General features: G+C 39.8%; 1 protein-coding gene and 1 pseudogene across 4 annotated transcripts; both read left to right on the top strand.

Moving 5' to 3' along the window:
* The first annotated feature begins 123,065 nt into the window (after positions 1–123,065).
* On the top strand, positions 123,066–273,753 carry CTTNBP2 (cortactin binding protein 2). 4 transcript variants are annotated; one of them, XM_078059495.1, is made up of 24 exons: positions 123,066–123,290; positions 134,721–134,828; positions 183,631–183,855; positions 198,687–200,168; positions 204,728–204,767; positions 206,286–206,489; positions 208,120–208,219; positions 210,966–211,116; positions 215,030–215,284; positions 225,771–225,888; positions 228,902–229,177; positions 231,763–231,858; positions 233,529–233,608; positions 245,000–245,086; positions 245,167–245,266; positions 255,786–255,938; positions 256,073–256,260; positions 259,528–259,706; positions 262,229–262,434; positions 263,103–263,288; positions 265,837–265,900; positions 267,321–267,453; positions 268,539–268,637; positions 272,642–273,753. In XM_078059495.1, the coding sequence occupies exons 1-24, from the start codon at positions 123,210–123,212 to the stop codon at positions 272,837–272,839; spliced, it is 4,809 nt and encodes a 1,602-aa protein (XP_077915621.1). In that variant the 5' UTR covers positions 123,066–123,209; the 3' UTR covers positions 272,840–273,753. The 4 variants fall into 4 exon arrangements, with proteins under 4 accessions (XP_077915621.1, XP_077915622.1, XP_035933031.2 ...); XM_078059496.1 differs by having other exon boundaries at positions 272,514–272,644; XM_036077138.2 differs by lacking the exon at positions 123,066–123,290 and adding an exon at positions 124,213–124,352.
* Positions 273,754–275,902: 2,149 nt separating this feature from the next.
* On the top strand, positions 275,903–286,762 carry LOC118526108 (bublin coiled-coil protein pseudogene; annotated as a pseudogene).
* Positions 286,763–288,358: the final 1,596 nt, after the last annotated feature.

Here is a 288,358-nt window from a genome sequence, read left to right as displayed (position 1 = left end):
TGTTACATATAAATAGTATATGTACTGTAAACTCACTGGGAGGAGAGACCCTGTCAGAGATCATCCATTCTTCTGGCAGCTCAGACAAAAGGGCTGAAAAATAATAAAGTGAAAATAATGTGTTTCAAAGGCTCTGTGTACTGACCACAACTGAATTGATCTCCTGGAGTCCACACGAGGGTCATTATTCCAATAACTCATTAGGCCCAAATAGATTGCATCATGAAGGTCATAAAAATAGTAGGTCATCTTTGCCACAGGCCATGTTATCAGGCATCCAGACATGGTTTGAGAATTAGTGGATTTTTTTTAAACTGGTAAAGAATGAATTGACAATGAAAATAAAGTGAGTGTTGCACCCATGGGAGATGAACTTAAACTATGGGACAGATGACTATTTCTAAGCTTGAAAGAGGAAAGGATTTCATCCATTCAGCAAATATTGGAATGCTACGTATGTGCCAAGAACTATTCCCATCAAAATATTTGCTTTTCAATAGGTGTCCATTTAAGAAATTTGAAATGTGAACAACTTATACTTCATCTGCACCTTTATAATAATCATCATATGGTAGGTGTTTAATAAATGATGTGATAGCCACATAGCTCCCTATAGAGTGAAGGGGAACATTTTCCCTCCCATTCTGCACTTTCCTGATGTAGGATACAAAACGTCAGTGCATTAATTTTCACATTCCTATTGTAATTTAAGATTCAGGCAGTACAAGGATGGACCATGGGCTTGGTATGCCTTGGTTAGAACCATCCTTCTACCACTTACTAGTTGTATGACCGTTTAGCAATGTACTTAAACCCAATATGTCTTAGCTTCTTCATTAATAAGCAGAAGTAATCTGTTTATTATCCCACCTGCCTTTCTGCAGGTTTTATGATAAAGTGGGATGATCAGTATAAAATGCTCAGTACAGTTCTTAGCACCTGATTATACTCAGTAAAGCAGGCTATTATTTGCCTGTAACTATAGTAGACACCAGAAAATTAAGGCTAAATAGATTTTTTAAAAATACCTTTCTTGGAAGTGAATTTTAAAAAACAAATAGACAATTTTCTGGAATGGGAAGTTAAGTCTAGAATGGTTGATCAAAGAGCTACAATCCACAAACGAAGGGGCATTCATTCTGTCTTCAGCACTGTGCTTGATGCTAAGGAGGATGCACGTGATCTGAAAGCTCATTTCTGCCTGCAAAACCTGGCATTTTATTTGGGGACAACAAGGCAATGATGAGTGGAAATAAGTAAGTAGTAAAAGACTGAAACAACCATGGAAGGCCGCAGTAAAAGATATGTCACAATATAGTAGTATGTTAAAATAAATAATCAAAGCATATTAGTATTTTATAGTCATAACTTTACTTTAAACATTTTTTACAGTCATGACTTTAAAAAAGCCTGTGGAATTCCAGTATTGACTAAATTATTTATATTGTAATGTAACTCAAATATCTGCAAATATAAACCACGTGTACTCTGTATGTTTACAGCTCTCACACAGCTGTAAAGCCAAAACAAATCTATAAACTATGAAAAAATAACAAAAGTCACATATTCAGTCATCAATTGAATGTGGTGGGTAATACTGTTTTACTGAAACTAAATTGGCGTAGATTCTTTTGAGTTTAACACGCTTCTCTGTGTGCTGAGTGATGACAGAGGTCTGCGAACACTTTTTCTTTTTGAACTAATGATAATTTTTTTTTCTGCATGTAGAATACCTTGCTTTCACTTAATGCAAAAGTTATCATTTGCATTTAAGTCTGCTTATGCTCTCATTAGTTCATTATGATTAAAGTGCTGCTGCTTGAGGCCAAACACTCAGCAACTCAAATGGGCGCTGAAAACACAAGGCAGTTCTCAGTTCCGAGGTATTCATTTGATGATCTAGAGCATGCCTGTATTTTTTAGATTATCACCGAAATGAAACACACACACATATATATGGTTACATATAAGTTCTCAGAGAGAACGAATGGTACCTGAGAACAGGACTGAGGTGGAGAAAGACTGTAAGAAACAGTTCATTGCCAGGTGAATTTTACAAACAGGAAATATAAGTGCTACAGAAATCCAGAGAGGAAAGATGGTTTTGTGTTCAGATGTTGAGTGAGGTAGGCTTATGGAAGTGACAAGACCTTGGAATCTAGTTATCATCGTGGTGTAAGATACATTTAGTCATGGTCTTGGAGGCAGACACGTAGGTAATGGAAGATGAGGTCTTACCTAAATAGAGATTTTAATCCTTCATCTGTGCATTTCTTAAATAGCATGTGGGATTTACACAAGAGAGTAAAGAGAATGCAGGATGTGTGATGTTGGGGGGGAAGAATTAGATTCATTGAAAGGTATCTTAATGAAGTGTATGAAGGAGTTAGTTCTTCTCACCTGTGGTACTGCTAGGCAGGGGCTCTAGCTGACTCAAGCAGTTTCTTTGAGGGGAAACCTCATGTTGTGATGAGAAAGATTTAGTGTTTATTGGACTCACTAGCCTTGAAATGCCCTTGTTATTGACCAAAGAGAGAATGTTTGCTACCAGCCTGCCAGCCCCAGTGGTCCTTCACTATACTGATTTCCCACTTCTCTAGCATGTGTTGAAAGTTTCAAAACCAATGAGGACACCTCCAATTCATATGTTGAACCCCTAATATGACTGTATCTGGAGATAATCTTTAGGAAGTATTTAAGGTTAAATCAGGTCATAGGATGTGGCCCTATTCTGATAGGATTTGTGGCTTTATAAAAAGAGGAAGAAAGAGAGCGTTCTCTTTGTCTCTGTCTCTCTCTGCCATGTGAGGACACAGCAAGAAGTTGGCCATCTGCAAGCCAGGAAGAATGTCTTCACTAGAGTCCAACCATGCTAGCAATCTGACCTTGGACTTCCAGCCTCCAGAACCATGAGAAATAAATGTCTGTTGTTTAAGCTACCACATTTATGCTATTTTGTTACGGCAGCCTGAGCTGCCAATCCAGTGTCAAGCAAAATTACTTCTGACCTGCATGATTTCCTCTTCTTTGCATTTTCCTTGATAGATACAAGTAACTAGTCCTCTCAGTTGAGAGCATGGACGATGGTATGGTAATTTTGTCTGGTTTGGTTGTATTTCAGATTGTCTTCTGAAGGCAAGAAGCTGCATTTCAGTGTGACCTCTAGAATGTTATTTGCAGTACAGTTTCTAGGCTGCATAAATCTGTATTCACTGCTGAAATCTGATTCTTGTTTCTGGCACAATTTGCAAAATTGCTCCAGGTGCCGGGCGAGTTCTTTCATCTGGGGAAAGGAGAAATTTCACAGGTTTTATTTTGCATGTGAAACTTAATTCATGCCTCTAAAAACTATAAAATATGGGGACTAAATATAGTTTGTGAAGGGTATGAAATGTGAATGAACAGCAGCAGGAACCAGATTTACAAAAGAAAAAAAAAAATGGGCTGAACTAGAAGCCTCCAGCTTATCTCAATTTTCCTTATTACATTCCCAGGCATTGGCCTGAACAGCAGAATACAATTCATGGTTATGGAAATCGGGAGAACCAAGTGTGGGGCATGCCCTTCTGTGTGCTTTCAGCGAGGAGTTGTCAAAGGTTGAAGTGACCTTTTCTCGTGCTATGCGCTATCACAGAGCCATCAGGGGTGACTTCCGATGGGAAGCCATGGGAACCAATGCAGAGGACAAGGATCAGGGCTCTGGGAGGACAGCCAGCCCTGAAGCTGCCTAGGCTGGACACTTTGCTCCATCTGACCTCTAGCACATTTCAATTCAATTCAGTACGCACAGTTTGATGGAGTACAGGGTCAATAGTGTGCTATTTCCATCCTCACAAAGCAAAGCAAGAGGTCTTTGGCTTCTAGCTGGGGAGGTATTCCTGATAGTGGGTTTTAGGTTAGGGTCAGTCATGATGGGACAAAAGGTGGGTTTGTTTGCAGGTATGAAGCTTAGTCCATCAGTGAAGGTCCCATCATACCACGAGGCTAAAACAAGCCTTTCCACTGAGGTTGTAGCTAATTCTGGGGCCTTATTTAGTGCTAAGGCATAATCTGAAGGGCTTTCTGATATAGATGGCCCTCTCTCTTTATTAGGGTTCAAGTTTATCTTTCCCATCTGGTTCTCAGTAGGGTCCACTAGGAACCCATTCCAAGGCTGCCCAGGGTCTGGGTTTCCCTGAGCTCATTCTCATGACCCTATTAGGGACATAGATTATGCTGCTGTGCCTGCAAAACATGGGGCCATACAAAGCTTGGTGGCCCTATATAGCCCTTCAACCCTTCCCTATTATGCTTAGGCACACAGGAATTATTCCCCTGCTCCTGAGCTGGAGAGAGGGCTCCATGGGCTGCTCGGGCCTGTGTGCCAAGGCACATCATCAAAGTATTTCTACTCGGGGGTCTTGCTGCTTCTCTGATTCTACATTAGAGGATAGGCTTGGGTCTGCTCTGAATTCAAATCCCCCAAACCAATCTGATATGTCTCCTCTCTCTGCCCCATCTCTAGACTTGAAGTTCCTAACCCCACCCTTAACTCTCATCCCTGCAACCCATGATACTGGCTCATTATTTGCTTCCTCTCTGATCCTCCTCCTTCCTCTCTGGGAAACAAGCCGGTCTTGATGCTCATGGATTCTCTATTCTCTAAGTCTTTCAAGGTTCTGGTGCTTGGCTAGTCAAAGGCTTTTCTCTATATTTTGTAGGGACACCCTTCCATGAAACATGGATGCCTCACCATTTAACTGATGAGTTACTGTCTTGCTTTATTATCCTGGCTTATGTTTATTCTTCCAAATGAGTAAGATTGATGCCACCTTCCAAAGTAACTCAAATCAGTCTTCCAAGTTTCCTCTAAAATGTCATCCCATTTTCAGAGAAAAGGACAGAACCAGGGCTGGGCCTCCATTCAGCTGTGACATCAATCACATTCATCTTCAGTATTCATAATCTGTCTCCTGGGCCCTCTTTCTCTCTCTCCACCTGAACTCCCAGGCACTCATTAAGACATGGGTCCCTCTCCTCTTGAGGTTCCTTTTCCTCTTCTCACCGGTGGGTTGGTGGACAGAGTAATGCCTACTTTATCCAGAGCCTTCAGGTAATGATGTGCTCCACACTGACATTAATTTTCAAGGCTACTGAAGCTTACCTGCTTAATTGAAAATTTTTAGAAGTTGTAATGGCTTTAAACAGAAAGTTTCTCAACATCCTTTGCATTGGTTCCTAACTTTGAAATCATGAATTCAAATTCCTGTCTGTTTCTCTCGTAATATGTTGAATTAGTAACCATTCATTCAACGAGCAAATATTGAGCATCCATTATGTGAGAGGCTCGGAGATACAAAAATGATGGCTTTGCCATTCAAAGAGGCTAGCATCAAATTGGAACGAGATATTGATGACAAATTACTAGGGCAATTGAGGCTGCACTAGGGCTGCGAACAGGGCATGGATGGGGCATCGAGGGGACACAGAGGCGGAAGAGCAGTTCTGCCAAAATAGGGTACAAGGTGCCAGGATAGGCTCTTCAGAGGGCTGATGATCTGTCACCGGGGACTGTGCCCTCCTCAGAGAGTCCAGGTTGGTCCAGCTGCTGTGGCGCTTCCATTGCCCCCATGCAGGCAGACCCTCAGCTGTCCCATCTTGCTCTTAGCAGACTCTTCCCCTTCTAATTTGCATTTCTAATCATCTGTGAGCTGGGAAGCCTTATAACCAAGCTCCTCAGAACCAGGGCTCCCTTGAAGTAAATAGGCTCTCAGCAAGGCTCCCAGGGGCTCTGCTAGGATAATGGGCAAGAGGGTTATTTGAATGCTTGTTTTGATTAGACTATTTTGGTTGCTTTGTGCTTCTTTCCTAGTTCATAGTTGGCTTGTGGGTTCGGTAGATAAGCAACTTCTAAATAAAATGAGGAGTCATTATGGGTTGATATGAGGCGGGTGTTAGAAGAAGCGTTTTTCATCTAAACGAATTACTGATATCTCCACTCAATGAACATCTATTATGTGCCCAATTCTTTATCTTTATTACTTCTTTAATCCTCCCCGTAGCCTGGAATGTAAGTAAATTATCCCCATTTTATAGAAGAAGAAACAAATATTCAAGAGACTACACAACTTAGTGCCTTCGTGATGTTAGACAATTTTCTTGATCTCCCTGCCCCTCCTATCCTTCACCTATAAAGTGCAGACAGTCCTCCTGTGTAGCTCTCAGAGTATGAGGCTTAAATAGGTCAATAAATACAAAATGCTTGGTGTAACCTAAGTGCCTGCTTATAATGAAAGTGCCTGACTCCGTGCTGGCTGTTGTCCTCACGTTGTAGCCACTGAAGTCATGCAGTTACTGAGAAGCAGACCCCAAATCTAAAGTCTATCCCGCAGTAGGCACTCGGACACCGGGAAGGAGAATTACTTTGTAGCAGGTGACCTTTCTCAGCATGGATCATATTACACAAGGAAGCAACAACCTGTCTTGCCTCTTAGCAATGTGAAGACAGGGTTATACTCTTAGCCCTGCTGTCCTTACCATGGGCTCCGTGACTCACTACAAGAGCACTGAATTGTGACATTTTATAAGAAGGTTGTTAGCCATGGCTTCATGCTATTTTTGAAGTTCGTCTCAAGGTCAAGTTTTGGTTTGAAGAAGCAAAAGAAATACTAAAGCCTCCATAGCCACAGCTTTTACATAATTTCAGGCAACATGTTCTTCATGTTGGCCCATTTTACTAGAAAATAACCCCCCACCATGATGTGCTAAATGATCACAGTTGTGACTGAGATTGATAGATTAAGAACAAACTGAGCATGTTTCCGATCACCATGTTTCTGTCTTTAGAACCATCGCTTACAGTATGAATAGGATTTGGAACACTCATTGCATGGATTGTATTCGATCATCCTCTTTAATTTCTTGAAACTTTAGAAGGGAATGTTAGCATGAAATACACCATTCCATAAGTAATACTTTCTTCCACTATTTTTTTCCAATTAAAAAAAAAGAGGCAGCTGTACTTGAAGGGTGTCTAGAAGTTCTCTGAAATATAATAGTATGAAATTTCAATAAAACTCTGATTTGCGATGGGAGAATAGCTATTGCTTTCTCTTCTCTTTTCAAAAAATCCTGTAACAAAACTTAAAGGCCTCATAGCATCTATAAAATAGGGTTCTCATCAAAAAGCACTTATTAGCTATTATTATTGCATAATTCTATGCAAAGACTTTACCATGTATATAGCCCTCAACAAATATTTATTAAATTGAATTAAATCTTGTTACCATGCCCTATCCATCTCTGCCTTCTACAGACCTACTTATAAATTAAGGAAACTGAATACAGGTAATACAAAACGAATGATATCAACATTTACGTTATGAATTTAACACAGAGTGTGTTTTCACAGCCCTGAGTTGCAGAGATTCGTGGAATTTTTCTTACTTAAACATTTGGTAATATCACTTCTCTTTTTTATAGTCTATGAGGGATTCTAAGATGAAGTGAGGCCTGAAGGCACACCTGAATGAGGCAAAGAACATTCGTTGGCAAACAGGATAAAAAGGAAATGGGAAATGTTGGGGGAGGGTGGCACTTCAGGGAGTCAGGGAGGCCAAGCGTGATGAAGGAGGCACGGAGACTCCTATAGAAGGCTCAGACTGACAAGTCCCCAGTTTTGTGATGTTTAAGCCATTTTCAACTTCAAGAAAGCTGGACTGCCAATACAAATCGAAAAGGCCCTTTGTCTTTTTTTATCCTTCTCACTGCAAATACCAATTCAATCAAGGGGGGAAATCTATATGCTCTTTGGAAGACAAGGACCAGAGTAATTTTCACAAGAATTCAACCTCCCACCCATAGAAAACAACTGAATATTCTCAACAGTCCTGGGAAGTGGAATTTGACCTTTCTGATGGCCAGCTTGATTATTTGGCCACACGCTTTTCTCTGGGTTGATGTTAGATGCTGGTAGGGTCAGAAGGTAAGAGAATACCAAAGAAAGGAAACACAGAGGCATTTTGCATCTGAGAATGCCTTATGCAAATCTTGAGGAGAGCATTTCCCTGCAGCATCTGCCCTGAAAGGAAGGATGCCTCACCATAGGCTTAGAATGCAAGAGGGAGGGTTGAGCCTCTGCCAGTCACTTCCTCAGCAGCTTGAGCCGTGATAGGGAACTAACTATGTGGGGGTGGGAAACAGACCATGCCAGGCCTCAAAGCCAGCTAAGAGGAAGCAAAGTCAAAGCAGGGTGTGTGTTTTCTGTTTCCTTGTAATGCCCCTCTTTGTTGAAGGCAAACTGGGCTGGGGACTGGGCGCTGGGGATTTGTGATTTAGTTAGTAGGGAAATATCATTAGCACTGCTGAGGAATGATGCCTCTTTTCAACCACCTGAAACATTAGTCAGCAAACCCCAAGAGCTTACCAGAGGCTAAGGAACAGGAGATGAAATTGAGGCACCTTTTACCTGTAACAACACCTGGGCTGAGCAGGCAGAAATGTGGTGGATCTCTGGACCAAAGGTGACTATTGCCAGAGACAGCAGAGTTGATCGTGTACAGAAGAGCACGTGTGAGACAATCAGGAGGCTTCCCGTGTTAGTCACGGACCTCACTTGCCTGACCAGAGGGCCCGGGAACACAGCACAGACCCCTAAGCGCCCTCAGGACCCTGTCTTTGTAATGAGTCCTCAGGAACATCATACTTGACCAAACTAGTTAGAGTTGCAAAAAACTACATTGTACAGGCAAGCAATCCCAATTTATCAGCTGCAAACACTCAGCATATTACAGGTTCTTATTTGGCACTGTTAAGCGTAAGCGTGGTTTTTTTTTTACCCCATTGTGCTTCTCTGCCCTTGAGTGAGCATTTTTAGCTTGAAGGGTGTGAGGAAAGTAAATTTCACACTGAGCACGTTCTCCCGGGTGACAGGCTGAAACTGTTCTCTGGGTTCTTCTCCAGCACCCTAAGCTGGATACTCACCTGGTCCCCATGCCTGCAAGTCTCTAGATACAGGTTCTTTTCTAGGAACTGAACCTAATTCTACTTCATGATCTCCTCACCTCCAACTCCCATTTTAATTAACTCAGTACCCTTCTTTCTGCACTCATCAGTCTCCTTCCATCTTTGCTCTTGTCTCCAAAGTGCGAGCTGTTTCACCTTTGGCCTCAGAGTTTCACTTCCTTCCCAAAGCCATCCTTCATACCCAATCAAAAAGAGGATACCCACCACACACATGGCATTTGAGGGGTGAGATGTTCATCACAAAGATGGCAGGGGGTAAAGAGAACAAACAAGTTCTTCGTAGTCAAGTGCAAAGTATTTGTGAAAGAGATATTGACACAGGATCCAAGAACTGTAAAACTGAAGGGACTTAAGGGTTTTTTTGATTATGGTCTAGTGTTTGGATATTAATTTTTGACCATCTCCTCCCAAAGGTCATTTAACCTATGCTTAAACACCCTAGGTCATGGGAACTCATTACCTTTAATTAAGCATATGTGACATTTGGGGAGCTCTGGCAGAGTAGTCTTTTATAGAGAGAGAGCTGAAGTCTGCCTCCCTGTGGCTTCTATTTTTTGTTCTTTGAGAGATGAATGTGGTATTCTAGAAAAGGGGCAAGATCCCTCTCCCTACTAATTTAAAATTTCTTTAGGAAAGAATAAAGAAAGAAAGAACAACCAGTGAGGAAAGGAACTGAGGGCTTCTTTGGTAACCTAGCCCAGACTCCTAACATAGGACAGGGGCAGTCTACCTAGTATGGTAGCTGTGTTATTAAAATAGCTGTTGTTCCCAGTGTTTGTGGGCCAACCCCACTCCTATGGTGAAGCTTTAATCCCCAGTGTGATAGTGTTTGAAAATGGATATTGGAGATGGATTTCTCTCCTAGGAGAAGTCTGGTGGTAATGCAGGTGTTTGTTGCTGGCATCAGTACTGAGGCTCATGGATGGCAGGGCAGGTTCTCTGCCACTCTCTTGGCCTTTCCATGATGGTCCCAAGATGGATGCTGAAGCTCCAACTGCCTCATCTATTTTTCAGGCAGAAAAGAAGCAGAAAGAGGGTGGTACTTAGGGAAGCAAAGCTTACACAGATACCCCCAGCTGACATCTTTTTGGCTAGAATTATGTCGCAGCCATGTTTAATGGGAAGAGAAGCTAGGAAATGTCATTTTTTAGTCGGGGACATTACTACCCCCTACAAAACAGGATTCTGTTAATAAGAAAGAGGGGAAATGGAGATTGGTTAGGCAACTAGCAATGTTTGTTGAGGCATATCAATAGATTTATGTTAAAACTCCACATGGTGTTAATTATAAATGTCAGGACTCTTCCAGGCAACAGATTCGGCTCTGGCTAGTTTGACAGAGAAGGGTTTATAAAAGGATGTTAGGTAGCTCACAAGTTTCTCTGGGAGGGCTGGAAAAACACACTCGTATGTATTCAGCCACAGACAGAAGTATGAAAAATGCCCAGTTTCCTCATGGAATTTGTATGGCTACAAGGCCACTGCTGTCCCCATTGTCCACCACTTGCCACCTCACATGCTGGGACCAGACACCAGAAACTCTACTGTGGCTGCCAGTGAAGAACCAGTACCCTCAGCCAGGTACCTGCCTGCTTACGGAGCCACTCTCTCCTGACACTGCTCACATGCACATGCAAGGCTCTCGTACGCGGGACTGCGTGGAGGTCTGCATGGTTGCCTGGCGGCATCCTAGCTGCTGCACACCTACGACACTCAGACCTAAGCTTTCCAGCTGCTCTAACACAAGAAGAAAAACTAGTAGGGGGTTGGGGTGGGAGCTGTGTGAGCCAACCTCTGGCATTATCACCATGTTTTTTGAAATAGGGGCAGCCAGGAGTTCTGCTCGGTTATGTTTTATTGGGACCGACTAATCGTTTCCCATGGCTTTGAAGGGAGATATGATAGCAAAAAAAAAAAGAAAAAAGAAAAAAGAAAAAAAAGAAAGAGAAAAAAGGAAAAAAAGACCAAAAAAAAAAAAAGGCATCATCTGGTTCTAGAAAAGAATGGCTTACTGTAAAAGAAAAAGGATGACACAATCTTTTCAATTCTATTTTTTCTTCTGCATTACATGGTGCATTTTTGTAAAGATAACAGATGGGAATCCTATATTCATTAAGAAAAAAAAACCTTTTCATCTGCTAGTGTTTTAAATAAGGGAAATACATAGTATTTACCGCTACCCTTTGAAGACCCTTTGAAGATTTTAATTAGCACTGAATGTGTTACTCCATCTGCTTAAATGAGCAGGCCACATGGTCACAAGGCCCCTCATTTCAGGCTGGCTGGCAAATGAATCCATTGGGTCTCCTTGGTTGGAATTAAAAGAAAACCTCAACTAAAAAGACCCCATAAATTACCCCAAAGTTATCTTCATTTAAAAAAGATTTATAAGAATGTATATATAGTATATACTATGCATATATAGACTCAAAAAAATTTAAGTGATTCAAATATTTCTCTAACTTCAACCCAGTCTTCCACTGTGCAGTAATTTCTGATGATATGTCCTTCTTTTTTAACATTTTATGCCATTTAATAGTTTACAGAATATTTTCACATATTGTTATATGATCCTTTCTACCCTGGGACTAAAACAGGATAGACACTATTTTCTCTAAAGATAGGAAAACGAAGGCTCAGAAAGATCTAATGATTTGCCCCTGTTGACCAAGTTCAAAAAAGATTCACCTGACCCGATAACCTAAAGCTTTTCATTTCTATCCTGGTACTGTAGCCAGCAATGAAAGCTTAATCATCAAAGGAAGAATCTTCCTCTCTTTACAAAGATTATTTTACATCAACTGGGCTTTATTTGGGTTAGATCTGAAAAATAATGCATGTTAGAAAAGTGGCTTCAATAATAGGGCAATATGACATAATGGCTAGGACTATCGGGAGGACGAATGTGGATTGAATCTCACATCAGCTATCTTCTAGCTGAGTGACCTTGAGCAAGTAACTACTTAATCTCTATGAAGCTCAATTTTCTCATCCATAAATAGAGGATGTAATAAATGAAACTTATAGAGATGTAGCACTCATTCTACATGACCTAGAAAATCAAATTACTCCTATTGCTGGACCATTTTAATAAATTGATTCATTTATTTAAAAAATTCTAAACACCTACTCTGTGAGTACTACTATTCTTGACACTGGATATACAAAGATTAATAAAAAAAATTCCTACCCTTATGGCACCAAAGATGGTGTAGCCAATTTTACTTGGGGTTGTGTGTGTGTGTGTGTGTGTGCATGTGTGTGTATGTGTATGAGTGTGTGTTGGGGGTAGGGGAGTGGGAGAAAGTCTGCGTAGGGGATGTATCCCTTGAGCTAAGTCTTAAATATGCTTCTTTATCATTTCTGGAAGGTTCTAGCAGCAGGATCGGTTTCCATAGTATATTCTCATTGTAGCAGCTGGCTCCCCATTCTTTTCTTCACATGGGAGGCATGTGCTACTTTTCAGAGCATGTACAAATTCTATTTGTTATGCAGCACAAGGTATCTGTTTTGCCTGATTCACAGAGTGGAGTAAGCAGATCCCGTGTCTGGATCTTTTTTTTCCCTCAATATTTTGCACTGATTTATCTATATTAAGCTAATCTTCAGAAATCTTAAAAAGATAGAAACTAAGAAAACAGAAGGAGATAGTCAAGGATAAATTTCCGCAAACAGTACCATACTCTTGCCTTTTAAAGAGAGATGACAGCTAAGAACTGCAGCCACCAAAGACTAGCAGGGGGAAGGGAGGACATCTTTCTTGAGCAAGACCTTGCAGTGTCCTTCAAAGCACTGCCGCTGCTGCCCTATAGGAAAGCCACTGAAACATGCACCAGGGAGGCCCCCGTGAGTGGGAGGAAAGCTCTCCAGGGCACCCCTGGCAGTGGAGGAGATTGCAGTCACAACCCTTTTGGCCAACATAGAGCTCTAGCATTATTTCTCCCTGGGGTCTGGGAGAGTGATGCATTACGGAGAATAATGCCAGAAATAAGCCTGAGCTACAGAGTTAGCATCCACCTTCAGGAGCAGCTTTTGGTTTATTTGTTAGAGACACTCTCCAAGGGGAGGTATAATTCACTCCTGAGCAGCTTGAACTAATATCATTGTTTTTCTTCAGCTTATATTTCAACTTCATACTTGAATTAGAGTAGATAATCTTTTTTTTCTTTCTCTAGCGAGACAATCATGACAGTCTTCCCAGTGCCTGAGCCTTCTCAGCATGATAAAATGTCTAAGAACGAAGCAGATGCACCTTGCATTCTGAGAATGGTGAGGTTTCCAGATGGTGCCAGGGAGGCGATGCAGATAATAACAACACTGGGCTTCTAACAGAAGACTGTTCACTCGTCCAGGAAAGGGCAGGCATCCCCTCATTCGCTTGGGCAGGCCATTAGTGACCCACTCACCGGGAAATTAAAGGAAAATAAACATGTGTGCTAATCTGTTACCAATGAAATCTAATAAATGAGCCTCTCCACTTTGCCACCTTTGAATTGAATTTGGAAGTTAGAAGTGAAAATAGCACACTTGTCAAAACACCCAGCGCTATAGGGTCGAGAACAGTGTAAATGAGGCCGGGAAAGGAAATTGCTGGGGCAGCAGTTCAGAAACTCAGCTATTTGCTGCTCTTCTATCTCTGATATAACATGCTTTCTTAGTGAGGGCTAGTAGAAAAAATTGATCCTGAGGTCTTAGTAAAGGAAAGTATGTTGATATCAGATAACCTGCATTCAGACCTTACATCATTTATTATGTAATTTACTCATCTTTTGATAATGATTATTATAGATTATTCAGTTATTGATTCAAATATGCATTGTGCCTCCCAGGCCAAAGACACAGCACTGTATCTGGATACAAAGAAGAACCCTTGTGGACATTATTCTAGAGTAGCAGTTCTTTTTTTTTTTTTTTTTTTTTTTAAGATTTTACTTATTTGAGAGACAGATAACAAGAGAGAGCATGAGCCAGGAGTGGGAGAGGGAGAAGCAGCCCCCCCCCCCGAGCAGGGAGCCCGATGCGGGGCTCAATCCCAGGACCCTGAGATCATGACCTGAGCTGAAGGCAGATGCTTAACCAACTGAGCCACCCAGGAGCCCCTAGAGTAGCAGTTCTTAAACTTTAGCATGTGTAAGAATCACCTGGAGAGATTCTTTTTTTTTTTAAGATTTTATTTATTTACTTGAGATGGAGAGCACAAGCGGGTTGGCGGCGGGGGAAGGGACAGAGGAAAAGGGAGAAGCAGGCTCCCCACTGAGTAAGGGGCCCAATGTGGGGCCCGATCCTAGGACCCCGGGATCATGACCTGAGCCGAGGGCAGATGCTTAACGGCTGAGCCACCCAGGCGCCCCAACCTGAAGAGATTCTAATTAGGTAGGTTCAGAGTGGGGCCTGTAAATTTGCATTTCTAACAAGATGATACTGATGCTGTTGACTGGGGACCATACTTTGAAAAGCACTGGACCAGAGGAGTGGTTCTCAGTCTTGGCTGCCCATTAAAATCACCCAGGGAGCTATGAAAAATCTTGACTACAGACTTCACCTCAGGTTACACAAACCAAAATCTCTTGAGCGGGACCTAGGCATCCAAGTTTAAAGGCTCTAAAAACCAATAGGCTTGTTGGAAAGACAAGCCAGAAAACCAACTAGAAGTTGTAGAAGAATCAAAGAGAAGGCAGTGGTAGAGTATGGGAATGCGAGCCTAAGATGACTAGGAGAGACCATTCGGATGACCTGAAGGAAAAGAAAACAAAAGTGCAATGAGCCGTGGAATGAATATTTCAAGTGAAAGAACCAGCATGTGCAAAGGCCCTAAGACTGGAGAAAATTAGCATATTTAATTAAGGGGTTAAGAAAGGGCTAGCATGGGGCTGGCTCATACTGAGTGAATGGCAGAGTTGACAAGTTGTATTTATAAAAGTAAGTGGTAATGTAGAGACTTAGAGGCCAAGACCAAGCTTTGGGAAAGAATAGGAAGCCATTGCCTAATCAAATTTGCATTTATTTATTTTCCTTTATTTTAAAAATCTATTTATTTATTTTAGAGAGAGAGAGCAAGTGAGCAGGGGAAGGGGCAGAGGAAGAGGGAGGGACAGAATCTCAAGCAGACTCCCCGCTGAGAGTAGAGCCCTATGTGGGGCTCAATCCCACAACTCTGAGATCATGACCTGAGCCAAAACCAAGTCCGAGGCTTAACTGAGCCACCCAGGAGTCCCTAATCAAATTTGCATTTAAAAGATCACTCTGGATACTAAAAATCAATTGAAAAAGGGTGAGAAGAAGGAGACTAGTTAGGACTTTGTGAGATTTCACGAGGCACAAGGTGATGCTGGCCTGGGTGGAGATCAGTAATGGGTAGATTTTCATTTATGTTCAAGGTAGAATTAATAAAACTTGCAAAGAGTCATTTTCTGGAGAATGAGAGACAGAAACTCAGGAATAATTCAGATTTCTGTTTTTAGGCAGCTGAGAAGGCGGTGATACCATTTATTTGTATGGACATGGGATAGATTTTAGGGGAAAAATAAAAATTTAGGGAAATAGGGTTAATGTTTCCCCAACTGACAGTATTAAACAAACATTTTGCTATTTGAGCCTGGAGCAAAGACAGGAGTTTGAAGATGGAAGAAAGAATTTGGGAGCTGTCAGTGTTTACACCCATGGGATTGGGTGATATTTTATGGGAAGAGAGTAGAGAAGGGGGCTTAGGCTAAACCCTGTGGAATCCATTTTTTTAGCAAATGGACAGAGGAGGAGTCAGTCAAGGAGACTGAAAAAGAGAAGCATGAGGGCTAAGAAGTAAACTAGGCAAACATGGAGTCAGAAACCAAGATAAGACATGTGTCCAGAAAGAAGGAAGTGATCAACTTGTCAGGTGCTGCTAAGAAGTCAAGAAGAGGAAGAGAGACAAGTGTCCACTGGATTTTACAACATAGAGATCACTGGTGCCTTTGACAAACTTTTTCAGTGGTAGGATAAAGGGGAAAGGTGGATCGTAATGGGTAGAAGAGTTACTTGAAAATGGGGAAATGGAGACAGCATAAATAAGGCTTTTACAAGTTTCTGTGTGTAAAAGGGAATAATGAACTTGTGTGGCAGCTAGAGAAGGGCATAAGTTAGTTTTCAATTTTGTTTAAAATGGGAGACACAAGAAAATGTATATAGGGATGGGAAAGATCCAGTTGGCCAAGAGAAATCAGTGATGCTGGAGAAAGGAATAAAAGTAAAAAGCTTAAGAAAGCAAAGGAGGAGACATGCAGAAAATACGACGAACTTTTAGCTTTTGTGAGAAAAGAGAAACTTCCTAATCGTAACAAGAAGAAAGAAGGCAAAGATCAATGCCAACACAGCTGAGCTTGTAAGACTTATCATTGGAAGATAAGGGAGCCTTTCTGGTGATGGCGTCTGTTTTTTCCCAGTGGAAATATGAGAAAAGTGAGGGGTTAGGGAAAAATATGAAATAATAAGCTCAGAGTATGGGAAAGAAACATACCTTGAGAATGACTACAATTCCTATTGTAAGGAGAAAAACAGTATCACCAAATTCCTCTTGGAACACTGTATTTGGTAGAAAATGCTTGTGGCAGAGGAAGAACTTTTCAAAAACTGAATGCTAAAGTGCTATACATTAGACAAAGGGAGAATTTTCTGTTGTTCGAGAGAAGGAAGTGAGAGAAGGGAGAAGTGAAGAGAAAGAATGAAGCCAAGGGGAGGGCAAAAGCCTGTTTTTTCTGGGCTATCTGAACTGCTCCTGTGATTCCTACCCCCTACCCTAAATCCTTAGTAGAGTCTGTTGAGCTCACAAAATCCTTCATGTGTGTGGGTTTCTCCTGGACACAGAGGAGACTGAGGCCACCAATTCCTTAAAAATATGATTCCCCCAGAGATAAACATAAATTGTGGGAAGAATTTAAACATCTCTAGGCACAAAAGGGGTTTAAAACATCTTTTCTAGATGTCTCTCTCTTGATACCCAGATGACATTTGCATTTCAAACCAAAGACACAAGAATAAAACGTGAATAAAAGTCATACCTTGGTTGAAAGAAGTAAAGTGCATCTCCCACACCTGGCCCTGGGAGGACCTTCAATCTTCTCTTCTCTTCTCTTACTTCTGAGTCCAGAAATCCACCATGGACTACCTCTTCTACCTTCCCTTTTAGTGCCAAAAAGATTTCTACCAAGTTCTGGAGGAAGCATTATTGCCTGAAAAACTTCATTCCATTTTGTGGGATTCTGAATCTCTCATATTAGATTTGTTGTAAAGTCTCAGATCATAGAAATGATGGTTGTTAGGATAGGAGACTTACAAGAAGAAAAATAAGGGAACTCAAACTGTCAGCCGCCAAAAAAGTCACACCCAAATCAATGGTGTGAAGCTCTAATCCACATTCCCTCTTGGATATCCAAGCAAAGCCAATGTATACATATACTAAGTGAAATAGGCCAAATGAATTATTCAACATCTGTGTACTTGCCTGTTCAGTTTCTTCAAGGCAATGGATCACTTTGTGGATGCAGAGAATAGGAAAGGAAAAAGGGAAACTTTCAATAATTACTTGCCCTATGCTGGCAATGTAGTACCTAGAATTTTCTATTGCAGTTAACTCTCCACAATTTTTTTCCCCTTCTGAGCTTTGTCCTCCTCTACTCTACTGGTATGATAAATATCCCTTTCAGATTTGGAGTCAAGACCCAAATTTATTGTACCTATTTATTGTAGTCAGTTGCTTGACCCCCAAGGAATAAAGCTCTACCAACCACTCTAGTTCTCACATAGCTTTGTCCATATGCTCACACCAACCCCGTATTCCATCCATACTGAAACACTGACTGTGTCCTAAACAGTAAAAATAGAGGGAACTGACAGGGATTTCTTCCCCTCTTCATCCAACCTGCCACCTTCCACCACCCCTCTAATTTGTCCTTTGGACATGGCTCATGGCTCCGATTTTCCTGCAAGCCTTCCCTTGTCCTCTTAGGCCCCTTTCAGTTAGATGGTTTCATTTTCAGATACTCCTTTGTATTTCTACTATATCTTCTACATATGTCTATAATAGCATTTCTTTCACTGTAATATAATTTCACTATGATTGTATTTCTCATATTTGCTGCTAAACTATATACTCTTTGAAGGCAGGTACTATTAATTGCTCATTTTTTACAGACCTACTGCCTGGTATATGCTATATGGGTAAATGTCATGATAAGTAAAAAAGGAGAACCATGAATTGACTATGGTAGTAAATAGTGAAAATTAATCTGTATGTCAGAACATGATGCATAAAACTCTTACAGTGGGTAAGTCATTGGTGACAAACCTCTTCAATATGTTCTTAGTCTAGAATTAAATGCTCAGACACTGTAAGTAATCGTAATGGTTCTCCAAGGAAAGTGGAGGCGCCATCGCCTTCCTAGAACATAGATGCCAAGAATATAACAGTAACTAATGTCCTCTACAGACCCTCACTGCCTGCCAGGTAAAGATTCTCAGTGGGGCAATCAATGACACCTAATATCTGGTTCTTCTTTCCCTACCATTTTCTTATTCCTCTTTCTTTCCTCTGTCTGGATAACTCTTCATTCTTCAGCGAACTCCTACTTGTTCTCCAAGACACCTCGGGAAACCTTCCTGGATTGCCTGAGCGAGGTGACCCCCTCTATGCTCTCTGAGCGCTCTGAGCATACCCCTACCACAGCGCTCATCACACTGGCTTGGGAGTAATATCAAACCCACTGATAACTCTCATAGCCAGTTAGGGTAATTGTGCTGGAGGAAACACATGAACTTAATTTCTTAAGCACAACAGAATATTAGCCTCTTTCGTAAGCTTTGTTTCCATGGAAGGAAACGTCAACATGGCAGGAGGGATTCATTGTGACTGTATTTGATATGGTTCAATAAACTGGTATTTCTTTCTCTAAGAAGATGCAGGATTCACTTAGAAATCTACTCCTTACATGGTAATTGATAGAACTATTACTTGAGCTTGATGGAACTGAAAACTATTGCTGTGCATGGTTACAGTAGCTTTCATTCTCTGCCATGACTCCCAGGCACAATTGCTATTTACTTTAGATTGTAATTTAAGAAAAAAATAATTCTAATGTTAATATTGAGGATGCTAGGGGCGCCTTGGTGGCTCAGTCAGTTAAGTGCTGCCTTCGGCTCGGGTCATGGTCCCAGGGTCCTGGGACCAAGACCTCATCTAGCTCCCTGCTCAGGGGGGAGTCTGCTTCTCCCTCTCCCTTTGCCCTGCCCCACTCATGCTCTCTTGTGCGTGCACTCTTTCTCTCTCAAATAAATAAATAAAATCTTTTAAAAAAAATTGAAGATGCTAATTAGCTATTACTTCAATCCCCTCTGCTCAGAACAGGTGAATAGTGTCAGTCGGAAAAGGGATGTTCTAGTTCTTGTTCCTATTTTCTAATACGAATTGATCTGCTTCATGTCAATAAATCTTCCTGACATTTTACAGTCATGGCACTAAATTACTAAAGCATCCATGTCAAATGAAAAAGCTCTTGAAAATAATGGTATTAAATGATGATTTTTTTAGGTCCTGTCACCAACTTTCAAATTGGTATTCTCGATAAGACATTGGGTTTATATGTTGATGGCTATATTTCACCAATCGCACCTAATCCATCCGCTACAGTCTATAGCAGGAAGTTATTAAACCTCCAAGGACCCTTTGACTGAGAAAAGTTTTGAAATAAATCAATGAAAATGAGCACAGCATATTTTCTGAACATGGCACATCATGGCTGCTTGACAGAATGAGTACAGTGTTTGCTTGTTTTTAATCCAATAATATCCCTTAATTTTTGCAAGTTGTGGAAAGCAGTTTGATAGACTGCAGGAAATATATTCTGTTATTGCATGGGCAGGATGAGGAGGGGAAATGCCAAAAGGGGACAAGGAATATTTTCATGAATCCGTTGTCCTCCTTTTTCAAAAATGAGGTTTTCCTTTTACTTTAACATCGAATCTAGATTTCTCTGAGGAGTTTTATATAATACCAGCGCCAATTAGTTTGACTGATGTGTTTGTCCTTACACATATTTGTTTTCTATTATTGCTATTTAATTTATAAACCAAAGAAGTTTAAAATTCAAGGACGTGAATGAATAAGCAGCTATATTTCGTCATGAGAGCTCTGAAGTGCTTCTAAGGAATCTAATTCTTTACAAAGCTATTCAATGCTGGAACCTAAACATGGCTTAAGGTAATTCACCTCTTATTGCAGGCAGTGCTCTACCTTTTCGTCCGCACCCCGGGCTGGCCGACTCGCTTTAATCAGCTGCTGTTCACATTCTGCTCCATGCCTCTGCTTCAGCAGAGAACAGCTTGACCAGGGCTACAACTTCCTTAGCCTCTTGATAATTATTTTGATGTTGAATTGCTTTCTAAAATCAAAAAGGAAGGCTTTTACGATGTTTTTCTGTGGAGATTTCAGTGTAAAGGGAAAAAGGGTTATCATCATTACCGTGCAGCTCCTTGCCCGAGGACAGAAGGAAGGATCTAAGGACATGTGCAGATTTGTTGTTGTTGTTGCAATTTCCTACACTTCTAGTGGTACACTGGTAAAAACTTGGTAACGTTTTCTTGTTTATCCAGAGAAATCCTGCTAGGAACTCACACTCTCATCATCTTTTATCAGCCATCTCAAAAAATAAAGAAACACTCTCTTTGATGTCAAGAAGGAGCTCTTCCTCAGATGAGGGGATTTTTTAAATTCTAGGTCAGCATATTCTCGCAAATAGTAACTTGATTAAACTCATCATTCATACTCTTCTACCATGATAGGAAATATACTTGATGCTTGGTTTAGAGTTTACATGTCCGAGTTCAAAGAATTTCAACACAATATGTAGATTTTTAGTTCAAAAGTAGTTTATCCAAGGGTCAGGTTTCCTGGGGTTACAATATAGACACTGTTATAAAGTGAAGGAAGCCAGTTTGGCACAAACATTATCATTTGAGGCGTTATTTATGAAAGCAGCTTTGTTGGGGAGCTCTGTCTGGTGTGGACACAAGCTGGACATCTGTAGACACGTGTCTGGAATGAGGGAGGAGCCATATGAATGAGGCAGCAATCAATCTGGAAGGGGGTTGAGCAGCCTCAGGAAGGACCAGACTTTTGGAGGGAGCCTCGAGTCAGGGTTGGATTCATAAAGCTGGAAGGGAGGTTATTTTAAGAATGCAAGACTTGGTTATTTGGAAACATGCAGAGCCTCCTCAGACTGAAAAGATCAGCCCTGCTGCCCCCCTCAACAGCAGAGCTACAACCTACAGCCAGAACCCTTTGCTCCACTGGCAGGAGTGGGGGCTTCCAGGAGCAACGGCAGGTGACACTTGACTAGATTTCTTCCCCCTGGAGTTCCACACTCCTCAAGGTCTGGATTTAAGGACAGGAACTCTAGTTCAGACAAAGAGCAGAATGTGAGTAAAGCCCCAGTGGGAGTCCTAGAGATGACTGGAATGTTGGGCACTGGGGGGGGCATAGAAGAGCCTAGAAAGGAGATGAGGGTCGGCCCCATTTATAGGATTGGTAGATAAAATATAAGAATCCTAGTTAAATTTTAGAGAAACAACAAATAATTTTTAGTATAAGTATGTCCCAAATATTGGACAGAGCATATATTTAAAAAAATCTCTTGTTTGAAATGCAAATTTTAACCGGGAGTCCTGGGTTTTTATTTGCTAAATCTGGCAACCCTACCTATATGCCAGTCATGGAATGGACCTATCCTTCGGGTAGTGAAGCAGCAATGGATTTTAAACACAGGGACATCATGATCAAGTCTGTGTTATATACAGATTTTCTGTCACCAGGGTAGAGGGTAGATCAAAGGAGGATGAGACCAACATCAGTGAGGAGGGTCTTGGGACAAGGGGAAAGGAAATGAATTGCCACAAAGACATAAACTGAAAAATATGCCATTTTTAAAAGTTTTTATCTCAATCACCAGGTGCTCATCACCTGTTTCACCTATCCCCCCACCCACCTCCCCTCTGGTAACCTGGTAACCATCAGTTTAAAAATATGTTATTTTGGATTGGACCAGTTGTCTATTCAGTCCAATATTTTGTCTGCTTGTAGCATTAAGCAATGCTTTGTAAGACCTAGCTTTCCACCTTTATGGAGGCCATTTGAACTTGTCAAATCACTTAACCTCCAAGCATCTAAGCAGCCTCAGTATAAACAGGCTGCTATACACAGGTTTCTATTCTGTTCTCAAATATTAGGGACATTTCTCCAAAGCCCAAAACACATTAATGTTTCCTGGTCTAAATCCACAAATGAGATAAGGCTAGAAGAAAGTTATTTATCTTCACCCTCAGAATCCTCTTGTCTTGCAAATCAAATTTCTTCCTCACTTTTGTTCGGGACTCTACACCAGCCGACTGTCTCTTCCTGTCTCCCTGCTCTGCTTCACCGTTGATTCTCTCCTCTTTGCTCCTTGATAGTAAGTTGGTTTGCTCTTTACTTTGTGTAACTTTAAGACTCTGTATGCTTTGGGGTGCCTGGGTGGCTCAGTCGTTAAGCGTCTGCCTCTGGCCCAGGTCATGATCCCAGGGTCCTGGGATCGAGCCCCGCATCGGGCTCCCTGCTCAGTGGGAAGCCTGCTTCTCCCTCTCCCACTCCCCCTGCTTGTGTTCCCTCTCTCGCTGTGTCTCTCTGTCAAATAAATAAAATCTTTTTAAAAAAAAAAAAGACTCTGTATGCTTCATCTCTACCAGGAAATGCCATTTTATCCCTCCGTCCCCACGAAAGCTGCCCAGTCCCTTTCTTCTGCTTACAGCTTACTTTTTGCATAAAGTATTTTTTAATCATTCTTACCTGGTCGTAACACTAGTCTGTTCACATAGTCCTCTCAGGATGGAATATCCCCACATAGCATTTAAGTGTAAATCTTTCCAGGTGACTGCATTGTCTTCTATAGGATCCTTGTCTTTCTGGATCCTTGTCCCTTGAAGGCCAAATGGCACTTCTCTCCCCAACCACCAGGTAGGGGCTACATGTGCTCCTTCGTGTTTCTCTTCCCATAACATGTATTGCAAGGATGTAGACTGTAGGCACCAAATAAATATTGCTGAGCCCCTGAGAGTGATGGTTTATTTATTGAATCAAAAGTGTGTCCTGGCTTGAATGCGTTAAACAAAGCCTAATGCGTGGTCCAAACACAGCTTTTCTTTGAAGCTGACTTAGGAAGAGAGGACATGTTGGCAAAATGAGAAAGCGAAGCTGGACCCACCGATGAGATGGCCATGACTGAGGGCATGACAATGAGTTGAAACACTGGAAAAACGCACTGTCCACTTTTGTGCCTTCTGAAGAATAGTAAAAGAGCTGGTATAAAATTTCAACGTCATGGAGATGGTGTTAAGAGACAGCAATACAGAAATATTAAACCATAAATGAAAAACTGGAAAGGTTTGGAGGTGACTTTAATTTTAAATTCAAGAGATTAAACAAATGATGTTGGCATTTTTTTTAAAGTGGTACACTTAGATTTTTTTTTCCCCTCTGTCCATAAAAAAAATATATCTGGAAGAAACAGGGAGTCATTGCATTATTTGGGTTTTTCTAAATATCCAGGATATGTCTGTTGTGATCCAACTGGGAAGACAGAAACCACTTTGAATATTTAGAATGGATAAAATTAAATACAGCGAATTGGTTACAAGGAAGATAAGACCAAAAGGGAACATGAGGTAACCCAGGGGTTGACAACCTCAGGAAGCTGCCGCCCTCACCCCAAGGCTGAAGGGACAAAGGGAAGCCGCAGTGTTAGCAGAGCCCAGGGGCTGGGCTGTCCAGAGGACACTGGGACCATGGGGGCCTGTCCAGTGGGAACTGGAGCCACGAAATGAAAGTGGCATCCTGGACTCAGCGGAGGGGGTCAGGGGGTAGAAATACCCTGGCTTCCTCCTTCCTCTTGCTCTGCAGCCTCCTGCCAGTGTCCCCCCGCCCCAGCACATCTGTAAGCCGGCGGACACCAGAGCCTTAGCTGTCTCCATATCTGCGACACAGAGGTGAGCGGGACATGGTTTCATCGGGGCGCCAACAAGAACTGGAACTGACATACAGGGTTTCTTGTGGAGATACTCTCTTAATTCACCACTTCTCATTTGTTTATTTACTTTATCTCTTATTTCTCCAAGGATGTCAAACAGAATCATCAACCAAGATCCCCCCCCACACTTGCATATAGGATCCCAGAGACATACCTTAAATTATAAGGGGAGAAAACCAAACAGGAATGCAGTCATTTCTAGGGAAAGCACAGTGACCATGAAGGTAATGCTACTTTGAATAAAGGGAATTTTGGCAGGTTTTAGGTTTGGTATATGCAGTGATTTCCATTTGAAAATATATCTTTGGATCTTTTATCCTCTAGCTGCTTCAATACAAAATGTTTAGAATGTTTCATTTCTCAGCATTTGTGTGTGAGCATGTGGGTCAGGGGAGGGTGGTGGTGGTGAAGCAACCAGCTTTTAAAAGCAGGAGAAAAATGAAATTCTAGGGAGATACAAACAAGTCCATAGAAGGATGCCTTTGTTGATAAGATTATTTTTTATTCTGTTTTCATTAACTATCAATAATACATGAAGACCTGAAAAGAAAACCTTCTGGCTAAGTACATTTCCATTTTACACTAGAAAAAAGAGAACCTGTCATACGTGAGACTTGAGGCTTCACATACGACAGGGGCCTCTGTAATTAGAGTATACAATGGTCTGGCCATATCTCGTTGTGGTTTATAATGGTGCCTTTAACTGCTCCACAGTGATTATTAGAAAAATGGCATTTCCAACTGAGTATGTGATGTTGAGCAGGAAAGTCTCCCTAAGTGCCGAAGTGGATTCCCCATGTACAGAGTAGCACACGGGAAAAAGAACAGAGTCGAAGCTAAAGCCACATTTGAATCACTTGTTGGATCCTTTCTCATGAAGATTTTCACATTAAAAATATTCATTTATTCCCAAGATGGCGAAAGTTGACATTTTGGGGGACAAATATTCTGCACATGCTCATTAAACTAGGACATTGTCTAGCACACAACAGCTACTGAACAAATGCTGGCAGTTAATGTTGCAGAGAGGTCCGGGACAATGAGAACTGATAACATATCACCAAATTTATTGATTAGGACACCACACTCTCCAGCAATGTGGATAGGAAAGAAGAATAGGGTGTGATTACTCAAAAAAAATAAAATCTTAAAAAAAATGTTTCAGTCCTTTGTGGATCTTCCAAAATTCTTGGTCCAATTCTTCATATCACCAAACAACAGAACCCAAACCGTTTAGATTTTCTTATTGCTAACAGTGAAATGCCTGCTTATTTCCTAATATACAGATTCTCAAGCCAAATTATGGGGTGTGTGTGTGTGTGTGTGTGTGTGTGTTTTCTTTCATTTGGAAGAAGGCAAGAGCAAGATGCCTGAAAATGAAGGATAAAAAATAATGTGCTGACATGGAAATAGAGTGGAAAGAAATCAGATGTTAAGTAAGAGAGGAATGCTGAGTGCTCACAGCCTGACAGTTTGAGAAAGAGTTGGCTAGCTCTGAATGTCACAGGAGCAGAATTAAATTATTTGCAGGCTCAATGGCTCATCATTCAGTTGTAGCAAGAAATAAAATTGGTTGGGTATGAATTCTTCACAAAGTTGTGCCAGTTATTACAAAAGGACATGACCAGATGATCATTTCCTTTCCAGAAAATGGAATTGTGCCCAGCCAGTTTGGTCCACATGGAAATCAAGCCACATAACTGGATCTTATTATTTCACTTAATCGATGACAAAAACTAGTGACTGCTATGTCACTAATGGGCTAATATTTATTAAAAACAAAGTCAAAGCAGACGGGAAAATAGCTAACTCAGTCATGTTGAATGTTATATACATCCAACCTACATCTTCATATCCTTGTCATTAACTAAGTGAAGTGACACTTTGTCAAAACATCAGTGAAGTCCTTTAAAATCTTTTTGTAAAAAGCCCATGTAAAAATACCAAAAATTATTGTTAGGAGAAACTCACAATTTTGACTTTCTTTTGAAGTTTTCAATAACAACTCTTTGTGCTTAGGTCAGAGTTTTCTTCTAGGGGATTGAAGAGCTAATGACTAACAGTTTGCCTATTCACAAAGAGGGATGTGCATATGAAATTACTCCTGATTTCCTGTGTCAACCCAATTAACTAAATTTATTGTTTGAGAAATGACCCAAGGGAATATTAAGAATAAAGATGAGTATTAAATTGAATTTAAGCTATCATCCTGTGGTAAATGTGAGGTATTCCCTTTTAAGGGATTTCAGCAGACAGATAATGGAAACCAAAGTATGTCACCAAAAGGCTTTTTTGTCCCACTCACTAAATGCTCTAAAAATACATATTTCCCACACTGCAAGCTTTAGTGGTTTTTATGTTTATATTAAAAGCAAGCTTGTTTTAATGCACATATGATACATACATCATGGAAAGACTGAATATGTGAGTAGTAAGCATTAACTGGAATATAGTTCTGATCATTTTAAATTATTATTGGTATTGCTCTTACTCTGGTCTTCTCTGAAAGGTGGTTGTACTTTATTGTTTCATGTGATATGAACATTCTGTTCCATTGCTTAAACCACCTGCCCCCCCATGGTTTTCCCTTACATCTCAAACTAAGGCTAAAATATTCAACTTCAGATTCTTTATGGTCTGTCCATAAGCTACACATCCAGCATGGACTCGTTACTGCCCTCCACAGAGACATAGCTGTTGCTGATACCCACCGTCCCCTTCTCCCCTAGTAATAGAACCTTGAGTTCTGGCTGGCATGTGGTTCTAGCTGACACTACCCAGCGGTCCTCCATTCAGAGTGACTAAGCCTGTATCCTAACTGATAACAGATGTCACATTTTTCAAACAAAGAAGTGTGCATAGAGAAAAAAGCCCTGGGCTTTAACCCAAAACTTACCTATAGCATCCTTATTTTGTTGTTCCAGGATCAGATCATGGTTTTATTTCTTTCCCATCAAAACTCAAGAAGCCATTAGATTTCTTCACACTATAGCAATACATGGAAAGTATTTCAAACTAAGTGAACCATGAGTGTGAGGCAGCTGTAAGTTAGTTCATCTCGAGCACATATGTGCACGATATATGAAGTCACAACAGCAACTGAATAGCTAGAGCTTTGGCCCATGATACTGGAGACTAAAATCAGACCCAGTACAGACATAAAGTCTGCAAGTCCTCAGAAACTAAGCTATGCACTAGTGTGGATCAGCATTCTTAAAAAGGAAAAATCAGTAGGCACTACATACAGAATCATCATGACAACTGCAGGCTCTTTCAGCCACTCCTGGGTAAGAATGCACCAATATCATCGTACTGCGGGATTACTCTCTAGCTTTATCTGTATAATTTTTGTTTGTGCATATGCTTATGTTTAAGCTAAACATTTAGAAAACTCTTTATAGTTCTTAACCAATCTTATATTTATCGAGTCCAGAGGTGAAAACCCGCATTAGGTACCATTAAGGACATGTACCTGAGCTTCTATTTTCAACATTAGGATGGACTAGAGATCTTGAAAGCCTGCCAAACACTGATATGCTGCATAAAATATTGTGTACACATCCTTCACAAGTCATATATGAATTTTCAAGAAAGTAAGAAAAATTCTCCGAGGCAGGAATGTGAAGCAAGAGCATGAGACAAGAGGTAATAAAACTTTGAGGCCATGAAGCCCTGAGGAGGAGGAGGAGGATGGCTGGATCCTCAGATTCATGGCCACACAGGAAACCAGAGGCAAGGCCTTGCATGCACGCATGCCAGGAAGTGTCAAGTTGGAGGCCCACAGTACAGAGCTGAGACCCAGGAAGGACTGTATCCTCCAGGAAAAAAGAGTGAGGTAGGAATGAAAAATGACAAACAAAACCTGCCCTTGAGGACTTGTCAGTCTTGACTTTGGAGAAAGGCAAACCATATCTCCCCAGAGAATCCATAGCCAAGGGCCAGCACTTATGGGGGTTTGGGTCTGACATTACACTCCTTGTCTTCTGCAACCTGAATTCAATAATTATAACAAAGTGTGCCCGAGTTGGCAATGTTTCCATATGCCTAACAGAAGCAGAAGTAAATCCTTTCTGGAAGAATGCCTCCTCAATCCAGACCTCAAAGTATTCCCCTATATAATATTCCAATGATTATAACTCATAGTAGAAAACAGTTCTAAGACATACCAGGTAATAGCACCACAACTAAGAATCAATGAAACAAACAACAAAATTCCATCAGAACCAGATAGTTCTAGACTTCAGGTATTGAAATTATTGGGCAAAACACATAAAATAAGCATATTTAATATGCTTAAGACATATCAGAGAATAGAGAATTAACGTCATAAAGAATAAGAGAGTATTTTTAAAAACAGTCATATTTTTTAAAAATCAAGTAAAACTTTTCAAGATGAAATATAAAGTCATTGAAATTGTAACACCAGATGGATGATTACAGCAAATCAGACTTAGCTGAAAAGGAAAATCACAAGCTGTGGTCTCTCTAATCAGATAGGGGGCTCCCAGATATGGGGCGACGATCAGGTGGAAGCCGGTGGGGTGGGCAGTGAAAGGATTCACCTGAGGCAGAACAAAGGAGATAGAAGTTTATTGAATACACTGCAAGGGAGTGGTGGGCAGGACAGCAGAGGAGAGACTGTCTGCCACGAGGCAGGGGATGGGCTGTGTTCCAAGTGGGAAGATGAGGAGGTATGGGGATGCATGGAATCTTCCCTTTTTTTGGTAACTGTGCCTGGGTTGTAAATAGCCCATCGGTCAGTTAGAGCCTCTGGATACTTTGAGGTGGGTCACCCACCCGGCCTGTCTGTATTCAGCCGGGGGGTCGGGGTCAGTGTGGGTCCTTTGGCCTTGATCAAGTTTCCATTGCTCAAGCCTGTTGTCTAAAAGCCTGTTGTCCACACAAACTGGATGACGGAGCCTAAAACAACATTCGCAACATACAAAACAGACAAAGAGACAGAAAGTATGAAGGAGAAGTTGAAATATGGAGGATAAATGCCTAAAATACATCCGAGTGGAGCTCCAAAAGGAAAGAATAAAAAAGGGAAGAGAAAGAGAAAATATTTTAAAAGGTAAATATGGGAACTTTTTCCCCCAGAATTGAAAATGCATTTGTCTTCAGATCGAGTAGACCTAATGAATTCAAAACGCAACATATGAAAAGAAATTCCGTATCAAAACATACCCAGGGAAATCTAAAGAAAAAAAGATCATAAAAGCAGCCAGTGAGGAAAGATAGGCTAGCTAAAAGGGAGAAATAATTAATCTAATGCCCTTACTTCTCAACAGCAAAAATGGAAAGCAGAAGTCAGGCGAATTAGTAGCAAAACAAAACACTTAACACACACAAAGGAGAGTAAAAGAAAGACGTTTTTAGAAAAACAAAAACTGAGAGTTCCCTACCAGTAGATTCTCATTCAAGGAAAATCTAAAGGATGGGTTTTAGAAAGATAAAGAAAAAAAATCACAGAAAGAAGACTCAGATGTCAAGGAGGACTGGTGAATCAAGAAAATACTAAAGATGAGAATAAGAAAGAGTTGAACAAAGCAAAAATAACTATGTTCAATTTGGAGAATAAAAATCATTGGAAGTGGCAAAGAACTGTAATGAACAAAACAGCATGAAACCTAAAAGGTAGTGTGTATGGTGGATGGAGTTAAATATTCATGGGACCAGGGGCTACTCAGTAGGAAGGTAAATATATGCATTAAGCTAAGCCTTGTTATGGAAGCATGATAAAATTTCAAGGGTTTTGACTAAGATCAAAAATAGTGTCAGGAACATCCAAACCAATGCGGGGGGGGGGGGGGAACTTGAATGATAATAAAAATCTTTTAACTTTAAAAGAAGACAAGAGGGGCGCCTGGGTGGCTCAGTCATTAAGCGTCTGCCTTCGGCTCAGGTCATGATCCCAGGATCCTGGGATCGAGCCCCGCATCGGGCTCCCTGCTCAGCCAGGAGCCTGCTTCTCCCTCTTCCACTCCCCCTGCTTGTGTTCCCTCTCTAGCTGTCTCTCTCTCTGTGTCAAATAAATAAATCTTTAAAAAATAAAAATAAAAAAAATAATAAAAGAAGACAAGAAAGGAGGAAAAGGGAAAAAAAAAAAAAGGAGGACAAAGAAAAAGCCCAAACTGTTGACAGAGATTAACCAAAATATATTTAAATAGACTGATTCTTCTCCTCTTAAAATACGTAGATTGTCTAACTGGATTAAAATAAAAACAATCCAGCTAGATGCTGTATGTGAAAGCCATGCCTAAAACATAAAGGCACAGAAAAGTTGGAAAGGATAGAAAAAAGATGTACCTGAAAATGGCTAATTATAAGAAAGCTGATACAGTTCATTTATAATACATAAATATAATTTAAGGCAAAAGACATCAGTAGAGATAAAGATGTTCACCACCTAATGATCAAACTTTCAGTTCACCAGAAAGATATAATAGTGCTCAGCTTTTAGGCACTAATAATATAACTCAAATCATATTATGTCATTAATAAAATAATTATAGCACTAATAAAATTATAAAAATAGCTTGTTACTGAAAAAAATCGGTGGATCCATATCCATAAGGAAGACTGGTATGTTAAGTGTCTTTTCTCAAGATTATCCTTCTGTTTTGGTCATCAAAGTTATTTAGCCTCATAAAATGAATTGTGGGATGTTCTCTCTTTTTCTGTGCCACGTTTGGAGTTATCTCCCTTGAATGTTGGGTAGAATTTATTTCTAAAATCATCTGTGCATGGCATCTTCCTTCTGAGAATAAAAAAAAAAAAAAACTTGTTTAACGGCTTTAATAGTTACAAAGCTACTCGCATTTTCTATTTTGTCACATTTTCAATTTTGATGAACCATATTATTCTAGGAAGATATCCATTTCTTCAAAGTCTTCAAAATTTTTGGCATCAGAGCATTTTTTTCTTTTCTCTCTTCAGTATCTGTAATTTTTCATTTTTGAAAGTGTTTCTTTGAAACTCATGTCTTGTTTTCTTGACAAAACTTTCCAGAGTTGTCAATTTTTTTTGGTCTCTTCAAAAAACAATTTTTAGCTTTGATGATCCTCTCATCTTTGTTTTCTAGTTCATTATTTTCTGCCTTTAGTTTTACTCTTCTTTGACTTTCTTTGAGTTTACTGTTCTTCCCCAGATTTTTAAGATAGATGCTTAGCTCATTAATTTTCAGACTTTCTTCTTCGTTTCTCAGACAGCCTTTCAACCTAAAAATTTCCCACTACACATCACTCACCAACATTTCCAAAATTTTGAGTTACAGTGTCTTTATTGTGCAATTCTAAGTATTTTTTAATTTCCAATTTTTTCTTTAAACCATGAGTTATTAAAAACATATTTTTAAATTTCCAAAATTATTTTTGTTTTGTTCTGCATGTGTATGCATGAGTGTGAAATTTAATTTTTATTTTTTTATTTCATTTTTGTTTAATTGTGGTCAAAGATAGCATTCCATGTGAAATCAATTCTTTGGAATTTACTCTAACTTGCTATATGACCAAAGCATTGTCATGGTAAATGTTTCATATTTTGGTAAATGTTCCTTGTAATTTGAAAAGAACTGGGTTCAGGAGTTTCTATGTATTCATTAGATCAGTGTTTACCAAACCTCCTGTAAGGTAAGAATCATCTGAGGCAGTTTTTTAAAATACAGCTTTCTGAATCTCTCTCCTGGAGATTTTCATTCACTAAGTCTTGTACTGAGCCATCAGGGAAATTTGAGAAATCCTACAGCAAAGCAATTCTGTTGTTCCATTCAGATCTTCCTTATTTGTACTGATTTATGTCCATTTGATCTATCACTTATTGAGAGAGTTGTATTCAAATATTCCACAACGCTGGTGGATTTTCATTTTTCCTTTTAACCTTGTCACTTTTAAATACATATGTTATACACACCCACACCCACATACCTCTTTGATAAGGATATTAAAATCTCTCCAGCTTCTATGTCCTCATTTTGTAGAATACCAAAGTGGAAATGGTAATTATTTTGAAGAATCTGAGGACAAATACGTGGAAAATGCACACACACAAAGCACCTGGTTGAGAGTAGCAGCTCAGCAGGCCATAGCTATTACTTTCTTTCTTTTTTTCCGCTTTCAACCCTAGAATTACCTACAGGTGTGTTCATGCAGTCTATTTCACTACAGGGACAGGTGTGTTACCCTTGGGCCAAACCACCCACCAAAACTCCATCGGCAGGGACTATACCCCTTCCCTCCCCATGAACCTGTCAGGGAGAACTGTTTTCCCTGAATTGAAACGAGAGGTTATGCTTACTCCTCGGGGCACGCTACCACACGTGACTTCGCTGTGTTCGTTGTTGAGGGTGTGGTCTCTGACTTCCACACGTGTGGCCAACACCAACTGGATCCTCCTGAAGACCTTCTGGGTCTTGTTTTTGGTCTTCATATATAATGGAACAATTTCATTGTCTCCATTTACATTATTATATTGTCATTCCTAAAGCTCAGAACCAAGTTCACGGCTCTGCTAGAGCAACTAAATAGAAATTTGTAGCCTGTTTAAGCATCATATATTCTCCCTAACACTTCCTTCTAGCCCATTGACATTTCTTATGCTAATTTAGATTTTCCCTGTCTTATAGCCCTAATCTTTTTATTTTTGTTTTGCAAATTCTTTGCATGTATTTACTGTTAGCACCTAAAGTTTTCACGGGATAAGCTGGGATATAAGCACATACAGAGATACATAAGTAATTAATATATATCATATATAGATAGATGCATAGCCATCTACATATGTATGAATTTCATTTATAGACCAGATGGAGAAAATGGCTAAAGCTGAGACCTTCAACCCAGTGTCAGAGACTCTCTACTGGAAAAGACAAACCATAGAGCTATTACATAAAACATTGTATGATTCAAGGAGATAGGAAAAAAGTACCTCCCTGAATTTCGTGATATACTAATACAGTTTTTAGAGCAAGGTTAAAAATTCACAAGATTTATGGATTTTCTGCTTCTATAGATATTGCTTCCAGAGTCATAGGAATCTTATGTCACTCTTTGTATTGAAGACTTACATATGGCTCTGTGTTCAGTTGAAATGTCATTTTTAAAAGAAATGGCTTATTTTTCAGAATAGTATCTCTTTTGCATAAATTCACCTGCTGGGAAAAAGGAAGAAAGCTTGTGTGCTTTGCTAGAATCTGCCCTATTCTGGTAATTTCTCTGAATGCATTTCTGGAGGACCATGCAGCCTGCTTGCTTCTCTTGTTCCAAGTCTAAGATTACTCTCCTGTGAAATGTCCTGGTGGTGATTTCGTAGGCCCAGCTGTTTAGAATGGTTTACTGGAAACATTTGTAAAACAATTAAAACTTTCTTCGTGCCTCCTAACCTCCTGTCTTCTTAACATTAAAACCACCCTTTGTAATTTCCTTGTTTTTCTCACATTGACTGGATCTGAAGGGAACATTTATTTATGCCATAGCAAACACAGCTTAACTGGTATTTTGGCTGACAGAACAGCTTTGTTTCTGTGCTTATAACCTCCTTTTCTGACAGCAGGACTTGGGGAGTTAGCCTTCTTAGCAAACCGCCTCTTTCATGTCAGTGGAAGGCAAGCAATCCTGTTATTACAGGAACACAGACTTGGTTGAAGGTTACTTCATTTTTCATTTATTGACTTTAGGAAAAACAACCCAATGTTAAAACCTGAATGTTACTTCAGAGATCAATAGAGATCATTCCCGTAGTCAGCTTTCAAAATAAAGGGCAATTCTTTTATCTGGTGGCGGTAGCTTTAGGGCGCTATAAATTTTCTTGCAGGATCTTCATGGGGTCCACAAAGACTAAGAAGGGTAATGATGCATTTCAGTCTTGAGGGAGGCTAGATAGACATGGCTTCAGATTAAATCGTTTCCTCGCAAAACAAGAATTATTAGATCACTGCTTGCAGAATCAAACATTTGTCCAAATATGTGTATGCAATAAATAAAAGCCATAGGCAGTAGGCATTCTTCTCCAGTTGGAAACAGTGTGGTTTCCAATTTCTGTTGAAAAGGGTCTTGAGGGACGCCTGGGTGGCTCAGTCGGTTAAGCGTCTGCCTTCGGCTCAGGTCGTGATCCCGGGGTCCTGGGATCGAGTCCCGCATCGGGCTCCCTGCTCCACGGGGAGCCTGCTTCTCCCTCTGCCTCTGTCTCTCTCTCTCTCTGTCTCTCATGAATAAATAAATAAAATCTTAAAAAAAAAAAAAAAGAAAAAAAAAAAAAAGAAAAGGGTCTTGATTTTAAAACAAACAAAAAATGAGAACCCTAACAACCAAATGAAAACGGTGAAGGCTCTTCCCCAATAACATAATGCTGTCTCAGATACTTTGGTGATATTTATGGGAAACAACATTCTGTTTTGAAAGTCCATTGTTCAGTTATTATTCATCTTGTGTATAACTCCCTTATGGCATTGTCCAGATTACTGTCCCAAGAACAAAAGAAGAAGATAGAACACCATTTTAAAAATGAGAATATCTCCCTAATTCCCTATGATGCCCTGAACAATACACACCATTCTCTCTTTTCTACATTTTGAGCAGATTATTAGAAAGGAGTCAGTGACCTTTCTACCCCCAATGAATTCCAGTCTTAAGTGGCATTAGAACGATTTGGTAGCAGTCTTCTTTGTAAGCTGTATGTCCTGGCAAAATGTAGGGGGAAGCAAGAGAGATAGCTTCTGGGGCCTTCTGGAGGGTGCATGAGTCCACCTTACAGCCAGAGAGCAGAGCTGTGTGTTCCTCTAGTCCCTCTGTTTTCCTATAACCTCACTGCAAGCTTGTTATCACATTTGTTATGTGATTGATGAGCGTCTGTCTTTATACCAGAGGCACTTAATAGGTTTCTATAGGAAGACAAATGATCTGGGAGATAGATTATATTAATTTAGGAGTCTGCAACTAGGCCCTGTCGGGACTATCCCTGTGCAATTTTGAGCCTCAAATTCTCCAAAGACAGGGAAACTAATCCTTACCAGATGCTTACAAGGAAGGGAGGGTCAAATTTATAAAGTAATGTGAACTCCTCATTAACAAAACTCATCTATCAATGTATATTACTCATTATGAAAAGAATTAGCCTGCCCACAATTTGCTTTCATTTTGCTTTTGATTAATTGTATCATGTATTGTCAAGCAGGACTCCACAAGGAAATACAATTAGCATTATCAATATTAGTGATGACTGAGGACTGAGAATGACTAAACAGAATTCAGAAAAAAAAAAAAAACTCATCAACTCTAGTAGTCTTATGATCTAATTTAAAGAAAGTAACAACTGCTCAATTTCAATGAAATTTTTAACTTCAAAGAGCTAACTTATAAAGAAACAAAAACAAGAAGTAAAAATAATAAAGGAGTAAAAAATGTATGCAAGAGGGAAATAAAATATTTGACAGGAAAAGTGGAGAATGGAGACTGGCCTGGTAATAATGGTTTGCAGGCTTGTAATGATTTCATGCTTTATGGCAAAGTTATATTCTGGGCTAGTTTTCTCTTGCTTATTTTCATGATCACTCTTTTGAATGGGCCCAAAACACTGCTTCCACTTACCCATTTTCATGCTCATTTCATACATTTTTATTATTTTCTGTATATAAAGCACTATGCTAGGTGTGTGGGTGATAGCAAAATATGTATGGTAGAGTTACCTGTTCTCAACGAATACATGTCTCAGAGGGAAAGATCAGACACAGACACAATTCACTTCTATTTAAAGAAGTAGGATAGAAACTAATGCAAGAGAACAGGGAAAACGAAAAGGTCCATTTCCAGCTAGTGTGATCAGGGAAGCCTCTTTAAGAGAGTTGTTTTCATTTGTCTCATGCTATTTCCCATTAGTACGTAAAAGTTCATTACCTCTTATACAGATAAATTGAGTAATGCCGAAATTAAGATAAATTGGCATGACAACCCCAATTCTCAGATTATCTCTATTTTTCCAAGCAGCAAAAGCATTCTGTCCTCTTGGCTGGTCTCTGGTTTTGTGAAGTCTCTTCAGATCCCCTAGACACAGCCCAGTAAGCGAGCGCCACTTTTGGCACACTTTTACCCTTTTAGACCTGGGGATGTTTTAATGACTTCTTGCTTCCAATTGAATCTTGTTTGGGAATTAGTATAAAAGGTCAATATTACCTGATATCCACATTTATCATTACTCAGAGTTGTGTTGGAAGCCTAAATGACCAAGTCAGATTTTGCCCTGTGATGGTATGAGAGACAAAGGAAATTATTTAGCCACTAAGCATCTGGGTGAGGGTAGGACTTGAAAGAATGAAGACCCCCAAAGAATGGTGACTCAGATTACAGAACACACATCTAGTGATCACAATTTTTAACCTTAAAAAAGTCTTTCTTACCCCTTTTTACAGGAAGAAATGGCAAGATAAATAATCTAGTACAATAATCTTTCTAGAATAACAATAACATGTTTTCGTTGGACCTTGTTCGTGTTCTTACTGAACACTCATGTCAGTAAACTAAGAAACAAAGACTTTTCTCATACACACACACACACGGACACACATGGAGTGTGCCCAGAAATAAACCCACACATACACAGTCAACTAATCTTTGACAAGGGTGCCAAGAGTACACAATGGGGAAAGGATAATTTTTTCAATAAATGGTGTTGGGAAAGCTGGATATCCATATGCAAAAGAATGAAATTGAACCCTTATCTTGCACCATTCACAAAAGTCAACTCAAAGTGGATGAAACCTTATGTTTAAAACATGAAACAATAAAACCGTTAGAAGAAAGCAAAAGGAAAAAGTTTCTTGACATTGGTCTTGGCAATAATATTTTGGATATAACACCAAAATACAGGCAGCAAAAGCAAAAATAAGTACGGCTACATCAAACTAAAATGCATCTGTACAACAAAGAGGCAATTAACAAGATAAAAAGACAACCTATGGAATGGGAGAAAATATTTGCATATATCTGATAAGAGGTTAACATCTAAAACATAGAAGGAACCCATACAGCTCAGTAGCAAAAAAAAAAAAAAAAAGGGGGCAAAGTACTTGAAGGGACATTTTTCCAAAGAAGATAAACAAATGGCCAACAGATGAAAAGGTACTCAACATTGCTAATCATCAGGGAAATGCAAATCTAAATCACAATGAGATATCACCTCAACCCTGTTAAGATGGCTATTAATAAAAAGAGGTAACAAATGTTGGTGAGGATATGGAGAAAACGGACACCTAGCATTCTGTTGGTGGGAATGTAAATTGGTACAGCCACTATGGAAAACAGTATGGAAATTCCTCAAAAACTTAGAAGTAGGACTACCATATTATCCAGAAATCCCACTTTCGGGTATATATCAGAAGGAAATGAAGTCACTATCTTGGGATGTCTGTACTTCTGTGTTCATTTTAGGATTATTTCTAATAGCCAAGACATGGAAATAACCTAAGCATCTGTCAATGGGGATAAATAAAATGTCTATATATATATACACACACACATACACACACACGTACACACACACACAATGGAACATAGTCCAGCCATAAGAAAGAAGGAAACCCTGCCATTTGTGACAACGTGGATGAATTTGGAGGGCATTACACTACGTGAAATAAGCCAGACACAAAGAGACAATACTACATGATCTCACTTATATGTGGAATCTAAAAAAGTCGAGTCATAGAACCAGAAAATAGAAAAGTGGTTATCAAGGGTTGGAGGGGTCAGAAAAATGGGGAGAAATGGGTCAAAGTGTACAAACGTTTAGTTATAAGACGAATAAGTTCTGAGGCTCTAATGTATAACCTCATAACTGTAGTTAATAACACTGTATTGTAAACTTGAAATGTGTTAAGAAAGTAGATCTTAAGTGTTCTCACCACACACATAAAAATGGTAACTATGTGAGGTGATGGGTGTGTTAATTAACTTGACTGTGGTAATTGTTTCACAATGTATATGCCTATCAAATCGTCCTGTGGCACACATTTTTTAAAAGCACATTTTATAACATAATATATAAATTCTTATTTTCCACTCATACCTCAACAATCCTGGAAAAAAATATGTTTACTATATGATCTGAAAAGTGCTGCAAAGGGCACCTGGGTGGCTCAGTCGTTAAGCGTCTGCCTTCGGCTCAGGTCATGATCCCAGGGTCCTGGGATCGAGCCCCGCATCGGGCTCCCTGCTCCGCGGGAAGCCTGCTTCTCCCTCTCCCACTCCCCCTGCTTGTGTTCCCTCTCTCGCTGTGGGTCTCTCTCTGTCAAATAAATGAATAAAATCTTTAAAAAAAAAAAAAAGTGCTGCAAAAATGCCAGAAAGTCAGAGAAACTCATTTAAAAAAAGAGCAATCACTATAACTATTCAAATGGTATTTTTTCCCATGGGAGAGTCATTCCTCTTTCTTTTGAAGTTGCTATTCCTTCTCTTTGAGGGAAAATGAGAAACTTCTGATGTCTTGGAGATAAAGAGCTACTATGTATTGAGTGCCAACTTTATACTAAGCATTTTATGTACTTCACTTAATCTTGACATCTACGGGGCAGTATTACCCTCATTTTACAGGGGAGGAAATAGAGACTCAGAAAATGAGTTTCTTGATTCCGGGTAAGTGCTGGAGGCAAGATTCCCAAGATTGTCTCACTTGACATTTGTTCATGTTCCTGCAGGCCATCTACCGCAGAAACCCTTCAGGGTAATGGCTACCGCTGCATCCTTGGGAGTAAGATGTGATCCCATTGGAATACAAATAAAGAACCCCCCGAAAAAAACATCATTCAGGGGCGCTTGGGTGGCTCAGTCCGTTAAGCCTCGGACTCTTGATTTCGGCTCAAGTCATGATCCCAGGGTTGTGGGATCGAGCCTCACACTGGGCTCCAGGCTCAGCGCAGAGTCAGCTTGAGATTCTCCCTCTCCCTCTACTCTCTGCCCCTCCCCATACATGCGCTCTCTCTCCCTTTCAAAATAAATAAAATCTTTAAAAAGATCAGTCTACCAAAAATGGAAATAAAACCAAGAGAACGGCTTGCTAGAATATAATTATAATCTGATGCTTATTAATATATCATAAAGCATTTTTCTAAGTGCTGTTGAAAATGTTGAAGTGTAGAGTTCCCATCCTTGTATGCTTTCCTGTGGCCTCACATATTTATTCTGGAGCCCTTCCAGGACCAGCCCCAAAGCTGGGACATTTGTGACGTTGCTGAGGAGACTGGCAAGGCCAGCGCTCAGGAGCAGGCTGTTTCCGCGGACATGTTCTCACTGGCTTTCGACTTTCTTGCCCCCGGTTCCTTGTTTTCTCCGTGATACATGCTCGACTTTGAACAGAGCACTTCACCTCTTCCACTTTCTGTTTCTAAATTGTAAAAGAGAGTGAAAATTATCTTTAAAATTTCTGTGGCTCTAACATTTGGTAAATTATACCTTAAAGTTCTTTATTTTTTGTAAGAAAGGTATTTATGTATTAATTTTGGTTGAATAACCAGTTATTTTGGAAATTATTAGTGAAATTCTAGCAATCATGGAGCAAATTTGAGGGTTCTCAAGTTGGTTGTTCATTTCATATTAAAAAAGTGGTTATTCAAGAATGTAAACTGTTTATTATTTAAAAGCTAACTTCCAATAACTATTAGTGTTAAATTTAAACCACTTTTGTTAAGCCCATAGAGATTTAGCTGAATACAAATATACTTTTTCAGGATTAAAGACAGCACTCTCTAAACTGCAATATTATTTCATCTAAATATAAAACTGGGGCAGTTAAGAAAAATTATATGAGAAAACTTTCATGTAAGGTGTATGTTTGTTTTTCCTCCCTTTTTTTGTTGTTGTATTTGTGTTGTCCTCCTTAGTGGAAACAAAATATTAATAACATCTTATACCTGTTTAACCTTTTAAACCTTTATGGTTTGCAAAACACTTCCATATGCAGTGGAGTTACATCTTACATGGACGTTGGGTTCTGAAGTTATTTTAATAAGGTGAAAATCATATATGGATAAAGTTACCCATGAAAATCCTTCAGCCCATAAGAAATCATATGCATCATTTTATATATTTAAAATATACATATGTATGAAGGTAATTTTTTAGTGTAAAATATACAATAAACAATAGTATACAAAATTCATTTCTCAAAGTATTAATTACATAAAAGGGCACATAGTTATATATTTTAATTTTGTGGGAGAATGCACATTATTTGTATAACAAATACAAACATGATGCTGCTCCCCTGGGTGGATTTCACGACATTCCTTGTGAGCTACAGATTATTGTATCCCTATACAGTGGAAAAAGAGGCTTGGAGTAGTTTTAAAGCTTGCCTACAGCCTCAAAGCTAATAAGTGACAAAGCTACAATCAAATCTTTAAAACTTAGAGTCCAGCTGTCTTTCTACTGCCTCATAATTGGCTCTATGTTTATTTTACTTTCCTGCTGAGGTAAATAAACTCTTTTTCGACTTCATGGAATTTTGCAGGGTTTTTTTTTACTACAATTAATTTTCCCAAACAGAATTCTGTTCTTTGAATCATCCACTTTGCTGATAATTCTGAATGAGAAAAAGTGGGGGAAAAAATAAAATGCTATTATATTTGATATGAAATGTCTATTCACTAGATTTAATAAGACTCACCCATGAATTGGTATTCTAAATTTGCTATTAGGCTACTTTAAATATGTGAGACTTTGTTGGGAAGAAGTTTTATTGGTTCTGTCTCCACTTCTGAAGAGAGAGAGGGTAAAGTAGATATTTAACTGCAAATAGGGAGGTCATTAATTCCCCTTGTTGGCTCTGGCCCAAAATGAAGTTTACAATTTCCAAGAGAATTTGGATCAGCTAATATTAGTAATGGTGATTAACCCCATGATTCTTGCCTGTTGATACATGAAGCCTCCTTTCAAGGGAAGCTGTGTTTTAGCTCTATACTGGATCCTGTACAATGGTATTCGTTTTTCTGGTCATTTGCTTGCTTCTGTTGCTATTTCTCTTAGAACTAACAGCAGTTTGTATGCTTTGGGGGTGTACATTGTACTTAAAGAGATATGTCATGAGGACAACTAATTTTGGTCTGCCCAAAGACCAAGACACAGGGTTACAAACTTTGACCTCAATTCTTACCCAATTAGTAGTCTGGATGTACAACTAGATATAGTCCCACCCTAACTTCCTTAGCCATATCTTCTATGTAGGAAATAGCATAATGGCAGATTTGAACATGTGGAATAAATAAATAATGCATCTATGAATGTATTACTGTGGAAGTTATAAGTACATCAATTAATTGACTACGTATTGGAAATCAAGAAATTGTGTTTATGAAATTTTTCCTGTTCCAACAGATTGCATATTGCTTTTCCAAAGCAGAGAGAACTACCTGCTAGAAGTAAGCTCTTACCACCATCTCAGCTCCTTCTCTTTTTAAATGTTATCTTTCTACACACTGAACCACCTAGACCATCTTAGACTTGATAGAATGAATGCTTCTGGGGAAGTCTTTGAGAGGCTTCAGCTTCTCTTCTGAAAAATAGTGAGTTGAGACAAATATCAAGTTTAACATGGATTTCAGAATGAAATCTTTATTAAATCATTGAATCATGAAGCAGTATTAACAACCTACTGTGTTTGCTCTTTTCCCCACACTGCTCCTACAACAATCAGGTGGAAAGATAGTTTTGTTGGAAATGTGAAATAATAAGTAAATGGTATAATAGAGTGTAGTGTATGAGAGATTCCAGGTCTTGGTCAATGCAAGAGATTTGGGTGATTCCCAGGAAGAATTTGCAGGAGTTGCCTTCCAAGCTGCCACGCTGAGATGAGCAAGGATAGATGATGGCAAGCAAGGAGATCCGGGCCAAGCAAACCTTCACTGTCTCACCATGTGTTTTCTTTGGAAGAAAAGAGACATTTTCCCCCCCAAAAGTAGGCAATTAAAGGAAAAGGAGAAAAGCATACAATGAGGCACAGGAATTATAGCTTGTGTCCTCTGAGGGCTGGCTTCGTGGGCATGTGACCTGTGCAATTGCACAGGACCAGCATATAGAGGGAGTCCCCATATGCGATTTAATAACTGCAGTCGCCATCTTGGAAATCTTCAAAATTTCTCAACAAGAGGCCCTGGATTTCCACTTTTCACTGGGCTGGGTAAATGATGTAGTCTTCTGTGCTCCTACTTTTCTTTGCAAGGTCTGTTCTGCCTCCCTCCTTCACAACTCTGTTTTCTCACCCTCTCCCCATCTCTTTCCACATAGACTCCATTGCCAGGACCTGTTGCTTGTATCTGAACTCATCCTTAATGTAGATGTGGTTTGCATAATAAATTCTCCCTCTGAAATTCAACTTCTGGTTGAATTTGGAACAATAGAATGAATACAACTTGCTTTTTCTATTTAATAATATTTTGAGGACATGTGTTTATATCAGTAAGTATGTCTGCCCTGTTCTTTTTTATACCAGTAAAATCTTTATGTAGCCCAGATGATACCCCCCTCACCGGGGGCTCCCTGACCCCTAGAGATCTGGTTAAACTTGGTCCAAACACCAATTCCACAGTCCTGCCAGACAAATCCCATGGTTTCTGCTAGTTCCTATACTTATTTCTTCAGGATCTTCATCCTCATATTATGTCTTTGTGCTATGTTCAGGATTAGGGTCTGGCTTCTTCATCAGGTTCACAAGATGTCCAGTAATATATGTTATGTGATTTGTGTGTGCCTTTTACTGAAGATTTGAGGAGACTGGGGCTGAGGGCAGAAGTTCATGACAGGCAGTTGTCTGCAACCCAGCTGATCTCGTGTTCTCTCTCTCATCTCCCTTTCTCCAAAGTAACAAGTAAAGCTTTGCTCTTGTTTTACATCAAAATTTTCATCAGTATCAGGACCCTGTTAAGGTCTTATATTTTCCCTGAAGCACTTTCTCAATTAGATATGGTTCCCATCCTAAGACAAACATTGGTTAAAAGCTTTTTACAATAAAAAAACAAAAAACAAAAAAACTTTTTACAATAGCTTAAGTTATTAGCAGTGGTTTTCCCAGAAAGGTGAAAAAGCAGAGACATTTTCCTGATGATTTACATTTTATGATTTTGGGGATTTTTATACAAAATATAAAGTGGCATCACAATGACCTACATTTTTCAAACCGGTCATGAATATGCATTCCAGATATTACTGCCTCATTCTAAGGTCCTTTGTCTTCTTTTGTTTGTTTGTTTTTTTTCTCTTGTAAAAATATTTGTTTGTTATAAAAGAAGCTCTTTTTTTCTGGGTCACAAAGAAACATATTTTTAAATTTATTTTTGTTTTCATTACTGAAATATAGTTGACATACAATGTTATATTAGTTTCAGGTATACAATAGTGATTCCACAGTTTTATACATTATTCAATACTCACCACAATAAGTGTGGTTACCATCTGCCATCATACAACATTATTACAATATTATCGACTATATTCTCTATGCTGTACTTTTCATCTCTGTGACTTATTGATTTTATAACTTATTTATTTTATAAATTTCCATTCTCTTAAGAAAAGTGTGAATGAATTTCTGCATTTTTCAATATTAGAAACTTGGTGAAAAAATACATTAAAGTTCAAAACAATATTAGAAAACTCTTAACCCATCAGTTCCCATCATAACATGTATATTCATTAAATATATTTCATAAATGCTGTATTTTGAAGAGATGTTTTCATGAGCTGACAGTATATTTTCAATTTACTATTACCTTTGCACTGATTTATTTACATCCCATTGAAATATACTACTTAATTACAAATATGCATTTGATAATGTATGGGTTTGATCTCATTATGCAAATAACTCCCCCAGTGCAGTTGTTTAGGAAAGTCAGGCAGTCTGTTGAGAGTCAGGAAAAATGATTTACATACTGTTCTGCATTAACCAGTATTTCATGCATGGCCAGTCATTTCCCTTTCTTAGTTGGAAACTAGCCAATTAGCCTATATATAATTAGTTTGCATATCAAGAAAATATAACGTAGTACCAATTAAGGGTCAGTCTGCTGGAGTAAGCAAGTTTATAACCAGCTCCCCACACCTCCAAATAAAAAGGAGAAATAATATATTTTTAAAAATATAGTTAAAAATATGCAGCAAACTTATACCATATCTAAAAATTAAAATAGATTATAGGCCTAAAATTACAAAACTTAAAAAAAAAGAGAGAGAAAATCATGGGTTAGTCAAAGATTTCATAGGTACAACACCAAAAGCACAAGCCACGAAAGAAAAAGTTGAAAAATTGGACTTTGTCAAAATTTTAAAATTCTGATCTTCGAAAAACATTATTAAGAGAATAAGAAGACAAGCCATAGAGTGAGAGAAAAAATTTGCAAATCATGTAGTTGATAATGGACTAGCATTTAGAATATATAAAGAACTCTAAAATCCCAATAATAAGAAAACAAACAATCTAATTTTTAAATAAGGAGCAAAAAATTTGAACACTTTACCAAAAACCCAAAAAAGTATACAGAATGCAAATAAGCATAAGAAAAAATGCTCAACATCATCAGTCATTGGGAAATACAAATTAAAACCACAACAAACTACCACTACACACCCATTAAGGATGCCTAAAATTAAAATGCAGCACTTATCTGTGGCAAAACCCTTCAAGAGCATTGTAACCAGTGTACTGCAAGAAAGTTAAACATCTGGAATTTTTCTACCCATATGAGACAAAAGCAAAATCTCTAACCCAGAGTTCTTAACCTGAGATTTAAATACTCCTACAGGATGACTGACTAGGCTTTGAGGGGTCTATAAACTTCCTGAAGTCACCAATAAAATGGTTAAGTGTCTATCTGTGTAAATATTTCTTGGGGAAAGGAAACAGGGACATTATTAAGTTTTCAATGAGGTCATTTAACAAAAACAGCAGCAAGGAAAAAAGCGTTAAGAATCCACCCTAACCAATAGCCTAATTAGGCCAAATAACACAGAGAGCTAAATGAGGCAACTGGGAATCCACGGGATCAGGAGAGGTGCTGATAAAAATAAGGTCTTTTGCAATTGAGAAACTTTTGATAAGTGAATTGGTGATTGAAAAATTATAAAGCACACGAGGAAATCCTTTCCATGTGAGACAGTCAAAAGATTCATATATAAGAAGAATTCACAAATTATAAAATACAAATAAGATAGCATTCTGCATTTAAAATAAGCATGCTTAAATTTCTCAAAAATATAGACGTGAAGAGCATCCTGGAAATAAGAACATAAAGTTATCAAACGAGAGTAGGAATATATGAAAACAGACCAACTATAAGTAATAGAAATGAAAACACGGTTACTGGAAGTAGAAAGGATCTTGTGCTCGCTTCGGCAGCACATATACTAAAATTGGAAGTAGAAAGGATCTTAATATATGAAACAGAGAGTAAACTAGACGTAGAAAAATAAAAGGAGTCAGTAGAAAGAGAACAGAAGGAAGCCCCCAGAATACAAACAGGAGGAGGAGATGAAAGATGTGAGAGATACCCCTACCCCCACCTAAAGCAATTTTGTGATTTATAACTGACATTCCACAGCTTACCTACTATGTGTAGAGCATTGGACTAAATAATTGAGTAGGAGGAAGAAAGGAAAATAAGAAGAAATACAACTGTGATCCTCTGCAGTATGACTTGATCATCACTAACTTCTAAGAAGGAACATCTATTCTTTGTCTTGACTTATTACCTATCAAAGAGAGCTGTGCCTGACCAGAGCCTAGAACTGTCTATCTTGGAGAACCTCCTAACTTTTGTACCTGGTGCTCTATCCCTAGAATTGGCTAGTTGGTGTGGAAAATGCAAAGTAAACACTCTCCTTTCACCTTCACTGAATAGAAGGGACACCATCCCAGAGATAAAAGAGGATATTTTTTTTTATATAAACCCAGGATAATTGTTTTTATAAACTGAGGAGAGAGAATAATTTTATGATTTTAGCAGTTAAAAGATGGAAAACCAACTCTTTATCCATGTGCGGAGAAAAAAAAGCATGATGATAACCTCCCCTGATTTATTTTGAAATCCACCAAGAAATTTAACATTTTTTTCACGTGCAGACAATAGGAGATAAAGCATTAAGCTGCTGGTTGGTTGCCCCTTGAAATGCATTTGACTCTCCATGGGATGATGAGAAGACGGGTGTCCAGGGAGGGATTGTTACCTATTTACAAGTCCCCTGTCAAATACCTGAAACCTTTGAAACCGCGAGTGTTTTAGGATGCAGAGTTTGTCATTAATAGGAAGGTAAAAAGGGCATATGGCAGACACCTTCTTGCAGATCTGGGGTAGCACCCCAAATTAAACATATTCATATTTCTGCTGAGAACTCTATAAATAATTCACACTGAGTGGGATAAATAAAGATTCTAAACAGCTTTGTGTCTATTCAGATCTGATTTTGCTGCCAAGGGAGTTCAGATCAGATATCGCCACCAAATGAGTTCTGAAAAACTTTTGGTTTTCAAAATTGTTGATAAAGAATTGTGAACCTATATTACCTGCAGGGAACTGAGGTTGCAGGTGAAGAGAATTCACGCATTTTTTTCAGTTTGAGCAAAATTAGTCACTGAAATTCCTGAAATAGAGTATCAATTCCCTTCTTACCCTAAAATAAGCTCTCAGTGTATTCTAGATGGGCTCTAGTGGAAGAAAGTCAACCAATAGTTTAATGATGCTATTTCTTGTCTCCTTTATTATTACTGTTATTATCTGACCATGAATCACATGTTAGTTCTTTTCTGACTGGTTTCTAATGAATAACATAAAACAAAAATTAAATGTTGGTATCAACCTGCCTTGTCCATAAGGCTACAGATTCAGTTGTCCTTAGTATTTGATGTGTGCTCTTCTGACCTGCTCCCCATGTTGGTTTTCCTTTAGGTGGGGGGGCACACCAAGAGCCCATCCCATCCTAGTCAGATTCTGCTGGATCCTTATCACGTCCTCCTCTGGGCACAACAAGTGTCAGACAAACACAGCTATGGCACGTCTATGCTCATCAGCTCTGCGTTGTTAAGGTAGTGTGAGCGCCCCTGCCGGGCTACACTCAACCCAGTCCTATCTGCAGTGGGAGGATCTTCCATAGCCCCAGCTTTTCTCTCCAAGAAGAGCATAAAGTCAAGTCCTTCTCATTGGTTAAGTTTTGAGCAATCTCTTTGTGTCACTGTCTTAGGTCCTAAATAAACACTTAAATTACCTTGCACTGTGCAAGCCCTAAATTCCAAACCCCTTATAGCAGAGAACATGCATCTCTTCCGTCCAGGCCTCGTGCTAACAGAGGGGAATGACCCTTAAGTACTTGAGAGTTTGTGACAAATCACATTGGGTTACACATAATAACACAAGTTTATTTTTATCGTGAACGTTTTTCATTGTATTATCTTTATATACATTTTTGCCTTGCTGGTTGAAGGTCTTAGAATAAGCGGATTATGAACTCGGTTCCGAACAACTCTTCCCTAAAATGAATTGTTAACGTTTTAAATACCAGATACATTTAAAATGTTTTTCCTCACAATTACATTTTTCTTGATAAAACATGTATAAGTTAACTTAGTGTCTTTATTGTATTAACTCTTATGGGAAATGACACACAGAAGAATAAAACATTGTTATGTCCCTCTCTCAGGGGAAATTCAATCTAGAGGGGCAAAGGACACAGAAGTGAGTCATTATAATGTTTCTGCTTAAGAGCTAGAATGGTAGGGCTAGAAGGATGGAATTTGTCCCTAAGGTGTATAAGGGAAGGAAGGGAATTAGGGGCAGGAGGAAGAGTGTGGACAAAGCACAGAGGCATGACAGTGCAGTAGGACAGCAGCGGTGGCTGGAACATGGAGGTTAGAAGGCTGCACATGAACTTGAAGCTGAGATGAAGAATAAAGGAATCAACCGAACGGGTACACAAGTGTGACCCTAAGCAGTCCAAGGTCGTGCTGTTAGAAACTAGCAATTTCACTGCGATTGTCTTTCAGACTTGTAAATAAGCTAAAAGCGGATGAAAATGCTTTGGGTCGAGCCAAGTATCTTTAGTGACCTTCATCAACAACTAAGCACCTGGTTAACCAAGTCTGGGAAGTAGGAAGCATGTGCAGCTTATGACTTTAACTGATAACTGAATGGCATTTTGATTATCGGTGAAAGACTCCTGAGCCAGGCTGCTTGGGTTCAAGCCCTGGCCCCCAAATGTATTTACTGTGGGACCAAAGATATTTATTTAAATTTTTTGTATATCAATGTGTTCATCTGTAAAATGAGGAAACAGCAAATATAACTTTCTCAGGGTTAAAGCATGTAAAGTACTTAGAACTGTGCCTGGTACATAGTAAGCATGAGAAGTGGAGAGAGGTGGAAGGAGGGAAAGAGGGGGAGGAAGCCAATGACTTATTTAAGAAAAAAATTCAATATTCCCTGTGAGTGATCAGATAGGTGGGTCTAAAGGCCTCACGTACTCTTTTCCCAAGTAATACCTGAGATCTGACCGCACTATAGCAACAGCATCCCGGCCGGGCTGCCCATGCTCTGTGCTGCCAGCCAGCTTAAGCCAGTGAATCTAAGCCACCACCTTGCGGAATGCTCACGGTGACTCGCTCCGGGCTCCTGAAGCAACTGCGCTTCCTGTGCGTGCACTGGGTTGGCAGCTCGGCGAGTCTGCCCCTTCCCCCTTGGTACTGCTATTCTTGGAAGTTTTAAAGATTTTCCTTGAAAACCTGAAAGGCAAAGAAAGAAAAGAAAAGAACTGTGCGTGCCCATAGTGGTTGTGTTGTGTTGTGTTGTGTTGGGTTGTGTTGTGTTTTAGAGCTAGAAGGCCCAGGACTGGAATGCCCTCATTTTACACAGGATGATACTGGGGGTAGAAGGACTTGGGTGTTTCTGACCCAGCTGGTGGTGAGGAGATTTGGAAATGTGTCTTTCCCAAATGTTTTTGCTCATATTGATGCCAGTGTTTTATTGAGTCAAACGGAAAGTTAAGCTCTTATTAACTTGGGACAAGCCATTGTTCTGTAATCTTTGATGGCTTTAACTCACATAGCGAAAAGGAAGTGGAAACAGCATATTAAGATGAAAATATGATTTCATTGTTTGGGGCTTCGATAATCTTTAGCTGCTTCACTTCTGGAGTCGGTGCGATTCTGTCGTATGGACATAACGCTTAGGGTCAGAAATCAGGGTTTGATTCCAGGAGCTGCTAATTATTAATCTGGCCTTGTACAGGCTACTCAACTTCTTAATTAATAGGTGTAATGATATCTACCTCTGAGGATTTTGTGAAGATTAATCAGTTAATTAGAGGAAATAATGAACGTGAAATCCACGGACCATAATAGGGATTCAGTAAACGCAAGACTCCACCTATGCCTGTTCTTTCCTAAGAGGCGAAGTTTTAACGAAGACGCCACTTAATTTTAACAGGCATGCAATCACTTCTTTCTTAATCATTTCCTCTTAAATCAAAAGCTGACACACAGCTTTTTCCCTCTCTGGATCTACTTCCTAATTTGTGAAGTGAGGTGGTTGGATTATGTTTCACCTCCAGTGTCCTTCAATACCTGGGTGTCTGTAGCTTCTTCCTAGCTTTCCTTTGCGTAGGAAAATCCAGTTTAGCCCAGCCATCAAATTCTCCCCTTTGCTGAAAGAGAGAGTTGAAATGCTTGTGGGTGAGTGGAGGGGAAAGTTCTCACAATTTCTCCTCTACAAAAGCATATTTTTTCCATTTGTGTTAGCCATGAAGAACGATACAATCATATGATTTATTATTAATATTGTTGTTTTGTCACTCTCACTATTCTGCTTCCTCCTCCCACAATCAGATGAGAGAAGTAGATACTTCATAGTAGGATAAACATATAGCTAGGTCCTTCAGAAATTAGACGTGTGTGTATACATCCCGACTAATTATACTGATCATGTTTTGTGTTCCATCACAGCTCTACTCGGCCCTGTGTCCTCAGTCTCTTGCTCTCCCTTCTGACCAGAGTGGCAGTATTAAGCTCATGCTCTGCCTGTGGTCAGAAATTCTGGCTGCTGTGGCTACCACCACCATAGGTTTGGGAGCCCCCTGTGAACTTCTGACTGACAGGAACTCCCTGGACTGAGACACTGGCTGGATCGCACAAGAGAAGGATCTGGCTTCCCCAGTGGTCACCTGCAGTAGCTGAGGGACCAAACGTAGAAGTATGGAGGTGCTGTCACCCAATGGAGCAGACTTTGACCAATGGGAGAGAAGAAGGAGCCAGGAGCTTATAAAGTGCTCTGTCTTCCTCCCCTCTCTTCATCCCCATGGACAGTTCTGAGACGCAGTTCTTTCATACAGTCTCTCTACATGTCCTATAAAAACTGAGCAACCGGTGTGTTTGGTGATTGACACAGTCACCTTGCTAATGTACACCTTTGTGTTTGTTCTCTGTGACAGATTGTGCTCCCTGGGAAGCAGACTCTACGACAAAGTATGGTGTGCTGCCTCAGGGAAAACTTTTGGGATCAATGCCTAGAGAAGGGAAGGGAGAAACCGTTTGAGCAGGAAAAGAAGTTTGGTTGAGATATAGTCTCGATGAAGACATCAGCCATACCTACACATAGCTTTGAAGCTTTGCTGGTCCTTTAGAATTATCCCAAATCGGTGCAAGGGGACTGGGCACTCTTCCTCCCGCATCAGCCAGTCATTGGGGGGAGGCTGTCCTGGGGAGGGAGCATGACCTTGAGAGAAGCAAATGCTGAAGAAGGTTGACGGTTGAGGGCTCTCTTCTGATACCAGTCCCAGCAGTTAAGGGAATAAGTCCACCATTCCTGAATGGGCATGTGAGAGATACATCACAGCATCTACTTCAGCATACCCCCATACTGCTCAGATCCAGTGCTTTGTGTAAGTACTGGGAGCAGCTCTTTTAGGACTCTGGTGGGCCTATTTTTCTGGGAAAAACTTGTAAGAAGAAGGTTAATGGGGTTGACTCTAGCCACCACTGCTGCAGCTGGTCTCAGGGCCTCGATTGATACTCATTATCTCCCTCCTCTATTGTCCCTTCTTGTTTCCCCTCACCTTCAGCTGGCACCTCTGCTGCTCTCAATGGCTAACTCAGCAGCATGACTCAGTCCCTCATCCCTGAGCAATCTGAGCCCCTCTAGCACCATGCCCTTTACCAGGGCTGAAGAGACTTCCAGGTGGATCGCCTTGGAAGGGAGGGAAATGTATTTCCTCATGACCTCATAGTGTAGCATTAGCCTGAGCTCAGTTTCGGTTAAACCCTGACAGGATGGTAACTCTGAAGTGCCCAGGCAGCAGCCATAGCTTAAAATTCAATGTAACTCTTGATGTGTCCTCTGCTGGAAGTATTCCTTCTTTGGAACCAGGACCCCTAGAAACACAGAGGTCAGATTTGTGAGGATGGGAAACACAAAATTCCCCCAATGGGTTCTTGAAAGTGATGGTAAACAGGCCGCTCCTGCTTTCACTCCTTGGTCCTGGACCCATGTAATCTACCAACTGGGAACATATCATATGCAGTTGTTGACTCAGGGTATATACTATACCCTGGAGGAAGGTTTTCCTTTCTGGCAAGGTATCACTTCTGAGCTGGTACTTCCATTGTACTTTCATCAGGCCAATCCATTGCTCTATCAGGCCAGTACCTTCTGAGTGGTGAAGTCCATGATATGGTCATGTGCCTATTTTTGTGCCCTTTTGGTGTAAAGTAGGTCCCTTGGTCTGATACAATAGTATGTGGGATCACATGCTAGTAGATCAAATACTCTGTAAGACCTTCGGTAGGTTCTGTGGGCAGGAAAGGGAAACCCATGCCACGAATATGTGTCTATTGTAATTGAATGAATTGCTAGAGCATCCAGACTGAAGGAGACTAATGTCAATTCACCACCAAGTGGCTAGTTCAGTGATGATGCTATATCAGGGACGTAGTGTTGATGGCAGGTTGGACATTGGCAATGGCAATAATAGATCAGCCAAGGTAAGCAGAAGGGGACACCACTGGGCTCATATTGGGCCCTGCTACTGTGGTTACTCCACTCATGAGCTCATTATGCCAACATTAAGTGGGCAATGACAGAAGGTAGTTGATGTTTTCTATAGATGATTGTTTAGTGCTTCTTCTGTGACAGATGCTCTCTAGTGGATGCTGCATGTAATACAAAAATCTTTGTATATTGTGCCCATTCCTACATGTTAATCCTTACAGTCTTTCTCCTTCAGGATCCTTTATCAGCCGGCCAAGACATTTTCCATTGCCCATGCATCTGGATATATTATAACCTGAGGCAGGTTCTCTTTGTTCGTAAAGTCAGTTAATCAGGTGCACCAACCAAAGTACTGTCCACTGATCACACTCAAGTCAGGCCATAAAACAGCCACCATTCACTTTCAAGTTATACCTACATACCAAGCCATTCCATCAATGAACCAAGCCTGAGGATTTTCCTCTATCTGCTGGGCATGAGATTCCCCTCTGCAGCTGTTAAGAGTGAACTCAAGGAGAGGACGTGGAGCAACAGTGGTAGATGACACGAGGGGTCTGGGCCACCTGTTGTGCAGCTTGCTTGTAGACCCTAGTCTTGCTTGGGCTCAGTTTGGGATGTACCTCTTCCATCTTGAGATGGATTACTGCTGCCCTCCTGAACCAAAGCCCTAGTGGGTTGGACAGAATCCCTCTCACGATGGCAGTCCTAGCCACACAGTCACTTAATGTCCCGTAGCCAGGTATTCCTTCTCTACCTAATGATAGGACAGAAACTGTTTTTTAATAAGTATGTGATTCTTCTCTGCACATGGACCGACCTTAGCAGTCTGTATTATCATTCCCATTGGAGCTTACTATAAGCTCCATATGGTACTTTCCCACCATTGATGCCTTTAATACTATAGGGTCAGCTAATTTGTGTGGCCCAAATAACAGACCTGTTGCCTGTACCAGCTGAAGAGCTCTTTCTTATTCTAGGCCCCACTCAGAGCTGGAAGCCTCTCATGCCACCTGGTATACAGGTCAGAGCAGTCTTCCCAACTATGGAATATGCTACCTCAGGATCTGAGGAGGTCTATTAGACATGGTAATCCTTTTTTTGTAGTGGGAGGTGAAAGGTACAATAATTTCCTTTTTATTTAGAGGAGATATCCTAGACCACTGGACACCTAAAGTACCACTAATGTGATGGGCCCTTGAGTCTTTGTAAGGGTTATCTCCCACCTGCTAGGGCATTTGTGTCTTACCAAAGCCTGCAAAATATTTACTACTTCTCACTTTTATGGTCCAATTGGCATGACATCCTCAATATTATGGACCAGTATAATGATCTGCAAGATGTTCAGATGATCCAGATCTCTTTGGACAATCTTATGACAGAGGGCAGGAGAGTTAACACAGGCCTACTGCAAAAGGTTAATGCATATTTTTACAAGTTGGGCTCCTGGGAAAGCAGACTAAGACAGAGAAGTTTATTAGGGAGTGATCTTGCAAAGGGAATGAAACAGAGGTGGATAAAGAAAAAGCTGGGCTATGATGAGCCATAACAAAGGCATTATCTGACTCTATGGGGGAACTCTGGAACTGAGATGAGCCTTCAAAGTTGTCTCAAATTGAGACAAGCGGGTCAGGCCTTTATGTTGCTGCATTGACCAGTCATTGGGAAGAGGGTGTTGCTAGCATGAGGCATCTCTCTTCAACCAAGGCAATTCCTGAAGAGGGTTGAGAGCTAACGATTATCCCCTAGCAGCAGTTCCAGCAGCTGGGGGAATAATCCTATCATTCCTGAAGTGATATCCAGGTGCCATATCACATCCACTAAATTTTTCTTCCTTCCCTCCCTCATTTCCTTCTTTCTGTTACTCTTAATTTCCTGGGATACACCCCTAATAAAGTACTAGCATGTAAGCTTTTGCCTCAGGCTCTGTTTTCTAGAGAATCTGGGCCAAAAGACCAAAGAGCTATGTATGTTTGTTTTGGCTTCTATTTCACAGGCCTAAGTGGACCTACTCCAAAATGGAACTCTCTACTGTGAAATGAATGTATAGAATTAATACCACACACACACACACACTTAGGACAAGATGGATTAAGAGGCAGGACACTTGACTTCTAGTGGAGCTCAACTGTTGACTTGTGAATATTAGGAATGTAGGTTGGTCTCTCAGGTTTCATTTCTAATTTAATATAGTGGACATAATAATGTCTGATATTCCTAGCCCCATAATGATATCAGGAGTCTGAAAGAATATAATGTATGTCAGAGCACTTTGCAGATATCACGACATAAGATCTCTAGTAACAAATTCTTATCCTTCCCTATCATATTCTGTAGAAAATGTACTGAACAAAGCAGCAGTGATGCCATCCTCTAAGAATCATTGCTAGGGCATATGATGCACAATCCCTCACAAATGTAGTCATACTTGAACACTGGGAAGCTACCAGTTCAAATGTTTCTCTTGTCCCCTGCCAAATTTCCTGATGCTCCACCTACTGGAGAGTGAGCTTCTTCTGCCTCAAAGACTTTAATCTTTAAGTGAAAGCAACAGAGTCATAATACTACCCAACTCCAGGCACCAATGTCAGTTGAATCTCTAAATGTGGCCTCCTGGGTTTATGCTATGTCATGACATTGTTGATAAGTATCCAAGGCCAAGATAGGCACCTTCTCTGTGGGGAGAAGAGCAGAATGGAAGGGGAGACATTGGGAGTCAGGCCAATGAAAAAGGGAACTGAAATATGAAGTCAGGGGGAAAAGACTTCTTGTATTTCTTGATTTCAGTAAGATCTAGCCCTTCTTAAATCTATAGTCTAGGTCTCCACCAAGGACCACAGAACTGACACACTATGGGACACCTGGGTGGCTCAATTGGTTAAGTGTCTGACTCTTGATTTCAATTCCGGTCATGATCCCAGGGTTGTGGGATGGAGCCCTGCATCAGGCTCTGTCCTCATCAGGGAGTCTGCTGGAGATTCTCTCTCTCCCTCTCCCTCTGCCCACCCCTCCCCTCTGCTCTCTCTCTCTCTCTCTAAAATAAATAAATCTTAAAAAAAAAAAAGTAACATACCACAAGCTATAGGATAGCTAACACCAGAGCTGTATCACTTTTGCTTGTGATCCCTTGTTATTGTACCTTCCCTCCCATCTCCTTCCCTCAAATCATTAATGGCTTCCCTCATTGGGATTTGTACAAGTTTCTCTTTTGACCTATGTATAAGAGGATGATGTTCATAATTATTAGAATAAAATTTTTAGTCCTTTAACTTAAGCCTTACAATTAAAAAGACTTTCATTCTGACTAAGAATGAGAAATTAGAACATGACCCACTCTCACTTAATTAGCCCCCTCTTTTTCTGCCAAGATTTAATTCTGCAAGTCTTTTGAAATGCAACATGTTAGAAATGAAATAACACAGAATCCTCAAGCACTCTCAGGGGAGGGATGGGTAAAATTCTTTTCTAAAAAGCAGAAAGTAATGAGAAAATAATTAGAGGAAACATCTCTGACATATTAAGACTAAAACAAACCATATGCTGCGGCAGAAAATTATTTCCTGTAGCCCTAGATGAAGGCCGAGTGGGGAGGTTCTCCTCTCCCTTTTTGAAGATGATGCTTTGGCTAGCCCCTCTTGGAATCATGGGGCCTTATTCCCTCTACCCCCAGGGCTCTGGGTGGCTGTCCTGTCCCTCAGTATCTGCCACTGAGTCTGCCCGCAGAACCAGCAGCAATTACTGGAATGTTGGGCAATGACCTACTTTCTAGGTTTGTGAACCAGTAAAACTAATTTAGTGCTCTCTTTTCCAAAGCACAGACTTCATTGATTTTTCAACAGATCAGTGCCAGTCACCCTAGCCCAAGGCAACATTAAACAGTCCCTAAGCAATTCTGCTGTGGTGAACTGAATTGCATAGACAACTAAATATGTGCATCTACAGTGTATTCTTTATTGGATATATGCGTTCACTCTGAAATAAAATATTTGTAGATAAATCAACAAAGTTATAATGGCCACTTCCAATACATCAATTGAAAGGAAATGGCAAGATGCCAAGAAGCCAGGCTGGGTATTGTCAGTGCTAGCCAATAGTTGGCTGCAAATTTGAGGTAATTTGAAGAACACCCAAATATTAATTCTGAAGTGTCACAAATGGAAGGGTCCACAGAAATAGTCTACTTCAGTGATCTTCAACTGGTGAGTAGGCTATAGGACTGGGGGTGGGCCCTGTTCATCAGAATTATAGGAGAGCTTTTTCAAAATATGTACACAGATTGTGTAGAAATTCCTGACTCAACCTAAGAGTATATTAAAGTCTGGGAGGATTATGAGATGGTTTCACAAATATTTTAAAATTCTGATAAGTGACTCTCCACTTCCCTAGAGAACCCGCTATTCTATAGAAAAAGAAATTGAGTCCTAGAGAGGTATGCTTCAGCAAAAACCACATAGCTAATAAAATATACATCTGAGACCACCTACCCAGATATTCTGATTCCAAATCCAGAACACTATAAATTTACTTCATTCTTTTTAGAGTATGATTAATCTGTTGTTACATTTAGAGATGACATGCTATAATCTTTTGTATTCCTTCACCTCAGGGCCCAGCTGAACTCCTTACAGGTGGTATAAATTGACTGTCTATTAATTTGAAAACATAGATCATAAAGTTTCTTCAAATATTAAAATTTTATATTACGCATAAATCACCAATGGCTTCCCTCAGTGAGATTTGTACAAGTATCTCTTTTGATCTATTGTGAGAGGATTATATATGTATGAGTGGGTTTCATAAAAACAATATACAGTTGGGCTTCCTTTTAATGCAATCTGATAATCTCGACATTATAATTGCAGTGGTTAGACTATTTAAATTTCATGTAATAATCAATATGGTTGGGCTAAGGCATTCTATTTGAACTGTTTCTTTTTTTTCTTTTTCTGCCTTTTGGGGAGAGGGGCAAGGAGATTAATGAAATAAGTTATGTATAATTTTATTTTTCTCCATTGTCTTATTATCTGTGTCTCTTTGCTGTTGTTGTCATTGCTTTTTAGTGGTTACACTAGGGTTTATTTTTACTTTAGGCAATCAATTACCTTTTAAAGCAAAACACTTAATTAGAAAAAAAGTATTCTATATTTACCCGTATATTTTTAATTTCTGGTGTCTTTTTTTTTTTCAAGATGTTATTTATTTATTTGTCAGAGAGAGAGACAGAGAGCACAAGCAGGGGGCAAGGCAGGCAGAGGGAAAGCAGGTTCCCCACTGAGCAAGGAGCCCAATGCGGGGCTCGATCCCAGGACCCTGAAATCATGACTTGAGCTGAAGGCAGCCTCCCAACCAACTGAGCCACCCAAGCGCCCCTCTAGTGTTTTTCATGTCTTTATGTGGATACAAATTTCCATCTGTTACCGTTTTCCTGCTACCTGAAGGAGTTCCTTTAATATTGCTATAGTGCCAGCAATGGTGTGCTGGAGCCAGCTCACACAGGCTTGTAAGAACAAATTATGTGCATCTCTTCCCTACTCTGTGCTCAGAGATGACTGGTTGATAGCTTAAAATTGGCCATTGTAGGATTATTTAGAACACAGAAATCAGAATATGCAACAAATCTAGAGTTTTTTTTCCTGGAAAGCTATTTGATAAACATATGCCATCACATAACTTAGAGCAGACCTGGTTGGCAATAAAGTCTGTCAGTTCTAATATGTTCGAAAAATCTTTATTTCATTCTAACTTTTCAAAAAAACTCATGAGCACCAAAAGGAAATAACATCACTGTACATCATATTCAAGCTACTAAAAACTAATGATAAAAGGAAATCTTAAGAGTTCCCAAAGGAAAAAAAAAAGACATCATATAAAGAGGAGCAAATATAAGAATGATAGTAGACTTATCAGAAGGAGTATAAGTCAGAAGAAAATGGGGAGACATCTTTAAATTATTGAGAAAAGTAAATTCTCAATTGAGAATTCTATATCTAGCAAAAATTTCTTTCAAAAAGTGAAATAAATACTTTTCAAATATACAAGAGCTGAGAAAGTATGCTAGTGTCTAAGGAGAATTAATAAATGTCCTGGTAAGTTGGATAATTTAGGAGCAAGTCACCTGGAAGTCTATTTGCAGGAGGGACTGAGACATCTTTTGGTAGGAGAGGCATCTTAAGAAAAACGAGAAGCAGATTGACCCATTAAGTTCAGTGATAATGAGTGCAGGAACAGTACTATTTTCAGGGCAGTGTACAGTCACTTGAGTTTGCACAGGGCCCAGTGCCCATGGGATTCATATCTGAAGCCAGGGATGAAGAAACACACCTAGGATGTAATTAAAAACTGAGACTTGTCTCACCATGTGGGCATCTTATCATCTCATATCATCTAAGAAGAAGGCGGGAACAATGAAATGCAAAAATCCTGAACCTTCAAAGCCAGCTCCTGCAGAAGAGAGGGCCTGGCAGCTCAGCTGGATGCTTCAGGAGCAGAGGATCTATCAACTGCAGACCAAGCATAGGGAGACATGGTCAGACCTGGAACAGAAACCCAGCCAGCTCCAGCCATTCTAACAGTACTTGGGGGCCAGAGAGTCAGCAGTAGGAAGCATGAGACAGGAAATAACCTAATCCTTTAGGTCTGGTGGGAAAAAAAAAAAAAAAAAGACCCAGCTAGGAGAGGCTGAAATAGATGCACCTACTTTCAAGCCCAGGACTTCAGAGAGAGTCAACTTGGCTACATCAAAACCTCAAATGAAGGAGGAGGGAAGATTGTGGAAGAGTAGGGGACCTGTGTTTCATCTGGTCCCTTGAATTCAGCTAGTTAGCTATCAAATCATTCTGAACATCTGTGAATTCAACCTGAGATCTAAGAAAAGAATTGCTGCAATTCTACAAATAGAAAAGCGACCACTTTTTGCAAGATAGAAGGTGTGGAGATACGAACCTGAGGGGATATATTGGGAGATAAACCTTGGTGGGAGGGAGGCTCCGTAAGCTGGCTATGCGAAAGTGATATAGCAATGGAATGCAAAATTGGAATTTTTAAAAGTGTGCTCCTGTGAGGGACATCCCTGTCTGAAAAGCACTCAGGTGGCCAAGCAGAGCTGTATCCTAGGTGGGACAGTGTGGTCACAGAAAGAACAGGGTGTGTCAGTGTGACAGTGTTCCCAAGCATTGGAGCAGGGTAGCTGGCTACAATTAGTGAGCCCCAGAGTGGCCTCTCAGCTAGGTGTTGCCATAAATAGTGAACCACCCCACAATTGGGCTACTGCTTTCCAAGCAGGGGTCCAGTAAGTGACAACCGATGGGAGACCCTGCTCCTTCTCCCAGGCAGAGTGGTGCTGGTGTGCACACAATCAGGCAACCATTCCCCAAGCAGGGGCCCAGCAAGCCATAGGACCATGGTGAGACCCCCCCCTCCTACCCACTGGGAGGATTTGTGCAGGTGTGCATCGCAGGTCTGCGGAATTTGGTGCACACAAAAGGGATTGACCTCTTTTCCCTGAGGGTGCACTGAAGAGTGGGGGCAGCAATCGCTCAGCTGCAGGGCTGGAGATAGGGGTGCTGCCATTTTTACTTTTTTCATCCTCTAAAGGTGCGTGAAAAGCCTTCAGGGAACAAAAGCCACATAGAGCAACCCAGAGCAGCTTACAGTGAACCTGGCCCCCTAGCAAGGGGTGGTGCAACTCCACCCAGGCAAAGACACCTGAGAATCAGCACAGCAGGCCCCTCCCCCCAGAAGACTAGCAGGAACATCAGGCCAATACCAAGTTTATGAATCACTCAAAACTGAAAAACTCTGGCACTAGGGGAAAACAGAATATAGAATTTGAGGTTTTTCTAATGAGTCTTTAGTCTTTCAGTTTAAAATTTTCTTTTTTCTTTTTTTCCTTATCAACTAGTTTCTTATTTTATCAACTTTTTGTTAAGTCTTTTTTTAATTGTCAGTTTTATATTTACATTTTATAGATATGTTCTTCATTTTTGGCTTCCTTTCACTGTATTCAATTTTATTTTTGTATACGTATATACATATAAGTTTTTCTTTCTTTACAATTTTGGGATTTAGTGTCTTCTAACAAACAGACCAAAATACACCTAGGGCCAAGTGGATCACCCTGTTTTGTCCACCTGGGAGATTATATTCTCTCTTTTTTCCCTTTTTTTTTCTTTTCTTTTTTGGTTTCTGACCTCTTTGGATCTGTCTAGTGTGTATTTTGCTGGGGTCATGGTTGATATTTTTTATTTTGTTCTCTCATTCATCTATTCTTCTCTGGATGAAATGACTAGAAGGAGAAATTCACAGCAAAAGAAAGAACCAGAAGCAATACTCTCTGCCATAGATCTAATCGATATGGATATAAGTAAAATGTCAGAACTAGAATTCTGAATAATGATTAAAAAGTTACCAGCTGGGCTTGATAAAAAGCATAAAAGACACTAGAGAATCTTTAGTGCAGAAATAAAACCTACTCAGGCCAAAATTAAAAATGCTTTACTGAGATACAGTCTAAAATGGATGCTTTAACAGCTAAGGTAAATGAGGCAGAAGAGAAAGTCAGTGGCATAGAGGACAAAATGGTGGAAAGGAAGGAAGTTGAGAGAAAGAGAGAAAAACAACTAATAGACCATAAAGGGAGGCTTCAAGAAATCAGCGATACCATAAAGTGAAACAATATTAGAATTACTGGCATCCCAAGGGAAGAAGAAAAAGAGAAACAGGGACAGAAGGTGTATATGAACAAATCGCAGCTGAGAACTTCCTAATCTGGGAAAGAAACAGGCATTCAAGTCCAGGAGGCACAGAGAACCCCCCTCAAAAATCAATAAAAATAGATCAACACCCTGACTTATAATAGTGAAGTTTGCAAATTTCAGCAATAAAGAGAAAAATCCCAAAAGCTGTGTGACACAAGAGGTCTGTAACCTACAATGGTAGAAACATTAGACTGGCAGCAGACCTGTCCACAGAGACCTGGCAGGGCAGAAAGGACTGGCATGATATATTCAGGGTACTAAATGAGAAAAACATGCAGCCAAGAATACTTTATCCAGCAAGGCTGTCATTCAGAATGGAAGGAGAGATAAAGAGCTTCCAGGCCAAATAGAAACTAAAAGAATTTGTGATCACTAAACCAGCCCTGCAAGAAATATTAAAGGGGATTCTGTAAGTGAAGAGAGAGCCCACAAGTAACATAGACCAGAAAGGAACACAGACAATAGACAGAAACAGTGATTTTACAGGTAATAAAATGGTACTAAATTCATATCTTTCAATAGTGATTCTGAATGTAAATGGGCTAAATGCCCCAATCAAAAGACACTGGGTATCAGATTAGATAAAAAAGCAAGACCCATCGATATGTTGTCTGCAAGAAACTCATTTCAGACCCAAAGTCACCTCTAGATTTAAAGTGAGGGGGCTGGGGTGTCAGGGTGGCTCTGACTTTTAAGCATCTGCCTTCTGCTCAGGTCATGATCCCAGGGTGCTGGGATCGAGGCCTGTGTTGGGCTTCTTGCTCAGCAGGGAGCTTGCTTCTCCCTCTCCCTCTGCCTGGGTTCCCCCTGCTTGTGCTCTCTCTCTCTCTGTCAAAAAAATAAAATATTAAAAAAAAAAAAGTGAGGGGGCCAAAAACCATTTATCATGCTAATGGACATCAAAAGAAAGCTGGAGTGGCAAACCTTATATCAGATAAATTAGATTTTAAACCAAAGACTGTAATAAGAGACGAGGAAGCACACTATATCATAATTAAAGGGTCTATCCAATAAGAAGATCTAACAATTGTAAATATTTATGCCCCTAACATGGGAACAGCCAATTATATAAGCCAATTAATAACAAAATTAAAGAAATACATCAATAATAATACAATAATAGTAGGGGACTTTAACACCCCACTCACAGCAATGGACAGATCATCTAAGCAGAAGATCAAGGAAACAAGGGCTTTGAATGACACACTGTATCAGATGGACTTCACAGATATATTCAGAGCAATCCATCCTAATGCAACAGAATACACATTCTTATTGAGTGCACATGGAACATTCTCCAGAATAGATCACATCCTGGTTCACAAATTAAGTCTCAACCGGTACCAAAAGATTGGGATCATTCCCTGCATATTTTCAGACCACAATGCTTTGAAACTTGACTCAATCACAAGAGGAAATTTGGAAGGAACTCAAATATTTGGAGGTTAAAGAGCATCTTACTAAAGAATGAATGGGTCAACCAGTAAATTAAAGAATTTTAAAAATTCGTGGAAACAAATGAAAATGAAAACACAACTGTTCAAAACCTTTGGGATGCAGCAAAGGCGGTCCTAAGAGGGAAGTACGTAGCAATACAAGCCTTTCTCAAGAAATTAGAAAAGTCTCAAATACACAAGCTAACCTTACACCTAAAGGAGCTGGAGAAAGTACACCAAATAAAGCTTAAACCAAGCAGAAGAAGAGAAATAATAAAGATCAGAGCAGAAATCAATGAAATAGAAACCAATAGAACAGTAGAACAGATCAACGAAACTAAGAGTTGGTTCTTTGAAAGAATTAATAAAATCGATAAGCCCCTAGCCAGATTTACCAAAAAGAAAAGAGAAAGGACCCAAATTAATAAAATCATGAATGAAAGAGGAGAGATCATAACCAACACCAAGGAAATACAAACAATTTTAAGAACATATTATGAGCAACTATATACCAACAAATTAGGCAATCTGAAAGAAATAGATGCATTCCTAGAAATGTATAAACTACCAAATTTGAAATAGGAAGAAATAGAAAACCTGAACAGACCCATAACCAGCAAGGAAATTGAACCAGTAATCAAAAATCTCCCAACAGAGTCCTGGGCTGTATGGCTTCCCCGGGGGAATTCTACCAAACATTTAAAGAACTAATACCTATTCTTCTGAAACTGTTCCAAAAAATAGAAATGGAAGGAAAATTTCCAAACTTGTTCTATGAAGCCTGCATTACCCTGATCCTAAAACCAAACACCCCACCAAAAAGGAGAATTACAGACCAATATCCCTGATGAACATGGATGCAAAAATTCTCACCAAGATACTAGTCAATAGGATCCAACCGTACATTAAAAGGATTATTCACCACGACCAAGTGGGATTTATTCCTGGGCTGCAAGGGTGGTTCAACATTTGCAAATCAATCAGTGTGATACTTCCCATTAATAAAAGAAAGGACAAGAACCATATGATCCTCTCAATTGATGCAGAAAAAGCATTTGACAAAATACAGCATCCTTTCTTGATTAAAACTCTCCAGTGTAGGGATAGAGGGACATACCTCAATATCATAAAAGCCATATATAAAAAGCCCACAGCGAATATCATTCTCAATGGGGAAAAACCAAGAGCTTTTCCCCTAAGGTCAGGAACACAACAGGGATGCCCACTCTCACCACTGTTGTTCAACATAGTACTAGAAGTCCTAGCCTCAGCAATCAGACAACAAAAAGAAATAAAATGCATTCAAATCGGCAAAGAAGAAGTCAAACTCAGTCTTCACAGATGACATGATTCTTTATGTGGAAAACCCAAAAGACCCAAAAATTGCTAGACCTCATACAGGAATTCAGCAACATGGAAGGATATAAAATCAATGCAGAGAAATCAGTTGCATTTCTATACACTAACAATGAGACTGAAGAAAGAGTATTTAAGGAATCGATCCCATTTACAATTGTACCAAAAACCAGAAGATATAAACCTAACCAAAGATGTAAAGGATCTATACTCTAAAAACTACCACTTAAAAAAGAAATTGTGGAAGACACAAAGAAATGGAAAAACATTCCATGCTCGCAGAGCAATCTACACATTCAATGCAATCCCTATCAAAATACCATCAACTTTTTTCACAGAGCTGGAACAAATAATCCTAAAATTTGTATGGAACCAGAAAAGACCCCAAATAGCCAGAGGAATATTGAAAAAGAAAACCAAAGCTGATGGCATCAGAATGCCAGACTTCAAGCTCTATTACAAAGCTGTAATCACCAAGACAGTATGGTACTGGCAGAAAAACAGACACATAGATCGATGGAACAGAATAGAGAGCCCAGAAATGGGCCCTCAAGTCTATGGTCAACTAATCTTCAACAAAGCAGGAAAGAATATCAAATGGAAAAAGGACTGTTTCTTCAACAAATGGTGTTGGGCAGCCACATGTAGAAGAATGAAACTGGACCATTTCCTTACACCACACACAAAAATAGATTCAAAATGGATGAAAGACCTAAATGTGAGAGAGGAATCCATCAAAATCCTTGAAGAAAACACAGGCAGCAACCTCTTCGACCTCAGCCACAGCAACTTCTTCCTAGAAACATCACCAAAGGCAAGGGAAGCAAGGGCAAAAATGAACTATTGGGACTTCATCAAATAAAAAGCTTCTGCACAGCAAAGGAAACAGTCAACAAAACCAAAAGCCAACTGACAGAATGGAAGAAGATATTTGCAAATGACATATCATATAAAGGGCTAGTATCCAAAATCTATAAAGAACTTATCAAACTCAACACCCAAAGAACAAATAATCCAGAGAAGAAATGGGCAGAAGACATGAACAGACATTTCTGCAAAGAAGACATCCAAATGACCAACAGACACATGAAAAAATGTTCCACATCACTAGGCATTAGGGAAATACAAATCAAAACCACAGTGAGATACCACCTCACACCAGTGAGAATGGCTAAAATTAACAAGTCAGGAAACAACAGATGTTGGTGAGGATGCAGAGAAAGGGGAACCCTCCTACACTGTTGGTGGGAATGCAAGCTGGTGCAGCCACTCTGGAAAACAGTATGGAGGTTCCTCAAAAAGTTAAAAATAGAGCTACCCTATGACCTAGCAATTGCACTACTGGGTATTTACTCCAAAGATACAAATGTAGTGATCCGAAAAGGCAGGTGCACCCCAATGTTTATAGCAGCAATGTCCACAATAGCCAAACTATGGAAAAAGCCTAGATGTCCATCAACAGATGAATGGATAAAGAAGATATGGTGTGTGTGTATACAAATGCTGGTGACGATGCAGAGAAAGGGGAACCCTCTTACACTGTTGGTGGGAATGCAAGATGGTACAGCCACTCTGGAAAACAGTATGGAGGTTCCTCATGAAGTTAAAAATAGAGCTACCCTACGACCCAGCATTTACCACAAAGACACAAATGTATTGATTCTAAGGGGCACCTGCACGCCACTGTTTATAGCAGCAATATCCACAATAGCCAAACTATGGAAAGAGCCGAGATATCCATCGACAGATGAATGGATAAAGATGTGGTGTATATATAGGGAATATTATTCAGCTATCAGAAAGGATGAATACTTAATATTAACATCGATGTGGATGGAACTGGAGGGTATTATGCTGAGCGAAGTAAGTCAATCAGAGAAAGACAATTATCATATGGTTTCACTCATATGTGGAGTATAAGAAATAGTGCAGAGGATCATAGGGAAAGGGAAGGAAAACAAATGGGAAGTCGTAAGAGAGGGAGACAAACCATGAGAGACTCTTAACTATAGGAAACAAACTGAAGGGGAGGTTGTTGGGGTGATGGGGTAACTGGGTGATAGGCATTAAGGAGGGCACATGATATGATGAGCACTAGGTATTAAACTGATGAATTATTGAACTCTATATCTGAAACTAATGATGTACTATATGTTAGCTAATTGAATTTAAATATAATAAAAAATAAAAACTGAAAGATGTTTTCTTAAAAGTTCTATGAGACCTTGGGGAGTAATTAAGACCATGTTGACACTCTTTAATAGACTATAGCATCAGAAGTCTTGAGAGACATTATGTCCAAATTTACCCCCATGTGATAATGGTCTAAATTTATTTATGAGCATGGATGAGATTTATCTGGAAATCCTGCCATATATTAAAGGCAGCTTTGCTAGGGGCTGACATCCCACATTAGCTGAAGGGAAAGAGCAAGTAAAGACATTTTATTTGTTATGAACCTTACTCATGAATGTGACCAGTATCTTTTTAATTCTCTTTCTATTATTTGAAATATTTCTCTTATCGTGTCCCGTATCCCTAGGGTAGAACTCTCTCCCAGCCTTTCTTGAAGCTAGGGTAAAAATTGTCAGATGTATTACCTGAGATTTCTATATAGAAAGAACTGAACATGAGGAAGCCAGTACCAAAGGGAATCCATTAGAAAGGATAACCATAGAGATATCTGGTTTACTGAGAAGCAGTGACAGAGGTTCTAGAATCAACTGCCAAGCAGCCATGAGGCAAGTTGTGTATCTGGGCTGAGTAGCAACAGCAGTAGAGTCTCTGCAGGATTAACCTCAGTGTATGGCTTGGACATTGTTCATGGTTCCATTCTTGCCCATTCTCTGACCTCCCAGAGTTTAGGAGCTTCCTAATATCCTTTAATACATGCTTTTTACTGGGTAAACTAGCATGATAGGGTTCTAGGGTTCTGTTGTTTTCACCTAAGAACTCCAGCTGATGTGTTCTCTATTGTATCCTGATTTTCATAGACATAATCCCAAATGTACCTCCCCAAACATTCCAGCATTCTCTTATTCCCCAAAGGGCTGATTTTCAGAATTCTGACTCTCTAGACTCACATGTTGTCAAATGGTGGATAAAATGCTTTTTCCTAGTGTATTTCTGATACAGCTTTAAAGAGCCTTGTAAATCTCACAAGACCTCATCTTGGCAAAGATCGAATATCTTTCAAGGAGCACTAGAGGAATGTTGAATAAAACACATAGCCTTAAAAATCAGACAGTACTGTTTCCTCTCCTTAATAGAAAGAGGAACTCTGGTGGGAATTATATCATTCTTTCGTACACTCAAGATGCATGGTCAAAACCCCTATGCTCCAACATGAAGACTCTGCCAAAAGTACCTGGAAGAACATTGAATGTTTTGGTCATCTAGATAGCCACTGTCATTTCTATAATGTACACTTCACAAAAAGAAGATAATAATTTATAAATAAATCAGCCTGGAGTTCTCACTGCATGAACAAGAAGGAATTTTGACCAACCAAGAAAACGTGTTAAAGGAAATTGGCTAGTCAGGTATATGATACCACTTAAATTCCTCCTCTATTTTTAGAAATAAAACAAAATGTCTTGAACATGCAGGTTTTCCCTAGGATGTTTAAACTAAGTTTGTAATTGATCATGAATTAATATATGTAGTTGGCACAATATTGAAATTAACATAGTTTTGGCTATTAATAGACTTTATCTCCTAGTGCCCCCATGATAGTCTTCCTGTGTTCCTTCTCCCCTCCAGGGGCTCCTGTGCTCCACTCACCCTCTCTCCCCTTCCAGCACTCAGTGCACCTTCTGTCCATCACTACCGTAGTCCTACATCGAGAGAGCAGCAGGTGTATTCACACATACATAGGTGATTGATAACACTTAATGACTAACCCTCTGATGGGTGTTCGCATTTCAACTTTAAGCTTAAGGATGGATTGGTATGAGAGTCTGCTTCTGGCTTTGTTGTCACATCTAAATTCATATCCCTTGTGAAGCTGCCAACACCATTCACAGCCAATATCTAAGGCCTGAATTTACCTCAAAGCTAGGTGGATATTTACAGGTATTCCTCAGCAGAGAAGAGCTGATAGCCAGTCTCTGAGGCCTTCTTGCTAAGCAATATGTGCAAGAAGTAGCGAAGATTGAAAAAATAAAAATATAAAAGCAAGTCTGAGAAGTCATGATAATGCCTATGTGGCATGTCATTCTTGTACACATCTGGGATGTCCCATCACTGTTATGTTACCTGCCTGGTGGGAACTGAGTCTACTGCAAAGAACATTTGCCTTCATGAGTTGTCTGATCACTCTCCTTGATGAGGTCAGTGGAACACTCGGTGGTCAAGAAGGCTCACCAAACAGCTTCAGGAGCACAGCCATTTTACCCATCTTGACTTTCGATTTGGACTAACAGTTATTTATATTTGTTATATTGCCTGATAATTTGCAAACACTTTTATATACAGCAGCTTTGGGAAGATAGCCAGAAGAAGTATTCCTACTGATATTTGGGTCTCAGAGTTAAGAGAGTTACTCAGGCAACACATCTAAGAATGCTAGAAAAGGGACTCAAATAATAATAAATCTAGCACTCCTTCTACTGCATCTCACTCCTTGTCATGCTGCTTCACTGGAGGACACACACACACACACACGCATGCATGCGCACATACACGCGCACACGCGCACATACACACACATGCGCGCACACACACTACAAGAGGTTGGTGAATACTGAACTAGCCCTTGTACAAAGAATATGCTTAGAAGGAGCTACACAAGCATCATACTGTGTTGGTAAGACAACAGAACTTTTCTACTAGATGGGAAAGGATTCAACCCTTTATCCCACAAATATGTATTGACCACCTACTGTGCTAGGCACTGGACTAGCGACTGAGAAGCAACGGTACATAGGGTTGATAAGGTCTTGGACCCCTGGAGTTAATCTAACCACTAAGAAAATGAGAACAGTTGATCATTTTAACAGCTAAGGTTTAGGTTCATGATTGTTTATGAGTGGAGCTGACTGTTCCACCCATCACATTCTGCCTTATGCTGTAATTTTCTTATTAAAAATCTCTTCTCTAGCTGGTTATAAATCCTAGAGGGAAAAAAGCACACATTTTTATAACCACCATGTCACAATTCAAGGGAGGGGAAGGGAGGTCAAAGTGTGAAAAATTCCAGGGATAGCTCTCCGTAAAGGGAGTTGAAGGCCGTTGGCTGTATTGTTAGTTTTGACCTCCCTAAATCACTCCACCAGGCCCCACAAGAGTCATATGTTTTATTTATGTAAAAGAGGTTTGCCCACAAAAATGTAGGGGGGTGAGGAGAGCATTCCAGATGTGTTTGGGTCTATTAAAATTGCCTGAACAAAATATTTAAGTTATTCATCCTATGTAGGCAAAGACATAGATGTCTGGTAACTACTACCTCAAGATCCCTGTCTGTTGCGCTGAAACTGCACATGGTATAAACGAGCTGCATATTCGGTGCACCTCGTATTTCTCTGTGAGCAGGTGAGAGCACACCGCCTCCAGGGGCATGGCTGTGAGGGAGGGCTAGCTTGCCTTCTGCATCTTTCTTTCTACCCTATTTCCAGCATCTATCATATTCATGTCCTATAATGAAACAGGAAATAACCTGATAGGAGTGTTTTACACTTGAGTATTTAAATTCAGCAAACATTTCTGTGTATCAACTCTACGCCAGCCGCCATAACACTGATCGTGTTTCACAGAGAGCTTCTAATCTGTAAGAGATGACAGACGGACAGGGAAAAGTAGAGTTTCTAAGTTAGTAACTAAGTGGCAAGAGGCACATAGGGAGTGGATAAAAAAGATATTAGAGGCATGTATCTTGAGTAATTAATAGATAAATGATTAATTTTTTTATTCAACAGATACATATTTATCCCATGTTTCAGAAACTTTGGTAGTTGGTGGAGATACAGAAGGAAGAAGACAAAATAAGCTAAATCCGGCACCTGATGAAATTTACATTTGCATTTGAATGGGAAATAGAGATAATAAATAAATAAATAACGGAGTAGTATCATACTGTACCTCCTTTCCCGTGTGCTCACGTGTGTTCCATGCTGTGTCCCTCCTGAACTCCCAGCTGTTCTATATATGAGCCACTTTCGTTCATATCTCTCCGATGTTATTTCCTTACTTACAAAAATTTCCTTCCCTTCCGGTCTGATCTAGAAGGTGCCCTCCCATCCTTCGAGACTCAGCTCAAAAATCAGGTCTTCTTCCAAGCCTTTCCTGCTAATCCCTGGACATGTTAACATTCTCTCCCATGGCTGCCCATAATGCTTTATACAGCGGGTCTCAGTTTCCGCCGGTGCAGCAATGAAGTACAATCAAATGTTCATATGCCTTTTCCCCCATTAGATGAGGAGTTTCTCAAAAGAAGGGACCATGGCTGATTTATTCCTTTCATGCCATGTGCCTAGCAGATCGTCTGTATATGGAGCTGAGCTATAAATAATATTATCCACCATGATGATAAAAATGATACAAGCTAGAAGTGCCAACAATGTGTCAGACACTCTGCTAAGTCAGTTATTCCCAAACCGTCCTTTGAGGTATGCATTTTATTAATATCTCTATTTTATAAATGCGAACACTGAAACCCCTTGAGGTTACATGATTTATTCAAGTCAGGAAGCTAGTAAAGGACAAATATCCGATGAATGAATAAATAAATTGCCTTTTATTTTATTATATCAAAAAATTCTGTGTACATGGACTCATCCTTAAAAATTAGATATTCATAAGGCATATGTATCTGCTCAAAACTTTTTAAAAAAATTTGAGAGATATTGATCATTATCATCATCATAGCAGCAAAATCCAGTTACATATCAAGTTTCATGGACCTGAGAGATGTATATGGTTTCAAAACTAAAGAATAAATGATCTACATGAAGGAAATTTGATACATACAATCCCCAGAGGAACATTTGAAAGCCTTGGCCTTTATTTAATCTTGGACACATATTTTCTCCAATTTCAAAGACAGCTGTTAGAAGGAAATGAGGCAAGGGATTTAGGGGCAGTCCTGAGACTTAAAAATAGAAAATTGCATTTTTTTTTTCATCGCGCAGTGTCTCCTTTCCTTCCATAGCGCAGTATACCACGTCTGTGACTGCGTAGCTGATACTCACCGGATCTTGGAAAATCTTTATGGACACAGTAGTTCATTTTCATAGTTAGCACAGAAAAATTATCTCAGAAATATTCACATTTTGATGAGTTTTCAATCTGTCTATATTATAAAATCTCAGGATTCGCTAGCTTATTGTGCACTCTTTTGCTTGTTGAGCTTGAATGGGGAAAGACAAAATGTGACCATGTCATTCCCATTGGTCTGAAGTGCTATGATACTAAATTTGTCTGTAAACACTTTGAGTGTCATATAGTGAAGTAGCAAGAAAGGGTAGAATCCTGCCACATTTCTATTTAACAAAGTCTTCCTGGTATTCATTTCTTTGCAATAAAATTATCTTTCTTGATATAAGATAGGAACTAAAAAAGATTTTGTCCATTCTCTCTAGGGTCATTTTAATCAGCTTACTGCCTTGGCATTCATGATATCAACAGGATTCGTTTTGAAAAGTTCCTTTCAGTCATCCTAAAATGAGCCATTAGAAATCCAATCAGTGATGATGAACTTGGGTGTTATAAACAGTCATGCTTTGAATCTTGATATTTAAAAAAAATATTCGCATTATTGGGCTGGAAAAAATGTTGGCCTATTAGCAGTATTAAACAAGTTGGAATTTAAAACCCATATCATTTTGCCTCTTGCCCAAAGACATGAGAGATAATAGTCAGGGACTCCGCCATGTCTCAACAGGGAAGAAGACTGGCCACCCAAGACAAAGAGGCGTGACTTCTGGTCACCCTTCATACATACAATATGAAGGCCTTTGAGAAAGTAAAGATTCATAGAAGGGGTGTTTGGTGGGCCCCTCCCTCAAATAAATAAAAGCCCTGAAGAACCCTATTTCTTGTTTCTTATCTTGACTTGTTAACCTTTTGCAGCCCAGTGGGAATGTTTGTAAAATCTCCACTTTGGGTACATTTGTTATCCCGTTTGTTTTTTTTATTCTGAAACTCTTAGAACTAGGTGGGAGGCATAAAAAAAGGTGGATGGCTTAAAGAGAGAGCAAGTGGTGGCTGCCACTGTGATGGTGAGGAAGGAACAGATGCCCAAATCCACAAGGCAGGCAGACTGGAAATTCTTGAGCAGGCGCTGATGCCGCTTCCCCAGGCAGGATCTCTTCTCTCCCAGGGAAGACTCGGTTCTGCTCTTAAGGCAACGGATTGAGTCAGGTTCAGGGAGAATTACTGAGGATCATCTCCTTTATTTCAACTGATGGTATATGTTAATCCCATGGACAAAAACCCACAAGGTTTTTGAAGCCATTGTGGAAGCAGAAACGCTCCCTGCTAGGACTGAAGGTGACAGAGATAGGACAAAGTAAAAGAGGGCTGTTGGACTTCCAAAATTCTACTTAGAGAATGAGCTGATAGAGCTACCTGGCTGCAAACATGTGCTACCCTTCAAGACAAAGGGAAAATGACTCTAAGGACAGTGGCACAGCTTGAGGCAGGAGCTCCGGGCACGGAGGCTTACAGGGCTGCCGTGGCCCCAAAGGACAGAACCTTGAGCCACAGAAATGAATGGCATTTGCTCGCCCTATTTGGAACTTGCTTCGGGGTGATTATTCCTTTATTGCTCCCTTTTGCTCCCTTTGGGAATGTCTATTCTATGCCTGTTCCACCATTGCATTTTGGAAGCAGATGCCGTCTGTTCTAGTTTCATAGATCTATACAAGGAGAGGAATTTTGCCACAGGATCAATAATACACAGAATCTCACCCACACCTGATTTGGTGGATGTACATGATGTGATTTGGAACTTTTTGACCTGGTGATAATTAGATGAGGTTTTGAACTTAGACTTGATGCCACATTTGGTTGAGATATGTGGGGGTGTTGGGATGGGGCGAATGCATTTTGCACATGGGACAGATGTGAATTTTGAAGGACCAGAGAGTAGACTGTAGTGGGTTGAATGGTGACTCCCCCACCCCCGAGAGATATGCTCACATCCCAATACTTGGAACCTGTGACCGTGGCCTTATTTGGAAAAAGGGTCTTTGCAGACATAATTGAGGATTTTAAGATGAGACTATTCTGGATTATCCATGTGGGCCCTAAGTTCATTGACAAGAATCCTTATAGAAGATACCCAGATGAGGGACACACAGAAAAGAGGAGAAGGGCGTGTGAAGGTGGAGACAGAGTGGAATGACGCAGTCACAAGCCCAGAAATGCCGGCCGAGTCCCCAGAACCATAAAGAGGAATAGAATGTCATCCTTCCTAGAGCCCCCGGAGGGATCATAGCCCTGCGGACACTGATTTTAGAATTCTCACCTGTAAAACTATGAGAGAATATATTTTTGTTGTCTTAAGCCACCAGTCTATGGTAATTTGCTACAGCAGCCTTAGGAAATTAATATAGTCCCCAAGCAGTAGAAAATGTGTACGGGGTTCCCCGATGTGATTTTTCAATCATCTGCCAAAGTATGCACAAAAAAATGATGTCCTCTTTTTAAAAGGCACCTCAGGTCTCAAAAACATGCTGAGTAAAAGAAGCCAGGCTCACCGGTGACATACTATATAATTTCACTCATAGAACATGCATTTACCCTGCTAGGAAACAGATTGGTAGTCGTCAGGGGCTTGGGAGAAGGGGCTGGAGAGAGTACCCTCCAGCGGGGCACAAGGGAGCTATTGAGGGTAGAGTCAATGGATATAATCCACGTCTTGATTACTGTGGTAATTACCCAATTGTATAAGTTGGTCAAAACTTAAACTGTACACATACACCTAAAAAGGCAATAGTTTACTGAATATAAATTATACCTCACTAACCCTGATTTTTAAAAGTGCTATAGGTTTATGTACCTCTTGGTTTAAAATGTGTGGAGCAAATACTTTGGAACCTTGTGGGTATCAGTTTCACAGTGATATTTAGTGACAGCTGCTGCTGACTTGGTTTTGCATGATTTTTTATTGTTTTCTGATACCAAGTCATTCTCAAAGGATGACGATCTTTCCACTATTGCAGATACACAAAACACAACAAGACACTCCACATTCTGCCTTTAGTTCCTAAAGAAGAGTTGAAAAAGTGTTTTGCTTATTGAAACAAATGTGTGACATCTGAAAGTGATGACTTTGTTTAGTCAACATAACAAATATTTATTTATGATTTTATGTGATTTTACGCCAGGTGCAGGGCTGGCTATAGAGATGACTGAGAAACAAATCTCCTCTAGTTAGGAAAAAATATAAAATAAGAAGCAAGTAACCAAACTGATCCAAACTGATCCAAATCAAATGCTTTGGGGTCTTAGAAGAGGAAGCAATCATACCCCAATGGGAGGTCATCAGATAGATGAGATGGGGTTGAAAACAGAAAGTGGATGGTTGTGGACTTCAACAAAAAGTGGAATCCCATGTGGAACTGTATGGGCAAAGGTGCTTACTCTGGGCTGAATATCTGTGTCCCCCCACCCCACATGTTCCCCATTCATATGTTGAAACCTACCCCTCTGTTGTGATGGCATTTGGAGATGGGGACTTTGGAAGGCAATTAGGTCATAGGGTGGAACCCTCATGAATAGAATCATTGCTTTTATAAAAAGAGGAGGCGGGCACCTGGGTGGCTCAGTCATTAAGCATCTGCCTTCAGCTCAGGTCATGATCCCAGGGTCCTGGGATCGAGTCCCACATCGGGCTCCTTGCTCTCAGGGAACTTGCTTCTCCCTCTTCCTCTGTCTGCCGCTCTCTGTCTCCCCCCGCTCATGCGCGCGCTCTCTCTCTCAAATAAATAGAATTAAAAAAAAAAAAAAAAAAGAGGAGGCCTTCCCAGCCTCCAGAATGGTGAGAAATAAATGTTTGTTGTTTAAGCCACCCAGTCGATGGTGATTTACTATAGCAGCCTGGACTGAGTAAGTGCAGAAATAGAAACAAACTCAGGGAACAATCAATAGTCTCTGACTAGAATTAGGGTACATGCAAAGGAGCAAGAGAAAAACTAGAAAGGGCATTTAGGATCGTTTTCTGCATGTCTCAAATGCCAAGTTGTGGGATTTGTATTTAATTCAGTGGTCAGTGGGGAGCCATTAATGCAATGCTTGAGAATTTTGAGAATCCGGTAAAAGTTCTAGGTGCCTTTCCCCCAGAAAAGTGCACATGTGTACAAAATGATGCATACCATCTCAGGAGTTTCAGGTGGAGCTCCTCCAGGGCCTGCCTTCCCCAGGAACCCCTGGATTAAAGAAGTTTTGAGAAGGAACCTTACACGAAGGGGATTATTTCATTTCATTTTAGTTCATTCCTCTATACATGATAAGAATAGAGAATTAGATTGACACAATTTATGAACTAAGGTAGGTTTTCTTAAAGTGTGTAAAGTATTAGAATCACCTGTAGAGCTTACAAAACATCCATATTCCTAAGCCTCAGATATACAGAGAGTCTCTAATGGTGGGGCCAGGAGATACATTTTCAGCCAGCACCTGGCTGATTGTGATGTCCACGCAGAGAACTGCTGATTCTGTGAGGAAGAGGGGATAGTGGTGGACATTCTCTGCTTTTGACTTCCCAGCAAAGCAGAGAAGAGATAGAAAGAACATAAGAAAAATATATAAAAGATAATTTTCTCAACTCTGCCAATTCCAAGACATTCTCTGCAGTCAGTACCAATTTAAACTAAGCACAGGAACATCGTCAGTTACTGTGTGTTGGACAGGACAGGCATTTACCCTGGAGAAAGCTGGCTCCTTTACATTAGCCAGAACATTTAAGAGGAATATTAGCATCATATAGTCATAGTGTTGAAAGCTGCTGATGGATCCCAGTGGATGCAGATAAACAGTCATCCTTAACCTTAACCTTAAAACGATCATCCTAAACCTTAACCTTAAAACGAACCAGAGTAGTTTCTCTTCTGTGTCTGGATCCGAAAAGATCCAAGGTTTCACTTACATATCAGTCAATCTTTCTAAGAAGGATTTTGTAAAATGACAGTAATTGGCAAAGTTCTGGAATCAGTGGGGTCTGTTGTTTATCAGAGTTTTATGGGATTCTGACATTTTGTTTTCCTTCTTGTAAAACAATCACCATGACTATATTCTCAAAAATGTTATTGATCCCTGAAAATTAGTTTTTTGATTCAGACATTCCACACATTCATTCCTAGTTAGGAACACATTTTACTCTTTAATGTTAAACTACCAAATCAATGTGTTACACTTCCTGATTATTTTTTAACAAAGGAACAAAAGTAAGTGTGAGTAATAGGTTGATTGAAAAGTTAATTGCTAAATGAAGCTATCATTTTCATTTTCCTGATATTCCAAACCTGTTCATGGAATATTTACGTAGTGAGCACGTATGCTACTATCTATACTCAAGTTTTCAGTTAATCTAAGCATAAAGATTCATAGTACTGTCACTAAGAGCCATTTTTATTCTTTCTTAGGTATGGTAGTATCTATTTATTGTTTTTGCTTCCCAACAGCAGCCCCTCTCCTTTCCAGGAGCCTTCATTTCCCTACTCCAGTTATAACATTTTATTGGGTGCTGTCAATCACAGAACTCCATTCCTGTCCCAAGTTAGACCAATCACATTACCTCACCTCACCAAGGGGCCACCTGATTGGCCTGGAAATAGGCCCAGTCAGAGTTCTTCCCAAAGATTTCTTGAACTGGAACTGGGGTAGTTAAGGGAACAGTGATAGGGAGATGAAAGGGAGTTCTCTCCTCATTGATGGTGAAAAACTATGGGTGTGTGAGTCCAGAGAGGCTGGTAGCCATGTGGCCAGGCATACTGAGAAAGCAAATCAGAAGCAAACAAAAATGAAGTTATCATACAAAAGCAGAGGTGATGGGGCACCTGGCTGGCTCAGTCAGAAGAGCATGTGACTCTTCATCTCAGGGTTATGAATTGGAGCCTTGTGTTGAGTGTAGAGATTACCAAAAAAAAAAAAAAAATCAAATAATCTCAAAAGCAGAGATGGTTTTAAGCAACTCCTCTGATTCTAAGAACCATACTAATGTGCTTCAGTGCTCTGCTATCTAATACGGTAGCCACTGGCCACACGTGGCTAGTGAGCACGTGAAATGCGGCCAGTCCAAATTGAATTGTTCTATATGGTTTACGGTAACTCTGGATTTCTAAGACTTGGCATAAAAACAAGAATGCAAAATACATCATTAATAATTTCTTTTAATGAATACATATGAAATTATAATATGTTGGACATATTTAAATAAACTAGATTTTAAGATCTAGAAATATTTATATTACATATGAGTCTCAAATTATATTTCTATTGAAGTAGCACTGCTTACTTGTGAGTCTGTGTTTTTGGTTTGTTTGTTTCTTGTTTAGCTGCTCCGGGTGGAGTTTGTGCCATTGGCAACCAATAAAACCCTAATTAATGCCAAATTTTGTAACTGGAACAGAGGCATTGAGAGGGACAAATCCAAAATGTGGAACTGGCTATGTTCAGTTGCAGAGGGGGCAGGGAGATTTTCTCCATCATGAGTTAGGAAACTTAGGAGCAAAGCAGTTAGTTAATCATTACAGGTTATTTGTTGTTATTCAGGACATGTGCCTATCCTTACTGAGCTTAGAGATTTACTGAACTTTGTAGAAAACAAAATGGGATTTGGAGGTGTTGGCTACTTCTGGCAACCTTTAATAAGGTGCTGCAAGAAAAAAATGTAATCTAAGCAGAGCCATCTGAAAATGGAGCAGGAGTAGTGGCCTAGCGCAACTGTAGAAAGAGGTCCTGTTCTGCCACTGGGCATGCTCTGGATTTCAAAATGCATCCCACTGCACCAAAATCCAGCCGATACACAGCCAGAATGAAGAAGCCTGTTCCCCTAAATGTTCACAAAGCGCTGCTGCCTGTCAAGGGTCATTCTCCTTTCCCCAGGTACCAAAGGATATTGGGAGCACCTGGGGCAGGGGGACATTTGGCCCTGCCCCAAAATGGCAGCCCACCCAGCAGACACAGAGACCAAAGTGAGATGCACTAAAATGTGGTCGGGAAGGGTGGGCAGTGCCCCCTGAAGAGTCACCAAGAGACTAACTGTGGAGCAGGAAGGGATCCAGATTCAAATGCCTTGACATGGCAAGATTACTGGCTTTATTTACTAGCAAACTGGAATTCCTAAACAGACAACCTCCTAGGGTTTCAAGATGGTTCTGTTGTCACCAATGTCCCCAAACAAAGAAAAAAAACAAACACAAAAACAAGCCTGGCTTAAAGAAATCCAGGACTGCCCACTACCTAAGACAATTCTTCATGCTCTATATCACCACGAGCAAAAAATGCACAGCTAAGGAGTTCCCAAGGCAGAGATACTCACTGTCCACCAAGATAGTGTTTTCCCCTTAAGCACACATACAGACTCCCTTACAGTGAGTTTAGACCTTTGACTAAATATTCTCCAATGATAAATGAGAGGATGTGATATCTTCTTCTCTAGTCCTGGCTTGTGAAAACCTACTACACATACATCTCCATGCTCTTTCCCCGTCTAGTTGATAAAGGGGGAGAAGACCACAAGTGCAACCTTGGAAACTGCATGTTGCAGATGGCAACACTGGAGCTTTCCTGGACTATTACATAAGCAAGATAGAAACTTCTATCTTGTTGAGCCTTTACATGTTTGGTTCTATTTGTTATCACAGGCTAATTTAATATATCTCCCAATTGAAAATTCCTCCCAAGTGTCCCTCATGATCAAAACCATATAAAAAACTGAGTACATTAAACCTTTCTGGTAGATAACAGACCAGCCTAACTGACTAATGCAGTAGATCATCCATTGCTGTAAAGGAGAGTGTCCCAGCAGAATTAACCTGCTTCCTTATCCAGCAAGGCAAGGAGGACGCCATTGTGAGCTGCTTCCCTGCCCCCTACTCCTATGTAATAATCTTTTATAAGTGGAACGGGATTTTTTTAAAAATCAGTGTTTCTTGTATTTGTATATTGGATGTGTTAGGGGTGGTTAATTTTCTCATTTGGAACATAGTAGTAGGGACTACAAGGAGCCATACCAAGACTTGATTGAGAAGAATGGACATTAAATAGACATAATAGACTCAGAGATGGGCACAATAACTGGGAAGAAATGCGGGTCTTGTCCCACTGTGGAAAAGGTGAATGTATGTCAAATTGTTGATGTAATCATTACAATAGGTTAGAAGAGAAAATGTGGAAAATTATTTTTAACTTTGGAAGACTGTATCTGTATATTAGACATTAAACTATACAGAGTCCAAATAGCAGAGTTTGGGTCAAGATCTACATGAAAATTTTTAAGCATCATCAAGAAACTAGGTTTGGGGAAATCATGAAAGGAGTATTCAAGATTGAGGATGAATATTTTAACCAAATGTCCTTTTAAAAAAAAAAAAGATTTATTTATTTATTTTTAGAGAGAGAACATGCACAAAATCGTGAGCTGGGGGAGGGGCAGAGGGAAAGAATCTCAAGGAGACTCCCTGTGGAGCGGGGAGCCCCATGCGGGGCTCAATCCCATGACCCTGAGGTCAAGACCCAGCTGAAATCAAGAGTCAGTTGCTCAACTGACTGAGCCACTCAGGCACCCCCAAATGTCCTTTTTTAATGACTGGAGTACAACATACCAATGCCTTTCATCCAGTTCTACCCCAAATGTCATAGCACTTGATAAGTTATACCAAATAAAACAAAAGGTGGATCTGCACTGCTCCTCTCAAGCTCGTCTCTTCAAGGTATTAAGACATATTTGGTGACTGTAGTGAAGAAAATCACACTATCGCTAAATTGTCATTGTAGTAGAGGGTAGTCTGGAAGAAAGGCAGGCAGGGGCAAGGGGCCCCATCCTAAGAGGATTATTCTACACCACCCTGAAAGAAGCCCTCCACCCTGTCCCACGTGAACAACTACCTAATAGGTAACTGAGTGCGTGGACAAAAACCTGATTGGGTGACAGACACAGATTAAAACAGCCGCCAACAAGCCCATGTTATACACAGCTAATGAATCGTTGAACACCACATCAAAAAGTAATGATGTGCTCTATGCTGGCTAACTGAACGTAAGACAGAAGGAAGAAGAAAGAAAGAAAGAAAGAAGAAAGAAAGAAAGAAAGAAAGAAAGAAAGAAAGAAAGAAAGAAAGAGAAAGAAAGAAAGAAAGAAGAAAGAAAGAAAGAAAGAAAGAGAAAGAAAGAAAGAAAGAAAGAAAGAAAGAAAGAAAGAAAGAAAAAGAAAGAAAGAAAGAAAGAAAGAAAGAAAGAAAGAAAGAAAGAAAGAAAGAAAGAAAAAGAAAGAAAGAAAAAAAGAAAGAAAAAGAAAGGAAGGAAGGAAGAAAAGAAAGAAAAGAAAGAAAGAAAGGAAAGAAAAGGGAAGGAAGGAAGGAAGGGTGGGAGTTACAGAGAAAACAAGATTGGCCAAGTGTTGCTAACTGCTGAAAGTGGGCAATTAGTTCATGGGGGTCCAAGTTTCTCCTCTCTCTACATGTTTTTTATGTTTCCAGTTGTCCATAATAAAAAGTATAAAAAAAAAAATTCCCTAGATGTAAACGCCAAAACAGCAAACCTCTCAGGTCCCCTCCCTCTTCGGGAGCTTCTTACTATCACTCAATAAATTTTGCTTTGCTGCCCACCACTCTTCATCTGGTCTACCTCATCATTCTTTGAAGCGGCGTGACCAAGAACTGCGGGCGCTAAAGGAAAAGAAATCCTGAAACAATTGGAGGCATTAACTCTGTTGGTTCAATAATGCTATCTTATGCACGGATATTACAATGAATTTTTTTTAAGATTTTATTTATTTATTTGTCAGAGAGAGAGGGAGGGAGGGAGAGAGCACAAACAGGGGGAACTGCAGCCAGAGGGAGAAGCAGGCTCCCCACTGAGCAAGGAGCCCACCGCCGGACTCAATCCCAGGAACCTGGTATCATGACCTGAGCCGAAGGCAGACGCCTAACTGACTGAGCCACCCAAGCATCCCCACTGAATATTTTTAATTTAAATTCAATTAGCCAACATATAGTACATCATTAGTTTCAGATGTAGAGTTCAGTTATTCATCAGTTGTGTGTAACACCCAGTGTTCGTTACATCACCTGCCCTCCTCAATGCCCATCACCCAGTTACCCCATCCCCCCACCCACCTCCCCTCCAGCAACCCTCAGTTTGTTTTCTATGGTTTAGAGCCTAAGAGTCTCTCATGGTTGTCTTCCTCTCTGATTTCTTCCCATTCAGTCTTCTCTCCCTTCCCCTATGATCCTCTGCACTGTTTCTTATATTCCACATATGAGTGAAACCATATGATAATTGTCTTTCTCTGATTGACTTACTTCGCTCAGCATAATACCCTCCAGTTCCATCCACGTCAATGTAAATAGTAAGGTTTCATCCTTTTTGATGGCTGAGTAATATTCCAGTGTGTGCGCACATGTGTGTCTATGCATGTGTACCACATCTTTTTTCTTAAAGATTTTATTTATTTATTTGTCAGAGAGAGAGCACAAGCAGGGGGAGTGACAGAGGGAGAGGGAGAAGCAGGCTTCCCGCTGAGCAGGACCCTGGGGCTCCATCCCAGGACCCTGGGATCATGACCTGAGCCAAAGGCAGATGCTTAACTGACTGAACCACCCAGGCATCCCACCACACCTTTATACAGTCATCTGCGTTGAATTTTTTTTTAAAATAGAGATGTATATTGTTTCAATTTTAAAACAGTTTATTATAGTAGAAATGTCATTAGAGATAGTAAAAGAAAACATCTGTATTATGAAAAATTATTAGACCAAAGACACATCATATTTTGAACTTGAATTTCAACAAAAATAAGCCTCTGCTATGCTTGAAGTCAAGTCAGCACCTTTCCTTGACTGGTATTTTAGGATCAAAGGCAGTCTCTACGTATCTAATTTGGCTTTTCTTAACTTTTTAAAGTCTTGAATATAATTATTGGGACTGCTGAACCAAGAAACTTCGGTTTTTGAGAGTAGTTAAATAAAAATGGTAATACTTTTGTGATCAAGCATGTCCAAGATTCCTTACTAAATTAACATTCAATTTGCAGGAGAACAAGGAAGCAAGTGCAGAACTATAAAATCAATGTCAATGAAATGCCAATTGCTCCCCCATTCTCCAGCCCTCTCAGTTTGACTCTCCCAGATTCTGCCACAGGGGGCAGTTTCTGCTTGACCATCCTGGCTGTGACATGGTAGAGAAGAAAGAGAACTGAACAGTCATTCTGATTCTACCTTATACTTACTTTGGGCAAGTTCAGTGTACTCTTGTGTGCACATTTATTCCTCTCTAATATAGAGACAATCATTTTACCCTGCATTCCTCATAAAAGTTAGTAGGATGAACATGAAAGTTACTTATCTAAACTGCAGGTTGCTATTTGAAGATGAAATTTTTTTATTATATAAAGAAACTTCTAAAGATATTTTACTAGTAGACCCAGTAAACAGAAGACACATAAAAAGAGGAAGCAGTATAACATGAAATAAAAAACATGAGCTCTGTTTCTAGCAGTTTGACAGACTAGATACCCTGCACAGCTGTCCCAATTGAAATAACTAAAATTCTGGATAAACTATAAAAGAGACACATCACTGGGGTGCCTGGTTGGCTCAGTCAGTACAGCATATGACTCTTTTTTTTTTTTAATTAACTAATTTTTTTAGAGGGAGAGAGAAGAGTGTGCAGGGGGAGAGGAGGGGAAGTGGGGTAGAGACAGAGGGAGAGAGAGAATCTTAAGCAGGCTCCACACCCAGGTTGGAGCCTGACTCGGGGCTCAATCTGATGACCTGAGATCATAACCTGAGCTGAAATCAAGAGTTGGATGCTTAACCAACTGAGCCATGCGGCACCCCTTTTTAAAAATTTTATTTATTTATTTATTTACTTACTTATTTATTTATTTATTTATTTATTTATTGTTTTTGAGGGAGAATGGGAGAGAGCGAGCATGTGACTTATCTCGGGGTCGTGAGTTCAAGCCCCACATTGGGCATAGAGATTATTTTTTAAAAAATTAAATTAAAAAAAAGAGAATTTAAAAAAAGAAAGAAACATCACAAAGATACCTGGAAAATCCCCAAATATTCAGAAACTGAACAGTATACTTCTAAATAACCCATGAGTCAAAGAGGAAGTCTCAGGGTAAGTTAAAAAATATTTTGAACAGAATGAAAATAAAAATACAACACATCAAAATCTGTGGGTTATAGATACTTAAAAGAAATTTTGTGTCAAATCTTATATTAAAAAACAACAAAGACTCAGGGCACCTGGGTGGCTCAGTCAATTGAGCGTCCGACTCTTGGTTTTGGCTCAGGTCATGATCTCATGGGCTGTGAGATCAAACCCCACATTTCAAGCTCTGCATTCAGTGGGGAGTCTGCTTGAGGTTCTCTCTCTCTGCCCCTCCCCCAACTCGCATACACACACTCTCTCTCAAATAAATAAATCTTTAAAAAAAAAAAAACAGCAAAGACTCAAATCAATAATCTAAGCTTTCATTTTAAGAAACTGGTAAAAGAAAAACCACGACTAACCACAAAGTAAACAAAAGGAAGGAAATAATAAAGCTAAAAGCAGAAATCAATGAAATTGAAAAAGGAGAAACAAATGTCAGTTAAACCAAAAGCTGTTTCTTTGATGAGATAAATTTGATAAACTTCTAGCCAAACTGATCAAGAAAAAAAAAGACACAAATTATAAATAATAAGAATAAATAAGATCTCACAGTGAACCCTGAAGACATTATAAAAAAAATAATGAGAGAATACAAGAATAATTCTGTGCCCATAAATTTGATGACTTAGATGAAACATAGCATTTCTTTGAAAGACATAAATTACCAAAGTTGACTCAAATAATGCTATATGTACTAAATAAATTTAATTCACAGCTGACAACCTTCCAAGAAAGAAAAATCCAGGCCCAGATTATTTTCCTGGTGAATTCTACTAAGTTTAAAGAAGGAAGATCACTAATTCCACATAATCTCTTCCAGAAAACAGAAAAGGAGGAAATACTTCCCAATTCATTTTATGGAGCCAGCATTGACTTTTCCCTACAACCCAGCAATCCCACTCCTGAATATTTCATTTCAAGTGAAATGGAAACCAATGTTCATTCAAGAGACTATACATGGAGTTTATAGCAAGCTCATTTGTAATCATCAAAAACTAGAGACAACACAAATACACTTCAACTGGGGAATGGACAAACTGTGTTACGTTCACACAGTGGAATTCTATTCAGCAATAAAAAGAAAGGAAATGTAGATATGTGCAAGAATATGGATGAATCTTGAATGCATTATACAAAGCAAAAAAAAAAAGCAGACTCAAAGGCTAGATACTGTACGATTTCATTTATATAACATTCTGGAAAATGTTTGACTGTAGGGACAGAGTACAGTTCAGTGGTTTCCAGTGGAGAAGTGTGAGACTGGATATAACCATGCAGGGTTACCCCAAGAGAAACGGGGAATGAGGGTTGGGTGAGATATGTAATTGTTCTGTGTCTTGATTGTGATGATGGTTACACAATTATATGCTTTTGTCAAAACTCATACAACTGTATGCTGAAAAAAGTGTGAATCTTTTTACATATCTATATAAACTGCATCATTCACACCAAAAACTATGAGGCTTGCTATAGTAAATTTAAAATACATGTAATGAAAATTCAAAAACATCGATCAATGTAATTCACCACATTTATAGCTTACAGAAGACAGACCATATGGTCGTCTAAATAGATGCAGAAAAAATTTATTAAAACGCAGCAAACTTTTATAATTTTTCTGTTTTTCCAAACTGAAAATAGAATAGGATCTCATTAATCAAAGGAAGGCCATCTGCAAAAAGCATATCACAAATATCATACTTAATGATGAAGTCAAAATAGTTCCTTTTAAGATCAGGAAAAATACAAAGATGCTCACTAGCACCTCACTTGTCAATATCAAAGTTGAGGCCTTGGTCAATACAGGAAAAGCAAAAAGGAATTAAAATGTATAAGAAATGAAAGGTGTATGACAATAAGGAAAATCCAAAGGGAACCATGCAAGTTCACTACACAAATAAAAATGAATGTGTAAAATTTGAATGCATTTCTTATATATTAACGATCAGTAAGGAAAGTGCAATTTAAAAACTATGTCCTTTACAAAAGCAATAAAACATAAAGTACCTAGGAAAAAATATAATAAGAACTATAAGAGAAGAACATTTTTTGGAGAAAATTGTAAAACTTTATCGAAAAATATAAAAAGGTGGAGATATAGATACTATCCACTTCAATAGGAAAATGCAACATAATAAAGACGTCAATTGTTTCCAAATTTAGATTCAATGCAATTTCAATCCAAATATCAATAGGACAATGTCATGGAAATTGATGTTTATTTTAACATAGAGTTGAAAGGGCATAGGATGAAGAATAGCTAAATACTCCTAAAGAAGAATAGAACTAGGTAGCAGACTTACCAGATACAAAGACTTAGTATAAAGCTTTAGTACCTTTTAATGTGATATTGCAACATGGTTGGAAGAGTAGAGAGGCCAGAATCAGACCAGAAGTACATAAACCCTTGATTTGTGACAGATCACGCTTTGAACATCAGTGGGAAGAACTGATTATTTAATATGATAGTGCTGAAGCAACTGATTATCCAAACGGAAAAATGAAATTGAATCCTAATCTCATGCTATACCCCAAAATTAATTAATTAATTTGGGGTATGTTACTTTTAGAAGACCATTAAAAAAATAATTTTATGGCCTTAAGGTAGAGAAGATTTCTTACATAAGACCAAAAAAAGTGCAAATCAACAGGAAAAAGAGTGACAAATTTGACTGCCTCATAATTAAGAACTCAGTTCATCAAAGAGCACAAAAAAGAATAAAAAGACAAGTCACAAACTATAAAAGATATTTTTAATACCTATAATCTGAGGATTGTGATCTAGAATATATTTAAAAAAACTTACAGAACAACAAGTAAAAGACAAGCAATTAACTGGGGGGGAAAATGAGCAAAAGACTTTACCATATCTCAACAGAAGGAATACAAACATCTTATAATATCTAGACTCTTTATATTATGTAATATATGAGACATTTGTATTGTATTTGTATATAATACATAAGACATATGCACCTCATTAGGATATTAGGAAAATGCAAATTAAAATTATAATGGGAATCTATTTCAAGTCCACTAGATTGAAAAAATCTTTTAAAATTTAACAATCTCAAATGTTAGTAAGGATGTAGAGGCAGGAAAAATCTCATCTACTGCTAATGGTAAAATGGTACAACTCATTAGAAAAAAAACAAGTCCTATAAACCACAAGTCTACTTCCAAGTATTTTTACCAAAAAATATTGTTGTAAATGTGCACTTGAATCATCATTCATATTAAAAGAAACAACACACAGGTGTATCAGAATTAAGAAGAATACATACTCTGGAATATTCACACCATGAAATATTATGCAACAATGAAAATGAAAATAACTGCATGCATTATCATAGATGAGTCTCAAAAATATAAATTGAACAAAAGTAACAATTCCCAAAAGATTGACATCATTTATATAAAATTCAAAAATTGGGAAAACTAAATAATATATTATTCAGAGTTGTGCTAGCAACACGGTATCTACTATAGTCATATGTCCCTACTGAGAATTTGAAGTCTGCCTAGCCCAAATTGAGAAGTACTCTAAGTATAAAATACACATCAGATTTTGAGAACTTGAAGGACGAAAAAAAGAGAATATAAAAAAAGAATTTTTTTGATAATATTTATGTTGATTATATGTTGAAATAATATTTTGTTTATGTTGAGTTAAATAAAATAACTACATCTGTTTTTATTTTTTTTAATGTAGCTATTAGAAATTTTTAAATTACACTTATGGCTCTCATATTTCTAGTGGACAGTACAGGTTTAAAGATATCTATATAGATTTTTAAGTTATAAATAAAATAAGAGGGAAGATTAATACAGATTTCAGAATAGTGGTTCAATCTACAAGGGAAGGAGAGGGATGTAATCAGGTAGGGACACATGGGGGCTTCTAAGTTCTGGTCATCTAGTTTCTATGCAGAGTGGAAGTACTTGTCATTTTACTATTAATCATTACATTTTTTTACATATACACTTTTATGAAGAATATATTTTATCATAAAAATTCAAATAATCAAATTTGAAAATTAACATGAGCTTTGGGACCAGACCCACCTGGGTTTAAATCCTTTCCCTGCTTGAGCTGTTATTTGGTCACAGATAATAAATGAAACCTCTCTGAGCCTCATTTCCTTATGGAGTTAATAATATACTCCTTTATACACACACACACACACACACACACAAACACAAGTACAGGGTGTTAGAAGATTGGTGAGATAATATAAAAATGCCTGGCACATAGTAGATGCTCAATAAATACTAACATTACTAAACAGTTAATTTGTACATAGTTAATAGTATGCAATATATTAACAATAGTTAATACTTAATTCATAGAGAATTAAAATACTCTGGTGACAATACATTTTCCAAAATGTTTTTGGTAATACTAAGAAAACAAAGAGATTGAGTGGATTTGGATGACTTGGTTAGTAACATTGCATGAGCTTGAAATATTGCATAAAGAAAAATTATGTCTAGATAGGTTGATAGGTTAACATTAAATGCTGTGGATCTTTGTTTTATTTACATATTTATTCTAATTTAGAGTGTTTCAAACAGTAACTTTCTTCTTAATTTCAACTTTAATACAACACACTCAGTGTCAAACTTGAACTCAATTGATGAAGTACCAGAAAATTTAGATTTTCTGACGCTATGCCTTAAAAGCACTAAGTTTTTATCTATTTCCTTAAAAATCACTGATAGAAAGCACATGTAAAATAAAACACTTCCTATCACATCACCCTATTACCTGAACAGTCTTTTCATCACCTGTAATTGCTCTTTTAATCTAGTTGTCTATTTGGGTATTATTCATCTCTCCCATTTAACCGCATGGAATTTAGAGTTGGGGTATAAGGGTCTGGAAACTACTGCCCCCAGTCCTGAGGTGAAATGAAAGATACATGCACTGGTTTCTGCTGTACATGGATATTTCCCTTTCCTAAAATATCAGTAAAGTGGGCAAATAGGAGGAAATTTAGCATGATTCTCCCCATCTATGTATATTACTCAGAGGAAGCACATTAGCCCTCTCCCTCTTCCTCTCTCTCTCACACACACACACACACACACAAATACAGGAAAGGACAACACGTGCCCTTTAAACAAAGTATCAAATGCATACAACAGGTTTACGTACACATTATTTTTTAATGATACCAAAAAGCCATAAGAAGAGAATTTCATTTTCTTTTCCATCACTGAAAGGCTGGGGAATTGACTAACTGGTAGTGAAGGATCTGTTTGTAGACTCTGGGATCAATTATACGGAATAGCTACAAGCCTTTAACCTTAGTATTTGAGTCATTGTTAGAATTCCACATTCAGATTTAGTTTTCCTTTTTATTTCCAGTAAAGCAGAGACCCACACCTTGAGACAGAGGAAATCAAGAAGAGGCACATCATAATTTTTGCAAACATTTGTTGGGAAGTTAGTGTGTGCCAGGCCTGTGCTGTGCACTTCATGTGCAGGCTTAAGAGGTTTGAGAACTGGTGCACACAGCTAGGAAGGGCCAGGGTAACACGCACAGTTCAAATACTCTATGGCTATAGACTTCTCTACCATTCTACATCCATCTGAAAATAACAGTAACAATGACCTTAAATGAGGCTTGCCATTTTTTACATAAAGCAGAACTTTGAAGAGAGCCATGAAATTGAAATTTGCATGTAAGGCTCTGGTTTTCTTTCTTTCTGATGTTTTTGAAGGAAAAAATTGCAATTTATCAGTTTGCACCATAAATCTGCTGTGCCCAGCTTCACTTGTTAGTTTCACTGCAAAGATTTATAGCACCCTTGTTTGCATTATCTGTATTTGAGTCTGAATCTAAATCCTCCCAGCTAAGATTGCAATTCTAAATTGTATGAACACAGTTCCATCACTGTCAAAAGCTTTTCTAAGCCTTCACAGTTTGATGCCACAAATTGCCAGACAGCCTGCTTCTAGAGTTTAAATAGATTACCTCCCTTTGAACTCTTAACAACATCCAGTTAAACAGTGGTGCTATAGAAATGGAGCACAGAAACAATCTTGATAGGACTAAAATGCCGTCAGTCTCCTATCAGTCACCTACATTCTACTAATCATCTAGGTATTTCCAAACATCTGGGAATGTAAGGAATATATCTGGACACTTTAAAGCAAGGGTCATCAAACTATGGCCCATGGGTTAAATCTGGCCCACCACCTGTTTTTGTAAATAAAGTTTTATTGGAACACAGCCACACTCATTCATTTATATCTTGCTTATGGTTTCTTTCACAATATGACAGCAGAGCTGAATAGTTGAGACAGAAACTGCAACATCCACAATATTTACCGTCTCTTCCTTTAAAAACAAGTTTGGCAGTGCTGCTTAGCCTCAAATCTCTCTCTCTCTCTCTTTTTTTTTTCTTTTGGATTGTGTTTTGTTTTGTTATTTCTCAATAACATGTTTAGGAAGTAGAACAATTTCCCTCCTTATTCCCTTCTCTTGTTTTGGGGGCGCTTAGCCCATCTGAACAAGTTATTACATCTCACAAACTAGAATCAGCACCTCTAGCTGTAAACCTGCCTACTTTATAAAGTACCATGTAAAGAGTAATGTAATAATGGGATATGTGCAATTCTTGTTAAGCAGATTTTGAGGAAGTTCGAAAGGAGCTGGAATAATTTTTCATCTCACAAATTTTAACCACCTTTGGGTGAGGCGGGCCACAAAGGGTTACAGGCAAAGTCTTGGAATCAGACCTGGGTTTGAGCTCTGGATTTACCAATTAAGAGCTGTATGACTTGCCCTCTGCCTGCATCAGGCTGTTACATGGAGATGATAATGATAGTATCCATTTCATGGCATTGTTAGGAGGATTAATTTCATCAAAATGATGGCTTAATCTTGTGCTGGCACATCCTAAGTCCTCACATCCTGCCATCAGCAATTTAAGGGAATTGAAGAGATTTAAGAAGGGACAGAACAAAGAAGGGAAGAAAGACTGAATTAAAACCACCAAAAGAATGGGGGCATTTTCCTGCTTTATTGCCTTGCACTTCCATTTCTGGAGTTAAGAAATAGTTTTCTATTTAGAGACAGGAGCAAATGCTTCAAATATGAGGTTCCTTCATAACTCAAATTATTTCAAAACTTAAGGGTTTGCTTGTTAATTTGTGCAAACGAAATTGGTGGAACCTGCAGATGCCTTACACTCAGGGCTCATTTCAAAGCTCACATATCTGAATGAGATGTGAACTCATCCTCTGTGCATGTGTACACATAAGCAATAGCTGATTTCATGAGCTCAGGAAGCATATTTACTTTCAGCAAGAAATGAGCTCTTGCTTGGAAAATTGACCTGAAAACCCATTACTGCAGTGGATTCATTTTCATTTATTTCCCAACAGGTAATAGAGTTTATTTGGAGTACTGAGAAATAGTGCTTCTCTGAGGCTGAGTATTGTCTCATTTACATGCAAATATTTTTATCTTCATCTTAGATAGAAATATAATCATGCTCTATAAGGCTTGTCATTCACCCAGAATTTAATTAATGATGTGTCTGCTCAGAATCAAGATAAAAAGCTAAAACAGAAAAAAATTCGGCATCACATAGTTTCAAACCCTTGAGTGTTTTAGTAATTCCACTCATTTATTCATTCACTTATTCATTGCTTTAACAAATATTTATTGGGTCCCTACTATGTGTTAGACACCTGTGGGTGATACAAATACAGAGATGGAAAAAACAGAACGTCGCGTCCAAGAAGGTTGCAATCTATAAGAGAGACAGAGGCAAAGAGCAAAGATTCTTCCAGTTATGATGAAATAAGGCCTACATATATTAGAAGCTTGTGATTTCGGGGGGGGGGAAGTTCTTCACATGAAGGTAGTACCTAACTGAGTCTTAAAAAATGGGCAGATAAATGTGGAGGGCAAGCCAGGCAAGAAACGGCATGCCAGTCAAACAGTGTGCAGACCACAAGTGTTTGGGGAAACTGAAAATGGCTCAGTATTCCCAGTATGTTAAGTGTTCAGTGGGGAGAGGACAAGTTTAGGACAGACAGGGATGGAGGGGGGACAGGGTCCTGATCACGGAAGACTTTGTAAGCAAAACACTCCCAACCCAATTTTATCTGAAGGCAATCAAGCTCCTACAGAATTTTGAGCTGTGGAGGGAGGGATCAGATTTTCACACTAGAAATGTCACTTTAGCAGCTTTATAAAGGATGGTGAGGTAAGGTTAGAAGTGGGACAATCAGAAAGGGGCCTCTTATGATAAATGGGCAAGTGATGCCAAGGTTATGAACTACACGGGTGACCATGCGGGCCTAAAAGGAGACTATTTCGGAGGCAGGATCCGTGGAACACAGGGATTGACGAGATGTGAGCTTTAAAGGAGAAACAGTAATCTTGGGTGATATCCTCATCTCTGACTTGGGCAGCTGAGTTAAGAACGTATCATTTATAAGATAAGAAATGGAGAAAAGATTCTTGGAGGCAGCATGTGGGATCACTGTGAAGAGGATGAATTCTGTCTGGGATACCATCGCTATGAAATATCTGAACAGAGATGCCTGATAGGCAAATAGAAATGAAAATTTGGAGCTCAGGAAAGAGGTCTGGACCAAAATTATTCATCTGGGACTCAGGTACATTTAGGTGATATTTGAAGTTATGATTAATTTTGTGTCAACCTGATTAGGCTAAGGGCTATCAAGTAGCTGGTTAAACATTATTTCTGAGTGTGTCTGTGAGGAAGAGATAAGCATTTGAATTGGTAGACTGAATGAAGAAGGCCATCTTCACCAATGTGGGTGGGTATCATCCAATTGGTTGAAGGCCTGTAGAGAATAAAAAGGTAGAGGAAGGGTGAATTCCCTCTCTCATTGAGCTGAGGTATCCATCTTCTTCTCCCTTTGGACATCAGGCAATCCTGGTTCAGGCTGGGACTTACACCATTGAGCCTCCCATTCCGAGGCCTTCAGACGCAGATGGAATAACACTGCTGTCATTCCTGGTTCTCTAGCTGGCAGGCAGCAGATCATGGAACTCTGGGCCTCCCTAACTGTGTGAGCCAATTCCTATAATGAATCTGCTCATGTTGTCTATATATATCCTATTGGTTTTGTTTCTGTGGAGAACCCTGACTAATACAGACGTTGTGGGTATGAATGAAAACACACAAGGAAATGTAGCACAAGGAGGAAAGAGGAACTAAAATGGAACCCTGAAATGCTTCAGAAAAACACAAATAAGATTGAAAATTACCTGAAGGATAGCATCTGGGAGATCATTGTTGGCTTCCTGGGGGAAGCTTATAGTGGGAAGTAAATCAGAATGTAGAAGTGGGGAGTGGTTGCAGGATGGAGTAAGGAGAGCAAGAAGCTTGACGGTGAAGAGGACACTCAAGGGGACAAAGAATGAGCAGAGGGTTTTAGATGAAAGAGAAAAGGCCAATGAAGAGGGAGAGGTGGAAGGCTGGGAAAATCAAATAGCTATTTATTAGGTCAAGTCCTACGCATTTTGTTTAACTTTTTTTTTTTAATAGATGAGTCTAATTTGAAAACAGACAATTTCATGGAAAAAATTAATGGGTGATTCTACTTAACGTTAAGTAATCATATTGAGTACATTCTCTCTTTTAAGTGGAAGTTTTGTCTCATCTAAGTACCGTTTTAAAGTTAGTTTTGGTGTGATGACAATGAGAGAGTTGATTTGCCAAACACAAGACATATTTGAATGGTGGAGTCTGAGCTAAGAAGGAAGCAGATGTGTTCTTTCTGGATCTCATAAACACTTTTTATGTAACACAAGATTCATCATAACCTTGTCAGTGCATGAAGAACTTGCTTTTGAGTAATGGGTTGCCCTTTAGTGAAATGTGTTGCTCTCTGTATGTGGGGCTGTTCAGCTCGCACTGGAGGCAAGGTCTCGAATGAGCAGCTCTGCAGGCCACAGTACCTCTAAGAGAAAAGATTCTGGGGAATCTGGTTTCTCAGCTATGCTGCGGCAGCTGCTGCAAGCAGCTCAGCTCAGGACAACCGTCTCACTCCCGAAGCAGAGGTGCTGATGTCTCAGAGCCAGACAGAACCGTGGCTAGGGCTTCCCCAATTTCAAGTCCTGGAGGGAAGTTTGAGCCAGCCCTGAATGAGTTGTGGTAGGTACTAGAAGACAAGGAGACCAATAGAGAAAAACGGGTGTATGATTTCTAGAGATCAGGAAGAGGACCGAAGCTGTTGCAGAAGATAAGGGAGGATGAAAGATCAAGCAGAGCCCATTTCACTGTTCAGCACTTAGCAGAAACCATCAGCTATTTTGCCTGATACCAAATTTATTTTGCCAAATAAATACAAACGCTTAAGACACAGTTCCCAGCCTAGAGGACAGAAACAATTTACACTGGGAAAACATATTTAAAATTTTAAGTACCACTCTATCGCTCAGTGTATGATAAAATTCTATGACCAACCTAATGAAAACAGATTTTCATATTAAATAAAGGACTCTATGTATTTATAATATCTTTTATGAATTTAATGTTTCTGGTAATACTTGTCTACAGTATCTGATGACTTCTATTAGTCATTTCAAAACTAATTCACCATAAGTAATGGAATCTGCTTTTATTTTAAGCCAAGGTGAATAAATATTTTCTAGTAATATCCCTTTTATATGCATGTTAATTATGGGAAATTCAGTTAAGATTTAAAAGGATTCCCAAATTGCAATCTCCTTGATATTATAATTCATGGCAGTTAAATACATACATATATATATGTATGTATTTAATATAAATATAAAAATATATAATATTTTATATGTATATATAAAATATATATATAATATAATATAATATAAATATAAAAAATATATAAATAATAAAATATATATATATATATACTTTACTGCAGGAGTGAAAAAAGGAAAATATCAACCCAAGTAAAGATTCTAGAAGATTCTACTTTGTTTCTTTTTAAGGCTGATTGAATTCAGTGTTGTTGTTGTTTTTTTAAATTGAGTTCAAGGATATGACAAGCATATGAAAAATCTTTAGATATTAAGACTGGGTTCCAGTAATAGAACAATCAAATTTACACTCCATTTCTGTATTTATGGGGGGCAGATGGCATATATTATTTCAGGGCTAGAAATGCAGAAGCAACTAAAATGGCAACTGAGGTTTCCTAGTCCTGGGAAAACTAATTTGAATTGCTCACATCTATTTTTCTGAAAGCCTGGTCATGAAAACAGAAAAAAATATAAAAGGTCTTTGCTCTCTACTTCTGAACATTCTGTGCTGCTGCAATAAATCATATCATTAAGACATTTCTCCTATTCATACTCTGACAATTTGAGCATGTGGAGAAAATCACTCTAATTAATGGGACAACTCAGAAAATCACAATAATATTAAGGGTAAAGATGTAGGTTACATATGCCTCTGTGTTCTCATGGATTTATCAGACTCAGAAGAGAAAATGAAAAATATTCAATTAGAGATATGTGTAGCATTTTAAATCTCATCAAAGTTCACTCAAACAATTTCCAGTGCCGGCACGTGGTGTTTGCTGGATTACCTGGCCATGTTTCTGGTATGTCAAACAGCCTTCCTGACCTTTTCCTTTCTACTCCAAATATGTTGAATGAAGAGCTGCACTTACCCCTTGTTTTCCTAATATAGATATTTGCTCTTTTCCCAAAATGTGCCTGCAGGTACCTCTCCCTCTCCAGCACATGGTATATTCCAGGTCCCTTAGCAGCGACGCTCCTGAGTGGAGATCGAGAGGTTCCAACAGCAAGGGGTTCAGCCAAAGTGTATTAATTTGATCTGGTTCACTGACGAAAGCAGCCTGTCTGATTGAGTGTGACCAACTGTAAGCTTTTCTTGGTCTTATCGAGACAAAGAACTGAATAAAAAAGGGGATGAGGGAAGAATAGCTATCAGAAGAAAGAAAGAAAAAGGGAGGAGACAAAAAAAATGAATGCAGAGGAAGGCCATTCTCCCAGAGCAGCAATGCCTAAAACTATTGCAATTGCATTTATAGCATGCACACCTGCGGGTATCATTACGCAGCATAAAACGTTTTGAGTCATCGTGTTACTCATGCCATGTGCCATATTTTGTGCTACATTTAAATCATGACTGGTGGAGAATTACACAGTTGTCTTGGTCTAAGAGAAATTGGCTTCCGCGTGAAGGAATCAGCCCTTCTGCAGACAAAAATGCCTAACTCTGATTGTGCTAGGAAGACCCCAGCTCAACTTCAGCCAACCTGCTCCTTGGTCAGCTGTCCAAAACAGTTGCACAGTTTTGAAATCTTACAAGTACTTCACAAGTAGGGGTTTGTTTTTTCATTCTAATTAATGCAATTCTGCATTATTACATTATTACTGGCCAGTTGAAAATGACATTAAGAATAAGTTGCTTTCTGCTGATACCAGTTACTGACAAGATATCAAAACCTCTTTTGAAAAGAGGTTATCACATTTAAACAGAACAAAATAATCAGATGAGTACAAGGCCAATGCATTAGTTCTGGGTTTTCCCACTATTGATTCGATAAATTACATTTTTGTAGCATTTTATAACTTATAAAGTAATTCCCCCTACATGATCTCATTTGCATCTCACAGAAGCCCAGTAAGAGAAGCATTATTAAGCCCATTTTCCTTATGTGGATATTGAGGTTCAGAGGGATGTGCAAGCTGCCCAAATTCGCAGAATTAGTAAGTGGAAAACCTAAGCTCAGACCTATTGCTTCCCAGTTTGATTCCCAGTTGCCCCTCCCTGTCAGCAGAGCTGGCTGCACCAAGCGCTGAAGCCAGATAACTAGGTGAGGCTGGGACATGGGTCATGTAAATCCTTAAAGTCAAGGCAGCATGTTCTGCTCACCTCAGGGACCCTCGATGTCTACAAATTGAGACATTGTACTTGTCATAACTGCATCATTGAATACCTTTAAATGTGGAAACACTACACAGGACTACCCTTCCCTGGTCACAAAAGGCCATTTTCCTCCGGGTTCCTCACTGTGGTGTTTTCCTGCTCCATTGTGCAAGTTTACCACGTAGGCTGCGAGGTGAAACCTCCCCTAGGGGACACTGCTCAGACCTCGCCTGGATTTGTTCTGCTTGTTGGGGTCTGTTGATCAGTATTGGCAGCTCTGAGCAATATGGGGTCAAGGTAGAGAAGACATGAGAGGTTGAACATCGCAATGTAGTGACGTGGGCCTCCTTCTCCGCAGAGCTGCTGCATGTGTAAAGGAATCCGGGGTGGTGGGGGTGGCGGGAGGGTGTGGGAAGCACCCCGTAGCCAAGCGGGGGGGGCTGTGGTACGGTGCACACTAAGGGGGATGCTTTATGATTTCGAACACTGGGTACCCTGTATTGTTTCTGCAAGCTCAAGGGCTGCAGAAACAATGCAGGTCCCCCTAGGATTCCTGGCTCCAACCTGATGACAGAAGCTCAAACAGCCACAGGGGTCTATTTTTTTCTTAGTACATATTATTTAACTTTTGCAATTTGACTGCTGTTTAGTAGATGCCATAAAGGAATTTTCAAAGATGTGAGTGGGAGCTGTGAATACTGGAAACTAAAGAATCAACTCACAAGCTTAACAATTCTATTCTAAACAACCGAGAAGGTGTTTGGAAAGGAACACATAGCTCTTTTAAATTGCCCAATTTTCTATAAACATATAATTTTATTAATAGTCCACATGGCTGGACTGTTCTAGCAACAATGCCAACCACACTGGGACAGACTCTTCCCCTAAATGCACTGCACTCACTGAGCACGGGACTCGGGGAAGAAGGGAAAAACACTTCTCTGTGACTCAGAAATCTCTAGAAATGTTTTATCCTTTCCAGGAGCCCCATGGGGACACAACCTACAAAATCATCCCAAGACTCCTCTCTTTTACGAGGACGTATGACAAGATCTCTGAGCTAGAGGAAGAGAACTAATGTAGGCAATGCAAAATAAAGCCACTATTGGTGATCAGTACTTTTCTAAAAAAAAAAAGTTGTGAATTAAATCAGAAATTGTGTGTGTGTGTGTGCACGCAAGCTTGCACACATGCACCAGAGGGCTTATTATTATAGAGAAAGCTTTGGATGGTCTTTTGTTAATACAGAGGGTCTTTCACGGCACCAAGCCCCATTTTTCTGTTTTGAAAATTCATGTTAGCCTGAATTTCTCTTTTGTTTTCCAATACCAAGGTACATTTACAACTGTATATCCCCACTACAGATGGTAAGCCTGAAGGACAAAAAGGTTACCTGGCTTAATTTTAGTTGCGTACTTGCTGCCACACTCCTTAATTTTGTTGTCAGTTGGGTTGGGGAATTGGTAGTTATCTGGGCCTTGCCCCTCGTGCTTTCTGTCCCACCGACATGGCTTCTGAGTCATAACGGAAATAGTGACCCCGAAGGACAAGGGTGTTTTCTCCACCTCGGTGGACCTTCTCACTCCTCTAAGCAGCTCCGGTTCCATGCTGCCTCTTCAGATTGCTGAACCTTGAGGAGGCAGCGCCGTTAGAGGGGTCATGTGAGAGCTCTGCGATCAGGTAGCCCAGGTTAAAACTGGGCTTTACCCCTTGCAAGTTGTGGCACCTCGAGCTCATTATACTTAACGTTTCTTTTTTTTTTTTTTTTTAAGATTTTATTTATTTATTTGACAGAGAGACACAGCGAGAGAGGGAACACAAGCAGGGGGAGTGGGAGAGGGAGAAGCAGGCTTCCCACCAAGCAGGGAGCCCGATGCGGGGCTCGATCCCAGGACCCTGAGATCATGACCTGAGCCGAAGGCAGACGCTTAAGGACTGAGCCACCCAGGCGCCCCTATACTTAACTTTTCTAAGTCTCGGTTTCTTAACCTTGAAAATGAGGCAAATAATAGCAGCTACCTTATCAGGTAGGATTGAATGAGGTTATTCATGTGGTCTTGACGTGGTCCACAAAGCCCTACACACCTGACCCGAACTGCTGCTCCCCCTCTGATCTTTTCTCCTACCATAGTTCTCCTCTCTCACTCTGCTCCAGGCACGCTTGGCTCCTTCTCATTCCTTAAGCAAGCTAAGTCCATTCCCTTCTCAGGGCCTTTGCATTTGCTGTTCCCAATGGCAAGAACCCTCAGCCCTGAGCTCTCCTGAGCATTCTTTGGGGTCCACTGCTCAAATGTCACCTTACAGAGAATCCTACTATGGTAGGAAGAATAATGCCCCCCCCCAAAGGTGATGTCCCAATCCTTGGAACCACAATATGTTACCTTATGTGGCAAAATAGACTTTGTAGCTGTGATTAAATTAAGAATGCTGGGATAGAGAGATTATCCTGGACTATCTAAGTGGTCCGACTATAATCACAGGGTCCTTATAAGAAGGAGGAGTGAGAGGGAGAGGAGGAGGAGTTGAAGATGCTGTGTTGCTGGCTTTGAAGATGGAGGAATGGACCAGGAGCCAAGGAATGCAAGTAGCCTCTAGAAGTTGAAAACAACAAGTTGAAAACAGCTCTCACCTAGAGCATCTAGAAGGAATGCAGCTCTGCCAATCTATTTTTTACTGATTCCAGAACTGTAAGATAATAAATGTGTGTTGTACACCACTAAGTTTGTGGTAACTTGTTATAGCAGCAACAGGAAACTGACAGACTTTCTCTCACTCTCTGCATAAAATTGCTCATGTCTCTGCCCCTACACCTATCCCTTGCTATTCTGCTTCCCCTGCCGGATTGACTTTCACAGCCTGATACAGGTTTAGTTGTCTTTTTTCTATCTCACCTTGCTAGAGTGTAACCTTGAGAGAGGGGTTTGTGCTTCATTCACTGTTTTGTGCCTTGATTTGAAAAATACCTGGCGCATAGTGGGTGCTCAGTAAATAGTTCTTGGATGAAAAATCTTACCATGAAATAATTCCTCCACAACTTTTGGAAATTGATAACACATCTGCCAGTGCAGAACTTCTAAACAGTGAGCTGCAGCCCCATTGCTACCTCTCTAAGGAGTTCCAGTGTGCCTGACATACTGCTTTCCTGGGCCCCTGAGTTGGCAGGTGGAGTAACCATGCCTATTTATCCAAGTACGTCATGCAAATATTATCATGTTCCTTGTGTGGCATAATGGGAAAGGATGTCATAAGGCGACTACCCTGCAAAAATCAGAGCTCCTTTTTTGAGAGCCAAGAATTCCAGAACATAGTCGTATACTGAGCATGAAACAGGTTTTAGTTTAAAGGAGATGTCAAGAGATAGCCCTCCTTTAATGTGAAATCCATTTTTAGGTTGGGAGTGACTTCCTAGAATGGAATGCCTACTACTAATAGTAAACATGAACTCAAGGGATAAAACTTCAACCATGGCTTCCATTGGGCTTTTGGGCTCATGTACCCGGCTCCCTGACCTCTGCTATCTCCTCACTGGAGATGTCCATATTTCTTGGCTTGCAAGTCCCTCTGTTTCACCTATATTGACCAACTATTTCAAACAGATTCCCTGTCACCCATGTATGAATTTTTCTTCTTTGACTTTTTTCTTATTACCTCAAGTGTTGCAAGATCATTGCTCATTAGCCATTTCGTTATTCTAGTCTTACTATTGTCTCAGGAAGAGCTGACTGCTCTAATAATCAGAGCTGTTCGTTCCTGGAATTTACTGAACCAAACATCTATGCTGAGGGTGAGTGTGCTATTGGAGAAATGCGGCTCATGGGATGAAAGCCATTTAGTGCTGGCCTTCTATTTTGATTTGCTTACTCATTCATTGATCTATTAATTCAATCAATAGTTATTAAGGATTGCCTACATGCTGGGCCAGGGGATAAATAGAGAACAAGACAGACACTATACCTGCCATAATTAATGCAACAGCCCAGAGAAAGAGTTAGACATTGACAAGTGATGACAAACATGTTGAGTCTACAAAGGAGAAAACCAAGATTCTAGATGGACCTAGAACCAACTCAGTAGTCAACGATTGTTTAGTGAGTAGCTACTATGTATGAAAGACATTTTTTAGGTACTGGGGATTCAACAGTGAATAAGACTACCAGAGTCCCTGGCCTGATAGAACTTACAATCCCAGTAAAAGAAAGAGAAACAACAAATAAACAGATAAATAATATAATGTCAGTGAATGCTAAATACTATGAAAAAGATAAGAAAGGGACGCCTGGGTGGCTCAATCTGTTAAGCAGCTGCCTTTGGCCCAGGTCATGATCCCAGGGTCCTGGGATCAAGTCCCACATCGGGCTCCTTGCTCAGCGGGGAGCCTGCTTGTCCCTCTGCTTGTGCTCTCTCTGTCAAATAAAATCTTTAAAAAAAAAAAAAAGAAAAAGAAAAAGATAAGAAAAAACGATGAAGGAAATGGTAAGTGGGTAGTTCTAGAAAGCCATTCTGAGATTACATTGGAGTTGGCTTCCTACTTCTGGAAGGAACCTCGCCTTATGAGGCTTTCTGGGAAGTAGCTTTTGGAGCAGGAGGGACATACAGGGATGTCCCTAAATCTTCAGGTAGCCTTGCAATGACAGTGCCATTGTCCGTTTACGATAGGTTTTCTACACAACCTGGAAATACTAGTTTCCATTAACACTCTCTAGGAGTTTGTTGAGTCCTTTTCTGCCCACACAGTAATTACATAATACACAGTAATTCAGCTTCTACAGAGAGCGATGGGGTAAGTTTTCAAAAATCAACAGTTATCAGATAGCTGGTAGGAAAGAGTAGAAAAGTTAATTCTGAGGGGAAAAAAAGAATTAAATCTGGGTATATTGGGGGCTTGAACAAGATGCACAATGTTGATCTATTGGCAACCTTCTAGCCTAGGCAAATTTTTCTTATGTCCATTTGAGAATAAGACTGAGTGTGTGGAATCGTTGGCAAGAGGGCACTATGATAAATGAGCAGTGGGTTTATGGTTGACCAAAGAATAGATATTTATTGAGTATCTACTATGTGTATGGCTATAGGCTATAGAATTAGAAACTGGAGCCAGGAGGCCTTTTCTCTTGCTGCTTTTCTCCACCTGAAATGTACTTTTTTATACCTTGTACCTCTGGCTAGTTCTATTTATGCATCAGAATCCACGAAAGATACCATCTTACCTATGCCCTTCTCAGAGCAATGCCTCCCCAACCAAAGTAAGTTTCATTCATTATGCTACGTTCTAGGCTTCTACACACTGTATTTTTGCTCTTACCATCATACTTATAATTATTCGACTCATATCTCCTTGAGAAGAGGGCTGTGTCTTCTTCATCTCTGTAACCCCCATGCCTTACCCAGTTTTTCTCAAAGTTCCCTAAAGACGAGGGGCACTTGTTAAATGATATGGATCATCTGGCCTTTCTCTAGAAATTCTGATCCAGTAATTCTAGGTTAGGGCCTAGGAATCTGTTGTTCTAGCAAGCATTCCAGCTGATTCTTATTATCAGTTAAGATTGAGAAATACTGGCCCAACATGTAGTTAACACTAAGAAAATATAATTGAGTGAATTAAAGAGCTACAAATGAACAGAACTTTCTCTTCTCCGTTAGATCAGATAATCATCACATAAACACAGTATTCAAAAATTATTTGTCAAGTTCAGTTCCTAATTTTGATGAAATTGGGAAAGGGCAAATATGGTGAATTGTTCCAACTCCTTGACATGAATGGAGTAAATTAAGAAATAAACAAATAAACTGATAGTTGTTGCTGATAATGAAGCTATCGATCAGTCATTTATTTACAACTTTGAAACTTAAGCAGTGCTTCTCAACCAAGTGATCTTGCCTCCCAGGGAATATTGGCTATGTCTGGAGATATTTGATTGCCACATCTGGATTGTCACTCCTAGCATCTAGAGGGGAGGTCAGGGATGCTGCTAAACATCCTACAGTGCACAGGAAAGCCCTCCTCCACAAATAATTACCTGTCCCCAAACAACAATCCTGTTGAGTTTGAGAAATTCTGCACTAAAGTCGTTTGTAAGCTTGAAAAAAAAGTCCTAATGCCCAGGTCACTCTCTTAGATCAGTTACCTCTGAATGTCTCAGGGGAGGAGCCAAGCATCAGCATTTTGTGAGCAATTCCAGTGATCTCAGTATGCAACCAAGACTGGGAATCATTGAGAGTTTATAGGATGCCAGAAGGAGGAGTGGACTCAAAAACCTGGATTTAAGTCCAAAGTTTGCCACCTATTAGCTGGGAAATTAGGCATGGCACCTCCCAGTTTCTGTTTCTTCATCTGTAAAATAAGAATAACACCTACATCAGAGGGTTATTAGAGAGATTAAAGAGATAATGCATGCGACAGTGCCCTGTAACTAAATATACAAAAGTAAGGTATCATTACTGTTCCCTGTTTGGGCATCAATCCAAGTGGCAGAATTGGGTAATTTACTTGCACAACACTGCAAATACATTCTTGCATGCGAATCCATGCTTGTGTTTTTGCCTAAAATGTTCTAAGTATGCCAGAGTCAGGAAACTCGTATGCTTAGATGAATTTTTTGATATAATGAAGTCTTCTTTTTTCTTTACCTGCTCTATTAGATATGTTTGGATTTATACAAGGTTTTAATAAAGCAATCCTTATGTCATTTGAAAAGAATACAAAGACCCCACGTGTTTAAGTAGAATGAAGCTTACAACATTGCTTTGGAGCATGGGTTAAGACTGATGAGTTAAGGCTAAGAGTCCTCTAGTACCATGTTACTTCTGAGTGTGGTCCATAGACTGGCAGCAGCCACATCAACTGGGTGCAGAATGTCAGGACCCATCCAGATGTATCAACATCAGTATTTTAATAGCTCCTGGGTGATTTGTAGGCATATTAAGACTATAGAAGCATTACTCTAAACAATCCTATGTGAGAAATTAGACAACTCTGTTCTCCCAAACATCAAGCATACAATAGTCCTCTGTGAACCCACATCTACTTGGGTTTCTTGCTCATCTCAAATGGATTCAGACGGCTGCCAACTGGATGCATAGGAACGCTTTCAATTTGTTACTTCTCTTTCCTTTGTCACCTCTGAGTTTTTAGCAGTCATTCTACATCAGTAGGTAATGATCTTAGAGTTTTCAGCAAAAGTTTAGCCAGAAGATAATCATTATATATTTTTGCTAGCCAGTCCTTTGAGACACGTTGTTTCTTTGTTTTCGTTATCCAGAAAAATACTTTACCTGGCAATAGAAGGGTTAATTCACGAGCTGCAAAACTGGTTTCTTTTGTGCTGAGAAAGCTGGCTGGCTCATCCTTCTTGCTGAGAGAGGCAGTTAATCAGTATATAAAGACTTGTGATTGATGTGGCAGAACTTCAAAAGGTACATGGTTTATTTCTCCACCCTGAGAAGCAGGCCAACATTGGGGCTGCATCCTCTCTTCTGTGCCTATGGCCTACCAGGTTCTTTTAATGTCAAATCATGTGTCCTACAGCTTCTCCATGCTTCAGATTCTCAGTATCTTCTCAAGAGCTTGTTCCTGTTGGTGGGGCAGCATGTTCTAAGCCAACATTGGTACCCAACGCTTAGACTCACTTTAAGTCATCTAGGAATTCTTTTCAATAATTCCTATTTCACCTTTTTTCAAAAGTGTTCCTACATATGCAATCATGTGAGTTATTATAAATTTTATGCAGTCATTCAAATCTCCACCCAGGAAATTAAAGCAATGTTCAATTACTTGGTAGTCTGGTTGGAGAAAGAATCATTCTGATGTGAGTGAAAGGCATATATTTGATCTGAAAAAGCAAATCTGAAAGTACTTAGTTCAGAGGGGAAAACACAAAGCCCTAAAGAAGAATGGGGAGAGGGGCGCCTGGGTGGCTCAGTCGTTAAGCGTCTGCCTTCGGCTCAGGTCATGATCCCAGGGTCCTGGGATCGAGCCCCGCGTCAGGCTCCCTGCTCCGCAGGAAGCTTGCTTCTCCCTCTCACACTCCCCCTGCTTGTGTTCCCTCTCGCTGTGTCTCTCTCTGTCAAATAAATAAATAAAAAATCTTTAAAAAAAAAAAAAAAAGAATGTGGAGAAAAATAAGATTTACCTTGTGAAGAGTGAAGTGCTAAAAAACAGACTACAGCTTTTAAAAAGTCGGTTGGGGGCTTGGAGAAGACTTAAAAAAAAAAAAGTTCCAACCTCTTGAGTTCCTTAAGAATGCAAACCCCTGCTTAAATTCCTGGCTAATCCACATTTTTTGAAACTATCATAAGGTGACCTCCTATGTGATATACATGAATCAGAGTTCTTACAGTCCAGTAAGATATCAGCCTCTAAAAAGTGAAAAAAAAAAAAAGATGTAAAAATACATTGCATTTTAAAGTCACTAGCTTTCATCTTACTAATAATGTTAAATGTACCAAAATGTATAAGATAAAACCTAAAGTTACACTTGTGTAAAGTAACACAACTGTAAAGTAACTGTCTTTACACAGTTACACTGTGCTTAAGGGCCCAGTTTCATTACCGTGAAGTCACAATTCATGTAATAGTTTTAAAAAATAATTATTAATAACTTCTATGAGGTCCTTTGAAACATAGATAATTAAAAATGTTTCTTTTGAAGACATCTACTTTTACCTAAAAGAAACTGTCTTTTTTAAAAAACACCATCCTGGGTTAAAAAAAAAAAAAAGGAAACTGTGTTTTGGAGAAGATACTGAAGAGAAGATACTGCAGACAGTCTTTCCATCAAGAACTAAGGATTCTGTCTGGAGGACATTTGACCTAAATAGAACATAATTTAGTTTTTATAAAACTGAGATTTTTATGTGTTTATGTGTGTGAAAAATGTTTTCAGAGGAAGGAGGGATCATGGTGGCTGGAAGCTTCAGAGTATGCTTAATAAAAGACATGGAATGTGAAGCTGGACACTGGAAAAATAACGAGCAGGGTTTGGCATAAGCAGAGAGGGAGAGAGCATTTTACACAACGGGGAAAACGTGTGAGAACCTAGAGACAGACAGGAGCTTAATGTCTATATGGTAGATCCTAACACGCTTTTCTAGCTCCTTTGTCCTTGTCTGCCTCTACTTAGGATTCAGAGAAGGGAAATACTCCCCAAGCCTCCTTTGTGGCTAAGGGAGGTCATGTGACCATGAAACTTACTTCTGGATAATAAGTCATATGAATAGAACTCTGCTTGGGGTTTCAGGCAAAGTTTTTGCTTTGTTGATAAAAGGGACAGCTATGGTCTATACTGACCTCCCCCCTTTCTTTCTGCCTTAAATATTAAATATGATGGCTGGTGCTGCAGTAGCCGTCTTGTGACTATGAGGAAAAAGTCTAGAGAGTTCAAGAAATATAAGAAATATAAGTTCAAGAAATATAAGGCCCTGGGGTGCCTGGGTGTTTCAGTTGGTTAAGTGTCTGCCTTCAGCTTGGGTCATGGTCTTGGGGTCCTGGGATCAAGGCCTGCATCAGTTCTGGCTCCCTCCCCAGTGGGGAGTCTGCTTCTCCCTCTCCCTGTGCCCCTCCCCCCCCACTGGTGCATGCTTTTTCTCTCTCAAATGAATAATAAAAAAAATCTTAAAAAAAAAAAAGAAATACAAGGGCAAAATGGTTGAATTGCTAAGTCAAACCAGCTGCCACTCACTTCCCCATTTTTTATTATTTGGGAGGAAAAAAATTAATCCTTATTTGCTTAAACCATTGTAGTCAAGTTTTTGGTCACTTAAAGACAAATGCAATTCTTCCCGATACAATATATGAAGAAAAAAGTGAAAATTTTTATGTGATTGACACAAAAAGAATGTTATGGAGTGATAGAAAATAATACTGTCTTGGAGGGGCTGGTTAGATTATGGAGAGCAGAAGATCTGTTTGATACCATGGTCACTGAGAAGCTAGTGAATATTATCAAGGCAGAGAGAATATAGAAGAACTACTAATTAGAAATTTTACCAATAAATTGAAAGATTATTCTGACAATAATGTGCAAGATAATTTGGAAGAAGAATTAGAAGCAACAGAGCCATACATTGAAGATGCATCTCATAAATGGTAAAATGTAAAGTACTTTTTATTCCTCTCATTCAGAATTTGAGATCATTAGACGAGGCGTTGTGATTTCACATCCTATGCATGTGTCTTAGTTCAGGCTGCTATAACAAAGTACCATAGACTGGGTGACTTAGAAATAACAGAAGTTTATTTCCTACAGTTCTGAGGCCTGGAAGTGTGAGATCAGGTAGCCAGCATGATCAGGTTCTTGGCGAGTGGTGTCTTCCTCACAGATGGCTATCTGCTCTCTGTGTCCTCACAAGGCAGAAAGAGAGCTCTTTGGTCTTTTCTTATAAGAGCGCTAATACATTTCATGAGGGTTCTACCCTCATGACCTAGTTGCCTCCCAAAGGCCTCATCCCCTAATATCATCACACTGGGATAAGGGTTTCCACATATGAATGGGCAGGGGGGCTGTGGGGGAGCAGAATAAACATTCAGTCCATCACAGAGTGGTATAGGTAAAGTCCGTGTGTTAAGATAAAAATTGCATGTAATTAAAAACGCCACGGAGAATCCTAGGATTCAAAGGACAAAGCGTTTTGTGTTTGTTTTACTTTTTTACTGTGGTCTTCTTTTCCTCAGTGTAGTGCTCAGCAATCTTTTTGCATAAAGGGCCAGAGAGCAAAGATTCTAGCTTTTACAAGCTGCAGAATCGCCATTGCGGCTCCTCAGTTCAGCTGCCGAAGAGCTAAAGCGGCCATAGACAATACATGAATTAATGATCAGGCTGTGTTCCAGGGAAGGTTTATTTACAAAAACAGGTAGTAGGCTGGGTTTAGGCTTCAACCCTCGACCAAGAGCATTGGAAACCAGTCTTCTTTCATGTGGAGAAGGGTCATGATGTAAATTAAGGGCGGAGGCCTTATAGTTTAATTTGCATAATATAGATATACATGAAAATAAATTACCGTTTACAGTGTAAATAGTTTTATGGATTTGCTATAATGTTTGGGGTCTTACTGATGAGTAAAGTAGTTCTATCTAGATCAGGACCACGAGGTTTTAAATCTGGGCGCCTGGGTGGCTCAGTCATTAAGCATCTCCCTTCGGCTCGGGTCATGATCCCAGAGTCCTGGGATCGAGCCCCGCATCGGGCTCCCTGCTCCTCGGGGAGCCTGCTTCTCCCTCTCCCACTCCCCCTGCTTGTGTTCCCTCTCTCTGTCAAATAAATAAAATTAAAAAAAAAAAAGAATCATGGAATACTACATCAAAAACTAATGATGTATGGTGATTAACATAACACAATAAAAAAAAGATTTTAAATCTTAAAGAATCATTAAATTCACTTCCAACTTCTAAAAATTTATTGTTTATATAATTTTTTATGCAATCCAAGATTGTGATTCTCCTCATTAACATAGCTCATTATCCTCAGGTAATGAATTTCTAATTCAAATTTTTAATTGTATTTTATTTTTATAATTTTCCCTAGTAATTTAAATATCGAATTTGTTCCTTTCTTTCCTTCCTTCCTTCTCCCTTCTCCCTTTCTTTCTTTCTTTCTTTCTTTCTTTCTTTCTTTCTTTCTCTTTCTTCAAATTTTTTATTGTTGGGATAGTCTAGGTGCTACTATGGTAATAAATTACTGTCCACATCTCACCGCAACACCCCAAGCATGTGTCCTTACTCCCAGCAGCTCTCGGAGGCCCCGCTCATCCAGGTGGTGACTCAGGGATATACCTCGTAGCTGTACCACGTGCAGCTGTTGGCCTCTTCATCCCTGAACAAGGGAACAGAGATCACAGCTGCTCTCTGTGCAATGACCTGGATGTTGTATGTGTCAATTCTATTTACAGCCAAGTTACCAGAACTAGTACTGGACCCCAAACTACCCATCAGGCTGAGAAATGCCATCGTCCTGTGTGATCAAATGGGACTTAGGGAACATAGTGTTGCCTCTGCCAAACTTTTATTTTATTTTGTAAAAGGCCATAAGAGGACCAGCTTATAGCACCTGGTTGAGGTTTAAAATGTAGGTAGGCTAAATATCCAACATAACACATAACACACATGGAGACATAATATAAGCCCTGTAAAAGGTCAAAGGTTATTACCCAGTTTTGTGCCTTAGTTTAGATAGCTATTGTATAATACCTTGATGAATCATCAAAAGGATTGGTTTAGAATTAGGAAACCTGTACTGTAGAATGAGAATTCTGTTCAGACGTTATGTTACTTGACCACCACAAATGATATATATTCCAGTTCATTCCCTGTAAGGATTTAAAGATCATCCTTAGCCAGACATAGTTAAGAGAATACCCTTTGTTCTGGGTCAACTTTTTGTTTTACCCCTCAATTCCATTAATCCAGCTGGAAGTCTCCCACCATTACTATTATCACTGATCACAGCACTGGTGCTTTTTCTTTAAATGAGAGCCTTTATTGCTATTTGCTATCTGCTATTTACATATGAACTATGTAAAATTGGCTGCCTGCTTTGTGTATAACTCCAGAAGCAGCAGAATGTTACCATCATCTGTCTGTTCCCTGGAATCTGAGCCTTGGCACTCTGTAAATTTACCCTGGGTTTGCTGGCACTGTTGGAGTTATATTCAGTTCCTTTAGGCTCATGATTCTCACCTGGGAAGCCTGGATTTCTGGGTTTCTAAGTGGGAATTAGAATCTCTGAAGGTATGGGCAGTGTGTGTAGTAAGAAAAAACATATTTAGCATAACAATGCAATTTTATATTTTGAAAAGTAAGTGTTTTTATGCTGAAACTCTTACAAGTAAAATTCAACCATCTTCTTGGCTGCTGGGCATATACAAATGTTGGTGACTTTCAGCAGGGTTGGGAGGATGCATTTCTGAATCAGCAGGGGATTGGATTTTTACATTTATTAAAAAGCACATTGGGTTTAAATGTGGAGACATTTTTTTATGATGGGAAAAGCTAAAAATAGATCCTCCACTGTGCAGAAAAAAGAAACCCATGGCATGATTGGGAGATCTGAGGGCAAGCAGGTCAAAAGGTAAGAATTCAGGGCAGTGGGTAAAGGACTAACATCAGGGGACTAAAAATACCTCTAGGAAATCCTTAGAAATATAAAAAAGGGCCCTGGACAAACCTGGTTGTATGGGATGAGAGCTCACATTATTTCATTTGGATGTTAAAAGAAGGTGGACAAAGTTGTCATCACTAGAATTGCATTTGTTTGAAGCATAACATGTGACCTTTGCATGGTTAAAATCACAAGCCCATCTGGGCCTTGGTTTTCTTTTGTTTTTTTTTAATTCTAATTAATTTAAATTTTATTTGGGGGGGGCTTGGTTTTATCTATAAAGTTAGAGAATGGATGAAAGCCAAGGTCTTTTCCGTTCAAAAATTCTGTCATTTTCTGAGACTTTCCCCCTGCAAACACACACACATAAAATCAAACAATGAGCCAACATTTATCAATCCCATTTAATGATCAAAACATTGCAGGCCAAAGTTTTATAGGTGTTGTAAAACAGGATACAGACTTTCCTATCTGCAAGGAACTTACAGTCTATTTGGGAAGACAAGAAATAATTGTAAATAATGCAAAAAGTACATACTTTTCTATTAGAACAAAGATAAGCAAAATATTGGCTCATTGCAGGACAAATCTGGCCCAACATCTATAGCGACTCTCACATTGCACAGGGCAGAGTGGAGTGGTTGCTACACTGTATGCCCACAAGCCTAAAATATTTACCACCTTGCACTTTATTAGAAAAAGCTTGCCAACACTTATATTAGAATAATCAAATAATGTCACACAGCAAAATGGGATAGATTCCAAGTGGATAAGAGAGAGGACAGAGCTATTGGAGTTGAGATAAGAGGACCACCCTGGGAAAGCTTCAAGGGGTCCCAGCAGCCCAGTTTACTGAGACAAAGAAGAGTACAAGGAAACTCCAGTTTCTATTAAAAAAAAAAAAAAAAGGTGGGGAATGGGAGATCCTTATAATTAGTAAGAAAATGCTAAATGTAACTACATACTGTTTTTATTATATCCTTTGCTTATCATTTTTACTTGCTGGCCCTCAAAATAATTAATTTGGGAAAATCTAATCCTTTTAAATATTCTTTAGTGTTGTCAACATTGATTAAAAATTCACTACCCCCTCTTGAGAAGCAGGAAATATTGCTGCATGGATACTTCTAATAAATGAAAATTTGTGATTCACTCTAAGATAATTAGAGGAATATATAAATGAGTTTCAAGGGAAATTAAGACAAGAAAATGTGGAGTTTGAAATAAAATATCAATATTTATTGTATTTTGATTGAGAGATTTCTACTACTGTCTGTCCTTAATTCATAGATGTATTTTATTAACCGCTGTAATTTTAAGAAATGAGAATACCTGAAGATAAATGGTAATTGCTACATATTCAGGGCCTAATTATTTTCCAATGTGTCGAACTTTGCTGTTGTGGTAAAATTGTTACATTTACTTTGACCCCTTTAAGCATTGCTCAGTGCTTCTGAGCCCTTTGGTTGCTGTGGGAATCATATGTTGAAAGACACTCACCCAGACCTGGTCTCCCCAGAAAATGCCCCATGTTCCAGAATTTTTCTTGCTCTTATCTTCTGCCTCAATCCAAAGTTATTTGTTTAGTATCTTGTATCTTGGGGGCCTTGTTAGCTACTTAAAGACAATTAGATGAAAATAAGTTAATACACCTTTTAGTAAACATCTAGTGTTGTGATGCAGCACTGGAATAAGGAAGAATTCATTCACTCCCAAAACTTCCCATGCTTGGTAATGTGCTAGGCCCCAGGGGGACACAAAGATGGATATTAGCTTGTGAGTAGCTTGCAGTCTTCAGCAGCGTGCTCCAAAACGTGGTCCCTGAGTGATCTCCAGATGAATCTCCTGGGCTGCTGATTAAAACATGCAGGTGTTTAACCGCCAAAAGGGGCTTATTCAGTAGAGATACCTGTGGAGGCTATTTAGAATGCACATTTTCAGCATGCTTCAGTTTTTCTCTACTTTAAGACTGGGAAGAGGTGATTGCTGGATTCAAGGCATCAGTCAACCAGAACACTGGCAGCCATGGCCAGATTTGACTTGTAGATATGTTTTAAAATTGGAAAATTTCACATAAACATTTGATTTCTTCCATCTCTTGAAAAATGAGAAGCTCTGACATTGCTGCATTTGTGTTTTCTTAGTTCGGTTCAAGGAACTCTGTGCCTTCCTGTTGGCTCAAGTCCCATCATTCTCTGTTGCCTTAAACCCTTGGCCACCCTTATTCAGATATCCTACATACCTGGCTCTTGGTAATCATTTGAGTTAATGGCCTACGATCTAGATTCCAGTGGATAGTTACATATTAAAACAATTTTTTTTTGTTAATGTTATCCCAGTATATATGTGTTCCAGGTAATGTTAGGCTAGAACTTAATTCTATGCAGTACCTCTGGAAGGCCTCGGGAAGTGCACGTTCTAGGTTCTAGAACAGAATGGGCAAGACAGTTGGGACAGGTGTTCCCTTTCAGTCTTCTGGCCAGCATAGCTTTGGTTTAGGCTGTTGAACACAGGTAGCAGGAAACAGAATTGAAATCACCTTGTTTCTTTCTAAATCTAGCATTTCTATAGCAATTGTCACCATGGTATCTTGATGTGTTCTGACGGGAAATTTTACTTTTATTAAAAAAAAATGTGGTAATAAGGGAAAGAGAAACTCCTTCCATGCCTTAACCCTGGAGGCATTTTCTTAACTAAGAGCTCAGAAATATGTGTGTACAGGACAGAAGCTCCACCATGGTCTGACCCAGCCAAGGACTGGTGGTATTTCTTAGTGATGAGGCAGCAGATGTCCAGCTGAAGGATCCTTGAACCTGAGGGCTGGAAGGTTCCTCAAAGTCATAATACTCCCTGTGTAGCTCTTTTCAGCATTTGAGGCCCTTGTACATGTTAATCTCATTCAATCCTCACCACAACCCTGTGAAGTAACTATTGAAATGCTCATTCCCATTTTAGAGTGAGGAAAAGATAATCACTTGCTTCAGGTCAAACAGGTCTTCTAATACCAAGGCCCTGCAGTTTAAATGACAGCCATTGTTTTTAACTCTTATTCAACCTAGACTACTGGAGGAGTGGAGCCCCCTGGAGTTGTGCGGTGTGGGCAGTTCTGAGCCATGGCACATTGATGGAAAAGTTTGCATATGGAGTTCACTGCAGGCATAAATAAGACATGTGACAAGCTTTGTGCAATTCCTGGTGGGCTGGCTATAAGTGCTCTTTTTGTCAAACTCATTAAAGCATATTCAAAATCAAGTGAATGAGATGATATAGAAATGACCTTGAATCTGATCTCATTTTTCAGTACCCCTCCCCCCCAAAAAAAGAAAAGAAAGAAGCAAACTTCAGAACTATGCCAATTATTAGGGACAAATTGCAGGTTAACAAGCCCATTTATTGGAACATTTGCACTGAGAAGCACCAAGGCACCCCTCACTGCCCCATGTCTGTCCATAACTTCTTACCCTAGAGATGTGAGCTTACTCCAGAGATGACCTGGCCAATATATAGTCACTTGTGAGAGAGCACAGGAAGAATGAGTTCATTCAGAAGAGATGCTATATTAGTTTGCTAGGGTTACCATAATAAAGTACCATAGACTGGATGACTTTAACAACAGATATTTATCTTCTTACTGTTTGGGAGGCTAGAAGTCTAAGATCAAGTTGGCAGCAGGGTTGGTTTCTTCTGAGACCTCTCTCCTTGGTTTGCAGATGGCCATCTTCTCCTCTTCCAGATGGTTTTCTTCTGTGTGTGTGTGTGTCTGTGTCTTAATCTCTTTTTATAAGGATACCAGACATACTGGATTAGAGGCCCCCCCAATAACCTCATTTTACCTTAATTACCTCTGTAAAGACTCTATCTCCCAAATAAGTCATTCTGAGGTACTAGGGGTTAGGACTTCAACAAATGAATTTTGAAGGGGACATAATTTAGCATCTCATAACAGATGCTTATATTGACTTTTTCCAAAGGATTTCTGAATTGTTAGCATGAATTTTGATGGTGGATGGCAAGATACCTGCATTACTAGGTCTTAGACATGTTTTCAAGTCCACGTTTCCTCCACTGTTTTGATTAAAATAAATAAATACATACAATCTTACTGGAATCACATAAACTGCAAGGTTTTGACTTAGGGATCATGAAGTTAAAACTCTATGGAAAAACAAGAAAGTAATGTAATTATGGGAAACAAGGAAGTAAAGTAGAATAAAACAGGGCAGAGCACGAGCCTCAGTCTCAAAGGGACTCTGTGTGAGCATAGTGGTTTCAGATACTCTGAATTCCTGAGAGGTTGAAAGGCTGAATTTTTATATGAAATTCCCCAATTTTAAAATGTGGGTAATTATTCCCTTTAAAAAAATAACATTGTATGAGTTAAACAAAACATGGAATTAGTCCATTGGCTTAGATTAGGCTGAATTTAGATCTAATGGCCTGGACTAGTTCTCCCTAATCCCTAGTGATATTTTTGGATCAATACTATATATTCTTTAATTAAAACATTTCCTTATTGAGTAAAAAGAGGTATGCTTTAAATGTAGCAATCATCAATTTGGCCAGAACTGACTTATAGGATCCAACCCACATTTCTCGATTATGACTTTTGCAAGCACTTATGGAGAGCTTTTACTATTTAATCTAAAATCTTAGAATATTTACTTAAAAATTTAAAATTTGTACAAAAGAGCTTGTTAGGACTGTTGTGTAGTTGTAGAATCATTTTAATAAATTCAATAAATTATTTCTGAAATGTCATGAGCTTAAGGGTGACTGTTTATTCTTTAATAGGTGTATGCAGAGCATGAAAATAGTAATGAACCAAAACTAACTAGTTTATTGGGGGCCAAACACCGTCCTAAGTGCTTTAAATGAATCACTCAATTTAATCCTCCCAACAACCCTGAAAAGGCAAGAGCCATTATGATGGCCACTTAACTGATAACTGAGAGGAGCACTTGCCCAAGGTCACGCAGCTAGAAAGAGGCTTTTTTTTTTTCTTTTTTCCTCTTTTTTTTTTATTGTTATGTTAATCCCCATACATTATTACATCATTAGTTTTAGATGTAGTGTTCCATGATTCATTGTTTGTGCATAACACCCAGTGCTCCATGCAGAATGTGCCCTCCTCAATACCCATCACCAGGCTAACCCATCCTCCCACCCCCCTCCCCTCTAGAACCCTCAGTTTGTTTTTCAGAGTCCATCATCTCTCATAGTTCGTCTACCCCTCCGATTTCCCGCCCCCCTCATTCTTTCCCTCCTGCTATCTTCTTCTTCTTCTTTTTTTTTTTCCATAACATATATTGCATTATTTGTTTCAGAGGTACAGATCTGAGATTCAACAGTCTTGCACAATTCACAGTGCTTACCAGAGCACATACCCTCCCCAGTGTCTATCACCCAGTCACCCCATCCCTCCCACCCCACCCCCCACTCCAGCAACCCTCAGTTTGTTTCCTGAGATTAAGAATTCCTCATATGACCTCAGTGAGGTCATATGATACATGTCTTTCTCTGTTTGACTTATTTCGCTCAGCATAATACCCTCCAGTTCCATCCACGTCGTTGCAAATGGCAAGATCTCATTCCTTTTGATGGCTGCATAATATTCCATTGTATATATATACCACATCTTCTTTATCCATTCATCTGTCGATGGACATCTTGGCTCTTTCCACAGTTTGGCTATTGTGGACATTGCTGCTATAAACATCGGGTGCACGTACCCTTTCGGACCCCTACTTTTGTATCTTTGGGGTAAATACCCAGTAGTGCAATTGCTGGATCATATGGTAGCTCTATTTTCAACTAGAAAGAGGCTCTCAATCATGGAACCCTGCACTTAACAACTGCTCTACAGTATGTGTCCTGAGCTGTTTTGTTTTGTTTGGGGGGATGAGCGGGGGTAGCATTTGGGAATCTTTAACCTTCTCAGCATACCCTACTTGGCCTAATACATCTAAATTTCCATCCTTCTCCACCTCAAAAAATATATATATATATATATATATATGCACAATTTTATATAAATATATATTTATATATATAATTCACTAAATGTCTCAAATTGGGTAGAAATTTTTATTTTTACAAATATGAACTCTCCTTAATATCTATTGAGTAAGCTTCTTCTTCTTTTTTTTTTTTTTAAAGATTTTATTTATTTGACAGAGAGAGACACAGCGAGAGAGGAAACACAAGCAGGGAGAGTGGGAGAGGGAGAAGCAGGCTTCCCACTGAGTAGGGAGCCCAATGCAGGGCTTGATCCCAGAACCCTGGAATCATGACCTGAGCCGAAGGCAGACGCTTAGCGACTGAGCCACCCAGGTGCCCCTTGAGTGAGCTTCTTAAATGATAGGATTCATGGGTAGAATTCCATGGGAATGGTCCATAAAAAATTTTTTAAAAATTATATTTTCATGTTCACTCACCTCTCGCTGATAGTTAACATTTACTTCAATTATGAATTTAGTAACAGACCATAATAGGAGCGCCTATGACTTTGTCTCAATAGAAATCACAGATATTTTTAAATCTCAATACAATTGTTACAGAGATCTCAAAATATCATTTACATTCATGGCGAGTTCAAAATTACATTATTTATGGGCCTACCACTATACCATCTTATTTCCTTATGGAAGAGAGAAGCACATCTATTCCTATGTTACAAAATTTTCTTTTTTTATATGCAGAATTTTGATCACTGGATTTGAACATAAGTAATTTTCTTTATAATGCTGTTTTGTTTTATGCATTTAAAATTTTTTTCTGAGAAGGAATCCATAAGTTTCACCACAATGCCTAAGGGGCCAATGACACAAAAAAGTAAGTAAGTAGTAATATTTACTCCATCCATTTATTCACCTATCTTTCCATTTATCCATCCATTGGTTCCATTGAATTAATTTGACTAAATATTTATTGACTGCTTGTCATGTGCTGGCTCAGTGTTAGGTATTGCATGCTTGAAGTTAATGTTCTTCCATACTCACCAATATTCATTTGACCTTGACGTCCAGAAAATCTGTCAAAGTTTTCCAGAATGTACCAGAATCTTCACATTTGAGATGTGTTTGTTCTTTGAAAGACATCCCTTTGACCCTCAGTCTCTTAACTAAGGGAAACCCAAGGCCATCCTCACTCTATTCTTCCTCTCCTTCTCTTTTCAATCTCTCATTTTTCTTTTATTTTCTGAAAGCTGCCAGGCATGCTACTCCCTGGAAATAGGAGGCACATCACTACATTTTTAAGACTGGTAATAGAATTTATACATTTACTGCTGCAATGTCATCCTTTATTCCCAACATGGTTTTTCATGCCTGACTCTGGATGAGGTAGCAGATCAGTGCCTGGATTCTGTTTGTCAACGGCAACTGGAGAGTCTCAGCTGGGTTCCCCCCATCCCTAGGATGAGAAAATAAATAATATGGTCCTGGATACAATCTAGTTAGGCAAGGGAACATTAGGAAGTTTTGTTAGTTATAAACACTCCTTCTAAAAGTAAGCACATGTGGTTTCCAGTTCTAGTCATGACAGGGTACTTAGTATAGGGTCAATCCTCCTATTAAAAACAACAAAAAGAAGTGAAACAACATACATATGAAACAATTGGTAGAGGTGTTGGCAAGTCATAAATGCAGGCAGGACTTGAGGGGCTATGATTTTTGAGAGAAGGGCGAGGATGGGGATGCGGAACAGTTGGGGAAAAATGAGTTTTCCTGGGCCAAAGAGATAAATGTCAGGATTTGGGGGTTGCCAAAGTATGTGGGACTTGAAGGACAAAGTCCCAGAGAAGAAACCTAAGAGTCCAAAAACTCTGTGCATGATTTCCTCTCAAATTTTAGGCTAAATTCTAAGCTGAGCATGTGCAGGATGAGACTCCAAGAAAGCCTACACAAAACAGCATCTGGGAGGCCAAGGAGCTGAGCAAAGATTTCATAAACAGGACGCAAAACACTAACCACACAAGAAAAAGATTGATAAATTGGATTGCATTAGAAGTCAGAACTTATGTTCTGATTTACAAGTTCATGAAAATATTTTCCTGTTAGAAGCTTTATTGCTTTGCCTTTCACATTTGAATCTATGATTCCATTTTTGTGTGTTTCTCTAGCTCTAAAAATGATTCTTTACAGGAAATAGAGCTATACAATGTGGTTTTTCTAAGCAAGGAGCCTTTATCCACTGCTCAAGGTCAGGGAGTCTGGAGAAGCTTCCGTTCAACTTCTCCCTTGCCCCTTCCTCAGATTTTAAATTCTGGGAAGGGAGTTCCCCATCACCATTCCAGTTGGTATCTATGGCCACATGAGGTGGGGGTAGAGGGCTGATCCAAGCAGAATACGTCAAGCAAAGGTGTCTCATGACCCAAATGGCATCATCCCTTTTGGATGGTTAGTAATCAGGAAGTAGAGGCTGAAAGCTGACAAAGTGGGGTCCTTAGCAGATCTGAAGGAAGGAAAAAGTAGCAGTAAAATACTTTCCAACTGAATTGATTCTTTTTTTTTTTAAGGATTTTATTTATTTATTTGTCAGAGAGAGAGAGCATGAGCGAGCACAAACAGGGGGAGCAGTTGGGGGACACCTGGGTGATTCTTAACAATGAAGAGGTTAATGCTGAAAGTGATAAATCATGAACATTAAAAGATGCTGTAATGATAAAGGGATGTTGACTCTGATAGTAATAATCAGTATGTGGTTATTTCTGTTTTTCCATAAGGAAAAAATATTGTATTGCTAGCATAAAATTATTTCAGTGGTTAAATTTCTTTAATTGCCAGGATAAAACATTCCAGACTACTTAAATGTTGATTTGTCAGAAGTATTTTTCTTTATTCTATAAGTGACTTCCCCTTCCCCGGAATGAAATAGCAACTAATGCTTTTTCTTTCAGTTCTTGAATCATAAATAAAATTAAACCTTCAAGTCTAGCCATGACATTGTTTTAAAAATATTGTGAATTAAATTTTATTTTATATTTGTTGGTTAATTGGATAACTTCTGCCATATATATTTATTTTATTTCTTTTCAAATAATGGCATCATATTTTCAGGCAATTTTAAGTGAGCTAAACTGATTTGAATTAAAAATATGTCATGGTGGACCAAAAAAAAAACCTGTTGTCATCAAGTGAGATTTTGGATGATGTAAAATGGAATTTATGTCTCAAAAATTCCAAAGGGGAGCTGCCTGGGTGGCTCAGTCAGTTAAGAGTCCGGCTGGGTTTCTACTCAGGTTGTGATCTCTGGGTCCTGTAATGGAGCCCTGCGTTGGGCTTCGCGCTCAGTGCCGAGTCTGCCTGAGATTCTCTCTCCCTCTCCCTCTGCCCCTCCCACTCAAGCTCTCTCTCTCTCTCAAATAAATAAATCGTAAAAAAAAATTCTAAAGCCATTTGAAACTCTATTAACTTAGTGTACGGCTAATTGAATATGATTGCCTGGAAAATGTTGATGTATGTGGCTTATTTCACATTTTTACATGGGAGACTTACACATTCATGTCTTTTCTCCTGTATTTTGTATCATAAGTAAATCATCACTGCGTGGATCATAAATACCACCTGCATATCTATTAAAGTTGAAGGGCATCAATATTTTGTTCTTACTAATTCTTCAAACACTACATTTCCTTTTGAATTGAGTATCACATACTCCATAGTGAAAAGAAAATGTCAGCTTTGGTTTTATAGCTAGCTCTACACTCCTAATCAGATGAGAAAAGGATCTGATCTCACAACCTATTTATAAAGTTTTTAAACTTTCTAAGAAAAATAAAGCTTGTTATAATTGATGCCTAATGGTATAAACACCCCTGCCTTAGTGGTTGCCTAGTAACTACATACTGCAGGCTTGTGGGGTTGCTAATGAGGCTGAATAAACGGAAATATTCAGATCCATTTCCAATTCAGGTGGATGAGGGGCAGCAGTGGGTCAGATTTCTTTGTTAAAATTGTTTTTCCATAATGGTTTTGCACTAAAACATCTTTTGCACTAGAACTTACCTTAGTAAATGACTTCTGCAGATAAGAGTTGAAATTAACAAGTAATGGTTTAAGATTTTAAAAACATTCAATAGAACTGAATCAACATTGCTTCATTGTTCTCAATTAGCCGGAGTTTCTGTTCTGAGTGACTGGATTGGGGAATAATGTTCTTACTGTACCTTTAACTCTTTAATAAAACCTTCTATTTGGACATCACTTTAGCATTGAATGACCAAATGCAGTCTCCAGCTAAAGGTGGTGTTAAAAGGGGCTGGGAGTGATTATAATGATATATTTATGTTTGGCTTTGGCTTGCATCCTACCTAGCAGATTTAATTTCCTAATTATGTTTTGCTTTAGCTTAGGTAAAATTAGCTTGCATTCCCTTGGCACACACCAACTGCAGTTGGTGGAGGAGGCATTCCAAAACCATAGGTTGTTGACAAGAACGGCTAACTAGATTAGGATTAAATTTACTGAGTAAAATCCACAAAGAGCCTAAGCACATGTAGATAATGACAAGTTGACTATGAGGGAATGTAGTTAGGTCATATGAAAATTCATTTCTGGCAATGCCTTGGCTTCAAAAACATGTGATAGATACAGGGCACTCAAGCTCGTCGGCTCTTTTCTGTTAGAGTTCCCAGTGTCAAGATCTGGGGCTTTCTAGGTGGGTCACCATGGTGTAGACAGGGATAAACGTGGTCTGGAATATTTAAATTGTATAACTATAGCCTTGTGGATGCAGTCAGAAATGATTTGCTACTCAGTAATTTTGTCATTTGGCAATACTAAGACATGTTAACATATGGTTTGCTCTTTAGAGTTCACAAAAATGTTGTCATTTAACTGAAATAAAGAATTCTCTTACTCTACCAGGGAAACTGTTTTTGGATATGTGTATGTTCCTTTATCTTCTCACATGGAAGGAAGAATACCTTTGCATCATTATATATAACTCTCTGGGTGTTTGGTTTAGTGGGTTGGAGGATGTGGCTGGTGAGGCCAAGGCCATGGTTTAATCAGAGAACCACTTGGCTCCCCAACCACAGTCTGCATTCCTAACTGCAGCAACCCATTTCACTGGTCTTAAAAGAGAATCTCGGAGTATAGCTCAGCACAAGCACCTCCATTCCAGGGTTCAGAACATAAATGGTTTTAATCTGACAAAATAAATTCGTTTGTCAGTGGGTCAGCCACATCATTATGTTCAGAGAAGAAGACAATGTAACTAATAGTTTTCTCTGTTTGCAATATATTCAGTATCTCTTCTTCCATTTTAATGCTGAAAGAAATTTACTGATTAAAGATCATGATTCAGGGGCGCCTGGGTGGCTCAGTCGGTTAGGCCGCTGCCTTCGGCTTGGGTCATGATCCCAGAGTCCTGGGAACGAGCCCCGCGTCGGGCTTCCTGCTCAGCGGGAGAGCCTGCTTCTCCCTCTCCCTCTGCCTGCTCTGCCTATTTGTGCTCTCTATCTCTCTGTCAAATAAATAAATAAAATCTTTAAAAAAAAAAAGATCATGATTCAGGGTGCCTGGGTGGCTCAGTTGGCTAAGTGATGGCCTTCGGCTCAGGTCATGATCCCGGAGTCCGGAATCGAGTCCCGCATCAGGCTCCTTGCTCAGCGGGGAGTCTGCTTCTCCCTCTGACCCTACCCCCTCTTGTGTTCTCTCTCACCCTTTCTCTCAAATAAATAAAATAAAATCTTTAAAAATATCTTTTCCTTTCCCCTGCTTTTCAGAAATTTTCACTTGAGCCCTGGGATGTCTTTTTTTTTTTTAAGCTATTTAATGAAGCTTCAAAATATTTAATTTCTAGAGCCATCAAGTCACTACTCTTTCAGATCTATTTGGTCTGACTCTAGTAGAGCCTGTCTTTGTGCAAAGAAAGTCTTTCAGAAAGAGTTAATTTGCAGTCTCAATAGAGGTTAATTCTCAAGAGAGAATTTAAACCAGCAAGTGTCCTCCCGGTAGAGAAGCAGCCCCAGGCCAGGCCACTGGTGAGGGAGTTAACTCCTAGTGTGCTTTCTGTGCAGTAGGGTGGGATATTCCGTCAATCCTTGGCAATAGGCAGTGGCGGCTTTAAGGTAGGGACAAAATGCTGTTTATTTTCTTTCCTAGGTCTTGGATTTTGGCCCTTAGAAAATGTGCTGTTCTGTGATTTTTTTTTTCAACTGTTTATTTTTATTTTACCAAAAAAGGGGGGGAGGGGAGTGAGAGGGAAGAAGTCGCTCAGGGTTTGAATCTTTTGTGACGACTCTGCTTTAATTGTATTTAGACTCATAGAAACTATTTCTTCCCAATGATTTTTTTTTTAATTGAACTGCATGTATAAAATAAATGGGAGTTGCTTCTCAGGGATATTGTCATGTCATATCCCTAGTTCTTAACACCTAAGTGAAGTTTATTATTTTATTTTTTTCCCCTAGAAGGGAACCAGTTAATTTCTGTGGTAGTAATTGAACATCAGTGTCAAGAAAATTCATTGCCTTTTGATGTGTAAAAATGAATTTTGAAAAGAACAAGGAATGTTTTGGATTCAAACTTCAAGTTTTTACTATCAGTTCAGCATTGAAGTTTTACTGTCAAATGCTTTTCTTTCATTGGATAAAGAGTCTAGTTATTCTAATATTGAGCAATTTCATAGAGAATGTTTGATAAAAGAAATGATATAATGAACAGAGATGGAAATCAGAGGGTTCAGAGAGGGAGTAGCTACCAGAATAAAGTCAAAGACAATAAGTAAATGATCATCTCTGCTTACAAGATAACCTGGAGGTGATTTCCAAGCCTGTGACCCTTAACCCCAGGGTTCCAGGTGAAAGTTCTTTCTTGATGTAGATCCCTTCTGGGAAGGAACTTTTAACAATTTATTGATCCACCCTTTTCAGGTCCTTGAAAAGATTTTCTCTGCCCTGGTTTGTATCAGATTTAGATCTACTTTGGAAAGCAAAGCAATTAAAGTGCCAAAACCTTTCATTAGGAGTCTGCCATTTAAAAAAAATGAGCTTTGATCTGTTAACCCTTGGACTGAACATTCCAGTCATTCATCTTCCAGAATTTTAAGTCCAGGATTTGGTTGTGGTTTGAATTTATTTTTTTGAGACACAGCTTGAATGCCTCCATTTGATTTTGTGCTTTCAACACATTTTTGGGATCTGGTGATTTGGGAAGGCCTGTACCATATGGTCTTGATAAGGTGATAGATTTTCACATTCTGGGAATTGGCAGGAAAGGGTAGGAACTGAATCAGATGTGGGAAGAGAAAATTAAGAGTTTGGGTCTAATTCATCTCATGATATATCTTCTGAGACCTATAATTCCCATACAATCAATTTTTAGGAAAAAATGTGTGTGTGTTGTCCCCACCTCATGGGGGTCTCTTAAATTCTCTTAAAAGTAGAGAGCTTCCTTTTACAAGAATGGCACTTAACATTTCGTGGTTAGCCCTTCAAAAAATACCCCAGACTTGCGGGTCAAAAAACAAAACAAAACAAAGGCCCTGCTCCACCTTTCTTGGAAAAAGAGGTTGTAAAAAAGGAATAGGCCAAGGGGCCAGGTGCCACGGAATAAAGGGTAGCAAGACAAATTTTGATCTGGGAGTTGATGGTTTTCGGAGAAGGACTCAAGGCAATGGTAGAACAAAACAAAGTCCAATATATACACCAGGAGGTGAAAAACGCCCTGGTGGCAGTCTTGCAAAAAAACCAAAACAACAACAACAACAAAAAATCCAAGAAAGAAGAAAAGGATGCCTTGTGTGATTCCTAGCGGTGGGATAGAGGGGGCTGAAGTGAAGGCTTTTCCTTGACGGTACAGAGAATTCAGAATCGGGAGGCCTGACATTTAATCCGGTTGTTCTGTTCACCGCCGGCTTGGTGGGGACCGTGCCGGGAGAATCACCTACTGGGCTTTCTTTCCTCCATCTCGTCCGGGGCTTTGGATCCCCGTTCTTCGCGCAGGTTCCTAGCCGGGCCGGGGCGCGTGCCCATTTCCCGTACCTCCCTCCACGCGCGGCTGATTGCTGGCAGCCAGGCGCGGGGCGGCGGGGCGGCGGGGCGGCGGGGCGGGGGCGGGGACCAGGCGGCGGCGGCAGCGGGCGGCGCTCCGGCGCGCAGCGGGTTAAGGCGGCGGGGGCGGCGGCGAGGGGAGGAGGGAGAGCGGCGGCGGCGGCGGCGGCCGGGCTGCAAGCGCCCGCGTCCCCGGACCGCAGCGAGTTAAGCGCCGCCCGCGCCGAGAGGGCTGAACCCGGAGCCGTCGCTCCGAGCTCGCATTCGGATCCGCTAGAGCAGGAAGATGGCGACGGACGGCGCGAGCTGCGAGCCCGACTTCTCCCGCGCCCCAGAGGACGCGGCGGGGGCCACGGCGGAGGCGGCGGTAACCGAGGTCCCGGGTTGGGCGCGGGGAGAGTGCAGGCGCGGGCTGGACCCGGCTTGCGCTCCGGGGCGCTCCGCAACCCCGGGCTCCCCGGGGTGCCCCCTCCGCTGGGTAGCCCTTCCGTGGGTGCCCCCTCCTTGCGGTGCCTCACGGCCGGAGTCCGGGTCGAGGAGGGTGAGGCGGCCGCCTGGGTTCGGGATCCCTCCCGTCCTTTCCCAGCCCCGCGGGAAGCACTCCCGGTCCTCCCGGTTCTCGGGGCTCCCTGCGTGTGTCCTGTGCGACCCCTTTGCCCACTCCCTCAGCTGCTGTGGGGTTTGGTCAGGGGCGGGGGCTGGCGTGTGTTTCTAGGCGAACTTGACCCCCCATTGTTCGCCTCTAGCTGCGCGCGTGGTGGTGGGCGCGTGTCTCGGGGCTGCCTGGCATCTCTCAGCGGACCCAGGAAGGCAGCTAGGGGGAGACGGGTCATCGCCAGGCAGGTGTGGGGATGCCCACTGTGTGTGTGTTCATGTGCCTGAGGCCCCTTTAGAGAGGCCCGGTGTCGGCTTTGGGCGCTGCTGCCTCCCGCTTAGCGTCGTAGCTTTGCGTCCTAGCTGCCTGCCTCCCCGTCACTTGGTGATGGGGGGCCGGGATGGGAGGGTGTCCTCGTTCTTCCCTAGAAGGTGCCCGGGCAAGGTGGAGATTCAGCACCTGGTGTCCACACATTGTTCTTCTTCGCTGGGATCTAGAAGCCTAATGAGCTTGCATCCAACGCTGGCCCCACTTTCGGCCCCACAATATCCCTGTGCACAGAGACTGAATGGTGGTTTCCAGCCCCTACCTTGGTGGAGGGGGGAGGGCTGGACCCACATTTCCTGGGTGGGAACGTTTTCGGAGTTGAGAAGCAGCTTCGCAGGAGCTGCAAGGATCTGTAAAGAAAGGCAGCCCTGGGAGCGCCTCCCACCCTTGGCGCGGTCCCGCTGCTCCAGCGGGAGATTCCGGGTGGTGTGGATTGAGAAGAGCATGGACGCCCCGCAGTTCTTTCCTAAACAGAGTCGGTGTTCGAGCAGCAGAGGGCAGGGCCAGGTGTGAATAATCTGGGCTATTTGAATTTCTTCCCTCTCTATTTGGACGTAGGGCTTTCTGGAGAGGTAGAGGAGAGATGTGGAGGTGGAGGAGGCTACTTGAGCTGAGCCTGGGCAGGAAAAAAGAGGGAGAGAAGGAAAAACGGAGGAGGAGGAGGGCTGCTGATTTCCACTTGTGAAACTTGCAAGTTTTAATCTGAAACTTTGAGGAAAATTGATTTTTCATTCTTTGCATGGAAAACGTGAACTTAAGATTTCAAATGAAACCTGCTCGCTTGTGATGCAGTGAAATCAGTTCCCTTTTGTGAAATACAATAAGGAAGCTAGCTATTAAGACAACACAAACCTCTCTGGGAAGTTGAAGTGATTGGGTACCTTCATCCCCAGGAGATGCTAAAGGGAGGGGAGTGAGAAAAAAGAGGTAAGGGTGTGTGTTGTTTTCCAGGAAGGTTGAATTTGTTTAATCGACTTGGAACAGCCTTCTTTCTATTACAATACCTCAGTCTTTAATCACCTGACAATTAAACCAAACACAAACATCTGATTTATGGTCTGTAACTGATCTATAGTTTTATTTGGTTAGATTGCAAACAGATTCTTGGGCGCCAGACAGATTTTTGTGTTAACAAGGTCCCTGTTCCCTTTCTGCTGTTGAAAATTTTCAGGAGTCTGATTTTTCACTGTGGATAGGTGGGGATTTTATCATTTCTCCCTGGTTAGTGATAGCCATGGAAAAATCTGTGAAAGTAAAACTTGTTACTTCTGTAGAATCCTTGGAGGATGCAGTAAGGATGCTTAATCTAATAGTTTTTTAAATAATTTTTTAGTAAAATTCTGATGATGGCTTATTATGCAGTAAACTGGGCATTTTACTTTTCACTTAATAACGTATGGTCCTCCTGTATCAGCCACTTGACTTATAGCTTGATTTTTAAATATTTGTCATTTAACTGCTTCTTATCTGATGATTAAAAATCAAAGACATTTTTATGCATTTTGGGTTCATGGCAACTGAGGACTTAAAATTTTTTTCATTTTTAGGGAATAAGTTTTTTTACATTTTAGAGATTTATTTCATTTCGAATTAGTTTACATATTATGCATTTTTGTATGTACATTTGGCAGTCATGAGCCAATGGAGACTCCAAAGCAGTAGGCTATTTTTGAAAGTGAGTGTTTTCACTAAGTTTTGACTATTTAGATTGTTGCTTAGAGACATGTTTAATTTATAGTTTTCAGCTTAATGTGATTTTCAGTGGAGTGTTTTAAATTTAGTTTGTGATCCTTGTTCTTAGCTGTTTAAATCCTGAAAGCATCCCAAGTGTAAAGCTGGGTAACAGCTACATTATTCAATAGGATCATATTAATAGTCTTTGCTGTGAACCATGCCGAGAGACCTGGGTTATTTTCAGTGCCTTAGCCAAATGTGATGACTTTTATAGGCTATATTGCTATTTCTACTCTGAAAATAACTCCTAATGAATAAGGCAGTATGGAAAACAGAAATCTTCCTGCTTTTTTATTGTCACCAAAGAATTTAAGAGTGAAAGGAAAATGGAGATCTCTTTAGAGCTGTGTTTGGGAAGCTGACCAACATTCTTGTCATTCTGGACTTTTCTGGAGCAGCTAATATGCAAAAAGTAGATATAAATTTTTGTTGTCATGGTGATAATGACAAAAAAACTTGGACAGTGCTTTTATTAAATGCACAACAGGAATATTAAATTAGCAGCTGGTACCTTGGAAATTTTTGTTTCCAGGTGACAATATTGAATGTAAATGCAAAGAAAAGCACTTTCTTAGCCAATTTTGCTAAGCTTTCTTAAAACAACCATGTTATATGGCAGCTATAGAATATTGAAAGTTTCACAGCATAATTTTTAAGTAGGGAATAATTTAGATTTAACACGTTACCACCCACTTACCAAGATGGTGGCATCACGAGTAACATCTTTGCCACCATAAAAAGTAACACATCCCATTCCAATGGTAGAAACTGATAAGTGCCAAGGAATCAAATCAGACATGATGATGTCATGAAAGGCACAAATAATTTATATTAGGAGTCTGGGGAGGAGGAGTCATGGAAAGGATCCCTAGTGAAAGGACCTGGAAACATTCCACAGAAGGATGGCATTTGAGTTGGGCCTTGAGATGGAAGGAGGACTTGGAAGTGGAGACAGCAGGAAGCTGTGTGCCATGTAACTGGTTCTTAGGATTCCTTGAAGGGTGGCCTGGGGCACATGGGAGGGGCTTTCCAAGATGAGCATAGAGTTTCAACTTCAGTCTCAACAGAGTGCTTTAGAAAAATAGGTTAGAAGTTGAGGAAATCGACTGAAATATTTCCCCACTATTAGACTATGATGCTTTTCAACATGATGCTTTTCACTCTTTTTTCTTCTTAAATAATGTATATTTCTGTGCCTGTTTTTTGACTTTATTATTGTTGTTGGTATCATTGCTATTACATTTCTTACAGGAGCAATTTTGTTTGGAGAAAAGCATTTGTCTTCTGTGTGATTGAATCCATGCCTAGGCTAGATTGCCAGTTGGTTATATCCTCTTGTGTTTCATGTAACTTTATGAGGTGAGAAAATGTTTCACAGACTGAGTACTTATTCAGCCATTTACAGATATCTCCTGTTGATCTTATGCACAGCAAGGCTGGAGCTGGAAGAGAGCAGCCTCCTTCAAGAAAAGCTGTGTGGGTTTTGTTTCCAAAAGAAAGCAAAGGTTAAGCACTGTGCCAGGCAAATACATGGTAGGTGTTTCGCTAATATGGAATGAAGAAAATGAGCACTCACTAAGAAGTTGTGTCATAATACTTATTGTTTGGCTAATTGGGAAATTTACTTTGTGTGTTACTAAGTTGTTGGCCTATGATTTGTAGTAATTAACATTATAGATGTTACAGAGCTTTTCTTGTTTCTGGAAGATGACCCTGATTTTCTGATTTTTGTTTGTTTGTTCTTATTTGTATTTGTATATTGTCTCTTTCCAAGCTGCTTTTCTTGGTGACATTTCAGATTCACAGGTTTTTAAAAAATTAATTTACAATACTATTAGTTTTCCCTTTAGATTATCTCTCTTCAGAGTAATGGCTGAGGCTGGGAATGGTAACTGCATCCCTCCCATCCTGAATTCTTCCTAAAATAGAGTCAAGGTCAAATCACCCACTGGGGTGTAGAGGGAGGGGATGATTGAGGGGGGTCAAGACAGAAATGGAAAGAAGTTTGGAAACAGGAAAAGGGAATAAAAGGAAAGATTGGACAGGAAGATAGGCAAGGCTTTGGAATAGTCTGCAAATGCCCAGAAATCTGGAACCTGAATTCAACTTTAAATGTGCCTAGGAAAGATGGAGCAGTTTCTCTCCCTTCTGCCCCATATACTTTGCCACCTAAGCACATCTGAGTGTTGTTTTAGAAAAGACTATTTGAATGCACTCAATTGTCTTCTTCTCTGTTGGAGCTCCTTTGCAAGACTTGTATAACATGGAAAAGGAAACTTGTCTTTTCTCTTAGACATTAAGTAAAAAAAAAAAAAAAAAATGGAGAACAGTTACGAGAAAGATGATGATGATGATTACATTGAAATCAAAGGATTTTTAAAGATGTGTTCATCTTTTATAAATAACTTGTACAAAAATAATGAGAATTTATTAATGCTGTGCACAATACGATGCCATGCATGTAGAAATCCTGATTTTTAGGAAAAAAAATTGCTCTTGAAATTGTTAGTAAATAACCAAGTAGATTAAGGATGGAGTTAAAAGATTATTATAGTAAATGCAGTATAGCTAAGTTAACATCACTATGCAGAATGAATGCTTGTTCATAAATGATTTGCTTCTGACACTTTTATATTTCATTGAAAAGGCAAAAAGATGATTCCAAAGGCCCGAGTTCTTCCACAGAAGGGCTTTGTAACTGTAAGAATATCATCTAGCAGTCTATGTCTCAGCCTCTTCATTTGAAAATCAGCGTGCTGCCATTTACCACCTACAGATAATCAAGCTGATATTCAATGCATGATAAGCTTCTTAAAGGACAATTACTGGATCTGGATGCTGGTTCACATGTGGATATGTCCCATGTAGGCCTGATGGAATATGGAAAAGCTGAGTTAGAATGGAAATAGGCATTTGTTTTATCTGAGATGTGGTTTTTTTCTTTTTCTTTTTCCAAAGAAGAAATGGAGACAGGAGATCTGAAAGAAGGAAAAGGGATGCAGCCGCATTTAATTATCAGAACTTGTCACCCCTGCCCGAGCCATTTCTTTGCTTTTCATTCCAGTTTTCTTGTCCTTAAAATTAGTTATATCCATTACCAGGTTTCCTTCCTGACATTCTATTTACTTGTCAGTTCTACCTCCTTCCAGTATACTCAGTTTGTCTTGCATGAAAGACCTCAGGCAGTGGGGTTGATTTGAGGTGCAAGGCCATGGAGAAGTTCTCAGTATGTTGCTTTAAAGCCCCACACCAAGTAGCCCTAGTTTAGATTGCTCTAAATGATTTTTGAAACAATGAATAAAGATGATTGACCAGTTACTCAGTTGGCCTTAGAGCGGGCCATTGAGACAAGTGTATCTTTACACATTTACATGCTTTGTGTGTTCATATTGCGTGAAATAGGCGTTTTATACCAAATGTGGGTGGGCATGCATGTTAGGTAGAATCATGAGAGGATTTAATACTCTGGCTGTCCCCACATTTCTAGTAGGGGTGAAAAAATAGAGCATTAAGATAGATAATATGAGGAAATACATAAGGCAGAACATGATTAATTGCCAAATGAAGTAATAGAGCAGACTGTAAGACTGAGTATAGGGGAGAGATTTCTGGAGTCCATAAGGACCTATGAAAGTGGGATTTGAACTATGTCCTGAAGAAAAGTAGGATTCCCAAGAATTAGAGGACAAAGGATTAGGAAGAATAAAATCAAAGGTATGCAAAACCTGTCAGTAACCTTTTTTTCTCCATAGAGGAAACTGGGAGGAATAATCTCAAAGCAGGATGTAATGTCAGATTTGAAATAGTTTTAGAGCATGAAAATGTACTTTTCTTCGTGAAAATCCATATAATTGTCTGAATTCATATTTTAATATTATAAATGTTCTGTGTACCTGGAAAGTTGGATTTTTTTCATATTAATGTTAGTCTTCAGCTTTTTATTTTCTTGTAATTTCAAGATGATTTCATTGGTTTCCCCTTCTTTACAGCCTCTTACTCATCCCCAAGCCATAAATCTTACATAGGAAGTTCTAAATGCGCCTTATTAATTATTAGCATGCACTATTAGACTGGGAAGAAAACACATTTCTATAAGTTCAGAGCAAAGAGGCAAAATCAATTCAACTATTTCTCAAAGGCTTCATGGAATGACCTAAATTTCCTCAGTCCAGTAATCCAGTTACCCTGATAGTCTGTGAAATCAGGACATTTGGGAGCTGGGGGAGATTTTAGGGATCACTTAGTACAACATTCTTACTTTACCGCTGAGAAACCTGCAGTCCAAACAGATGAAATAATGTCCTTCTAGTCCATTGGCTTTCTCAGGTGCCTCACCTCCTTCCCATGTGGTAAACTCATTGATCAAATGTAGGGTAGCCCACTAGATTTGAAACCCGGAGGAGATGGTCTTGGTGTCTGTGGGAAGTGCCAGAGAACATGTCTGGCTCTGTGTTTGGTCATTAGCTTTTTACCGTTACTGGTAAGTTTGGGCAAAGATCTGAGGGGTACTTTGGCCACTGTGGTGCATAATCTCTCTTAAATGCTCTTTGACAACCATCAATGTTCTGACCCCTTTAATTCTTAAAAGATATGGGTAAGGATCTCCTGGCCCTATTTGGCTGTGACTGTTGAAATTCGCTACATAAAACCCAGTATTTTAGATTTCTTTTCTTCCTTTTTTTTTTCTCCAGAGGTGAGGGTGTGGAGTGGTAGTGGAGGTAACTGGTATTGGCCTATGTTTAGTTCTGGCAACTAAAGACGACTTAACTCAGCCAAGTTCTATTTTGTCTTCTCCCTCCCTCTCTCTCTGAGCCTGTATAAGAAAATCTGGAAGAATGCCCTCCCCACGCCCACCCCAAGTGATTTAGAGCTTGTTGAAGACTTCTGTGTTGAACAGTAAGAGTTTGGGGTTGGGTCTCCTCTTTCGTATATATGTTTATATCCCAAAGAAGGCGCTGTCTCTGTTTGAGGACCAGCTGCCTGTGCCAGATTTTTAAAATTAGGTGTTAAGCATGGTTCCTGGAGTACTTCTCCTGGCAACCATCAAACATGACAGGCGGAAGGGTGGCCTGTGGAGTTGAAATCTAGCTGGGATTTTTCTTTCTTTTTTTGAGTGCCTTGCTATCACTTAAAGATGAGATCTGATTTTTCTTTATTGAGGAAAACAAGTACAATAATAATAAAGCTCAGTGTGTGAACATGTCTGCTGTGATTTTGATGTTGTTGGAGGTGTGGGGGTATCATGTTTTCATGAATGTCCTGATAGAGATCCTGATTTTTTATGTGAGTGGTGGCATTTGGATCTATCCTGTCTTCTCTCTTTTTTTGAAAATTAGGTTATCAAGTTAGTTTGCCTTTTAAAATATAAAATTTATAAAAAAAAAAAAAAAGGAGGAAACTTGGAGGCGATGGATTCGTTTATGGCCTAGACTATGGTGATGGTTTCCTGTCTCTCCAAACTCATCGAGTTGTACATATTAAATATGTACAGCATTTTGTATGTCAATCACACCTCAATGTGGTTTAAAACATAAAAGATTTATAACAGTTATTTTGTTTTTAAGCCAAAAAACATTAATAATTTTTCTGTATCTGAGTATTTCTGTACCGTACATGTGTCAAGTCAGATAAATGCCACTTCATATGAAACTAACATACTTTTTTGTTGGGATTTTTGCTTTTGGGATTTTTTTATATTTCTAACAGTACTAAAGTGCTTTGAATTTATTTGTAAATAAATGACCTCTAACATGATTTCATATACTTCCTATTACTCTGTTTTACCAGAATAGTAGATGGTACCATCAAGCATTGGAGAATGACAATTGAAAAATATTATTATTATATTCTTATTCTTGAAGGCCAGGAAGTAGTAATGTTTTTAGTGAGGACCCAGGGGTGAGAAACAGAGGAGAGAGAGAGAGAGAGAGGCAGGCAGGCAGACAAACTATATTTAAAATGGTGCATCACTTAATACACTGTGAGGGGAAACAGATTATTATTATTTTTTTTTTAACATTCTGTGTAACCTAACCAATGGTTTAGCAAGAACCCTTATAACAGTGTTTTTTATTTTAATGAATTTCCCTTTTTATTGATGGTGATACATTAAAAAACAGAAGTGTTGGTTGCAGGTCCCATGTAATGTTGATGATGATAGATCCAGAGCAAGCACTCCTGACTCTAATGTGAATCCGAATCTTGGCAATGTCTTTCATAATTTATTAGTATTTAAAATGGAGTACTTTGCTTATGAAGCTTCGGGGAAACAAGGACAATAAAATATACAATTAATTAAAATCTTTAGAACAACCAGCAGCAGCATTAATAAAACATTACCTTCTAAAGCATGTATGAATTGCAGCTTACTCTGCCATCTCAGTGGGAAAAAGCAGGATAAAAGAGTCTGTCTTTCATCAGAGTCAATAAGCTGAGTTTTTATTGGACTTAGGCTGGTAGATTTTCAAAGAAATAGGCATATAGCCAATAGTCCACTCCTCCCTACATAAAACATCTGGGTGCTCTCAGCTTGAATAATAACAATCACCACTTTTATTTAGCACTTCTTTTATGTGTTCTTGTTTAATGCTCAGAAAACCTTTGCGGGGTAAATGTTAGGATGTGTATTATATAGATGAGAAAACAGATCAGGTAAGATACAGAAATGCCTCTCCAAGTGTAGTCCTTGGACTAGCGGCAGCAACAGGAGCTTGTTAGGAAGGCAAATTCAAGGCTCCACCTCAGACCTGTATCAGGAACTCCAGAGGTGGGGCCCTGCAGTCCATGTTAACAAGGGCTCCACATGATTCTTACGCATGCCCACCTTTGAGAACAATTGGGTTATAAGACCTGTGTGACCCCACTATGTAGTGGGAGCAGATTTTGAGCCCTAGTATATTAGATTTTACTATTCACAGGGAATCTCAATTTTTTTTCTTAGAGATTTATTTATTTATTCCAGAGAGAGAAAGAGAGCAAGCGGGAGCGCAAGCACATGCGAGTGGGATGGGGGTGGGGGCAGAGAGAATCCTCAAGCAGACTCCACGCTGAGTGCGAAGCCCAATGTGGGGCTTGATCTCAAGACCCTAAGATCGTGACTAGAGCCGAAACCAAGAGTCGCAAGCTCAACCAACCAAGCCACCCAGGTGCCCCAATAGGGAATATCTCTTAAGTTAACTTTCTAAGCAAGGGCATCCTCAAAATAACACATCCTTTAGGTTTTGCTGTAGGTTTTTCTTTTTCTCTTTTTCCATCCTGAGCCCCTGCCTTTCCAAACAACTGCTCTAATGTATGTGTAAAAAGAAACAATTTTAAGAGAAAGATCCTTTTAAAATCTTTTTTTGGAGAACCAGCTAGCTCTGGTCTCTTTCACCTTTGTACTGTTATCTCCTTCTAGAAGGTTTCTTTGAAACCGAGAAATAGCCAGTTCTTGTTATGCCTGTTTGAAAGCCCCTGGAATCATTTATTGGCTTGCCATGTTTACTTCTATGTCATCACAAGGATAATATTGGGTCAGGTATCTAGGTGCTAAACTTGTTCTTATTAGCTGATTGATAGGATGGCACTATTTTTTATCTCAAGACTGTTGTCACTGGCTGGTAAAGCGTGTAGACAAGTCATAGCACTTAGGTGTAGTTTTGTCATTTCCTGGCTGAACAATGTGTGTATGTTATCCAACTTCTCTGAGTTGTGGTTTTCTTAACTGAAGATAGAGATTATATCTTACCTATTCGATTTGGTTCTTCTTGAATACTTTGGAAACCATTGGATGCTATGCAGATGGGAAACAGTGTTCTGGAATGGCCTGAGGAATAGCTTCTGAGGTTGGGTGTTCTGAAGCATTTGGGGATGAACATGTGTTCCCCTCCCTCTGAGGGTAATGGGTTTAATCAAAGGAATCTCTGCGCAGGAGGGCGCCGTGGACTATGTGTGTAGAGGGAGCTCAGCCTGTGGATTCACCCAAGCAGGGCTGTGAGCGCTCTAGTTGATTTTCTCTAAGATGGCTACCAGAAAACCTGTTCATAAAGCTTGTTGTCAGGAAAGGAGGGGGCAGAGTTGGACACAAAAGTATTGGGCATCAGTGGTACATTAGTGGGATTTAAAGAGGAGAGACTGGATGCAGGCAGTTACCAGGGAAGGAATGTGGAGAAGACAACGGACTGGAAGAGTGATAGATGAGGATCGTGATCCTTGGGTCATGGTGCTGATACCTTGTGGTATAATTGAGTCTCTGGAGGGCTCACTTATTCTAGCCTCAGCCTACCTTTGGGATGGCAAGAAGCTACAGAGGCGTTGCTTAAGAAAGCGTTTGATAACCGCATAGCAGGTTCCAGACTCACCTGACCACAGGCCCGGTTGACTAAATGCGGGTGGTGGGCCAGGCCTCTTGAAAGTACATATGCCTGCCCTGTGTGTGTGTGGTGGGGAGAGCAGGGCAGCAAAGGGAAGAGCATGCTCCTTCTCAAGGGACTACTGCTACTTGGTTCTGCAGATTATTGCTCTGTGAGCATGTGAATCCAGGGTTAACCAGTCATCTCGATTTTGCAGAGGAAATCAGAGACTGGATTTTCTGGTGACATCTTAGGTTTTTTTTAAAATGCTGGCTAAGTAGAAAACCCAAAACATTTTGTGGCCCAAGTTACACACCTCTGTAGGCCGGATTTGGCCATAGGCTGCCGGCTGGTGATCTCTGCTGCAGAGTGTTCTATAAACATGACCTGTTGTTATTGGATGTCCTGGAATTTATAATAACCTCCAGGAGCCTCTATGTTGGGGCCCTTCTAGGAATATATTCTTGTGCTTTCTTTGCTACCTCTGCAACTTTTCCTGAACATAGACTAGGCCTGTTTTGATAGAAACTCCAGAGACTTTAAATTTCTGTCACAATTTGAAGAGATTCTGAATCCAGGTGCGCAGGCAGGCTAGGAAGATAGATTTCCTTAATGAAGAGATTTGGGACTTTGGCCTTCGAGTTTTTACCCCCCCGGAAGGTCTGGGCATAGATTATCTGCTGCTGAACAGGGCCCCTGTGCTTCTGGGATTGGCTGAGCCACTGATAAAAACATCCTTTGCATACCTTTAAGACATGTGCATTGTCCTATGAATGGTTTTTTCATTGCTTTTTTAATATTTGTGTTACAGAAAAAAGAGTTTGATGTGGACACCCTCAGTAAATCAGAGCTTCGAATGCTCCTCAGCGTGATGGAAGGGGAGCTGGAGGCCAGAGACCTGGTCATCGAGGCCCTGCGGGTAAGAAGCTTCTGGGGCCCAGCCCTGTTGCGGTATCGTTTCCTTTTTTCAAAGGGCCGGTGGCGAAGCTGCTTTTCTTAATTTTTGAACCATGTAGATTTAAAATGTTACATCTGGTTAAAATGTATCCCTCACCCCAAATGCCAACCCATAATCTTTATAAACCCAAACACTGAAGTCAGATGGTCAGTCTAATGATGGGAATCGAGACTAAACTGTTTAGTATGGGAAACTTGAGACATGAGCTGTATTGTTTCATGTGGTTATTTGGTTATAAGTTTTTAGAAAATTGGAAATTTGGTATCATACATGTATGTGAGATCAGGGAGGAAAAATTATGAGAGTCCTTTATAAAAGATACTACTGATAATAGAGCTTTTCCTTCCTGTGTAAATTATGAATGATTTATTTTCTGAAACTTATAAGAGTTAAAAACTAACCTATATCTCTCTTAAAAACTATATATACCTTCACATAGTTTTATTAATTTTTCATCGGATCTTCTAGGAATTTTAAATTTTCATAACTTGTGAAGTATTATCTTCTAATATAATAAATACCTCAAAGTTCTGTTGCTTTAAAAATAATAAGTTTTCTTGATGTACAATTTTACGATTGATTGTTCTTAATCTTGTACTTGTTTTGGCATATTAGCCAAACCTAAGTGGTTTGTTTTTTTTTTTCTTTTTTCTTTGATATTAAATACTTTGTATACAATCAAGTGTTTCCTGGCTCTTGGTCATTTTGGCCAGGATGGTTATATTTATTATATATGAAGTATGGGCTTGGTTTCCACCCCCCCGCCCCATGGAATATGTCCTCAAACTTTGTCTTAGGAAGTTATTTTAACATATGAAAATCTATGAGTGTCAAATTGTTGCTGCCTATGGGTGCTAATACAGTGGGGGAAAGAGGTACTTAATCATGGTGGACGGTCAGACATAATGAAGACTGTGGGCGTGCTGAGAATCCAGTAGTGTGAGGAAGGGGTGGCTACCGTTCATTTTCACAAACTGGAAATTGGTACAGTGGGGATAATGATTACTGCTCAGTCTGATGACCAGAGAATGATTGCCTCCGAAAAATGGGAGTAGAGTTCTACCGTCTGCAAGCCAATAACAAATTGAAGGTGGTGCCTTTTGAATGACAAGCTTTGCTACGTAGACTTGTGCACCATTCATCTTGGTCCATATTGGAAACATTTGCATTGCTTGCCAGTGTATATTTTCTTGCCAGTGACAAATGAACTCTGTAGGAGAAATGCTAAGGCAGTGGATCACTAACATGTATTACACTCCGCCCGAGGAGAAAACAGGGTGACCTGTGAGGCCAGGAGTGTAGACTCTTGAGACCAATTGGATATGAAGGCTTCAGTTCTTTTTAACTTAATTGCAGTACTTTCAACTATAAGTAGAATTAAAGGCTTACTAATGAGGGCTTGCCAAACTGAAAGTTTTGCATAGAATCAAGGAATGTTGGAGTTGCAAGGAACCTTACTACATATTCTAGGTCAGTGGTTTGCATCCCTCCAAATCTAGGCATGTGTTTTTGGTTTTGTTTTGTTTTGCTTTTTTTTAAAAAAATAAAATGTTTTGTATTATTCTTTTACTGTCCTGCAATGAAGTTTATGGATAAGTGCATATGTAAGTAGGTTATGTTAAAAATAACCAGTACACTGCCCTAATTGTGACATAAAATAACAGGAAAGTAATATATAACAAAATACACATTTCAGTATATAAATGCTCAGGCATGTCTAATGGAAGACATGATAAGGTAAGCGGCGATTTGCACCTATTCGCAGCATTGCCATGAATGCAATCATTGCGAAAGAATCCCGATCCAGGCATGCTGTATTGGGACTCAGACACAGTGAGGGGATTTGCTGTACATGAGGTGACTTTTTTCCCTGAGATGGTGAATGACTTTTGGTAAAGCTCCAAACAAAAGTGCACACTTACGTGAGAGTAGAGTTCGTGGAAAATTGATTGTTTGTTAAAACTAAATTAAAACAGCTTGTCTGTGTGTAAAAGGGAGTTACTCTTTAGCTCAGGTCTTCATATTGACTGAAGGTTCTACTGAAAGGAATGAATAGAGTGACATTTGAAAGTTCAGGGGGACTTGAGACAGTTCCTGGATATGGGGCACACCCCCTAGCCCTGCCCCCTAAGTGCCAGTCACTGTGATAACAAGTTAGTGACTGGCTAAAAAATTGGCAAGGAGAGAGAATGTGAAACTTTTATTTTTATTTCATATTATGAGATAAACATCCTGAATTAAAATTCAAAATCTGTCCAATCAGTAATCGGTATGTTGCTATTCAATTGGGAGAGAAATACACCTTGTTTTGAAAAATGTCAAAAGTAATATTTCTCTGAAGGTAGGAAATACTTTTTAACTTACTATGTAAATTGGGATTTTTTTTTTTCAAAAATAAAGATAGCTAATTTGTACCATGAACTATATTAAAATTTAGAAATGATTGTGTTATGAGGCATTTAAATCCTTTAGAATTTGAGAATCTTTAGTATATGTGCTGCCGAAGCGAGCACATTTGAGAATCTTTAAAAAGATATTTCAGGGGCACCTGGGTGGCTCAGTCAGTTAAGCATCTGCCTTTGGCTCAGGTCATGATCCCAGGGTCCTGCTCAGTGGGGAGCCTGCTTCTCCCTCTCCTTCTGCCTGCCACTCCCCCTGCTTGTGGCTCTCTCTCTCTCTCTCTCTGTCAAATAAATAAAATCTTAAAAAAAATTTCAGACCAAGTTTTTTACTTTTTTAATCATGCTACCTTGATATATTGTTTTTGTGTTTTGAGAGAGAGAAGGAGACCGTGCCAGTGGCCGTGCAGTTAGGTGGGGGGCGGGGGGGGGGGTACTGGGCAGAAGGGAGAGAGAAAATCCAAAGCAGGCGCCATGCTCAGTGTGGTGCCCCATATGGGGATTGATCTCATGACCCCGAGATCATGACCTGAGCCAAAATCAAGAGTCAGATGCTTAACTAAGCCACCCAGGCACCCCCTACTCTGATGTTTTTGGTTTTCAAGGTATCACAAAAAATTGGATAGATCATTGGATTAATGGCAATAAACTTTGCAGAACAATTCATAAATATGGGAGGAAGGGTGTTATGCAATTATAATACATATATTGGTACGTTTACTATTTTCATGTTTAAGGTAAAAATATTTCCCAATAAAACTCCTTGGCTTTATAACTGATGTAGTATTCAGGAGATTAATTTTTTTTGGGGGGGGATTATATTTTAAGAAGTGCAATGTTTTTGGAAAATATGAACTGCTTAACTGAAATATGTCTTAATTGCATGAGAAATATTCTATCAAGGATTCCCTCTCATCCACAAAAAGTAGGAATAAATCTTTGACCAAATAGATATGCCAAATGAAGTTTAGAGGAAAATACTGTGAAGTTTAATTGAGAATATGCTGTATTTTCTGAAAACCATGATAGATACGGAGCCTTTTGAATTAAACTTAATTGTATATTCAAAGTTTGACTATATAGCCTGTTAAGAGATCATCTATTTGATGCTAATTGTTTAGTTTGTGGAATCTTCTGGCTTTTACTTCTTTTCCATCTTGCTTCTAGAATTTTTATCAGTACCTTAGTCAAAGGGATCCAGATTTCTTGTATGCCTTCTTTTTCCTTTTAGATTGATAAATGAGAATTAACAGTATTATTGACATGGCATTTCTTCCTCATAACCTATAGTTACTATAAAGTATATAATACAGATTTTTAAGTATTATTTGCACTGAAACTTTTAAAAATTACCATTTAACATTTCTTTGGATAGAATGCATTTATAGTACTTACGTCCTAGGGGATATAAAATTATAGAATTACCTTGTATAAGTGGCTGCAACAAAGAGACCCACAATATGATAGATTAAATACGAAGTTTATTTCTCCTGCCAGTCTGCAGGTGAGCCATCTATGCTGGAGAAGTAGTGCTAAGCCAAGTGGTCAGTCAACAGCCCAGATTATATCTATCTTACTGCTCTCCTTAGGGAATTAGCCTCATTGGTGTGGTTGAAACAGTCAATGCCATGTCCACATCCCAAACCTGTTGTAAAGAAGGCAAGAGAGGAAATGAAGGAGAAGCAGCATCATGTGGATAGGGGAGAACTTTTGTGGGCACACCTAGCCGAGTTCTGGGGAATGTTTCTGGATGGCTGGCTCCCTGGGAGGGGAGGACTTTGGAGGACATCTAATAACCTAATGCAGTCCATTATCTTGGCTTAATGTTATAAAAGATCCTGGTGTATGGTATAAGAAGATAGATCCTTCCTTTCCTCCTTCCCTCAAATATTTGTTGAGGACCTACTGTGTACCAGGTACAAAAATGAAAGTTCGAAGTGAATATTAGTGGAGATTTATTATGCCAAAATTGTGTCCATTTAGAACATTGTATATACCTTTCATATGCTTAAAATTAATTGTCCCGAGTAGTGTCATTTGGGGCCATGTTTTAGTTTTCTCAGACTATGACTCTGTATGTTCAGATTTTGTCTAGAATGATCTTCCTTTTTAAAAACGTTAACTGTTCATTGGGTTCAAAACTCAATTAAAAAAATGTTTTGAATGGTTTGCTTTGAAGCAGGTTATCTCCCCTTGGCACTCTTGACATTTGGGACTGGGTATTTGTTGTGGTTGTTGTGAGAAGAGGGGCTATCTTGTACATTGTAGTGTGCTTTGCAGCAGTCCTGGTCTGTCTGCTCACTAGATGCCAGTAGCACCTCTGTAGGTGTGACAGCCAAACAGGTCTCCCCTTGGGGTACACAGTCGCCCCCAGTTGAGAAACACTGCTGTGAAGTAATACTGGTCAAGAAAATGCTGCTCAAATACATTCCATTATAAATACAACATCCATTATTAAAAACTCCCATCAAAGTAGGTTTAGAGGGAACATACTTCAACATACTTTATATGAAACATACATGTTAACGACAGTTAACATCATACTCAATGGTGAAAAAAAATTAAGAACTTTTCCCCTAAGATCAGGAATGAGACAAGGGTGTCTACTCTCAACACTTTTATTCAACATAGAAGTCCTAGCCATAGCAATCAGATAAGAAAAATAAATAAAACGTGTCCAGATTGGTAAGGAAGAATTAAAACTTCCACTATTTGCAGATGACATGTTACTATATGTAGAAAACCCTAAAGAATCTACTAAAAAACTACTAGAACTGATAAATGAATTCAATAAGGTCACAGGATACAAAATCAATATACAGAAATCTATTGCATTTCTATACCCTAATAATGAATTGGCAGAAAGAGAAATTAAGAAAATCCTATTTACAGTTGCACCAAAAATAATAAAATACCTAGGAATAAACTTAACCAAGGAGATGAAGGACTTGTACTCTGAAAACTATAAAACCTTGATGAAAGAAATTGAAGACAACACAAAGAAATGGAAAGACCTTTCATGCTCATGGATTGGAAGAATAAATATTGTCAAAATGTCCATACTACCCAAAGCAATCTACAGATTTAATGCAATCTCTACAAAATACCAACAGCATTTTTCACAGAACTAGAACAAATAATCCTAAAATTTGTCTGGAACCACAAAAGACCCTGAATAGCCAAAGCAGTCTTAAAAAAGAACAAAACTTGGTGGTATCACAATCCCAGATTTCAAGATAGACTACAAAGCTATAGTAATCAAAACAGTATTATGGTACTGGGGCACCTAGCTGGCTCAGTTGGAAGAGCAGGTGACTCTTGATCTCAGGGTTGTGAGTTTGAGCCCTACATTGGGCATAGAGATTACTAAAAAAAGTAAACTAAAAACAAAACAAAACAAAACAAAAAACCCAAAATAGTAAGGTACTGGCACAAAAATAGACATATGGATCAATGGGGCAGGATAGAAAACACAGAAATAAACCCACAATTATGTGGTCAATTAATCTTCAACAAAGGAGACAAGAATATGCAATGGGAAAAAGTCTCTTCAATGAATGGTGTTAGGAAAACTGGACAGCTATATGCAAAAGAATGAAACTGGATGACTTTCTCATACCATACACAAAAATAAACTCAAAATGGATTAAAGACCCAAATGTGAGACCTGAAACTATAAAAATCCAAGAAGAGAGTATGGGCAGTAATTAATTTCTCTGACATCAGCCATAGCAGCATTTTTCTAGATCGGTCTCCTGAGGCAAGGGAAACAAAAGCAAAAATAAACTATTAGGACAACATCAAAATACAAAGGTTCTGCACAGCAAAGGAAACAATCAACAAAACTGAAGGACAACCTACAGAATGGGAGAAGATATTTGCAAATAACCTCTCCAATAGAGTTAGTATCCAAAATATATAAGGAACTTATACAACTCAACACCAAAAAAAAAATCTAATTAAAAATGGTCAGAAGTTGTGAACAGACATTTCTCCAATGAAGACAAACAGATGGCGAAGAGACTCATGAAAAGATGCTCAACATCACTCATCATCAGGGACATGCAAATCATAACCACAATGAGATATCACCTCACATCTGTCGGAATGGCTAAAATCAAAGACCCAAGATACAACAAGTGTTGGTGAGGATGTGGAGAAAAAGGAGCCCTCATCCACTGTTGGGGGAATGCAAACTGGAGCAGTTACTGTGGAAAATGGTACAGAGGTTCCTTAAAAAGTTAGAAATAGAACTACCATGTGATCCAGTAATTCCACTATTGGGTATTTACCCAAAGAATACAGAAACACCAGTTTGAAAAGATATATGCACCCATATGTTTATAGCAGCATAATTTACAACAGCCAAATTATGGAAGCAGCCCAAGTGTCCATAGATTGATGAACGGATAAAGAAAATGTGTGTGGGACGCCTGGGTGGCTCAGTCGGTTAAGCGTCTGCCTTCGGCTCAGGTCATGATCCCAGAGTTCAGGGATTGAGTCCCAAATCAGGCTCCTTGCTCAGCAGGGAGCCTGCTTCTCCCTCTGCCTGCCGCTCCCCCTGCTTGTGCTCTCTCTCTCTCTATCTCTCTGACAAAATATTTTTTAAAAAAGGAAATGTGTGTGCATATATATATAAAATATATATATGCACACACACCATATATATGTGTGTGTACACACACAATGGAAAATTAGTCCTAAAAAAGAATGAAATCTTGCCATTTGCAACATGAATGAATCTAGAAGGTATAATGCTAAGTGAAATAAGTCAGTCAGAGAAAGACCAATACCACATGATTTCACTCGTGGAATTTAAAAAAAACCCAAAATGAACAAGGAAAAAGAGACAAAAAACGAACTTTTACTATAGAGAACAAACTATGGTTACCAGAGGAGAGGTTGGTGGAGGGATGGGTGAAATAGGTGAAGGGGATTAAGAGTACATTTATCATAATGAGCACTGAGTAATGTATAGAATTGTTGAATCACTATATTGTACACCTGAAACTAATAAACACTGTATGTTAACTGTACAGGAATTAAAAATACATTTTATTAGGAAACAGGTGATTTTTCTTTGAACTATTTCCCTCAAAATTAAATATTTGAAAATGCCCATTTAAGAAACTTCATGACTCTTCCAAAACACACCACATTTAAAATTGCATTATAGGTTTATATGCAGAAATTAAATGCTTTTTCTGTTAAAAAACCTTTATAGTTGTATGGCTCAGTGTTGGAGTGTTCACATAGAACAAAGGCAATCTCTTCAAATAAAATAAAATCATTAAACAGAAGAATGCTTTCACTCCGATTTTGAAAGCAGCTACTGCTACACTACAGAGGATTGTGAGGTTTTCCTCATATGACATGTTTGCTAAATCATGATAAAAGAGGAGCCTTCTGGTTTCAGCTAAGTAAAACATGCAGCCTTTTGTGTTTCAAAATTCTCCTATGATTTCAGGCAATTGATTGACCAAAACATAACCTTTTTTGTTCATTTTAATTAATGAATGAATGAATTTGCTGAGCAGAGCTGAATTCATGAAAACATAAACTGTTTCCTTTTCTGTCTGCTGAGATAATGCTTTTGTTCCATGTCTAGAGAAAAGGAAGAGGAGTTGACCAGACATTGTGTTGTTCTTGCATGCAAATCATTTTTCATAAAATACAACTAGCTGATGATTCTTATATAGCACTGTATTTTGTCTAGTAGGACAGACCTAGGAAGCATCACTTCTGATTCGTCTGAGAAATTTTATTTTCCTGATGAACATTTACTATTAGTGAAGGAAAATAAATGGAATGCCAGGCGAAATAGTGCTTTTTTATGTATTAAGAGATGAAGGTTGATGGTGCTATGAAAGCAAAATGTTTATCAGTATTTTTTTAATAAGCAACTGAACTCACTCAAGCAACATTTTCTTGCTGATGATTATTAATAAATCATTAGGATATCTGTGAGAACAAACTAAAGCTCATTGTTCAGCTCAATGATGTACCATTTGTTTTACACTGGGTTCAGGATAGATTCAGAGTTACAGATGGCATGAAAACAGGAATACTTTTTGTACACTTTGAAGATTATCATAATTTTGGGTACTGTTCACTGAACAGTTCCTTTTAAGAACACTTCCTTGTGATCTGAGAATACAGGGTGTTCCTTTGAGGTATTCTGATAACATTTTAACCACCTCATACTCAGTGGCTAAGCCGCAGGTCATGTGTTCTTATGGGAATTTCATTTGCTATGTTTATGATTAACTGTCTTGATTAGAAGAGGAAACAAGGATCTAACTAAGATAGTACTCAAAATTCTGCCTTCTCTTTGGTTGTGATTATTTTGGAAAGAAACGTAAGAGGTTTCAGCTTCTCCCTTTCGATTTTTGGAGTCAAAATGTAAATAGGTATTGAACAAATAGGAGAGTCTGTATTGTATACTTGAAATGATATTTGAACATGGTGGGGATCTTTGAGGAGAAGGCAAGGGGATCCATGTATCCATTCATTCAACAGAATGGGTTGCAGCCCATGTCTTTAGGCATGTCTTGGGTTCAGTGGTGGTGAACAAGGAGCGTGAGTTTTCTCTTAGAGTCCAGTGGGAGAGAGGGACATTAAAACAATAAACCAAAACATCTAAGTTCACATTATGATTACCAAAGGAAAGAATGCCATGAGAAGAGAGAGTACTCTAGATTGGGTCAGGAAAGTTCTCTCTGAGGAAGTGACACCCCCCGGAGACTTGGAGGGGTATCACGAATCTAGTTGGAAGAAGAGTGTTCTTACAAAGGGAGCAGCACATACAAAGGGCCTAAGAGAGGAGGGAGCTTGGCAATTTATAGGAACTGCAGGAAGTCAGAGAATAAGAGAGAGAGTGGCACAAGATCAGATGCAGAGCTAAGCTGAGGCCAGACCATAGTGGAGAGTGAAGGCCATGATAAAGTTGGATTTCATTTCATATCAGGGTAGCCATTGAAGTGTTTTAAGCTTGAGAATGCCAGTGAGTCGATATGATTTTCTAAAAGATTCTAGCAGCACAATTATATTGCATTTATTTTTTTTGCATTAAAATTTTAATTTATTAAATGTAAATATTTAATGTAAATATTTAAAATTTATCACCATTGTCAAGGGAAAAAATTACAAAGGTCACCCTAACTGCAAGACAGACGAAAGTTTGCAGGAGAGCCAGAGTGAAGGCAGAATGTCATAGGGGTTGTCTAAGAAATGTGAATATCTCAGATGCTTATAATTATTGCCCTTTAAGAAGGCATGGAAAATGTGCTTGCTTATCACTTTTGTCATTTAGCAGTAAACAGTGTCTTTCTTCAGACTGTTAAGACAAGCTGATTATGGTTTTTAGTTAAGGTGTTGTGCACCTCAATAAGATTGATAAGGTAAGTTCTCCATGTGAAATTTTTTGGAAGGCAAAATTCTGTCTTCAGTTTTACTGTTTCCAACCCAGTTCATCCCAGTTCAGTTTAGATTTTTACGTTAAATGAATTTTATAGTTAAAAGCCCTCTTCTTTCAAGATTATTATGCATTTCTAAAGGCCTATCTGTTCTAAAATAAACTTCCTTTTTAACTTTTCACATAGGATTGGATAGAGTAGCAGAAGCTTGCTTCACATGGTGCTAAAAGAGACCTACCAACAATAAAAAATGTTTCAGCAGTGTCTGAATTTGTTCTGCTCAAATGCGTCCATTTTGGCCTGTCTTAAGTGGACCATTGCAGGGCCCATGCTCACATGATTACGCCCTACTAAAATAAAATGCTAGTTCTGGCAAGCCCTTAACACTTCTCATGAAATTCTTCTATGGAAAGCAAACCATGGATCGAGTTCTCTTGGTGTTAAGCACTGTACTAGGCACATCGCCCGAATCCAAGTGGAGGTGCAGCTCCTACAGGCCTTAGGTTTTAGTGGTTAAAATATTGCAGAGAGTAAACCCTGGGGAAGCTCTGAATTTATTCATAAGACACGATTTTGTATATTCAAGCCTGAACAGTAATTTTTATGCACAGGAGAGGTTGAGACTCCCTGAGTAAGGGGGAAAGGACCATCTGTGTGCTGATGTCTGGGCATTGAAGCCATTCTGCCTTTAAGTTGGCTTTTAAATTCCTAGGTAAATGGGGCTGGGTGGATGCTTTAATATTACATCCCTCTGGTCTCCATGCACAGTCATGGATTTGTTTTTAAATTGTAAGAATTAAATGAGATAATACGCTACAGCACCTAGCCAGGGACTGGCACATAGAGGGTTCTTGAAAAAACGATTTCCAGTTGAACCTCAATCTTAATAGAAAGACTTCCCCTTAGAGGTGCCTGGGTGGCTCAGTCGGATAAGTGTCTGCCTTCGGCTCAGGTCATGATCCCAGGGTCCTGGGATGGAACCCCACGTTGTCCCTGCTGTGCAGGGAGCCTCTTTCTCCCTTTCCTCCCTGCTTGTGCTCTCTCTTGCTATCTCTCTCAAATAAATAAAATCTTAAAAAAAAAAAAAAAAAAAGACTTCCCCTTAAACTTTCTCCTTTTCTTTATACTTTGAGTTACAGATCTTGGTCATCTTCGTATCTCATAAAACAGGCGGTGCCTCTTATTCCCCAGGGTAGAATTCTCCTCAAGGTGGAGGGTGCCAGGTGGGAACTAGGGCAAATCTCTCCATTAATTTCTCCTGCCAGCAAGCCTAAGGCAAGTGGGAAAATAAGTGGCTGCTGTGAGTCCTGAGCGCTTGGTTGTGAGAGCAGCTTGGAGAGAGAGAAGTGATTTGTCAGATGTCCAGACAACAACATTTTCTAAAGCAGAGCTACTCCTCACCCCCCAGGAGGGCTTAGGAATTGGGATGCTTCTAAAATGTATTGGCAATCAGATAATATGTATTATTTTTAAAAGTGACTTTTTTAAGTGTGTAGGAATGACATGATAAAAATACTAGCTCTACGAATTATAGACACTTATTTTTTGCTTTGCCAGTGTATTCCCTCATCTCCTTATTTAGACATCGTATCCTTTATAATATTAAATCTTTGATTTTTAGCAGCGTTAACTTTGCATGAATAATTTTGTTTGCAGCCGCCTCTGTTTGCAGTCATAAAAGTGAAAGGAGGGAGGTGGTTCAATCTTAAAACTAAAACAGTTTCTTTTCCACAGCCTTCTCCCTCCACCCCGTGATTGTGGGTTAAGCAGTAGACAAACTGAAATCCAAAGAAGGGGCATTTCTATTTGGCCTATGTTGCTCAGGAGTGGTGAGGCTTGCTGTTTCCTGTAGGTTGAGTTGGAGCAGGACATGGAGATGAAATGGGGCTTACCATTGTGATGTTTTTATTATGTGCCAGGCACTTCCCACGTATTATTTCCTCTCATCTCTATGAAATCCCTTGAAATCAGTGATCGTGCCCCATTTCAGGAATGGAGAAACAGACTGAGAGAATAAGGCATTTAATGCCTGCCTCCTAACCTTGACTCACCATTCCTCTGCTTCAAAGGCAGCATTAATGAAACTAGAGCTGGTTGACATTCATGGGTTCTTTACTTTAAACGCTATGAATTCCCAGAACATTTCCCACGCACCTGTAATCAATTGTAAATAACAAAAGCTGCACAGAAATTGTTAGGCAGTCTTGGGTGTGCAATCATTCATTTGCTGTTCCCTCCCGGTTGACTGCAGGTAATTACAAACATAGTAAATCCTGCAAGACTTCTAAGATCTTATTGAATGGCAATTATGATAATGTAGAAAAGCATCATTGATTTTTTAAATGTTTTCCTCTAATTATCATCCCAAGTGCAAAAATGTTTGTACTTTTCTGTAATTAGGATATTCTCATCTTCTGGATGAGAACATGTTGGAACATTTGAATGCTGAATGATCCAAATTTAGGAAAATGAAGATTTATAAAATGGACAAGGATGCGATAGTTAAGGAACTGCCATCCATATCTTCCCACTTTTTAGTCATTATTAAATCTGTCTCTTATAGTTCATTTTTTTATTTTTTTTACCTTTTTGATATTTGATCACCTTGTTTTTCTGTTTTCATTTGCATCTAAAAAATGGCAGATGGTAAACTGAGTCATTAAATAGAAATTTAGTTTGGTTTTCATGAAAGGCTATTGTACTGATTTCCTTAAGTTACATAATCCTTTAATTCTTTTTTTTTTTTTTTCTTTTTCCAGTCAGTAGAAATTGCAGGGAATTTGTGAGGGTGGGTTATGTAGGCAGGGTAGTAATAGATTCATTACCAATAAAGAGTTCAATATTCTTAATAATTAGCATGTTAAAATGCAGATATATCATTGACCTCGTTAGAAAGTTCAGGTTTCCTTTCACAGAGGCTAAATCAACGGAATCAAATCGTTTTTAAAAAGATCATTTTAGATAAACCTCTAAATAATCCCTAAAAATTAATTTGGAGTTGACAATGATTTTCTGTTGATGGGTCTTTTCCCATGAGCGACTGGAGAACAGACTTTCATAGACGCTCTGGAAAGTGCATTGGACTTCCTCCCGTAGTGTCTTGACAAAGTAATAAGATCTCATTGGTGTATTGAGAAGAAACCTTCCATGATCTCTGCTTGGCTGGATCAGAGAGGTTCCATGCGTTTTTGTGCCTGTTTGGGGGATAGTAAATAAGATGTAAGTTTGGTTTGGAGGGATGATAGGTGGCACAATTAAAGGAAGAACTTTAGAAACCCTTTATGGGAATTGTTAATATGTTAAATTCTTAATGAGTTTAAATTTCAAACAGTTGAGGATTGAAATTCACTTAGGCTCTGAGGTAGGAAAGGCTATGACAAAAACAGTGTTTAAGGGAAATGATGTTAACCACTTTTGAAAGTAGATTGACAGAAAAAGGGAAAGAAGGGATGTGAGGAGGCAATTACAGTTGACATTTATTCAAGTACAGGTTCTGTAAAACTCTGAATTCTGTGTGATGGCTCTAAATGTGGGTGATATGCTATTGAGGAGTATTACAAGAACTTGAATAGATGGAGAGGAGATTGTGAATAAAAATAACTCCTCCAGGATAAGAGCACGTTATTTTCTAACTCGTGACAGCAACCAGTAATTTCGAAAGCAATTTCAGTGTCAGGGTATAAACCCTTTTTATTTTTAAAGGATATTGTGTTTGTGCCCCAGGTGAATTCATACTTAAGTAATGCAGCATGAGCTGCAGTTCTCCCAGTAGCTTTTTTAGTGCTAGTCCTTCAACATTCACCCAACAAATATTTATTGAATATATTCTGTCATGCCAGGTGCTGGGCACTGGGAAGAGAGTAGAAGCTAGGCAGTCCCTGCACTCATGGGACTTAATGTCTAGGAAAGGAGACTAACCATGACTAACAAGTCCCATTTGTGACAAATGCAGCAAAGGACAAGTACTGAGCACTAAGATGATGTCCCGTAACTGATTTTTTTCTCAGACTCACCATGGAAGGCCATGTAAAAGCAGGGTCAAAGTAAGCATACTAATCACTAAGCAAAATAGTAACATTTTTAATGTATTTAATAAAAGGAAAATAGCCATGCTTCTTCAGTTTGCTCCTTACCTATTGTGTGTCCCTAGATTGTGTGCAACTCCTCCCAAAAGTTGTTTCTTTTTGGGTATCTCCTGCTGTGCTTTGTCTCCTACTCCTTTCTTAGATGCAGATGGTGGCCTCCTGCATTTCTTCCTTTTCAAAGTGGGTGCTAGTCTCCCCTATTTAGCATTATTGGGTTATTTGAGATGACAAAGCAGTACTGCTCTTTGTACTACTGACTTTAAAGAGATTTTTTTAAAAGACCCATTTATTACTTATATATATTCTATTATCAATTCTGTAGGATTCTGCCACAACTCTGGTGGGGTTAGGCAAGATGAAGACTAAGGTATTTTGCTTTAAAATGAATTCTTTCCCAGGGAGTTCTGTGTTTACTCACAAAAAAGCTCCCCTGGGAGTATTTTCCCTCTAGAAAAGTTTGAGTCTTGTGATGAATACTCTAAGGTTCTTACCTGTGATCCTCTCTGCTAGAGAGGAGAAAGGATGCAAAAGTAATAACGTGCTCCTGCTTTGTCATCTATTGCTATGCTACAAACCCACTCCAAGACTTAGTGGCTTTAAACAACATCAGTCATTTATTTTGCTCACATATCTGCAGTTGAGGTGGGATTTGGGATGCACAGCTCACAGTCTGCACCTCATGGAGCAGGGGAGAATAGTGAGGGTTGGGGAGGATCTCCTTCTAAGATGGCTTCCTCAGGCTGGCTGTCTGCTAGGAGGTCTGCAGGGACTGTGGCCTGGGGGCTTGGGTTCCTCTCCACCTCATCCACTTGGGCTTCCTTGTCACAAAGGGGCTGGGATCCATCAGTGAGCAGCCTAAGAGGCAGGAGACAGAATCTGCCAGTTCCTTAACATCTGGGTCACGAAGTTACTTTGCATTGTATTCGATCTGTTAAGCAGTCACAGGACTAAGATTCAAGGGGAAGAAACATAGACCTGACCACCTGGAAGAAGCGTCAAAGAATGTGATAATGTTCTTAAAACTCCAGAAAACTGCTACTTGTCATTTACTGAGCCTTACTTGCTAGGACTGCTATTTAGCACTCGACATGGATGATCTCATTTAATCCCCACTGGTCTCCCTTGAAGGAGATACTTTTGATATCTCGCTTTCAGACTCATGGTTAAATAACATGTTCTCTGTCACACAGCTGACAAGTGGGGAACCAGAACTTGGACTCAGGCCTTGCTGACTCCAAATGCATCTTCTTAACCATCCTCCTATATAATCTAGTGGAAGAGAGCTGTGTGATTGCTAGTAAGGCGAATGCAAGACAGCCTTATGTGTAAGAATAAATCACAGATGAGAGAGTTCTAATGAAGATGAATTACGGATGCCTTCTGGGAAGAGGTGGCATTGCAGGAGTCTTTTGAGGAATGACTACATTAATAACTAGACAATGAGAAGTGGATGTGCATCAGCAGCATGAGCACAGGGTCCGGATGTGCTCTGGGCGCAGGAGGTAAATCGGCCTGGAGCACAGGCTTATGGACTGGTGGAGCAGGAGATAGGACAGGCTGCATCAGGGAGGTTTTGAATGCCAAGCTGATACATTTGTGTACCTAATAGGATAGTCAGGGCAGAGTCCCTCAAGATTTTTAAGCAGGAGAATGGACTAACCTGAGGCATTGGTTCTTCTAAAGTGGTTTCCAGACCAGCTGCATCAGCATCCCATAGGAACTTGCTAGAAATGTAAATTCTTAGACCCCCAACCCTAGACAAACTGACTCAGAAACTCCACGGGTAGAACAAAGTATTCTGTGGTTTCACCCGCCCTCCAGGTGATTCTGATACGTGCTTCAGTTTGAGAACCACTGATGTGAGGGATGGTCATTTGTTGTAAAGCAGGTGTGTTTATGCAACATGACATCAGGGTGCACTTAAAATCCCTGGTGCTGATTAAAATCCCTAAAAGCTGGAAAAGACTTTCTGCTCCGTAAGCGGAATGGGCAGCCAAATTGGTGGCTGATGCTGGTTCTAGTTGTAAAGAGATTTTGATGAGGAAAAGGCGGCCAATGGCTAGTCTCAGAACAGCTTCTCCAAAAGCCATCATTAAGTGCCTCCAAGTGACCCTGTCCAGACATGTTCTCAAAGAAATCTGTGGAAATAGTGCTAAAGGAGCTTTCTTGAATTGTTGGATTAAAATAAAAAGTTATTGGGGCGCCTGGGTGGCTCAGTCATTAAGCGTCTGCCTTCGGCTCAGGTCATGGTCCCAGGGTCCTGGGATCGAGCCCCACATCGGGCTCCCCGCTCAGCGGGAAGCCTGCTTCTCTCTCTCCCACTCCCCTGATTGTGTTCCCTCTCTCGCTGTGTCTCTATCAAATAAATAAATAAAATCTTTAAAAAAAAAATAAAAATAAAAAGTTATTAAGACATTAAGAACTGTGTGCAATAACTGTATTCTATTACAGTTGTTGTTGTTTTTATTTACTTCTTATACCCCTGTTTGTTCCACAGAGGATTTGAGGTGGCTGACAAGAATATAAAACAGCAAAACGGAAAAATAGGAGTGTGTGAAAATCAAGATTTAGGAACAAGAACAGTGATTTACAAACCTTGGAGTCATAAGATGCTTTCTTCTAATGAGATCTTACTTGAGGCCCAGTACATTGAAAACAAGCTGAGCCGCTGGGTGGAAGCAGAGTTTGGGGCTGTAAGCTTCCTGAAAGGGAAAATAAAAGAGAACAGGGTGAGTGACAGGATTTGCATTGTTCATGAGGAAAATGACATGGCAGTTACTTCCTCAGGGAAGGCAAACTCCCGGTCCTGAGGTCTAAAATTTCTGTTGTGCCTCTTCAAATTGGAGGTGTTGGGTAATGTGCGTTGTTTTCAACACTATCTACATAAAATGTGATAGCTGGGTGTGTATTATCCAAGGACCTAAGTGAGAGGCAGGAGGAAGGAGCTGGGGTATGGTGAAGCGGGTAGGGTGGCGGTGAGGGCTGGGCAGGACAGTGGGGTTTTATTTATTTATTTATTTATTTATTTTAAGATTTTATTTATTTGACAGAGAGAGACAGCGAGAGAGGGAACACAAGCAGGGGGAGTGGGAGAGGGAGAAGCAGGCTTCCCGCGGAGAAGGGAGCCCGATGTGGGGCTCGATCCTAGGATCCCGGGATCATGACCTGAGCTGAAGGCAGACGCTTAACGACTGAGCCACCCAGGCGCCCCAGGACAGTGGGGTTTTAAATGCGCAGCTTTCTGATGCTCTGCTGTAGACGAGGCATTCATTAGATCCTCTAAATAAACAGATGGGCTGTGTGACCTTCAAACCATTTGCCAGGATGATCTCATATAATTTGCTGGTGTTCCTTGTTCAGTCAGTTTATGTACACGTGTTTCAGACTGAACAAGTCTATCACTTAGATTCAGATATGGTTAAGCCAAACAGTAGCTGTAAAAATTTGAACATGGGATCAAAGCATGGAAACACTTGTGAGTTTCCAAAAGACAATGAGAGTTGATGTTAAATAATTTTGGCTTCTAACACTTTTTCTACAAATGTAAGATGGCTGCCTGTGACAGATATTGTTTATGTTAGGATTTTATGAATATACTTTATAGTTGAAGTACTGTTAGTTGACATTAAACATTTTCCTATAGCACTGTAATAATTTTGCGAAACACTGCCTTTAATCAGTGTACTTCAGCTTGGAAGTTCATCAGTTTGAAAGCTTATCAGTTTTCCACATGCTTGGTTTTAGACTTTCCAGCTCTTTGTTCTTCTCTTCATGCTTTGAAACCCAGTTTCTGCCACACCTGAGACATCTCTCATGGTTTAAAGTATTACACGCACTTTGATAGCCCTGTAATACACAATGTTGTTCCTCATTTATTTCTTCCTGCCAGTGAATTGTGTATTGATTTTCATCTGCCTTGTTGCTGCTTTCTGTGGTGTCACTGAGTGGATAGTTTGTTTTTAAATTGTAACTAACCAAGTATCACTTATGATAGACATTCACTACCATTTTTGCTTCATAGCAAGTTAGGCTACCCCTTTACAATGAGAGTATTTTTAGTTATGAGGCAATATTAAATTATATAAATGTCTGTTTAAGAAAAAAAGTCACTGTACAAGAAACTAGCTTTTATATCTTGATACATGTAACAGAGAAGTGGAGATGACCAGATAGCAATAATAATAGAGCAGCCTTTTAACAGTTTTACTAGTAAAAATAATTGTTTGTGAGAATTGAAAATTTATATAAGCTTTGTAAAATGTAACAATTTCCTCTACAGGCTATTCAAATATCTCTTCGTTAGTCTTTGTTTAAGTGCCCAGATAGCATTGTGTGATGCTTTAAAGTCACAGCTCTTTTTTTTTTTTTAATTTTGTACATGATTTATAGGATCCATGTGGGATTACTATTTTTCTGTGGCTGTTTTCCTCAGTAATAATTGAGTTTTAATCCTTCATGGACCAGAAAGTTACACTACTTTTTCTTAATGGAAACATGTATCACTGGATTGTTAAATTCTGACTTAAAAATTCACCCATAATATTACCACCATAACATAGTTGTAACTAGGTTATTTCAACACTGTTTTATATTCTCCATTTTTTAAATCAAGCATTTTAAATATTTTCAGTGTTTCTAGTGTTCATAAATTATAGCCTTGTTGACTTACTGTATTTCATATGGTTGAAGAACTACAACCTAATTATTTTTCTATATTTTCTCATCTGTCGTTTTTCTGTTAGCTGTGTAAAGGGATGATTTTCAAAATATTTAACAGCAGAAACCACACAGGCACCAGTGAATCAAAAAGGATGCCTAACTAACCAGGACAGATGACATCCGTTACACCATCTTGGTGCATACTGGCTGAATAAGAGCCTTTGCCATGGGTATCTTTTAGAAATGTTTTAACTTAGAAAGCCTTCTAAGGAGATGCACAGCCCATTCAAATGCACTGACATGTAAAAATCAGTGTCATCTTAATGTACGTTAGCAACACCTGCTAATGATTTTAGGATGACCTATTCATAGAATGAAACCTGTAATTTAAGTGGGAACGATTTTAAATGACATAATTTACAAGGAATTTTAACAGTTTTACTATTTAACATGTATAATTTCCCCTAATTATTAAAGCAATAAATGTTCTTTGTAGAAAATCTTAAAAAGGCACAAAACGATATTCCCATCATTCAGAAGTAACCATTTTTCTCTGCATTCATGAACATAATATATATCTCTTAAAATAGGATCATGCTCTACATAGTAATTTGGGGACCTGTTTTCCTTCTTTCTTTTTTTTTTTAAGATTTTATTTATTTTAGAGAGAGTGTGAGCAGCGGGAGGGGCACAGGGAGAGGGAGAGAGAAAATCTCAAGCAGACGCCGCACGGAATATGGAGCGCCATGTGGGGCTTGATCTCACGACCCTGAGATCATGACCTGAGCTAAAATCAAGAGGCAGACACTTCACTAGTTAAGCCACCCGGGCACCCCTTGGCAACCTTTTTTCGTAATATATTGTGAACATATTGGTAGATACTCTTCAGCATGTGATTTTTAATCACTGCCTATCATGGATTTAATATGAAACCTCAATGGTCCAAAATCTACTCACCATCTTAGATCACATGAGTTATTGCTGTAGTTCCTCCTTCAAAGATACTCCCAATTCCCTTGGTCCTCTCAATTTGCCCGGTTCACTTGGCAAAAACCTGATGCTTGTTAAATTTAACTCTCTGCCTACCTCATGCCCACACGAGTAGGGTTATACAGGCTGGAGAAAAACCACCCAAGCTTGCTGACTGGTCTCACTTTAAATTCACAACTGTATCCTCTTCTCGGCACTTGGTGCCGGTTGGCAATTGCATCACGTTTCTTAACACTTGACTCACCTGTTCCCCTAGATTCTTTCACACTTTCTTCTGTCTTCTGAGACCTTCCTCCAGCACCTCTTCCCTTTGCTTCATTCTCAGCTGCTTTCAATTTCACTGGGAGCCGGAAGCAATCAGAACGTCCATATTCTGTCACCATCACCTCACTCAGTTCACTGGCCTCTGTACCACATACTCACGTCTCCTCTCACTGAGGGCAGACTGTCCATGTTCTGGGCTCTGGTTCAGCTGGCCATTGTGCACCTGATTCTGTGCCTTCTCAAATATCCGGTTACATCTTCAGCAGTTATCTCACCCTTGTGTGTCATCAATTTTTATCCTTCATTTGACCCTGCCTGCCTCCCCTCTGTTGCTGCATTTCCCCCCTCCCCCCACCCTCCCTCACCCCCGTTATAGCAAAGCTCTTTGAAATATTTGTCTACTAGTTGATGCCATTCCTTGTCTTCCGTTCTTTCTTGGTCCTATTCTAATCAGGCTTTTTCCAACACTATCCCAACCAAAAGTCAGTCCATTCTTATAGTTGCCAAGAGAAGAGAACAAAACAAAACAAAAAAACTTAGAGTAAGACTTGGTTCCTCTTTTTCTTCCCACACTCACATGCAGCCTCTCTGCAAATCTTGTTGGCTCTAACTGTAAGATACAGTCTGACTGCTGCTCCCATTTCCACTGATACTTCTCTGTGTTAGTTCCTGTTGTTGTTTGTCTAGGTCCATTTGGGCTGCTATAACAAAAATGCCATAGATTGGGTGATTCTAACAACAAATTTCTCAAGTTGTGGAGGCTGGAGAGTCCAAGATCAAGTTTCAGTGTTTGGTGAGAGCCGACGTCCTGGTTTGTGTCCTCACGTGTTGGAAGGTGCAAGGGAATCCTCCATTCATGAAAAGTCTCCCCTCTTGACCCAATCACCTCCCAAAGGCTCCATCTCCAAATGCCATCACCTTGGGGATTAGGTTTCAATATATGAATTTTAAGGGGACACAAACATTTAGTATGACATTGCTATAGCAAAATTATCACAAACTTAGTGGCTTAAAAACACAGATTATTAACTTACATTTCTGGAGGTCAGAAGTATAAAATGGGTGGTCAGGGCTTGGTTCCTTCTGGAGGGTCTGTCGGAGAATATTTCCTTGTCCTTTCCAGCTTGTAGAGGCTTCCTGCATTCCTTAGCTTCTGGTCCCTTCCTCCATCTTCAAAGCCAGCTGGGTAGTTTCTCCTCCCTCCTCTCCTTCCATAGTCACATCTTCTGACACTTCTGTTTCTCTTTCAAGGACCCACATGACTATATTCAGCCCGCCTACATAATCTTGGATAAGCTTCTCATCTCAATATCCTTAACTTCATCACATCTGCAAGGTCCCTTTTGCCGAGTAAGGTAATATATTCACAGGTTCCAGAGATTAGGACCTCTTTGGGGGTAATTATTCTGCCTGCTGAAACCCTCTTGCCCGGATTATGTCAATAGCCTCCTAAGCGGTCCCCCACTTCTGCAGCTACCCCAATATAGTCCATATTCTCCAGAGCAGCCAGAGTGGTCCTCTTACAACAGGAGGCAGAACATGGCATCCTTCAGCTCACGACCTTTTAGTGGTCACCATCTCTGGGGCAACATGGTCTCCCTGACTTCTGTCTCTAATATCCCTTCCTGGTCCCTCTCCTCGTTCCTCTTCAGCCCTGCTGGTTCCCTTGCCTGTTCCAATCTTGAGGCTCCTGCATCTGTTTTCTCTGCCTGGGAAGAAACGCTTCTGAACGGACCTGTGGCTCTTTCCCTCACTTTTGTAAGTCTTTGCTCAAATGTCATCTTAATGAGGCTCTCTCTGACCGTCCTCTTTTAAAACCTCACCCCTGATCATATCACATGCAGTCCCCATCCTCCTTTCTTGCTTTCTGTAGTTGCATTGCATTTATTGCCATTTAATATGCTATATATTTTTATATGTTTAACATATACATGTTTGTTTTTATTTTCCCACTAGAATATAAGCTCTGTGAAGGGCAGGCAGGGATTTTGTTTTGTTCACCGCTCTGTTGCATCTGGCTCAATAAATATTTATTGAATGGCTGGATTTAGATTGACTCCAAATTTCCCCTGTGAAATACAGGTGCATCTTTATATCCAAGAGGTTAGATTGATGAATATGTTATAGCCATAGACCTATGATATTGTAGCCTGTTTGTATCTTTTTCATGTTATACAGAAATACACATTTTCTGATTTTCAGCTAATACCTTTTTTCCCTGCCTCTATTTTCTTTTTCCATAGAGGACTGTACTACTTTGTGGTGTTACTTGAGTCTACATTTCTAGGGAGCCTTGAATACTTTTCTGTACTTTATTGTGGCTTTTTATTTGTTCACCCTATGACATATAGAGGTTAGTTAGTGGCTAGAGTGGTACCATGAAGCCTGGAAGAGCTCTTGGAGAACTGTGGCCCAACCAGGTGGCCCTTTTCCCCACGTTCTCCCCAAAGCCAGGGGAACTGTGGTTTCTTTTGCTTCTTCTCTGCTATTTGCTGTTCTAGTTGTGGATTCTAATGGCAACTACTTCTAGTTGTTACTGTTCTGTTTGTTTTTTTCTCTTTTGTGCTTTGACTTTCTGTTCTCTTTAGTACCCCATCATTTTTTAACCATCATGGGAAAAGAAAGGGGTCTTTTATCTGACCACACCAGTTGGTGTCTCTAACTTTCTGCATGTGACGTGCAACCATGTATTCATCATCTTCCCCTACCTTCTTTTGCATTCTATGCATGCAATTTTGGTGGAAAGAAGAAATTCTACCAAAAGGCCCTAGCTTTGTATTTGAGATCTACTTTATCCTTGGAGAGGTGTAGACCCTTTTAGGGTCCTGAGCCTACCACCACTTTGATATGTGAGGGTTGATATTCTCTCATTAACTTTCTGGCACAAGTGGGTATAGAGGGCTCTTCATTCTCTGTAGCAAAACTAATACAAGGCAGAAATGTTCCAGAAGACTTAACGAAAGGATGGAGACGAAAGTAAAATGAAGACAGTAGTAGAATCTAGACTAACACCTCCCAAAGTGTGGTCCAGTGTCCTCAGAATCCCCAAGACCCTTCTAAGTCCAGGAGATCAAAACAATTTTTGTAGTAAGTATAGACATATCTTCTTTTTTCACCCTAATCCTGTCATGAGTGTAGATGGGAGTATTCCAGAGGTTATGTGACATATGATTAGGCAACAGATCAAATGAAGAAGCAGATAAGATAATCTGGCTATTTTCTGTTATGCCAGACATTAGAGCAATTTGCAGAAATATAATGCCATTTTTCTCACTTTGATTTGGAAACTATAGTGATTTCTTTTTCCTATAAAACATGTTTATGTTAACATGCAATGGGTTTGTTGCTTTAAAATAAATGAATAGATTTAAATTTTCTCAGTTTTAATTTCTAATAAGATAAATGGCAACAGCTATAACTCACATGAACAAGTTATTTGGCTCTTAAATAATTTTTAGGAGTGGTCCTGACACCAAAAAGTTGGAGAACCGCTGGTAAGGTAATTTGGCTTTTGAAATATAACTTGCTCATGTTCACCTCTGTCTTGCCTACACCCATTGTTCCTTTAGACCCCACGGGGAGCAGTCTCTCTTGATTACTTGGAGTTTGCCCTCATCATTCATATTTCCTGCTGGAAAACATAGCTTTCTCCAATGATAATGGACGTAATTGCCCACAGGAGAAACCCAGACTGTTTTCCAAAGAGCTAGAACCGTACTCTGCTGCTGAAGCAAGCCATATCATAAAGATGACTGCAGGGTCCCAGGTGTGTGCTTATAGATTATGCACCTGGGTGATGATAGTTGACATGGGTGGGGAGGCCATTACTGGGGGGAGGGAAAGGATTCATTTATTCATTTTTTAACTTGTGATATGCTTGGTCCCAACTTGATGCTGGGGGATGCTGATGGGAATCAGAAATAGCCCTTCTCCCTTGATTCTTTGACATGGGAGTTGGTGGTGGCTGAGTGTCCTACTTTTCACAAAAGGTAGTTTTTTCCCATCTAGGCTATTTCCAGAACTAGAAATGTTTCAAAAGTCTATGGGTTCAATCAACTTGTGGTGCTTAGTTATGGTTTTGTGCTTTTCAGTTTTCAGAACCTTTAAAATATGCCCTGTTTATGGAATATATGAACAGGTGTTTGTGTAGATGTATATATTTGTGTGTGTAGATACACATATACATATGTGAACATGTGTATGTGTTCATTTTTATACTCCACATAAGTTAGGGAGAGTGAAACTTTCAGAGTCAGGAAAATAATTTGAGATGTAACTTTAGAAGTTCACATTAATCAGATTTGATTATTTGGTAATTATAATTTATTATTATTAGAGTAGTTAATGGTCATAAAAAATATGTGATGGGTAAAGCCTGTTTTTAAAATCATCTTACGGTGATTTCGTAGAAGTAAAGATGTGTTACCCCGTGGGACCTGAGGTGGTGTGCGATCAGGGATAAGCTGAGGTGCAGCGGGGTGAGGCTACGTGGCTCAAGTCCAGTAGCTAGCAGGACTGGAGTGGAAGGTAGAACCAGGACTGGGCTCCAGGTTCCTGCCACTCTACCGTGTGACTCCTGAAATCAGAGATTTGACCTTATTTCTTCTTTAGATAGAAGTCGCATTTTTATTAAATTAACTGTGTGGCTAAAATGCTCATAAGAGCACATTAACAAGAGTAAAGTGTTTGGATCCCATTAAAATGAATAATGCACTGGCGCAGTAAAAATAATGGTTTGTCACATTATAAGTGTGTTGAAGTTTTTCATTTATTGTGATCCCTTTAGCTATTTCTAGAGGATTTTTACTAACCTACTAGATGCACTATTAAGGCAGTTCTGTGATATTAATACAGGGCTTTGGGACTAAGTCCAGACTTTGCCTTTATTAGCTATGAGACTTTAGGAAATGTATTCCCATAGCTTAAATCTCATTTACCACTTTGACAATAGAGTATAAGTAGCTATCATAATATGGCTGTCAGGTTTTAATGAGGCTACATATGTAAATTCTTATAGTAATATCTAACAGTTACGTTGCCCTCGTGATGTGGATAGGGAGATGGGGTAGGGGATCAAACTGTGTGAAAAAATTACTAATTTGATAAGATTTTGTACTAAAAGAATAATAGGTAGGTTCCTACTTTAGATAAAGCGGTTAGAGAAGGCCTTAAAATGAATTCTCATGTTTCTCTGGGACATGACCATGAACCTGTGGAAATTACATTTTAGAGGATTTTTTTAAAAGCTCCCATTTGGAACATTCATATACATTATTAAACAAAATGTAGAAAACTCTTCAAAGAAGTGAAGAAATTCTAAATAATAAGATGGTACAGTACCTTCCAGCTGTTACATAAATGCTTATTATTAACAAGATTTATAAGAAAAAACCTAGAGAAACTCTAGTAAGTCCTGAAATCTTTATCTTAGTGATTTCTTTCAGTATTTTATATGCCACTGTTTTCATTAACATTTTTGTAAAGACAAAATCAAAGGTGATATATAATTGTGGAACTCCTGAAATGAAATGGTACATTTTTGGAGAATTTCTGCCTCAAATCTTTCAAGCTAGATCACTTGTTAGACAGCTTATCATTTGTTTGGGGGAAAAAAAAAAAGAATTCAGATCTATAAATCCTTTTAATAGCTAAGAGAGTTTTCAAAGATTGGGCCTGTGATTAATGCAGAGTTAATATATGTTAATGAATTTTTAAAATTCTTCTTTCTGTTCCCTCTGTAATGATTAAATAGTGTATGGAGAGAATAATTGCCTATAGTCTAAGTTATGCCCTCAAACAAGGCATCAGATATCATATATAGCTCTTTAATAATAATGTTAGCATTACAGACCACACTCTTGTGCTATGCATTCTTTATAACATGCTCCATTTTACTAGATGGGAAACTGGAGCTCAGTGTGTTAACTCTCCAATGGTCTTAGTGGCAGAACTCTGAACTTTGGGTTCAGAGTCTAGTTTTTTCCCCATTTCACCATGATTGTTGCTAACACGAGGGGTGGGTTCTGATGCTTGGAGGATTTGTAGAAAGCAGTAAACTGTGCAATGCTACTGAGCATCTTGTTAACGTCATGCTTACCTCTATGTGGAATCCGTGTATCTCCCCTCGGAAGATTGTATCCCTTAGGCCAGTATTCCAGTTATCTATTGCCACATCACAAACTACACCCAAATTTTCTGTTTTTAAATAATGATTTGTTCCTGTCATGGTCTTTGTAGGTTGGCTGCTTCAACTGGGCTAGTGTGGGGTATAGTGGGTAGCATGAGGCTGAGAGGAAAAAGGTCAGATGAAAGAGGACCTTGTTGGCCTTAGGTGGTGGATGCCACTTTTCTGGGGCTCTAGACCATCCTTTGTATAGAGGTGTTTTGTATTTCCTTAACTGGGAGAGATTGGTTAGGACATAAGATAGGAAGAGTAGGGAGCAAAAAAGGTAGCCAGGGTGTACCAGGAGAGGAGAAGCAGAAATCAGAATCTGAAAAGGATACTATCAGTGAGGGTTAGTGGTGGTGACAAAAGCAGTTAAAGTTTATTAGGCTTACAGATGTTAACAAGTAAATATTTTGTTGTAATTGGTGGTATTGTCGTTACAAAAGTGTGGAATTTAGTGCCTTGTTATTGAGAATTGTTTTGGTTGCAAGTGACAGAAACCAAATATCTCCCAAGAAATATATTGGCTCATGTAACCGAAAAATTACAGAAGTCTAGATTTTAGGAGTGGCTAGCTGGACCCAAGGACTCACATGATGTTGATCAGAGCACAGTCTCACTCTCTCTTTTTCTCAGCTCTGATTTCTTCAGGTTAACTCTTTTCAGGCAAAAGACTGGCCCTGGTTTCTCTAAAAAGTACAGTGTTGGTAGAATTGGAAGATTAAGGTATCTTCTGTAAGAATTACATTTATTAACCCTCCCAGTATTCTTAAAGATCACTCTCTTCAATTTTATAAAGAGAAATATGTGAAGAAAAAAAAAAAAAAACCCCATGAAATGATAAAAATTTAGCAGCACTGCATACCTATTAGAATGACCAAAGTCCAAACAATGACAACACAAAATGTTGGTGAAGATGTGGAGCAGTGGGAGCTCTCTTTCACTGCTGGTGGGAAGGCAAAATGGTGCAGCCACACTCCAAGACAGTTTGGAGGTTTCTTATTAAACTAAAGATACTCTTACTATACAATCTAGCAATCACTTTTCTTGGTAGTTAGCCAAAGGAGTTGAAAACTTATGTCCACCCAAAAACTTGCACAGGGATTTATAGCAGCTTTATTCGTAATTGCCAAAATTTGGCAACCAAGATGTCTTTCAGTAGGTGAATGGATAAACTATGGTACATGCAGACAATGGCTTATTATTTAGTGTTAAAAAGAAATGAGCTACCAAGCCATGACAAGGCATGGAGAAGACTTGAATGCATATTACTAAGTGAACAAAGTCAATCGGAAAAGGCTACCTACCGCACGATTCTAATTATATGACATTATGAAAAAGACAAACAGAGTCAAGAGATCTGTGGTGTGGCAGGAGTGAGGAGGGGGAGAGGGATGATTAGCTGGAGCACAGAGGATTTTTGGAGCAGCAAAACTACTCTGTATGATACTATAATGATGGATGTATATTATACATTTGTCCAAACCCAGAGAATGTACAAGACCAAGAGAACCCTAAGGTAAACTGTGGACTTTGGGTGATGATGTGTCAGTGTAGGTTCATCAGTTGTAACAAATGTACCACTCTGGTGGGGGGTGTTGGTAATGCGGGAGGGTGTTCATGTGTAGGGGCAGAGGTAGATGGGAAATCTTTGTACCGACCTCTCAATTTTGCTGTGAATCTAAAAACGCTTTTAAAAATAAAGCCTTTAAAAAGTATTTAGCAGTGGTTTCTTAGTTTGCTAATCCAAGCATATGACTTTTGCGTAAAACTTGAAGTAATGGGAGGATGTAGGAATATCAGTCTTGGTAATGAAGCCTCTAACCAATGTTCCAGCCTAGACTGGGTAGTTTATAAGTGGTGGGAAATTTATCTTATCTGCTCTTACTGGGAGTGACAGAACTGAACACTGGTCATTGTGTTAGGCAGCGTGCTACGCACAGTACATTAATTATCTCCTTAAGCCTTTCAACAAACCTATGACCTAGGTATTATAATCTCTATTTTACACACGAGAAACTGAGGATTAGGGTGGTTAGCAACTTCACAGAGGCCACAGAACTAGGGAATTTTAGAGCCAAAATTTAAATCCAGGTAGTTGGAAACCAGAGTGTCCATTCTGGACTGAATTATGTGGCTTTGCATCTCTAGAATCTCCAGTCTCTTTCCAGATGCTCAACCAGACCCTTTAGATGAGCCATGTGAGTTAGTGTGCCTGTCTTTCATGTGGACAGAACACATTGATAACTCCTCATGCTGTCCTTGGGGCTCACAGAGAAGATTGCTCCTGCAAACACTTTTCAAAGCAACTTTCAGCTGCCGTTCTGTGGGGAGGTTTGTTGGTTAGAGCATCCATCCATGAGTGGCAGCTGGCCTGCTTGGGTTCACTGTTCCACCTAAGGAAGTGAGCTGTGTAAGCTGTTTTTCCCTTTATTAATGCTTGCAATTATCTGAAGAGAGTAGGAAAATTGGAACACTGTTGCATAACTTTGAGGCATTTTCAAGAAGCACCTCTAAATAAACAAAGCCTGAACCTTTTTTGCTTGTGTAGCTTTTGAAGGGCCAGAATTATTTTGTTTTGAGAACATAAATAAACCCAACCTAGCACCTTCCCTGTGGACCACTGAATTAGTCTGTGTATTCCTGTTCCTGTGCTCAGAACAAAATAGAACAAGTTATGGAAGCTCATCACTTCTTGAAAGCAATAAACTTGAATGGTCTAAATGAGATTTCTCCAAATGTTAAGATGGAGAAATTTATGATCAACACTTGAAAAAGTAATGGTTGTTCATTTTTAAATGTTAATTTTATTATAGTTCTTTAATAAATTGACATAGGTAAATACCCTTTTCCTCAGACATGTACTTCCTCAGGTATGTACTTACCTTGAATTCTAACCAAGCTAGCATTGAAATTTTAAATTGCCTTTCTTGAAAAGATCAGTTTGTTTAGATCTGTGATTTATATTATTTCCTAACTGGAGAGAATTATAAAAGAAATCTTAAGTAGGGAGATAAAAAGGAAATTAGCTTAGGTTCCCAGTTCAGAATCAGATTGGCTTTCTTGGTTATTGTTGATTCTAAGGTTATATCACATACCCCTGGCCAAATATATTTATGAAAATACATTCCAAAGTCAGTACATTTGGTTGGGCCACAATTAAAATGTTATCTGTATTTATTTTGGGGAGGGTGTAGTTTAAATGACTGAGAATAACTTATGTCTAGATTTATTACTGATTAACTTCTTTCCCCTTTGCTGGAAATTCTCAATTGGAAAGCTCTATTTCAAAGCAGCAAAACTGGTCGTTAGCATTATTCAATACTAACACTATTGGTGTACATTTAAATTCATGAAGAATTGATTATTGGATACTAGGCTCAGTGCTCATGATAGACATGAGTATGGCCCAGTTTCCTTATAGTTCACATCCTGGCTTTGGAGGGGAGATGAAGGGGGAGAGAGAGACTGAAGCAATTAATTCCGTTGTGGTGGAACAACAGTGTTCGGTCAAGAGTCACGTACAATGTACAGTGGGGGGCACGAAGAGAAGAGGTTCAGCCCTGGGGTGGTCAGAAAAGCCTTTACATAGACAAACTAGAAACTGGCTCTCATGGGAAGAATACAGCTTACCAGCTATATGCCCAGAGACCTAAAACAGCACGGTGAATTCAGGGCCTTGTACATAGTTTTGTAGTTGAAACTTGTTTTAAAATTAACCCAGGATTTGTTTTAATCACATATGGTAAGGCACACAAATGTAGAAATGACTGTCACGAAGGAAAAGTTTTGTTCTGTTTTGGGGAAGTTTTTATAGTCAGATCCCTGGAAGTAGGCACAGCATTGCCACATAAGACCACATGAGGAAGCACCAGGGTCAGTCTGGAGGCAGAAGGAGTAGGGGAAAGCAGGGGCAAAAGCCTTTATTGTGGTTTGCAGGGGAAGGAATGGGTAAGGCAAGGTAAGCAGACTTAGTATTGGTAGTCTGACTAATTTCAGGAGGCCCCAGGATGGATTGACTGCCCCTGGTTGCCGGATACTTGGCCCTGGGGGTAGATTAGGGCCGGGAATAGTGGTTGCTAGTGAGAGTCTGGTAAAGGAGGTAGACAGAGAGGCCATGGGCTCTGCATTGGTTGGTTTGCATATGAAGGTCACATTCACAGGGGAGTCGTTGGCTCTCTTTAAGAATTGGCCAGCCTTGGGAGGGATTTCTCTCTGTAGTCAGTGAGACTCAGATGCCAGAATGTGAAGAATCCAGAAAATAAGAAAATGCAGTTAAGACAAAGCTTAGGAGGTAAAGAGGAGGAGGGTGGGTGCTGGTATGTAAAAAATGAAAATAGAGATAGAATAAGGGGTTAGATCTTGGAAGACCTTGATGAAGGAGGTTTGGGCTTTATTGTTAAGTAATAAAGAACTCTTGACAGAGTTTGAGCAATGCCATAATACCTTAGACCTGCATTCCAGGGTAATCCTTCTTAGCAGTGAAGAGTAAGATTGTTTGGAGAGGTGGAGGTGCAGAGACCAAGCAGGAGATTGTTGCAAGTGTTATGTGAGGAGGACAAGGGGCTCGAGAAAGACAGTGGTGGCTGGGATAGAGAGGAGGGGATCATAGGAGTAATACTTACAAGGTAGCAATGAAGAGCCTTGACTGACTGGCTGTGGGTATGAGAGGGGTGAAATTGGTTCTTTTGACACTCAGGTGAGTTGTAGGGTGGTGGTATCACAGCCCAGACAGGGAATATGTGAGGTGAAGGTGTCCAGTGGAGAAGATGAAGAGTTCAGTTTGGTACTTGATGAGTTTCCTGGCCTTATTGGAACACCCAGGGTAGATTATTTAGCAGACAGTTGAATTTAAGGTTCTCAAAGAACTAGATTTGGTAGTAGAGGACCATTTGTAGCAGCTTAGAGATAAAAGGAAGTAGAGAGGGAAGACAAGGCATAGATGGGATTAACAATCTTAGAGAGAGGGGCAAAGAAACAGTTTCTTTTGAGAAAGGGAATAATGGATTATTTTGCGAGTATTGGGAAAGAAGATCACCAACATGAAGAGGAAAGCCAGGGTGAATGTCACAAGGAGGAGGAGGATGAGCTAGGAGCCTAGAGAAGGTTTGGAATGTCCACCATGGAACCAGGGACACATGGGAGGATAGGCCTCCTTCTCACTAGTATGATTCACTGAACCTGTAATGAATGGTCTTGGCTCCTTGGGCCCAGGTGAGCTTGGAGACTAGAAATGCATACTGGCTTTAAAGTAAGCTGTTAATGTGCTTTAGCACTGCTTAGCATCCTGAGAGAGCACAGATGGCAGATGCTGGATGGACCCAAGCTTACTGCATTGAGAAATAACTGTTTGAAGAAATAGAAGCATCTGGAGAAATATGAGCTCTGGATGGAGAAAAACTGTGTTTGGGGAGTGGGAGATGAAGTAGGGGAAAAGGAGGTCTTTGTGTAGTCATGATGAAGTCTAAGGATATGAGGATGTTGAGGGGGAGTTCTGATGAAAGCTGTTGGAGCCAAGGATATTAAGAAATTGTGAGTTCTGATCCCTTTGCTTATATGATTCATGTACTCTGGGATACTGGCAAAGTTCTGAATGAATACAGGGGACTAAAATCTTAAATAAGCCACTTTTATGTTTTCTCTTTGTTTGAATTTAAAATGAAAATGTAATAACCAACAAATATTCCATTCACAGTTAGAATTACACCTTACCTCATGGTTCATTACAAGCTTGTATGTGGAAACATCATTAGCCTTTTTCTAACCAGTAGGATTCTTTGATCATTTGGTAATCTAGACTCTTCATCCCCAAAGAGTAGTTCAAATGTAAATTCCTGTTAATACCTTGTGAAACAAAAACAGTCATTTTTTTTTTCAATTAATTCAGACTGGGAGGTGTTTATTTCCCTTGAGGAGCAGGCAGCTTCCAGGGCCATGTAGCCATATACAGTGGTGTTCATTCTATGATGAGCCTTTGTGATGAAGGAAGAACAATCCAATGCTGTTGCAAAACCATAAGGTGTTTGGTGGCTCTAATGACTTCCTGGGTCCCTTCTTCCTCCAAATAATGGATCCGTTCTAAGGACAGCATTCTTGCCAGTGGCTGTCTGTTTGGATTTCTAATTCTTTGCTCTCATTTCCAAATCTAGTTCTTGTTGAAGAAAGAGAAGAAAGCACTAGGAATGCGAGATGCCCAATGTGTTCCAGTGTGTCTCTGGGCCTTTCACTCAGATAGGGGCCAATGGCTTTATGAATCCTAGGGTAGAGTCTTAGGCCATCATGGTGCTGATCAATTTCTTGACCTTGGAAGGTGTCCATGGAACGTTGCTGTTGGCCTCCTAGCATGATTTTGTGGCTCAATATAATCATAGCAAAAATGCTATAACATAGATCACCTTTAGAAGTGCATTTATTCAATTATCCTCCTTGAAATAAAGAGAATTTGGTGGCATGTTGTGTACTCCATATATGTTGTGTGTGTTTTAAATCTGTTAAAATCATTTTAATATTGAGAAACAGTAATAAAATTAGTGTTACTAATACTAAATCAGCTTCAAAAAGAATTATTTTGGAAGTGGGCTATTAAGATTTTTCCTTACAAAGGCTGATTTTATTTTTGTCACTTTGGTGGCTTCCTTGTTGATACTGTTATGTGGAATAGAGCAGGAATTGTTTCTGTGAATGCCCGGCTTAATCTCAAGTACATGTTATCCTTTACTTTTCAAACACAGCTGCAAGTATCCATGTGCCTTGTACCAATATTTAAAAATAGACTTCACAGGCAAAACAGTCTGTACATTCACTGGCAAGCACAAGATGATTTTGGAGGGATCTTCTAAATGCATGGCTGTACCGAGTCCACTCAGACAATCGTTATGATGCCTCGTAGGTATCTGACAGCTCCTCTTTTATAAATTCTGGTGTGTAGTAATGTCCGTTGGTTTGAGCATGAAGCTCTTGTGACCAGGGCTGTGGCTGTGATTCCTGTTTGGGGCATTTATTACAGCACAGAGGGCAGTTAAGTTATACCGAGTCCTTTCCTGCTGTCCAGCCAGACGGGGAGACAGGCATCCACGGGAATGGGTGAATGAGTGTGTGTGGATGCCCCTTTCTTAGTCGAATTGCTCCTATGCATGTATATCTTTTGGGAAGTTTCATAGCATCGTCATCTTGTATGTAAAGCAAAGACATTCAGATGAAAAGGACATGATCACCCTTAATATGAATGGTAATGTTGTCTACTCTGGCTGAGGGACTGTGACCACAGGCTTTAGTTCTATCTAATCAACATTTCTGTGTAACTGACCAGTGTTTTAAGAACTGACGTGTTTTGGCAGAGGGTGATGACCTCAATCCCATCCTGTTATTTTTACTATCCTTGTGTTCTCCAGGAATATTAATGGGAGACTGAGGATATGAAAGGATAGAAACAGATGCCTTCAGTAGCTGGTCCAGGATAGAGGGGGTGGGAATGGCAGGTCCCGGTCTCCTTCCTGCAGCAGATTCCAGTGAGCGCTGTCATGTGCCACCTACACAGATGAGTGCTGTCATCTGCTCTGAGGCCACAGAGGCTTTCAGACTCCTTCTCCACTTTCTGTGAGAAAGTGGGTGGCTTAGCTTGGAGAAGAGAAAATGGATTCTTACAAGAATAGACTTTAGGGGCGCCTCAGTGGCGCAGTCAGTTAAGCATCTGCCTTTGGCTCAGGTCATGATCCCAGGGTCCTAGGATCAAGGACCGTGTTCTCTCTCTTCCTCTGCTGCTCCCCCTGCTTGTGTGCTCGTTCCCTCTCTCTCTGTCAGATAAATAAATAGAATCTTAAAAAAACGTAAATAAATCTTTAAAAAAAAAAAGAATAGACTTTAAACCCATAGTTCATGTCTACTCCTTTCAGAAATTGATCACAGCCAGTCATAAATCGTGTTGGAGACTCAGGATATGTTTGCCATTCGTTTTGGTCTAAACTCTGTTGGAGGAGATGCCGCAATTCACTGTTTCATAATGTATAGCATATATCTACAGTATTCTATAATTTATTCTCTGTTGCAGACTATTTAAGATACACTATCCCCTTCCCATTCTGCTCACAAATGCCCAGTGGAATAAGACAAGGGAAGCTGCTTGCTGGAGAAAAATGGCCTATACATAGACATAGTTTGAGCTCTCACTGAATAAATGATGTAATGTAAACAGAAAAGTCTAGCAGAAACATAAACAGTTGAGCATTTTCACCAATGTGAACCAGGATGGATAGGCCTGTGATGAATGACCTATTTGATTTTATGTTAATACCAACCAACGTATGCACCACAGTTGACGGGTTATACAGCATTTTCACAGCTGTTCTTGTGCCAAATACAATGAAGACAAAATTACATGATCTGAAATAGATTTTTACCCTGTTCCTGCAAATGACACTTGTCCCGTTGAGATCCATCTGTTCCTGAGCAAGATCAGGTCTTCCCCTCACTGTTGCATAGGACCCTGTGCCTCTGACTTAAGAGTAGCTAGAAGTATCGGACCTGCAGTTTGCACATCTGCCACCTGTCTGATGGACACACATCTTTATTGCAGGCGTATGATGAAGTTAGCCTCCAGGGATTCTCCAAGATCTATGTGCTGACCCTTTTCTTGGCAACTTCAATGGTTTTCTGGTTTGCTGTGGGAATCTCAGCAGTAGGCACACATTCTTGTAAGGACTGGGGAACATCTAATGGTGTTAAAATTACTGGCCGGGTTTGAATAAAGACTGCTTTCAAACCATTGACATTCCTTTTCCCTTGATTGTTGTTGATATGGAATGAGTCATCTTCAGCTGGTAGACGGTGAGAATATTAAGAGCTTTCTGTTTAAGTTTTCCAGATGCTCAGCAGGTTCTTGCATTTGGTGAGTTATTCCTCAGTGTCCAAGGCTGGTTCTGTTGGGAGTTGGGAGGGGGCGCAGCAAAACCGTCCCCACCATTCTATGTCCTGGGGAATTTTATTTTTAACCAAGCCAACTTATGTTTCCCTAAGCCATGAAAAGGACCGTGTTTAAAATTTTTAATCACACCACTGCCCACAGACATTATCTGTTATATTATCCCCAGCAGGCAAGACACTGCCTTTATTTCTTTGTTTTTCACTTGAAAATTGTATGGATGAGGATGCTTTGTTAGCAGCGTTCCCACATCCACCCACTGCTGCTTCCACATTTCTTTTCTCTAATTACAAATAGGCATTTCCGGAATTATCATACTGGTGAACTGCATTATTCCTGAAATATTGGAACATTTCAAGGCAGTTACCTTGGATCCTCAAGATACCTTGAGATTGGTTGGTTTGTTTGGATAATTATTTCTATGTTCATTTTAGGCAAGATGTTTAATGCTGTTTTTTTTTTTTTTTTTTCTTGTAAGGAGTCAAAACCCCTAGATGACTAAAGCCTAATGAGAAAATACTTCTGTGCAGTCATGACAATGTAAATAATACGAAAGTGGGGGGAAAATCTGTTTGGGAATTTTCTGAATTTGATCCAGCAAACATGAAGCAGGGTGGGGTGTACCTGCAGAATTCCTGCCGGTGTCCTTGGCACAGGGATATTGAGTCTCCACAAGTGGTTAGTTGCTTCTTGGGACAATATCAGACTACTCTACAGAAGCCTTATTTTTCAAACACTTATTTTAAAATCAATGGTCAAATGAAATTTTACTCTTTTTAATCATTGGAAGCATATTTTCTTACAGATGTTCTAAGTCCTCTCTTTACCAGATGACTATTTTGTTAGTTCATTATAATGTTGAAAGCCTCGCTAAGTTTTTTGATGGGATTACTTATTTTGTTGGAAAATTCTGCCAATTTACTCAGTATCTAGAAGCTTTAGAAAACTTAACATAAAGAATATGATTTAGAACTTCAGCAAATGAATGGCTTGTGTAGATTTGTTACTTTAGGGCTGCATGTTGGTATCTAAATTTTCCCTGAAAGCTGAAAAACATCCATTAATAAGGGCAAAGCTTATAAAGTTAATGGCATAGTCGTATCTCCATTCTCTAAATGTGGTGCTTCCGAACACATTATCTGACTTATATTAGAACTGATTTTATATGTTAAAGAGTGATACTGAAATAGGATTCCACTGTATTTTGTTCTGAGTCTTTGCTTTTTGCTCTGTAATCCTTTAAAACAAACCTCTTAAAAGAATTCATTATTAATATTTTCTCTGCTGGTGAAGTGTCGAATTTATGTGTGTTTCTGTACGTCTTGGATGATGAGTTCATTTCCATCCAGGAGCATGTTGATTCTGTTTACTTCATGTGCAGTATCTCATGAGTATGCCCTTGCTGCTTGGCCTTCCACATGCATGAAGGGGGCTCTAGAATCATGGACAGTTAGGAGCCCAGGGCTTTTTCCTTAAGGAGTGTGATGCGATAGAAGAGATGGAATAGTTGTAAATGTGTGGATGCACATGTGAAAACAATCACCCAGCTGCCAAGAGCTCTAAAATGGAAACTTTGGCACTTTGGCATCTGACTCACAAATTCCCATTTCTCTAATGAGATAGCCTAAATGATGTAAAAGCAGGCAAAAACAAGAGAGAAATAATGTCATCATTATTAAAATGATAGCTATTAATTATTACATGTTTACTGTTGTTCAGCTAAGTGCCTTACCTGCATTATTTCGTTAATCCTTCCAAACAACAACAACAGAACCCTGGATTGGGTCCTCTATTATCCTCTCATTACTGGTAAAACCCCAGGGGAGTAAAGTAACCAGCCCAAGTGTACATAACGTAGAAGTAGCAGAGTAAGTACATCAAACCCATTTTGTGTGATCTCTGAGCCCATCCTCTCTACTATTGTATTACCCATGTCCTAAAAAATGAAGGAATACCTGCTAGACACAATGTCCGTATGACCAGACTGAGGCATAAATGAGCATTGACTCACTTCCTGGAGCCCTGTGATGCTCTCTCAGGAGGCAGAACTGTAACTTGGAAAGAGCCAGCCAACACGTACCTTCCTGGATTTGGAAAGGCAAGGGCAGACTGTGGGATAGGTAGGGAGTTGCTGCTTGAAACACCTTTTATGTGTGTGAAGGAGAAGCACTAGAAAGCAGCGTTGATGCAACCACCAGAAAGGTATCTGGGCAGCAGGGCCACTCCCTGATCCCTGCCAGCCCAAGGGATGGCACAGACATCTCCCGTCCCCAGTGGGCAGGTGCAGCTGGAGAGGCTCCTTGTCCTTGACACGCAAGGCAGCAGGGAAAAACCCAACAGAGGAGACTTGTTTCTCTCATAGGGCCTGTGGCTCTGATTACTTCTCCCCCCTGAGCTGAAAGGAGCTCTGTCATGTAAATTAGCATCAGTCTAGACGCTCACTGGCTCCCCATATTAGGGAAGCATTTTAATGACAACCAGCTGGAGACTAAAGGTACTCAGTCTACCTGCCCTGCTTAGGGATAAACACCAGAACTGGGTTGACTCCTACTGGTCTAAAGATGGAGTAAACAGAAAAAAGAAAAAGAAAAAGCAAGGCTTATGAAAGATTTTGTAGCAAAGAAAAGGGAAGATAACCTAACACTTAACAAGCAAAGGAACGACCTACATCTGACAAAATTATGAGAAACAAGTAAATTTTAGAAAGTAATTTTTAGACACCATCTGCTTTGTGTCTTAAAATTCAAGGAAACATAGACTTTGCAGTGAGACTGAATGGCGGATGAGCCAGACCATGATGAAGAGTGAACTGGCTGCAGAGCTTGGGGAATAGAAAGCACAGATATGAGAGGCAGATTGCCGGCCTGAGTCCTGGCTCCCCCGCTTCTAGCCCTACAACCTGGGTCAAGCCCTTTCGGGTTTCTCGTCTGTAAAGTGAGGATAACGATACCAAACTGATAATGCTTGTCAGAATTTAAAATGCACTAGGAGAATTGAAGCATATATTAGAAGCAATGGTGAAAAATCAACATTATAAAAAATTGAATCCATAACAAATTTAAGAGGTTCTCCCAGAACCCAGAGGAAAAGATTACAGTGATAAAGTAGAAACAAAGACACATGTATGTGGAAGAAAGGGAGTGGAGACCCAGCAGTAAAAAAATTGACGTTCCTAAAAAAAAAAAAAAATTGACGTTCCTGAAAAAGACCAGAACAAATAGAATGGATGCTGCAAAGGAGATGTAGCAGAATCTTTAGGTTAAAAAGGCGGTAGGGCAGGAAAAATGCCCGCCTACACCAGGAGTAATCTTAAATGTTAGAAAAGGAATTGTTTTAATTAGGCAGAAAAGTGGAGGTTTTCCCTTAAAAGGAGCAAAATCAACCTGGCCTCGGACTTGATCCTGTGGACTGTTGAATGCAGGAGGTATGGAACAATATCCAGTGTTGAGGGATGCCACCTAAGAACGTGTTCACCCAGACAAGGTGGGGTTCATGTAAGAAGGAAATGGAAATCCTAGTTTGGCAGAGAAATAAAATATTCTCATCCAAAAGCTGCTCTGAAAAATAAATGCCCTGAAGACTCACCTAGTTGGAAATAAGCGTCAAGATATTAAGCATGGAAATAATGGTATGAAAGTGTAAAGAGAAGCAAGAAATTGTTTCTTCTTATCCTTGGTTGGGGCATTGAAGTACTTAGGGGAATCTTGATAGGCTCATCATTGAACGTTGGGCCAAAGCTGAGTGTTTGCAGAGTTACACATGGTTCTGATGAGCAGCCTGGATTGAGAACTCCTGCTCTAGCATTTTAATCAAGATAAAATATGTACAGACATAATTAGGAAAGTGGGGATATTGCCAAAAATATGGAAAAGAATTTCCTTATTCTCAAATTCATGCGAATTGATTTAAAAATAGACAACTTTTGTAAGATATAACAGCAAATTTTAATAAATGAAGAGACAAGATTACTTTCCAGCAGCAAGACTTGATTTTATGAAAAAGTCCTCTTTCTTCAAATGTATATCTAATTTATACATGATACCAATCAAAATTATAATTGCTTTTTTTTTGAGATTTATTTTATCAATTTCTGAATTTCATCCAGAAGAATAAGCTGGTAGCATAGCAAAGAAAGTTTTAGAAACTGATATTGTGAAGAAAGCTTGTCCTACTGGTTGGTAGGATTTAATAATACAAATTAAAATACTTGTCTTGGCGAATTCTGAATGGAAAGATAAAGGAAACAATAGAATGTTCAAAAACAGACCCAGTATCGGTAGGGATAATACAATTCATAATGATAAAGGGGACAATTCCTCACAAAAACATAAATGTTTATGTGACTAGTAACAGAGCCTCAAAATACGAGAAGTGAAAATCAACAGATTTAAAGAGAAAAAAAGACAATTTCATAATTACAGATTTTAATTGATAGAACAATTAGTTGTTAGGGGAGAAAAAACAGTAAAAACATAGAAAATATGATTAACACTATCAACCACCTTAATTAATTGACATTTGTAGATTGTTTTCAGTAACCTCAACAGAGTTAAATGAGAAACCAGTAAGGATAAGCTATTTAGGAAAACTCCAAATATCTGGAAACTTCTGAAAAAAAAAAATCTATAATTCATGTGCCAAAGACAAAATCACAACGAAATTAGACAATACTTTGAACTGAATGACAGCAAAAATACATCAAAATATTTGAACAGTACTTAGAGGAAAATTTAGTGCCTTAAATGCTTATATTTAAGAGGTCAAAGATTAAAAATGACCTAAAGTTCTACTTTGAGAAACAAGACAATATAGAATATTGGGAAATAGACAATATAGAATATTAATGAAGTCAAAACCTGGCTCATTAAAAAAAATCATCAAAGTTGATATATTCTTGAGATGCCAGGCTGGCTCAGTCAGTAGAGCATGGGACTCTTGATCTCAAGATTGTGAGTTCAAGCTGCACGTTGGGTATAGAGCTTACTTTTAAAAAAGGTGGGGGGAGAGAAAATTCCTAGCTAAAATGAGCAAGAACACAAAAGAAGCCAAATCACCATATTGGGAATGAAAAAAAGGGATTATCACTACAGATCCAATAGACATCACAAAGATACTAAGTGAATACTATGAACAACTTGAACATCCTAGATGAAGTAGGCAAATATCTTGAAAAATACAACTTACAAAATTGCTGTGAGAAAGAAAAAAAATCCAAACAGCCTCATATCTGTTTTAAAAATTCATCAGGAAAAACCTTCCCCAAAGAAAAACTCCAGGCCTGGATGATTTGGTTGGTAAATGCTATCAAACATTGAAAAAATAAATATTGCTAATATACATAAACCTTTTCAAAAAATACAAGAGAGGACATCATAGCCCATTTTATTTTATAGGGTTAGCAGTACTCTAATCCCCAAACTGACAAAATTGTTTGTTTGCTTGTTTATTTATTTATTTATTTATTTATTTTAGTTAAAAATGAACTCGGTATGTTTAATAAAGCTTGGTATTACCAAAATCGCGGTACAAACATTAAGTCACATGCCCACACGACAGAATTCCATTTACAAAACGTCCCTCGGGAGGCCGCCTCCGACCCACTGCAGAGAACCCGACCCAGGCCTGCGGTCTGGGGGAGGCGGGGGTGGGCAGACGGGGAGCGCGGAGGAGGGTGAAGACTAAAAATAGTCCGGGCAGCCGCCTGGCCTCTCTTGGTCAGCTTGGGGCCCCCACCCGGCTTGCTGTTCTTTGCCACCATGCCACACAGGATGCAAGACATCAGTTTGGAGCTGGACGGGCCTTGGGCAGACCACTCATCCTTCAGGAATTCTTCGTCTTCTCTGAGTCCGTATTGTAGGAGTAGCTGCTCATTTCCGGGGCGAACGGGGAGTGGGCTGACTTGCGCTGGCCTCTGGCCTTGAAGCCCACCTCCATCTTCCTGGCTTTGGTGGCCCTTTTGTGTTTACCTTTTCTGGAGGCTTTGACCAAGATATCTAAAAAGTAAAGAAGGAAATTATAGACCGATCTCTCTCATAACTACAGATGCAAAAAAAAACACCCAAAAAACAAAAAACAAACTACTGGTGGTAGGGATATAAATTGGCAAACTCTCTGAAGAGGAAATTGGTAATTTCAAAAGTCTTTAGGGCGCCTGGGTGGCTCAGTTGGTTAAGCGACTGCCTTCCACTCAGGTCATGATTCTGGAGTCCCAGGATCCAGTCCCGCTGCATGGGGCTTCCTGCTCAGCAGGGAGTCTGCTTCTCCCTCTGACCCTCCCCCCTCTCATGTGCACTCTCTCTCATTCTCGCTCTCTCAAATGAATAAATAAATAAAATCTTAAAAAAAAAAGTCTTTAAAATATTTTTATTCTTTAATCCAGTAATACTACTGCTATGGATTTACTCTAATAAATGTTCCCACAGGTTTACCTCTAGGTAGGTTAGAACAATCAAATACAAATTCAGTGAGAAACAATGAGATTTTTAAAATATATTAGATTTTGTTTATGCAATTAAATATTAAAAATATTGATATAGGGGTGTCTGGGTGGCTCATTTGGTTAAGCTCTGATGCTTGGTTTCGGCTCAGATCACGATCTCGGGGTCATGGGATCCAGCCCTGTGCTTGGTCTCTGCGCTTAACGCAGTCTGCTTGAGATTGTCTCTCCCTTTCCCTCTCTCTCTCCCTCTGCTTCTCCCCCCGCCCCCTGCTCATGCACTCGAGTGTGCTCTCTCTAAAATAAATAAATAGATAAAAATCTTTAAAAAATATATTGATATAGATTATTGAAACGGGAAATACCAAATTAAGTGGGAAAGGCTACTTAAACATATTCCCTTAAATCCTTGATAAGTATTTTTTTAATACATGCTTGGAAAAAATATAGAGTACAAGGCAAATTTAATGGTGACTGCCTTTCAATGATTGAATTATGGATGTAGTTTTTTCCCCCTTATAACAGTGTTTTCCCACATTGTTCAGTGAACATGCATTATTTTAAATAAAAATATAGTTCAAATGTGCTTATAGATTTGGATAAATACACTTTTTAATGTTGAAATAATAGTGCCTCTCTCATGAAATTTAAAATTATTTTGTTTTTTTAATATGAAAAGTTCACTTATAATTAACAGTCATAGGAATGACTAATCCCAATAACAGAAACCATTACTTCTTTTAACCTTAGATAATTAACGGGTATGTGTGGGGCACACTGCTAACTTGTTCTTTAAGTTACAGAGGTGTAAAAGGCATTGTTTTAACTGTCTGGTATCAGTAAAGATAGAGCTGATCATAGCAATCAAATAGCTAGAGCCGCATTGGCAGGTAGGTTCATCTGTGTTCCAGTTCTGATTGATGCGTGGTGGCTGCCTGGAGAGATGAATTGGGACAAATTGTAAGGCTTTTCCTGGATTCAGCTTCAAGTGTGCTGATAACTTAATCATGTGTACTCTGAGCGAGAGAACAGAACGGTGCAGCACTGTGTGCCATTCTTGACCTAGTTAGGGAATAAAGGTAATCTTATTTTTACAGATGTTCATATCTGGCTGAGATAGATGTGTGCAAGGTACTAAGTGGCATATGAGGTCAAAATAAAGGGTTTGGTAATAGATTACTTCTGGCCCCGATTTCAGTGAAACCAAGCCATTTCATGGATTTTGTTATAATGGTCTACATTTTTTGAGAGAAAATTAGTGGTTTATTGAAGTATGACTTCTAGATTTTAGCCTTAGGAACCAAATAAATCTAAGTCTGTCTTCATATATGATTCATAATATGTATTATGTATATTCCTGGCATGACAGTTTCCATACATCCAGGTGATTATGTCCATGAGCAGCTATGACACTGTAGGTGGCAGAAGGTTGGGGAAGGAGGGAGGAGAGTGAGCAGGGAAAGTGTGCCTCTTCTCTGACTTACTGTTCCAGTATGGCATGGCAGATCATGGGACACCATGACACCCCTTCATTTCTTTGTGCCGTGTACATCTTGCCACATACAAATAATGCCTGAAATGTATTCACTGAAATGAACTTTTCAGACTTCTTGGCATTTAATTCATATTCCAAGAAGTTATATTTTGTTCCTGGCTAGTGAATTTCTAGGACTTTGCAATCATTGAAGGGCAGTGACTGTGCTCCCGAAGACTATGTAATTTTTACATTGCTGTTATACCCTCTGTCGTCCATTTATCCCCCTTGTGTTTGTGTGTGTGTGTGTGTGTGTGTGTGTGTGTATGTGCACATGCGGACACATATGTTGTGTATGAATGTGTAAACTGACTCCTGCATTATTCTACCCCTCTTAGAGTGGGAATGAGCTCTGATGACCATGGCTTATCTCTGGTTTCCCATTCCCTTTTATTTACAAGTAGGATTTTTTCCTCCTTTCTTCTTAGAGGAGCTCTTAATTTTGGTATTGTTTTGTTTTTTGGGGGGGGTTGTCTGTTTAATCTTGGTCTATTTGAACTCTTTTCCACTAAGAAATTTAGAGCAAGATAGGTAAATTTTTATGTTGACTGTTTGGAAAAATCTCTATTTTCCATCCCTCTCGATTTTGAATAATCGTATTTCAGGATTTGAGAAGAGTGACAGTTTAGAAACCAGTGACCTTACTGATTTTTGAGACTCCTGTACCCTATTTCTACCACATGTTTTTTCAGTCTATGTTTGCAGCACAGTCAGAGACCGAGATTTCACTCCAGTCCAATGCAGCTTGTTGTATCTCTAGAACAGCTTTGGCCCTTGAAAGTTTTTTATTATCATGGCTATAATTCGATTGTTTGGGAGCCATGTAAATAGTCCAATACCTCTTGAAACCTGAGACGCCTTCAGATACTGACAGAATGCAGTCATGCCTCTGTAAGTCTTTTAAGCATTACTGTTTCCTTCTACTCTTAAAATTCAGTTCTGTCCTCAGGCCCTTTTTCTATTGATCATTATTTAAATATTTCACCCAGAAGTGAAATAGTAGTCCAGGAATTGTCTAGTTCTGATATCTTTTTTCTATTAATTAATGAACCTTGGAATTGAGTTGCTGGTTTGAGATGTGGGGGAGGGGCAGTTTCCATTTCATTGTTTACTCCTTGAATATAGTGATGATTGCAACCCCTAGGTTTTTCATACTGGCTTCTGTGTTTGTACCCAAGAACTGACTTATATTCATTCCTGAGAAAGTCCGTCTTGTCAGATTGGGCTCATCATTTCAGCCATCCCTTGTGGTTTTATGTCCTTGGCACCAAAGCCAGAGTAGGCTAGAGCTGAGGACAGAATTTCTTAGTCTTTCAGTTAGATCTGTATTAATGCTTTAAACATATTTTTAGTTAATCAGTACTTTTCGATAATACGCTTTTTGAAAAAGCATATTTAGAAACCATTTTTCCTGTTGAATTGTTTTTTTTACATTTAAATGACATTCTCTGAAGGATCTTAGGAAAAGGAAAAAAAAAATCCTTAAGTTTGATTAAATTTTATTAGCCATATGGTGAGTAACAATGAAAGTAAATATAGAGCGTTGAGAATACTCTTAACTTCTTGAAATATGAAGTCATATTTGTGTCTTTTAAACTTCATTTCTTTGTACTGGTTTGGATAGTGTTGTAAACATTACTTATCTTTGAACCTTTTTTAGTGTTCCAAAATACTCTAGTCATAATGATCTTTTATTTATTTTATTTTTTATTTTTTTAAAGATTTTATTTATTTGAGAGAGCAGAGCCAGAGAGAGAGTGCAGGAGTAGGGGGGCAGGGCAGAGGGAGAGGGATAAGCAGACTCCCTGCTGAGCAGGACTCTGGGATCATGACCCCAGCTGAAGACAGATGCCCAACAGACTGAGCCACCCAGGCACCCCCATAATAATCTTTTAGTGCTCAAAAGTGTGGGCTTTGGAGTAAGACTGCATGGGTTGAATACCAGCTCTAGTTAAAGTGACCTTGAGAGTAAGTTAATCTTTCTAAGCCTCAGTCTGCTTGTTTCTAAATTGTAAATTAAAATAATGGCTATCTCTTGGACGTATTTTTAGGAGAAAATCAGTAACATCTAGAAATAAATAGTAAGGTCTCAATAAAAGTTGTCTTTTACTAGTACCATTTTTTAAAATATTACAAAATCATTTTGGCTTTTCATAAGATAAAATAATTTTAGCAGTAAGTTTGTGTTTTAAAATTAGTTGGTGGTATGTTTTAATTGTGACCCACAATGCAAGTTTTAGATTTTTTTTCTAAGAAAATTACATACTCTAGGAAAAGTTGAATATTTAAGTATTTTTCCTTTTATTGTTACTAATTAGGTCCAACCAACTTCAGTTGATCTGGTTGAACAATTAAAGCCCAAAGTAGGAACTCTGTATTTGTCAAATCCTCTCCTAATAATGGCCATATTTTTATTTCTTTCTCAACCAGATCGTATAAAACTTCAGATTCTGATTGAAATTATATTTCTATCAATGTAGCTAGCTTTAAGGGTTCCTTTAAAAGTCTGTTTTCATAATTATAGTCTGTGTCTTTATAATGACTCATTTCCCTGAAATGCATTTCATTCTCAAGTAATTCTGATGCATAAACCAAGAAGTTATCTGCACATTCAGCTCTTCTTTTTTTTAGGGAAAGGCCTCTTTAAACCCAGTGTGATAAACATCAGGTCATTTTTTTGTTACATGATCTCCTTAAATATTAAAACTTGTATGTGTTGTTGACCTGCCCTTACCAAAAGTAATGTAGTACATTAAGAATCCAATACTCTGTTATAAAGTAAGATGTCCTAAGAAAGGTAAACATTTTTTCAGGAATGTTCAAGCATTAATAGTTGAAAAGTGGGTAAAATTAAGGGATGTCAGTTAGCTTGGGCATGTGTTTAGTTATAAATACTTGCCTAAATCCGCATTAAGCTAAACTCTGAATCTTTTGGGATGAGCAGAAGAGGAGGTGATGGCAGTGAGGGTTAGTGGTCAGTGGGAAGTTACCCAAGCGAAGGATGAGAGGGTGTCCCCACCTGCCAGCATCACATGGACGAAGGTATAGGGGGGAGAGAACTGTGAAAATGAGAATGTTGAAGGGCTTTAAGCAGAAGAGTGACTGGGGTTTCCTTGGAAAGGTATTCTGACAACTCTGTGGTAAGCAGAGTGCCTCTATTAGATACAGTCTAGGTTTGGGGTGTAAGTAGTACAAAGAATCATGAATCATGGAAAATCAACTGCTACGCACCCTGTGGTTTTCCTGAAAATGCTCTTGCCTGGTTTTAGTTTAGAGAGTTAATTGAGTCCTTCCTGGGATCCCCTAGTTCTGCCTCTGGTGGTGGGTAAACTAACACTTGGTCATCATTTTCTCAGGGATTAGTTTTGCATAGAGGAGTTTGACATTGGCCTAACTTCCTCCCCAGGTTCCTGGTAAAATTGGTCCCTTTGTGAAGAAACTTGACTTCCTCTAACAGGGAAAATGGCCTGAGCTCTTTCCTTAGGAGGCTCTGGGTTACAAATTATATTTTCCTAAAGCCGTTGGATGCTACATTTATCTGTGCAGCAAGAATACATTAAGCACCCATTGTGTGTTCTTTGGTGGGTTGGCAGGATGTCAGCTGAATAAAAGTGCCCCTACTTGAAAGGAGCTCAAAGCAAATATTTAGGAGAAGACAGCCTCACTAGGCCCAGAGTGACTGGACTCTTCCCATAATAGAGATTACAAACTGGGTGTCCTGTCATCTTGCATTCCCAGATTGTGTTTAGATGAAGTTTCGTGAGTGTTTCCTATATGCTAGCTTGGGCCATAAGCACCAAAGAGTGGGAATGAGATTGATTCAGGTCCTGTTCAATAGAGAAGTCTGGAGAATGTGGAACCTCATCTGACAAAAACTAGGTTCTAGATGCTGCATAAGAAGTGACACAAGACTAGCTTCATGGGTGTGTGACCTGTGCAGTTGCAGAGGGCCATGCACTTAGGAAGGCCCCCTGCTTGGTTAAATGGTATGCTGTCAGCATCTTGAAATTCTTAATTTTTGAACAAAGGGCTCTATATTTTCATTTTGTGCCAGGCCTTGCAGATTATGTAGTCTGTCCTAAATTTATGACCAACATTGAGGGAAACTATAGATGAAAAGACCCCAACAGTGGGACGAGGGGGTGGTGGCCCTCTAAAGTCACCAGGCACTTCATAGGGAAACCGTAGGCTTTAAATATTCACCACACTCAGATGGCAAGGCTAGTCTTCCAGTTGAACCAGTCAGGTAGAATCGTCCTGCTCCCCTTACCTCCACGCCCTTCCAACCCAGAGAGAACAGTGAAACCACTTAGAAAGAGGGGGAGAAGATTTGTGTAAAGGGAGAGATGTTTTCATGAATCCTCCTTTCCCAGGTGGTACATATTACCCTGCCACAGATCTTCACTGGGGAAAGGAAGCTGTCGTACACTCAAGTTGGATTTTCTAATCAAATTGAGACAGGTTTATGTCTTAAAATGACTATAGGACTTGTATTTAGAAAAAAGTAAGGGGGGGGGAAAGTAAGAGAAAAACCATAGGGGTGTCTCAGATTTTCATCCAGGGGTGGGGGATAAATTACTACATGGAATAAAAATTAAGAGAAAAGTGAAGGAAGGCAAAATGAACTCGCTTTTGAAATTGCATCTTGGAAGTGATACTTAGTGCATTGATCACTTTTTTGAATTTGAAGAATCTAGAAATATCAAGTGCTTTTTGACTCATAAATCATGTTGACTTTTAAGTTTAAAATGATCCTCTGAAATGATCCTAGCTTAAGTTTAATGGTGAAATTGGGCTTTTTGTAAACCGTATTTCTTAATCTAATTTGGTAATAGGAAAAGAAATGTTAGATTTATCACTTGCACTTGTGTTTATCTAGTTGTTGGCTTGCTCACAGTGGTCTAAAAATGGAAAAGTCTAGTTCAGTGCAGTTACTTTTAAAGTGAGGAAATTTATGTAATATTTCTTTAGAAAGCACATTTAACATTTTGGACAATTAGCTTGATTTATTGTAAAGTAATTTAGTTTTTCCACTGGCAGTGACATAGAATAATTTTTTTCTGGTGGCAATTCCACATGACCTGAGTTTGGAAAATATTGCTAGTTTCAGTATATTTCTACTATTTTCCATTTTATGCAAAGGCTGTTGTAGGCTAATTATAGAAAATTGCATTTAGTGCCCTGTGGATGTGAAATTAACTTTGACGCTGATGGACTGACACTGAGAGTGGAATGAGGTTACATTCTTTCCTCGAACTCTGTGAACTCTATTTTCATGCCCTTCAACAATGAGATATTTGCATCTTCCTAAATCTTCTAGAGGTTTTTTTGTAGTTTAGTCAAACTTCACAAAATATGAATGTTGTGACTTTTTGACATAAAAATTTCATCAAGTATTTTCTTCTTTAGCAAATATCCTTATAAATTCTTACTCTACAAAACTTGTAGGAGATTTATATTTTGTGACTTAGCTTGATAAGTATTATGTGAAATAGAAATTCTGTCAAGATAGAGATAATTTTATTTTTGAACTTTTGCTAGAAGTTATTTTAATTGTTGGTATTTCTGATTTTACTTTAAACTAGAAAAGACTGTACCTAAAACACAGATCCTTGAAGGAGTGAGCATCAAGGGAAAAAACTGTATTTGCGTCATTTGTAATTTAAAAGACATTCTTTAAGGAAGAAAATTTGAAAGTAGGCTGAATGGCATGCCAGGCTAGTCAGGGATTGGGGTCACATTCCCCTCGCTTCTCGCTCAGCGCCTGACATCATACGTAAGCCATTACTCAAAACAGTTGTGAATACCATTTGGAAAAGTAATCACGAAACCTTCTTATAAATATCTTTCTGTATATTTTTATTTCTTTCTCAATACATTCCTCTGATTTTGTTCTAGGCCCGCAGGAAGGAGGTATTTATCCAGGAACGGTATGGGAGATTTAATTTGAATGACCCATTCTTGGCACTGCAGAGAGACTATGAGGCAGGTGCCGGCGATAAAGAGAAGAAGCCAGTTTGTACCAACCCCCTCTCCATCCTTGAAGCAGTCATGGCCCACTGCAGAAAGATGCAAGAAAGGATGTCCACGCAGCTGGCTGCTGCTGAAAGCAGACAAAAGAAGGTATTGAGGCTGTCCAACGTTTTTCCTGTAACACAGTAGGATGGAGAAGCCATCTCCAGGCTTGTTGTTTGTTCTTTTTTTTTTTTTTTTTCCTTTGGTGACTTTAAATTTTTATTTATTTATTTATTTTGAATTTTATTTTATTATGTTAATCACCATACATTACATCATTAGTTTTTGATGTAGTGTTCCATGATTCATTGTTTGCGTATAACAGCCAGTGCTCCATTCAGTACGTGCCCTCTTTAATATCCATCACTGGGCTAACCCATCCCCCCACCTCCCTCCCCTCTAGAACCCTCAGTTTGTTTCTCAGAGTCCAGGGTATTATGCTAAGCGAAATAAGTCAGTCAGAGAACGACATGTATCATATGATCTCACTGACATGAAGAATTCTTAATCTCAGGAAACAAACTGAGGGTTGTTGTTTGTTCTTAAATCTCGTCGTATTTTCAAGAAGGGTGGGGATAGAGACCTCAAAAGGCAAAATGCTGACAGATTCTGGTGGTCCTTTTCAAATATAATTCAAAAATAACACTAGGCTATAAAATAAGTGTAACAAAGAAATTATGTTTCCTATAAAGGTTACTTTGATGCTTTCTTTAAAATATGCTTTTTTTTTTTTGGACTTCCCTTTCCTAATGCCATAAGACATGCTTAACTGCTAGGTGGATGATCCAGTATTGCAACCAGGACGCTGATCAGATGGTAGCGTCCCCAACTTATTTATCCAGCTCCTGTCTCAAATATTTCTTTGCAACTAGACATCACTTCTTTAAATTATGTCTTTGGAAAATGAAATTAGCATGAGGAGAATAGAATGAAATTTGTGTGGTATATGCAGTCTCACAACGTGTCATCTTGAAGTCCTGGTTCATCTCAAACTTGCCTCTGGGGTCTGAGGGCTGCGTCTGCTGCAGGCCTCCAGGCTCCTGCTCACATGTGTTTCATTTAAACCAGCCTCCCCGCATCTTCTCACCTCCCCCACCAACAGACACACGTATTTATTACTGTACTTGAGTACATGCTTCCAAGAGTCCTAAGTGATAAAAACTGAGTTACTGCCATCAGCCATAAGGAAATAGAAGTTCAAATTTTGTCCTTCTGATAGACTGGCCAGACTACTGATTCCGTTTATGAGAAGAGACTGAGGAAGTCAGAGAAGCTAATAATATCTAGTATGATTCGAATGAAAAGTAATCTGTTCTTCCAACCATTATTAAAGCATACATTTCAATGTTTCTTCTATTTGTCCTTTTCAGAGAACTTGTTATAGTTCACATGTAACACCTGGTTGATGATGAACCTGAATGCAGTGTACTGTAAATATTTATGATAGTGTCATTTAGTGTGTGTGTTTTTGTCCCTGTAATTATATCCTTGTATTGACATATGTGTGCCCACATTCTGGTATAGGTGTTGAATGAAAGCAAACCTCCTCTTCAGTATGTCACGTGGTACAACACTAAAGCACCGGGTAAAATAGTGTAGAAGACGAGAAGGCCTTCCATGGATGCAAGGCAAAATCAAACAGTTTTACTCTGGACTTTGCAAACCCTTTACAGAGCCCTGCAGAGCAACCACTGAGGTCTCTGGAGATTTTCAGAACATAAGCAAGAGCCAGTATATTTCAACTGATGTCACTGAAGCTCATTTGTATTTCTTGGATGAGACACATTTCAATTATGTTCTTAACGTGTCAAATGAGCTATTTCATAATAAAATATTTCTGCTGGGTTTTATGTTGCGTTATCAAAAATCAAGAAAATATTTTGTTTTCATTGTAATTTGCATTTAATGTATAAAAATGCATGCTTTCCTAAATTTTACTTCAGTTTCGCATTTTATCTATCACTTCTCTTGTAGAAGAAAAAGGAAGGAACTCATTTCAAGTTGAATCAAAGATTTTATTATCTAGCTGATTTTTTTTTTTTTAATCAACTTACATCCTGTTTGTTTCTGAATGACTGGGTCATTTCCAACCTGGCTGGGAGTGAAAGGAAATTGTTTCTGTCCTATGGGTCCTGAGAGGCTAATACGAAATGAGCCAGTGATCTGTCTCCCACGTATAACGGGGATACAGGAGTCCTTTATGGCCAAATTCATTGGCCTGTGTAGTCTCAGTGAAAAGTTGCTCTGATAGGCAGTGCAGCTCTTTGTCCATAAAGAATATTCTCTTCTGGTAGATTGTAGCATGTGAGAAGTTAGATTTTGTACTCTTATCCTGAATCTTTACTTATAAAAAAAATATCATATCAGCTGATAAGAGCAGAAACACCAAAATCATCTTTTTAGCAACAAAATTACCTGTCACCTTTAGTCCTGAAAGTAAATATTTTAACCAAACATGTTCATTTCTCTTGCATATAGAATCAATTGAAGCTCTAGAAATCTAAAATCAGAAAGACAAAAAATCCATTATTTTCCATGAGTCCAGTTCTTTAAATTACTGCCAGAGCAGAAGTCAGGGAAAGCAAAGGTCCCATTATCTACAATTCAAGTATGTATTATCTGATACTGGACCTAGCTCTTTGGTAATTCCAAGACATTTGGCCTGAACACTGCTCTGGCTGCCCTTTCAAGGCGGGAGAAAAGGCTCCATGCTCATTCAAGCATTGATTCCTGCTGAGACTACTAATGGAGGGTTAACTGTTTGGTAATTTGTGTGCCAGGAAAATTTGGGCAGGAGTCAATTTGGCAGATGGACTAAGCCTGTAAAGCCACTTTGAATAAGCTAATGAGTAATCATCATGGGGAACTTTGCCTCCAGTAATCTACTTTCTGTTTAGAGCCAGTAACCTAGGATGGAATGATATTTGGGTTTTTTATTATTTATCATGCACATCATATGTTAATGGAATTTCTGTTCTAATTTATTTTCAGTCCTTTATTCATACTTATAAAGTATAATTTCTAGCCCTGAAATAGGAAAGACCTTTTAATTTGAACAGAGCCTTTAAAAGCCAGAAGCCAAAATAATAACTAGGAAATTCGGAGGGGAGCAAATTTTTTTTTTTTAAACCAGTGAAAAAACTAACAGTCGTTCTGTGTATTAGCTATAGCTTCTTCTAGGTGACAGCTTAGTATAATGAGGTAAGTTGAAAGGCACTAGATGTGCTGGCAGGATTCTTAGTTGTGAGCTAGTGAGCCAGTATTCATGGAGTTAAGCAGGGAAGTGTTTTGGTTGGCTTACAGCATGGTAGAGCATGGCTGGGAAAGCTAGGGGACCAGGTCTCAATCAGCCAGCATCACTGACAAATGATCCCTGTCGATCCTAGTCTGCAGTGGGTAAGACTTCTGCTGATGAGAGGTGAGTACTGTAGCTTGCTGATGCCAGACAGCATGACTACCATCATGCTCTAGGTCTTGAGTGGTGCCTCCCCTGGCCCTGCTTTTTGCATCACTCATTTCCAAGGTGAAGCCTAAGAGCAGGTGCATTTGGTTGGCCAAGCTTAGGCCCCATACCCTCTCTCTGGCTATAAGGAAGATCAGGAAAGCAGATATTGGGCATATTTAGCTTCTACAGGGGAGAATCATAAGGTGGAGAATTCTCCTAACGTAAGAAGGAGTTTCAGGTGCTAGACAACCAAAGAAATGACAAATGGGTCAGAAAAGAACAATCAAATTATTTTAATTTATTTCATTTGCCTTTTCCTTCCTGTGATGAATAATTGTACTTGGTTCTGCCATTTGTATTCAGCACTCTCTACTTCATTGTATAATATCATTACATCAATATATATCATTATATATGCTTTGTAACATAGAAATACAATTTTATTTTAAGTTGCTTTCTAGACTTTCAAGAATAACATGATAGAGAATCATCTAAAATAATATTTTTTAGAAAGAGTATTTAGGACATCTGGTACAAAAATGGTTGTTCTTTAGCTCATTCATGAATCTTTTTTTGTATAATTCATTTTGACTCCCCAGGAGCGTTGCAGAGTGATTATTAAGAGGGGAACTGGAAACTGCGGCTCTGAGCAGAGATTTAGAAGAGAGGGTAGTTCACTTGATCCATGTCTTGTCCTCCCTCTCTTGAAACTCTAGATGAAGAGGAAGGGTCAGATGAGAACTGCAGAGCATGATGCTAGCTATAGCCCCTATAAAGAAAAAAATATTTTAATGTATCTCATTGTTAGATATTTGTTGACCAGGATTGGGCAGATGGGTGGAGGTGACCAGGTGGAGAAGGGAACAGGATGCACTGAGTATTGAATGATTTGGGGGAGCAATGAGGAATATAGTTAAATGTCATAGAAGTATTTTATGGTTGTGACAGACATGCACTCTGCTTTCTCATTTTACAATTGACCATAATTGCTTTTCTCTCTATTTTCCACTTTGAATTAGAACTAATTGCCTTTGCATTGCTGCTCTGCTCCCACCTACATAGTTTTCCCTTTCATTCTGTAAAAACAGTTGTTTGGTGCTTCTTCATTCATGGTTTCCAGTCTGGGTGCTATTCTTGGAGCAACCACCCACTTTCTCACTACCAATGAAGCTGTCTTAATTCTTCTAAGCTCTTCCACACAGTCCACTGCTTTTTGCAAAAGGGTTTGGTGATACTGCTCATGCAGAATTCCCCTTCAGGGAATTTGGCCACTACTTAAAAATGGTTGTGAGTATTTACAAACTGGACAATAATATAACAAAGTCAACCAGAACTCCATAATCTATGTATATAGGAGGCAATGATTCCTTTATAATTGTAGTAAAATGTGGTTGAGTTGGGGGCTGTCTCTACCCAACTCATTAGGTCTACAGCCCCTAGGTCCCTGCTCAAAACTGTCCCATATTGAGCCAGTGAGAGCCCTTTTAAGCTGACTCCTTTTGATATGTTTCCATCATTCTTCAAGTACTTCCTTATTTTCTTGCAGCAAGCTATTCCCAGCTCATCTCATCTTTTTCCTATCCCAACCTCTGGAATTAGCTATTACTCCCAGGACCACTGATTTCCCTTTTAATGGAAAGCAGTGTTTAGAAACAAATCTAGAGCTAGGAAATTATGTATATTTACCATAATCAAATATATTTTTATAAACACACATATATTTTATTTATATGTTTCTCTATTATCAAACCGTGAATTCATACTGATATTGACACCTCTGATTCTAAACCAAAGCCATAGAGTATGTTCTTGTCCTTTCTCTATTTAAAACTAACTTCTCCAATAGTGAGAAACCTGGCTCCCATTATACTTCAATTTATTTGCTCATTTACTCGAGCCTAGAACACGCAGAGTAGTTTCAGAATTGCTAATCCATAGCTCGATAGAAAGCAAATATACAAACCTGGAATTCACTATTGTTTACAGCTCTTTAAGGATACATTTACATGAAGTAAAAGTATTCATCTTAAATATACAAATTGATGAGTTTAAAAAATGCATATACTTGTGGAATCTGTACCTCTTATAAGGTAGAAAGTATTTCCATCACCAGAGAAAAATTTCCTGGAATACTTTCCCCATAAGTTCCTTCCCCAATCCAAGCAACCACTGAACAGTCTTCTGAGTATTTTCATCATGAATTGGTCTTATCTGTATACCAGAACTTCAGGTAAATGATGACTGTAGTTAAATATTAAGCCTTAAATGTAGGAACTGTAAGTCTCTCAATTTTTTTTTAATTTTTTAATACTTAAGTATAGTTGACATACAATGTTATATTAGTTTCAAGTGTTCAACATTGTGATTGGACAGTTCTGTTCATGATGCAGTGCTCACCATGGTAAGTGTAGCTACTCTCTGTCACCGTACAGTATTATTACAGTATTATTGACTGTGTTCCCTCTGCTGTACTTCTCATTTCTGTGACCTAGTTAACTGGAAGTTTGTACCTCTTAATCCCCTTCACCTATTTCACCCATCCTCCCACCACCTCCACCTCAGGTAACCATCAATTTGTTCTTTGTATTTATGCATTTGTTTCTGTTTTTTGTTTCTTCATTTATTTTTTTAAAATCCCCACATGTAAGTGAAATCATATGGTACACATGGAAGGATCTAGAGGGTATTACGCTAAGTGAAATAAGTTAGGTGGTGAAAGATCAACTTTGTTTTTCTTTATCAAAATTGTTTTGCCTATTTTCATACAAATTTGAAATCAGTTTGTTGGTTTTTCCAAAAGTTTGCAGGGATTGAAATTTTATTGAATCTGTAGACTAATTTGTTGAGAATGGATATGAATGAGATTGAGTCTTCCAATTCATTATCATAGCATATTTGTGCATTTTTTAGTTTTTGATAATTTCTTTTAACAATGTTTTATCGTTTTCAGTGTAGTGGTCTTAAATGCCTTTTGCTGGGTCTACTAAGTATTTTATGTTTTTGATGCTATTGTTTTTCCAAATATTTATTGCTAATATACAGGTACTGAAATTATTTTTGTATGTTGACATTGTATCCTGTGATCTTGCTAAACTTGCTTATTAGTTTTAGCAGTTGTTTTGTATATTACATATGATTTTGTAGGTAAATATATCATCTGTGAATAGAACCCATCTTACTGCTTCCTTTCTAAGTTGCCTGCCTGTCTGCCTGCCTGCCTGCCTTGTTCTCCCTACACACACCCCCACCCCCGGCGCCCATCATTGCACTGACAAGAACCTCCAGAAGGTTCTAGTGACAGTAGCGGCAGAAGACTTCAGTGCTTTCTCCTTTTCTCAGGGAAGAAAGACTGTTTCACCATTACGTATGATGTTAGCTGTGCTTCTTTATAGATGCCCTTTTTGTCACTGAGGTTTTATTCCATGTTGAGAGGGGTTTTTTTGTTTTGTTTTGTTTTTTTTATCATGAATGGGTTTTGCATTTTGTAGAATGGTTTATCTGCATCTGTTGGTGTGGTGATGGTTTTCCTCTTAAGTCTTTTAAGGTGATGAATTATACTTATTTTCAAATACTGAAACAACTTGCACCTTTTATTAATCTTTTTAATATATTGCTGGATTTAGTTTGCCTCTATTTTGCTAGGAAGTTTGCATCTGTATTCATGAGTGATCGTTTTTTCTGTAAATTAAGAAAAATACTTGACTAGTTTTGATTTGGAAGGTAATTCTGGGATCATAAAGTGAGTTGGAACATTTGCTTTTCTATTTTCTGAAAGGGTATATATAAGTTTGGCACTATTTCTTTCTTTAATGTTTAGTAGACATCACAGGTAAAGCCATATGAGCTAAAAATTTTCTTCGGGGACAAGTTTTTATTTGTAGATTCAATTTCCTTAAAATATATAAGGCCATTCCAATTTTCTTTTTCTTTTTTTTTTTTTTAAGATTTTATTTATGTATTTGACAGAGAGAGAGGGAGAGCACAAGAAGGGGGATTGGCAGAGGGAGAGGGAAAAGCAGGCTCCCCACAGAGCAGGGATGCCCCCACCCCCTTTCCTGATGGGGCAGGGCTCGATCCTGGGACCCTGGGATCGTGACCTGAGCCGAAGGCAGACACTTAACTGACTGAGCCATCCAGGCACCCCTATTCCAATTTTCAATGCCACTTTATATCCTGAAAGTTGTGTGTTTCAGAGGAATTTGATTTGTTGAATTTATTGACACTAAGTTATAAACCCTCTTTTATTCCTATTATTTATGATTTGTATTTTCTATATTACTCAGTCGGTTTTTTTCTAAATGTTTAACAGTCTTACTGATCTTTTAGATGAAAAATGTTTGGCTTTGTTAATTTCTCTAGTATTTGTCTCCTATTTCATTGATTTATTACCTTTGTTATTTCTTTCCTTTACAATTTGCCTAACTTTTTTGAGCTTCTTAAGGTGAGACTGATTTGAGACAACTCTTCTAATATATGCAATTAAAGATAGAAATTTCTCTCTATCCTCTGCTTTAGATGTTTTAAATTCTCTTCTTTCACTGCATCCCACAGATTTTCATATGTTGCGTTTTTATTTTCATTCAGCATGAAATGTATTCTAAATTCCTTTGTGATTTCTTCTTAGAAGTATGTTGTCTTATTTTTGAATTTTGGGTATTCTTAATATCTTACTGTGATTTATATATAATTTAATTCTGTTGTCAGAGAAGATATTCTGTAAGATTTTAGTCTTCTGAGTCTTCTGTAAATTGTTGGTGGTTTTTAATAGCTCAGCAAGTGCATCTAAAAGACTGTATCTTCTATAGTCTTGGGATATTCTGTTCCAAATAGAGATAATAATTCAGCCATCATTTATATTATAGTTTCTGTGTTTATAATGTCTCTTTTTTTCCTTTGGCTGCTTTCAAGATTATTTCTTATCCTTGTTTTTAGCAGTTTTAGTATGATGTACTTAGGTATGATTTTTTTTGTAATATATATATTTATTCTGCTTTAGGATTGCTGAGCTTCCTAGATTTGTTTTCTTTTTTACCAAATTTATGAATTTTTTGGCCATTTTTTAAAAATATATTTTTCTTCCCCATTCTCTCTCCATTTTGAACTCGTTATGTAGACTTTACACCACTTTATATTGTCCTACATGTCCCTGAGGTGCTATTAACTTTTTTCAATCATTTTTTTAATATTCCTTAAATTGGATACTTTCTTTTGTTCTTTTTTCAAATTCACTGTCCTTTCTCTTCTGCTCTCTCAAATCTGCTATTAAGCCTATTCAGTGAGGTTTTTTTTGGTTTTTGGTTTTCATTTTAGATTAATACTTTTTAGTTCTAGAGTTTCCATTTGGTTCTTTTTTTTCTAGTTCCCATTTCTATGTCAAGATCCTCCTTTGTTCAGCCATTGTGATGATATTTTCTTTGAAAATGGCTGCTTTAAGTCCTCAGTCTGCTAATTACAATATGGATCATCTTGGGTCCCATTTCTTGAGTCAAAATATTTCTCTTGACAGTGGATCACTTTAAAAAAAAAAAATTACTTTGCATGTCTACTATTTTTTTATATATCATATATCATGAATAATATGATGCAGACATTCAGGATTCTGTTATCTTCTCAGGAGTGTATTTTGTTCTAGTAAGCATTTAACTTGGTTATATTCAGACTCCAAACTGTCTCCTCATAGCTGGCAATAGCTGAAATATTTGCTTGGTTCTCTCAGTCATTCAGCAACCACCTCTGTCATTCAAGGTGGTGTCTCCCCCGTGAATGTGTAATTCAAGCATCAACCAAGGGTTCTGGTGGAAGCCCTAGTTCCATTTTTGACTCCTTGAGCCAGTATAGGGAGTACTTTGGGCTTGAGCTCCTGCGGCCGGTGCTGCCAGGATGGGGAATTGCCCTCACTTGAAAAGCTGTACAAGGGCAAGTTGCATCCAGTTCTGTTGGCTCCTCTAAATGGAGGGTGTACTCCTCTTCTATCTTACCACTTACTATTCTCCAAAGCCTTCAAATAGTTATTTTTTTAAGAATTTTTTTCAAAAAAAAAAAAGTATTTTTTCTAAGAGTTGTAATTTTTATCTGCAGAAGAGATAGTCTAATAAAAGTTATTTCACCATTATTGGCAGTGAAACTTTCTCTGATGTACTTTGTTTTAGGGTGGAATGTTCTGTATGTATGTATGAAGTCCATCTGGTCCAATGTGTCATTCAAAGCTCGTGCTTCTTTGTTGATCTTCTGCTTAGATGATCTGTCTGTTGCTGAGAGTGGACTGTTGAGGTCTCCTACTATTAAAGTATTATTATCAGTATGATTCTTTATTTTGGTTAACAGTTGGCTTATGTAGTTGGCTGCTCCCATGTTGGAGGCATAGATATTTACAATTGTTAGATCTTCTCGTTGGATAGACCCTTTAAGTATGATATAGTGTCTCTCTGCATCTCTTACTACAGTCTTTAGCTTAAAATCTAATTTGTCTGATATGAGAATTGCTGCCCCAGCTTTCTTTTCAGGTCTGTTGGCATGAAAAATGGTTCTCCATCCCCTCACTTTCAGTCTGGATTTATCTTTAGGTTCAGAATGAGTCTCTTGCAGACAGCATATGGATGGGTCCTGTCTTTTTATCCAGTCTGCAACCCTGTGCCATTTCATGGGAGCATTTAGGCCATTCATGTTGTGACTATGAAAGATATGATTTTAGTGCCATCATGTTGCCTGTGAAGTCCCTGTTTCTATAGATTGTCTCTGTAAATTTCTGGTCTATATTACTCTTGGGGTCTTTCTTCTTTTATAGAATCCCCCTTAATATTTCTTGCAGGGCCGGCTTGGTGGTCACATATTCTTTCAGTTTCTCCCAGTCCTGGAAACTCCTTGTCTCCATCCATTCTGAATGACAGCCTGGCTGGATAAAGTATCCTTGGCTGCATGTTCTTCTCATTTAGTACCCTGAATATGTCTTGCCAGGCCTTTCTGGCTTGCCAGGTCTCTGTGGACAGATCTGACGTTATTCTGATGTTCCTCCAGCTGACGTAAGAAGTCTCTTCCCCCTAGCTGCTTTCAGGTTTGCTTCCTTGGTTCTAAGATTTGCAAGTTTTACTATTATATGTCGGGGTATTGGTCTGTTCTCATTGATCTTGGGAGGGGTCTTCTCTGCCTCTTGGACACAAATGCTTGTTTCCCTCCACAGATTAGGATAGTTCTCAGCTACAATTTGCTCAAATATATCTTCTAGTCCTCTCTCTCTCTCTACCCCCTCAGGGATCCCAATAATTCTGACATTGGAATGTTTCATGGCATCATTAATCTCTCTCAGTGTGATCTCTTGGGCTTTTAGGTGTTTATCCCAGGCCTCCTCGGCTTCCTTCTTTTCTAACATCTAATCTTCTAGCTCACTAATTAGTTCTTCTGCCTCATTTTACCCTGGCTGTCAGGGTATCCAGTTTAGACTGCATCTCAGTCATAGCATTTTTAAGTTCGGCCTGATTAGTTCTTATATCTGCCCTTAGAGATTCTATATTGTCGCTAATATTTTTCTCAAGCCTAGATATCGACTTTATAATTGCTACTCTGAAGTCTATCTCTGACATCTTGCTTATATCCTTATCCATTAGGTCTGTGGCAGAGGCCATAGTCTCTGATTCTTTTCTTTGTTGGGGGTCTCTGATATACTTTATAATTGTATTATAACTGCTATCTAACTTATTAAAAATCCATTTATATATTAAATATGGTCAATTCTGTAGATCATAGTTTGCTTATAAATGTATTTTCAGAGGAAAAACACTGCAAAAGTGACATACTTTTAAATAGCACAAATAGGTATTATATTATGAATTGAAAACAATATATTTTTAATGCCAGGCACAATGATACATGCTTTATATGCATTGCCTCATTTAATCTTATAAAGTAATAAGAATTATTGCTCTATTGTGCAGATAAGGGAACCAAATAGAACTGAACTATAGAGAGAATTTACCAAGGTCACACAGCTAAGAAGTTTGGGATCAGACCTTGGTACTACATCTCTTACTCTTGCAAGCACAAAGATTTTGTCTCTGGGCCAGAATGGCCATGGGATTTTTTTGAATATAAAAAAATATTTTTAAGTATGAAATATAAACTGATTGGAAAGAGCTGGTACAGAGGGGGATCTTTATTATTTATAAAGAGCAGTGTGATAACTGATGGAGCAAGTCTCAGGTGAAAGGAGAGTGTGAAGTTAATTGTTGAAGAACGTCTGACCTTGAACATATGGAAATCTTTCTCCCTTAGAGTGAAGGGAGGGAAGTAGAGATTGGTGTGGTTATTTAAAAAAATATGCTTAAGGGAGGAGACAGGATGTAGAGGGAGTCAATTTTCTTGATAAAAGAGTCTATTAGGGTAGACTGAGAGTTAGTTGAGTGGTCATTGGGTGATGTTTTGGGGGGAGAGTGGCAGAAGTTTAAATATTCCCTGAAGTGTAAATGGTAGAGGAGGCTAAACAAAGGCAGAGTGATTAATGACTGGTGCTCAGAACTTAATGGAGTCTGGAGCCTTGTGTTTGCAGGTGCATTGGTTATGTGGCTTACTTTGTGCTCCACTATCTGTGGTAAGATTTAAAAAGACATGTGTTCGTCTGAGATAGGACTTACAAGGTCAGAGTGATGGAAGAAGAAAGATGCAAAAGAATTATGGGTGCTTTTATAGTAGTATAGTTTTCTGTATAAATATGTGAGATTTGTTGAGTTGATCTCCTGTTAGAAGTCTTTCTTCGATTTGATTCTCAAGTGTGAGATGTAAGTTATCATTTTAAAAATAAAGTGTGATGACCCCTAGTGAAGAAATAATGTGGGCAAGATGTATGATGTGGTGAGAAAAGCTTGAGACAAGTGGAACCCAGAGTTCCAGGTATGCTGACACTGATTCACTAGATGACATCAGAGAGATCACTCATTTGGCGTCTAGTTAGTTGTGTAAAATGAAGATAGCCCTTAAAGTTCTCCAGAACATCTTTTTTTTTTTTTTTTTTTTTTTTCCGTCTTCCAAGGTAAATTATGGAACTCATATTTTTAAAATAAGCTGAAAATTGACCCAGTTTCGCTTTTTCCAACATTGCTATAAGAATTTGGGGCAGCAGTGAAGGGCGCCTGGGTGGCTCAGTTGGTTAAGCAACTGCCTTCGGCTCAGGTCATGATCCTGGAGTCCCGGGATCGAGTCCCGCATCGGGCTCCCTGCTCGGCAGGGAGTCTGCTTCTCCCTCTCCCGCTTCCCCCCTCTTGTGCTCTCTCTCTCTCAATAAAATAAATAAAATCTTTAAAAAAAAAAAAAAAAAAGAATTTGGGGCAGCAGTGAATACAATATTTAAAATTTTCTTAATAGTCCTAACTTCGTGTATGCCTTCTACAGAAACTTATTATTTGATGCATTTAGAAGAGTTAAATGTGTTTTGACTATTTAGAAGTCAAATTTTCTGTGAGGCATCAGATGAATAAAATATGCATATAAATATAGTATATGACAGCACTATTGTTCCCCACATCTTACCTAATCTATTTATGAAGTCACCCATAAAATTGCATATAGTAGAATAGTATGTGTATAAACAGTTGTCACTAATTATTCTTGGGGAATTATCCGTATTCCTGATCACTTATTTATAGGACCCATGCAATACCATTCAACTTTTTCAAGGCAGGAAGCATCCTAGAGTAAATGAATAATATCTCTGACTCTAATGAGCCATTCTCTCCTTTTGGTTCCGTGACTGTGAAAGTAATGGATTTTCTCAGCGGGGTGAGGAACAGGAGCACATTCTCACAACTGATGGATCATGTGAGCATCTCCTTCCTCTCTGATGACTAAAAACTGACTTAAATAATTACTGGATCTCATGAGAGTATATTTATATTTAACATTTGGGGTGGTGGTCAGTGGGGGGAGTCCTCTCTGTGTCTTCATCAGGTAGATCTACTTTAACCTTTATGAATCATAAGGCCCTTGTATGGACTACGAGAGGAATGCTTCTCTAGTTGGGAAGGTGGGGCATGTGGACCTAGCTGACTGCTGCAGCCCAGCTTGGGGATCTGTCCTTCATGAGCACCTCATGGCAGGCAGTAGGTGCTCCTCTGGAAAGAAGTGGGAAACCTGTATAAACGTGGGAAAGTCGTGCATTTTGGAGGCTGTAAGACCTGTGTACCCAGAAAGGCCCTCAGTGTGCAGAAGTTGGTTGTTTCTGTGAACTATGTTAATTTCATTCATCCAGTCAACAATTAAACACCACTGTGTTCTTGGGAACAGTAGCAAAGAAGGTCTAGTCCCTGCCCTCGGGGAGTTACATTCCGGTGGGGGCAGGTAGGTGCTAAGCAAAGGGTGACGAGTACAGGGGTGGGGAGGGACCACTGTTTTCGGCAGGGCAGTGAGAAGGAGGCCTCGCGATGAAGGGGCCAGTTGAGCAGAGGCCTGGAGGAACTGAAGAAGTCAGACTTCTGTGCTTTGGGTGCTTTTGTGCATATTCGAAAACCCCACCTGGAGATACAGAGGTTTTTTAAAAAGCTCCTCTACACTGATCAACTAGAAAAATGTTTCTTTGGGAAGCATGAACCCTAGCAGCCTGTGGCTTGGTGAGCAGACAGATGCCCCTCTTTATGGGCAGATGAAGCCCCATGCCTGGGCAGACACTGGGTGAGTAGACAGGGCTAGATTGGGGCTCCCACTCACCACTCCAGCTGGTCATCCTTGTGTGGTGCACGAACTGCTTAGCCCAGGAGCCCTGCATGAAGGTGTGTGGTGGAATTGTGGGCAGAGAGAACAGGAAAGCCAAAGACCCTGAGGCAGGACAATGTGCAGGAACCAGGGAGGCCAATGTAGTGGGAGCTCAGTGAGAAGTAGGATTGGAGGAGATGAGCTTGGACTTCAGGTTTGCTGATACTGATCATAGTTCTAGTAAAATATTTCTTTAGTTCTTATAGTTTTCAGAGAACGTTCAGATATGATTTTGTATGATTTCTACAACAACCCATCATAAGAAGCTTGAAGTTAAAAGTTAAGCAACACAATTAGCAAATGTAGAAACTTAGAATTTAACTGAAGTCCTCTGTTTTCACTTTTCTTTATACTGTACCTCAAAGATTCGTTAATAACCTTAAGGCACTAAACCTTTAAAAAAAAAAAAAGAACATCAGTTTTCTTACAGAGTTCTATTTTTACAAAACAGAACTTTCTGAACTCTGTTGTGATCTGAAGTATCAGGTTACTGTTCTTTTTCTATAGTTTAATAGATTTTTAAAAATTCTCTATTGCTGTGACTTAGATGGTTTTCATTAAACCATTTACATCTATTTTCTCATTTAATGAGTATCTAAAATATTATCTTTCATATCACAACACATTTTAGAAACGTGGCCCTTCAGCTAACCCAAATCACATAGCTGTTACACAACTAATAAAAATCTCGCAAGAAGCACTTCTTTGGCTGAAAGGTTCTCCGCATGTTACTCAGGGCTGTCCTGTGAATTTCTTTCAGCTGGAGACGGAGAAGCTTCAGCTGCAAGCCCTTGAGCAGGAGCACAAGCAGCTGGAGGCCCGCCTGGAGGAAGAGCGTGGCAAGAACAAGCACGTGGTCCTGATGCTGGTCAAGGAGTGCAAACAGCTCTCGGGCAAAGTCCTAGAGGAGGCCCAGAAGCTAGAAGACGTGATGGCCAAACTGGAGGAGGAAAAGAAAAAGACGAGTGCATTAGAAGAGGAGCTCTCCACTGAGAAACAAAGGAGCACAGAAATGGAAGCTCAGATGGAGAAACAACTCTCTGAGTTTGACACCGAACGGGAACAGCTCCGTGCTAAACTGCACCGAGAAGAAGCGCACACCACTGACCTCAAAGAGGAGATAGACAAGATGAAGAAAATGATTGAGCAACTGAAAAGGGGAAATGACAGCAAACCAAGCCTCTCTCTCCCCCGAAAGACGAAAGATAGGCGTTTGGTCTCCATATCTGTGGGAACAGAAGGACCTGTGACAAGGTCTGTTGCTTGCCAGACAGACCTACCGATAGAAAGCACTGACCACGTGAAGAAGTTGCCTTTGACCGTGCCTGTGAAGCCCCCCGCAGGGAGCCCCCTAGTTTCTGCAAACACAAAAGGAAATGTGTGCACCAGTGCCGCACTGGGCAGACCAGGTACCGACAGGCAGGCTTCCCACGGTGACTTGACTGGCTCCTCTCTGCCTACTGTCCCACCTCCAAGTGCAAACAGAGTTGAGGAGAACGGACCGAGCGCTGGCTCACCAAGTAGCACCACCCCACTTCCCAACAGCACTGCCCCTCCCACCATGCAAACGCCAGGCATAGCTCCCCAGAGCTACTCACAAGCACCACCTACGCACAGTTTACACTCACCGTGTGCCAATGCAGCTTTGCATCCAGGTCTAAACCCACGAATCCAAGCAGCTAGATTTCGATTTCAGGGCAATGCTAATGACCCAGACCAAAATGGAAATACTACCCAAAGTCCTCCATCCAGAGATGTCTCTCCGACAAGTCGTGACAACCTAGTGGCCAAACAACTAGCTCGGAATACTGTGACCCAAGCACTGTCAAGATTTACGAGCCCTCAAGCAGGAGCACCCTCAAGGCCTGGGGTACCCCCTACGGGGGACGTTGGCACCTGCCCTCCCGTCAGTCGGACCAGTTTAAAGACTCCTGGTGTAGCACGAGTTGACAGAGGAAACCCTCCTCCTATCCCTCCAAAAAAGCCAGGGCTCTCCCAAACTCCTTCTCCACCACACCCCCAACTCAAGGTTATTATGGATAGCAGCAGGGCCTCCAACGCAGGGGCCAAAGGTGATAACAAAACTATGGCTTCGCCTCCTTCCACTTTGCCACAAGGGAACAGGGTAATAAATGAGGAGAATCTCCCTAAATCATCTTCCCCTCAGCTGCCACCAAAACCATCCATAGATTTAACTGTGGCACCGGCAGGCTGTGCCGTTTCAGCCCTGGCCACGTCTCAGGTGGGTGCCTGGCCTGCTGAAACCCCTGGACTGAACCAACCTGCATGTTCAGAAAGTTCCCTTGTCATTCCCACCACCATTGCCTTTTGCTCTTCCATAAACCCTGTTAGTGCCTCATCCTGTAGAACAGGTGCCTCAGACAGCCTCCTGGTAACAGCATCAGGTAAAGGGATTGAAATATTATACCCTTTTTTAAGAATGTGGCCTGTCTCCTCACTTGCCTTAATTTCCTTCACATTGCCTTGAAACTTTTTTTAAATTTGATACGTTTTTGTTTTTGTTTTCTCTTCCTATTTCTTTTCTCTCTCTCTCTCTTTTCTTTTTTTTTTTTTTTGTATTTTTCTTTAAAGGCTCCAGGGTATGGTGATTCATCTTGCTATATGAATTGTGGTATCTTGATGCTAAGTGCTTTCTTCTTTTAAAATAACCTGAAAGTAGTGGTTTGGAGCTCATGGAGACCATTAATTTAGAGACACTAAAGCATTTCCATGGGAAGAAAGATTGTTCCTTCTTTTTAAATATTTATCTCAAAAGGTTTCATATATTAGGGGGTCGTCAACAGACAATCTGTGTTCAATTCTATCCCTTTGGAGATAATGTTAAAGAGTCGTTCAAGTGGTTATTAACACTATAGTCTACCTCGGATTATCAAATTGATTAGATTTGCTCTGTAATTGATATGTTCTAGGTTTTAATAGTGGTTTGGTATTCTTTTTAACCTCAAAAATAGAGTACATACATTTTAATTCTCTGTTCTAAGTTTAGTTTATTTCAAAAGCTGTTTATTCTGTTCCGAGCTGTTGTCTTCCAACACTTGAGCACTGATGGATAGCATCACATGTAGGCTATAGTGGAGAAGGTTTTCATTGCAGATGTGGTTTATGAAGTAGGGGACTCTTAAACAAAGGAGTTAATAAAGAACTGGATTTTTCCCTTTTGTTTTACAGTGCTAGAGAAAGCATTGCTTTTTATTGACATGATTGGATTAGTTCTTCACTGAGTAAATGTGGCTCTAAAATAATGTTAGTGTCAAAGTTCTGTTGAAACTTGACAGAGGTCTCTCTTACCATGGGATCTTAATGGCTACCAGAGACCATTGGTTCTAACGGGAGGGAACTTTAAGAATTAAGTGAAGTTTTGAGTAGTGTTATATTTAAAACTCAGGGTGTGGGGAGTGAGAATGAGGAAAATAGCACCGTTCTTGCTAATTGTCAGGTAACGAGAGCAATATGCCAGGACTTACTTATCTAATTATAAGCTGTCTCCTGGAAATTATGCTCATTGAGAGGCTGCTATTTGTATTTTGGTGCATAATTGGGAATTGGAAACAGCATGGACTTTGATGTCAGTCAGATCTGTGCTGGAATCTAGGCTCTGCAATTTATGGCTGTGTGTTTGGTGATTTTTCTTGGACTGAGCAAGTTTTCCTATTCTTAATACGGAGCTTATGCTACTCATGGGGTAGGGTGGCTATTAGGATTAACTATCCTAACGTTCAAAGAGCTTGGTATTGCACTTAGAGCAGCATGAGTGATGAGTAAATAGAGGTGATATTCTTGCTTCATTGATATTGTTGCTTAAAACATTTGCTTTAGGATTGACCTCGCTGTTATTACTTTGTGATGTCTTTACAGGCATTCAGCAGTCCATATTTTTTATTCAAAATGATATTACTGAGCTGGACAGCCTTTCTCATGGCCTAAAATGATGGTAGCTGTTTTCCAGAGCTAAATCCATGCTCAAAGGAGGAACTTTTGCTACCGTTCAGGAGAATCAGAAAGCGTACTGTAAGGTCTTAAGGCAGTCTCAAGCACGGGTTCCAAAACTGTTGGGAGCCATGGCGATGCTGTTGACATAAATGTGCAAGCTATAAAATGGGAAAACACTTCCTGGGATATATAAATTTTGTCAGTTTTTAAAAACTACAAAGCCATCCTTGCTTTGGACTTTGATGCTTTGCCAATTATTGCCTCAGTCGTTGCTGTGCTCCAAGGTTCAGCTTCAGTGTCTTGGTTTCAGTGGAAAAGTTTTAAAATCAGCATCCATAACCGAGAAACATTTTGTCAGCAGGATCTTAAACTTGAAAGACAAGAGATTTCCTAGTCTATTATATATTTGCCAGATTGACCTAGCTAGGATAGAGTGGAATTTTGGATAAAGGAGCTATAATCCTTCTGAAAAATGCCCTTTGCTTGTATCTAGAGAGCAAAAGAGGATAAACAGTGGGACCAAAGAAGTAGCAGCCACTGAAGACAGGTGAAAGTCGTTCCTCATTTTCTCTTCTCTGATTTTGCAGTTTGGCCAAAATCATCTTGGAAGTCCCAGATTACCCTTGGTGGGATGATAAGTTTCTAAGTCACTTGGTTATAGGGAGGAGTAGTCATTCAGCAAGCTTTTCCTGAGCATCTAGTCTGGGGAATAAAAAAGTTATTACAGTTATGTAGGAGGGGTGATTAAATCAACCATGGTTGTAGGCCAGCCTAACTTTTCCAAATGAGATGCAGGATTTCAACTGCTTTTCATTTGGATTGCCCCTATGTTTGCCACCATGCCCGTTGCAGCCAGGAAGCACCGGAGCTCCCTCCATCTTGCTTCTTAACCTGTCTGTGCCTGGGTGAACTTGTGCCTCTCCCGATCATAAGCTCATTGAAGGTTATTAATCTGCTAAATAGCCACTAATGCAATTGTGGTTGATAAGCGCAGGGCATGAGGACAGAGCACATCTGCCAAATCCTTGGTAGATAGATGTCTGTTCCAAATTCAGTGAGGAAAAGAGCTCTGGACTGAGTCTAAGAAGACAGGGTTAGTCCACATCTGCCTCTTTCTAGTGTCACCCTAAAGAGCCTGTTTGCTCTGAGCCGTTAGCTTTTTCATCTAAAAATGAAATCATTGAACCAAAAAAAAAAAAAAAAAAAATCATAGTTTCAGTCCAGAAAGATTTATTTTAAACTTGTCTTTTGAATTTTTCAAACAGCAGTACACTACCTCTCCCTTCTTGGAGAACCACTAGATCCCATATCTTTAAAACTCTAAAATTCTGAGTTTCTATATCAATTTATATCTGTGACAAACAATTATGATTAAGCTAAAGCACTCCTGAGGAGAATTGCATTGACAGAAGATACCATTTTAATGAATTATGTTGTAAATCACTCTATTCGCAGTTTTTATGGCCAAATGTTAAATTTTTAAGTAGCATTTTAAAATCTAAATGAATTAAAATTTCTTGTTCTTCCTGAACTTGTCCAATGAACACATTTTAACTGTTAGATGAACAGAAGCCTAAAGCAGAAATCACCTCAGGCAGCTGAGTTTTCATACCCTTGGAAATTTGTTTCTGGTTTGGTTTTGGTTTGGGGTTTTTTTTGGGGGGGTGGAGGGGGGTGCTTTGGTACATTTTATTTAATTTGGTTCAGACATTTTCCTTAAACATAGATCTTTTAAAAGTGATCCTCCATGTATGATTGGCTTGAAGTCTAAATCTGAAAATGAGATTGACCTGAGCTATGACATTAACCTTCTCCACACTCTGAAGCTGATGCCAGAAGCTGTTCTCAACCTCTCTTCCCTCTCGCACTGCACGTTCTCTCTGTTCCCTTCGTCACCCACCGCATGTTCTGCAAGATGCTCACCTTTACTAATGTTTGCATATGACACTGCGAAGCTGAATGACCTTTTTCTAACCTCATTAAAGTAGCTGTATGACGAAGGTCTGTTCTGTCATTACTGTTTTTATCATTGTTGGGAATTTCAAATGAACAATAAAGTCTCATGGTAAAGTTTTATTTTTCCCATATTGATAAAAGGATTCATTAAAATAACTTAAGCAATTGGAAATGAGTGTGGGGATAAAAAAATTTATTTAAGCTTTAAGAATACTTGGTATTTATAAAGCATTATTCTCTTGTAAAAGATTTTAAAAATATATTTCGCACCTCTCAGAAAATACAAAAAAATTTCATGTATATTCCTCTGTTGTTTTGTATGACAGAAAACTGACTCTTCAGTGGTCTAAAGATTGAGAAAATTTTTGAATAAATATTTTCTCTTTCAGATAGCTTAGCATTAAAAATAGAGTTTCCCAGGATACTATATCCCAAGATTCCATAGAAGGCAGTTAAAAATATATCTGTATTTAAATTGTCCCCCAAAGCCTAGAATTGCATTGGAAAAAAAAAAAATGAAAATAAAATCCAAAAGAAGAGCAAACCATTTGATATTTAAGTGTTGATATTCTTGACAGGATATCAATAACCAAGACAGCTTGGATGAGCTAGAGGAGGTGGGGTTAGCAGGAAGGACAGTGAGAGGAGAGGGAGGGAGGGGGAAGGGTGGGGAGAGAGCGCACCGGGAGCTCAAGGAGAGAAGCTCACTGCCTTGTGAGCCACACTCCCTTCTATTCCACAGAGGACCACCTTGCAATGCCTTCATGTTACCTTTGTGTTTGCTTTGCAGTCAAGGTATCATACCTTGGTGTTTATAATTTCTCTGTTTATCATCCATTTCTAATAAGTACTGATTTAATTTTTGTGGGCTTGTTTTTTTTGTTTGTTTTTAAGAAAATACAAAAGGTAAAATGTACCAGAGAGGAGCCTTCTTGTAAGTATGAAGTAAAAATACTACTTTTGTAAGAAGAGCTAATGAATATCAATGGGAAAATATCATAAAGTTTAGATAAATATTTAATTTTATGAGCATTTGAATTTTGTATGTCATTGCAGTCTAACAGGGTAAAAACAATAAATTGTTCATGGACCCAAATAACTAATTATGAAGGCGTAATATCCAGCTTTTAATAAACAGTCTTGTTTTATTTGTATAAACTTCTTTTCACAAAGTACTTTTAAAATACCAAGAAATCCTTTGATTTTAATATTTATTAAAATAATTCAAGTCTCAATTATACAAATTTATTGCTTATTAATGTAATACCCATATACGTAGAATATTATCCTTATACCAAGGTGGAGGAGACATAAAAGATCCATCAATTGTGTCCGACTACAGAGAATGTTACTGGGTTTATGTAGAAAGCGTACCATGAAAAGTGAATATGTGCACATAGGCCCCTCTATATACACCAGACATTACTTTGAGGTATTTGGGGCTTCAAAAGGAAGAAAGTACAATGACTTATTCTGAAAGTTAATTGTATCTAAAACACATAAAATACCTATATATCACATTAAATAAACATTTTTACTTTACTGTTTTTACAGCCTTTTGACCAAGGAAGAATTCAGAAAATTTTCCATGCTATATGCAGCCGACTTCACACACTTAACAGATTCTCTTCTAAAGCTGCTAAATACTGATGAGAAATATCTAACTATGATAACTCTTATGATTCTTGTTAAAACTATATGGTAGAGTGTCCTGTTTTGTTGGCTGGTTAAAAGTTTCTGGTATACAAGTTGTAAAGATGGCCAGGTGATAAAGTCTTCAGAATCGTGTCTTGCATTACTCGTGCTGGTAGACAGTATTCTAGATTCAATTATATATGTTGTGCTTCTATTAGCTCTTGGTACTGAATAGCACTTGGCTCCCTCCATTTTTTTTTTCCCCAAATAAGGGAATTCAAGGAATGTAAATAGATTTCTTGGCAATATTTGGTCTGTCTTAATGGTCTGTGTAAAATTTTTAGTTAAGTACCTTGGAAACATGGTTGAAAAAATAAATCTCTATTTCTTACAATTATTTCTGTACCTAAAGATGTCAGTTCACTTTTCAGATTGATATTGAAATTGAGGAAATCTATACATAATTTTAAAATTCAAATTGTTTTGAAGCCCTGAAGTGGAATTTGAACTTTTAAAATGAGACAGCCATCTTAGTTTCCTAAAACCAATCACCACTTTAACATTTATCTGTGTAAGACTGACAACTAAAAATAATATGTCACTGTGTATGTTAATTTAATTAGCAGATACAAGATTGAAATAACAGTACAGATTTGTGCTAAGTAAATATTAACAGATTGATAATGTTAGAAACCACATAATCCTCTAAGGATACCTATTCATATGTCTGTGTGTGTGTGTAATTCAGAAACAAGTGGGTAATATCTGTCTCTTGTCCTTGCTCCTACTCTCTAACTAGGGTCACTTTAACCCACAGGCTGGTCACCCTCCCTAACCCCTTTGCTAATGAGTGGTGGTCCTGCCCCCCTGGCTGGCAGGCCCACCCTTCTTCAGCAAGCTGCTGCCCAGGGAAATGTCACTTTATTATCAATGCTGCTTAATGAAGAAGGACTGGACATTAATTACTCCTGTGAAGATGGCCATTCTGCCTTGTATTCTGCTGCTAAGAATGGACATACAGGTAAAGATGGTGAGATCTTACCTCTTGCAAAAGGATGGAGAGTCAAAAGCACTGGTAACCATTGCTATGAGCAAAAGGTTCTTTTGGTTTTGATTTTGTCTTACAGGTAGTAGTGGATAAATTTTTTTTTTTACTTGATTTGAAGATTTTAAATATTAAAAAAAAAAATCCAAATTGTAGTTTTGTAAAAATGTAAGATTTTAGGGGCACCTGGGTGTCTCAGTCAGTTGAGCAACTGACTCTTGATTTAGGCTCAGGTCATGATCTCAGGGTCGTGAGATCGACCCCCCTCCCCCCCTTGGGCTCCACGGTCAGCACAGAGTCTGCTCTAGATTCTCTCTGTCCCCTCTCCCTCTGCCCCTCCCCCCATGCTCGCTCGCTTACCCTCTCTCTCTCAAATAAATAAAAATCTTTTTTTTTTTAATGTAAGATTTTATTGCAGCTAGCAAAAAGTGATCTTTGTTTTATGCACAATGAAATGTATGGTATATGTCAAAATTTGGGGTCTAGTACTGTGAAGCACATTTTAGAATAAAGCCTCCCATCTGTGATCACTTTAGTCAGGACAAAATAGCTTAATTTGTCTGTTAGAATACCTGTGTGTGAAACTCAAAGTGACAGGTCTTAACACATGCTACTGTGAGGGCAAGTTTTAGTAGTTCTAGAAGGTCATGGGTCTGAAACTGTTCTATCGTTGGAACAATTTATAGTTATTTGGATTTTTTTTTTAAGAGAACTGAGGAGTTGTACAGCTATAAATGATATATTGGTGAAGTCTGGGAATTATTCTTGTTTCTTAAAATGCAAGTCTTGTGGTCAAATTTACTAAAACATATGGTAGTGCAGAAAAAGATAATTTGACTGCAAATCCAAAATCAAATAGCATTGCTCATATAAGCTGCATGATTGTTGAGTAATTCACAGAGGTTTTCAGAGCTTCACTGTGTTCAAGTGGACTAACTGGAAGAATCTAGTGAGCTAAGAAGATAGCTCATGATTTTAAAAGTACCTTCGGATTCTTTACTTCAGAAGCCCTGTGGGAATTTTCTTTAATGTAGAGATATTAAATCTAGTAAATACCATGAGGAACACGAGTCCTAGATGATATTTATGTCAGAGTCAGGTGACTTTATGTGGGTTTACCTCACACACTGCTACGTGTAGGATGACCATCACACAGAAGTGTTTTAAAGGTTAATTTTCACAAAGTAAGAATTTAACTATTTAAATACAAAGAATGGTATTTCAATTTGGTAAGTAGATTTAGTTCTCTATCCAATAACATTATTTTCTGGGATAGACTGGTGGAAAAATCTGGTAAAATATTTTCTGACACATAACAATCCTTTCTCTCATCAGCAACTCTTCCCAAAGCAACACACACACACACACACATAAATATCATGTCTTACTTAGTTGGTGAGTCTGGGGCATTAGCATCTTCTGGAAAAGAGGCTGCTTTCTCTGTAAAATAGCCTGTGGAGTCTCATATCTACCATGCTAGAATTGTCAGGTGGACTGTGCACGGGAGAGGTCCTTTGGGTTTAGCATCTATATAGAGCTTGTTTAGAATTTGGCTCACCATAACTCTAAATGGGGAATTTAAATGGCTTTCTATTAAAATCCATAGACTGTGTGAGATTGCTGCTGAATGCAGAAGCCCAAGTCAATGCTGCTGATAAAAATGGCTTCACACCCTTGTGTGCTGCAGCTGCTCAGGGACATTTCAAGTAAGTGATGCTCTGAATTCTTCTTTCTCCCCCTCTATGAAAAGAGTCTCTCTATAATTTGCACACATATTTCAGTTCTGAATGTGTAAACTAGTGCTTAAAATCCACTGGCAAATAAGTTCACTAAATATATTTGAAGATTTAAATGCAAAGTAGGATCTTAAATGTGCTCTTCTTATTTAAAGGTAAATAGTTGTATATGGGAAGTAAAGAAGAGAAATATGTTGTGTGTCAACCTGACATGAATGAACTTACTTCTGAAGAAGAAAATCGATTTATAGTCTATCAACATACATGCAGTGATACATACACTGTTAAAGACTGTCATTCACTGTTTACCACAACCCCAATGCAAAAAAGGTTTTTCACTTGTGATGGCATTAAAAATAAATCCTAGAATTATATTAATTACAATAATCTTAACTTCTGAGTGGCAATTTATTCAGTATTAAATCCCAATATATTCACCTTGTTTTGTCATTTAAAAAAAATTGAAGCAGAAACTTTTCATACTAAATGTAATTAGAGCACAAACCCAAAAGAACCTACCAACTGAAATATGTGTAAGTTTAGCAGTGATTTCTTCAGTAGCCTACCAAGTCTGTTGAATATAGACATGGCTTTTTAAAATTTTTAATAAAATAGAATGTCACTAGGCTGCTTTCTCTGCCTGTGCTGAAATGTCCTGTGGGGAATGCAAGCTGTTTTCCAACTTTTTACCTAACTATCCTGATAGAAATTTTTTTTTAAGTTTTTTTAAAATTTAAATTCAGTTAATTAACATATAATGTATTATTAGTTTCAGATGTAGAGTTCAGTGATTCGTCAGTCTTATATAACACCCAGTGCTCATTACATCATGTGCCCTCCTTACTGCCCATCACCCAGTTACCCCATCCCCCCACCCCCATCCCCTCCAGTAACTCTGTTTGTTTCCTATGATTAAATGAGTCTCTTATGATTTGTCTCACCTCTCTGATTTCTTCTTGTTTTATGTTTCCCTCCCTTCCCCTATGATCCTCTGTTTGTTTCTTAAATTCCACATATGAGTGAGATCACATGATAATTGTCTTTCTCTGGTTGACTTATTTTGTTAGCATAATACCCTCTAGTTCCATCCACATCATTGCAAATGGCAAGATTTCATTTTTTTTTTTTTTTTAATGGCTGAGTAGTATTCCGTTGTATATATATACACCACATCTTCTTTATCCATTCATCTGTCGATGGGCATCTGGGCTCTTTCCATAGTTTGGCTATTGTGGACATTGCTGCTATAAACATTGGGGTGCAGGTGCCCCTTCAGATCACTACATTTGTATCTTTAGGGTAAATCCCTAGTGCAATTTCTGGGACATAGGGTAGCTCTATTTTCAACTTTTTGAGGAACCTCCATACTGTTTTCCAGAGTGGCTGCACCAGCTTGCATTCCCACCAGTAGTGTAGGAGGGTTCCCCTTTCTCTGCATCCTCGCCAACATCTATCGTGTCCTGACTTGTTAATATTAGCTATCTGATAGAAATGTTCCTTAACATATTTCATAATTCCTGTAATATAGGTTTTAAGGTTCACACTAATGTTATTAATTATATGTGTAAGTTTTAAATACCCAAAATGCATCTTTAAAGTATACGTTATTTTTTTCTGCATGTCTGATGCACACTTCGTGAGTTGTTGAGGACCATAGATACTGGTTTTGCTGTTACTTTGTGCATGTGTCCTGAATCCTCCAGAAGGGATTTCTTCTTCAGGCCTATGCTTTTACATTTATTGTCACCCAGCAATCTGTAGTGCCACTTACTTGGGAAGTCTAAGAGCGTCAGGAGTGTAGGCGTGGATAGCTTTGCCAAAAGGAAGAACCCTGGGGGTTGATTAGTTTAAATGTACATGAGATAAAAACACATATCAATATATAACTCATTTTTTAAATAGATATATACCAAATGTTTTCAAGAAAAGCCCAGGGAAAAAAAGGCATAAATCTGAAGTAAAAAAAAAAAAAAAAATGAAGATGATGTAAATTGCTTCTTAATTTGATTATGATTTAGCCTGCTTTTCTCCATTTATTTGCATGTGATTATAAAACGCTTTGCACAAATGCCACAAAGTCTTGAATTTACCTCATTTTTTTCCTCCTTGATTCTCAGAGCAATGAATTTCTGCTTAGCCATCTTTTTCCTTGTAAATAGCCCCCCTTTAGGAGACGGGATAGCCTCTGCTGTCTGTTCTCCCCAAGGCAGCCCTCTGCTCTGCCTCCCTGCTGCCTTTTATAGTGGAGGCACATGGTGCCCTGCTGTCTGAGCTATTTATAATTATTTTCTCAAGTGAAAATCTCAAAATGACTCAGCAGTCCTTTTTCAAGGTTTAAGCTATTTTGAACCACAAATAATATATATGTCAACCACAGTTCAACCATTCATCCCAATTAGTTAAATATATTGCAAGGATTCCACGTTTACAAATTGGTTACAGAAAAATGTCAAAACCAAGTTTTAGCACTTGATCAACCTGGCTACTTTAAATTTTCATAGGAGTAATTAAATTTGTGATTAAAGTATATCTTTTAGCCTTGCTACAAAACAGTATCCATATAAGACCCCCAGTAATTGATACATATATAAGTAAAAACAATGGATGTAGAAAGATACAGAATTGCTTTAGCATTATTTCCTATATTTAATATCTGGGTCAGGTGCTTCAGAAATCAAACCAGTTTTATTGTGATTAATCACAATCTTGTGTTTAGGTGTGTAGAATTATTAATTGCATACAATGCCAACATTAATCATGCTGCTGATGAAGGACAGACACCTCTATACCTGGCTTGTAAAAATGGAAATAAGGAGTGTATCAAACACTTACTGGAAGCCGGAACTGACCGAAGTGTAAAAACCAGAGTGAGTACCAGTTTTTGGGGGGATTTTGTCCTGTAATTTCCCCAGTCTGCTAACTCTGTAGCCAGAAAAACAAAATATATTAAAATAGAGGTTGCTTTGATTTGCTTTTTGCTTTTAGGGTATCAAATATGGACAGTGTCTGACCTCTGACTTCTGTTAAAGTGTCTGCTAATGAAAAGCTTTGTTAGCCTAACCAGTCCTTTGTCCTCTGAACCTCAAATTATTCATCTGTAAAACAGAAAAACGAGTACCTGTGTCCTGGCTATTTTCCGAATCAGGGGAGATAATGGAAGTATAAGTTTTTCATCATTCGACAAATATTGCTTGAGCACCGGCTGTCCTCGGGACAGGAGAGACAGTAGCAAACCAAACAGTTCTGTCCTCATGGATCTTATTTCCTCATGGGACGGGAGGGGTGACCATAGACAAGTAAGTAAACAGATAGTAGCTGGATGTTTCGAAGATCGGAGTGCCTGGGGTGGGGGGTTCCTTCAGTTGGTGGGAAAAGTCTTCATTGAAAATGTGACAGTTGGGTCAAGACCTGAAAGAAGCAAGGGTGTGGGCCATGAAGAGACACGGGGAGCAGTGTGCCAGGCCGGGGGTGGGAGAGCGGTGGTACCCTCTGAACCTCAGGCAGGCCAGTGTGGCCAGCGGCCAGCCACAAAAGGCCTCCTGGGCCATGGCAAGCACTTGGAATAAGGCCTTTGGATGGATGGTTTTGAAGAGAGCAAAGACATGAACTGACTCATTTTTATGAGTCCCTTTGGCTGCAGGTTTGAGAATAAACTGTAGGTGGGGCAGAGTAGCTGCAAGGGAGACCCATAGGAATCCTGTTGTTTTAATCCAGGGAAGAAGCAATAGTGGTCTGGATCAAGGTTGAGGGGTAGAAATGGTGGGAAATGATCCAATTCTGGATATATTTTCGAAATGTATATTTTATAAAAGAGCTGCAGAAGTATCACCTGTTTCGGTAGTGGTAGTAACAATGACATAAAATTATCGCATAATGGCTGAGGGATTTCAGGCTCTGAAATCAAAGCTTTGAGGCTCAAACCATGCCTTCACAAAGCTGTGTGAGCTTAGGCAAGTTATGGTACTTCTCTGTGTCGTGGTTGACCCCTCTACAAAATGAGTCTAATAATAGTAGCCATTGTTAGGGTTATTAAAGTGAAATGAGGTTATCTATATAAGGTAGTTGGTATAGTGCCTGGGAACTGTAAGCAATAAACAGATGTTAGCTGTCACCATGGTCACCATTATCATCAATTATAACATGGGACTCAGTTGTAACACGTGTAAACAAAAGGAAGTTTTGTGACAAGATAGTGCCCACTGCCAGCACTTAGAGGAGGGTTATTTGTGCTCATTTGTTATTGCTAAGATGGTGTAGCACCTCACAGAGTTCAGGGTCATTGTCCAATTTGCCTCAGAACTGGAAGCACTATATGCAGAAATCCGTTATGGACCCCAGGTCGCTCTTGACTCCGTCCCACACAGTTCTGATGTCTCCTGTACAAGGGCGCACAGATAACGTCAGTGATTTAGAAACTGAAGACAATTAGAGTCTGATGCATGGAAGAGTCCTTGGATAACACTGCTGGCTCAGCCACACAGAAATGCGTTTGAAACAAAATTTCTCAATTAGCCCTCCCAAATTTGTCTTCATCAACATGTTGTGAAACAGTTGAAGACCATCAGCTCTGTGCACACAGCTCTGTGCACACATGCATTTCTCTGATGGTGCCCTCTCTGGGCTGGAGGAGTTAAGGAGCTTCCATCATGATCCACTCTTCATTGCACTCAGGAATTACCTTATTTTTGTCTTTGCAGCTTCCCAGAATATTAAAGGTGTAACAGGCACCACCCTACCATATATTCTTAATGAAAGACGAGCATAGATACTTAATTTCCAAAGGTTATCTGAACCTTGGATTTCTTCTGTTGGTAGAGAATTGGCTATGCTGTGCATTCCTTTCATAGGAAACATCCTTAAAATTTCCCAGGATAAAAAGGTCCATTATCTATTTTATAGGTCACGCTTAGATCCCGGATTGTTGTTGGTTTTATATTTTCTTTTTTTGTTTGTTTTTTATGACAAGTGCACTCCTTAATCCCCATCAACTGTTTAACCCACCCCCCCCTTCCCGACCCTCCCCTCTGGTAACCATCAATTTGTTCTCTATAGTTAAGACTCTGTTTTTGATTTCTCTCTCTCTCTAACTTTTTTCCATTTGCTTGTTTTGTTTCTTAAATTCCACATATGAGTGAAATCATATATTTGTCTTTCTCTGACTGACTTATTTCAATGAGCATTATGCTCTCAGGCTCCATCCATGTTGTTGCAAACGGCAAGATTTCATTCTTTTTTTATGGCTGAATAATATTCAATTATATAATATATATCTCACATCTTCTTTATCCATTCATCAATCAATTGACACTTAGGCTGCTTCCGTATCTTGGCTATTGTAAACAATGCTGCTATAAACATAGCCTTTGTAATGTAAAAATTAGGAAAAAGTCAAGAGATTTGACTAGGGAAGGTCAGGAGCACTTACACTCTGGTGCCTAATTAAGGCCTACCCAGTAATGGTGTCCACAGCCCAACAAAGAATAAGCCAGGAAACGCTTTACCTAGCTGGAATATGCCCGAGGACTCTAAGGTATTCTCTTTACTGCCCAGCCATGGTCTTGTCATAGCCAAGCCGACTTCATTGGTATGAAGTATAGAACCAGAGAAAAATCCACTTCATCAAGAGACAGCTTTAGCAAATGATCAGATAACTCACTCTAAATGTACATTGTTACCACTTACTGTCTTTCCTTGTGTTCTACCTCATTATTTTCTTAAAAAGTGTGCTTTAGCTCACTGAAAAATATTTAATATAACAATATGAAATACCCCATGAAAAAAAAATTCGCCAAAAAGAAAATAAAGATGGGAAAATAAAGTAAAAGATACAAATCACCAAAATAATTCTGTTCTTTTATGAAAGTCTTAAAAATATAATGAAGACTGGTACCTGAGTGGAAGGAAGACCCTTGAGAGATGGAAAGGGGACCAAGATTTTCCCTGGAAAAGTGCTTGTCACAGTTCGGTGCATCTGAATCACCCGGAGGGCTGGTGAATTCAGGCACAGATTGCTTTCTCATTCAGTCGGTCTGGGTGAAGGCTCAATAACTCTCCTCTCTAACAAGTTCCCAGGTGATGCTGCTGCTGGTCTGGTGACCACACTTGAGAACCACTGCCCTAGAAAAGAGTTCTAAATGAATGTACCCTAGCAACCAGCCAAGTGGATAATGAAGGCCTCACAGTAATATATTCTAGAGAATGGGCCCAATAATTTTAGTTGGAACATTTTCTAAGCTTGCATTTATCAGTTTCCAACTGCAATCACAGAACTCTCAATAAAGGCCCATACCCATTTCATGAAGTTATTTGGCCTTGCTTTTCCTGTATGTCTACCTTTTCCCTATTATCTAGATTTTTTTCCTTCAAGAACCGTTGGCCTAAAATTTTAAGATCACCAGTTTGGACTCTGCCCTATAAGTAAAACTGGCTTATAGCAGCATTCAGTTAGTACATTACTAATAATACTGTCCTTGGATATAAATTTTGAAAAATCTTTATGCTAAAGTTCATTCTTTTTTGTATTCTTAAACTCCAAATGGCTAACTGTTAAGTGGAAATTCTTACAAAACAGCAAACATGAGTCATAGCAGTGGGAAATACGGTAATTGACAGAGGTCAGAGAACTTGACTCAGCTCATCAGTGACATCCAGGATTGGAATGCCTGCTTTTCCCTGCTCACTGGTCCATGCCCAAGAACTTTTGGAGGTGAACTTTAAATAATACTGTTCTCAACATCCATGTTGTAATCAACCCTTTCCTCCTGGTCATTTTATCTTCAGGATGGCTGGACACCAGTTCACGCAGCTGTGGACACTGGTAATGTGGACAGCCTCAAGCTTCTTATGTACCATAGAGCACCAGCTCGCGGAAACTCTTCGCATGAGGAGGAACCCGAGTCAGGTGTCTTTGACTTGGATCAAGGAGAAGAGAGTCCTGAAGGCACATCCAAGCCTGTTGTTCCTGCAGACCTCATTAACCATGCTGACGGAGAAGGCTGGACCGCTGCCCATATTGCTGCCTCAAAAGGTTTTAAGGTGTGTCTGGTAGAAGCTGGCATCTTTACAATTTGATGCATGACACAGTTCTCTGCTATTGACTGAGAGTATTTCAACGGAATGATTGGAGACTGAGTGATATTGCAGGAGACAATCAACTACCAATATGAACTGCCTTTTTTTCTGTCCCATAGTATTTACAGTCAACCATATATGAGACTTCTTTTTTTTATAAGATTTTATTTATTTATTTGAGAGAAAGAGAACATGCACAAGCAGGGGGAGGGGCAGAGGGAGAGGGAGAAGCAGACTCCCCGCCTGTCATAGGGGGCTCAGTCCCAGGCGCCCGAGATCATGACCCCAGCTGAAGTCAGATGCTTAACTGACTGAGCCACCCAGGCGCCCCGAGACTTCTACAAAAATCATACTTGGAGTTTGTTAACAAATGTGGGAGTGATTTCAGACTTTTTTTTAAAATCTCATGTAAAATTAGGAGAAAGAGTTTGGTGTTGATTTAGCCTATGGGATTGTTTGACTCAAGGACCAAGGCTATGCTGCTGGTTAGAGGGAGGGCCAGGATTCAGATGCATGCTCGCAACTCTGAACTGCCTCCCTTACACTCTTCCTGTGCTGTTTTACTGGTAGGTATGAGGGCGCTCAAGATTTCACGCATCAGTTAGAGTAGAAAATGATTCTGATTATTAAGGAAATAATAGGCCATTCACTCATCCTTTTTCCTGTTTGGTCAGTTTAGCAATAATGTACTTTAGTGATAAAAAGCTATTAGGAATCTCCTGAGTGCAAGGCGCTGTGTAAGCTGACATCTGCAGGGATCACTTACACCATCAGCTAACTCCCTAGTTCAGTGGCAGGAGAACAGGATACAAGACAAGTGTGGATAAGAGAACACAACAAACTAAAATAAGGGTATTGGACATGAGGTTGGAACAGTATAAAAATGCAAATTTTATTTTTTGAACAAAGAGAATGCACCTATATCAGAGAGCAGAGTCACAGGGATCTTAGGCTCAGAAATGGCTCTTTCAGGAGGCACTGGAAGGGATTTTGGCCTTGCTGGGTGGGTTAAATTTGCCACTCATCACTGGGGTTGGAGAGTAGGTCAGACTGGGCAGCAGCAGGAGTAGAGACTGGAAGAAGGGACGTGAGCAACAGCACAGGCTGAGCTGATGAGGGACAGTGAGAAATAAGATGGGACTGGGGGTTTCATAGTCCGACGTGGGCTTCAGTGACATTTTAAGGAGTTGGGGCCTTTTTTACTGGTCAGAGTAAAGCCACTGAAATGTTTTATACAAAGGAGCAAAATAATCAGCTCTCTAGTTTGAATGATTAGCAATAACACAGAGAAGATTGGGGGTTATGAAAAAATTGGTGGCAGGAAGAGAGACTAGGTGAAAGATGAAGAGAGTGGCAGATATAATGAGACACATTACAGACCAGAAGTGTCTTCGGGTTGCAGACAGATTAGATGCAGGAAAAAAGGGAGCTGACTTGAGAAGGGGAGCAGTGACGCTCCCAGGAAGAAAAAAGGAGAGGCATCATTGTGATCAAGAAGATAGAATGTGGGTTTAGACATGCTGGATTTAAGTGCTGGGATGTTCATCCAGATGAAGATGTCTGGGAATAGCTAGAAAATGCATTTGGGTAACTTCCTGTTATTATAACCTATTATAACCTATTATAACCTAGAACAGAAGCTGTTCATTTTGGACTTTTTTTTTTTTAAATGAGAAAAGCATGATTTAGTTAAATGTGGAGGTATTGCTTGTTAGTTCGCTCCCATTTTACCCTTTAACAAAAAAGTACAAAAATTTTGTGAACTCGATACACATATCTTGATTTGAATGGGATGCAATATGCATGACATAAAAGTTTTTAGGAGACAAAGATGAGAACTGTGAAAAGTTTACATTTGAAAATGCGTGGTTCATCTTAGGCCATGAATCTCATTTGGTGGTAGAAGGGTACATTGAAGGAGTTGTTTTCAACCTACTTCCACCCCCTCAAGAAAATCTCTGAAGAGTGGGTTGTGAACACGCTCAACCTGGAGGCAAAAACAAACAAACAAACAAAAGAAACCCTGAGCATCACTGATCTAGAATGTTCAGCTGCTGAACCTCTCATGCTAAGCAGAGAGAGAAAGTGCTCCCAGGGTGAGTGACCTTGCAGTGTAGGGCTCTTGTGTTTCTGCTCAGCTCCTTAATTATGAACTCCTTCTTGGTCCTCGTGCTTTTTGTAATCAGGGATGGTATCTTCATGGATCCTCAGGCCCCTGGTACGCATAGATGCTCTGTCATTGTTGAGTAAAGGGAAATATGACTACTTTCTCTCATAGAATACGACTGTCCCTGTATTTTAAGAGGCAGAAGATAAATTTTGAACGAGAAAAGAGAGATTTTTAAAAGTGATCATGACTGGGATGCCTGGGTGGCTCAGTCGGTTAAGCGCCTACCTTCGGCTCAGGTCATGATCCCAGAGTCCTGGGATCGAATCCCACATCGGGCTCCTTGCTCTGCGGGAAGCCTACTTCTCCCTCTGCCTGCCACTCCCCCTGCTTGTACTCTCACTCTCTCTCTCTCTCTCTGTCTAGCAAATAAATAAATAAAATCTTTATAAAAAAATAAAAAAATAAAAGTGATCATGACTGACAACTTTGGCACACTGCTGAGTAAAATCATAGATTAAAATAATAGATTTTTTTTTTTTAGCCCCAGAATGGATACTTCATCTTCCAGTCTAGCCTCTTCATTTTATGATTAGGACATTTAAACCCTGGAGGGAGTACTAGAGAGAAGTTGGGAATGAAGCCCAGATTGCCTGATTTCATTATCTTCACACTGTACCATGCTGCCCTCCTTCCTAGTCAAAGGTATTGGAAAGTCCTTCTGCGTCATTTGCCTAATACAGAGTTCATATCCTGGCTAAGATTGTTCTCCAGAGAGGTAATCCATTTACAACTAATTTCCTAAGACTAATTTTCTGAAAAAAATAATTACAATTCTGAATTAATCATTTTGCGGGTGAAAAATTCTACCCTGACCACAAGCAGAGCTTAAAAAATGAATGTTTCTTCTCTGTCCAGCAGCGTATATGTGTCCGACCTATATAAGGTAGCAGTACATCATTACTTGTTTCCACACGTTTTTCAATAAAGAATTGTGGAATTTCAGAGCTTGAAGGGATATAGCTCATCGAGCCCAACCTCCTCATTTTGTAGATGAAAAAATCAAGTCTCAGAAAATAGTGTAACGCATTCCCCAAGGTCAGTTCATGGAAGATCAGATTCCCAAATCAGTGCTTTTCCCACTTTAGTCCTTTGTCTTTCTCCCAATGGCTAAGCAATTTATGCTAGTCGCCCTTGAGTGTTTGCTAATAGGAGTGCCTGTCTCTAAAGCCGGCCTGTGACTAATCATTGAGCATAAACGTTTGTTTTCATCACAGTGTGAACAGAAAGAAGAGTTTCTTAGTGAAACTGGGTTGTGTCATGTGACCTTTGACATGTCAGGTTTGTGCAGCAGAAACATTAGGGAGATGTTCTGAATTTGATATCTCTGTTGTTGAGGCTCTCGTACAAAGAGATTCTTTATTTCCGAGGACTGTGTGTGTTTTTGGCTGCAGGACTAGATTATAATTCTAGTTTATAGATATGACCAAAGCTGGTGGCTTCCTGTCACTCAGGCTCTTACTCAGTCTCTCTGGGTTAATGTGTTGACTATTTCAGGCAGACTCCTTCCTCCACTTTCAACCCTGCCCCATCCTCACTTCCCCTCCTATTTCAAGGACCAGGCTTTCTCTTTTTTTTTCTGGTTTTTCTCTTTTGTTTAACCGTAAGCAACTCCCACACTCCGTTTGTAATTGGCTGGTCCTGTTTTTTAAGAGTTTATCCAGTCTTTCAGCTTTAACTGTGGCTTCTGCAGTAAAGCATCCCAAACGCAGATCTCCACACCTGGCTTTTTACCTGTCTTCTAGACATTTATTTTCGGCATCCTGGCAGTCATCTCTGGGCAGGCCTCCTGCCCTCTGATCAGGCAGTGGCCCTTTTGTTACCATCATTAGGTCATTTTTGCATTGTGTTAGGATTGTGGTCTGCCTGACACATTATTATCTTCTAGCAGGGAGTGTCAGGCGCTCCCTCGGACGCAGTAGCATCCACCCCGACTGGGTGGTCTGGATGAGGCTGTGTGTCTCAAGTATAGAGTCCCACAGGGGGCCCCAAGATTTAGATTTCCTCTCCCTGGGTCATGGCTGCAGAGAATAAGATTATGGGAGTCACTGAGTTTCTTTCTTGTCATGCGGAATTGGGTAACTGGTTGGGAGAGGAGAAAGATAAGGTATCTATGAAGTTGGACCAACTCTTTGGAACTAGATGTTGATCATGATAAGTAGAAATCTGTTCTTGGGAATCTGTTTTTGTGCTTTAGATTCTCCACGATTATTTCCTTTTTTTCCCCTTAATTTTTATAAAATTATTATTATTTTTTTTTTAAAGATTTTATTTATTTATTCATAAGAGAGAGAGGCAGAGGGAGAAGCAGGCTCCCCACTGAGCAGGGAGCCCGATGCGGGACTCGATCCCAGGACCCTGGATCATGACCTGAGCCAAAGGCAGACGTTTAACCATCTGAGCCACCCAGGCGCCCTATAAAATTATTTTTGAAAAGGCCAGACTGACTCAGCTGTTAGTAAACAAAGGGAAGGCTATTTTTTTTAACACCTATTCCAGAATATTCAGTGCAGAGTATTGCATCCTTGCTTAATTTGAGCAGCAGTGATTAACCGACAGGATCCTAATGGATTCTAATCTAAACTTAGCCAACCAAAGTCCTGTTCCACCCCTCACCCAAGACATGGACTCTCCTTGTTTTCCACGAACACCTTTCATGGATCTGGGTTTTGACCCTTTTTCTCCTTGTGGTCTGTACTTTTTCCCTTGCATGATTTTACTGATCCCCAGATGATAACCTAGAAATTCCAAAATGTTGTCTCTAGCCTTACCTAACCATTTCCTGAATCTACCCAAGAAGGTCCTATTCAGGAGGGCCACAGTTTACAGGGCATCTCCTTAGAAACTAGAGCAGCAAAATTCCTTTGTCCAGTACAGTCATTCTTTATGCATGTCATCCCAGTGTAATTATTAACAGTACCCCCCTTTTTACTCTTAAAAGTGTACCAGTTGGGGAATTACATGGTAACCCCATTGATGATCATATTCACTTTTGCTTCCATCAGAACACTCCACCTGGCTGCATCCTTGGGCCCCCGTGTTTGTGCTCCTTAGCCCGTCTGCTGCATCTCTTGTTCCTCCTGAATCCAGTACCATCACCTGGCATTTGTGTTTACTGGCTCCGTCTTCCTGACTTAACGAATTCTGATGATCGGTACAACTCTAGATTTTAATTCCTTCGCATATGAATTTTGACTATGTTGCCTCTTCCATATCTCGTGGGCACTGCCCCTGGGGAGCCCTCCGCGTCTGCTGTCTGGATTCGCGCAGGTTCTGCCAGGCTCTTCATCTGCGGTCTCTCCGCCCCCTTAGCTCACCACGAGAGGGTCTTTCAGACAGGGGAACTTGGCCATGTAATTTCCCTGCTTAGCGTCTTTCCAAGGGTCTGTCACTTCCAGGATAAGTGCCAGACCTATATGGCGACAGACAAGTCCCTTCTTGATCTGGACTCAGTTTACCTCCAAAGGCACGCTTCCTGTCTCCTTCCCTAACGCGCTGTGCGCTCTCGGCAGGCACCGCTGGCTACTGTGCAGACGCCCTGTGCTCTCTCCTCTCCCTGTCTTCCTGTCTCCGCTTCAGATTACCTCAAATGGCCTCTTCTCCTCTCCTGACCCTTCCCTGCCTGGAAAACAGTTCAGCCCAAGTCGGCTTCCAAAAGCGAGGTGCTCCCAGGGCTCCTCTCCACACTTCACTTAGAGCACTTCTACTTTAATTGTTTGCATGCCTGTCTCTCTTTCCGTCTCCTCCAAAAAATAAAAAATACCACTTTTCCATTTTTGTGTGTACTGTGTCCGGCAGAGTCTCTGGCCTGCGAGTACTGTTGGCTGAATTGATGAGTGAATGGACTGTTACTGCAGTTCTTTCTTACTGAGCTCCTTCCTTTCACCCTCCTTTCCAGTATACCTTCCAAATGTACCAGTTGGTTTTCAGAATCATGCTTATCATGGCACTTTGCTACCTGAATATATCCTCATGCCTACAGAAAACCTATCTTCATGCCAACCTTAGAACTCAGCCCTTCACAGCGAACTCCAGCTATGTTTGTCTTTGGCCATTCACCCCTAAATCTACCTTGTTGCTTATGTCATTATTTCTCATTCTAACAGCCTTCCATCTTCCCTGCAAGACAGTGGGCACACCCATAACCCCCAGGGTGTCCACTCTGTGCATTTGCAGACTGCTTTCACTCTCCCTTCCTCTGCCCAGTGTCAGGCTCTCAGCTCCCTGACCTGACTTTGATCTTATATCTAGCTCTTTGGACTTGGGGTTTCTACTCAGTCTCCCTGGCACTTCTGCCTTGCTTCTCAGCTCTCCTTAACGGACCATGGCAGAGGTCGGTCACTGACCTTCAACATCTCTTTCCCCCTTCCTCTGTAATAGTGGATTCTGCAGAGTTCTGGGCTCATGACCACCCAAACTAAAGACCACATTCTCCAGACTCCTTTGCAGGTAATAAGGTCACCTACCTAAGTTCTGGTGAGTGGGATGTGAGTGGAAGTGAAAGCTTAAGCTTAAACTTCTGCTTGTTAAGTGTCTGTTGCAGCAGATGTATCTCTATCATGATGAATAGGACTTCAGTTTAAACCCACTTGTCCAGATCTCTTGTTCTACGTCACTTGGGTAGGACACCCTGCCTGGTTTAGGCCCCCTGGGAATCCATTTCCAGAAGCAGTGACTGGCATCACAGCATTTATCCTCTTCACAAACCCCACCCATCAAGGAGAGAGCTTAGATTCCTTGCTCCACCTTTCCCTCCTCTTCCACCCAGTACAACTTTGGACATCACTTCAGTGCCATTTTGCCCATGTCTCTGCTACACTTTGGATTCCTCCCTGAGAAGCAGAACTATTACCTTACTCATCGTCACAATCCTCAGGTCTAACAGAGGACCTGGAAGAGTGCTTAGTACCTCTTTCTTTTCTTTTTTTTTTTTTTTTTAAAGGTTTTATTTATTTGACAGAGAGAAAGACAGCCAGAGAGGGAACACAAGCAGGGGGAGTGGGAGAGGGAGAAGCAGGCTTCCTGCGGAGCAGGGAGCCTGATGTGGGGCTCAATCCCAGGACTCTGGGATCATGACCTGAGCCGAAGGCAGACGCTTAACGACTGAGCCACCCAGGCGCCCCAAGTGCTTAGTACCTCTTTCTTACAGTTGTGGGGATTAATGAGCACTAAATACTTGCAAAGTGTTAGAACTGTGCCTGGCACTTAGTATGCACTCAAATAGCTGTAGCTGTGCTTGTTAAGTGTCAGTTGGGTGGAGGTTTTCAACTCCTTTCTGCTCCCCATGGAGCCCAGCAGTGGGTTTGGATATGCATCACCCTGCTATCCTCCTGGGGACCAACATTGCTTGCTTGCTTATAGAGAAAGTCATTGCTTATATTATTGCCCACTGACCTACCTGAGTATAATAAAAATTATATACAACCCACTTCGAAGGTCAGAGGTAAAAGAATCTTGCAGATTTTGGTTGTATCTTTTATCATGTCTGTTTGTAACTTAAAGTAACGTCGCCTAGAATTATATTGAGATCAGTGACATTTATTGATGTGCTATAATTCCTCACTACTTAATTGAATATTTAGGTTATTTTCTAATTGGTGATTATGTTGATTATAATAACAGCTAATAAATATTGAGAGCTTAGTACATGCTGAGAGTGTGAACTTTTTATGCATCTTTTCATTTAAGTCACATAAGAGCCCTACAAATACAGATATTTAAAAAAAGATAAGGAAACTGAAACAGAAATGTTACATGATTTACCGAAAGTCATAGATAAAATCATTTACATTGGCAGAATTGGGATCCAGGTCTGTTTTGGCTCTTACCTGCTTTTGCTGCAAGTATTAACTTGCATAATAAAGGTATTATTTTTATCTCTTCTCTGGGAATTCACAAAGTTTAGTGCTCTGATTGCATTCTAGTTAATTTCCCATTAAAGTTCATTTCTAAATCAGCATTTCTGAATTTCTCATTTACTATCTAGTGCATTTACTGGTATTATACAAATTCGTCATAACAGTTTGATAAGAACTGTTATTTATATATTTGACTTTGTTTTCAGTTCATTTCTTGGCTTAGGGAGTTTTTGAATTTGAACCCCAGACCTATCTACAAAAAAACAGACTTTGATTACAGTTGTTAGAGGAGATCCCTCCAACCTGAGCAGGCGCAGTGAGAAACCAATGTTCTAGTCAGTTCCCTTTGCAGGCAAACCTGGTTCAGCGCCTCCATTTTGGGGCTGCAGAGACCTCGTCTCCCATCCCCCCAGCATCTGAAAAGATTCCCTACATCCGCTTGGCCTTCACACCAGCACTGGCTTCCTGTTCAGATTTCACTTAATTGGTGGTTTTAGCTTACTTTCTTTCTTTTTGACCCTTAGGAATTTCCTGTACTTCCTTATGAACTCACGTATAAAGTCTGTTTTGGGGGCAATATGAAGCAACTGGAACTCGCATATACTCCTGGTGGGCGTGGAAATTGGTATAGCCACTTCTGAAAGCTCTTTGGAGTATATACTGACCTAGAACAACATATGCATAGCGTGTGACCTAGCAGGCCAGCTCCGAACATAACACCCAACAGAAATGTGTACGTGTGTCCATCAAAGGACATGTACTAGAATGTCCATAGTAGAACCCGATGTCCATTACCAAGAGAACAGATAAGTGAATTATGATATATTCATATATACCACACATGGAATACCACATAGTACTTTTTTTTTTTTTTTTTAAGATTTTATTTATTCATGAGAGACAGAGAGGCAGAAGCTCTGCAGGGAGCCCGATGCGGGACTAGATCCCAGGACCCCAGGATCATGACCTGAGCTGAAGGCAGATGCTTAACCGACTGAGCCACCTAGGTGCCTCCACACAGTACTTTTTTTTTAAAAAAAGGGTAAACTATGTTTAGTCCCAACATATGGATGAATTTTACAGAATTTTATAATGTTGAAAAGAAGCCAAATATTAAAGTGAAATTGCAATATGATTCCACTTATATTAAGTTGATAAACAGGCTAAACCAATCTCTGGTATTAGAAATCATCATAGTAGTTATCTGTGGGGGAAAGAGGAGGGGCTAGCATTGAGATGGAACGTGCAGGAGGCTTCCAGAGTGTGCCTTACACAGTTATGTTCACTCTGTGATACTTCTTCAAGCCGATTTGTGTACTTTTCTATGAGGATAGTATATGTCAATAAAAATACTTACATAAAAAGAGGAAAAAGATGTGTTTCTGTATTTTACAAAATAGAAAAAGATGTTTTACAGCAATATTTTCAGACTGCCTGGTTTACTATTGTTAGAAGTGAAAAAATTAAATCCGCCCAAAGCCTGTGTGTGTGTGTGTGTATGTATGTGTATAAGGGAGAGATGGAAAGGGTGTTGCTTGTTTGGTTGTTAGTTCCTTTTTATGGTTTCTGGTCTATTCAGTTTTGTGCTTATTCTGGTGGGAAATCAGTAAACAAATCATGAAGTAGTAAAAGTTGATTTGGCAGAGGTCCTTGGCCAATATCCTGATGTTCTATCCCGCCACACAATTACTTACTTGAAAATGTTTGCACATATATTGTCTTACTTCTACTTTGTTATGAAACATTTTGGAGAACTAAGAGTTTCCAGTTCATAGGTTACTGATACTTTTTTTGGTGGGGATTTCCTGAAGCAACAGAGAAGAAGAAAGAGGTGCAAAAGAGAGGATGCATATCTTCAGTATCTGTTTGGAAAATTTTTCTAAAAACTCAATCAACATGGTGTTCGTATTTTTCAAATAAAAATAGGGCAGTGTAAGATCACAGATATAAATGTGCTTGCGGGGACTCTGAGACAGAATTGTTAAAATTGGAGCCCTGCCCTTACATGACCAGGAAAACAGTTCATCATCTACGAGACAGCATGGAGCACCAGTTGTAGCAAAAGTCTTTTTGCTTTATATTGCCAAATTACCATAAAAGGATACTGTCTGCCGAAGTCCACTTCTTTCTTAATTTCACTCTGCAACATGAGTGATTAGTAAGCTTTTTTTTCTCTTGAAACCTAGGAGGCTGTTCTGTGGAGTGATGTTGTGGTCCTGTGATTCACATTTGAATGAAGCACTCTTTGCTTTCCATTTTGAGCCTGTGTTTAGATTAATGTGTGTATTTGGGTTGCTGGAATTGAAATATGATTTCTAGCTGAGAATTTCTGATTTGCTCATTACAGGCGAATTACTTTTCCCTTGAATTTTTCATTTGAGTTTATTCATTTGGGCGTGAGGTAATAGAGCCTTTACCTTTACAGAACTGCCTGGAAATCTTGTGTAAGCACGGAGGGCTTGAGCCAGAAAGGAGAGATAAGTGCAGTCGGACCGCGCACGATGTCGCCACTGATGACTGCAAGCATCTGCTGGAGAATCTGAGTGAGTGCCGTTCACAGCTTTGTTCATCCTTCCTCACACTGCTGGGGCCTCGGGCACATTGGGAAGATGTTCATGCAGCTACAGTTTGCTCATTCGCTTCTTCGCCTTCTTTGAACCCTAGCAACTACAAAAACATTTTATTGATTATAAAGGTGATGATTATTTTTCTCCCTGCAGAATGGCTTTTTAGAGAATTAGTTGCTATTCAAATAATGCTAGATCTTCTTTGTATTTTAATGACCTCGGACAGTATTTAATTATTGCTCTTTTTTTCTGGACTTAGATTGTCTCTCTAAGACATGAGATGAATAGGGTATGAAGAATCATGGCTGGGTACCTTTGCCATTAGCTGATCATATAAATGTAGGGAAGTTATCTCTCAGTGCCTGGTTGCCGACCTGCCTGTGAAGATAATTGAAGATCTTTTGGGTCTCTTCCAACTCTAAGCATATATGCTTCTCAGCACATGTTCTAAAAGGTTCACTTGTGGGTTTATGGAATATGGAGTTTCGGATCATACAAAATATTACAACTTCTCATATCAAGATTATCACTCAGTCCATCCAGTCAGCCAGCTGTATCAATATTTCGGCTTTAACATATATTCTAACGTTGAGACAGAAAATGAACAATAAACGTAAGAAATAATTTATTACATGGTATGTGAGACAGTAATTTGTGCATGGAAAAGACTCGGGAGGATTGGGAGTGTGAGGATGGGTTTCAGTTTTTAAAGTGATGGTCAAGGGAGCCTCACTGGTGAGACATTGAAGCAACCACTTGAAGGAGGTGAGCAGGGCAGCTCAGGTAAGAGCTTTCCAGGCAGAACATCATCAGGTGGACAGAGGCCCTCGAGTAGGAGCATACCTGTTGTGTCCGAGGAGCTGTAAAGGGGGCAGAGTGCTGGGTTGGAATGAGCGAGGGGAGAGAAGTTATAAGATGGGATCGGGTGGCAGCCTGATCTGGTTGGAATTTATAGGCTGTTGTAAGATAGCCCTTTCAATGTTTGAGCTTCAGAGTGACAGGATCCGCTGTACATTTTCATAGTTTCTGTGGCTGCTTTGCTGAGAATAATTGTAGGAAGTCCCAGGAGAAGTCAGGGAGACTTGTTAGGCCCTCGATGTCTTCCAGCGAGAGAAAATAGTGACAGCTCAATCTAGGATTGTCACAGATGAGGTGGTGAGAAGTGGTTGGGTTCTGGATACAGCTAAAGTAGAGCCAGCAGAACTTCCTGATGGACTAAATCTCAAGTATGAGAGAGAGGGGGGATTCATGTATCACTCCCAGGGATTCAGCCTCAACGATTGGCAGGATGAAGTGGCCATCACCTGTCAAGGGGAAGGCTGTGGGTGAAGCAGATTTTGCTAATGAAGATCAGGAGTTCCGTTTTAGAAGTATGAATTTGAGATGTCTGTCAGGGTATCTATGTGGAGATGCCAAGTCAGCAGGAATTCCGGAGAGGAGTATGAGCTGGATACATAAATCTGAGAGTCAGCAGTTTATAGATGATATTTAAAGTCATGGGACTGGATGAGATCACTAAGGAAGTGAACACAGACAGAAAAAGTAAGAGAAAGGAGCCTTGCAACACTCCATGGTTAAGAAATCTGGAAAATGTGGAGGGACCAGCAGAGAATCAGTACAGAGTGACCAGTGAGGCATGAGAGAATCCTGTGGGAGTGGATCACAGAAGAGAGAGAGAGAACTTGTGTCAGCAGCTATTGACAAGGTGAGAACTGAGAATTAGTGATAATTGGAAAAATAATCTGGTAGTTGGTTAAGAGAAAAAGCCAGTTTAAGAAGGGAATCATAAAATAAAAATAGACTCTTTTAACATTTTATTTTCATTTTAATCATACAAATATTTCTTTCATCAACTTTCAGGTGAAGGTCTTTACTTTAGTATGGTTTTGCTGACTGAAGTCCCACCTATTCTTATTTGAAAACCACACCTCTCATGCTTCATCTATGATCTCTAGTGTTTGAGGAATTAAACATATTTAAAAGCAAACTAAAGGCAGTATCTGTCTAAAGATAATTTTTTTTTAATTTTATGTAGTTATCTCTACCTTATTAGATGACTTTTTTTTAACTACCTCCTCTGTTCAGTGTCTGTAAAGTGTACAACTTCATTGTCATCGGAATAGTAAGTCATTTCATCAGTTTATGGAATATTTAATTTCCTAGTTATAGTAATGAGTTCAGTAGACATAAAAGATGAGAGAATAAACACAAGTGACTCTTGGTGAGCGCATAATTCAGTTCATGAGGATGGAAGGCATCAGGCACTGTCCACCTCAGTGGGGCCTCAGTCAGTTGGTGTCACAGAGAGATTGGAAAGATCATTTAAAAAGCTTTGACTGCACTGTTTACTATTTATTAGATACTCACTAGTATTTACCATGTCACTGATGGTGTGTTAAATTCATTTCAAACATGAGTTCCTTTAGTCTTTATAACAATTTAATAGCACATTCCTAACATTTTGTAGAAGGAATTGGGGTATAGAGAGATCAAGGCAATTTACCAAGTACACGTGGCTAGTAAGAGGCTGGTCCTGAGTCTCAGACCAAGGTCTGTAGGAGTCTGAAGCCACTATCACTGACCTCTACAACTGTAACCTGCCTTATTCATGATGTTATCAATGAAGGTAAGGAGAAAAGGCAATATAGAGAATTCAGGGTCAAGAGACCACTCTCGTTTTCCCAGATTTTTTTTTTTTTTAAGAACTTGAGAGTCTTGCTGAAGGAAAGAGCCAATGAACTACAAAAGGCCAAAGATACAAGGAAAGATAATTCAAGCAACGTGGTTCCAAAAAAACTGTGAAGAGTTTGGGAGACCAAAGTTTACTGCAGTAGAAGAACATTCAGTTAATAGTGTCTGAAGAAATATGATAGCTAACCTTTGCTTTGTGTTTAAAATGTTTGTATCTGCCTATTTTATATAAGAGTTCTGCTGGTTTTTCCTATCCAGGTTTTTTTTTTTTTTCCTAATTCTTTTATTCTTCCGACAGACGCTCTTAAAATACCTTTAAGGATTTCAGTGGGTGAGATTCCACCGGGCACCTATTGTTCAGATGACTTTGAATGCGAAAACACAATATGCACTTTAAATATCCGCAAACAGACATCATGGGATGATTTTTCAAAAGCAGTGAGTCAAGCTCTGACAAATCATTTCCAAGCAATCTCCTCTGATGGATGGCGGAGTCTGGAAGATATGACATTTAATAACACCACTGACTCCAGCATTGGCCTCAGTACAAGCAGTGTGCGATCCGTCATGCTAGGTATCAGCAATCCTGTGATGATGAGAAAGCTAAATCTCTTGGTTTATTCATGTTTATGGGCTCCACAACCTGATACTTAGTTCATTGATTAAATACATTCAAAGCTCACTTGTGACAGCTGCTGGTGCTGAAAAACTTGAGTATTCACAATGCAGCCATTACATAATGTTGCCCGTTAGTATAAAAAATGCTTTGATGCCTCAGATAATACTTAGTAAAGAACAAGAAAGCCCTTGATGAGGCTTTGTGATTGCACTTGCTATTCTGATAAATGCTAAAAACTAACCACATTGCAGCTGCTTACTGATGCACAAGTTCTGAACACAGCTCCAGATTTGTACTTGGGCTGTGCCAGGATTGCTTATAGTATATTAACACCTTACCTCCAGCTCAGGAGCCCTAATGAAGTCTCGAGTTGGAAGAAGCACTCTCCATTGAAGTTATAATCAAAGATCCCACATGGGATGATTCAGGGTGATAAGTGGTTATTTCTGTTTGATAGGCACTATGAAGCAGACTCCAAAGAACTTACTAAGATAAGATTCGTTGGGGCACCTGGGTGGCTCAGTATGTTAAGCGACCGACTCTTGGTTTCAGCTCAGGTCATGATCTCAGGGGTTGTGAGATCGAGCCCCACATTGGGCTCTGCGCTCAGCATGGAGTCTGCTTGGGGTTCTTTCCCCTCCCTCTGCCTCCCCCTGCTCCCTTGCACATCTCTCTCTCTCTCTAATATAAATAAATAAAATCTTTTTTTTTTTTTTTAAAGATAAGATTTGCTTTCTGGTGAGCATAGTAAGTGCTCTATAAATGTCCTTGGTTAGTTTGTTTCCTCTTGAGCCAGCAGAACTAGCATCTTTGGGGAACCTGCTATTATTTCAGAACTATGTTGGGAGCTTTATATACAGCACCTCAACAAGTCCTTAAAACAGGCTCATTTTACAAATAACTAGTTACAAGATGACCTGCCTGAGATCACAGAGCAAAGAAGTAAAACAGGCAGGATTCAAATCCCAGTCTGTCTGGTAGGAAAGCCTGCATGTTTTCAGCAGCAGTATGTGGCAAAAGAATAGTCAAGGTTGAGGAAAAGGGTGAGTTTCACCTTGCTTTTAATATATCAGCTTATTAGATCGGAAAGTGTTTTATTCTGTTAACTTAGATATGCTAAGTCACTTTAAAAATATATATATTTTACTAGCTTTTAAGGCAGGTTATTCATAACAACTTAATTTTATGAATCTTTGGCAAGATCATTAAAATATTACAGAAGAATTATTATATAGTTAAGTAATTGCATTAAGACAATATGTCAAAAATGATTCTCAGTAACACATTTTGCCCACACGATGAACTGTTATTCAAGGTGTGGTTGTGCCCAGAGGTCTAATAAATGAAGTCAGCACAGACTTGTTTTGAAGAAAATGGCCTTTCATCATCAGCCCTCATCCAGCTAATCTGGAAACAAGCGTAAGCAAATGGATATTTACCACCATCAGAGAGATTTACCTCTGTGAGCAGTGGGTAATAAGGCCTGGTGGTTCCAGTGTTCATGCTTGTCACTGACGTGTGGGGCACCCTGGTCGTTTCAGATCTAAAGATGATTGAGTTCTGTGGGTGAAGGGCTTAGTGTAGTCTCTGGCTGTAGCTGCTTGAAAATTAGCAACTATGACAAGAGTTAGTTATGTATATAAGTGACTTTACTATAGCGATAACCTAAGTAGATGAAAGCGACTCAAGCCACCAGATAACCAGTGAGTTATAGGGAGGCCATGCATATGTGGTAGGAATATTGAAGGATTTAAGATCTGTGGAAGGAACAAGTACGTACTACGCATCCCTCCCTAGAGTAGACACCTATTACTTGGGACCCTTTCTGAGCAAGAGTGAGCAGAGGGCCCGGACAGTAAGAAGGCTTGCTTTATTCTGAGCTCCTGAAGTTACTGTTTTTTCTGGAATCTAAAAATTTGTTGGAAAGGGAGCAGATCATAAAGGACCTGTTACCTCATCCAAAGTGCTCGGACTTTGTGAAGCAGGCACTTCAAGAGCCATGAATATTTTATCATCCGGGGCGCCTAGGTGGCTCAGTTGGTTGGGCGACTGCCTTCGGCTCAGGTCATGATCCTGGAGTCCTGGGATCAAGTCCCACATCGGGCTCCCTGCTCAGCGGGGCGTCTGCTTCTCCCTCTGACCCTCCTCCCCCTCATGCTCTCTGTCTCTCATTCTCTCTCTCTCTCAAATAAATAAAATCTTAAAAAAAATTTTTAAAAATTTAAAAAAAAGTTATCATCAGCTTTGTTCCTGAGAACTTAACCCTAGAAATAATTAGTAGTACTTTTACTCCCCAGATTTCTCGCTTACTCCAGAAAATAGCTCTGGAGAAGCCTGTTGTTGGAAGGCCTTCCTTTTGACCTTCAATAGACATTGTGTTTGGGAGTTCACCCCTGTGACCCTTGACATATTCTGTGCATGGCTTTGACAGTTTAAGCTCTGGATTCCTTAGGGTTCTCACATAGGAGATTGCACATTGCCTCTTATAAGAAAAATTACTTTAAGCTTCTTTGACATCTTCTTTCATTTTTTTGAACTAGGAAATGTGCCATGGTCAGCAGGTCAGAGCTTCTCCCAGTCCCCGTGGGACTTTATGAAGAAAAATAAAGCAGAGCAAGTCACTGTGCTTTTATCAGGTAAGGATAGTCCAAACTGAGTGAATGTTGACAGTGTTTGGCTTCGTGAGTGTCTCGCGGTGCTGATTCTTAAACCTGTACGTTTCTGTCCTGCATTCTCTAGCAATGCATGTATGACTCCCTCTACTAAGTAATTAGATGTTTTTTGAAACATTTGATTAAGAAGAATAAAAGCCAGGTGTCTGACACTTGTGGTGATATCCATCCTGATCATTGATTGCTGCGATTTTTTTGTTAATTTTATTTATTTATTTGAGAGCAAGAGTAGGGGGAGAGGGGGCCGGAGGAGCAGAGGGAGAGAGGGGACAAGCATACTCCTCGCTGAGCAGGGGAATCTGCCTTGGGGCTGGATTTCACAACCCTGACCTTGAGATCATGACCTCAGCTGAAATCAAGAGTTGGATGCTTAACCCACTGAACCACCCAGGCGCCCCACTGAGATTCTGACTGCCTCTCTCATTAAGAACAAACCAGAAGTTAAACCTAAGGTTCTGAGAGAGTGGCAAGAGACCATGTTAAAAAGAAATGCCTTCTGTTACTGTCAAGTCCAGTGTGTGATTAATATAATTATTATAATAGTACAAGGTAATGTTTAATGAGCACCTATTATGTGCTAGGCCCTGTCGTTTACAGCACATTACAAATATAAATTCATTTCATCCTTATAACAACCCAAGGAGATATGTATTTCTGTTTACCCTCATTTTATGTACAAAGAAATTAAGGCTCAGAAAGATTAATTTTCTTGTCTAAAGTTATATAGCTAGTCAGTGTTACAAGAATCCTCAGTTTCTCAGCCCTTAACTGTAAAAGGGATTTCATCATATATTTCCCATAGTTGGGAATGGAGTCTTTAAAAGTTCAGCTAATAAAGTTTCAACTACTAAAGTTGTATTCTATTGTTTGAACTACTTACTGAAGTTAAAAAAAAAAAAAAAAAAAATGTAAGACTATCCCAGAAAATTCCTTCAGACTTTCCAGCACTATATTGAGAGAGTAGCAGAATTTGGGAGGGAAGTGAGAGAGATAGAGTCTGGGAAAGAACGTAAAGGATAACCCCTAGAACTGCGTTAATGCTGTCTCAGGCTAGAACTTTCAGAGGGTTGGGATCGCCTCTGATAACACTTGCTTATAAACAGTAAAACACTGAATCCGGCGATCGGAGCAGATACTAGCTATAGTATTTGAGCTAGGACCTCAGGCCCTGGCTGTGACTGACAGGTGGGCTTCCCAGGGGAAGGAAGGGCAGCTGGGGAGCTCTGGGGAGACCAGGAATAGTGGCCATTTACCAACCAGTTCAAAATGTTACAGTATTTTCACAGTGATAAAGACACAAAGGTACCTCTTGGTCAGATGTCAGCTCTGCCTACATAAGTCAACAAACGTTATTGTATCTTTTATGAGAGGTTTTGTTGTATTTTGATCATTTATATTTAATAAGGAAGAACCAGGGTGCCTGGGTGGCTCAGTTGGTTGAGCCTCTGGCTCTTGATTTTGGCTCTGGTCATGATCTCAGGGTTGTAGGATCGAGCGCTGTGTTCACGCTGGCCATGGAGCCTGTTTGAGATTCTCTCTCTCTCCCTCTGCCCCTCCTTTCTCTCTCTCTCTCTCTCTACTTCAAAAAAAAAAAAAGGAAGAACCAATTTTCCGTGTATTGCTTTCTTAAACAGGTCCTCAAGAAGGCTGCCTCAGTAGTGTGACTTATGCGTCAATGATCCCTCTTCAGATGCTGCAGAATTACCTCAGGCTGGTAGGTGGATGCGGCCAAGTGGAGTCTTAAACTCCCATCTCTGATGCTGGAATATATTGGTTGGCCCATTTTCATGTTTGAAAGAGTGTGAGCCCCCACTAACCCTGTGACCTTCCCCAGCAGCCCTTTCCCTAGAAGGCTGCTGGTCACTTAGTTCTGGATTTCTGTCACAGTCATTCATGTGTTCACCACCTGGACCCAGGGACTACCTGTTCCCTGTGAAGTGTTATAATTGGAGCAGGAGGAGATTGTCTTTCCCCAACATGGACTTGACATCAAGAAACTGATCATCAATATGAAAGACAGTGGCTATAAATATCAAGATGCTTTGCTGTAAACTTTTGTAATTTAAAACTAAGTTAAATATGCTAGCATTAGTTAAAGTATTGATTTGGCCACTTCAACAGAAACTAAACAGTTATAGCTTAAACAGTATAGAAGTTTATTTTTCTCAAACAGAGAAATCCCAACAGGTGAGAGAGCCAGCCAGGGGATGTGGGGCAGGGTGACCCCAGCAGGGTGTCAACACCTTCTCTCTCACCGGGCCACTCTGACCTGGGGTATTGCTTATGTGGGTTTGGTCAAAGAGAGTCACCAGGTTCTAGCCTGAGGGAGGAGAGCCTGGAGGGCAAGCCCCTTCCTTTCTGGGGAGTTGCACACCTCATTTCTATCCACAACCCACGGACCAGGATTGAGACACAAGCTCACAGCTAGCTGGAATATGTGGTCTTTTGGTGGCCAACCACGCACCCAGCTAAAACTAGTTCTGTTATTAAAGGGAAGAAGAATATGATTATCAAGAGAAAGTAGCAAATTCTAGACAGTGAATAACTACAGTGCTTTGCATTTGTCCAGTGCTTACTACATGCCAGACAGTATGCCAAATGCTCGTAGGTGTGTTATTTATTCTTCAGAACATCCCTATGAGGTAGAAAGCATCATCCATTTTATGGATGAGGAAATTGAAACAGAGGTCACGTAATGTGCTCAAGGCCACGAGGCTAGTGAGTGATTCAGCTAGGACTGTGCAGTCCCTGCGACCCGCAGCGGTTTCTGTGTGACATCTATCTAATCTAAAACTAATACTGAAGGTCTTGAAGCAATACCTTCGATTGAAGCAAACATTCATTTTGCTTGCTGCCTTAATTTGGAAAGCTTTTTCAAACAAATGAATGGGTTTGCCTATGGTCCTTTACAAAATTAAAGGACCAGAGGGGCAAGTGTCAGTTGATACCTCTGTTCCCCATGGAAAGAAGTATTCAAAACCATTCTGTTGATGTTCTAGCTAAACTCAGAGTTGGGACTGACCTTTTTAAAAGAAGCCACAGTAGCATAGAAACATTCAGAGGCTTTACAATTTGGAAGAGATGGTGTCTTGTAAATCTGAGACTTTCACTTGTTTTCTTTATCATGTGTTCCTCTCTCCCTACAGCTTCAAAGTAAGCCTGAGGGTTACATTATAGGTGGGAGAGAGGGCTGTCTCCTCCCTGTGCTTTAGTGAAAGTTGAAGTTGTGTGACCAGTTGGTTTTCAGGAATGTGAGCCTAGGCTCCCAGTAGAATGAGCTTGTAGAACCCCTTTCTTCTCTCCCTTCTCCCTTCTCAGCTTCTCTGTACCAGGCAAGGTTCTGGCTCAGGGCTTTTATTCACTCAGATGATAAAATAAACAGAAAGGTGATGAAACAGATTACAACTGCACATTAGACTTGACTGAGCAGGTCTATTAGTACATTATAACCAGAATATTCCAAGTACATTTATATGTGTGCCTCCTAACGCATAAGACATAGTAACTACCAATGACCAACAAACCAGAGACTAGCCAATTGTTAGTTCTATTCTCAGCTCAGTGAGTGTAGACAAAGGGCTTTTTAAAATTCAACAATTAAGCCCTGGATGAAGATTGTAAATATTTATCATGCATTTTAGCAACCACTTCAAAATTTAAAGTCACTCAGGCAATAATATAATACCATGGTTGTGAATGTTTTCATCTTCCATATGAGATTATAACCCCCCTAGTGAGACAGATAATGTGTTAACACATTTTTGTATCCTGTTTAGTTATTTAATTCAGTTGTTTGACAACTATTTATTGAGAGCCTTCTAAATGCAGACAGTGTTTTAGAAACTTAGGATATACCTATGTGTAAGATGCATTCCCTGACCTCGTGGAGCTTACATTCTAGTGGGGGAAGACAAATAGTAAACAAATGAATAAATACATTTGTGATGACATGGCCAGTCAAGTGTGCAAATATATAGGAAAATATGCAAGTATGAAGGAAAATAAAGCAGATAAGGAGATAAAGAGCTAGTGGGAGGGAGGGGAGAAAGAACTTCAGGATGGAGTTGTTAGCAAAGACCTTTCTGTAGTGACGTATAGACAGAAAACTAGATGGGGGGAAGATGGTAGCCTTGTGAAGGGTGTTTGCAGCAGATGGGAAAGCAGGTACAAAAGTGTCTATGCTGGCAGTGAGGTCTGAGAGATGGCCAGAAGCTAGATCATTTGGGATCATGGCAGGGACTTTGAATTTTACTCCAGGTGTGATAGAAAGCCACTGATAGGGTTTGAGCCGGAGAGTGACACATCCACCCAGTGCCACAGTAACTATAGGCACATTGATAGGTCTTTGAATTGTTGAAAAGCGGTACGACATGCAAACCTAGTAATACCTGACTTTATTGAGTATTTATTGTATGCCAAGCTCTGTTGTAAGATATATAGATTGTTTGATTTAATCACTCCATGAGGGTAGGTGTTTATATCAGTTACCCCCATTTTACAGGTGAATAAACCAAGATTCAAAGGAATTTGTCCAAGGTTCTCAGCAAGCAAGTGGTAGAACCTAAGGAGTGGCACCTAGTCTGTCTTCCTTTTTCATGCATGTAATAATACTGGTTAAGGAATCGCAGTAACCAGTTTTAACTGTGTGTGTAAATGTATTACGTATAATGCATATATTAAAGCCTTTATGCAGAAAGCCACATGGATTGAAGACTTTAAATCAGATTTGTTTCTTTTTTTTAATGGTGTTATTTTTCAATACTTTCACTGTATAATTAAAATAATACAAATCCTGAATATCCATTCTGACAGCTAATAAGGAAACATTTAACTTGATTGAGTTTTGAATCGCTAATAATTTATTATAATAGTTGAACTTAGTGTATAATTCAGACTTTCCCTAGCCAGTTGCAGTTTTTATTAGCTTATTTGCAACCTTCTTTTTTAATACTTCAGTGACTATGAGTAATTATTATATTAGAAAAATACTTGAATAGATCATCCTCATCTGAGCACTACTTTAAAATGTAGGACTTGAATCCCCTAGGACACGGTTCTTGAGATTCCAGTGCCCGGTGGCCGTCCACCGCAATGTGTGGCACACTAACCATCAAGAATCACGACTAGGAAATTCCACCTGCTCTTCATAGGGTCCCAGAATAAATTTGCTGTGTTCCCATAAAAATAATGTTGTGAATGATGATGGTTACGAATCTAAGGCCACAGATCTCAACTCCGTTAGCAGGTGGCTAGCCGGTTCTAGCCTGACCTCTTTCGTGCGTGGAGGAGTAAATGTGGGTAAGGTCCTAGCAGAAGGAGGAAGCCAGTTCCCTGGTGTGATGAAGAGTGGCTCCAACACCAGTGAATCTTTTGGCTTCCATGGCAATTATGGAAGAAGATTCTGGGCAGCAGGGCAAGTGTCAGCCCAGAGGAGGTCTGGAGCAGGAGGAGTTGATGAGTGTTAGAGGTTGGGTGACAAGGGAACGGTTAGATCCAAAGTTATATCTTATGGTTGTTTGGTTTTTTGTTTTTTGGGTTGTTTTTTTTTTTTTTAAATAACTACAATACCAAATTCTTATGTCTGTGCTGCTAAAAGAGGGCCTATCTTTATGTGAAGTTAGTAACCAAGACCAATCTTGGCTTTTAAAGTTTCAGGAAGCTAATTCTTAAAAACCTGTGGTGTGTCTCTCTCTACGAACTGTAATTTCTCTTAAATTCCCATTATTCTTTTATACCTATTCTATAAAGAGGGTCCTCAGCCTATGGCTAAAACCCTCTCTCTCTACCATGAAGGACTCTAGATTTTTGGAGCCCCAATGCTGGATGTGCCAGTATTGTCTGGGAGGGGGGCGGATTTTATATGAATCAATTGACAGTAACTGTGTTGTTTGTGGTTCTAAAGCCCTACATAAATTCTTTAAAATCAGTGTCAGAAGAGGTCAGAATGAAAGTCCTAGCTATAAAGCCATGATACTTTACAGCCATCTCAGCTTTATTGGCTCAGTAAAAGCCTTTTATTTTTTATTCTTTTTTGAGTTCAGCATCTTAGCAGGACCAGGCCTAAAACCATCTCTCCACAGTAGAAGCTTTCCCTCAGGCTCTGACAAGTGAAACTCGGAACAGAAGTTGAGGTTTATTGCTTTAAAATAATGCCACAAGTCTGAAAACACATCACAGGTGCCCCGTTGACCACTGCGGAGACAGCAGCCACTCTGGTGCACGCCTTCTGCAGGAAAGCACTGTGGAGGGGAAAACAATCAAGGGATGGATGGGCCTTTGTTGAGGGCATTGTTTCCATTTAATCCAGAATTCATTTGCGTCACAAAGCACTAATTGACATGTGATAAGAACTTCCTGAATGGGCTGTGCAGACGCAGGAATAAAAGGGATTGGTACCGATTGTGATAATAAGGCCAGTGTCCCTTTAGTAACAAGAAGCAAAAATGTGCCCCTGGAAACGGGCACTTAGGAGTAATTGTGGTGACTCTAATTCACCTTTCGGAAGTTGAGTTTGGTTTTCTTAAAGAGCAGATCATCTCCTTTCAAAACAATTAAAATATTTACCTTCTGCCCCCCTCCCCCCCCAAAATCTGGTCTGCCTGCCTCTCTTCCTGTCTGTCTATCTTGAGAGCCCTCTGCTGGCAGGCGGAAGCATGTGTATTTATAATACCTAAGATCTTGCTGTTTGGAGAAATGTAATTTTTAGCTAGAGCAGTTAAATGTGTTTTCCTTGCATAGCTTTGCATGTTTGCACCGGTCTCAGAGCAGCAGGCTCCTGGTAATTATTTTGTTGTTCAGATCTTAAATGGTAACCAACACAACTACACCATTTGATGAGATAGAACAAAATACCACTAACAAAAAATTGATAATATCTGAAATGAGGAAAAACCTAATGGAATGCATGTATTAGAATGTATGAATGATCTGGAAGTCTGTACATTTGTTTTTCCATTTATTTCCTTATTTATATTTTACCTTATTACAGAGAGGATATTAGACTATTTGAAGACAAAATGCTTACTGCTAGTGAATGGCCTTTTCATGGAAATTTCAAGTAGAATGTTCCCTGTCTGAATTTTGTAAGAACCTACAATCTGAGAACAAATGAGGTGTTGAAACTGAAGACAGCTTATCTATGAAATCTGGTCTCTTGCTGTTACGTGATTTCAAAATCAATCTTGAGACAGTGTAGGCAGTTTGACAAGGAGGGCTGTAATGAATAGAGCACTCTTGTTTTCAGAAGTGAGACAAGATTAAATAGCAATCCTAGTTGGAAATCTCAGGGGTAGAATATTCGTAAATCTTGAAAATCTGTATCCTGTTTCACTGGTATGAAACAATCCATTCCTTGTGAGAGAATTTCTACCCAGTAAGTCATGGCAGTTTGGGATTAATTTGAAGAGTACAAACTTCTGGTTTAAAAGTGCACTTGGCTTGCGGTACCCAACACAATTTCCCACTAAAGTGCTTTTGAAAAGTGGCAAAACTTCACAGTAACAGAGGAAGATAGAACTGAGGTCTTCCTTTAGCAAGAATCTGGAAAAACTTTCCAGTACCTTAAGTGTAAGAGAGTGTTAAACCGGGGCGCCTGGGTGGCTCAGTCGTTCAGCGTCTGCCTTCAGCTCAGGTCATGATCCCAGGGTCCTGGGATCGAGCCCCGCATCGGGCTCCCTGCTCCGCGGGAAGCCTGCTTCTCCCTCTCACACTCCCCCTGCTTGTGTTCCCTCTCTCGCTGTGTTTCTCTCTGTCAAATAAATAAATAAATAATAATAATAATAAAAAAGAGAGTGTTAAACCCACTTATTGGAGGCCTACTTGAAATTAGGTGGGAAAACACTTTTATTATTTTTCTCCTACCATCTTACTAATGATTCAAAAAAGCGAGGTTGATACCAGTTAGAAAATTGGGTGAATATCCTTACTGCGTAGTCTCTGCTTTTGGCAGCATCGTGACCTCCTCCATCTCCTGTCAAGATGGGTCCTTCTACATTCATTCAGAGATGAAAGCTAGAAATACCTGAGCAGGAAGTTGGTGGGCAGGTGCTGGTGAGGCTGCTCTATCTGGGGAGTGGATTACGTAAGCACCTTCAGCAGGATGGATGCTGGAGCGCGGTGCTTCCTGGGACTGCAGTGTATCTCACGCATTTGTCTGCCATGGTGGACAGCCCAGGGTCAGCCCAGAGCAGCCATGGCCCAGTCCTGGAGTGCAGCTCACAAGTATAGACGGCAGCCCACCATCCAGCTGTGACCTAGGCAGGATTCAGCTGAAAAATGAGTGGAAAGCGACTGAAGCCAATGACCATCTACACATCCTGCTTTACTGCAGATTCTGTGGTTTCACAGAACATAAATACTAGTAACAAGTTAACGACATTATGCCTGTGGAAGAGCGCTGCAGAACAGAATGGAGTTATCGTTCTGAAAACTCAGAATGACAACACCTTAAAATTATGAGATAGAAAGGAAAAGAATTTAGAAAATTATGTCCTTTCTCTAGAGAATGCAAGGTCAACTGTGAAAGCAGGGCAAGAAAGCCGTGGTAGAGAGAGGCTAAGATTAAAGCAAAAGTGTTGGCAAGGAGGTGGGTGAGGTAAGGAACTCTAAGAAGAACTGAAAATGCAGTGACATCATTACACTTGTACTTGAAACAGTAAAGAGCGGAAGGGAGACGGTGACGATTCTATTCAGTGCTGTGAAAGACTAACTTAAGGAGCTCTCCCCGAAGTAGAAGCAAAGGACAAGAGGTATGATAACGATGAGGAGACGGATACACTCTCTGAGGACATAGAGGGAACTTAAGCATTACTGGTCTTCCTTCAAAATAAAGAGAAATAGAAGAGGAGAAATTACCAAAACCATAATGAAAGAAAACATTTCTAAACCAAAAAAAGGTCTGACTGTGGATTGAAAGAATTTACCATGTTCCATTTAAGATTGGGAGAAAGAGGTCACAACCAGACAAATCTGGGTAACTTTTTAAAATTGTAAGTACAGTCCCTGTCCCAGTCTTAGTCCTTGTTGGCCCTTCTACCGTTGCTTGTCTCACAGACCCCCAAAACCATAGAAGACAGCCCAGGCCAGCTACTGCTGACTTCATCCTGTGCCTTTGAGATGCTGATGTTCCTTGGGCAGCTGTAGCTACTGCCCTGTTTCTTTCAGGTATATCATTCTCCCTGATGCTGCCCTAGCCCCAGGGGGAATCCAGCTGTTTCCTTTTGTAGTGAAGGCTTAGCAGTGGTGGAATAATACTTGTACTGAGAGAAAATCACTGGTGGCTAGCAGGCATGCTGTCTTTCAGAACCTAAAACCCGGTCCCAAGTCCCGCATTAGTGGTCCCCTTCAAGGACCACTTCCCTTTTTAGCTCATGGTCTGACACCCAGTGGTCAAGCATGGTTTTCCTCCACTTTCCAGGAGTTAACTCCAAGCATGTCTTGGTCTCTTTGGAGGCTGGAGCTCAAGCCCTAAAGGCCCCAGGTAAGGGTCCCTCTTCCTTCCATGCCACCAGCTTTCCCTCAGGCCTTCCTGTCACATCCCAGAATTGGCTTCTTTCCTGTAATGACGGACCGGTGGCCTGTTCTTCACTAGGTCTACCCCAGCCACCTTCAAGGATGTGGCCTGCCCCTGGGATCTCAAAGGGACAAGCTCATCAGAGCACAGGAGAGCAACACAGAGGTCCTTAAACATGAACAGACTCTTTCATGTGTAACATTCCTCGAAGTCTGGGGGACTCAAGCTTGATACGTGAGCTACGTCACCCATACTGGTTAGGGTGCCGCTTCACCTGTTCAGATCTCTTCTGTAAGATCTTTCCAAGAAGAAAGCTGCTCCCAGGCATGTAGGCTGGGAGTGCGAGCTCAGCCCTGGGATGACAGAGGTGGAGGGCGTGACTCCCCTCCACGTCTCACTCCACACATCACACTGTCTTTGCCCCATGCAGATGGCCACTGGCTTTCCGTTCAGGGCGTGCAGCATCTCTACCTGTTCTCAGGCAAGGTACCCTCACATGGGAGGGGAAAAGGTGTAAAAAAAAAAAAAAAAAAAAAAAATCCTATAGGCATCCAGGCAGATTTTTACAGAGTAAAAGTGATCAATCTCTACCCAGGTTTCTTTGAAACAGAATTCCAGAATGGAACAATATACGTAGGTAGTTGACCCAGTAATCTTACAGTCCTGAAGATGTCTTTTATGTAAGAAGTCAAAGATATTCTGATATGCAACAGCTGTAAAAAGATTACACTCCTATAGCCCTCTAAAAAAAATACATACATAAACATACACATACAAACTATACAAAGAAAAAGCTGAAGGAAGCAAAATATTTTTTTTCTTTTTTTTTTTATTTGAAGATTTTATTTAAATTCAAGGTACTTAATATATAGTGTACTATTGGTTTCAGGAGTAGAATTTAGTGATTCATCACTTACATAGAACACCCAGTGCTCATCATAATGGGTGCCCTCCTTAATGCCCATTGTTCATTTCACCCATCTCTCCATCCACCTCCCCTCCAGCAACATCCAGTTTATTCTCTCTAGTTAAGAGTCTCTTATGGTTTGCCTCCCTCTCTGTTTTTATCTTATTTTTCTTTTCCCTTCCCCTATGCTCATCTGTTTTGTTTCTTAAATTCCACATATGAGTGAAATCATACGGTATTTGTGTTTCTCTGACTGACTTACTTCACTTAGCATAATACACTGCAGTTCTACCCACATCATTGCAAATGGCAAGATTTCGTTCTTTTTGATGGCTGAGTAATATTCCAATAGTATATATATCCCACATCTTCTTTATCCATTCATCAGTCAATGGACATTTGGGCTCTTTCCATATGCCCTTTGAATCAGTGCATGTGCCCCTTCGAATCAGTATTTTTGTATCCTTTGGTCAAATACCCAGTAGTGCAGTTGGATCATAGGGTAGTTTTATTAACTTTTTGAGGAGCCTGCATACTGTTTTCCAGAGTGGCTGCACCAGTTTGCACATCCACCAACAATGTAAGAGGGTTCCCCTTTCTTCACATCCTCACCAACATCCGTTGTTTCCTGAGTTAATTTTAGCCATTCTAACTGATGTGAGGTGGTATCTCATCATGGTTTTGATTTGTATTTCCCTGATGATGAGTGATGTTGAGCATTTTTTCATGCATGTCCATGTCTAATGCCCATTTCTTAGCTGGATTATTTTTTTGGGGGGTGTTGATTTTGACAAGTTCTTTATAGATTTTGGATACTAGCCCTCTATCCAATATGTCATTTGCAAATATCTTCTCCCAATTCATAGGTTGCCTTTTAGTTTTGTTGTTTCCTTTGCTGTGCAGAAGATTTTTTATCTGGAAGAAGTCCCAGTATTTCATTTTTGCTTTTGTTTCCCTTGCCTCCAGAGACACATCTAGTAAGAAGCTGCTACGGTCAGTGTCAAAGAGGTTGCTGCCTGTGTTCTCCTCTAGGATCTTGATGGTTTCCTGTCTCACGTTTAGGTCTTTAATCCCTTTTGAGTCTATTTTTGTGTACAGTATAAGAAAGTGGTCCAGTTTCATTCTTCTGCATATCGCTGTCCAATTTTCCCAACACCATTTGTTGAAGAGACGGTCTTTTTTCCATTGGATAGTCTTTCCTGCTTTGCCAAAGATAAGTTGACCATGTAGTTGAGGGTCCATTTCTGGGTTCTCTATTCTGTTCCATTGATGTGTGTCTGTTTTTGTGCCAGTACCAGACTGTCTTGATGACTACAGCTTTGTAATAGGGCTTGAAGTCCAGAATTGTAATGCCTCCAGCTTTGTTTTTCCTTTTCAGCATTACTTTGGCTCTTCAGGGTCTTTTCGGGTTCCATAAAAATTTTAGAATTGTTGTTCTAGCTCTGAAAAATGCTGGTGTTATTTTGATAAAGATTGCATTGAATGTGTAGATTGCTTTGGGTAGTATAGATATTTTAACAATATTTTTCTTCCAGTCCATGAGCATGGAATGTTTTTCCATTTCTTTGGATCATCTTCAATTTCTTTCCTAAGTGTTCTCTGTTTTCAGAGTACAGATCTTTTACCTCTTTGGTTAGGTTTAGGTATCTTATGGTTTTTGGTGCAATTGTACATGGGATTGATTCCTTGATTTCTCTTTCTGCTGCTTTGTTATTGGTGTATAGAAATGCCACAGATTTTTGTACATTGATTTTATATCCTGCAACTTTGCTGAATTCATGTATCAATTCTAGCAATTTTTTGGTGGAGTCTTTCAGGTTTTCTCTATATAGTATCGTGTCATCTGTAAAGAGTGGAAGTTTGATTTCTTCCTTCTCAATTTGGATACCTTTTATTTCTTTTTGTTGTCTGATTGCTGAGGCTAGGAAGGGAAGCATAAATCTATTTACAGTGGTTGCTTCTCGGTGCGGACACTATCAGTGGTTTGTATTCTGCTTCTTTATGTTTTGTTGTATTTTCCAGAATACATTGAAATCACTGTAATTCAGATATCACTCAGAAGGAAAATAAACTTTGGGGAAATTCAAACTAGAGAGCATCTGCAAGAGATAATAAAGAAAAACATTTGCAAGGGACAAAATATGCTAGGAACCATGTTCCCAGCCAGCGAACTGAACTTCACTGTGGAAGATACAGGGAAGAAAGAGTATGCTTCTTCTTCTTCTTCTTTTTTTTTTTTTTTTAAGATTTTTATTTATTTGAGAGAGAGATAGAACACAAATGGGGTGAGGGGCAGAGGGATAAGCAGACTCCCTGCTGAGCGGGGAGCCCAATGCAGGACTTGATCCCAGGACCTTGAGATCATGAGCTGAGCCGAAGGCAGATGCTTAACCGACTGAGCCACCCAGGCACCCTAAAGAATATGCTTCTTAATCCAATGTCAGCTCTTCCTATAAATAAATACTATATAAAATACTATATAAGTATATAAATACTATATCTGCCAATATTTCATATTAAAATGAAAGAATTCAAGGGCCCAGTGAATACAGTTAATCCTGAAAATATTAATGTTTTCAAAGTCTGAGAACGATCAGAAAGGGAATCTCCTACTTGGGTACCACGTTTTTTTTTTTTTTCCTCTTCTTCACATTTTCACCTAAGATTTCCTCTTGGTTTATTAATAGGTCGAGCAATACCATAATGTCATTTTCCATGGCCCAGAAGGAAGCTTGCAAGACTACATAGCACATCAGCTTGCACTCTGCATGAAGGTATCTATTACTTGTGTACCCTTTCCTTTTCTCTGAAAATTTGAAAGCATGTAGAACTGATCACTGATTTCTTACCACAGCACAGACAGATGGCTGCAGGATTCACCTGTGAAATAGTGAGAGCCGAAGTGGATGCTGGTTTTTCCAAGGAACAGCTAGTAGATCTGTTCATCAGTAGTGGTAAGGCCATTCCAGCAAACTGAATTGTCGTAACTGAAGGGCATGATCTTCAGTGATGCCACTGAAAGGAAATAAGCTTCTTTCGGGGGGGTAAATTTAAGGTGACTTTTCAGTTATTCAACAGCCTTGGGATGAAAATTGGGAACCTAGATGAACACTTGTAAAAAAAAAAAAAATATATATATATATATATATATATATTTCTTGTATGTCATTGCATTTATTGCTCATCCTGTGTTTTCTTCTTCCCCCCCCCCCCCGCTTTTGTTTGTAAATCATTATCTGTTGTGAGCATACTATATAACTGGCCCCAGAGGTATACTAAGGGAGGAGGTGTGGGGAGCCACCCACCCTAGCGGGACTAAGTATTCTATCACTGATGCTGTTTAGAATTGCATGGTGGTAATAAAGAGTAGATAGATTTTTAGTAAATTAATCATAAATTCTCTACAACCAAAGCACCCCTTCTTGAAGCACCTGAGTTAAACTTCCTCCACCTAACCCTTGGCACGTGCAAGGCTAAACACATTGCACACATGAATGAGCTCACTTAATCTCCACTACAGCCCTGTGCAGGTGGGTGTCATGTCTGTTTCCAACGTGAGGAAGCTGGTACAGGGAGGTTCAGTATCTTGCCACAACTACAGAGTGGCAGAACCAGGATTAAATATGTTTATTAATATGGCTTTATCATGAATTTTCTGTCTTAGGCTCCTTAGGTTACCATACCAAGCTTCACCACAGGGGGCATTAGCATACCCTGCATAGCACAGCATGACTACCAGCTCCCACATACAACCGAAATGGACCAGACTCCAGTCTCCGAGGGCCCAAAGCCACACAGACCCCTGGGGAGAGGGTGCAAGGGGGCGCAGTTGCAAGATCAGGGATAGATGAGCTGAAACACAAATTCAAATCTTTGTGGAGGTGTTTGTCATCTTTGGAGCCACGATCAAGGGAGATGCCATGTAGCTAGGTCAGCCTTAGAAGAAGGAAGTCGAGAAATATAGTTAAGAGGCAGGCTTGAGGAGGGACTGAGGGCTCCACGGACCTAGACCCACATTTTAAGGACAGGAAAATCCCACCGGAATCGGAATGTTACTGTGGTGCGCGGGTCAGTCTGTTCAGAAACTAGTGGCAGTTAGCTGCAGAAAGCAGTTTTCTCTGCAGCTGTTACTAATGATCACTAACATTGATTAAGCTCTGACTCTGGTAGGCCCTATCGTAAACACCCTGACTTATAAACATGAAAACATTTGAAGCAGGAGGTTGGGGGACCCTGACCAAAGAACCCACAGCAAGAACACAGCCAAGCAGGACTCAGACTGCTACCAAGCCCGCCCCTCACCGCTGCCCGCCCCTCACCGCTGCCAGCCACAGCTCCTTAGGAACTCTCCTGTGCCGACACTTGTCTTCCCCCCACCCCGCCCCGGCTCTTATAACAGAAGCCCACTACATTTTTTCCAACTTTCAGTCTTGTTTCATTTTAAAGTAAGAAGCTGAAATATTTTGTTCTCACCCTGTCAGAGCAGATAGCAATTATAGACTGAATTCTGCTCTCTGCCCTAAGCTTAAGAGAGCTGAGAAAATGAGCAGTGAATCAGGTCATAAAGGATGCAGAAGTGACCAGCACAGCATTTCTAAACCTATGGGGGGGGGGGGCAGCATCTTAAGAGTTCCTCTTCCTATTTCCCAATTTGGTGAGTGGCACAAATCTCTCAGCCTCTCCCACTTGAAACTCCAGTCTTGTCAGCAGGCTTGACGACCTGAATGTCCACAGTGCCAACAGGTCACAGTAAAGGGTGGAGTGCGGAGGCCTGTCTCCATCTACGGGAGGGCGGTAGTTCTCAGCTGCGGCAGCTAGTTGCTGATGGCAGTGTAGATCCAGTGTCAAGTGCTCTTGTGACTTTTAAGAAGTCAGAAATCCCAGGGCGCCTGGGTGGCTCATTCGTTAAGCATCTGCCTTTGCCTCGGGTCATGATCCCAGGGTCCTGGGATGGAGCCCCGAGTCAAGCTCCCTTCTCAGCAGGCAGCCTGCTTCTCTCTCCCTCTCCCACTCCCCCTGCTTGTGTTCCCTCTCTAGCTGTCTCTCTCTCTCTGCCAAATAAATAAAACCTTTAAAAAAAAAAAGTCAGAAACCCCTTTTTATGTGAAAATGTAGGATTTTCTTCTTTCAGTGTTGTCAGTTATTTCCATTTTTAAAGCCATATGAGGACCAGATAGCACTCCCAGATCCTCTCATTCATGGACCCCTTGTCTTTGTCCCACATAGTCCATAGGCACGTCCTGCCAGATGGATCCCAGCATGCCTTTTTCATCCATCCCATTGGTACCATCCTACCTTATGCCCCCTTCCCTACATCTCATCTACTTTCCTATAAATGGCTGCTCGTCTACTGCTTCTCCTTCTCTAACATCCTTCACAGGTAGTCAGACCCTTAGTTAAAAGCCGTCTGATTCCTGCCCCACACATCCCTCTATCGCCCACTGAACTAAGTCAGTGCCATGCAAGGCCTTCCATTCAAGGACGTTAATCCACCTGATTGGCTTATCTGACCCTTTATTTTTTAAATTGAGATTTATTGAGATATACTATTGTGTGAGTTTAAGGTGTACAGCATGTTGATTTGATATACTTCCATATTGTAAAATAATTACTGTAACATTAGCTAGTACCTCTATTCACACAATTAAAATATCTTTGGTGGTGAGAACATTTATGATCTACTTTCTTAGTAACCTTCAAGTATGTAATACAATGTTGCTAACTGTAGTCACCCTGCAGTACATAAGATCCCCAGAACTTACTCATCTTATAACTGAAATTGTGTATCCTTTGATATCTCCCCATTTCCTTCACCCATGCCCCAAGTCACTGCCAACCACCATTTTACTGTTTGCATAGGCTTGGCTTTTTTACATTCCACATATAAGTGATGTCATACAGTATTTGTCTTTCTCTGTCTGACTTAATTCTCTTAGTGTAATGCCCTCATGGTGCACCGTGTTGTTGAAAATGGCAAGATTTTCTTCTTTCTCACTGAGTGAAGAATAATCCATTCTGTATATATACCACATTTTCTTTATCCATTCATCTGTTGACGGACACTTAGGTTCTTTCCATATATTGGCTATTGTGAATAATGAGGCAGTGAATATGGGAGTGCAGATTACTCTTGGAGATCCTGATTTCATTTCCTTTGGCTATAGACCCAGAAGTGGGATTGCTGGACCATGTGATATTTTGAATTTTTTGAGGAACCTCCATACTATTTTCCATAGTATGGAAATGCACCAATTTACATTCCCACCATCAGTGCTCAAGGGTTCCCTTTCCTCCACAACCTTGCCAGAACTTGTTATCTATTGCCTTTCTGATGATAGCCATTCTGACTGGTGTAAGGTGATATCTCATTGTGGTTTTGTTTTACATTTCCCTGATCATTAGTGATGTAATGTATCTTTTCATGGACTTGTTGGCCATTCGTATGTCTACTTTAGAATGTCTGACCCTTTTAAAATAGATGTCTGTGCTCCAACAGAATATGTGATTTCTTCTTTATGTGTCCTTTGCTTTTCTACTCTCTGAGTCTTCATTCATGCTGCAGCTCTCATTGAGAATGAGAGAGAAAACACACAACCTCCCCCCTACACACATACACTGTGACTACCAACATGGCCAGTGCTTTGCAAGATATTATGTTGTACAGTACTGAATAAAACAGACATGCTTTTTGCCCTTTTGGAAACTACAGAAAAAGCCCCTGTTAAAATGCTCTAAGGACACCTCAAATGAAGGCTTCTCTGATCCCTCCAGATAGGACTTCTCCCTCTAGTGAACATCAGTAGATTTTGTTTATAACTGTGTCCCACCTAACTGTAGGTCAAGGCGGTGAGGGTATTATTTGAGCTTTGGCCTTGGCCCACACACACGGTGGGCTCCTTGAAGGCTAGTACTGTACCTTATTCTTCTATTTTGCCTGGTACACTGATAGCTAATAATTATTGGCTGATGAGTGGGTGAATCTCCTGATAGAAGAAGTAGCACAGGCAAAGACAAAGGGAATGCTAGTCATACGTCATCTTCAGGTGTCTGCAAGTGGAAGAGCCCTCTTAGAGTGGATGTAGGAAGAGGTAAGATGAGAGAGCGCAAAAGTTGATAGTGAAGTAGGTGATGATAAGGCATAAAGATAGACTGATTTGGAGTTTAAAAATGAAGTTTTTGAACAGAATGAAGCCAAAAAATAATCTCCATTTTAACCACCCTCATATGTAGAAGTGATGTATCACCTTTAAATGGGACAAGGTGTTATTCTCTATTCAGCTCAGTAACTTATAATTATCAAATATCTTTTTTCTCTTTTTAATAACAAAAGTAAGATACAAATGCAGGTTTGTCTGCTAAGGCCTTTTTTAAAAAAAAATATTTATTTATTTAGAGCATGAACGAGGGGGAGGGGCCGAGGGAGAGGGAAAAGCAGATCCTTGGCTGAGCAGGGAGCCCGATGCGGGGCTCGATCCCAGGACCCCGGGATCATGACCTGAGTCAAAGGCAGACGCTTAACCGACTGAGCCACCCAGGCGCCCCTCATCTGCTAAGACCTTGAATGCAGTGGCCTGAGGTAGGCACCTGAGCGTTGCCATACATTCCTCAGTTTGCCTGGTCCTCTGGGCCACGTCAACCCTGAGTTCTGCTGAATCTGGTCCCTGAATCTCGTCTCCGCCTCCCACATTCTTCCCCCCTCCACCTGTTGTTTCTTGCTCAGGGACTGTGGAGGTCTCATCTCTGACCCTTCTTATTTTTTTTTTTTTAAAGATTTTATTTATTTGATGGAGAGAGACACAGCGAGAGAGGGAACACAAGCAGGGGGAGTGGGAGTGGGAGAGGGAGAAGCAGGCTTCCCGCCGAGCAGGGAGCCCGATGCGGGGCTCGATCCCAGGACCATGGGACCATGACCTGAGCCAAAGGCAGACTCTTAACGACTGAGCCACCCAGGCGCCCTGACCCTTCTTATTCCCTCTGGTCAGCCCCTCACAGGGATCATTCTACAACACAGAGCTGCTCTTGTCATTTCCCTGCTGTTCTGCTCGAGTGGCTGCAGGACAAACACGTTCTCTGAATGGGTGTGGAGGAGCTTATGGTCTGGCCCCCGATCTTCCCTTGCTGCTATCCATCCTCATCTCCTAAAACTCTGTGCATTATGCCCATCATTTCCTCCCTAGGATCCACTGCTCTTGACTGGTGCCCAGTGGAGGGATCACAGAGAGAGTGCACGTTAGGCAGAGTAGATGGGGACCCAGGGTTTTGAGCAGGGCAGGGTAATGTCGTGTGAGCCGAAGGGAAAGCGGCATTGATGGGTGTGCTGTTACTTCTTTTGCAGTGCAGAAAGCACACAACGGGGAATGTTTTTTGGTCAAGAGTGGTGGGAAAGGGCGGAGAGTAGAGGAGGCAGAAGTCTGGATGAGAGGGAGAAGGTGTTCCTAGGCTCTCCCACTGCGGTTTTTAGAATGATGAGGAAATAGGAGTTATCTGTCGGTTTTTCTCTTGCATTTGTTTTTACTAAGAAATTAAATTGATCAAACTATATTACTGTAAGTGAGGAATACACTGATTTGTAAGGAATACATTTATTCCTGACTTCTAAGCTTATTTTCTCTACAGGAAGAGATTTAAATGACTTGGATGAGGCTGGGCTAGGATGTTGAACTTTAATCTTCCGCTGTGCACAGCACATATATTACCTTATTGGCTCCTCTCTCTGACTGCAGATGAAAGCCAGCAAAGAGAGTCACAGAGAATGAATAAAAGAAATACATGAGCAAACTATAAGAAGGAAGAGTAGCAGATGTATTTTAAATAATTGGATTTAAGGGGCGCCTGGGTGATGCAGTCGGTTAAACATCTGATTCTTGATTTTGGCTCAGGTCATGATCTCAAAGGTTGTGAGATGGAGCCCTGCATTGGGCTCTGCGCCCTGCTTAAGATTCTCTTTCTCCCTCTCCTTCTGCCCCTCCCCCCTGCTTGCACTCTGTATTGCTCTCTCTCTCTCTCTCAAAAAAAAAAAAAATCTAAAACTTATATGGAGATTAAAATAAAATGGTTCCCATGAAGAAAAGAATGTAGAACAGAAGAACACATTTAAAAGAAAAAAAGACCTAGCACTAATGTGACCAAGGGTTATTTTGTGTTTATTTTAAAATAATGCCTTCCAAAAAAAAATGAAATTAAGAAAAATAACATCTTCCTTTTCATATTGCCTTTTGTGAGAGTCACAGCATATGGCTCTGTTTGGTAAAAAGGGTGTGAATGTGTATTAGAATTGGATCAAATTTTGCCTCAGTGTAAGTAAGGTATGTTGTTAGATCAGCAAGACAGATACTTTTTAAAATTACATGTGACAGTAAGTAGTAAAAAAAAATTTTTTTTTTAACACCAGATTGGTATTTTAAAGTAACACTTTGAATTCTTGAGAGAACTTTCCTTTTTGGAAGTAATAAAGATAGAATTACCATAATAATAGTAGGAGAATATGGTCATTGGAGTCCACATAACTTTGTTCACCTCCTTGGACCCTGCATTACTTGAGGCTCTTGGAAGGTTTGTCCCTTGCTTCTCATCTGGACTCAGAGCATTATCCCTGCAGAGCCTTGTTTTAGTGGACTGTGAAAGACAGGCTGTTTTCCATTCTAACGGGGAGATTATGGACTTGTCACTTTAGACACAAAGGAGTTTGGATTTAACTATAAATGTAATAGGTTAATTATTTTTAACCCAACAAGTGTTGTTCTAGAACTGACTCTCCAGAACTTTTAAGTACAAGGGCATACAGAACTGGACTGTAGCCCCGAGCCTTGCCACGAAATATCTGATTAGGATCACCAATCTGCAGGAGAGGAGCGGGGCTGACACAGCCTATGAAGTTGGAAGAAGAAAGGACAAAAAGAGTAGAATCATTTCAGAAATAGAGCTTTGCGGTAGCATAAGGCAAAGGAATCTAAATGGCTGACTTTCTGGCAACAGGTTAAAAGAAATCTTCAGCTATAGCATGGGGTGGGTGGCCTCCTTTCATCTCTGTGGAACCTGATCGGAGTCTGGCTAATCCTTCAAACTGGAAACTTCCTGCTCCTGGGGTTGGTTAGACCTGAAACTCTGCTCTACAATCCGAAGGAGACACATGCTCTTTTGCAAATAAAATTTACCTTTGAACAAATCTATTTAAAGATGTTGAACTTAAGTAGTTAGAGAAGTCGGTGTGACTGAAAAAATAAGGTCATGAGACTAGCAGTGTTGAAGACAAAGCTTTTTATCAGAGAAACCCAGTCTCTTTGACCCTGGGTCAGTCCGTCATGGGACACCAGGATAAACTAAGATGAGGTGGAACCCCAACCCCTTTTTGTCTAGGGCACAGGTTATCCATTTAATGGGCAATTACTTGATTAGCCATACAGCCCCTGCTTGTGGACCCACGAGAATGTTAAGCAGTTTCCAAAAGCTCTCCGGCCCTTCTGTGAACGCATTCATTTTATCTCCAGCCTGAATTCTCCCTGGCTGCTCCCATGCTCGGGTCTCACCACCTGCTGGACATCTCCCGACAGGATGCCTCCTCAAATCCACGAGACCTGACCCATCACCCCCACCCACGCCCCACGTGTGCTCTTGCTCACGAGCGCTCTGCCTCGCTGAACTGCACAGCCCCTTCTCCAGTGGGAACGCCAGAGCTGTCTCTGACATTTCCTCTCTGCACCTCTCTCAAGTCAGTCAGCCCCTCAGCCCTGCTGACTCCATCTCAGACAGCTTTGTTTGGTACCTTGGCCCTGGACGAGGCTCCCGTTACCTCTTGCACTCACCTCAGCAATCAGAGCCTCTAAGTGTGTTTCCCGTTTCTTTCCTCTCGAGGCCATCTTTGCACCAGAGTGAGATTTCAATGTGGGAATCCAATCCTGTTTATCCCCCTCCTTAGAGACTGCCAGGGCTTCCCAGAGCTGGTGGTTTCTCCCTCCCAACACGACATTCTAGATCTTCCACTTGTCATTTGTGGCCTCGTTCTGAGGCTGCATATCAAGTCTCACCCCAGACTGCATGCAAAATGCCAATCGCCCAGCCCAGACCAGTGAAGTCAGAACATCTCGGGATGGATCCCAGGGGATGGTTCCCTGCAGCCCGGGGCTGGGGGGGTGGGGCGCGGGAGGAGGACATGCCAGAACTGTGGCTGCTTGATTGCATTCCACTGATGTGACTGCATCCCAGGCTTTCAGCCAGCCCCGACTGGAGGTGTGTCTCAGCTTTGAGCTCACCATCCTTCACTCTTGAAGCTATTCTGACCTTGACCTGATGCCTTAGTCCCTTGAAGGACTGAGCCCTGCCCAGCCTCCATTCTCTGCCAATGCCATCTCTTACAACTGGAAGGCCTTCTCCTGACCTGTCTACCTATCAAGATGCTATTCCTTGAAACAGGTACATTTTAAAATGCCACATCCCCCAGTTAGAATCGGTCCCCTCTGGTATGCCACAGCACTTAGCATAGGCATACAGCAAGGGGGCAATGGATGAACAGTTGTTGAAATGCAGATACATGTTCCTATAGAGAGATTCTGGCTGCACGCAGCAGCTTCAGGTCCCCCGGAGCCAGCCGTACCCTCAACACAAATCCAGGAAAAACTGGAGACCGTTAGTCCTTGGTTATAGGAAAGCACATACATATACCATTCAACCTGCTCTGGTTTTTATCACTAGGTAGAAAAGGTTTGTTTATCGCTGTTGTTTTAATGAACTATAGATGTATCATACTTCCACAAGGCATGTATTTCTGAAAGAACATTTGAATGCTGAGCAGCACAGATTTTTAGCACTTTTTACTGAATCGCTGTGTTGAAGGGGATTGGGCACACAGCAGACAGTAGTGTTAACAGCCCCCACAAAACAACGAAATTGAAAGGTGGCTGTTACTGTCTCTGGTTTTCTAGTTGTAAAGCTTCATAGTGTGCAGAAAAGCTATTTCAGTCTCAGAAGAGATTCATTTACAAAATGTTCAAGGAGTTCTTTTGAAAGTGAAAATGCATTTGTCTAGACTAACAAGGGGGACTAGATTATAATCTATTATGAATATTTGTGAAAATGAAATATTTGATAAAATTACTCTCAAGTATTTTAAATTTATCTCCTTTTCTTAAGGTTAATTTGGCTAAGACTGAGGCATCTTAGAATCTTAAAAAGTGATTTTAATTTTTGATTAATTCACTGGTATGCAGGAAGTAGTATATATGTTTTAACTACAGTATTAACATTTGAGCGCTTAGTAGGTGCGAAGCACTGTTTCAAGTACATTCTGTCTGTGGACTTACTCGTTTCCTACATATTACCATAATCTTCCATTTACTCTCCATCTTTCATTTTGGGTCGGTATGCAGTTTAGTGCCCCCTTCTTCAGTAGGAGGTCCACGAAGGCAAGATTCAGAAGTCCTGGGGCACCCGGCTGGCTCTGTCGATTAAGGGTCCAACTCCTGATTTCAGCTCAGGTCATGATCTCAGGGTCCTGGGATGGAGGCCCGCGTTGGGCTCCGTGCTCAGCATGGAGTCTGCCTGAGGATTCTCTCTCCCTCTCCCTCGGCCCCTCTCCCCACTTCCTGTGGGCATGGGCATGCACACACCTGCTCTCTCTCTCACAAATAAATAAATCTTAAAAAAAAAAAATCACGACAACAGTCATGAAACCCTAGTCAAACCACTTTAACCTCTGTGAGGTCTTTACGTAAAGTGAAAGGATGGATCAGCTTCTTTCTCTGAGGTCCTTATCTCCATAATTTTACGAATATTTCACAAATGTGTAATTTAAAGGTCATTTAAGCATTTCTGACCTTTTGTATTATGAAATATACCTCCGTGAAATACATACTACCTATATTTATAGATTAATGAATAATGCTAAATAAAATAACCATTTAGGTACCACCAGGCCAAGAAATAGATTATATCCGCCTTCCAGAATGTGGCCTTGTGCCCCATCTCCGTTCACAAACTTTGACTTCTAGAGGTAACCATTAGTCCATCTTCTGTGATAACCATTTCTTTGCTTTTCTTTATCATTTTACTACCTTTAAATCTCTTTACTATCTTTACTCCCTTAAATAGTACTGCCCGTGTTTGAACTTGACCTGGTGAAACCATATTATATATATCCTTTTGTGATTTGCTTCTTACTATATTGTTTTGACAGTCCTGCATGTTGATGCTTGTTGTCGTTTGTTCACTGTCCTCTCCCGTCTGTGGATCCATTCTGCTGTCAGTGGGAATTGGGGTTGGTCCTAACTGGGATCTGTTGTGAAACTAGTAGTGGATCATTGTGTACACTTCCAACTGTATTAAACAATGCCAAACTCGAGTCCTCCTCCGTCAGCAATTAAAGAGCATTCTGATTATGTCACATCTTCGCTAACACTTTCTATCTTCAGACTTTGATTTTTAACCAGCTCATAGGGGTTTTTGTAAAAGCTTTAATCACTGTTTTGTTTCTGACCACAGCTTGTCTCATCCCCGTGAAACAGTCTCCCGTGAACAAGAAAGTCATTATCATCTTAGAGAATTTGGAAAAATCTTCATTGTCTGAGTTACTGGGGGACTTTCTGGCACCTTTGGAAAACCGCAGCACCGAAAGCCCCTGGACTTTGCAAAAAGGTAAAGAGAGTGGCAAGAGCCTGACCAGAGTAGGAGTTGTCCTTCATGTCCCTCTTTCTTAGGCTCGTTGGACTTCGCGTTTGTCTCTTCGTATGGCGTGTTGAGGTTGGGCCGTTGCTTTTGGTTTGTTTTAGGAAATGGACCGTCTGAATGTTACTACTTTCACGAGAACTGCTTTCTGATGGGAACCGTTACCAAGGCCTGCCTGCAGGGCGCCGACTTGCTGGTGCAGCAGCATTTCCGCTGGGTTCAGCTGCGGTGGGACAGCGAGCCCATGCAGGGACTGCTGCGGAGGTTCTTACGGAGGAAAGCAGTCAGTAAGGTAACGAAGGCAGCCTCTTGCCAGGGGGAGGGGCGGGAGCGTCAGGGGCCCCGGGCCGGAGTTCTACCACGAAGGCAGCCTCTTGCCAGGGGGAGGGGCGGGAGCGTCAGGGGCCCCGGGCCGGAGTTCTACCACTGCTGACCGTGCAGCCTCTTGCAAGGGCAACTTTTAGATAACCCAGAGTTAAAGAAGATGACGCATATAAAGCCTGCAACAGTTTCTGGACTATGTTAAGTATTAAAAAAGAAAGAAAGAAAAGCAAATAGGTTTTACTCCTGTAATTAAGTGTTCTTGACGAGGAGTCTCTCCAGGTTCTAAATGCTATAGAAGGCTATCTCAGAAAACTAAACACTCGTTTCAGGAATGGCTACTGCTTTCTCAGGGCCTTCAAAACCTTATCCATCCACTCAAGCTGGTTTTAACGTATGACTGACACTGCGCCAGAGTAAATATTAAAAAGTCACATGGAAGATTAAAGTTCCCTAGCTTTTGACACGTTTTCAAGCGTGATTATAACTCCTGGCGATTATTTTGGAATAAAATATTCTGTATCCTCCCAAACAACACAATTATCGCTGACCAAACCTCATACATTGCTATTTAATTAATATTCTTAAGTCAAGCTAGGATCTGAGTGTCGAGATTGACTGGAAACATTAGAGCTTGAGTTAGTTAAGACTTTGTCCCTTAATCCAGCACCACGGGCCACATTTGGAGGGGGCAGTGTCTTCTGTCGCCATATTTTAAGCTGTAAAGAGCACAACACCCACTAGGCCACCTACTTCACAAAAAGGCATTTTTTCCCTCACATAACCAGTGTCGTGTGGTAGGTGTTGCTGACATCTGTTCACTGCCGTGATGTCAGGTCCTGGGTCTGGGGGAAGTCTCCTGAGCTCCCCTCAAGATTGCAGGATGTCAGCAGGGCCTCAGGCACCACACCCACACCCAAGCATGTCAAAGGGGGGACCCTGGCTGCTACTACAGGGGAAAGGGAGCTTAGGCCTTCTCAATCTCCTTATCAGGGAGGAAAACATCTTTTTCTGAAACGTCTGGAAACAGAAGACTTTTCCTGTTTCATTAATCAGAACTGGTTTTGTGCCCACCCTATTGCCCCAGATCGTGGCTAGACTTACCTTCCCAAGACGGAAGCTCTCCCCCAAGTACTTGAACAAAATTCTTTGTGCGTGCGTTTGTGGGTGGGGGATCAGGGGAGGAGAGTGGGGAGAAATATGGAGTGGGAATGGTTTTGGTAATTCAGTAAACTATGCTTGCCACTAGTGCTGGGAGTTAGTATCTGAAATTCCTAATTTAATCAGAGAAATCATCTACCCCAAGCTCTGTTAAAATCCACTGGCTGGTAATAAATACATGCTTTTGACCAAAGCTAGGCCATCATATCATGTCCACCAGTAGGAAGAAAAGTGAGGTAATGACAGTCATAGGTGTGTAGCTTTGCAAATTACTGATGCTTCCATTAATGTTATCATTAATATTTAAATTTCTTTGCCAAAAAAAATTCACATAAATAATCACAAAAGATACTAGTTTTTTTTCCTTAAAAACTTTTTTTTTTTTTAAAGAGCAGTTTTAGGTTACATTAAAAATGAGAGGAAGGTACCCAGATTTCCCACATACCCCTTGCTTCCATACATGCCTAGTGTCTAGCACTCATCAGAATGGTACATTTTTTTTCACCAAGGATGAACCTACATTGATAAATCATAATCACCCGAAGTCCATAGTTTACCTAAGGGAAAAATATGGAAGGCCTCATGAATTTGCATGTTATCCTCTGAAAAGTCCCAGTTTTATTCTGTAGATGTGGCACTATTTCAGGTAAAATGGACCTCCCCCACATCCAGCTCACTGGTACACATAGTTTGTAAAGGATTTATTTTACTTCCACACTGTGTTTGAGAATGGGAATGTGGGGTGTGCTGTGAAGAATAGGAAGGGGGAGGGATAATGCCTTTCACTTACCAAGAGTCACTTCAAGTAGCTTAATAAAACAGATTCCTTGGGTACGTATGCAATGGGAATGAATGACTCCTGCAAAACCTCAGAAATCTTGTAACTGTTTAACAGAACCAAATCTTTGGGGAGGGGGTACTTAGACATACACCGGCCCTTGATCACAATTTCTTCCTCCAATTCCTGAAAGGAATATAAGTCAAGAGGCCTTTCAGGACAATACCAGGCATCCTACTGGTATTTAATAAACAATAATTGTAATTTTATTAAGAAGAAGTAAATATTCAACTATCATTAATTGTAGTACATGATCTTACTCTTGCAGGAAGAGTATCAGAGAAATACAACTATTCCTCTTTTGAAGAGAAGGGAAATTGTAAGAGCCCCCAAGGCTTTATGTAACACAGTAAGACCGTTTTAACAGAGCTGCTAGGATCGCTGAACCACTCTTTCATTTTGACTTGGCCAAATTATATCCCTTCAAGTAGGACATACCCATATTCATAAACTATCCCCAGTCTTAATATCATAATAACTTGGTAAAACCAAGATTTGTAGGAATCCCTTTCTTCTAAAGCACTGAGTTAACTGCTGTATCTGACTTCTAAATAATTGAAGGATATTTCTCCTAATACTAAGAAATCTTTGTCCTTTTGTGAAGCCTCTATACTAAAAAAAAAAGGGACTTGATTTTGTAGAACATAATTCTAAAAAGAACTGCTACCATCAAACCATGTATATTACATACTATTATTTAAAATTTGCATGTTTAAAAATTTCAAAACAAATTTCTTTATGTCAGCAGAGTTCTGTACATTTTGATGAAGTTAGCATTCTAGTTGAGACCTTCCTCCTAAGGAAATTAAAATTAATACAAAGTGAACATGCCACAGATCTAGATGGACCATCTTGTCTCTTAACCAAATATTGTTTCATGAAATCAAAATCCTTTTTTAACACCTACTTACTATGTGCAAGGCCCTGTGAAGTACTCTGTATGCATGTGGATAATAATTTCTACCAGAACTGATAGTTAAGAATTTGTGTAAGGTTTCCTAGTCTTCTTACTGCTCTTTTGTGTCTGAACGCTTTCATTTCACGTAACAAGCTACAGATCTGTATCTCATGGAACACACATAATAGTATTAGCTGTCCCTCCTTCACCCACCTCAAGTGGATCAGATTCAGCTATGTTTTTGTTTTACAGTTTTAAATGTTTGTATTTCTCATTTTTGAACTGTTAAAAGAAGCACTGTTCTAAGCCAAGCCCCACGTCCGGCCTCTCTGTCTCTGTAGTTCAGAGGTCAGGTGCCCTCCCCCTGTGATCCCGTGTGCAAGACCGTCGACTGGGCCCTGGCCGTCTGGCGCCAGCTCAACTCCTGCCTGGCCCGCTTGGGCACACCTGAAGCACTTCTCGGGCCAAAGTATTTCCTGTCTTGTCCTGTAGTCCCAGGACATGCCCAAGCGACAGTGAAGTAAGTGTTATTTCTCCTTACTTACCTATTTAAAATAGAGCCATGGCCGAGGAGCTCTGCACTTCCCATCCGAGGACGACCGTGACTCATCTGTTGCTAAGTAGCTCCTAAGGAAACTTTTTACTGAGAACTAGTAAGTAGCAGTTTCCAGTTGTTACAAAAGTCTCCTCAAAGTCCTGTTCAACATACAGTGCGGTGTCTCCTGGGAAAGGCCTACATGAGAAATTCATCGAGGATCTTATAACCAAAAACGGAAGCTTACATTCTGTTGATGAATTAAAAAGCTTCCTCCTTGGGGCGCCTGGATGGCTCAGTTGGTTAAGTGTCCAACTCTTGATTTCAGCTCGGGTCATGAGCTCGAACCCCGTGTGCTGGGCGTGGAGCCTGCTTAAGATTCTTTTTCCCTCTGCCCCTCCCCCCACTCTCTTTCTCTCTCTCTCTCTCTCTCAAAAAAAGAAAAAGAAAAAGCTTCCTCCTTTATTAATGATACTTAAATACTATGTTTTCCTTTGTAACAGCTTATGAGAATAGACATATTAACAATAAAGTTAATGAAATAGAAAATCAAGAGGAAGAAATGTATCACCATCCAGCTTAGTAAGGTTCTGTGATTAACTGTTAGCATCGATTCTGTACTTTCTGGCATCCTGGGCAGAAATCCATTTTGGAAAGCAGGGCATACAAATAATCTATCTTCTCTATTGTAACAAATGGTCAATTTCAAAACAGCTAATTGGGGGAAAGGAAGAATTACAATAATAAAATGTATATAGCGTTTTCTTGCTGAAGAGCAGAAATATATTTATTCATGTAATCACCTCTTTTTTCATCAGTATTACAATTAACTTTAAGCCTTCTTCACATCCAGAGTCTCAAGATTCTTAGGAGCTAATCTGGGCCTTGCCTATCATTGCCAACAACTACAGGGACTCTGCTGTGAGATGCAAACGCTACTTGCAAGCTAGCAAGTTCGGCTGCCGCAAGCGCGTGACGCCGGGTCAGAAGCTGAGGACTCCAGCCCTGAGCGCAGCCCCAGCCTGTGCCTCACCCACGCAGTGGCTCTCCCTGCGCCTCAGGCCCCGGGGGGGTGACGGACAGTGGCCCATGGATCCCAGCTGCCGAACTCGGAGCTTGAGAATCCCCCAGGCTCCTAAAGGGGGCTGCTGGCAAATCTGCCCACCTTTTGCCCTGGAAGGAAGTACCACTTTCATTATCCTAGTAAGGAAAACAAATCTGCCTTCTCCAGAGGGAGACATTGTCTCTCTCTTCCAAGGCTGTTTGCATTACTAACTAACATCCTTGAAAAGAGAGCCAAGAAGTGGACACTCGATGTGCAGACGTGCCATGGAGGATTGTCTCCCAACAGCTGTGTTCAGGAAGCACTACTTTTTTTTTAAACCAAAGCTTACCATCTTTACCCCTTAATACCTTTAGGAGTGCTTGCGCAGGTCTGACACATGGTACAGAACACCAGATTTTTGTCTTTATTCCGCTCTTACAGTTTTTTTTTTTTCTCTTGAATTACATATCATTAGACATTAACAGAGAAGCTTAATATACCGATGCTTGATACCTGGGCAAAAGTTTTAAGTCTTGAAAGGCTTACACCAATATCTAATAGCTTTGAAAACTTCATTATACTGGGAGATGTGGTTTAGCTTCTACAGCCTTGAAACAAGTGTTTTTTTAATGTTGCAACAAAGGAATTGCAATTGCTGTTGGATGCCCCAACCTTGGGTAAAGTCCCACTGCTACAGCTATTACTACAAAGAGTCCACCTGGGGAGACAGCTGGTGACCCCATCCCCGCTCTCCAGAGCTAAGCCCACCCACGTGCAAACACTGAGCCTTTGCCTTGGGGTGGAGAGATTTAATTTGCCACTGAGTACAAGATCTACCCCAATTTCAGAAATATTAAAATATATGTATCTTATTAAGGACATATGGCAAATAAGTTTAAGCTATTTAGACATCGATTTCCAGGAAATCTTTTTTCTAGACTTCCGCCTGCAAATTTACTTTCCCTTCCATGTATTTTATTTATGCATTCATTCAACACACACTTAAGCATTGATTCCTGCTCTCAATGATCTTAGAAGGTAAAAGGAAAGAGACATGTGAACACTGTCATTTGCAAAACATTGTATTTTTGAGGCAAAGTCAAATATCTTTGATATTGGATAATTTCACTTTTTTAAAAAATAATTTATTTGAAAGAGAGAGTACAAGCAGGGGGAGCAGCAGAGGGAGAGGGAAAAGGAAAGGCAAACTCCCTGCTGAGCAGGGAGCCTGATGCAGGGCTCGATCCTGAGACCCAGGGATCACCACCTGAGCCAAAGGCAGCCGCCTGACTGACTGAGCCACCCAGGTGCCCCAATTTCACTTATTTCAAAACCACCTAGGAAAATTAGCATATCTGTAGAAATACTTAATGTTTTTTTCCATGCTCTTCAAACCCGTCCTTCGTGGTGTGGTGTGTAATCTGTGACCGGACCTCACTGCCAACTGCCCTTCTCTTGCAAGGTGGATGGCTAAGCTGTGGAATGCTATCATTGCACCCAGAGTTCAAGAAGCAATATTGTCAAGAGCCTCCGTGAGAAGACAGCCGGGCCTGGGGCTGATAACTGCTCGAAACCACCCGAGCCAAGGACAGCAGGCTGTGGTTAAAGCTGCTCTCAGCATCTTGCTCAATAAAGCTGTGCTGCATGGCTGTCCCCTCCAGAGAGCAGGTATGCAGGTTGGTGCTGGGAGGGGAGGGGAGGAAATTCACTCTTACATAATATTTGTTTGGATTCATTATAAGGGAGCTCTTCTTTCTCTCTTCGGAAGTAAAGAAATTATCTCGACCTTAATGTACATTTGACACCACTGTCCCAGAACTTTTAAAAATTTTTTTTAGTCTTCCCTCCTAAAAATTTTATTTAAATTCAATTAACAGATAATGTATTATTAGTTTCAGATGTAGAGTTCAGTGATTCATCAGTCTTACGTAACACCCAGTGCTCATGACATCAAATGCCCTCCTTAATGTCCATCACCCAGTTACCCCCACCTCCTTGCCCTCCAGCAACTCTGTTTGTTTCCTATGATTAAGAGTCTCTTATGGTTTGTCTGATTTCATCTTTTATTTTTTCCTCTCTTCCCCTATGATCCTCTGTTTTGTTTCTTAAATTCCACACAGAAGTAAGATCATATGAGAACTCTCTAAATTATTGGCTCAGTAATTCCAGATCTCCAAGTAAAATTTGCTGGGTCACAACATCCCTGCTTGGGTATTAAGCACAGCCATGATTTCGAAGAATATTTCTTGGAGAACTGCAATTGTTATATTTTACTTGACTATGAAACGCAGGCTCACTGCCTTCTTTTTGGGAAAACATGATTTGTGTTGTTTCAGAGCTGGACCAGCACACAGCTGATTTCAAAGGAGGAGGTTTCCCATTATCTATAGTCTCAAGTTACAACAGTTGTAGCAAAAAGAAAGGAGAGAGTGGTGCCTGGAGAAAAGTGAGCACCAGTCCTCGCAAGAAGTCTGGCCGCTTTTCTCCTCCGTCCTGGAGTAAGCTGGGCCTGAGCGAGGAAGGTAAGTGAGGTGGCCATGCTGCCTGGAGGCACGTGGGCACTCCGGCTCTGCTTTCGGAGTGTGAGTGTGTTTTTACTTTTCTCACTATGCATTCAACAAAGTTGAGGTTTTCAATGCATATTCTCAGGGAATGAACAGGGGGTAGTAGGTACATTTCCAAAAATATCTGGGAGGAAATAATTGTTTGTTTGTGGCATCCACCATTCAATCTATGTAATACAACAGTTGTACTTAGGCCAAGTTTTCTCCTTTTCTGTGTCATCTCTCAGCCAACCTTAAATTTTTTAAAGTATGTATAGAGATACATTTCATACCAGTTTAAGGCCTTCGTGAATCAATCAGTTTTACACATTTCTTTCTCCTATATTGTGTCAGCTTCTAGTCTACACACTGGAAAGAGAGCAAACACAAAAATTCCTGCCCTCTTAGGGTTTATGTTCTCCTAAATTATTAAAAAGATTCAATATAATGGAATATCCTCTATAAAAAAAGAATAAGTTTTTATTCAAACAGGCTAAAACATTTATCTCTGGTGTTAGACCTATTCCTTTTGGCTTTGGCAATAGGGTAATCAGTAATCATACGAATTGACTTTCCTAAAGGAAATCCATATTTGAGTAAGAATGAAAAGATGTTCCAACCTCATATGCATTGTGCATTTCTCATATATGTAATTTGGGGAGCCCCTCCCACCCCCAACATATTCTGTTATGTATAATATCATGCCCATTTTATAGTAGAGTTGCTAAAAAGAGAGAATATGCCTAAAATTTTGAAACATGAAAAATTGCCTGTGTTCATTAATGTTTTCATACTTAAAAATCAGCAAAATACAGCATGTATTAATATTAATACATGCTGAAGTTTTGTAATTACCCCATGCATGTGTCCATAAACTGTGACTTTTTTTTTTTAATGACTGAATGTAAAGTCACTGAATGAGTTTCCTTATACTTTTTTAAGGTGATTGCTGTGTATCTATAATATGATATATTCTGATTTTAAGAGTTTGCCATTACTTCCCAGAGTTAGAGTGTTTGATTCAGGGAGTAAAGTCATTAGACATCAGCCCCCTCCTAAGGCATAGAGACTGCTGAGATGACCTCTGGAGCAAGGATTGTACCTTCCACTTGTCTATCCCTATATGTAGTGCAAAAGAGCTCTAAGATGAGGATTATCTTCTCCATTTCCAGGTAACAAAACTGAGGTTCGGAAACCTTTGGCTGTCTGTCCCTATCACGGGGCTCTGCAACCCATGTTTTTGTTTCTTGCGAGTCCTATGCTGTTTCCTCCATCCATGCCACTCTAATCCCATGGTACATGGAATAATCCATAAGCACTCAAATAACAGGACACCCACCCAGGCTCTTCACTATCATTTCCAAGTTTATTACAATTTCTGTAGGGTTTAAGACCAGCCTCTGGCTTGAGCCAAATAACTAAACAATAAGCATTGTCAGTGTATACTTTAGAGTGGACAAACAAAATCAATAAAGTGCATATGAATTTAAAACAGTATTAAGTCAAACTCAGAAAACGATTATGTAAAATATTAAAAAGTTAAATTATTGAATATAAGTATAAAATTTATAATTTTATGTTTTAATATTTGATATATCAAATGTTATACTCTTAGAAATATGAAACCGTATTCAAAAGATTAATAGAATTGTGCGTAACTGGGATATTTCATTTTTTATATTGGTAAATTTTTTTCCCAATAGTTCCATTTGATATTACAATGTTTGGGTTGCTATTGGTTTTTCTGACGCCATTGTTTATCAAAATAGAAACCACTTTGCATTCTACACAGATAACGATGGGTGATTATAAAGTTTGGTAAAGACACAGCCTCTTTTTCTCCTGATGTAAAACAGAAAAGCTATGATGTCAGGTCACAGGCTTCAGGAGACGGGGACCAAGCCTAGGCACCTATATGGTAATTAGGGAAATCTGATAGCCACCCTTTCTGACAATGACGACAAAAGTATGGGCAAAGCAACTAGTATAGAGATTGTCTCTGATGACCTCTTCATGAGGATATATTCAACTTTTCAAAATCATTCTTTAGAGATAATTTGTGCTAGCAACAGTCCTACAATTTTAGGAGAGGGGCCATTCATTTATAAAAGCAATCCTATGCAGGAAACTCCATCCAGAGCTACTTCCCTGAGGAGAAATGCCTCAAGAGATGAATTCAATCCAAAAACAGTATCAAAGAACAGAGTCCATAGTCTGTTTCTTTTATATTTATTTTATTTTTTTTTTAAAGATTTTATTTATTTATTTGACAGAGAGAGAAGCACAGCGAGAGAGGGAACACAAGCAGGGGGAGTGGGAGAGGGAGAAGCAGGCTTCCCGCCGAGCAGGGAGCCCGATGCGGGGCTCGATCCCAGGACCCTGGGACCGCGACCTGAGCCAAAGGCAGATGCTTAACGACTGAGCCACCCAGGCGTCCCCATAGTCTGTTTCTTTTAAATACAGAGTTCAAGATGCACAGGGACAATGATTGATTCTGTTGAAAATGATTACATTTTTCTTTAAACAGGTATCAAAATTAAAGCTGTATCTCAGCTGAATTATAACAGGAATGCCTCTCTGTCAAAACAAAAGTAAGTTTCCCTTTAACTTGCAGCAAACAATACATGTTTTCATTATTTGTACATCTATAATGCTATTAATATATTTTTAAAAAATAGAGGTCATTCAAATGCTAGTATTAAACTGAAATCGAACGAATGAATGTGTAATGGTAGGAAAATTTTCTCTTGTAGGTTCTTTGGTCTAATGATCAAATTGATATAAGACAGATTACCAGGAGAAAAATGAATTTAATTTCCTATGTCTGGGAGCCCCAAAGATAGGAGACTCAGGGCCACATCAGGCAGTTGAGGGTTATATTGTCATCCTCAGCTAAGGAATGGTATAGGGGCCTGGGGCTTTGAGGGGAAGGGGGGTGAATCACAGGATAAGAGCAGATGCTTGCCCTGCCAGACAGGGGTATTTCAGATAAAAACCTTAGCTCTGGTAGTAGCTCTTTCTAAATTCTAAATTCTTTTAGGTTAAGTTTTCCTTGAGTCAGCTGGGTCTTGATTGACTTCAGATCAAAATAACCCACCAGCCAAAGTGACACATTTTGGGATGGCATATTCTCACCTTCACATGAAAACTAAAAAACATGTTCTTTAAGCTCAATATAACTTAACATAAAGCCTTTTTTGCTTGTAGTTTGTTGGAAAGGTTAGAAATATTAATGGCTTTTTTATCAAACTTGATCATTAATGCTTTTGACATAAAGACATGATAAACAGGCTTTAGATGACTGATGTTTTAAAATGATCACTTTTTCTTACGTTGCTCCTAGGGAATTATTTTAGCTTACAAATTTTGAGGTACCAAAGATGATTTGGTTAATCATGGAAATGTTTGGGCAGCGTGTAAATAGCTCTCCATTGTAACTCAATAAATTGTGTGTCCTGTCACTTGACAGGTAACATTTAGAACCAAGTTCACAGAATTACAGACGGGGGAATTGCAAAGAGAGAGAAGATGGATAAAGGAAACCGTAACACATGCGCCTTTCTGCCGGGCACACTGCTGAACCCGTTATGTGCAGCAGCCTGTGTAATTTCCCCAGTAACTCTATCATGTAGATAACCCAGAAACTGAAGTGTTAAGGGAAGCGAAAAAAAGAAAATACAACCTGTGGCCATGTTGCTAGTAAGTGGTAGAGCCACGTTAGAAATTTATAGTTGTTCCAGGGTATCAGACTGTCCCTCTGCTTCCCCAGTATTTCATGTCTTAAGTTTCATCTAGGCTTGGAGAAAGGGAAGAAAAGAGGACTGGAATGTTCTAAACCAAGTAGATTTCTCGGTGAATAAAATTTTGAGTGGGAGTTGCCAAACTGTGCCATCAAGTGACATTTCAGACTCTTTTAAAGGATATTTAGAAACTTTTCCTACCCCATCCCAACTCCCCAAAACTGGATTGTGGTTCCCACTTTGAAAAACTCTTTTCTGAACTTTGTATTAGGTCTTTAGAGAACGATTTATCATTGACATTGAATTTGGAACAAAGACTGTCTCTGGGTTCAGATGATGAAGCAGACCTTGTCAAGGAACTTCAGAGTATGTGCTCCAGCAAATCTGAATCTGATATAAGCAAGGTAAGCAGTACAAAGCGGGGAGGACATGGATTGGCTCCCCCGACAGGAAAGAGATTCTTTAGAGCCACATCATAACGCCCGTTCCCTGAAAGAAATTCCTGATTGAATAGTATGGTTAATGCTCCAAATCAAATCCTCTTTACCTTGCTTAGAACAGCCCTTTCTTCCAAACTATCTTTTATATAAAAAGGAGTTCTATTCAGCACAGCTCGCTTTTCAAAACTCCTCTGAAAGACCTGAGGTTAAAATTGCATGTTGATTGCATTAGCACAAATCACACCCAACGCATTCAGGCATCACTGTTCCCCTAGGCTTTTCTTCCTTTTTGTTTTTCTAATGTTGGTATACAAGTCACCTATCAATAAGAGAGCATCACAGCAGACTCATGTTATAGACAGAGGAAAAGCCACAACCTTCCTTACAAGAAAATTTGGCCTCTGTAATGCATATGGTCATAACCTTTTAAGCCGTGAAAATTGAGATCCATATATAGAAATCAGTGACCCAAAAATCTCAAAGGCAGCGTCAACAGCTTCAAGTTCACCTTGTTTTGGCACTCTGTTAGCTGCAGCGAATTGAACCAGGCTTCCTTGATAAAGGCCTTGTACTTGAAAGGGAGGATAAGAAGGTAGTTATAATGTGAGGTTCCACCGAAAGGCTCTTAACTCTTACATCTGAACAATCCAAATCTCCGGGACAAAGTCAAATTGACAGTCTGATTTTACCTTGCTGGAAATGAGCTGAAATAGTTACCCACTGGAAAAATAGGTAATGATTAAAATCCTACAATTTTGCCAGGACAGATTTTTTTTTTTCTATAGGGCTCATCATCTGGTCACCTTCTTTTGACTTTTTTTTAAATAATCTCTAAGGAAGGAAGACCTGTTTCTCATGTATTTTCTGGTAGTTTCACTTAAAGGCTTGGAGTCTTTGTTGTGAACAGTATAGGCCTTGAGGGTATGTTCATAGAGCTCCTGAGGGTCAGAGAAGAAGGTAACACATATAGAAAATACAGATTTTCTATAGTGAATTTAAGTTATGCCTTGAGTGTGTACCTATGACTTGATAAATGGTCTCTTTTCCAGATTGCTGATTCCAGGGATGATTTAAGGAGGTTTGATAGTTCAGGAAACAACCCTGCCTTTTCAGCAACTGTTAATCCAAGAATGCCAGTGTCACCGAAGGTAAGTGCCCATTTCCCTGCAAAATGAGACAAAAAAGGATTGCTGTGGAATGGACTTCCCAAATCTTCTTTCAGTGTGAATCACAGAATTCTTTTTCAACCACAGCTGTGAAAAGAGAAGTAGAGTAAAAGTAAGTGTTCAGTAGTTAATCAGGGTTAGAAAGATCACTGTTTATAGATAATAGCTTGAAAGAATGATGTAGAAAAGCATTGTGTGTGTTAAAAGTATATATAATGAGACTTCTGTCTTGGTTCTTCTATTTTAAAATGTATTCATCTGAGAACGTTTAAGGTTTCCTGCATTTTAGAATTGCAACAGGCTAAATAATGTAAAGAAAGATCTATCACACCTGAAAAAAAAAAAGTCCTTTTTAGGGGGCGCCTGGGGGGCTCAGTCAGTTAAGCATCTGCCTTCGGCTCAGGACATGATCCCAGGGTCCTGGGCTGGAGCCCCGCGTCAGGAGTCTGCTTTTCCCTCTCCCTGCTGCTCCCCTGGCTTGTGCTCTATCAATTAAATAAAAAAACTTAAGAAACTGAACTGAAAAGGACTTTTTTTTTTTAAACTTGCCATAATGCGCATTGGCTTCAGTGAGAGGCTTTCCTTTGAAAACAAGGCAGGATGGTAAGTGGCAGAGTGAGGACTATGGTTAATAAAAGCCCAGAGATGGCCCAGCATGGTACTCCTGGGTGAACACACGCAATAAAACTACTTCTTACCCAGTAGTTATTTTGTGAGAAGGCAGATTTCATAGAGGCCGTTAGTAAGAGGTGGTTTGTTCACCACATCACGTGGAGTGTGGCTCACATCCTGTTCTCGTCCCCTCCCGCGGCGGCTGATGAAGACCTGGGGGGTGGGGGGGTTTGCAGAGAGAAGGATTAGAAAGTGAGCATGGTGAGACTATTAAATTATTCATCATCTGCTCACCACAGCCTCTGCTGTCCCACTGCTTCATGAGGTTCCAGTCCCAATTAGTTACACGTGAGCTGTAGGTTTTGGGGGAAGAAGGGGGGAAGCATTGGCAAGGCTGAGGTCCCAAATAAAAAATACATAACATGATGATCTGTGAAGAAGAGCAAGACAAGACCTTTCTGGCTTGCTATTATCATGTCTGCCTCCCCCACCCTCTCTCCAGTTGGGAACTGTTTAGAAAGCACAGCAAAAACATAATTTGGAGAATTGTGAATTCTGGCTGGAAGACATTTTGGTCAGGAGCTGTCCCTCCTGAACACATTTCTTGGGCCTCCGGGACCACTCTTTAGGGTTCCTTGTAGAATAGTCAGTCCATGCAAAGACCAGGAAAGTCTGGGAAGAAAAACCATGAACCTGTTTCTCCAAGGGCCAAGTCACTTTCCTATATAAAAATGTTTACCGGTCGTGACCAGCTGCCATTGTTTAAATGCCTCATGGAGGCAAGGTTTTTGTACCCCTATTTCTCTGTCACAGGACCTTATTGGTTGCTACAATAAGGTACTGTCCACAAAAAATAGTACTGAAAGTGGGATACGCTCAGGGCAACTCAGGACAGCTTGGTTTTAAGAGAGACCTTTAAAAACATGTGTCCTCGTATACACTCTGGGCTCTTACGGGGTTGAGTTGAGGTGGGTATTAGAACAGCTCCTCCTCCGCACATTGAACACAGGTGGAGGGGCTACCCCGCAAGGGCGAGGAGGTGTTTTTTTCAGAACCTGCCAGCAGAGGGCAAAGTAACACATTGGACAGCCTTCTGAAAGCTTGGCAGGCTCATTTCTTTTCTATCCTTCTGATAAACTCAGCTCGCAGTTCTTGGTTAGATGCCCGGTTCCTTCTGTTATCAGGAAGTAATTCTTTTAAAGTGAGAGCTCTCTGGCTTAGCTGAAATCACTTTCGACAATCCTCATTTGTCACAACAGAACTCTTTACTGCTCCAACAGTAAGGGAATGTAGTGGGATTTATTAATCTGGTGGCAGGTTAGCCTTCTAAATTAAAAACAAATGCACATATTTAAATCACTAATACAACAGACACGGATAGGTTTTCTTCTCATGAAAACCAAATGACTCCCCCGAAAGCAAAAATTCTCATTTTTGCATAATGAAATCCACTTGAGGATTTGTTTTTAAACCCCAGTGCCCAGATCATGCTCCCTCCATCCCGAGGTTCTGATGTAATTGGTTTGAGGTGCCACCTGGACTTTGATCTGGTCCTCCATTTTGTCCAGCCCCTTTGTTTCTAAATGTATCTTTAGAGGGGTTGATAGAGCTTTATGTAACTTACATGTAATCCACTATTTCCACACCATCCTCTACACCTTCCTGTCTGTCTGTACCCTTTCTCCCCTGTTCACTTATCACAGCCCTCTACCTCCTCAAAGATCCATCTCACCGCCATCTTCTCTACAGTGTTTTCCTTTACTTGTCTCCCCAGCCCATCCCCAACTTCCCCATCTAGAGAGCAGGGATTATAGTATCCTCCTAGCTTCCAGCAGTGAGTCAGTATTGAATGAACTGCTCTAATTTAACAATATTACTTTAAAACTTAATTTGGGTACAGCACTTTTCTATGCAAACTAGTAGTTTTCTTTGAGCTTAATATGTACAACATTGATAAGTAACCTTATATGTTTAATAGAACTTTTGGGTCCTAGCCCAGAAAGCATTAAACACCATGAACTCTCCTAGCCCCAGGCTCTTGTACCTCCTAGCCTTAGGGAAAACACCTCCAACCTGTGCTTAGCTGCCCAAGCACACTCTGTGTAGCAGTCACTGGCCCTGTTCTTACACTCCCAGCAGCTCTCCACAGGCCTCCTGTTACACCCTCACACCCCCACACCCCAAGCACATGTTTAACTGCAAGGGAAGCTTCTTGTTACTTCATGTCAGCATTTCCTGTCTCAGACCGTAATGATGCACACTGCCCCCCACTTTCATGATGCAGACAATGGGGTGGACCATGTATCACCTTTTCTCTGTCTGGGCCCTGACACTTACAGGTTTCCCTCCCCTTGCTCATAGATTCCATATATCACCCAGCTGCTGTCTTTAGCAAAATATGCCATTTTTTCTAAATGTGCCTCACGTGTTGAGTTTCCTGGTGTTTTAGAACAAATTACAAGTTGGAATTGGTCTTACTAGGCCCAGGCCTAAGTCCCATTTTCCAGATTTAAGAAGATGCCCAGGAGAATTCAAAGGCCAGGGGGAATCCACACAGTTACTTTCCTTTAAAAGCCACATTAACTATTTTGCCAGTTAAATTCTAGTTTTACATTTTAAATCTTTTAATGGTTCCATTGCTGTTTAGTTGTATTAAAGGAGAGAAAGTCAGGATCAACTGCTTACGAGGCATGGGGAGCAGCTCAGAGAGGAAGCCTTCCTTCACGTTGGTTGGTTGGCAGAATGTTAGACACTCTAAGGGCAAACACCTTGAGTGAAAGTTGAGAGCCCGAGGTCCGGCCCAAGGTCCTCCCTCCGAGACCGGGGACAAATCACGTCAGCCGTCCAGCTCCGTGGCTGTGCAGGAGGGAAGTGCCCCTGTTAGAGCACGGATGGTTTCTGCTCTGGAGGAAACACCCAGAGCCGTGCTCCAGTCTTGTAGTTAGTTCATCAATGCATACTTTCTGAGCGTTTAATATCTGGTTTCCAGGAAAGCAGAAAAGTGAGGTGACTCACCCAAAGTGAGAGAGTTGGTATTTGAGGAGCTGCCTACAGAGACGGTAGCTTTGACTAATCCAGTTTGGTGATGCCTTCGGGACCAGGACTTCAGGAAGCTGCCAGACTGTGACATTTGATTCACGGAGTCTTGTGAGGCCACGAAGGGCCTAAATGAAAATCAGGTGGTGGGTCTGGAGGAAGTTCATCACTCAGCCTCTTCTCTCTCTAGTCTGCTGTTCGGTTTTGCAGGAGAACCGTGTTCAGGGAGACTCTCCTCCATGCTGGTGCAGAGACACAGAGCAGGAGGTGAGGACGGCGGTTAGCGGGTGGCCACCAGGTCAGACGTGACAGCCCTGTTCTGCTCTCTCCTCTCACAGGGGGTCAGTCCTCTCAGCAGCCATCAACCGGCCGAATGCAGCAACAGTCCATCAAAGACTGAGTTGGGTGTTTCAAGAGTTAAGTCTTTTCTTCCTGTTCCTAGAAGTAAAGTCACCCAGTGTTCCCAGAACACCAAAAGCAGCAGCAGAAATACAAGGCAAATAGAAATCAACAACAACTCAAAAGAAGAGATTTGAAACTTCCACAAAAATGAACAAGTAGGAAAACTAAACAAATAGGCCTGCCTACAATAGTCTCACTCTCAACTTCTATATATTTCACACAGAAACCAAGGACAACAAGATGTAAATACCTTAAAACGAAGGCAATGTTTTCACTGTAATATAAAGTATGAGTGCGGGACCACTATTCAATTTTTTTTGTAAAGAATGTATTTATAACCAACATTTTGTTGCTTTTTTTTTTCTTTCCAATTCTGTAGGATTGAACTTCAATACCAAGAGGTGATGCCAACTTTTCAAGTAGTTTTATAATAGAAATATTGTAATAGTTTTAATCAACATGTTCAGGGGTATTAGAACTGTCAGTGTACTGTATATCTATATATATATATATATATATATCTGTATATTTAAGAAAGTCCATGAAGCATATTGCGTACATGTTATAAAATGTACAACATTGGCTTTTAAATAGAGATAACTTTATGTTCACTTGAATGACTAGAATGGGGCAATAACAAATCATTTCTAAACAGTTACTTTCCATTAAAAGCCATATTAAGTATTTTGCCTGTTAAATTCTAGTTTTACATTTTAAATCTTTTAATGGTTACATTGCTGATTGGTTGCATTATGTATATTTATGCTTATCAGAGTTTGCATTATGACTCCAGAAAATATGAAATTATATAATGCAATAAAAGTGTTATCTTTCTTACAAAAGTTTTGTACCTAAGTGAATATAACTGCAAATGCTTCAATAAATTAATTTAGTTAACTCCCTCTTCGATTTAATTCTAGTAGCACAACTGATTGATAAAAGTTGATATTTTCTGGAAGTGTTTCTTCAAAAATTACTAATGAAATGACATATACAACTCAAAGTTAAAATGCTTTGACATCAATAAAATATTGAATTACTGAGATAATTTTGCCGTAGTTTCTATTTATAGCTCTTAGTAGTTTATCCATGCAACAGAGATTTGTGTTCAATTATAAAATGTGTTCTCCCTGTTGGTATTTCACTAGCTGTTCACAGAAAGGCCCACCCCTGTTAGAAAGTGTTAAATAAAACATTTAAGTGGAGCTCTAAGAATTAGGTGTTCAGTAAACAAAACATATATTTCTCTCATAAATACCCCCCAAAAGGTATGATTTTATACCAAGAATGATTTACTTTTCTAAGAGTATTATAAGCCCTCTCTTGGCCAGAATGGTTATTTACATTGAAGTACACACATGTACACGGATACAATATTAAACTTTACGAAAAATATCTGCAAGTATCTTAATGGGTGTTTAAGATTATGCCACAAGGGATGAATCAGAGAAGATCTTTCTAGCAGGGAAGAATTGGACGGCAGACTGCAAGATGTCTAAAGAAGGCATTTAGATTGGGGGTCTTTCAAAATACAGGTAGAGATCTAATGGATCATTATATCAATTTAGTGAGTCACAACTAGCAATTTTTAGAAGTAGAATGGAAAATGTCAGTATGTCCTAGTGTCTATCAAAGTAAAAACATTTTGTGACGCCTTTGTTTCTATGACATAGATGTAAACATGAATGGGCCGGGCTGGGATGTGAGGTCACGGCCAAAAATCTTTCAAAGTCAATACAATATAAGGGAGCCTAGTGGTGGGGGTGGCTTGGGGTAAGAAGGTCTTTGATGATAAGTTTACAATCTGATGCTCATAATAGAGCTGCAAGTGTATGAAACAAGTAAGAGACATGTAATTGGAAATTATTAACTAAAATACATTAGCAATTTCCATTTTCTTTTTATGTTAACTTGAAGGTGTCTCCAAAATAGACTACTCTAGGGCATCTGGGTGGCTCAGTTGGCTAAGCAACTGCCCTCAGCTCAGGTCATGATCCTGGAGTCCCAGGATTGAGCCCTGCATCGGGCTCCCTGCTCAGTGGGGAGCCTGCTTCTCCCTCTGACCCTCCCCCGTCTCATGCTCTCTCTTTTTTTTTTTCAAGATTTATTTATTTATTTATTTGACAGAGAAAGACACAGCGAGAGAGGGAACACAAGCAGGGGGAGTGGGAGAGGGAGAAGCAGGCTTTCCCGCTGAGCAGGAAGACCGATGCGGGGCTTGATCCCAGGACCTGGGATCATGACCTGAGCCAAAGGCAGATGATTAACGACTGAGCCACCCAGGCACCACTCATTCTCTCTCTTAAATAAATTTTTTTTAAAAGTATCTTTTAAAAAAGATTCTTAAAAAAAAAAAAAATAGACTATTTTGCAGTTGCTTATGTAAAAGAGAAAACAAGGAGAGACTTCACAAAAGCTGATTACGAAAAGTAGCCAATTTTGAGAGACAAGGTTGAATTTTCAAAAATGCAATATTTTTTCTTTTCAGTTAATACTTAATAACTGAAGTTCAGTTGGCTAGCCCTAGCCATCACCTGACTTAGCCACCTGTTATGAACAATTATGACCCATTATAGCAAAGTCAATCTCTGAAGTTATATGGTACTTTCTGAATTCTATGCCACCCCTTTTGCAAGATCATTTTTCTCAGAGAACATCCCACAGATATTAAAAAAGTAAATCAGTGAACAGATATCCTTTGTTAGTTTGGTTTTTACTATAAATATGTTTAGTTGCAGACTAAGATGTCTGTTGAGTGTTAATTAGAGGGGACTATGGAAATACATTGAGAAGAGATATGCAGTTACACATTATTCTGCTTTAATAGTGAAGATAACACTTGAATATCAGGAGCCATGACCTCAAATTCTGACCACAAAGCTGACACTTTATATCTCTAGGCTTCAGTATCCTCAGTGGGGAAAAATATTAGAGCTTTTCTTTATTCCCAGGAAGAAAAGCACAACAGACAATCAGAAATCCTGTTAGTTGTTCCCATATAGTCTGATACCTTAAAAGGGTTATTAGCTCACCATACCATAAAAATGGTTTGGCTTATACTTCAAGAAAATCAAGAATATATTTCTCCTTAGCTAATTCAAAAGTTTACATTTGTTCAGAGTGGCTTCAGACCTCATTCATTCATTAAAGTAATATTCTGCGCTAGGGATTAGGGATAAAGTGTTAGGATGTGCCGGATGCCGCTCAACTTGGAGCTTACAGCCTATTGGGGTGAGATGGTGAGTAAATAAACAAAACAACATAACTTGATACTCTGTGTATTCTGTAAAGGAAATCAGTAGAATGATGTGACAGAGCACACTTGGGAAAGGTCATGGAGGAAGGATTACTTTAGGGCAGACTAGTTCAAGGAAAGGTCTTCATGGACCTAACATTTACTGACACATGAAGGAAGAAAGGAATCTAGGGAGGTAGAAGCCAGGGATTACAGAACTGGCAACTGTCCTAAGGAAGTAACAGAAAGGAGCCTGAGGCTTGAAACACATTTGGCCAAGAGAAGAACTAAAAGGGATGACGGTGGATGGTGTGGCAGAGGTTGGATTCTCGTGTAGGCTCTGGTAAGAATCTGTGGCACAATGAGAAGTCACTGGAGAGTTTTAAGCTAATGTCAGGCATTTATTTATATTTTTAAAAGACTGTTTAGAGAGATTGGTGCTGCCCCCCCCAAAATGTAATATTAGCCAAAAATGTGAGCCACATACATATTTTTAAGCTTTCTAGTAGCCACACTTTAAAAGGTGAAATTATAACAACGTTTATTTAGCCACTACATCCAAAACATTATTATTTCAAAAAGTAATCAATATAAAAAAGTATTGGGATATCTTACATTACTTTTTCAATCTAAGCCTTTGACACACACTAAATTTTATGGCAAAACTGAAGACAAAGTATTTTTAGATGCAAAAAAAACTTGCTGTCATCAGCTCTCCACTTCAAGAAATACCAAAGGAAGTTTTTCAAATGAATGATGATTCCTGATCAAAATGTACCTTACCCCCCAAAATGAGCAATGCTAGAAATGATACACATGTGGGAAATAAAATTTTTATTTTTAAATTATCTAAAAGATAATTGTTCAAAGGGAAAAAGGTAGCAATCAATGAATGGAGTTTATAACATAAATGAAGTAAATATATGACAAAGCACAGGGATGGGACAGAAGGAAAGAAATGGAAGTAACTGTGCTAAGGTTCTTACATTATCCCTGAAGTATTAAAATATTATTCGAAGGTACAAGGTAGTAAGTTAAATATGCACACTGCCAACTAGAAAAAATAAAAACTAAAAAGTATAACTAGCAAGTCAAAAGTGGAGATAAAATTGGAATAAAAATAACCAATTAGGGATGCCTGGGTGGCTCAGTCGGTTAAGCGTCTGCCTTCGGCTCCGGTCATGATCCCAGGGTCCTGGGATCGAGTCCCGCATCAGGCTCCCTGCTCTGCGGGGAGCCTGCTTCTCCCTCTCCCTCTGCCTGCCGCTCTGCCTGCTTGTACTATCTCTCCCTGTCACATAAATATTTTTTTAAAAAATAACCAATTAATCAAAAACAGGAACCAGAGGGCGGAGCAAGATGGCGGAGGAGTAGGAGACCTGGATTTCGTCTGGTCTCAGGAATTCAGCTGGATAGGGATCAAACCATTCTGAACACCTACGAACTCAACAGGAGATCAAAGAAAAGAATAGCAACAACTCTCTGAACAGAAGAGCGACCACTTTCTGGAAGGTAGGACGTGCGGAGAAGTGAATCCGAGGCGATATTCAGGAGGATAGACGGTGGGGAGGGGGGGCCTCCGTCGGCAGCTTCTGGCAAATGATAGAGCTGCGGAGCACAAAATCGGAACTTTTAGAGTCGGCTCCGCTGAGGGACGTCGCTCCAGTGGCTAAGCGGGGGGTGGAACCCTCGTGGGACAGTGTGGTCTCAGGACCTTTGGGGTCACAGAAAGACCGGGGGTGCCTGAGTGCGGCAGAGCTCCCAGGTATCGGAGCAGGGAAGCCGGCTGCAGAGACGGAGCCCAGGCGCGGGCTCTCAGCTCGGGGTTGCCATAAACCGTGATCCGCGGCACAGTCGGGCCACTGCTGTCCCAGCAGGGACCCAACAAGCAGCAGATCCGGGGAGACTCCCCTTCCTCCCCGGGGAGGAGAGGCGCGGGAGCACACCGCGGGGATCTGCTGGGTTTGGAGACTCCACACAGGGTCGGGTGCCAGAGATAGAAACGCGCGGTCACAGGCCGGGTGAGCATGGAGTGCGGCCGGAGACCGGGGAGACGGGAGTGACTGACTGCTTTTCTCTGGAGTCACTTTCCTCAGTCACACTTTCCTCAGTCCCCTCACTGAGGAGTGGGGCCCTGAGTTCTCGGCTCCTCCGGGGCCGAGATTAGGAGGCCACCATTTTCACTCTCGGCCTCCAAAGCTGTACGGAAAGCTTGCAGGGAACAAAAGCTCCCGAGAGCAAACCTGAGCAGATTACTTAGCCCGGACCGGCAAGGGCAGGGCAATTCCGCCTCCGGCAAAGACATTTGGGAACCACGGCAACAGGCCCCTCCCCCAGAAGATCAGCGAGAACAGCCAGCCAAGACCAAGTTTACCGATCAATGAGAACGGCAGAACTCCAGCGCTAGGGGAATACTGCACATAGAATCCATGGCTTTTTTACCATGATTCTTTAGTCTTTCAAAGTTAATTTTTTTTAACTTTTTTTTTTTTGAATTTTTCTTTTTCCCTTTCTCAACCAACATCTTATCAATCACTTTTTTAAAAAACATTTTTATTTTTCATTTTTAGAGTCATATTCTAGCCCTTCATAGTAGTTACCCTTATCTTTGGCATATATATATAAGTTGCTCTCTTTAAAATTTTGAGATACAGTTTATTCTAACAGATCAAAATATACCCTAAATCTCTAGTGTATGGCTTTGTTCTAGTCTCCTGCCTGATCACATTCTCTCCCTTTTTTTTTCTTTTTTTTTTAAATCCTCTTCTCTTTTTTCAACCAACTTCTTATCAATTCCTTTTATAAAATCTTTTATAATTTTCATCTTTACAGTCATATTCCATCCCTTCATCGTATTAACCCTTATTTTTGTACATATATAAGTTTTTCTTTCTTTAAAATTTTGGGAGGCACCTTCTTCTAACAGACCAACATACACCCAAAATCTAGTGTGTGGCGCCAATCTATGCACCAGCCTGATCATATTTGATCATATTCTGTTTTTTTTGTTTTGTTCTGTTTTTGTTTGTTTTTATCTTTTTTTTTCTTTTTCTTTTTTCTTTCTTTCCCTTTCTTTTCCCCTGGTTTTAGGTCTTTTCTGATTTGTTTACTGTATATTTTCTGGGGACGTTGATACCCTGTTAGCATTTTGTTCTTTCATTCATCTATTCTCCTCTGGACAAAATGACAAGACGGAAAAAATCATCTCAACAAAAAGAACAAGAGGCAGTACTGACTGCCAGGGACCTACTCAATACGGACATTAGTATGATGTCAGATCTAGAGTTCAGAATGATGATTTTAAAGATACTAGCTGGGCTTGAAAAAAGCATGGAAGTTATTAGAGAAACCCTTTCTGGAGAAATAAAAGAACTAAAATCTAACCAAGTTGAAATCAAAAAGGCTATTAATGAGGTTACAATAAAAAATGGGGGCTCTAACTGCTAGGATAAATGAGGCAGAAGAGAGAATCAGCGATATAGAAGACCAAATGATGGAAAATAAAGAAGCTGAGAAAAAGAGAGATAAACAACTACTGGATCACAAGGGCAGAATTCGAGAGATAAGCGATACCATAAGACGAAACAACATTAGTATAATTGGGATCCCAGAAGAAGAAGAAAGAGAGAGAGGGGCAGAAAGTATATTGGAGCAAATTATAGCAGAGAACTTCCCTAATTTGGGGAAGGAAACAGGCATCAAAATCCAGGAGGCACAGAGAACCCCTCTCAAAATCAGTAAAAATAGGTCAACACACTGACATCTAATAGTAAAACTTACAAGTCTCAGAGACAAAGAGAAAATCCTGAAAGCAGCTCGGGAGAAGAGATATGTAACCTACAATGGTAGAAACTAAATTAGACTGGCAACAGACCTATCCACAGAGACCTGGCAGACCAGAAAGGACTGGCATGATATATTCAGAGCACTAAATGAGAAAAATATGCAGCCAAGAATACTATATCCAGCTAGGCTGTCATTGAAAATAGAAGGAGAGATAAAAAGCTTCCAGGACAAACAAAAACTAAAGGAATTTGCAAACACAAAACCAGCCCTACAAGAAGTATTGAAGGGGGTGCTCTAAGCAAAGAGAGAGCCTAAAAGTAACATCAACCAGAAAGGAACACAGACAATATACAGTAACAGTCACCTTACAGGCAATACAATGGCACTAAATTCACATCTTTCAATAGTTACCCTGAATGTAAATGGGCTAAATGACCCAATCAAAAGACACAGGCTATCAGATTGGATTAAAAAACAAGACCCATTGATATGCTGTCTGCAAGAGACTCATTTTAGACCCAAAGACACCCCCAGATTGAAAGTGAAGGGGTGGAAAACCATTTACTATGCTAATGGACACCAAAAGAAAGCTGGGATGGCAATCCTTATATCAGACAAATTAGATTTTAAACCTAAGACTGTAATAAGAGATGAGGAAGGACACTATATCCTACTTAAAGGGTCTATCCAACAAGAAGATCTAACAATTGTAAATATCTATGCCCCTAACATGGGAGCAGCCAATTATATAAGGCAATTAATAACAAAAGCAAAGAAACACATTGACAACAATACAATAATAGTGGGGGACTTTAACACCCCTCTCGCTGAAATGGACAGATCATCTAAGCAAAAGATCAACAAGGAAATAAAGACTTTAAATGACACACTGGACCAAATGGACTTCACAGATATATTCAGAATATTCCATCCCAAAGCAACAGAATACACATTCTTCTCTAGTGCCCATGGAACATTCTCCAGAATAGATCACATCCTAGGTCACAAATCAGGTCTCGACCAGTACCAAAAGAGTGGGATCATTCCCTGCATATTTTCAGACCACAATGCTTTGAAACTAGAACTCAATCACAAGAGGAAAGTCAGAAAGAACTCAAATACATGGAGGCTAAAGAGCATCCTACTAAAGAATGAATGGGTCAACCAGGAAATTAAAGAATTAAAAAAATTCATGGAAACAAATGAAAATGAAAACACAACTGTTCAAAATCTTTGGGATACAGCAAAGGTAGTCCTAAGAGGAAAGTATATAGCAATACAAGCCTTTCTCAAAAAACAAGAAAGGTCTCAAATACACAACCTAACCCTACACCTAAAGGAGCTGGAGAGAGAACAGCAAATAAAGCCTAAACCCAGCAGGAGAAGAGAAATAATAAAGATCAGAGCAGAAATCAATGAAATAGAAACCAAAAGAACAGTAGAACAGATCAACAAAACAATAAGCTGGTTCATTGAAACAATTAACAAGATTGATAAACCTGTGGGACCACAAACATAAGCCCTGCTGGTTCCGAGAGCCAGGTGATCAGTAGTCGTCTCCTGGGAAGCAGTTTCTAAAAGTGGGGCTTCAAAGAAGTGTACAAGCATCTTTCCATGAGGAACTGATGAATTGGAGAGAGGCAGAGGAAGGCAAAGATGGTGTCCCCTGATCTGCATTCCCCGAGAGCACCTATGTAGGCTCTAGGTGTGTGCCAATCTTGAAACCTTCCCCTAAGGCCAAAGCTCTAGGACTAGCAAGTAGACTTCTCAGAAAGGTTGGGGATGTGTTTCACTCTGCTCTCCATGCTGTGCCTTGGGAATAGTAGCCTGCCAAGAACTGTCTCTTCAACTGTTACAGTCCTGAGAAACCAGGAATACCAGACCCCTGGCCACCAGAGCCTGGTGATCAAGGAGTATCTCCTGGACTGCAGCCACAAACACCAGATGCAAAATTGGTGTTCTGGAGTGCAATGGAATGAGAATGTGGAGATAGCACCCACCCTCCAAGGTGTCAGGAAAGGTTTTACTGTCAGCCCATGGGCGTGTTTTCAGATAGAAGCCTGCCCATAAGACTGAAGCTGTGATGGATAAATTAAACATCTCCTGGGTCTGTTTCTTCTTGCTGTGTCCTGGGGTGGTAGCTGTTTAAGAACCCTTTCTCCTTTCAGTTACAGTCCTGTTGGACCCACAAGCATAAGCTGCACTGGGTCCCTAGGGCCGGGCAATGTAAAGTTGTTCCTTGGCAGCAGCTATAAAAATCAGGGCACCAAAAAAGGGTATAATCTCCTTTCTGTAAGATCCCAGCAAGCTGGAGCTAGGCTGAAGAGAGCACAGAGATTGCATCCACCAACCTCCTTTGTTCCCTTCAGTCCTCAGGGAGAAGCTCTGGGTTTTGAGTTCCCTTTCAACTTTGGTTCACTCTGCCAGGGGTGGAGTTTATGGCGAGATTGTGCCTCAGACTTTTAATACCTTCTCTGATGTTTGCTCAGTGTGGAAGGGTTTGTTTTCTCTCTTTTTTGCTCAGTGTGAAAGGGTTGCACCACCAGTTTGTTTTTCTCTTTTCTTCCTTTCCTGTAGTGCACCTATCACTTATAAAACTAATATGAGGTTAAAAGATAAAAGTAATAAAAATAATTGTAAATATAATACTTAGTTTGGGATACACAAAATAAAAAGGTATAAAATGTGACATCAGAGACAAAATGTGAGTGAAAAAAAAATACAGAACATTAGAATGTGTTCAAACTTAAGTTTTTATCAACTTAAAATAGACTGTCACAAAAATAAGTTATATAAGTTTCATGGTAATCACCAAGCAAAAACCTATAGTAGATGTGCAAAGATAGTAAGAAATGAATCTACGCATATCACTAAAGAAAGTCATTAAGTCACAAGGGAAAAGAACAGGAGAAGAAAATAGAAACAGGAACTATAAAATAGCTGGAAAACAATTAACAAAATGGCAATAGGTACATACCTATCAATAATTACTTTAAATATAAATGGACTAAATTCCCCACTCAAAGACACAGAATGAATGGATTAAAAAAAAAAAGGAGACCCATATATATACTGCCCACAAGAAACTCAATTTAGACATAAGGCCACACATAGACTGAAAGGGAAGGAATGGAAAAAGATATTCCATGAAAATGGAAGCCAAAAGAAAGCTGAGGTAGCTATATTTATATCAGGCAAAATACTTTATAACAAAGAGCAATAATAAAAAAGGGCATCACCTATTGATAAATGGGTCAACCCAACAAGGGGATACAACGTTTGTAAACAATTATGCACCCAACATAGAAGCACCTAAATATACAAAGTAAGTATTAACAGACCTAAAGGGAGAAATAGAGGAGCAATGCAATAAAGTAGGGGACTTTAATATACTACTTACATTCCTAGAAAGATCATCCAGACAGAAAATAAAGAAACACTGGCTTTAAACAACACTTTAAATGAGATGAACGTAACAAATACATAAAGTACATTCTACCCCAAAGCACCAGAACACATATTCTTCTAACGTGCACATGGACAATCTCCAGGGTAGTCATATATTAGGTCACAAAACAAGTCTTAACAAATTTAAGATGACAGAAATCATCAAGCATCTTTTCTGACCACAATGATATGAAGCTAGAAACCAATTACTAGGAGAAAACGGGAAAAATTCACAAATATGTGGAGACTAAACAACATGCTACTGAACAAGAATGGGTCAATGAAGAAATCAAAAGCAAAATAAAAAAATACCTTAAGGCAAACAAGAAGAGAAATATAGCACACCAAAATACATGGGAGCAGCAACAGCAGTTCTAAGACGTAAGTTAACAGCAATAAATGCGTACCTCAAGAAACTCAGAAAAAGAAGAACAAAGCCCAAAGTTAATAGGAGGAAGGAAATAACAAAGAGCAGAAATAAATGCAAGAGAGACTAAACAGACAATAGAAAAGATTAAACCAAGAGCTGCTTCTTTGAAAAGATAAACAAAATTGACAAAACTTCAGCTAGATTCACTATGAAAAAACAAGGGGAGAAGGCTCAAATAAAATTAGAAATGAAAGAGGAGACATTACAGCTAATACCACAGAAATACAAAGGATCATAAGAGATCACTATGAACAATTATATGCCAACAAACTGAACAAAGAAAAAATGATTAAATTCCTAGAACCACACCCCCAAGATTGAATCATAAAGAAAAAAGAAAATCTGAACAGATAGATCACTGCTAAGGAGATTGAATCAATTATTTTACAACTCCCTACATACAAAAGTCTAGGATCAGAGAGTCTAGGACCAGAGAGCTTCACTGGTGAATTCTACCAAATATTCAAAAAAGAATTAAGACCACTCACTCCTTCTCAAACTTTTCCAAAAAACAGAAGAGCAGCGGACACTTCCAAACTCATTTTACATAGTCAGCATTACCATGATACCAAAACCAGACAAGGATACCACAAGGAAAGAAAGTACAGGTCAGTATCTCTGATGGACACAGATGCAAAAATCCTCAACAAAGTATCAGCAAACCAAATTCAACAATACATTAAAAATATCATATACCATGATCATGTGGAATTTATTCCAGAGATGCAAGGATGGTTCAACATTTGCAAATCAATAAATGTGATAGACCACACTGACAAAATCCAGGACAAAAATCATATAATCATCTCAATAGATACAGAAAAGCATTTGACAAAATTCAACATCCATTTATGATAAAAACTCTCAATAATCTGGATATAGAGGGAACATACCTCAACATAACAAAGGCCATCAATGACAAGTCCAGAGCCAATGTCATACTCAATGGTAAAAAGCTTTTCTTCTAAGATCAGAAACAAAACAAAGTGCCCTTTTTCTTCACTTTTATTCAACATAGTATCAGAAGTCATAGCCAGAGCAGTCAGGCAAGAAAAAAGAAATAAAAAGCATCCAAATTGAAAAGGAAATAAAACTGTCACTATTTAGATGACATGGTACTATATAAAATACCCTGAAAGACTCCACCAAAAACCTGTTAGAACTAATCAGCAAATTCAGTAAAGTTGAAGGGTATAAAATAAATATATAAAACTCAGTTGTGTTTTTATACACAAATACAATATCTGAAAGAGCAATCATGAAACCAATCTATTTTATAATTGCATTAAAGAGAATAAAACATCTAGGAATAAATTTAATCAAGGAGATGAAAAACATGTACATGGAGTTAGAGTTACATATAGTTGTATGTAGTTATAAGACATTGATGAAAGAAATTAAAGATGACACAAATGAATGGAAAGATCTATGTTCATGGATTGAAGGAACTGATATTTTTTTAAATGTCCATACTACCCAAAGCAATCCAGATTCAATGTAATTCTTTTAAAAAATCCTGTGGGTTTTGTTTTGTTTTTTGTTTTTTTTTTTACAGAACTAGAACAAACAACCCTAAAGTTTGTATGGAGCCACAGAAGATACTGAATAGCCAAAGCAATCTTGAGAAAGAAGAACAAAGCTGGAAGCATCATGTTCACTGATTTCAAACTATATTATAAAGCTACAGTAATCAAAACAGTATGGTATTGTCATAGAAACAGACACACAGAACAATGGAACAGAGCAGAGCCCAGAAATAAACCCATACACAGACAATTAATTTATGACAAAGGAGCCAAGAATATACAATGGGAAAAGGATAGAGTTCAATAAATGGTGTAGGAAAACTGGACAGCCACATGCAAAGGAATGAAACTGGACCACTATCTTATACCATAGACAAAAATTAACTCAAATGGATTAAGCACTTAAATGTAAGACATGAAACCATAAAACTCCTAGAAGAAAACAGGTTGTAAGCTCCTTGGCACTGGTCTTGATAAATTTTTGGATTTGACACCAAAAGCAACAAAAGCAAAAATAAACAGATACACGGCGCCTGGGCGGCTCAATCAGTTGGGCGTCCAACTCTTGATTTCGACTGAGGTCAAGATCTCAGTGTGGTGAGGTCAAGACCCCCATCGGTCTCTGTGCTCAGTGGGGAGTCTGCTTCTCTCTCTCCCTCTGCCCCTTCCCCTGCTCATGCATGAATGTGCAGGCTCTCTCTTTCTAAAATAAATAAATCTTTAAATAAAATAAACAGGTGGGACTGCATTAAACTAAAAACCTTCTGCACAGCAAAGGTAACCATCACAAAATGAAAAGGTAACCTGTTGAATGGGAAAAAATATTTATGAAGTATGTATCTGATAAGGGAATTAAGATCCAAAATATTTAAGGATTCACAGGACTTACTAAAACAATCTCATTAAAAAATAGGCAGAAAATCTGAATAGACTCTTTCTAAAGAAGACATATAGATGGCCAACAGGTACATGAGAAGCTACTCAACATCACTAATCATCGAGGAAATGTAAATTGAAACCACAGTGAGGTATCATCTCACACCAGTTAGAATGGCTATTATCAAAAAGACAAGAAACAACAAGCATTGGCAAGGATGTAGAGAAAAGAGAATGCTTGTGTACTATTGGTGAAAATGTAAAGGAGTTCCTTCAAAAAATTCAAAATAGAATAACCATACACACCAGCAATCCCACTTCTGGTGATTAAGCCAAAGAAAATAAAAACACTAACTCAAAAAGAATCTGTACCTCAATGTTCATTGCAGCATTATTTACAATAACTAAGATATGAATCCATCACCTCCACCTTCTGCCCCACACTGGCTGTGGGCACCAGGGTCTCACGTTCCATCACTGGGAGGCCCTTGTGGTGCGGAAGGCTGCAGTGTCAGGCCCCAATGGGGATTTGGGCATGCCAGTGAAGGCAGACAATGAAGGTGAGGATGTCAGCTTCAGGGAAGCAGAAAATGCTGCCATCAACTCCATGTTGGACTAGATCAACTCCTGTCTAGAACACCTGGAGGAGAAGAATGACCACGTCCACACCCACCTCCAGGAGCTGCTTGAGTACAACCAGTAGACACACCTTGTGTTCCAGCAGCAGCTCGGGGAGGCCCCTAGTGCCAATCCCTAGACTCTGAGAGCCCCCAACCAGCCCCAACCCTGCTTCCCTGGGCAAGGCTCTGGCCTGGGTACTCACCACCTGGCTTAGATACTTTCTCAAGGGCTGGCCTACAGGTGCCCTGGTGGGTCTGCCTGCCTGGGCCACCCTTCTGGTACTCCCCTTGGCATGCTTGGGCCAGCCCCAACCACCCGGCATCCCCTCCTGGGGTCAGGTGTGGGCCTGAGACCCACCTACCTTGCCTGCCTGCCCAAATGTGGGGCACTCCCCACTCTACCCAGGCCTGGAGCGTCCACATTAAATGGGTCTCCAACAACAATAAAAACAACAACAAAACAAAAACTAAGATATAGAAATGACTTAAGTGTCCATCAGTGGATGCATGGGTAAAGAAAATGTGGCATATATGTACAATGGACTATTATTAAGTTATAAAAAAGAAGGAAATACTGCTATCTGTGATAAGGTGGATGAAACTTGAGGGCATTATGCTAGGTGAAGTAAGTCAGACAGGGAAAGAAAAATACTATGTGATTTCACGTATATGTGGAATCTAAAAAAACCAAACTCATATTAATAAGGAAAATCTGTGTCCTAAGACGGCCGACCGAGCCAATGAGAGAGTCCCAGTCCTTGCCCTGGGGCTCTTCCGGGTTCTTCTCCCTGCTCTGCTTCGCGCATGTGCCAAAAGTGCCAAGTATGCGGAAGCAGAAGTGTATAAATTGCCCCCTTGGTTTGTGCTCAGGGCTCAGACCTTTGGAGACCACTCTCCTCTGAGCCTGCCGGCATTAAATAAACCTCCTATCCTCCAAGACCTCCGAGTGCCACTTGGTTCTTCCATTGGGTGATCCAGTCCAGGTTCCATAACAACATAAACAGAACAGATTTTTGGTTGCCAGAAGCAGGAGTTAGGGGCTGGGAGAAATGGGTGAAGGTGGTTAAAAGGTACAAACTTCCAGTAAGATAAATAAATTCTGGAGATGTGATGCATAGCATGGTGACTATAGTTACGAATACCACATTGTAAACCTCAAAGTTGCTGAGAGTAGATACTCAAAGTTCTTATCACACACACAAAAATTATAACGCTATGAGCTGATGGATGTGTTAATTACACTTATTGTGGTAATCTTTTTGCAATAGATGTATACTAAGTCATTGTGTTGTATCCCTTAAACTTACACAATGTTATATGTCAATTACATGTCAATTACATCTCTGGGAGGGGGGAATCAATCAATACAATTTACCAGATTTACCACATACAGAAGGAAATCATAGAATCATCTCAATAGATGCAGAAAGCAATACTCATTTATGACAAATACTCTCAGCAAACTAGGAATCCTAGGGGAACTACGTCAACCTGATAAATGACATCTAGGAAAAACCTATAAGCAACATCATATTTAATGGGGAAAGACTTATGAATTCCCCTAAAATCAGGGGAAGGCAAGGAGACATACTCTCACCATTTTTATTAAAAATAGGCCTACACACACAAAAAATAAAGGTCTACATACTGGGATAGAAAACATTAAACTGTTATTACTTGCAGACGACAGATCATATACACAGAAAATCCTAAGGAATACACAAATGAGTTAC

The sequence above is a fragment of the Halichoerus grypus genome, chromosome 12 (genome assembly GCF_964656455.1).
Source record: "Halichoerus grypus chromosome 12, mHalGry1.hap1.1, whole genome shotgun sequence".
NCBI classification, from domain to species: domain Eukaryota; kingdom Metazoa; phylum Chordata; class Mammalia; order Carnivora; family Phocidae; genus Halichoerus; species Halichoerus grypus.
The sequence above is the reverse complement of the archived record's forward strand: the minus strand, read 5'-3'. Positions and strand labels throughout refer to the sequence as shown.

Coding starts and splice junctions, on each gene's coding strand:
- CTTNBP2 (XM_078059495.1), top strand. CDS start 123,210: ATGGCGACGGACGGCGCGAGCTGCGAGCCCGACTTCTCCCGCGCCCCA. Junction 204,768..206,285: donor TACCAGAGAGGAGCCTTCTT/GTAAGTATGAAG, acceptor TTTAACCCACAG/GCTGGTCACCCTCCCTAACC. Junction 229,178..231,762: donor TGTGCGATCCGTCATGCTAG/GTATCAGCAATC, acceptor TTTTTGAACTAG/GAAATGTGCCATGGTCAGCA.